Genomic DNA, 288,358 nt, shown 5'->3' with positions numbered 1-288,358 from the left:
GGTATAATTCTTGATCCTCATTTATAATATTTTCTCTCTCTCTCTCACTCTCTCTTAAATTATAGCTTTTTATTGACAAAACATATGCATGGGTAATTTTTCAACATTTACCCTTGCAAAAACTTCTGTTTCAACTTTTCCCCTCCTTCCCTCCACCCCTCCCCTAGATGGCAAGTAGTCCCATACATGTTAAGTATGTTAAATATAGTATATGTATACATATTTATACAGTTGTCTTGTTACACAAGAAAAATCGAATTTAGAAAGAAGGTAAAAATTACCTGGAAAGACAAACAAAAATTCAAGCAAACAATAACACAAAGAGTGTAAATGCTATGTTGTGGTCCACACATTTCCCAGTGTTCTTTTGCTGGGTATAGCTGGTTCTGTTCATCACTGATCAATTGAACTGATTTGGATCCTCTCATTGTTGAAGATTGCCACTTCCATCAGAAATGATCCTCATACAGTATCGTTGTTGAAGTGTATAATGATCTCCTGGTTCTGCTCATTTCACTCAGCATCAGTTTCATGTAAGTCCCTCCAATCCTCTCTGTATTCATCCTGCTGGTCATTTCTTACAGAACAATAATATTCCATAACATTCATATACCACAATTTACCCAACCATTCTCCAATTGATGGGTATCCATTCAATTTTCAGTTTCTAGCCACTACAAAAAGGGGTATCACAAACATTTTGGCGCATACAGGTCCCTTTCCCTTCTTTAATATCTCTTTGGGATATAAGCCCAGTAGTAACACTGCTGGATCAAAGGGAATGCACAGTTTGACAACTTTTTGAGAATAGTTCCAAATTGCTCTCCAGAATGGTTGGATCTGTTCACAACTCTACCAATAATGCATCAGTGTCCCAATTTCCCCACATCCCCTCCAACATTTGTCATTATCTTTTCCTGTCATTTTAGCCAATCTGAGAGGTATGTAGTAGTATCTCAGAGTTGTCTTAATTTTCATTTCTCTGATCAATAATGATTTGGAGCATCTTTTTATATGGGTAGAAATATATCACTTATTTCTTAAAATTTATCACTAAGGAATATTGCAGGTAAAAATTGTTTTCATAATATGATCTGTGCAATTGATTTAGGTGCAGATTCTGTGTGTGTTTGTGTCTAGATTATATATTTGAGGTTTCTGTGAAAGCAGAATAAATATAAAAATTCTTTTTTATTATTATATAACTTTTTACTTTCCTTGAAACATCTGAAGAATTTTGGCAAAATGATTTATTTCCCTTATCCTGTTGTAGCACTTAAACTGTGTTTTAGATATCAGGAAAACATAGAGTTGTTTTTTGCCCTTTGATTTTTATTAGATCAGTTCCTCTTCTGCACATTCTAATTCTCTCTTTTTTTTTCCAGTGTAATCCAGATGACAGGATTCATTTGCTTTTTAAATCTTTAGATCTATGTTCAGTAGAATAGAACAGATAACTAATTTAAACCTTAATAGTGTAAGAATTACATGTAGCTGTTGAATTGGATCTGTTTATTCAGCTCCAAAGACCAATGCTTATTTATTATGTAGCACTTCAACTTCATTTATAGAAAAATCTATTCTTTACAAGGGATAAAAATTAATTATATTGTAAGGCATATAGTTTCTTTGGGCAATCTAAAGTTACTTCAAAGACCAAAAAAGCAATTTGTCAAGATTTAGAAACCCTGGGAGTAAGATTAAGTTCTCATTTTTTTCTAGGGAAAAAAGTAACATTTTCAAATATAGACAATTGTTTATTTGGCATTCTTAATGATATGCAGATAACTTGCTTACTGATTCAAGCATTCAACTGAATCTGAAACCTTATGAAGATGCAGGTCATATCGCATCCATGCCTATCCTTCTTGTTTGACTTGTAGATCTCTTCTCATAAATTTGCCATGGAGAGCCATTAACAACTTATCCTTCACTCATAGCAGATGACCAGTCTATCTTCTTCAGTCATGCATTTCTTTAACAATCTTTTCACCATTTCTTCTTCATAATTCCTGGTGAATAAGGTGCTATGACTTGCTCATGCCTACCACAATTCTTTCTGTTACCCAACAGACTGTGAGCTCCTTAAGAATAGACACTATCTTTTGCCTTTTGTTGGATTGCTGATGCTTAGCAAAATTCTTGGTACATAATAGGTACTTGATATATATTTGCTGACTGACTTTGACCTTTGGGCAATTTTATTTTACTTCTTTGGATTTTATGATATTTTATATTTTACAATCATGCAACAACTCTGGAAAACTAATGACATTAAAAAGATAAACCTTCATTTAGGAAGAATCCATAAAACAGTTGTGTTTGATAGATTAATTTTCAAGGTTTATTTTGCTTGTGAAATAAGGACAAATTCCTATTTGTATTAATTTTGAAAAGTTTTATGTCTTTATTGCAAATGAAGTTATAAGATGCCAGACCTTTAAGAAATTAATATCTCAGTTTTTACTAGTTTAAAACATTCATTAAAAAAAATAAAATTGTCAGCATTACCATAAAACCAGAAAATGTATATGTTCTGCATGGGGCTGCCTTCACTATGTCAAGCACATACAAAAAAACCCTGATTTTTAGGAGAAGAAAAATCTTCCAAATTCACTTTTGCTACATGAATTCTTGCCTATTTGGTCTTGTTTTCTGAGAGATGACCATTAATAATTTTGGATTCATAGGAATATTTATTTTGAGCATGAAGGGATTTTTGAAGTAGTCTAACCCTCTCCCATTTTAAAGATGAGGAAGCTAAGTGAAAAGGTTTGCCCAAGTCAATCTTTGACATTTTTATCACCTTCACAAATTAAAATCGTAAGTTTGACTGAAAGAAGCTTTTCTACCTTTGAACGTTTTATAAATAACATACTTAAAAAAAAAAAATCAGTGTGACTACGCCTCCACTAATGTAGTTCAAAAAACCCTCCATGCCTTAGTAGACAGTTTCACCAGCTTCTCCTGCCACCACCCTCCCCCCCCCCCAAGAAAAAAAGAATGAGACCACTTCTGATGATGATGATGATGATAGTGATGGCAAGCTAGGTTGTGCCTCATATGACAGGCATACAATTGATCATCAGGCCTGTAATCAAAGTTTTTTCTGACATAGATTTCTAGAACCCAATGTCTGAATTTCTTAAGAAATAAGAATCAGAAACTGAAAACCCAAAGCTTTGCCACCTTGATGTAAGAAGGATGCACTTGACAGACTCCCACATTACATTCCTGGACCAAATAAATGTAGAATTGAAAAGCATTTTCCTAGGTTATGTCTCTTGGGTAGAGGTCTGTTTTCACTTTATTTCCTGCCTGTTGAATCTTGGCTCCTGAAGAGATTAGACCCTTCCCATTTCAGCTTAATCCTTTCACTTAGCTTTTGCTATAAGTGTAAATATACCTAGATTCCCCAGATAGCTGATTTTATCTGAATCATTGAAAAAGAATGCCTGACAAATATGCACTGTCTGCTTCAGGTAGTAGAGATGGTTTCAGATGAAGATGTTCTTATTGCATAAATTTGTAGAAGCTATTTGAGAGAACAAAGGTTAAGGAAGCTTACATTAAGATAATCAATCTTATGCAAAGTGTTTTATCATTCTTAAAAAAAAAAATGTAATCCAAAATTTTTCAATTTTGTCAGATTGTCAGGAGGAAAAAAACTTGGGGGAAAAAATCATTTGGACCACCATCTGTTTAACTTAGATTAACACTAGCTGTAAGAGACAGTATGGATAATAGAGGGTTTGAATAAGTCCCATATTCACTTCATTTCTTTGATATATACTAGTCATGTAATCAGAAGCAAAGCACTTAATCTCAATTCCAAAAGGAAATTCTGAGACTATGAATTGCAGACAAATTGCTCATCTGTATCAGAGAAAATTGTTCCCCTACTGGGGACTGAAATCATAAGTCTTGACCCCCCCCCAAAAAAAAATTCTAGTTGTATTTTCATTGCCCTTAGTATTAGACTGAATTTGGTCAGATTTAATTGACTCACTCCAAAATCATTCCAAAAGTATTCATATCAAAGTTTACAACATGTAAAGATACAACTTGATTATGATAAATGGCAAATGCAAAATGAACCCTGGACAAGTTGAACAATTTGTATCAATTTAAAGTCATGTTTTTCACTGACATGTATGGATACATTTAGAGAATGTACATGTAAATAGAAAAGAAAACTGTAGAAAATAAATACTGCTTTATGCTATTTACATCTTTTTTTCTTTCAAATGACTGATGTGACTTAATTTTAATATTTTATCTGTATATATATATATATTTGTTTACCTATATGCATATGCATTTTTTCAAGTTGTTATTTTTTTAGCTCCTTCATTGATTAGAAAGGGCCAAACAGAATCTTATACAAGTCTAAATAAATAGCTATGTGTTTCTGGCTAGCTAGGATTTAAGGGAAAAAAATTTTCCAACTATTATTTTCTTTAAAGGATTTTTACATCTCTAATAGGACAGTTTCCATTGATTGACTAATTCTTACTAAAACCATGGAGGTTTTAGAATCTTTATAATAGAAATGTGGTCAGTTCTATGGAATAAAATATGTTATTGGATATTTTGTTAAAAATACAAAGGTTCTTAAAAGATAAACTGACAATTATGTACCATCTGTCCTCAGTCAATGGAATTGGTTGAAAAAATGACACATCCAGAGCCAGACATGTCACAGTAGCTGTGGCTGCTTAAGAAGCATCAAATAAAACAAACAGTGATCAAGATGGAACCCTGCACAAAGTATCCTGAGGGCAGTAATCTCCTCATAGTCTTTGTGGGCTTTGTGACTCCAGGATAGGATTATTTTCACATGAAAAGAATCATCAACCAAATCATTTGATTGGATGATTCCATGTATAATAATTAAAAACAGTCTGTCAATTGGATTTATTCAGTTCCTACTGTGTATGTAGAACACTATACTTAGTGATGATAAGGAGCCTTCTTAAATTGTTCTCCCCACTGTTTGCATTTTTTAAATTGATTACAGTAGTGTAGTTTGATGGGACCCGGAGTTCTGCTGGAAAAAAAAAAAACCCAACAACAACAAAAACAACATTTTCATCTGTTTCTTATAAATTGTGCCAATGCTGGATCAAAAGCAAAATCTTTGGAACTGCTTAATTATTTGCATCCTATGAAACCAGAAAAATCTCCCAAAGAAAAGGGAATTAACAATTTCCTATATCTTAATTGATGACTATTTAGATTGTGTCTTATTGCTAAGAAGTGAAAATTTCAGTTCAGTCAATTTTATTTTTGTTTGCACAGTTGAATTTTGGCCAAATCTACCGATTGTTTTGACATCTTGACTATTCAATGTGTGCTTTCAATTACTGTACAAAGATCATTTGGATCAATTGTCTATGTGACTAATTTTTTCCAAGGGAGTTATGTGAAAGAACTGAACACACATAAAATACTAAGTACATTTACAAAGGAAGAATGCTCGTTATGGAGAATGTCAGGACTATTAAGTGTATTTTTCAGGTATGGTTTATTAAATATTAATTGACAAATCAATGGTACATAAATGCCTGAAAAAGCATTATCTCTTGGTGATAGAATAAAATTGTTTTGGAAAAGGTGAAATATGGACTAGATCCGTAAGCTTAATATGCTTTATTTCTTATCACTAAGATCCTGCCCAATATCTGTGTTTCATTTTTAGGACATAGCCCCAAATCTCACCTTCAAGACACCAGATCTCCTCACCTCTAGGATCAGAATCTCTCATCTTACCTGGTCTCTCATCTTCAAGACCAGAGCCTCTGGCATCAGTAATTTACAACAAAAACCCAACTAGTACCAAAGTCTGAGATAACAGGCTTCTTCCATCAGAACCTCAGTGACAATGGAAATGGCTGAAACCAGACTCTTTCCTTTACCCCAAATGCTTAAAACACAACTGGCTCCATCTTCTGCCATTCACTTGACCCTTGAGGTTAAAATCTCCAGTTAATAGGCACTACATCTCCATGAGTAGCAAATTTTCCTCTTTCTTTTCCAACTTTGTGTTGCAGATTCCTGGTAGCTTAAGTGACAATTACTGCTCTCTCTTCCTACTATTTGATTTCACATTCCAGTTCATCTGTGCTCATCTTTGTGGCCTTTGAAACCCCCTCTTCTATTACTGCCAAACTTTGCATTTTTTCCCCATCTTCTGTCATTCACAGAGATTCACAGAGCTTCCTTCAGAAGTCCTTCTGTGACTATCCTCTCCAGTGCCAGATGCTCACTTTCTCTCATCCCTCTCTTCCACCCTTCACCTTCCACACTTAACCCACCTAACACACACACACACACACACACACACACGATTAAGAGTAGAAGGAATACTGTTTTTTGGCATCTTGTGGTTACTTCCAAAGGAATATACAAAAGAATATACTAAGATATGCTATAATCCTTCCTTTCAAGTGCTTACAATCCACTTGGGAGACTGCAACATAAAGCAGACGATGTATGATGATTGAATGGTGAAGTAAACAGTATAGGCAAGTGGCAGTAGAAATACAGAGTAAAGCAGCATAGGATAAAAGGAATTTGCCTAAAGTCACACACATCTAGTCAATTTCTGGGGATGTAGATTGGAACTCTGATCTCTCTTAATTCCAGGTTCCCTAAAATGTCTTTCTAATACAGAGCCTTTTGGATTATTGGATAACATCATTTGTGGGCCATACAAAATTATCAACTTAAGGAACTCAAGTAATGAGAAATTGTTACCTGTGGTTGCCTTGGCAGGGCCAGACCAAATCATTTTATGGACCTTATATGGCCTTTGGACCTAACATTCTCCACCCTTGTTCTAATGAAAGAGTGGGAATAGAGAGGAAAGCCCCTCTCCTCCCCCTGTGGTGGATGCTTAGCAGAACCATGGAGTATAAGAAAAAATGTTGAAAGGCAAAAGGAAGAAGCAAAAAGTAATATACTCCTGAGCCTACCACTAACCTGGAGAAACAGACTTTAGATTTATTGAGTGTATATGGCCACAAACTTTTAACTAGAGAAAAGAATCCTTATACTATAGGTTCATTTTATTTTTAAGACTATTATTCATGCCATTTTTTCCTGCTTGGTTTTTTTCTCCCTCTGTGGCACAAATCCTATAAAGCTATTTCTATCATTGTCAGTCCTCCAGCTTTATTTCAGCACTAATATTTTTCATTAAGTTTTTTCTTTGAGGATTTGTCAGACTTTACCACTAGACAGTCATTTTAAAATCAAAATTCATTTGCAAAGGATGTGGAAAAAATAATTTGGAGGCTATTCTAAACACCATCCTTTAATTGGAGACTGAACTAAAGTGACATCACTATTAAAACCCATCTGTTTGGAGATGGTGCTGGTAAATCAGACTTAAGTGTGTAGGGTTTTTGTTTTCTCCTCTGAACTCTTCGTAGATACCCATTTGGATAACCAATCAATTTCATTTGCTTATGATTACCTTCATTAGTCTTCATGAGACATATAACTTCTACAGTCATTCTTCATTTACTATGGGGAAAAAAGTCCTGAACTTGAACTGAGTTCAAGTTTTACCTTAAATATGTGCTAATTGTATCATCCTGGGTAAAGTATTCTATCTCTCTCAGCCTCAATTTCCTCACCTGTGAGGAAATGAGAATCATAATAGGACCTACCTCAGAGGGTTTTGACATAACATGTGTAAAGTATTTTGCAAACTTTAAAGTGCTATATAAATACTAGTTATTTTATTGCTCTTATTCCTCTTCCTTTTCTTCTGTTTCCAGTTTATCAGCCTTAAATCTCATCTTGTCCCTTTGCTTTCCTCTTTTTCAATTATTTAAATACCAGATGGATTGGGTTCTAAAGACATATATATATATATATATATATATATATATATATATATATATATATATATATATATAAGTTGATTTGCCCACGATTACACAGCTAGGAAGTGTTAAGTGTCTGAGGTCACATTTGAACTCAAGTCCTCCTGACATCAAGGCTGATGCTCTATCCACTGTGCCACCTAGCTGCCTCCCTAGACATATATAATTTTAACACAATGTTTTTTTTTTTCCCTAATTCTCTTTCCCTATTTTTTCCTACTCTAATCTCTTGTCCCAAAGCCTATTAGCATGGGACTCTCTCCTTAATAGCTAATTTGCTACTCAAGAGACTTTAGGGAATGTTCTTATTGGGTGAGATCTAGAACTTGCTCTCAGTTGAGTTGTCTTGCTCCCAATGGGACAGCTTTTTCCCTCTGTATTGTCATTTTATATATATATATATATATATATATATATATATATATATATATATATATATGCCTTTTCTGATTTCTATTTTGCTATATAATTTTAATAAATAGGTTTCTTTGCTATTCTCTATGTGTGTTCATTGTGAAATTGGTATTAGATAAGTAAAGGGTCAACAGCTAAATGGTTCAGTGGACAGACAGCAGGGTCTGGAGTCAGGAAGACCTGAGTTTAAATCTAACCTCACACACTTATTAGCTGTGTGACCCTGAGCAAGTCACTTTGGTTTGCCTTAATTCATTGGAGAAGGAGATGGCAAAATCATTCCAGTATTTTTGCCAAGAAAATTCCATAGGCAGCATGGTTTGTGGGATCACAAAGAGATTTGGACATGGCTTATTAACTGAAAAAAACCAGATAAAGTGTCAAGAAAAATTCTCCTTCCCCCCAGTAATGATGAAAAGCAACTAGAAGTTGGAGGAGATCATATCCCCTAGATTAATCATATTTAAGGGAACAAATAGATATAATTCTAGTTTAGTAATTCCCTCTCTGAAGAGAATGGAATTGGGGCCTCTGGACTAAATTTCTAACTGCCTCTCTTGACAAGAATTAAAAACTCCCTTGAAAAGGGGAAAGAGGAGAGGAGACTAAAGAGTTCTATTCTGCTTCCCTGTGACCACACAAAGACAACTATTGCCATAGATGGGCCTTGCCACATACATAGCATCTCCCTATACTTGAGGCCCCTCCTCTACTCTTTTCCCCTCTTATGAGTAACCAGATACCCTGAACTCTTTTTTTCTATCTAATAGGCTTCTTGTTTACTATAAGGTTTCAGTGTGTATTAGGGGGAGATAGTTCCATCACACAGGAGAGTGCTGGAGGCAGCTTGCATGAGTTATCAAGAGGTGATGAATTTTCAATGAGCATTTCTCCCTTGGAAATGCACATATGATACAAATCAAAGCTTGATTTATTGTTTTGGTGATTATCTAGACTTATAAAAATTGATGGAGAAATTTTTAATAATGAAGATTTAAAGTTGTGGGTATTTTCCAAATTGGTTTTTAAACGCTTAGCAGCTCACCCTACCATAACTCCAGAGCATTCCCTATTACCTTCCTTTTATTTCCTACTTATATCATTCCCCTCTTCATTCTCTATTTACTTACTTATCCTTAGGATTCTCTGCCTACTGACTAAATGGGAATGAAACTAGGACCTCCTCTATATTCCTGATTTTGGGGGTAAGAAGGAAGAGTGCTGAGCATTAACAAAGGAGAAAAGAAAGTCATATATATGCAAGCACAAATGGGAAATGGATAAATTGGTCAGGAGCTTCTGTGTATTAAACATTTTGGCCATCAAATTAGGACTACTTCTGTAAATTATATATTTGATAAATTTTGTTGAATGATAGATGGCATATGTGCAAAAACAAAAAAGAATTATTCTGTATTGTTTTACTCAAGACTGTTGTCTGTTATTTTTTCAAAAAGCTATAATCTTGTTATTTTTTTTTTTCAGTCACAAAATTTTTTAAGAGTGTACCTATGGCATCTAGGTGACACATGGTTGATAGAGCACTGCGCCTGGAGTCAGGAAGACCTGAATTCAAATTTAGCCTCAAACACATCCTAGCTATGTGACCCTGGAAAATCATTTATTCCAGCTTACCTCAGTTTTCTCATCTATCAAACGAGGAGGAAAAGGAAATGGCAAACCATCCCAATATCTTTGCCAAGAAAACCCCAAATGGGGTCACAAAGAATTAGACATGATTGAAAAATGACTGAACATCACTTCCTATAGAGCACTTTTCCTTAGCTCCTCATTGTACCCACCAAAATTAGTTTGCAATATAAAACTAGCACACACACATATATATATATATATATATATATATATATATATATGTGCTTTTATTACCCCCATTTTGTAGACGAGGAAACTGAGAGTAAAAGTTAGTGATTTATCCAGAATTTCACAGATATGTCTGAATCAAGATTTTAACCCAGATTTTCTTGACTACAAGACTAATCCTCTCTCCACTCTCATGTATAGATTTTGCATTTACTCATCTATGTACAATAAAAACAATTTCCCCCAGTAAAACATAAACTTATAGATAGACACTTATAGAGTCTGTTCATTCTAGATACTTAATGCAGCTTAAATTGTATATATAGCTGAACAGCATACAATGTTTAATACATAAACTTAAAAATGTATTCTTACAAAATGGTAGTTTTCATAATAATGATAAATGTTTCTAAATTTAAAAAAAATAGTCCAAGATTTCAGGCTCATTTCAGGTTCATCTTAACATGAATTTTAATAATTTCCTATGTATTTTATCAAAAGCATTAAATCCTGGAAGCCATTGTGCATTTTTTTCTTGCGATAAATTTTTGTTTCTATTTTTGTTTTTCAGTTCATTGCTTCCATCGGAGATATTTGAAACCACTAGGTGGTGGTACAAGAACACGGGCAGAAATATTCCTTCTTGTAGACTATGAACTTGTTTAGTTTTTTCCCTCAGTTTAAAAATGGCTATACACTTGGGTCCTTAAATGCCTCCTAGGGGATGCCATTGTGATTGCTGTTTAGTAGTTGAGCCTGCATTAAATTGATGTTGAATTTTACAACAGCTGTTAGACACCACTTTATGTTGATGTTGTGACTTTTTAAAAATGCTCATTACTTGGAAATGTTAACTCTTCAGCAGGAATCTGTTGAAGGTTTCCGAGGGCTTTGAAGAGCTTCCTTATATTTCAGACTGATTTACTGATCTTCAGCTGCTGCAGTTGAAACTGTTTGGAATTGAACACTGTGTGTGTGTGTGTGTGTGTGTGTGTGTGTGTTTGTGTGTGTCTAGGCTGGGGTCGCATTTTCAATACTGTAACCAGCCCTTTGTAGCAATGTCTGATTGAAATGGTAAACATCATCTTTCTGCAGTGGCCCCAACCTGTCAACAAATATCCCATCTTCTGAAAAATCTTATTGCGATCATTTGCTTTCATCTGAAGCTATTGAGAAAAGAATGTATTTTGAAGACAGGTTTATAGGCTAATATAAAAATGTCTTTTTCTGCCTATGAAATAACTTTTTAGTTACTTTCTTTAATATTACCTGTTTTGTTTACTATACTAGGTCTGTGATTCAGATTGTTGAATAAAAACCTTCACAAGAAACGAATGCAGCATAAATATAAAACTGATATAAAAATTTTATTGCTATCATTTGCATTTAAATTCTCCCCAAATCTGTGTGATTTGATCTTGATGGAGAGGGAAAACTCCAGTTTGGGGTTATAATGACCACATTCTCACCACTTTTTCACCACAGCCAGAATTTCTTCCCTTGAGGGAATGTCCCTTTTGGCTTCCTAGACATATAGATATGCAAACATTTCCATTTTGTGTCAATATTAAAATAACAAAAAACAAAAAAACAACCCATTTCCAAAGCTTTCAGCTCTTTGGGGAAAACAAGGAAGCAGAGCTATTGATAAAAATCTTGGTGGTAATGGATAGAGTACTGGTTTTAGAGTCCAGAAAAACACATTCAAATTCCATTGTATGCAAACTACTTGAGATCCTGTACAAGTTACTTCCCTTCTCCAGGTTCCAGTTTCTCATCTGTAAAATGAGAGTGTTGCTCTAATTGGCTTCTAAAGTCCTTTCCAATTCTAAATCTATAAGACATCATTTCCATTAGCATTCTTCAGAGCATGGAGCATGGAGCAAAAGACCCTTGCCCTAAGATACCAAGAAGCAAAGAGAGTAGCATTCCTTCCAGTTGTGACCACAGTCCTTGGGTCTCCCTTCATGGTATCTCCTCCCCCACCTCAAAATCCTATGGCCATAGCACATTTCCCTCTCAATTCCTGCAATATTTTTTTTTCAGGGCAACTTGACTTGAAACTAGATCTTGTTCTGAGGGTTTCTTCCTATCTAACCCCTTTTACCCCAGGTTTAACATAAAGAAATCTAATTTGACAGCTACTATTCACTGCCTTTGGGTGTGGGGAAATAGTCATTTTAGTAGGGTTATGCTAGAGATCATGGGACCATCAAGGTATTATCTTCTTATTTTCATAGTTATTTAACTCATGCTTTGTCATCCTCAGTCTTGTCTTTAAGCCATTTGTTGATTTGCTTCAAGAAAAGTGACTCTTTTTTTCTCCCTTTGGTTCCTTTTCATTCTAATACATTCAAATAAAAAAGGTAGTGTTCAGTTTAGCCTAAAAATACTAACTTAGAAAAAGCACCTGCATTTCCTGTCTCATGAAGATAAAACCATTACAGAAGCAGTTCCAGTAAATGGAATCAACACGGCTGATTTCTTGGTTTTATTAGGAAAGGTAGCCAATTTTGTGATACGCAGTGTTTAAATCAATTGAACTATAGTGAAAATTTTCCCTCTCAATCGGCCATTACACAGCTTGCAACCCTTTGTTCAGGAAATTAAGTTTGCATCTCCTCACATTATCTCTTTGTAATTGGAAAACTTTCATTCTGACAGAAAAAATGTGCCAGCCTCCCTCCCTGTGAGCCTTGCCACAAGCCAGTGCAGGGAGCCATCTGGAGAACGGATGCTGAAGTCAGGCAACAACATCCTGTCATTTTTTATCTGGAACTTTGCAACTGAACAAACAACGGCATCTTAAGCTTCATTTGTCTGAATCTCTAGTGCTCTTGGCAGAGGTCGTAACCAGCAGTGGTTTTGTTGATTTGCTGCATCAAAAGTAATTAGGTTACAGCACTCACTGGCACAGCCTCTGATAATGGCAGAAGAGCCCCAGGCTTTAACTTTGTCCATTATGTCACAGTTAAGTTTTCTACTCATGAAAACACTCCTTTGGTTCATTGGTTATATTTCATCACCATAACTGTAAACCTGAATATCTCTTTGAGAAGCTTACTTACACAGATCAGGTTATCTTCCCTTCCTGGATCAGAATTGTTTATCATTTATGGAATTCAGATTATACAGTTGATGCCTCATATTGAGAGGTTGTATCCCTAAAATGAACTTACAGCATCTTCATCTTTGTTTCATCTTATTCTTTTGAGAAAGCACCTAGAATTTGGGATTTTTTAAAATTCTATCAGATTGACTTGGAACTTAATTCTATACAATTGCCTATAGGTTGATAAGTCTTACTGACCTTTTAACCCAAGCTTGTTGGAAAACCCCAATAAAAACCAAACTTTGACATGCGAAGTTTCCAAATGAATCTGTTTCAGAATCCGAGTAATAAAGAAACCATTTGATTAGGGTTAAAATCAGGGCATCATTGAACATGCAAAGTAACACACTTTAATTGCTGTAGTGATCAGATCTTAAAACTAGAGGGTGAGAAAAGAAGAAAAGGCGATTTCTCTCTACAAGAATGGGAGAAAAAGTAGTCAGAATAACTTGGGAAATCTCATCAGAATTGTTGAGCATTTGAAAATATACATTTATTAAGATGTCATCTTAAACTCTGACATAACTAAAGAACTAGTTGTTTTTTTTTGGTTTTTGGTTTTTTTGGTCAGATGGGTTTTGGAATGGAGTGAGGCTGGTTGAGAAAAAGGAACAAAAGGGGACTCTAGAAATAAGGTCTAACAGTTTTCTGTATAAATATTGTAACACTAGGCAATTGGGAGTTGTGCCAGTGGAAAGATTGGGCTTTGGTTCAGCAGAGAGGTCATATGATATTTTTTGATTAGTTTACAAAATGATTAAGGATATTAAAATGTAAGTAATAATAGTAAAAAATAATAATGTGAGGAATGTTTCCCAAGTTATCTCTTGAATTTCCCCTCACCTTCGAATCATACTTGCCTTCATGATAGTGATAGTCCCCCAAAATCCCTTTGAATTTTAAAGGAATTGTAGTCATTTCCACATAACACTTCACCTTCACTTACAGGTTGTTTGGTTGGAGGATGGACAACTTACAAAGTTTGCTACTTTTAATAAAAGTAATGTGCATGGGAAAATGAGAGTTAAGTAAGTGTTTATTTGAAGATTTAATACTGCCTGCACTCAAGGAGTAAAGCAATTATCATGTTGTTAATTTCATATTCAGGAACTCCTTATTTATTTATTGTTTACCTCTCTGCATAATGAAAATGCCATGGAAATCTGCTGCTTCTGGTGCTCCAATTTTTAATAGAGCAAAATATTATTTATAAAGGTTATGAATTACTTTTCTCTTTTAAATGCTCTAAATACAGGGACATCTGAGTCAATGGATAGAATATTATAGCCAGAGTCAGTAAGACTAGGTTCAAATCCCAACTCTGAAATTTATTGGCTATGCAACCTTGGGAAAGTCACAGCCTCTCAGACTCAATTTCCTCAGATTTTCCTCATGTTTTTCCTTTCATTTCTTCAGGCTTGTAGAGGAAAGATGTGGGACAACTGAAAGCCTGAGAGTTTTGTTCTTAGCCACATATACATAATGAGGTAAGAATATAGAACAATGAATTTCTCATTTGGGTTCTATCTAGGTTTGGGGAGTTGTTGCTGTGTTTCTTCCCACCTTGTTTCATTTTCATCAGGGTGGGAGAAACCAAAGGATCTTGGGAGACTGAGGAAAATTGTGGAAAAACTCAGGAAGGTCTTAGCAACTATTTTGTTCAAAGGGAGATGCTAAAATAATTTTGAAATAGTCCAAAATAATAATGTAAAATAATAATTGGGAATTGAGGGAAGTTAAAATGGATTCTCTCTCCGAAATCAAATAGAGGCTTAAAGCAAAGAACACCTAATAAGGAGGAATAAGTAGGCGAACAACATACTAAATACTTGGAGTTTCTATTAAATGGTCAGCCATTCTGTGTTCTGAAAGACAGATATAAGGTTCTCCTTCTGGAGAGAAAGAAGACAAAGCTAAGATTCTTGGAAATGACAAATTAATCTCTTTAGAGGAAAAGCAAAAATAAAAAGAGCTCAGGGTTTTCAATCTCTCATCTGATGTTTTGATATATGAAGGGATTGCTTCCCTTGCTAAGAGTTGAAGCTTAAGCCTCTGGGTTCTATATTTAAAAAAAGGGAGATGGCAAAAATCATTCTTTCTTTGATGGGGAAGAAGAGATAGCTCAACTGCAAAATACAGCTGAAACCTGGTAGCTGAGTGAAGCTGTAAGACCCCATGTCACGCAGAGCAATGCCCAGCAGTAACCACAAGAACAGTGGATCACTTCCAGACAAGACATCTTGTCCATCACCTGAGACCAGAAGGGAGTAGACACAGCAGAAACAGAATGATGGCTCTAAAAGTTATGAGCAACTCTGCAGCATGGGAAGCATGAGTTAGCCTTGTACAAATGTATCCTGCCACTACATGTTTCCTGTGTATTAACCCTTCCACACTTGTGTCCTGAGCACACATATAACTTATGTTTGTGCCCTTTCACATGTTCCCTCTCCATGTCCATTGATGGTTTCTGTATTTGTGGGGAAAACATTCTACTTTCTGCTTTTTTTTTTCTTTTTTATTATGCTTTTTTATTAAATGCCGCATTATGAATCAATTTTATCCTCTGGCAGACTAGTGAAGATGAACACATTGATGAAAATTGTGAGCTGTAGTTTTGAGTGAATGTAGATTTAGGGGGAAATTTTCATGGAACACCTAACTGAAAGTGCCAGTGCCATGGGTACTACATGAAAAATGGGAATAACAATAATACCCCTATTATCTATCTTACATGGTTGTTGTTGGGCATGAGTGATTAATTAGATTTGCCTTAAGCAAAGTAATACATGGCATGCTTTTTAAAATACAAAGTTGTATATGAATATCAAATATATATACATATACATACATACATATCTATGTTTTTACACATGTGTGTGTGTTATTAATGGCCCAACCTAAAGAACTCAAATCTCCCAGAAAAAATAATTTTGTAGAAATGTAGTAGATTAAATAATTGTAACATATATAATTAATATATTGAAACTTGGATCATACCCACTGAAGCTTTTCCTTTTAACTTAAATTGGAAAAAAACAACCACAAAACTGTGCTGCTTGGAGCCAATACAAATTTATGTTATGTAATTTCAACTGGACCTTCAATTACTTCTCTAAATGACTTACTATCTCAATTACCACTGGACTTTTCTGTTTTCATCCCCCTTGGCACGTCTCATGATTTCCCCTTAACCTATCATTTCCGTTGAGACTCTTGCTTCATATTTCACTGAAAAGCTAAGGCCATTTACTGAGAGACCCCTCTTTTTACTCCTTATTTAGTGTCACTTAGATGTCACCTGCACCTATCTTTACCCTGAACCTTGTCTCCCGTGAAGTGGCCCTTTTTCTTGCCTAGGCAACCTTCAACCTGCACAAATGATTTTATTCTATATCATCTTCTTCAGGAAGATTATTATTATTTCCACTCACTTTAATTTTTTCCCTATAACTGGTTGCTTCTTTTCTGCCTACAGACATATCCATTTCTCATCCATCATTGAAAAACCATCACTTTGATTCACACACCCCCTCTACATATTCCCTTTTGTGGCTAAATTTCTTGAGAAGGTTGTCTACAATCATTCTTTCTATTTCCTTAGCTAAATGATCATCTTTTTGACCTCTGCAGACTTTTATACTGTTGATAGGCTTTTTTCCCTTCATAATATCTTCTTTGTAGAATACTGCTCCCTCCTAGTTCTCCTTCTATCTATCTGATCTCTCCTCTGTCTCTCTTTTTTTTGGATCTTCATCCATGTCACACTCATAAAGAGTGAAGGCACTTTCCCTCAAGGCTCTAGTTTGTATATGATGGAATATTATTGTTCTGTAAGAAATGACCAGCAGGTTGATTTTAGAGAGGCCTGGAAAGACTTACATGAATTGATGCTGAGTGAAATGAGCGGAACCAAAAGATGACTGTACATGACAACAACAAAATTATATGATAATCAGTTCTGATGGACATGACTCTTTCCAACAATGAGATGATTCAGGCCAGTTCCAATGATTTTGTGATGAAGAGAGCCATCGACACCCAGAGAGAAGACAGTGGGAACTGAGTGTGGATCACAACATAGCATTTTCCCTCTTTTTGTTGTTGTTTTCTTGCATTTTGTTTTCTTTCTCATTTTTTCCCTTTTTGATCTGATTTTTCTTGTGCAGCAAGATAATCGTATAAATATGTATACATATATTGTATTTAACATATATTCTACCATGTTTAACATGTTTTGGATTACTTGCCATCTAGGGGAAGGAGTGGGAGGAAGGAGGGGAAAATTTGGAACACAAGGTTTTGCAAGGATCAGTATTGAAAAATCATCTATGCATATGTATTGAAAATAAAAAGCTTAAAAAAGACTCTATTCTGGGTCATCTTATCTTTTCCCTCCATATTATTTCATCAATGATCTTATCAGTTCCCATAGATTCAATTATCAGCTCTAGGTTGATGATTCTCAGGTCTATTTATCCAGCTCTAATATCTAATCTGGCATCCAGTCTTGCATTTCTGCCTATTGACCATTTTGAATTGAATATCTGTACATTTTTTCTCTTTTTAGGCAATCAGGGTTTTAAGTGCCTTACCCATGGTCACACAACTAAAAAGTTTCTCAGGCTGGATTTTGGCTTGGGTCCTCCCAACTCCAGGGTTGGTGAATTAGCAAATAGGTTTTACACCACCTATTTGCCCCTATCTGTAGACATCTTAAAACTCAGTATGTCTGAAACTGAACTCATCTTCCCCTGCTCAAAAAAAAAAAAAAAAAAAAAATCCCAAAACACCCCTCTCTAAAAACTCCTCCTAAAGTCCACCCAAACCTTTCCCTTCTTCCTAAATACTATTTAAGGTACTGCTATCCTTTCAGTTATCCAGTCTTACAATCTAGGTTTTGTTCTCAACTCCTCAGTGTCACCCCACTCCTCACATCCAATCTGTTATCAAGTCCTGAGATTTCTTCCTTCACAATGCCTCTTGAATATTTCCCCTTTTCTCTTCTGACACTGCTGCCACTTTGATGCAGGCTCTCATCCTTTCATGTCCACACTATTGCAATAACCTGCTGCTTGGTATGCCTTCCTCAAGTGTTTCCCAGTTCTAATCCATCCTCCACTCAGCTGTCAAAGTAATCTTAAATTGAAGGTCTGACCACGGTATCTTCCTATTTATAAACTCCATTGGTTCCCAATCCCTCCAGGATTGGATGCAAAAATCTTTAGTGTTCAAAGCCCTTCATTATCTAGCTCCCTTATACTTATGCCGTCTTCTTATACCTTACTCTATCAGCTATTATGCATTTCAATGATACTGGCCTCCTTGAAGTTCCTTGAATGAGATTCCATTTTTGGTCTCTGCATTTTCACTGTCTGTCTCTTATACCCGAAATCTCCCTACTCACTTTTACCTCCTGTATCCATCTTCCTTCAGATCATCGCTAAAATCCTTCTATGAGAAGCCTTTATCAATCCCCCTTAATGCTAGTACTTTCCCTATGTTGCTTATGTTCAATTTATTCTATATACATCTCATTTGTACATAGAAGTTTACATGTTTCTGGTTAAACCGTGAGTTTCTTTTTTCCTTTTTGTATCCCTAGTGTTTAGCACAGTGTCTGACATACAGTAAGTGCTTAATAAATGCTTGTTGAATGAGTGACTACCTTTTGCCATATGACTGTCAAAACCTAATTCTATACCCTGTATTTCTTCAGATAATCATTTAAAAGTTTTTTTCAGAAAAAACCTACTTTATCAAAGGAACTGAAGTCCTCTAGTTCCATAAATGGAGGTTCTTTGTAATTATAAAGAGAGTAATGAACTGTCTTGATTATAACTTTAGCAGATTATATCTGTGGTATAGTGATGATGGCCTGCATTATCATCATAAACACAAAGGAAATGTCATAAAGTATATTATAGGGAAATATATGATCAGAAAAAAGAGGTAAGAGAAGGTCAGAAGAAAGAATGAGGGATAATAATTGAATGGCCCATATGGTAATTATCCAAAATGGCAAGTGATTATTAAATAAAAGCTACTAACCTGATGGACTCTATGGAAGATTTAAAGGAGGATGTGGGCAGAGTCACACAAAACAGGCAGACCTGAATGGATTGTGATTTGCATACTGGAAAAGCCCATCAGTGTGATCATAGCTCCATTCATGTAGCAAAGTGATGATGAAAAATTTTACTATGTAGATCTAAGTTGTAGACATCGTTATTCAATTAGTGCCAATGGTTAAATCCCAGTTAAATAATATATTCTGGACTCTTCATGTGGAGGGAAAAAAAATCAATTCATTTCCCTCTTTTTTCCAGTTTGAAAATATTAGGGCTACTCAATAGCCTCTCTGATTGTTAGAGAATCTGCTGTTTTTAACAAAGCCCAATTTGCTCTCCCACCCAGCTGGGGACTTACTATGTTAATATAAAATTAGGATACCTCACTTAATGTAGTCATATTCCACTGCATTTCAGAACTGCAGGGCTTAAAAGATCTGCTAACCTTATTCTCTCACATAGCTGTTTTAAAGGCCTACCTCACTATGTCAGATGAAAAATAAAAAAAATAATTAATTTATTTCCTTTATAGGACAAACCTGTCCTTCTGGTTCCATGCTGCACTCAGTATTTAAGCCAATTCATTAAACTTCGTATTTTTTGTTGGTTTTTGCTAGCAAGGCTTAAGTTTGTGATCTGAGGGGTCCCCACAAGTCACCTTCCAACATCACAGACAAGAGATATCAGTCACAGGAACCAACGGCCTCATTGTTATTCTTGCCTCAAATACTTGAAAGGATTGGGAAATTACTGTTAGGTAAGTAAAAGTAAGTAAATTTTATTTACTATATCTCTTATATATCAAATGTTAGCTCCTTATATGAAGTCATCATAGTATGACATCTAAGTCTATTTCTTGTTTCTGTATTAAACAGAAGCTACAAATACTGAACAAAAGTTATGAATTTAATCCCTCAAAACTAAGCCACATTTTGGAATATCAGAGGCAGAATTTGGTAATGAAGAATTCATTTGAAATATCAAGTGAGATAATTATAAACTACTTAGTACAGTTCTTGGCACATAGTAAATATCATATAAATATTAGCTATTTTTGTGTGTCAAAGGAATTCAGTTGAGTGGACTAGGGTAGGGGAGTGGGGTTACTTACATAAGACAATATAGGGACAGGGACAATTTCTTTAGTAGCCTGTCCCCTGGAGAGTTTGCTCTATCTCCTTCTCAAGTTTGGTGGTATACACAAGCCCCAGGAGAGGGGCAACAAGTTAAGAATCAGCAACCCTGTATCGGGTTCTACAAAGTATCTGAGAATGACTGCCAGTCTGAAGGCAAAGCATGGGGAGAGTTCTCCTCTTCCACATACACATTGACATACCAGGGTAAAATCCCGTTCAGCCACTGTTAGTTATAGCTGAGGTTAGAAGCTACTTGTTCTATAAGTTCATTCATTATTAATTGAGTCCTTGCTTTGTGCTAAAGGAAGTATGTATAAAATAAGATTGGAGCCTTCCCTCAAAGAACTAATAATCTAATCCTGTAAGAGAAACATATAAGTCATCATAAGGTTAAGTAACTGAAAGTATGGTATAGTTATTTTCTTCTGTTAAATATTCCTACATTTGCTAAAATTTGGTATATATACTAGAAACAGTTATTCAATTTTACTTGTATTTTTACAAAGTGCAACTCTGAATGAAAAAAAAAGAATATCTGCTAAAGTGACATTATTCAATTTTATTTCTAAATACAATACTTCATCATTTTTGTAATGTGTTGATTTTTGTCTAAAATAATTCTATTTCCCTGTTGGTGCATTTCCATGGTTTCTAACATCAATCCCTGAAGCATTTGATATTATGCTATTTTATTGTGTCCCAATATAAAGTGGGACTATCCTGTAATACGTATGTCATATGTATATCCATCCCATCATGGAAATGCCATGCTTCTACTTTTACTAATTTGTTGTTATTGTTTAGTTGTTTCAATTGTGTTTCACTCTTTGTGACTGTTTTGTATTTTTTTTTTTTTGGCAAGATACCAGAGTGATTTGCTATTTCCTTGTCTAGCTCATTTTACAGATGAGGAATCTAAGGCAAAGAGGCTTAAGTGATATGCCATGGTCACACAGCTAGTGTCTGAAATCAGATCTGAACTCATGAAAATTATCCTTTTTTTTTCTTTTTTGCTGAGACAATTGGGCTTAAGTGACTTGCCCAGGGTCACACAGCTAAGAAGTGTTAAGTGTCTGAGGCCAGATTTGAACTCAAAAACTCCTGACTCCTGGGCTGGTGCTCTATTCACTGGGCCACCTAGCTGTCCCAAAGATGAGTCTTCCTAATTTCAAGCCCAGTGCTCTTTACACTGTGCCACCTAGTTGCTTCCCCTTTTTACCTGTACAATTGACTTCATCTTATTTAAGTAACTTCATTTTCCATTCTTGAAATTTTGAGAAGTGGAATCAAGGGAAAGGATGGTAGCAGTATATGACACACTCTTGGACATGACTTTAATTACTCTGTTATATTTACATTTATTTTTAATTGTCCCATCAAGCAATATGAGCCATCTAGGTCAGACTTTTTTTTTTTTTTTTTCCTGCTGTCCACAGTTAATCACAAACTTGCAGATTAGCAGACTGTCCCCTACTCCTCCAGTTCCCCATGGAGTCTCCATTCTCTAGGGGCACAAAAGTCCAATTCACATACAAATCAAGATGTCACACTTGTGATATCATTGAATGAAGAATGAAGAATAGCAACAACATGAGACAAGACTATTGTCTAATAAGGGTCAGAAACTAGGAAAAGGCCACAAACACCTAGAAATATAAAGAAATAGACTTTCTAAACTTTAGAATCTTCCCAGTGGGTAATGGAAGATACTGATGGAGGAGAAAGAGAGGAATATATGTTTTCATCAATAAATTTGCACAATTTCCTGATGCAATTTGGGTTAAACTGTATGGCTCCCATGATGTAGATAAGATCTTCTGATGCGCTATGTTGATATATCATTGGCTTTTATGGACTGGGTTTCCTGTTATCACTGGAGGATATCAGATGGAGGACATGCTTTATTTATACTATAGAAATTATGTTATCTCTATTTTAAATGGTTATCTAGATATGTATTTTGTTTTTATGTTACTTTTATTTCTTAATTTTCCTTTCTTCCCCTCTGATGTAGCAATCTATCCCTTGTAATAAAGATTTTTTTTTTATAGGGAAAAAATACCTCCATAAAACAAGCCAAGCTATCACATATATCATGTCTGACAGTGTGTGTAATATTCCACAGTCCTAATCTCCCATCTTGGCAAAGAAGGGACAGAATATCCTGTAGAATGGAAAGAACATTAACTCTAGAGTTTGTGGACTTGGGCTCAGATCTCATTCTGACATTTATAGAATAGAATGAAGATGTAGGGCTAGAAGATATTTGAAATTCTTTTCAACTCTATATCTGTAGTCCCACAAAGTTCCCATTCTAAACTTTCCTTTGGGGACAGACTTGATTATTATAATTACACTGTGCTTAATTCAGTTTTTGTTGATATTGTTGTCCTTTTGATTTTTATTATTGCTACTAATATTAGTGGTTAGCATTTATAAATCACTTGAAAGATTTTCAAGGTGTTTTATAAATTTTATCTAATTTAATTATTGCAATAATCCTGGGAGGTAGGTGATTATTACCCCCATTTTACAGATGAGGAAATTGAGAAGAAGTGATTTACCCAGGATCACACAGATAATGATCGAGGTCAATGGCTCTATCCAGTATACAATGTAACTACTTTGATTATATATTTTGTTTTCCTGTTCTGCTTACTTCATTTTTCTTCAGTTCAAATATATTTTCCTATGTTTTCCTCAAAATTTTTGTAAAAGTTATTATAGTACTCTAACATTCTATTATATTCATGTATCACAATTTGTTTTGCCATTCTACAATGAATGGTTATCATTTTTATTTCCAATTCTTTGTCACAAGGTCTATTTTACATATTTTAGCATATAGTTGTCTTTATTTTTGTATTTGATCTCCTGTAAGTATATGTCTAGTGGTAAGATGTCTGGATTTAAGAATATGGACATTTAAGTCATTTTTTTATTAGCATAATTCCAAATTGCTTTTTGGAATGGTTGAACCAATCTACAACTTCACAGCAGTTTCTGTTTCTGTTTTTCCACCAATTTTATGTTCAGCATTGAGTATTAATATCTATCTTTTTCATCTTGGCCAATTTGCTGGATGTGAGGTGAAATTTTAGTTATTTTGATGTGTATTTCTCTTGTTTTTAGTTCTTTTGAGAAATCTTTCATATGATTGTTAGTTTTTAATTCATTTGTAAACTGTTAGTTTACATATTTTGACCAGTTATCTATTAGGAAATAATTGTTAGTCTTTAATATTTGTATTAATTTCCTATATATTTTGAATATCAGAACATTAGCAGAAATATTGTATATAAAACTTTTTCTTAATTTATCTTATTTTTCCAGTTTACTGATTTCCATTTTTTTATATTTTTACATTTCCATGTAAAAACTTTATCAATTTCATATAATCAAAATTATCTATTTTATCAAGTATGGAGGGTTATGTTCTTTGGTTAATTTATAATAATAATTTGAGTAACTACAACAGTAGCACCTAGATAACCAAAAGAATGGCTTGAAATAGGAATCTCCCAGATGCTTCCTATTCCTCAGTCATAGATGTGAAAGGGACTTTTTCATTTTCTTCTAATTTTTTTTATGGTGTGATATTTGGATTTAAGTTATTTGTATCTAGTTTAGTATGACATATGATATAAGATGTTCCTCTAAAACCAATTTCTGCCAAACTGCTTTTCAGTTTTCCTAGCAGTTCTTGCCAAATAGGTAGTTCTTCTCTAAGTAAGTTATTTTCTCAGGCTTGTTCAACACTGGGTTATCAAATCTTATTGTTTATGAGATTTTCTTATCTAATCTGTTCCAATCATCTACTTTTTAAAAAAAATAAGTATCAAATAGTTTTGATGAGTCCTGCTTGGTAGTATAATTTGAGATCTAGAAGTACTACTATTCCTGATTATTAGTACTTCTCTCCTTCATCCCCCACTTACTGCCCTCCCACCCCCCCATATCATTTTTCTTGAAATTCTGGAACTTTTGTTCTTCTAAATGAAATTTTTTTAATTATCTAGTCTACCTCTATAAAGTAATCCATTGGTAATTGATTGTTATCTATACCTTCCTTTATGTAATGGGTTTGTACTTTCTCTATAGCAACTGCCTTTCTGGGACAGGTGTGGCTTTTGCTAATGTGCCCAATAACAATCTATTTACTTGCTGCTGTAGTAACCTTCTTTCTGTATTGTTCACACTTCCGAGATTAGTGTGGCTTTTGCTACCCACTATATACTACTTGTAATTTCTGCAAAAGCTAGATGTTCGACAACCAATGAGAAATGCTATTAAAGTTAAATCAGTTCTCCCAGTAAGAGATGTTGCCACTGAGAAAAAAGTGAGGATAGAATCCTGGATATTCGGGAGGAACTCATCAAGGATGCTTGAATCTGGGATGGAGAAAGTAGCTACTGTGGGGAAGAAGCATCTGGGAGATTCCCATTCTTTTGGTTATCTAGGTGCTACTGTTGTATTTACTCAAATAATATTAGAGCCCTCTAATTTCTATATGTTAAGGTAAAGTCCCAGTAGCCCAGCCCAGAATATGTCTATATGCTTGCCATCAATCTATTACATCTCTGCATATTTATGAAGAGAGAATTTTACTTTCTCTAAATTTGTTCTGAATCCAAATAATGATATGACTTACTCAAAACCATGAAGGTAGCAAGTTCTCAGAGAAGAGATTTGAACCCAGGAGACCTTATCCCAAAGCCTGTGGTGTTTTTATTATTATGCTGTGCTGCTTCCATTTACTAAGTACCTCTTCTAGGTCAAAGCCTTGTAGATAAAAAGAGAAAATGAAATGCACAATTTCTCTCCTGGCCTTTACACTCCATTGGAATGTTATAGCACAGATAGATAAGTAAATTTAAAATATTTGTGTAGTCTAAGACATAGGAACTTCTAGACTCTGGACTCCTTGGATTAGGTCCAATCTTGGCCATTAATCAAAGGAATGATTTTTCTAGGTGTTGTAGAACAGGCCTGTCATCCTTGCTATTGAGAAGGATGAGACCAGTGAATTTCTTGAGTTAAAGAGCTCTGAGCTTTTAGTGGACTATATCAATATTTCATATCGATTTGGTCACCCCACAAAAGCAGAGGGCCACTAAGTTGCCTAGGGAAAGATGAATCAACCCAAGTCAGAAACAGAGCGGGTTAGAGATCCTTTGGTCATCAGTAGTGAGTGGAATCTGAATGTATATCCTAATCAAGTTAGGGAGACTTAGTCTTTCAAACAATAATCGCAACAAGAGTTGTTTTTCCCTCTAGCTTGTTGTACCCCAACTCCTGACCCTTATAGAATTTACTTTGGGAAAAATTCCAACTACAACCCAAGCCTAGGTTTCCAAAAATAGAGATAAAAATGATTCTGGTTCCTGTTCAAGCACTCATGAAATGTCTAAGGACACACACACATACACATGCATGCGTGCACACACACACACACACACACACACACACACACATGAACTTCTTTCTTTTAAAAAACTTTCAGTCTAAGAGGAAAGGAAATGCACTGGATTGACAAATTGATAATAATTCAGTATCCCATGGTACTACCACAAACCAAATGGTATAGACAACTTATATTTTAAATGTTAGAGGAGGAAAAGAATTATGCTGAAGTAGGAATACAAAGATTCATGAATGAGTTATCATTTGGAATAAGCATATATGCTTTGCAAATTTTAGAATGATATATGTGTCAATAATGGAGATTGTGACCAAACTTAGGAGTTCATTGATATAAGGAATTCCTGGATGAAGAAACTCCCTCTGCCAATGCAAGTTGACATCTTCACATAGCGCATATATCAGAAGGGGCCTGAGAACTCAGTACTTTCAGCTATCTTTCCATTATACCATCTTGCCTCTATGATAATATAATAATAATAATTTAATTATCACAAAAATCCTGAGAGGTAGGTGATTATTACGCCCATTTTACAGATGAAGAAATTGAGATGAAATGATTTACCCAGGATCCTACAGATAGTGTCGTGAGGTCAATAACAAATTTGTTTTTTCACCTAGAGGTTTTAACAAGTTTAAATCAAATTGTCATAATTAAGAGACAACAAATACTTGACTTGTTTACCAAGAAGAGAGAGCCAAGGGCAAAAATTGTCTAGAAATTAGACTTGTTTACAAAATGTCATAGAGAGAGAGCGGAAGATTATGATCAGTATCGTCTCATAAAGCAGAGAGAAACAGTGAAAGACAACACTTATTTAAAAAGAGAATTTGGAAGGAGACCTGTAAAATAGCTGAATTAGACCAAGTCTACACAGAGAAGATACATGTTGAAGGTGACAAAAGTATGCAGGATTAGGAGATTTAGTTACATACTATATAAAGCAGGGGAAAATGTCAAAAGCATGGGGGGGGGGGAGAGAAAATCTTAAATCTTATTAATACATAAAAGAAAATTGATAATATCAAAACCATAAAAAAAACCTACCAACTTATTTGACTACTTTCCCATCTATATAAAATCTCTACAAGAATACTATACCTCAAGAACATCCACAGAGCATAAGTAGGTAAAGTCATATTTTCAAAAATGATATTCAACAATAAAAATTATCAATACAATTTTGCCTATAAGATGCACTAAAAGATGTAAAAAAATACAAGATCCCATTGTAACTTATTGATTGCTAGAGCAAAATACTGCATTAAATGCATTCTTTCAGCATAGTATCCTGATGAATATATACATCAAAATTATGAAAAAATTCTGCATAATAGAGATAACCTTGTTTGATGACCCTTCAGTCATTAACATTAATCTAGGTTTAAAAGAAATAAACAAGGTTCACATTGAAATGTAAACTATTGGCCTAGATGTAATCCATTGTAGAGTCCAAGTTGAAGAGGGATTCCCTAAGGCTGACTTGCATCCTACAGATATTCCTATTTGCAGATGACATCATGATCCATATATCAAACCTTGAACTTTCTGGCCAAAATTCTTACTCATTTAGATGAGTTTAATTTAAACATCCACAAAGGAAAAAGCAAATAAATAATAATGACTGTTGTCCAGATTATGGCATTCAATTAAATGGATACTTTATAGAGCTTTTTCTTCAACATGTCTTTGGCAGACAATGCAAAAGGACAACAAATTGGACCAAAATTAACGTAGCAGGATCAAATGGCTTTCCTTTGGGAAAATTTAAAGTTCTTCTTTGGCTATAAATTTCTTCCTTCTCCACAGATCTGAGAGGTAGACTCTTCTTTGTTCTTCTACTTTACTTATAATATTACTCTTTATGTCTAAATCATGAATACATTTTGACCTTATCTTGGTATAGGATGTTAAGTGTTGGTCAATGCCTAATTTCTGCCATGCTATTTTCCAATTTTCCCAGCAATTTTTGTCAAATAATGAGTTTTTATCCCAGAAATTAGAATCTTTGGGTTTATCAAATACTAGGTTACTATAGTCATTAACTATTATTGTATCTTATGAATCTAACCTATTCCACTGGTCCACTACTCTATTTTTGAGCCAGTACCCAATGGTTTTGATGACCACTGCTTTATAATATAGTTTTTGGTCTGGTACAGCTAGGCCATCTTCATTTGCATTTTTTCATTAATTCCTAGAAATTCTTGATGTTTTGTTCTTTTAGATGAACTTTGTTATTATTTTTCTATTGAGCTTAATACATAAACCATACTGAATATCTGATGTTTGTACCTCGCAACTGGAAAATTAGGATGGTTTGAGTTCTTGCTGGTAGATATCTTCCCATATTTCATCTACTTTGTTCTTGATTCATCCAATGAATCCTTTTTTTCATATTTGGAACAGTGGTTTAGTTGCTTAACTTTCAGGTTCTTTGAGAAAATAAGAAGCCTGAATGAAATCAGTATTAATCATGTGGTGTGTGCGCATGCACGCACACACACACAGACACACTTATTTATGTTTGTGTGTATTTATGTGTGTATGTGTGTAATTCACATCAGATGCTTTTAAAATGAGATAAAAAATTAGTAGTTGGAACAAAATGAAGCCTTAGTCTTTTCCCTCTAACGAGATGTCCTAAATAAGCTAATAATATGCAAGATTCTGTGACAGATATGACCATGGAGGTAGTTTCTTGAAGGATCTACTGATTATCACTGTCAAACAAGGTATAATGCAGGGAAACATATGTTTACCTAAGCTATGTGCTACTGTTTTCTAGGAGGATAACCCGTGCATCATTCAGCTAGAAGAAATACCCTATTGACTTTTTAAAGCATTCCTATTTTCAAATAGTGTCTGAAACATAATGCAGTTTTCTCTCACAGCTATCATTGAAGTTCATAGGATCATCAATTTAGAGTTATAATGGAATTTAGAAATCCATCATCTTCATTGAACAGATGAGGAAAGTCCAGAAACATTAAGTTATTTAATTGGTCCTAAGCATTCATACGTTGAAAACAAAAATACATGATAAAAAAAAATTCATGATGTTCATATTACATTATGCATTTGAAAGGATTGCCCATTGCATTAGTCTATCAGGGCAGGGATCTTGGATAGGCATATTATTATTGTTGTTCAGTTGTATCTGACTCTTAGTGACCCCATTTAGAGTTTTCTTGGCAAAGATCATGGAGTGATTTGACATTTCCTTCTCCAGCTCATTTTACAGATGAGAAAACTGAGGCAGAGTTAAGTGACTTGTCCAAGGTCACACAGCTAATAACTGTCTAAGGCTGGATTTGAACTCAGAAAGATGAGTTTTTCTGTCTTCAGTCCTGACATTTTTTTCTACCTACTTGCCCTTTAGGTTCCACTGAAATAGTCACTATCAATGAACAATAAGGTGGGCCCTGATCATTGCATATTTACTGCTCACTATATGACAGGTACTGTGTATAGCACTAGGGATAAAAAGAAAGGCAAAAACACCATTCTTGACCTTAAGAAACACTCATTCTAATAGGATAGATGGAGTGGGCTCTATATTGTAGATAGGAAATATATTACAACATAAAAATATCCATAATTTACCCAGAGACATAAGATAATAATTAATAACAACAACTAGCATTCATATAGTGCCTACTATGTGCCAGCTACTCACTCTGCTAAACAATTTATAAATATATTTCACTTGATCCTTACACCCTGGGAAGTAGATACTATTATCCCCATTATGCAGTAAAGAAAATGAGGCAAATAGAGATTAAGTGCCTTGCATCCAAATAATAACTGTATGAAACTGAGCTTGAATTCAGGTATTCTTGAGTGCAGGTCCAGTGTGCTATCCATTGCACCATCTAGCTTCCCATGAGAAAGCAGCATGGAAATTTCTACAGATAAAAAAAAGAAGTGACAGGTGGATTTTATCTATTTTTATTTTGTACACAGGTTCTAAGAGTTTTGCACAGTTTTCATTTATATATTTTTATACAAAATGTTTAGTTTTTATAAATTTATAATTTCCTGAAATATAGTATTCTTTTTTATCTGATTTGAATTTTCAGTGACTCTCCTAATTCTTAAATTATCTCTTCTTGATTTGTTTTTTTTTTTTTTCCAGTTTTTGATACTAAATTTCTTAGATTTTTTTGAGTCATTGTTCTCCTCTTCTAATTATCAGAGCATTTAAGTCTTGAATGAGGCTTTCTGTAGAGGACCACAAATATTGGGGAACTCTGAGAAAAGTATACTTGAAGCAAAGATACAGCAGGGTGTTAACTCAGTGCGATTGATGAGATGATGGTTCTCTAGTTTATATATACTTAATACTTAGTATGGTGATGTAATGGCTCTACAGTTGGCACATGCTCAGTGTGCTTCTTTCAGTGCCCCACAATTAGGGTGCCAAAATGTAATGTCTGGGCTAGCTGTCTCTGGAATCTGGAGTCTGAGCTCCAGCTGGAGCACACACACAATCAAGTCTCTTTCGAGTCTGCTCATCTTCAAGTCCTCTCAGCCCTTATATACCTTAGTATAATTACATCACTACCGCACACTGAGCATGTGCCAACTGTAGAACCATTACATCACCATACTAAATACTAAGTACATGTGAACTAGAGAACCATCATCTCATCAATTGCACTGAGTTAACATTCTGCTGTAAGTATTTTTGCTTCAAATATACTTTTCTCAGAGTTCCCCAATATCTGTGGTCCTCTACAGCTTTCCTTGTCAGCTTTAAGAATGTCAAGTTTTAAGTTTTCTTGCCATTCTTTCCTCCCTAGCTTTTCCATCCTGTACCTCTTGTTTCATCTCCTCCAGGTATTCTTGTGATTACTGTACTGATGATCAGTGCTTTTTTTCCTCTGAGGCTTTATTTGTCCTTGTTATGGTGTTCTATTATCTTCAGGGTTTACCCCCTGGCATCTCTCAATTAAGGCATTTCCTCATGGTGGTCAGAATTTTCCTGAGTTTGCTCCTTCCTGTTTCTGCAGACCAGTCCACTTACTTATCCTTAAACTGGCTCTCGTATAGTTCACTTCTCCAGTTTTCTCTTCTTTTAGTATTTATGTTTTACTTATCTTGGACTAGTTTCCTGGTATTATTTTGTTACTTGCCTCTGCTATCTTTCGAAAATGTTTTTGGGGAATTCTGGACTGGATGGAAGTGCTTGCTTCTCCATCTTTTCTGTTTTCTTCAGTGTTGGTATTTCTGGGGACATTTACAGCTCTGGTTTATTTAGGGAACCTGGACATTTATGTTGCAATCTTAACCAGAAATTGCCCTTCTCAATCACCCTCCCCATCATACTTTACTCAACTTCTTCAGAAAAGTGAGGAATATACATTTCCTTTTCTCTTCTTGGGATTAAGCTTGGTGATATCATGTAGCATTCTGTTTTTTTCATTTATACATATTGTTTTCATGCTTCTATTTCATTCATTTGACATTTTCTTTGTTTATTATGTTATAAAAAGGCATCTAGGTGGTGCAGTGGATAGAGTGGCAGCCCTGAGTTCAGATCTGGCCTCAGACACTAGCTGTGTGACCTTAAACTAGCCTGTTTGTCTTAGTTTCCCATCTGTAAAAATGAGCTAGAGAGGGAAATGATAAACCACTCTTGTATCTTTGCCAAGAAAACTCCAAATGGGGTCATCAAGAGTTGAAAACAAGTGAAATGACTCAATAACATTTTTAAAAAATGTGTGTACTCACAATTTATCCATCCTACAATTGATGTACATCTACTTTATTTCCAGTCCTTTGTTACCACACACATAAAAAAGCATTTTCTAAATATTTTGGTGATAATGGTACTTTATTTCTGTATTTAACTTCCTTAGATATAAGCCTGATAATGAAATCTATGGGTTAACCCCAATTGATTTTTCATAATTCTAACCCAACATGACTACATAAAAAATTACTAATATTATTCTTGAACTGTAAGAAAGATTTAAAGAATGTTATCGTGAGGACCAAAGCAATAACAAAAGTATTATTTGCTTAACAGTGACTTCTTGTAATCTTTTCAGGAAATAATTTCTGATTGGCAGTCAAATTAAAGAGATATTTAGGACTTTATGTGCCTCTATTGGTAGTTCAAAAAGCACACTCTAGATGATTTCTCTACATTAAATCCAGGATGGCACCCAAAGCTCTTTGTTAACTGACTAACCTAGGAAGTTAAAAATAGCATACAAAGCAACATCTCAGGCAGACTTCCTCACAGAGCTCAGAAAATACCACCAAAAACCTTTTTGCTTTTGATTATTGGTTAAGACACAACAACAAATATGGACCACATGATGAAATATTTTTGCCTCCAAAGAAAGTATTAAAAAAAAAAAAAAAAAACTACTGTGAATACAGGAGATAATTCTATTGAAGGATAATTAATGCATTTTGCATTGGCAAAAGAGTCCCCAGGTACTTGTATTTGTTTAACTTGATTATCTAGGGAATAATAAAGGGAAGTGGCCAGATCACTGTTTTTGTTGAATATTGATGGGATCAATGTTCTTTTGGTGAGTCTCATAGAAATGTCAAACCAAATCATTCTGGAAAATGATGTCAAAAGTTCTTTTTAAAAATATCCTTTAGAATTTAATTTAGTCAAACTTTTCATAAACTTTTATTGTACATTCTTAGATAATAGGTTCCTAGGATCATAGATATGACTTAAAAAAAAAATCAACAACATGAATCCACAGAGATAGTACTGAAGTCCATTAAATGTAATATTTCACAAGCATATTGAAGAATGAATACTATTGTTTTTCTACAGTATAATTCGGCAAAGGATTGAATTGAATGAATGAATGAAAAAGCCTTCATTAACCACTAACTGTACCAATTCTCTGCTAGGTACTATAGATGCAAATAAAAAAGTGATATAATCCCTGTCTTCAAGGAGTTTACATTCTAATGTAGTAAGCTACACATATAGGGGAGTGATAGCTAGGGAATAAAGATTCTGTCACAGGAATTGTGACTGGAAACATAGGATAGCCAAATGTCATGTCCTTTCTAGTAGTAAGTATGTGTTTAATTATTGTCTCTAAATTAAGAGATGAACAAAGAGGGAAATATGGACAAAATCTGTTTAGTTATGGACACATTAACATGTGACACAAAACAGATGACAAGATGTACGGATAGGTCCTGGTAGATGACTGAATGGGATGTCATTTAGTTATAATTCTTCTGCATTCCAAGAAAAGCCTTCTGACTATAAAGAAATATGACTAAATTTTTTTTAGGGAAAAAGCCTCATATGTACCTGTGATTTCATCTTTGTGGATACTCCCTCCGGCAGTGAATATTCTAAGCCATTTAATGAGATCAGGATAATTAATGATCCAATTGTTATTTTTCCTTGACTCTACTAAGAGTCACTTGACTAATCTACCTCCTTTTCTAGTTAAACAACTCTTGATATCTTTATTTCCACAATTATTCTATGTAACCCAAGACCCAAATCTCCTTGGTATGGGATTTTCTTGCCCTTAATGAAGATTAATGCCCTATATACCAGCATAAGAAGTGGGATAGAATTGATGAGGGAGGAAAGGAGAGAGAAAAGGAGAGAGAAAGAGAGATATCAAACCAAAATCACATCCATCACTTCATCTACTATACCACTTAACATTAAGTAACCAGTTTTTCCTGCTTGTGATGATCACAATAGAATTTCCCTTTGTTTAAATTATCATTTAGGCAAATCAAGAAGTTATTAGCATCTTTAATTTTGTCAGAGACAAAAGCCTCAGTAAATGTAAGGATATTTGAAAGGAATCATTGAAAGATTTGGAATAGAGAACCAACATTGTCAGATCTGTGTCTTAGGAATATCACTTTGACAGCTATGGGAAGGATAGAATAGAAAAAGTAGAGATTGGAGGTAGAAACACCAATGGGGAGGATATTGCAGTAGACCAGTTGAGAATTGAGGAAGGACTGAACTACACTGGTAGCCCTGTGAATTGAGAAAAAAAGCTGTAAATAAAAGATTGTTTTAATTATCTTCATGATTACATCCATGAGACAATCTGATAATTTTAATATATGCATGAGAAATATCTTTAGACCTGCATTTTGTTTGTATTAGTCAGGTGCTTTTGGGAGGTAATCAATTAAGCAGTAGGATTTTTTTTTTTTTTATTCTTTACAACTCATATCCAGTTGTGAGGCTTTGAAAGTATGATATATTGTACTTGTATAAAATAATGCAAGCAAATTCAACTGATCAAGGAAAACAGTACATGTGATAATCATAGTAAGGTAAAAGGGAAAAAAACTACCAAAAGACATCAGTACTATTATCAATGCGATGACGATTAAACTTAAGAGTGAACTTCCCAGAGTGAAATGTGTCTTAATTCTTGACAGAGAGGTGATAGACTATAAATAGGCATATATTTCAAATATGACTAATATGTTGATTTCTACTAATTTTTTTATTTCAAGATAGAGTTGTCTTGTGGGGACTATGGTCACACAGAGAGAAAGTAATTAGGAAGTAATATTGGCTTTTAGAAAAAAACAGATATAAGATTTTTTTAATTGTAGCTTTTTACTTTCAAAATATACATATGGATAATTTTCCACATTCACCCCTACAAAACCCTGTGCTCTAATTTTTTCCCCTCCCTTTCCCCTCTCCCCTCCCCATTAGCTAGTGATTCAATATATGTTAAACATGTACAATTCCTCTATACGTATTTCCACAAATGTCATGCTGCACAAGAAAAATCAAATCAAAAAGGGGAAAAAAAATGAGAAAGAAAACAAAATGCAAATAAACAGCAACAAAAGAGTGAAAATACTGTTGTGGTCCACATTCAGTTCTCGCTGTCCTCTCTCTGGGTGCAGATGGCTTTCTTCATCACAAGACCATTGGAATTGGTCTGAATCACCTCATTGTTGAGGAAAGCCATGTCCATCAGAATTGATCATCATACAATCTTGCTGTTGCTGTGTATAATGATCTCCTGGTTCTGTTCATTTCACTTGGCATCAGTTCATGTAAGTCTCTCTAGGCCTTTCTGAAATTACCCTGCTGATCATTTCTTATCATCTTTAAGATTTTCAATGAGATATAGTCCACTGTAGAAAGTATTTCACAAAAGTTGACTTGTTCCCTTCTTGAATTTTTCTTCTTTTTAAATCATGCAAATATATATCATTCTTATGATAGCAGTAAATGTGTATTCTCATAATTTTTATATGTGCTTGGCAATCCTTTAAAATATTTTTTTATGTTTTGAGGTAATCTTTGAGATATTTAAAAAATTAGTCAATCATTTATTACATAGACAAAGCAGTATCTTTTATTAATATTATTAACAAGAATAAAAATATTCTTTTGGTTACAATAGTAGCCTACTCCTGAACCTTATTAATTGGCTATTACTTGTGAATCACCTTTCTAGGATTACAATACAAAGACAAAAACTAAATAGTTATGGTCCTCAAGGAATTCTATAGAGTCCTCTTTAAAAGTGCTTTATATCCAGTATATATTTCTTTGCGTATTTATTAAGCTCTAGCTATCCTTCTCCACTTCATCTTTTCTTCAAAAGAATCATAATTATATTGAAATTATAAAATACCATGGAAAGACAAGTAGGCTTGACCTTTGTACCTACCACCTGTCTTTCCATGGTATTTTATTTCAATATAATTACTGTAAATAATGAAAATATTGAAAATGATGAATTTTACCTGTGAAAGACACCATCTAGCATAAGTTTATGACTGGAAGAGGATGTAGGCTAGTAAAAATGAGTGCTAAAAGATGGACAGACAGAGCATTGAACAAAAATTTTATGAAAAATGGAGGAAAACCCACTAGGACAATGGATGTATTTTCTATGAAGAAGTTACAGAAAGTTAAAGACAAGATTTGTACTGGATGAGATGTGATTGAGTTTCAGTATGCATCAATAAAAGAAGTAGTTCCTACACTGAGGAAAACATGGACCTATTGAAGTACTAAAAGATCAATACATGTAAATGCATACACATACACCTATTTGTACACACACACACACACATTTATACTTAAATATAGAACCTACAGGAACCAAAGCTTCACTAACTTAGGGGCTTGTGAGTTTGTTTGTGTACACTAATGAATCAGTGATCTTTTCAATTTGGGTATTCTCTACAACAATCCTATTCATTAACCATCCTTCCAATTAGCTGTAATTACCTTGGCCTTTTGGTTCCATTTATAACAAAAATACTAATATTGCTACTATTCTCTTACTCCAGTAATATATCTACCCATTGGTTATTGGATAACGATGTCATATTCAGAGGGGCAGTTAGGTGGTGATGTGAATAGAGTGTTGGGGCTGGATTCAGGGAGGCCTGAGTTAAAATTTGCCCTCAGACTTTAGCTGTAACCCTATTTGCCTCAGTTTCCTCATCTGTAAAATGAACTGGAGAAGATGTCAAACTTTGCCAAAACAAAACAAAACCAAACTCAAAAAGGGTCATGAAAAGTTGAATGCAATTGAAAAATGATTTTAAAAAAGTTTTATTTTGACAGTATAAAAGCTGTGTTCTTTACTTCTATTCTCCTTTTTTTGGTGCTAGTGTGCCACTATCATTGTTAAAGAAGGAGATTGCATAGAGATGAGGGCAATTTGCATTTTAATTTGTTTTGATGGTTTCCAATATCAAAGAATTCAAAACTAAATGACCAGTCATGATGACTTGTACCATGTTTAGCTAGACTGGTTTTTAGAAATCAGAATTAATATCTTACTAGTACTGTATTCAAAGCCATTTAAGTATGGAAGAACTTGTTTGCAATTGTCCTTTGTGAGAATTATTCTCCAGAATCTATGGTCACTTCTACACCATGATGAGACATTAAGAGTAAGACTTTGTAGAGGATGCTTATGCACATATGAATAGAACCAATCAGTTAATAAACATTGATTAAATGCCTTCTATGACAGTTTTTGCCTCTATAGAGCTCACAATATGATCTAATCTCACAAGCAAACATATCTATATATGTATATATATATACATACACATGTTATATACAGGATAAATAGGAATAACTAAGAGAGGGGAGGCATTACATTAAGAAAAGTTGAAAGTTTTCTTGTAGAAGAAGAGATTTTAGTTGGAACATGAAAAGAAGTCAGGGAAACCTGTCAATAGGGACTAGAAAAGAGAGGATTCTAAGCATGGGGAGCGTTCAGAGAAAATATGGAGTATCTTTTTCATAAAACATAAAGGAAGTCAGTGTCACTGAATGGAAGAGTATTGGGCAGTGGTTGAGGAGGAATGTGATGGAAGTAGAATGGAAACATAGAAAGGGGGCACATTATGGAAAGCTCTGAATGTCAAACATGATTTTGTATTTATTCTTGGAAATACTAAGGAGCCGCTGGACTTCATTGAGCAGTGAGGTTGGGAGTGACAGTCAGAACTGCTTTTTAGGAAAATCACTTACGCTGAATGGGAGATGGATTGTCATGGGAAGAGACTTAAGGCAGGCCAGCCCACTACCAGCCTTTTGCAATGATCCAGGTGTGAGATGATAGAGGCCTGCTCCAGAGTTGTGAGTGTCAGAGAAAAGGACATATTAAGGGATATTGTAAAGATGAAATGGATAGACCTTGAAAAAAGATTGAAAATGGTGGCAGTATGGGGTACTGACAATAAATAATGAGTACAGGATGAAACCTGGGCTGTGAGAGTTGGGAAGATGGTGTTGTCCTCTATAGGGAATGTAGAAATGGGAAGAGGATTTGAGAGAAAGATAATTAGTTTGGGTTTGGACATGTTGTGTTATGAATGATATAGCTGTAATTTATTAAAATAATTAAACTTTAATTATCCCAGTTATATGTGCTATGTAAATCAGTTTTCCATCATATATTTATATAGTTGTTCTAAAAGTCTTAATATAGTTTTGAGCTTTAGTAACTTATAAACCTTATACCCTGTTTATACACACACACACACACACACACACACACACCCCATTTCATTAGAAATAAATGACAGCTCTGGTTTTGACTTTTCATGAGAATTGTCCTAAGACTCTAGAGTTAATAGCTATACTAGACTCGTATAAACATGAATTTATCTATAAAGATAAAATTTTATTTCTTGAGGGCTGTTTTTTTTTTTAAATGATTAATGCACTGAAATTTATCAATGATAGTCCTTTGAATTTGACAATATAACATATACGATTTAGGGGGAAAATGTAATTCTGACCTTCTGTCCTTTGTCATTACCAAATTTGTGTCATCATTTCCCCTGTCAATACTGAATGTACTTGTCTTAAACAGTTTCAGATCTAAGATTATGTTTAAATTTTTTTCTCCTAACAATTTATTTCCACTGTAGCACTTTTTGTCAATATAAAATTCCTACCAGTGAAGATGATTAGAAATAACTTCCACGATTCAGGAAAAACTGAGAGTTGATGTATTAGCTGTATAGTGAGATGCTATTCCAGCTTTAACTATTCATGAGGGAAGAGAGAAATGTGGTAACATAGGGGTATCCACATAAATGATTACTCATGGAACAAAAAATGTCATACTTGATAGCCTCTGCTTGTTACTTTAATGTGATGCACTTGAGTGTAAAAATAAGAGGCTCTGTTAGGATTATTAATTATCTATGCTTGTTACAGAAGTCAGGATTATGAAATGTCTTTGAATCACTTGACATAATGGGATATTTTGGAGACTTATATACATACCTGCAAGGACACCTGCCAATCTAAGAGTGCTGTCTCATTCATTATTAGGGTTCCATGATATGGTGGTCTCATTCACTAGCATCGTTGGCTTGAAGAGGAATAAGTAGCCAATTTTCTTGTTAGTTTATTTTCACGGTGCACTGATGGGGTAAATTTCCTAGGCAATTATATAGTTTTGAAGCCTATCTTATGCTACTCTTTTCATTTATTATACCTTAAAGATACCCAGAAATTAATCCATTAATCATGGAAACAGATGGACTTATTTTAACTATCCACATTTTTTTGCCTCATATTCTTTTTTTTTTTCTTCCACATACTCCAATGGGGCTATGATCTCATTACTCTGTGTGTTTATTTCTACAATACAGTTTATAATTCATCTGTGTTTGCACATTCTGTATGATTCTCATTCATAAGTGGAAAGGAATTTCTCATATTCTCTTGACATAATGAAGTAGATGGCTTCATGGTTACTCTTTCAGTCTCACTAGATAACCAGCCCTTCTTCTTTATTGCTCATATCCTTAGTAGGTAGAATCCTTTACATCACTGTTCCATTATCTTCCTCACCCTATCCCCTAAAAAAATCCCAAACACATTAAAAACCCTTCCCTCCTTCTCAAATTTCATATTTTCTTGTCGAAGACAATACCATCTTCCCAATCAGGCTTGCAGCCTAGGTGTTATCCTTGACTTCTTACTCTTTTTTGTGTCCCCTCACTCAATTCAATCTGTTGCCAAGGCCACTGATTTCACTTTTGTAACATCTCTCATATATGCTACCTCCTCTCCTTTGACACTACTCCTTACTGTAGTTCTAGCACTCATCACCTCATGGCTGGACTATTTCAAGAGCTTTTGGTCTGCCTGCCTCAGGTCTCTCTCTACTTCTCCATCTTTCTCCATTCAGCTGTCAGAGTGATTGGCCTCAAATGTGGGCCTTACCATTTATTGTAATCTAGGCTTCTTTTAGTTGTTGCTGAACAATACCTTATCTGGTACTATAATTCTACCTTACATAAAAATCATTGAATCAATTTTAATCTGTTATTTGTGCTAGTGATAAATACCTAAACCTACATAAATTACAATAAAAACCCCATTTGGGATTCTTTTTTTTCATAGTTTGCCAATGGTAATTTTCCATTTCCTTTTCTAGCTCACTTTACAGATAAGGAAACTGAGGCAAACAGGGTTAAGTGACTTACCCAGATGGTTTAAGTGTCTGAGATCAGATTTGAACTCAGGAAAATGAGTCTTCCTGACTTCAAACCTTGTGCTTTATTCTGCTATCCAAGACTTGACATTTGACATTACTGTCATTCTCTCCTTTTGGATATTCTCTTCCCTCTAGGTTTTTGTGATATCAATTTCTCTTTGTTTTTCTTTTACCTGTATGACCATTCTTTCGGAGTGTCCGTCATCCATATTTCAGCCCTAACTAGAGGATATAAATGTACCTCAAAAATCTGAGTTGTCTTTTCTCATAAGCTTCTTTGGATTCAATTACCCTCCCTATTCAGAAGACTTTCAGACTTATATGTACAATCCTATACTTTCTCGTGAGCTCAGGTCCCATATCATCAAATAGTTATTGGATCTTTTCAATTCCAAGTCACACAGGCAACTCAAACCCACTGTGCTTAAAATAGAACTCATTATCTTTCTGCCAAACCCATTGTTCTTTGGAACATCCCTGAGGCAACTGGGGTTAAGCGCCTTGCCTAGGGCCACACAGCAAGGAGGTGTTAAATGTCTGAGATCAAATTTGAACTCTGGTCCTCCTGACTTCAGGGCTGGTGCTCTGTCCACTGCACCACCTAGCTGCCTCTGGAATACCTTCTTCTATGGAGGATTCCATTAATCTTGACTTCTCATTGTCTTTTACTTTACATATTAAATCAGTTGCTAAATCTTATTTCTTTTACTTTCACATCTTATTATTTCCACAATATCTTTCAATTCATTTCTTCCCACTTTAATTTTGAATAGTAATAAAATTAAAGCAACAAAAATATTACTTTAAGATGTGTGTTAGGATAATGAATTTTATTAGTGTATTATGTATATAGTATATGCTGTCTCTCCCAATAGAACATAAGCTTCTGGAAGGCAATGACTATTTCATATTTTTCATTTTACCTGTCAAGAGGGGGTGCTTATTAAATGCTTATAAATTAGTTGATTAGGTATGAGCTTATTTTATGTGAATGAATTTGCCTGTCAGTTTTATGAATTTTTAGCTGAGAAAATAAATGTCCTCAGTAGCAGTTGTGAATTATAAATCTTAGTGGAGAGAATATGGGAGTGTTTATCTTGGTTTTCTTTCACAGAGATTGGGAAGTCACACCCTCTTTCACACCTCATTTAGTTTAATATAATCCTTGACAAAAGTTGTCAGCTATTTTTCCAGGACTGGCTGAATTACTCTTGGCTCCAACTTATATTTTAGTAAAAGTTGATTTGAATACATTGACTCTAGATTTTTCCCTGTAAAAAAAAAAATGGCATTTATGATTGAAACTGCTCCCTTTTAGCAAAGCTCTTGCTTAAAAATCAAGACAATTAATACAGATGTGGTCTCAAATTATACTGGCAATAACAATAGATCCTGGCTTCCCCTTTTAGAGTTCCCACAATCTTGAGTAACACTTTGTTAGGTGAAACATGAGATATTCTGACATCTACCTGATTCTTAAAGATCCTTCTTTTGTGAGGAATAGCCAAATGTGTTTATAAATTGGGTGCTTGTGCTAACCAAGAATGATAGTCACAACATACTTGGTTTTAAAACTGAGCCATAGCCAGGCTTTGGTATAGAGACTTTCTGGCATTTTGTTGGAGGCAAACAGTTTCCACTTGTCAAGATGATTTGCCCCTCAGTCTGTCTAAGAAGAACCATTTACTGACAGCAAACATAAGTCCTTGTTCATCTTAACAGGCTTGCTTCTTTTTCCCCTCAGTTGCTAAATTATCCAGGAGGCAAAACCAGCCAGATTGATGTATCCAAGGAACAGCTGATTTTCCTGACAAGGTAGAAGAGAAATAGGAAGTATAATAACATGCATTCTTGCCTAATGCAGATACCTGCAAAGTACTTGGCTTGTTGCCTATGATAACATATCGTCCATGAGTTCCATGCTGTGTGCAGTCAATGTAACAAGAGACTGTCATCACAACGGCACATGTGTATTTATGTTTTTTCTGATGACTTTTGTATTTTGACAGGTCTTTAAACTGCAGCACTTTCCATACAGTGCTTTCCATATTCATCTAGTGTGAATAGTTTTAAATTTCCTTTAAGAAGGTGCAAATCAGGCTTTCCCAATGACCTATTCGAGGTGCAAATGAATGTTAGCACAACATTTCTAAAGTGGATTCTGCATACATGGATATATGAATATATATCAACTCTACAATGGTGGTATTGTTTGTTGTAGGATTTTAAAAAATTATTATTCAAAATGGGAAGTAAATGTGTGAATTTAACTGGGGTGCATGTGAAATTCTGTATTTGAATAGTCTGGGAAAGTTGAAAATAATTGACTCTAATGCCAAGAGAAAAAAAGTAATGTATATCATTTCTCCAATTTTAGATTGTTTTGAGAGATTTTACCCTGTTTGATACTGGAAAGTTAAGTGTTTGCAGATAGTCTACAAAAGCTAATTCTCTTGTGATTTAAAACAGCAAATGGCATTAAATAATCTCTTATTTTACTAAAGCTGTCTGATGTCTAAAGTGCCTGAAGCTGACAAATCCAGAAACACTAACTCAGCCCAATTGAAATGGGACTTAACCTTTTCTCACTTACCAAATCAGTGGACAATGGGCCTCAGCTGCATGGAGTATTAGGAAAGCTAACCCAACCTTTAGGCCAGCTGGAAGGCAAGGCTACTGTCCTTCTTAGCCAAATAGACACTTGGCACCCAATTACCCCCTGGGCAGAGGTTGAGCATGGTTTGAATGAAGATTGGATTTGATGGTGCTTACCTCTTCAGGTTGATAACATTGGGCATCATGGAATCCTTTCATTAACTGGCCTACTACATAGATGGCAGTGCTGACAGTAAATAGCCAACCTCTAAAACAGTTGGTTCTTTTTTATTATTTGCAGTTTTGTCTATTTGCAAATGAGCCTGGCAGCATATGGCATGATGTATTTTTTTAAACCTTAAAAAACCATAAACACCCATCTACTAGGGTGAGCATTCAGCTCTCGGCATTTGGGAGCCGATGTTGCCTGTTCCACCTGCCACTGGTCTAGGGGGTCAGGACATAAAATGATGACCTATTAGGTTTTTTTTTTTTTTTAGCCAAGCAGGGCTCTCTAATGCTATGATTTAATTCCTAACAATACTGCCAGAAATGAGTATAAGTGGCAATAACCACCATGCCAATAGCAAATCTGATTGGCTGAATACTTAATCTGTGTTCTACCTAATATTCCACTCTAATTAGATCCCTTCCAGGCTGTCAGGAATAGTAAGGGAGAAAAACTGCTTCTAATCCAATACATGCAGGTCAGTTTTGAGTAGAAATATGTAGGGATGTACAGTCATGTTATCCAACCACACTAATAAAGATCACCAGGAAACATAGAGGAAAAACACAGAAGAGTTTTATAGAATTTCCACTAGAAGCACACTGGATTTATGGGTAGCATTGTAAATTTGGCTTTCCAAAACCAAAGGTCTTAATTAATCTTTTTGTTAGGTACTTCTAAGTGTTGAAATAAAAACTGACATCCATAAACCTAGGAGAAGAGATTTCATGATTTGCATCGAAAATTGACCCATCTTTTACCTCTCCTAAAACATTCTGAAACAAAGAAAACAAGTTTATTGATATTGGAATTTTATGTCTACATATATATGTACAACATACAATATATGCTTATATATGTAGATATATGTTTATCTTCCCTCTCTCCCATCCTCCTTTCTTCTCTCTCTCTCTCTCTCTTTCTCTCTCCCTCTTTCTCTTTCTCTCTCCCTCTCTCTTTCTCTCTCCCTCTCTCTCTCTCTCTCTCTCTCTCTCTCTCTCTCTCTCTCTCTCTCTCTCTCTCTCTCTCTCTCTCCTTTCCCCCCCTCTCCCTCTCCTCTCTCTCTTCTCTCTCCCCTCCTCTCTCTGTACCTACCCATACAAAAATCTGTGTTTATCTGTCAATCTATAGATTTCTGTATTTATTTCTGTATCATCTATTAGTCTTAAATAGTTATCTGGGGCAGTAAGATGTTAAGTGACTTTTCTTCAGTCTTCTCACCCTGACAAATACCTTACCCCTTGTTGCTCCTTTCTTAGACTGGTTATTTCCTCCTGGAACCTCCATTTTAAGGAAGGGCCCCCAGACTAACCTCATTCACTCTTACTTTCTGCCCCTCCTCCCTTAGCTTTGGACTCTCTAGAATTCCTCTACCAGGTCTTCTAGAGATTGTGATGCTCCACTCCTTTCAGTTTTCCTCCATTATAATGTAAGTTGCTCAAAAGCAGCTTTATGGTCTCAGTCCTTCACACAGGATCTGAATCAAAGTACTTTATAAATGCTTGTTGACTTGCCTTTCCTATAGTCACATAGTGTGTGTTAAAGACAGAATTTGAATCCAGATCTTATTGATTTCCAAACCAACATTCTATCTACTCTGCAAAAATATAAAACAAAATCAGGTACCTTTTTATGACATTTTCATATGTATTCATCTAGCCATTAAACTAACTTCAAGAAACAGGTGATCTTTAACCAGACAAACTGATGTGGAAGACATGAAGAGGTAACTGGCCTAGTTAAAATGAGGAAGTCAACTTGTTCAATCATTTTAGCTAGTGAAGAAAACAATTCAATTAAAAAAAGTTTAGACAAAGCTGTTCTGGAGGCTTAGATTGCAGTAGCTACCACTCAGCTGTATCTTTTGGATAGCTTGTCTTCAAGTTGTAGTATTTTATTTTTAAGCTTTTTTATTTTTCTTTGCAGTTTCTAATCCACAGACAGGCTTTGAATACCATTTCCCTGTAACTTGTAGCATCAGTGAGTGAGAAGCAAAATTATTCTTTTCCTTCCACTAATAGGAAATCTGGAAACTGTGACAGACTCTGAGGATCCCAGGCTAAGAGAAGCAGAGTAACATAGATGTAGGAGAGCTTCTCATTCCTAATAGAATTTGGGTATGGATGGTGTTGCAATTGTCCATTGTGACTTTTGAGCTGTTTGTAATATGTTTGTGTGCCAAATGTGGTCGAAGCCAAGATACTAGAAAAGCCCTGAGTGAAGTCAAGGCTATGATTGAAAAAAAAAATTAATTCTGAATATAGGGACAAATTTCAGTTCAGTTTTCCTAGAAAGGGTTAAATATGTCTTTTTGTTTTTGTGCCTTGACTTGAGTGAGTTTGCCCATTGGTGGGTAAGTTTGTAGTTGGGGAATCCTTTATAAGTACTTATGTTTGGGTCTATTGTGTGTGAATGCTTTTGGCTGGTTCAGTATTATCTTGTGAAAGTTTTTCAGGTTGCCTCACTGAGTGCTTCAAAAGTCTTCTAAGTTCTTTGTTATAATGATAGCTATAACATCTTGGCCTTTAAACATATTCTTAGGATAATGGGACAGAATCCTAGACACTTGCAGCACCAAAAATGCATCTTTTGAAAGTATCTCTCAGCACAGTCTCTGCTGTTATTGGGAGATTAACACTTTCTCTAATCCCATTTGCTTCCTGCTGTTAGAGATCATTCCAAAAGGAATGGTGCCACAGGATAAAGTTTTTAAAATTGTAAGTTGCAACTCCATGTGGAGTTGCATAACTGAATATAGGGGTCACAGAAAATGGCAACAGTGACATGGAATGACCAAAAATTAATTCAAAATCAAACACATAATGAATTGGAGGTGTCTCTGGCAGCACTTGCTCATGATACATTGCAAGAATTGACCACAGTTTTGGTTCTGAAAATACATCATGAGTACTTTGCACTGATTCACATATGCAAACACCTCAGCTCAGATTCAAGATGAGGTCTTGTAAAAATTTCTTAGGCAAAAAGGGATCATAAGTGGAAAAAGTTTAAACACCAGATGTCTGTGGCAAGAAAACAGACAGCATGTTCTTCTTTGACTGCCTTTCTGTCAATCAGGGCTGTGAGTAAGAAATACAATTTCTTTTCAGAGAAACCAATGTAACAGCATCTTTCCCAAACTGTGATGGCTTACTAAAGTCTTACTGTTGTTTTATAAGCAGTTTAAACTGCCTGAAGACACAAAAGCTACCAACAGATAGCTGTTAATAGTCCTTCCTTCTTTTTAAATATCCCAGTTAACACTTTCTCCTACATGCTGTCCAAAGAATGGCACAGGGCGGCTCAGCTGTTTCTAGTTCCATGGTCTTGGAGCTAACCCAGTCAGTCAGCCTACTATGTACCATGACTGTGCTAAGGCCTGGAAATACAAATATGGAAAAAAAAAAAAAAAAAAACAGTTCTTGCCTTCAAGGACCTAACAATTTAATGGGTGAAATCAACACAAAAAGGAAAGTTTAAAAAGGTCAAAAGGAGAGGAAAGAAAGGTACCTAGAATGAAAGTAGTCAAGTGGGAAATGAAGAGATGACTAGTCTAGAGGATCTACTTAAAAGGAACCCCTCCATTCAGAAGGGGTCCAATAGTCCATCGATTTGTATGTTTTTCCATATTCTTTTGAAATTATCTATTTACTAATTTCTTATAGCTTAATACTTCTCCATCCCATTCATTTATCATAGCCTATCCAGCCCTTTCTTAATTGACGGCCATCTCCTTAAGTTTTCAGGGTTTTTTTTGTTTTTTTTGGTCTCCATAAAAATTGCTGTGACAAATAATTTTCATAGATAAAGGCTTTTTTTCTTTGTATCTTTTTGGGTTTAGTTCTACCAGTGGTATAGTTGGGTCAAAGAGTATGTGAGCACTTTTAGTAACTTTTTGTGTATAATTCCTAATTATTTTCCCGAGTGGTGCCCATTCATATGTCCATCAGCAGTATATTAATGTGTCTCAATCACAGCCTATCCAATACTTATCATTTTCCTTTTTTTTTTTTTGATCATCCTTGTCACTCTGATGAATATAAGATGGAATCTCAGAATTGTTTTAATTTTCATTTCACTAATTAGTAGTGATGTGAAGCATTTTTACATATGTCTGTACACAGCTTGAGTTTTTTCGCTTGGGAACTCTCTGTTCATAACAAACTATTTATCAATTGGTAAATGACTATTTTTCTAATAAATTTGAATACATTCCATATATAAATATATGTTGCACATGAGATCTTTATCAGAGAAACTTGCTAAAAATATTTCTCCAGTTAATTGTTTCTTTTAGTCTTAGCTTTATTAGATTTATTTACACAAAACCTTTTAAATTTTTTTGTAATCAAAATTATCCATTTTATCTTTTGTGATCCTCTCTACTTGTTGTTTAGTTATACATTTTCTAGTATTCATAGATCTGCTAAGCATTGTCTCCCCCCCCCCATTTTTCACTAATTTATTTATGATATGACCTTTTATATCTAGTACATTTATGTACTTTTTTGGAACACATCTTTGTATAATATGTAAGATGATGGTCTAGACTGAATTCCTTCTATACTGCTGTCCAGTTTTTTTTAACTATTTTTGTCAAATAGTCCATATTCTAGTAGCTGGGGTCTTTGTGTTTATTAAAAATATTAGAAACATTTGCTTCCATAACTTGTATACTTAATCTGTTCTACTGATTAATCTCTATTTTTAACCACTACCAAATTATTTAAATAATTACAGATTTGTGGTATAATTTAATATCTAGCATTGCTATGTTCCCTTTGTTTTCATTTTTTCATTATTTTTCCAAGATTATCTTTTTTCCCTTCATATTATGTTCAGTTTTTTAAATTCTATATAATAATCCTTTGATAGCTTGATTGACATGGCATTAAATATGTAAATTCACTTAGATTGTATTGTCATTTTAATTTTATTGCCTTATCCTACTCACAAGCAATTAATATTTTTCCAGTTAAGTCTTATTTCTTAATTTTTATTTCTGTAGATAGTTGTTTGTAATTATATTTATATGGTCTTTATGTGGATCCTGGAGATAGATTCTCAAGTATTTTGTGCATTCTATAGTAACTTTAAATGGAATTTCTCCTTTCTTTCTGCTGAGTTTTATTGTTATTAAATAGAAATGCTGCTGATGTATTTTATATCCTTCAAGTTTTCTGAAGTTTTCATTTCAATTATTTTTTTTTTTTACTTTACTCTTTAGGGTATACCATTATAAAATAAAATTTTGTAAATAATTTTGGTTATTCCATTAATTTCTTATTTTATTGCTTTAACCAGAATTTCTAGTTTTATGTCAAGTAGAAGTGAAATATCAAAAAGGCCTGCTACCTTTACCATTCATTTTTCTCTGATGACATACATTTTGTTGTTTCTCCTTGAAAGTATTTAATAGCCTACTCATTTCTGCTCTGTATCTTTTTGTCACCCTTAGAAGGACTTGCAATTTTAATGCTTCAGAGTTTAGTAATTCACGACTCATAGCTATATAGTATTACCAGAAGAATACTGGTGTTTAAAAATGGGTCTGTGTTTCAGGGAGAATTTTGGGATCATCAAAAGTCTCCTATTATTTCCTCAATGCCCAATTTCTCCTCTTATTTATTTTTTTATCCAATTCTTTGATTATTTGAAATGTATATCTATTATACACACACACACACACACACACACATATATATATGAGATTGGGTTTTTTCCATATGGATAATTAGGTTGCACTTTTATGATTGAGTGTGGGTCTTATTTTAGCAGCTTTGTGATGCTCCAGGATTGATTAGATCAGTGCAGTGTTATCCACAAATTAGAATGACTTCATGCTCAATGAAGATTCCTTCTTCCATTTGGACTGCATATTGGATATCTTCCCTGACAGCAGCAAGCATAAATCTAGGGCTCTTTCTTTGCCAGTTTTTCCAAATAATTTATATGGTATTGAAATTACTTCTTTATTAAATCTTTTATAGAATTTGCTTGTGAATTCATCTGGTCCTGGGAATTTTTTCTTAGGGAGCTCATTGAATGCTTGCTCAAATTCTTTTTCTTAGGTAGGCTTATTTAAATGTTCTATTTCTCTTCTATTAATCTGAGCAATTTATATTTTTATTAATATTTATCTGTTTCACTTAGATTGTTGGATTTATTGGCATACAGTTGGGTAAAATAGCTCCTAATGATATCTCCTTGCTTAATTTCATATTCATTGGTGGCAAATTCATTTTTGATGATAATAATTTGGTCTTCATCTTTCTTTTCTTTTTCTTCTTTTAGAAATCAAATTAGCCATGGTTTTATCTATTCCCTACTCCCATAAAAGCAGTTTCTAGTGTTATTGGTTAGTTCAGTGGTTTTCTTTCTTTCAATTTTATTAATATCTCCTGTGATTTTCAGCATTTTTATTTTGGTGTTTAATTGGAGATTTAAAATTTGTTCATTTTCAAATTGTTTTAGTTGCATGCCCAATTTATTGCTCTGCTTTTTATTTATGTAAATGTTTAGAGATATAAATTTTCTCTTAAGTACTATTGCATCCCAAAATCTAATATGTTGTCTCATTGTTGTCATTCTCTACAATAAAATTATTAATAATTTTTATTTGTTCTTTGGCCCACTCATTCTTTAGAATTAGATTAATTACTGTTTGATTAATTTTAATTTTAGTTATTCTCATTCAAAAGGATATGGATAATTATGACAAAATCAGGTTTCCTGGAGAAGTTTGTCAGCTTTCTATGATGACATACTTGCACAGTTTCTGGATAATGGATGATGCCCTCAAGCTTTCCTAATCACCAATCTAGTGAAGCAAGCCAGTGTAGTTGCTCCCATATCTTTCTTTTTTTCTTTTCTTTTCTTTTTTTTAAAGCAATTTTATCAGATGTTTTCAAGGATCAAGAGAATGCCATCAAGTTCAGCAATCATAATGATGGTAAATTATTTAACTTGAAAAGGCTGTAAGCCAAGACTATAATAGAGGGAGGGTTGGTGCATAATTTTTGTTTGCAGTTGATTGTGCATTCAATACTGCTTCTTATGTTGAACTACACCATGGTATAGATCAATTTTGTCTTGCTTTTGTTAATTTTGGCCTAACAATTAAAATCAAGAAAACACAGATTCTTCACACCAGTCAGCTCTATACCGGTTATACATAGCATCATCGTTATAGCAAATGGAAAAATTTTGACTACAGTGGATAAATTCACTTACCTTGGCAGCATACTTTTCAGGATTGTACATGTGGATGGTAATTTAGTGTTTGAGAGGTTCCAAAGGAAAGTGTGGGGAAGAAGAGGTATAAAACTATTTACCAAACTGAAGGTCTATAGAACTGTTGTACTGACCTCATTATTGTATGCCTGTGAAACCTGAAATCTGTCAGGAAACTGAATCACTTCTGTTTGAATTATTTTAGGAAGATTCTGAAGACCACCTAGAAATTATAGAAAGATAAGGTACTAGACCCTGAAGTCCCTTCTCAGGCTAAACTGCCAAATATTCAAACTCTGCTATAGAGAGTGCACCTCTAGTGGGTGGCCATGTTGTTCAAATGCCAAGTATATTTTGCCTAAAATACTATTTTGCAGAGAGCTCTCAGGAAGCAAGCACTCACATGGAAGGTGTGATGCAAGGACACTCTCAAGTTCTCTCTGGAATCAATTGTGAGAAATAAGAGCCACTACTAATGTAGTATGCTCACATCAAATATTCAGTGAGCAAACCAGAGTTGTAGTAGCTCAAAAGAAACATGAGATTCACAATTTTAGAGATGCAAATATTCATCCAGAGTATTTGTGCCTTATTGGTGGTAGAACCTTCTGAGTTCATATTGGTCTGACCAGCCATGGTTGGACATGCTGAACCTTGACCCCAAAATAGTGATTCCTTTTTGGTCCTCTTCGACAATGAAGGGCAACAACCAATCAATTTTTAGTCTATTTTCCCACAGCCTTTTATTGAATGTAATTTTTATTGCATTATGATCTCAAAGAGGTACATTTAATATTTCTGCTTTTTTGTATTTGATTATGAGGATTTTTTGGTAATAAAAATGTGTATTTTTATATAGATTCCAGAAAATCTATAAAAATTTTTATTACCATTCATTGTTCTACATAGGTCTATTATATCTGACTTTTCTAAAAGTCTATTTATGTACTTTTCTTTCTTTTTTTTTAATGTAGATTTATCTAGTTGTGAGAAAGAAAGCTAAGGTCTCTCCTTCCCCAGTATAGTTATACTCTTAATTTCATCCAGGAACTCATTTAACTTTTCCTTTAAGAATTTGAATGCTGTATATTTGGTATATATGTATTTAGTATTGATATTACTTCATTGTTTATGGTATCCTTTAACAAAATGTAGTTTCCTTGCTTATCTCTCTTAATTAGATCTATTTTTGTTTTTCTAAGATCATGATTGCCACTGCTGCTTTTTTTTTTTTTTAAACTTCAACTAAAGCATAATAGATTATGCTTCAGCCCCTTACCTTTGCTCCAAGTTGTTTCTCTTGGGTTCAAGTGTATTTCTCGTAAACAGCCACTTGTAGGATTCTTGTTTTTAATTCACTGTGTTATCTCTTTCTGTTTTATGAGTGAGTTCATCCTACTCATATTCATAATTATAATGACTGTTTTCCTTCATCCTGCTTTCCCCCCTTATTTTTCCTTCTCTTTCCTTTCACCTAATTCCTCAAAAATGTTTTGCTTCTCAAAACTGATTCCCCCATTCTACTTTCCTTTCAGAAAGCTATTCTCTTTTCTTATCTTCCATTACTACTTCCCTGTACAATAAGATATGGATTTCTATACCCAAATGAGTTCCTCTTTGAGCCAATTCTTACAAAAGTAAGGTTCAAGCATTACCCACCACCCCTTCACTTTCTCCATACTATAAAAACTCTTTTGTGCCTTATTTATATGAGATAATTAACCATATTCTACTTCTCTCCTCTCCCCTTTTCCAGCACATTGCTCTTTCTCACCCCTTATTTTATTTTTTAATATATCATCCCATTGTAGTTAGTTCACACTCATGCCCTCAGTCTATGTATATTCCTTTTTATTGTCCTAAAAATATTAAAGTTCTACCCTTAGCCTCTTCCCATATAGAAATGTAAGCAATTTAATCTTATTAAAACTTTTTGATTTTTCTTTCCTGTTTACCTTTTTTATGCTTCTCTTAAGTCTTGTATTTGAAAGTCAAAATTTTTATTTTGCTCTGGACTTTTTATCAAGAATGCTGGAAAGTTCTCATTTTCATTAAATGTCCATTTTCCTTCTGATGTTTTTTTTGCTCAGTTTTCTGATTCCTGATTGTAATCCTAGCTCCTCTGTCTCTAAGAATATTTTATTTCAAGGGTTCTGATCCTTTAATGTTGAAACTACTAAATCTTGGTTATCCTAACAGTGACTCCATGATTTTTGAATTGTTTCTTTCTGGCTTCTTACAATATTTTCCATTTGTCCTGGGAGCTCTAGAATTTGATTATGAACCTAAGAGTTTTTATTTTTGATCTCTTTCACAATGTCATTGGGTAGATTCTTTCAATCTCTATTTTATCTTCTGGTTCTAGGATATAAGTTTTTCTTAGTAATTTCCTGAAATATATCTCTTTTTTTTTTTTTTTTTTTTTTTTGGATTATGGCTCTCAGGTAGTTCAATAATTCTTAAATTATTCTTCTTTGATCTATTTTCTAGATTAATTGTTTTTCCAATGAGATATTTCACATTTTCTTCCATTTTTCTATTCTTTTTAAAATTTTGTTTTATTGTTTCTTGAAGAAAAGTATTTTCTTTAGTGATCTTTTGTACTTTCTTTTGCATTTGGCAAATTCTACTTTTTAAAGAGTTCTTTTCATTTGATTTCTGTGCTTTCCTCCCTCCCCTTCCCTCCCTTCCTCCCTCCTCCTCCTCTTCCTCCCTCTTTCCCTTTCTCCCTCCTTCTCTCCCTCTTTTTTCTTTCCTTCCTTCTTTCCTTCCTTCTTTCCTTCCTTCTTTCCTTCCTTCCTTCTTTCCTTCCTTCCTTCCTTCCTTCCTTCCTTCCTTCCTTCCTTCCTTCCTTCCTTTTCTCTTTCTTTCCTTCTTTCCTTTTTCTTTTTAATCATTTAACGTATTCTTTATTTTTCAGTATTTTTTGTGCCTCCTTTATCAAGCTACTGTTTCTTTTTCTGTTATTTTCTTCCATTACTTTCATTTCTTTCTTTTCCTAATTTTTTCCTATCTCTCTTATTTGATTTTAAAAATCATTTTTGAGATTTTTTTTCATTAATTTCATTGTCTATTTCTGAATTTATGTTTTGATCTTCCTTATCACCACAGTTAATTTTCTATGATTGGGTTCTTTTTTTTTTTTTTATTGTTGCTCATTTTCCAACTTCTTGACTTTTTATTTTATGTTAGAGTTGGATTCTACTCCCAAGGTGGAAGGTGGGTAAGCTTCAGGTTTTTTGCACTGCTGTTTTCAGAGCTAAGGAGAGGTATGGTTACTGTTTTTAACCTGTGCTCTGGTCTGGGAGTAACCACAACCACTCTTTTCAACCCTATCACCATTATCTGCATCTCTACTCCTGTGAATGTTCCTCTTTCCTTTGATATTATGACCACAAATTGCATATGGGTAATGCAACAGAGTCTTGCTCTCAGTGCCAGCAAAGGATCTTCTGTAATCTTATGAATAACTTTCTAATCCTCTTATTGTCTGTGGGTTAAAAGCTTTGGAAGCCACTCTTGCTAGTGCACATGCCCCCAAGGCCAGTTCCTGACTTGATGGAGGTGGTGGGATAGCCTATGTTGGACTGAACTCTTCTCTCACTCCAGTGAGACAGATCTTTCCTGAATACATCCAGGAAGACTTGGGACTTCTATTTTTGGTCAGTCATGATGTTTGCACTTTCTGTACAACTCTTGATTCCTTGAAAATTCATGTTGTCTGAATTAATGTTTATCTCTGAGCAAAGATAATAAAGGGAGAACTATGATACTTCCCTTCAAAGAGATTCAAAAATCTATTATATGACAATAGAAGATTGATTATATCTTTTTCCATTGACCCAAATTAGGAGCAATAGGTAGAAGATATAGGATAGTAAGATTTTGCCTGAGTATAAGGAAAAAATATTTTTTAATAATCATGACTCTCCCATCAATAGAATTAATTATTTTGTCAAAAAGACAGTTATTGACAAGTGTATGCTGAATAGTTCCCTATGATTTGTTTATCTCCATTGTGAAATGGATGCTTTATGAACACTTAGAAATATAAGTAAATTGCAATTTGCAACTATGCCCAAAAATAAATTTTGCATACTCATACTACGATACTCCTAGTAGGTCTATAATTAGGTCAAAAAAGAAGGAAAATCCAATATATACAAAAATATATCGACTCTTTTTGTAGTGACAAAGAACTGGAAACCAAGGGAAGAGGGCACCTATTTATTAAAGAATGGCTGAATAGATTATTGTAAATGAATGTTATAAGATATGAAGGGAAGTGTCTTCAGAGAATCCTAGGAAGAGTTGCATGAAATGATGAAGAGTAAAGGGAAAGAACCAAGAGAACAAGTTATACTATGACATTAACATTGTAAAAATGAACACTTTGGAAAGATTTAAGAATTTTGATTAATGCAGTATTCAACTGCATTCCAGAGGACCAGTGTGATAAAGAAATTAACATTCAGAGTGAGAAAACATTTCTGCATGTGGTCAATATGAATGTTTGGACAAGCCTGACCATTTTATATCCAAGTTTGACTAAGTTTATTTGGTTTTCTATTTTTTTTTTCCTCCAAAGAGAAGGGGAGGATGTATATAAGAGAGAATGTTGAAAATGAAAAAAAAAATAAAATTTTATTTAAAAAAAGAAACATAACAGTGATTATTAGGAATCTATAGGGATTCAGTAAGAATAAATCATATCAAATTTGTCTCATTCCTTCCTTGCCAGGAATATGCATGAATTTGGATTTGAATAACAAATATAAGATTAGTGTCAACCTGGAGGGAAATCAGTAGCTGAAAAAATTCATTTTATTGCACATTTTTATCCCTAAGTTGGATTAGCATGCTTTTCAGATTTGTAAATGACACACAAAAAGATCATAGACTACCCAGAAAAAATATTAATAGATTAAAATGATAAAACAAATCTTGCAAATTAAATAAAATGGGGACAAAGAGGAAGACCTGTGCTTAGGTTTTTAAAAAATAAACTGCAAGAGATTAGGATGAGGGAGGTATAGTTTATCAAGAATTCATGGAAAAAAGCTCAATATAACAACATTAGGATATGGGTACCCTCCAAAAAGTATCCTGACTTTTAGGTTGTATTGATTCAAGTTTAGAGACTATAGCAAGGAAGGTGATAGTTCCACATTACCTGTAGTATTTTGAGTTTAGTTCTGGCCCCCCATTATGTTTTATTTTTCATTAAATTTTATTGATTTCTTTTATTTTTATATCAAAAAGATTTTCAAATATATTTCCACAATCACTCAATCATTGATTTACACATGTAAAAATGGAGCTCATAATGTGAGAGAATGGAATGAAGAGGAAACTATAAGACATATAAATAAAAAGTTAACCCCAAACATAAGATGACACATGCTAACTTAGCAATGAGACAACAAGGTGGCACAGTGAGTAGAAGGCCAGGGTAGAGTCAGGAAGACCTAAGTTCAAATATGGCATCAGAGATTTACTAGCTGTGTGAGTCTGGCCAAGTCACTTAACCCTATTTGCTTTAGTTTCTTCATCTTTAAAATGAGCTGAAGAAAGCAATGGCAAACTACTCTTTGCCAAGAAAACCCCAAATAGGGTCATGAAGGTCTCAGCAGCAACAGCAATAACAAGAACAGTGACAATAACTATAGAATTAGGGAATGACTGAATCTGTGATGATGATGGTAAATGACTATATAGTTAATATTATACAGCAGTTTGAAGTTTGCAGAGTTCTTTATATGAGATCAACATCTCATATGCTAATTACTATAGAAGTTTGTTGGAAGGAAATATTAGTATGCTAGAGAAAGGCTTTATGAAGTAGGTGAGTCTAGCTAGTCATTGAAGGATGAGTAGGGGATGGAGGAATTCCAATTGGGAGCTGTGGCAGTGTTGGGAGGTACTTGGCATTTCTTCCATGTACTCTTCAACTTAATAACACTGACCCCCTTCACTGTTATTTGAACAAGATTCTTCATTTCTCTACTCTAGGCATTTTCCTTGGCTGTCCCCCTGCCTAAAATGCTTCTCCTCCTCATTTCTCCCTCTTGGCTTTCCCAGCACATTTCAAGTCCCAGCTCAAATCCCATCTAGTACAAGAAGGTTTCCTGATCCCCCTTCATTCTAATGTCTTCCCTTTGTGCATTAATTCCAATTTATTTTGTATATAGTTTGTCTGTATAAGAGTGTTTGCATGTTCTTTCCCTCATTAGTAAGTTTTTTAAGAGCAGAAAACATCTTTTGTCTTTCTTTGTAACTGTATTTTGCATAGTACCTAGTAAATAGTTTGATTAAAACTAAAGATATATAGAGAGATAGGATTGGAAAGGAAGGTAGGAGACAGATAGTGGTAGTATCTCAAATGCTAGACCAAGGAATTTTGATTTTGTGCTATAGCAGCTTTATTTTTTTTAAATGTGGTTTTAAAAAATTTCTAAATAGTATTTATTGGACAGGAAAAATTAGGAGTTAGAAAGACCAATTAAAAAGCTTTTGAGAAAAAATCTAATCTAAGCATAATGTGATGAGAACTTGAACTAGGATGGGTGTTGTGACAACTGAAAAGACCAAAATACACATTATGAAGAAATACTCAACAGGACTTAGTGATATTGGATATAAAGGGTGAAGAGAAAGAAAAAGTCAAATATGAAATTCAAAATATCCAGGATGATAACAGATTAAACTGTTTTTTATCCAGTTGGATTAATCATTACCACTAAATTGTTTTCTTTGATATTAAAATGTACGGTTCCTATGGGAAACAGAAAATTCAGAAAGATAAGTTTTGATGAAGAAATAATTTCAAAATCTAAAATGTTCGTTGAAGAGATGACTCATAACAATAAATAATAATAATAATAATGAAATCAACAATAACATAAATAGTGTATACACACACATATATATGTGTAGATAACATTACTATGTGCTTACGCTGTGCTAAACACTTTACAAATATTATCTCATTTGATCCTCACAACAACCACTGGGAAGCAGATGTTATTATTATCCACATTTTATTGAGACAGAAAGGTTGAGTTACTTGTATAGGACCAAATAGATAATAAGGGTCTGAGGTCAAGGTTGAATTCATATCTTTATGACTCAAGGCTTGTATCATTGAATCCTGGGTATATATGATAAAAATTATAATAGCTAGTATTTATTTAGCACTTTAAGCTTTGCAAAGCTTTTTACAAAAATTATCTCATACTATCCTCACAACAACCCTAGGAGGTAGGTTGTTAGTATCATCCTCATTTTACAGTTGAGGAAACTGAGGTAGACAAGGGAGAAGGTGGTTAAATGATTTACCAAAGGTCATATAGCTAAACAAGTATCTGAGAGGGAATTTGAACTCAAATCTTTCTGACTTAGTCTAATGCACTATTCACTGAATCATCTAGTCATTTTTCTTAGTTCCCCTAGTAGATGGCAATCTTTTTATTTTTTTTAAACTATGTCTTTCTAACTCATTCAATTTAGAAGGGCAGGGCCTTCAGGCTAGCTGATTTTTATTCTGATAGTCACAAAAGTCATGATCTTCTCAAAAGTCATGATCTTCTCTGTTTCCCACTTGAGACTGTTTGCTTCTCTTAAAAGAAGGAAATTTTTAAAAAAAGATAACATTTCCTGCTTTCCCAACTGAATATTAATCTATAGCAAATAGTTATAGCAAGGTTATTAATGTGTTACAATATCTAACATTTTATCATATTTTATATGTTACTTGTTACATTATGCAAAATATGTATTCATAAAATCCATTCAATAATAACTAACATTGTTGAATTGTTACAATCATATCTAGCTCTCTAAGACCCCATATGTTGTTTTCCTTGGCAAGGATATTGAAATGGTTTGCCAAACCCTTCTCTAGATCATTTTACAGATGAAGAAACTGAGGTAAACTAAAGTGACTTGTCCAGATTTACACAGTCAGGGAGTGTCTGAAGCCAAATTTGAATTCAGGTTCTCCTGACTCCAAGGCTGCTCTCTATTTACCATACCACCTCACTGTTACTTCTTCTAGTCAGTCTTTTTTCCATCTCTGAATTGCATTCTTGTTGCAGCTGTGGGAACAATGGCAATATCCAGGATGACTAGACAGTGAAAGAAAGGCAAAACTATTCAGCACATTTTATATGCCAGCTGGCTGTGCTCAGTGCTAAAGATGCAAATATAAGCAAAAAGCAAGTTACTTTCAGGAAGCTTATTTTCCCAGGGGGAAGAAAATACACAAAAGGGTCTTGAAGATAGAGCTCTGAGAAAGTATGGTTTTGATGAAGTCTGAAAATTTATGAGTCTGGAGAGGAATGTAGTTTGGTCTCAAGAAGAGCTTGCCAATAGCAGAAACAGGCCAGTATGGTGATTATAGGGTAAAAAGGGGAAGATGTGATTGCATTACTTCTTAGATACATTAGGTGAGTAATATGATGTCCTTATGCTTAATCTTCGTTTAAATATAACTAGAAGAAATGGTTATAGTCATCTGAAGTTTTCAAATGCAAGAGAGGAAAGAAGACTGGGATAGAAAGCAGCAGGAAACTACTGCAGATTTTTCTGGGGGAGTACTGTGTTCACTGAAGAGGAAGTAACTGCTGCAGTTCAGGAAGTCAATGTCTTTGGCTTTTTGGTGAAACAAGGGTTTACAAAATTTAGGTCCAAGCAGGATGTACATTTTCTAGCACAAGGTACTTGAATGATAGTGCCTAACTTATTGTGCTCAAGTATTTTTACATTGTTAAAGCTTAAAACATAGATTTGTGGGACAACTCATATATTAGGTACAAAAAATATATCATGCCACTTATTTTTAATTGTTTTTAAAATGAAATTTGTCTTTTTAGTTTGAAAATCAATGTTTAATTCAACACTTATTAAACATGACCTTGCAAGTTGCTATGTGAGGAGTGGAAAGATGACATTTTAAATGGATTTTTTTTCTTTCAAAAATATAGGACAGCTAATTAAAAAACTAACATCTCATAGTAGAATCAATAAGTCAAATAAGTAATTTTTTTTCGATTCATGGTAGTGAGAGTTTTCTATCAAAAATTGACAGTGACATTTAAAAATGAATAAATTGGACATTGGTCCTGTCTTCAGTTCCTCTCTCATCCCATCTCCCTCATTCAGCCAAAAACCTAATTCAAATTTATCACCTCTAACTGGACTATTGTAATAGCCTCCCAACTAGACTTGCTATCTCTAGAATCTCCTCTTGCCAATTTTCCACATGACTCCCAGAATGATAATTCCTAATGTACCCCTTGCACTCCACTTCCTGATCAAGAAGTTTCAGGGGCTCCCTTTTGCCTCTAGAATAAAATATCAAAACCTTTATTTGTCATTTAAAGCCTTTTCTACTTGATCTTAACCTACCTTTCTAGGCTGATTATACGTTATTCCCTTTTCTTGTTCTCTAAACACCTCTCAGACTGCTTTCTTTGTTTTTCATACAAGACATTTTATCCCAACATTCTATCTGCTGCCTCCAAGCAGTGGTGAGCCTTGCCCTTCTCATTGTCACTTCTTGGAACTTCTCATTCTCACAACTTGGAACTTGGAAATTCTCATTGAAATTCAAGTTTCCCTTACCACAAGAAATCCTTTGTGATTTTTCCAATTGTTAGTGGTTCTCCCTTCCTCCAGGTTTTCTTTGTATGCATTTTGTTTATGTTCTTTATTTGTTTACATGTTGTTTTCCCCTTGTATCAAAGTCTGTTCCACTTTTGTCTTTTATCCTCAGCAACTAATATAGTATCTGGCATAAGGCAGGCATTTAGTAAATGCTTATTGAATTGAATTGAAATAAAAAGTACAATGCCATGTCCTTGCCTTCAAAAAAGCTTGTAGAAAATATTGATATAGTAGGGCATTATTCTAAGTGGCTCAACAGAAAGAATGCTGGGCTTGGAACGACTGATTTCAAATCCAGCGTTAGACACTTAGCAGTTGTGTAAATCTGGACAAGTCCTTTAACTTTTTGATGAGTTTCCTTAACTGAAGAATGGAGATAATAATAGCATCTACTTCTGAGGGCTGTTATGAAGATCAAATGAGATAATTTTTGTAAAGTGCTTAACACAGTATCTGGCACATAGTAGGTATTATATAAATGTTAGCATTATTTTTAGTAAGATAGCAGTAGCAGCAGTAGTAATGGTAATGGTGAAGGTGGTAGTAGGAATAGGAACAATAGGAATAGTAGTATATTCTTTTAATTAGAGCACTTAGCATGGATACTTTTTATTTGTTAAAGAAAATAGAAAAAACTTGCCTGGGGTAAAAGGGGGATGATGGGCAGTTGTGCCATTGTTGAAAGTATCCACACTAATAACATCATAAGTTCACTGAATTATTGGAGTAGAATTATTGCTAAGATAAAGAGTTAGCAAGTGGACATAACATTTTTTGACCATAGGAAATTCCCATATAAAGACTCTTCTTTTCCTGATAAAGGCCAGCAGCTCTGCTCTTCACTCTCAATTGCTAGGCTAGGTCATTGAGAGGTAATATGACTATATACTCAGTCTATATCAGAAGAAGGACGTCAACCTAGATTTAAATCTATTGCTTCATATAAAAATGAAGATGTAATTGAGAATAAGACATCAAATTGAGTATCTAGATTATGTTTTTAAAAAGAAGGCGTTCTCCTCTCTCAAAAAATACTGTCTGTGATACTTACATGGAAAGTTTACAAAAGCAAATGTCTGTGCTCTTTAGAGAAACTCTCCCACCAACGTGCTTTGAATCTTATTTGTGTGGGTGCATTAAAACCATTCGAAAGCCTGATCTTGACTTTTCTTTGACTTCTCGTTTTGACTATTTCAGAAGATGACCCGACGTTGGAGGGCACAAAGCTTGGGTGTGCTGCATCCAACTGCCAGAGTTGCCCCAGCTCCACAGGAAACCATCTCTCTAACCACTGCTTGATTGCTTCTCTGTATTCTACGCTCAAAACAACTGTCAGACAGCCTGACCATGAGACCTCATTTGATGAGGGAAAAAAGACAAACAAGGTGGGGAGAAAGCACCTCCATAGGAAAAAATAACTTGTGAAGATATTTGCCATGAAATGTTCATAAATTCAAGCATAGAGGGCTTCCTATTTGGGGTGGGGGCAGGGTCAGTGAGAAGTTTGTGTGTAGGGGAACTTGTAGAAATAGTTCTTTTTAGATTGAATCCAACCTCATATTCATGAAATGAGACAGAGCACAGGTTAGACGTCAGAAGAATGATTGTGGTCCGAAAGTAATTTGTAGAATAGGGGAGGGGCAGAGAGAAGAGAGCTCCCAAATGTCCTATCTCCATAAGGAAGCAAGTTATGTTGTCTAGACAAGAGGAAATGGCTTGGGCTCTTTGGGAAGGTTAGCAGGACTTTAAAAGTCAAAATGATGATTGGGAAAATCAAACTGAAGCTTTATGGTCTGCTTTGGGTTTTAAACAGGTTGTTTGAATTTGGGATTTTTTTTTTTTAAATGTCTGTCTTGTGAGTACAAGATGCTCATTAAAACATGATTAAAATTAGTGATTCCAACTTAATAGAGGCCTTACTACAATAACATGCCTCCTGGGGCTTTCTTCCCATTGAGGGTTTTAACTTAAGTAGGGAATCAAGCTGTTTATTATGCCTTTTTCTTTGGTGGAACACAAAACACATGCTTAAACAAAATGTGTTTGCCTGAAGAATCTGGAAAATACAGTGAGTTTTGATGTTTGTTTCTCCTTAATAAATATAAGGTCATGAAATATATCAATTAATGTAAGGCAAAACAATGTCCTTAATTATTCATAGAAAGCCATTTTAATTTTGAAAGAAATGGCTATCTTCCATGAAGAACTTACTGCTTCACTCATCACTGAAGTTTTTGTATTTTTTTCCTTTTTCATTCAGAACTATTATCTTCTATTTCCACCCTCTCCTCTTTTTACAATTATCAGCATTTTTATCCTTCTAATTTCCTTAAGAGATAAAGGAAAAAGAAATTTCAGATCAGTTCAATTCTATAAACATTTATTGAGATCTTGGTAGTTAACATGGCTAATTGAAATCCAGCCTTCCACAGGTTCTCTCCTTTGACATGAACTAGTGATTTGACTATGGACTAGTGATCAGAGCAACTGCAACTATTTTCACACTAAGAGTTTCCTAAATCGATGAAATCTGAGGTTTGTTCTCTGCTAGCCTGTCATCCCCTTCCACTTTCCAAAATGCAAGTCATTGCTCAGGAGGGTTGGTCTATGAAGATTAGAAGCAAAGCAGTTATTGCCTCCAACATGTTTGCAATCAAATAGGGAAAATATGACACATGAATAAATAAGCATTATATAAAGTGTAGTGTGATAAGGGTAAAGAAGAAAGAAAAAGTTTTATCATAAATTTGGGGAAGGAGAGAATATCATAATTTGTGAGAATCATAAAAGGCTTCGTGGAGGAGGTAGCAGAAAGAAGAGATTTCAATAGGCAGAAATAGAGAGAGGGCTGCTTAATTCATCTTTTTTTCCCTCTTTCCAATCTTCATCCTCTCTCCAGCTAATACTTAACCTAAAGTCTTCAAGCAAGTCCAAGTTTCCCTACTCCATAAACAATCTCAGTATGGTCTATACCTTTCTCAAACTCTCAGAAAAAGAATTATTTATATTTTCTGCTTTTATTTCTTTTTTCTCTTAATGCTTTTGTAATTTGATTTCTTACTTTTGTCACTCAACTGAAACTGCTTGTGATTTCCAAATTTGATGGTCATTTTTCAGTGCTCAGCCAACTTAACCCAATGACTACATATGTACTGTTGACTATCTTTTAGACTCTTAGATATTTTCTTCTCTTTGGATTTTCATGATAAGACCCCCTCCTGGTTCTCTCAGATTTTTGCTTTTTCTTCGTGGATTTATCATCCATATCATGCCCTTTTAATGTGGGTATTTCTCAGGATTCTATCTCATGCCCTCTTTTCTTCTTGCTTATTGCTAAGTGAGCTCTTTCACTACTAAACTTATCACCTCCCATGTGCTTAATGTCCTCTCTTGGTGGATAAGTCACAGATCTATCACAGTTCCAATCTCTTCTCTGAGCTTCAATCCCATGTCACTTATTTCCTACTTGGGTATTTCAAACCTAGTATTCTGGAGATGACTCAAACTTCTCAAACTCAAATCCAAATCTGAACTTATTATCTTTCCCTTTCAACCCTATTCTTTTTCAAACTTCTCTCATTTTCTATTGTGGAACCAATATTCTTTCATTTTCCCAGATTTTTAACCTCAGCATTCTCTTAGACACTTTACATTCTCTGACAATTATCAGTTATCAAATCTTGCTGTTACTATCTCTTTGATATCTCTTGCATCCCACTCTTTTTTGCCTCCACTCATGTGGCTACTAACTTAGTTCAGGCCCATCATCATCTTTGGCTGAGATTTTTACAAGTCCCCTGATTTGTCTCCCTGTCAGGTGTAAGGCATAAAAGCAAGTATGGACTGTCTCATTTGAGTAGTTATCTATTACTATTAACATCCTGGAATTTTTGAAACATTCAATTTATTAGATTAAAGATAAGAATATTTAAGATTAAAAAGCATGTCTCTGATTCCTACATAAAGTCAGATATACATTGCTTCTTTTGATTTGCTTTCTGAAACATTCCAGCAGATAGGGCTTGGCATTCTTTCAATAGCAGATCCAATATGAAACTGCCCTAAAAGGTCTGGAGTTAGAACCACTGAGAGTGGAGTTAGTTCTAAAGATGTATGTAAATTTTTCTCTTAGTGAGACCTTATTGAGTGTCCATTTGAAAATTTGGGATTATGAGTGGCTATTGTTGTTCAGTCATTTTTAGGTATGTTTAACTCTTTGTGACCTCATTTAGGGTTTTCTAAGCAAAGGTACTAAAATTGTTTGCCATTTTCTTCTTCAATTTATTTTACAGATGAGGAAACTGAGGCAAACAGTGTTAAGTGATTATCTTGTGTTGTCTGAGACCAGATTTGAACTAGGAAGATGTGTTTTCCTGACTCCAGGCTTGGCCCTCTATCTACTGTACCAATTATAATTAGCATCCATGATAAGTCTTTGCATTTGTATGGTTTTTATAGATGGAGCGTAATGGGATAATGTTGAGGTGGAATTATCCATGATTAAAATTCCACTTTAGATTATCTACAAGGAATATGAATGCTTGGTTCTTGAACTCTAAAATGATTGCTCAAATAAGACAAGAGCTTTGTCTCACTTGGATACATTTTTGCATCAGCTTCAATATTTTGGCATCTTTGAATCCCTTCAATCACTGGTAATATCCTCCATAAATTCAATGTTTAATTTGGGTCAAGTCAATGTAAAGAATAGGATTGGAAGCAGTAACAGCAGTATAGTTTTGTGTATTGCAAAGAGAACTGGTCTCAAAGCTCTGATCCTAGTTAAAGATCTTAACTAGCTGTGTGATCATAGATGAAGTGCTTATTCTTTCTCAGCCTTCATCTGTAAAATGGGAATAAAAATGCATTATTTACCTCATGGCATTGTTGTAAAGAAATCAGTGTGGTTATCTTGTACAGAGTAAGTAGGTGTTAAAGATGTGAATAAACTGAATTGAAAGCCTTGATTGTCTGGGGCAGTAGGTTCACAGAAAAGTATGCTTGCCAACATAATGCTACTTATGCAATGAGAAGAGTTCCTGCAAATGTTTATAGATCTCTGGGGAGGCCTTTTGATAAACGTTTAGGATAATATATATCCAGTCACAAAATACATTCCAATAATGTAGCCAGGCTGAGTGGAGAAACGGAAAGATAAGAAATATGTGATGAGACACCAAAAATATGAATGATATAATTAACATTAAAATGAATAATTAAGAGGTAGCAAATATATGTTCTGAGGAAAGGGATACATTCATTCAATGGAACAATTTCAATAGTACTATTCATCTGGAGAAAGGAGAGCCATCTGCAAGTATATGAATTACTGGCAAAGGAGGGAAAGGATTACTTACTCTGCTTGACCCCAGAATATAGAACCAGAAGCAGTGAGTAGGAGTTAAAAAGAAAGAATCTCAGGCTTGAATTTTAAGAATTAAAATTTTAAGAATTGGAGTTCTCCTGTTGTGGAACAGCCTTCCTCAGGAGATGTGTAGATGTGTAATCTCTCTTCATTGGAGATTTTCAAGAAAATGCTAAACAACTATTTGTCAGATTAATTGTAAAATATTTGGACTTGGAGTTAGGAAGACCTGAATCCAAATTCTTCCTCATGCACATCCTAGCTATGTGATTCTGGGTGAGTCACTTAATCTTTATGTGCCTCAGTCTCCTCATCTATAAAATGAGGCTTATAATAGCATTTACCTCCAAAGGTTGGTGTGAGGATAAATTTTGAAAGTTCTTTGTAAACCTTAAAGATCTATATAAGTGCTAACTAATTATAGGAAGTATTTCTTGTTCAGGTTGGGACAGAGGGCCTCTGACGTTCTTTCCAAATCTGAAATTCTGTGATTCTTCTTTCTGCTCAAGTTTTGTTTCCTTGTAACTATGGGATATGTCTGGGTACACCTACTCACAGGTGATACTTCCACTGACGTGAATAGAAACTTCACACACACACACACACACACACACACACACCACCTGCCTCAATTGTAAATGGTTCAATTTAAACTTTTAAATTTTGTTCCAAAGTGCTAACCCTAAACTTGATTATGACAAACAGAAAAGTTTATGGCAATTTGATCATTTTGTAAGATCATTGCTTTACTTCTTTTCCCAAACATGCTACTTCTCTCCTTTAGTGTTCCCAGTCTAATATCCTTGTGAGGATGGAAAGGATTGATGTCATTTGAGAACAGTGTCAAAAATTGCCCAAGTAAGAAAAAATTGAACTGTATTCCTTGTCTCAGTTGGGCGAAGAGCAATATTGTAGGCATTATTAAAACTTCACTGATAACAAATAGTATTTCACTTAAAAATATGAATACTGAATTTGACCAAATAAGAATTTCATATTATAACTAAAATACAGGGAACTCATTTATTGAACTATTAGTTTTATTTTTCTTAAAGTCAAAGCTTCCTCTGTATTATGTTTCCAAAAACCAAGTTCTTTAAGTGTTTTAAGAAAAGAGAGATGCAGTATATTTCACACTACTCACAAAGCTAGTGTTTCTGAATCCCTAGGAAAAACCTAAGGATGTGTTTAATTTAACTATTAAATTTATACAAATTTATGAACACCAGGCAGTTGCTTCTGCTGCTGATTTTTTCACTTGATAAACTTCAGAGGCCATAGCTTGTTAAAGACACATGGGTCTGTTGATCTGTGTTATTGCTTAATACGAATATGGCATTGACTTACTATGTTTCTCTCTCCATCTTTAGATCTGAGATTTTATCAGTTTAGTTTTTAACTTCACTGATTTAGATCATAAGCTTTCTATAAATTTATTTGAGAGTTCTTTCAGAGAATCATAGGATCAAACAATTCTGATATCATTTTATCTAGTAGTATCTAGTAACTAATCCAATTTATACTGAATATGAACATACCTAACCATGGGTATCCAGACTTTCAGGTTTTTCCGAAGGCTTCCAATGAGGAGAAACTCACTACTTCGGGAAGCAACTCATTCTGTATGGGAACAGTAGAAATTTTTTTCCTAATTTCAAGATTAGATTTTTCCTTCTGTTTCACTCCCACCTATTATTCCTAATTTCTAGCCTTCTTGGATCAACAAGAACAAATATTTCTTTTGTGAAAACCCTTCAGATACTTGAAGATAATACTGTATAGTGAACTGAGGGACAAGTAGCAACATAGTATGTGAATCATGGAACCTGAAGTAATTCATCAGGTGATCAAACTTGACCATTTAGCTAGCTTTGTTAGATAATCTGACTCATGATTTGTCACCAGATTTGTACTTGAAGTCTTTGTAACATGGAAAGTGCAATGTTTTGGAACAAATGTGCTTGATATGATATGAGCTACTCATATTTATCATATCTCATATGATATCATTGATATATCAAATATATATCATATTTGAATGTCCAAAATCCAACTATTATTGAAATATCCATCTTTCGATCAGATCCAGATGATATTTCAATATTAAGAAAGAACTAATGATGTGTAAATGAATTTCCATTCAGATATTTCAAAACAATGCAAATATAACTTTTTTAGGCAAATAAATGCTCAAATATATAGTTGTTTTGCTTGACAAAGCAAACTTAAAATTGTCATCTTTTTATAGGTTTTGAAACAAAAAAATACAAATACTAGATGCACTTTAAGTAGAACAATCTTGAAGAGAGGAAGAATAGAAGCAGTTTTGTTAAGTTCAATAAACTTTCACCTGTACATCTGGGTCCCAACCCAGAGTCTCTGCTGTTAAAAAATGAGTCACAAAGCTTCTAGGGAGTGGTTTTCTAGATTTCAGAAGTATCTGACAAACACTATACTTCAGAGTCCACTACTAGACACCTGTTTTTAGTCAATGTTCATGTAAATGTTGTGGAAATATCTTCCTCATGCTTCTATTTCCTTCAGTATCATTAGAATTTGTTTCTCTTCAAACTAAAATGACTTCAATGAGATTCTAATCTATGGAAGTGCTTTCAGAAATGTTTAGTAGAAAGCCCCTTCTCCCCCTTTAATGCTTTACTGTGTCAATTCACAGACATACAGAAATGGAGGAAAGGATTGGTTCAAAATAATTTCATTTATACCACTCATCAAATTTAATCTATTTAACAAATTCAACACATATTGGTTGCTATTTCATTTGAATCTATTTTGTTCAAAGAACTATGGGAAATGAAGAGGAAATGATAGTGATATGACTATAATCTGCTTCTGTGGCCCTAAACTCTGGCTGTTAAGCTATTCATCTTATTTTGCCTAGAATCAGGCCTTCATCTCACTTCATGGCCATTTTGTTCCATGCTCTATTTTTACTTTTTCTTAATTTAGTTATCTGCACTTCATTTGTGTCATAAAAGGAATTTGGAAAGACTTTTTATTTACCTATTAAAAATGATTTATATTGTATTGGAATTAATTGTTCTTTAAATCTTTGATAGAATTTACTTATGAATCATCTGCTCCTGTGTATTTTTTTTTTTTAGGGAATGCATTGGTGGCTTGTTTAATTTTTTTTTCTAAATTGGGTTCTTTAAATTGTCTATTCCTCTTCTGTTAATCTAGGCAATTAATATTTTTTGCAAATATTCATCCATTTTACTCAGTTTTACTGCATATAATTGGACAGAATTGCTTCTAATAATTGCTTTAATTTAATCTTAATTGGTGGCATATTCTGTTGTGTCTGGACTAGCTCTCTGGATGAGCTTGGTACCAGCCCCAGTCCTTGGTCTTAGAAGAGGAGTAAAGAGGTAGGACTCCCGTGGATAGTCAAACATGGAATCCATTTATTCCAAATTCTCTCAGCCTTATATATACTCTAATATCCTTTTATAACCATAGCACACTCCACATGTGGGACCACATAAACAACTTGCTATTATATGTAGATGACTCTTTGCCACTTGGTATCACTCTGCTTTACGGTTGTCACTGCCCCCTGGCTTTTCAGGAAGCTGAACCAGACATTGTCAGCAGGTTCCCTCTGGGCTGAAGGATATTATACCTCACCCAGAGTTCCCCCACTGTCTGTGACCCTCTACATTCTTCCTTTTAATGTTTGGATCCTGGTAATTTATTTTTCTTCTTCCTTTTAAAAATATTAAATTAATGAATATTTTATTTTTTCCCATAAAATTAGCTCCTACTTTTATTTAATATTTTAGTATTTCAATTTTAGATTTCACTAATATTTTCTTTTATTTTCAGTATTTCTACTTTACAATTGTGTTTTTCATTTGTTCTTTTTATAGTTTTTTCAGTTGCATGCTGAATTTATTGATCTTCTCTTTCTTTTATTGATGTACACAGAGATATAAATTTTCCCTTAAGTAATGCTTTGACTGCATCCTACAATTAGGATGCCTCATTGTTGTCATTCTCTTTAATGTTATTATTGATTTTTTTTTCTAAAATGTGTTCTTAAACCTACTCATTCCTAATAATCTCTTAATTGCCAAATCTTTTCTTAGTTTTTTTCCTTCTTGATCTATCCAAGCAGAATTTTTCACATATTATCCTGGATTTGTCCTTGTGGTCAAGCAGAAGTATAATCCCTCTTCTTTTTATAAATTAATTTTTTCAGTGATTAAATTAATTTTCTTCCTCCCACTTCCCCCCATACACTGAAAGGAAAAAAATGGAGGGAAGAAAGAAAAAAAATAAGAAAAGATATAGAACCCTTATATTATACAATAAGCAAAATGTATTCTCATATTGGTCATATCAAAAAATGAATTTCTATATTCTGTTTGTAGTTCTATTAATCTATTAGCATGTGAGGAATTCTGAGTAATTATTTAATTGGTCAAAGTTCTTAAATATTTCAAAATTATTTGTTCTAATTTCTCTTCTGTGTGACAGTCCTTCCAATACATAATGATACAATCATATTTTCCCAAAATCTTTTCTCTAGGCTAAACTCGTTCAGTTGCTTCAGTGAATTCTCTTATGGCATGATTGCTCACACTTTCATCGTTTTGATTGCCTTCCTCTGAACTTTCTTCAAGTTACTAATATTATTTCTCAATTATGGTTATCAGAACTAAATATAGTACTTTTGTTTTGTATGACAAGAACACAGAACATTGGGACTATCACAATATCTGGATACTATGCCTCTCGTTTAATGTAGTCCAGAATGGCACTAGATTTTTTTGGTGGTGGTGGTGTTTTTGGTGTTCATATCACATTGTAGAGAGATAGCATGGAATGAGCACTGACCCTGGTATTAGAGAATTTGGATTCAAATCCTGCTTTTGATATATTACTCCTTATGAAATTTTATCTTATTACATTTAGTTCAATATTTTAACTTTATAAGATGAGATCTTTTAGTTTCTGACTGTTATTCAAATGTGATATCTATTTCTCCCAATTTGTTTCATCTCAAAATGTAATAGGCATGTCATATATCACTTTTTTCAAGTCATTGACAGAAATGTTAACATATGGTCCAACATTCTACTAGAGTCTTTCTTCTAAGTTGCTTTTGAAACATGAGTGACTGATTTTTTAATCCTCATTCAATTGTTTTAAAATCTACCCATCTGGCATACATCTCTCCATGTTTTCCATAACAATAATATGTTGAATTTTGTCAAATATTGTTAAAAAGTAGGGAAACTACAACACTGATCTGATCTATTACTTTTCTATCAAAAATTAGTGTCACATGACTTGAGAAAACTGTATTGATTGTTTGTGGTCCTTATTTCATTTTCTGGGTTTTTATTAGCAATCTGTTTAGTAAAATGTTCTGGAATTTGACCAGAAATTGAAACTCAGATCACTTGCATATAATTTTTAGACTTATTCACTTCACCTAATCAAAACAAAAATCTGTCCTTCTGCAGTCCTATATCACTTCTCCTCTTCTCTGTTTTTTCAAAAATCATTGACAACTACTCAGCAATTATATCCACCTGTTTTCTTGGAATTTTGGGATAAAGTTAGTCTGAACCTAGTGACATATTTATCAAGAATAAATAGATATACAATATAACTTTCTTACTGTTGCCTTATTAATCTTAGATTTCAATGCTTTTGTTATGTCCTTCCCTGTGCAAAGATGATTTTCCTTGTTGTTTTTATTCATCTTTCAGTCATCCATTTTCATAATGCCATCTATCCAAGGCTAAAGAATCATCCATTTTTGGTGACATCTTTTTCCTATCTCTGCAGTAAAATCATATTAAAACAAAACAATAAAAACACCCTTTTTAGTGTTCTTAACTTTCTTACTAGACTTATGTTACTTTAAATTTAAGGCTCCTGACACTATTGCCTTGCTAAGCTTTTATATTCATTCTCTGAAGTTCATTTTTGCTTCCAATCTTTTGCATGTATATTTTTAATACAAATGTTGTCCCAGAAGTCCAAACTTTGGAAATAAAACAGGTTCAATTTGGGGGGCTGGTGTAAGGCTTCTTAATAATTCTTTTATTTGGTTTTATGTTTTTCCCATCTGCTCTCATTTTAGAAAGGAGTCCAGGGGTGCAGCTTAGATCTATAGTAGTCTTGACCCAATCAATCATGACATTAACTATCCATTTAACAACATTGTATTTCAAGGATAAAAGTCAATCATTCATTTTCAGTGAAGTAACAATAGGTAATAAGCACTTAGATTAATGGTTGTTCTTCCCAGTATCCCTCCTATCCATCCCAGTACAATAAGGTTTCACATGAAAATTTAATCTTTAATAGCTTCAAAACCCATGTGAGGGAGGCATGCAAATACATATAGTCAAAAAAAGAGCAGAAGACAATGCTATAATTTGGAATGTAAGAAAAGAACATTTCTGAACAAAGATTTGATATGGTTTTAGTTTTATATTAAAAAAAAAAAAAGATTTTGGCTCTTTTTGGATGGGTGAATTGGAGAATGGAGAGAATATCGTGAGGAGGGCCAGTAATGAAATTGTTATAGTAATCTAGTAGAGAGAGGATAAAAACCTGACTTAGAATGATGTAACTGTGAATGGAATAGAGAGTACAGATTCAGGAAATATTGAATAAGCAGATCCACAGGATTTAGTAAATTATTAGTTATGGTGGATAAGAGTGAAGGAGAGGGAAAAGTAAAATGTAAGGTTCAAAGCTCAAATGCCTGGGAAATTGGTGAAACGGGTTTACAATAAATCAATGAGTGTTTTTTTTTTTTTTTACTTGTAATTGTCTGGATGCTTACTTTGAATTTAACTTTTACCTAGGAGTAAGTAGAGACAGAATATGAAAAAAATATTTTTGGATCAAGTAGAGACAATTTTATCTCTGTGTGTGTATGTGTGTGTGTGTGTGTGTGTACACATACACACATTATGTGTATATACTTTTTTATATATGAGGAGTGAAAAGAAGAGAAAGAATGTAGGGGGAGAAATATTTATGATGACTTTCAAATATTTGCTTTATGTTTTGAATATATTCTGTCAATATCTAAAGAACTATTAGATTCTGTATGCCTCAGTATTTTCTTTTTAATCTGTAATGTTAAAAACTCTCAAATATTATATACTCTCATAAATTATGACAAATGATATGATTTTCTTTCTCACAGTTAATTTAGGAAGCATGACCTTAATAACTGAATCTATTCTGTCTTCGTATGTTAAATAACTTGCTTCCTGAGATATTCATGGAAATATTTTTCATATTTATTCCATTAAAGAATAAGCATTTAGTTCTTAATTTTTTTCTCTCTAAGTGAGGAAGTTGAAGGACTTGCTTCTGTTTATCACAAAACAGAAGGCAGTTTTTAATAGATATTCATTTGAAAACTATTGGGTTTTCTTAATTAGATGTAAAATTCCACAAACAATAATGAAGAAGTCAACAAATAGAGTTATATACTTAAAGCTTTCAGTGTTTTGAAGGTTAGATTCTTGTTTTTATTGATGGTTTTGTCTTTTTAATTATACCATGTCTTATTCTAATTGGAGTTTAAAAAAATGAACCAGAAGAAATAGGGATAATGGATGATGGACAGAATTTAAGTTAACAACAGTAGAAGAATACTCTTAAGTACTTTCCAAATTTAGGAATGGGAAGGAGAAGAAACTATTGAATGATACAAAAAATAACTTTCCAGAAAGAAAGTGGGCTGAGATGTCACAGAGATCATGAGAGGACTGGCTTTGGAGGAGAGAGTAATATAAATGTTGGACAGAGGATAAGAGAAAAGAGGACTGAGGAAAAACCAGAAGATTTGGTGACTAATGAGACTGCCTTTTTTTTTTTTTTTTTTTTTTTTTTAGAATGAAGAAAATAGAAGCATATAATAAAGATTAAGGAGAAAGTGAGTAATAAAGAAGTAACTTATGATGGGTTAATGTTTATGTCCATCTGAAGGGGTAACTGAATTGTAAACCCAAGGTATGGCAACTTTGCTTTTATTTGTTTTGTATTGTATTGGGTTTTTTTTTTCTTGTTTCTAGAGAAGAGAAGGAAATAGAAAGTTACTTCTTTCAGAGAGATTACATAGGGAAGGAAGCTGTCGATCCATTGCATTGCATCATATAGTGAAGAAGTTTCTTTTTTGGATGACAATAAGCCTTTAGTTGTATAACAAATAAATGAGCTTGATCCAAGGAATCTGAATCAGAAAATCCCAAACTAGCCTGCAAATGACCTGGTGTAAAAGATACTATTCTTCAATATGGTCCATAAGGGGATCAATATATTTCAACCTAGGCAGAAAGAGGATAAAGTTAGTGAAATCATAGCTAGGTGGAATATAATATGAATTACAAGTGCCACATAGTCTGTTACTAAGTGCCTATCTTTTCTTTGAATGTTTAATTATCAGAGAGGCTGTCTGCCATAATGGGTAGTGGGCCAGGCTCAGAGTTAGAATGAATTAGGTTCATGTAAAGGTTATAGACAAATTACCAATCTGTACTAGCATAGATGAAATCACAGATCCCAATTACAACAGCAAAATTATCTTATGCATTATTTCTGAATTTACATATTCTCATTTTTCTTGTAAGTAAGCCTTGGGAAGAAGAGAATGGAAAGAAGAAGGACGATGCTAGATCAGGTTATCTAGTGATGGTGGAAGTAGCCAGATAAAGGAGTTTAAATAAAGTTTTGAATGGAAAATTGAAAATATCTGAATATAGGGCCAAATTGGTTCAGGGACTTGGGTAAAGGCATCTGACTCTACTTGTTCTTGTTCATTAATCAATGAAGTGTACATAGTAGAAAAACATAAAAACTCTGAAATAAAGCTAAAAGTCCTGTGGATCCTGTGTAGGAGGAAAATCTGCTTTTTCAAAGATCCTTGAGCTTGGGGTCTTGAAGTGTGACTATGGTCATTCCTTTTAGAAGTCTGGCAACAAAACATAACCAACTTAGAGAGGGCTAATAAATAATCTATACTTGGTAATGATGAAATATAATGATGAAATAACAAAGAATCAGTTTACTCCTTTCCACTAGTGACATTCAAGAAGAAAAGACAAAATATAATTCTTTATTAAGACTGTTATATCAAATCATAAAATAGAAATCAGTAAACAAGTTCAAGACAGCTAAATATTTTCAACTAAAGAAAATTTTAAATCCTTGAATTGTACATTATCATCTCAATTTTACTTTCTTAATATATATTTACCTTAAAGCAGCATGTACAAAAATAGTTTGACTAGATTGAGTTTTTAAAATGATTGAATGTAATAAAAGTCAACAAAAAACTTTTTCTCCTCAAAAACAGTATGATAATAAAGAAGCAACTTGAATAATTTTGAAAAACTCATTCTTTTACTCTTGGGAAATCACATTTCTTAACTAAGTAATGAAAATAAAATGCATTCCTTAATTCTGAACATTTGCAAAAGTACCAAGACGTGTATAATACAATTGATGAAAACTGATAAGTTTAAAGCTTAATTTATCTGTTACTTAAAACTAAAATATAATTTGTTTTTCATTTGCTTAATATTGAAAAAATCTCTTTCATTTTTCTGTTATTCTAAATAACCACAGTGCATTTACTCTCTGTACCATGCAATCCCAACACAGCCTAATTTGATTAATATGTACACTCTAGGGGTCATATTGTAGATATTGCCAAATATATTTGATTTCATCTGCCCAACCGCCACTACCACCAAAAAAGGAGCCCATGAGCCATTCATTAGTCAAACTGTATATATAATTTGCACATGAAGTGATCATAGAATTATCACCACAGAGGGTATGCCTAGTGATAATGTGGAAATTATGCCCTTTTGTATAACTGGGAAGGTCTCCAAAATGTGTGCCATTTCTTAAACAACTGAATAGTTTTCTCACATGAGCGCTATGACAGAAGAGTGTTACACAGCTCACACTTGGATACTGGCAGCCAAGTGACACCCAAACACAGTCCCAAATTTGCATGCATGTAAATTGAAAATCCCTGCAGCACCTTCACTTCTGGTGGGGACAGTGATCTAAATTAATGTCTCACTTTTATTCTCGGGGAGAAGCTGGGTTGCCAGTGATTCCATTAGCTTATTTCAAGGTGAGAAAAATGTCACTCTGTAACAGATATCCAATACAGCTAGCATTCCTTTTTTTAATTTTTGGTTTATTTTTTGTGAAATACACAGCTTTATTTGAGGCCATCAGCTCATTTTCCCATTTAGTTTTGTAGTGTGAGTGTGTGTGTGTGTGTGTGTGTGTGTGTGTGTGTATGTGTGTGTGTGCACATTTGAGTATGTTGTCTTACCTGCTTTAATGAAATTTGTTTTGATGATATCAGGGACACTGCAGGTGCATGGGCTATTGTATACAACACTTTTACTCTTTAAGTAGAGATGCCAACATATGGAAGGTATTCTTCTTTAGACTGCAGCTGCTCTCTTGGCAAATGACAAAGGTGATTCTGTTGGTTGCTTTGGAGTTGCTGTTGGGTCTGCCATGTTGTTAGGTTGCAGATGGTGTCTCGGCTGCTTTGCTGTCCTGAACACATTTTCTTTTCTCTTGGCTTGAATTCTGAGGACTTGCTACTTATCTAACTTGTCACAAATTATCTTGTTTTTCATATTAAGATTTTCAAAATAGAAACATTTCAAAACCTATTTTTCCTCTTTATTTTATCATATATTATGTCCTTAGGAAGATACTTTGAAATTAAAGAGAAGAATGATATTTGTTTGCTCAAGTATTAAAATGCATTCCCTCCCACTATTAATAATCTTTTCAAAATTTTCTGAAATATTTCAGGCTCGAGCATCAGGGTTCTGTGACATCTGACTACATAGATTCCATAACATTTGGTACAACCATCAATGTCTGAGAAAATAGAGAAAGGCTAGGAAGTTGTTATCAAGGACATAGATGTTATTAACTTAGTGCTACAGAGTCGTCATTATCTAATCCTTCAGTGTTTTATGAGTCCAAGAAAGATTTCAAGTAACTAAGAGCAAAGTCCAAGACATAAGACAATATACTCCAGGCTACACAACACAGGGAAATACAAGCACAGCTATATAGCCAAACACATAGGCCAGACCTCCAAAGCAACAGTATTCACCTGTGATGAAGCCTCCCTTAATTTTCATGCTTTCTCTTTAGATTTATATAGCCCTAAAACTGTAGTATATTGGAATAGCCTAGCACTGCCCAGAGGCTTTGATGAACCCTGCTTTGACTTACTTTCTGTTGCCAGCTGTGGACTGGGAGAAAAAGTCATGAAATTGTTAAGACAATTGACAATAGTGGTTGCCTTTCTGCCCCCCAAATCAACTATTTTTTTTAATCTACCTGATTATGGTAAAGAAAAAAATTACAAAGGAGAGAGGGAAGGCAAGACGAGGACGTGGGATGGATAAGAGTGCAAAATGAAGTGGGAGGAAGGCAAAGTAGGGAGAAAAAGGAGGTGAGGGAGAGAAAGGTAAATTTAAGGAGGAGGGAAATAGAAAATAACATTTGGAACTTTTTGGAAAATCAGGATCCTCCTTGAGTTTCTGGGAATACTTAAATAATAGAAACAAGTATTTGATAAAGCCTTACATTATCATAGTGGTGTGAAGAGAACTTCATAATAAAGTGAAAGCAGATTACCTATCAGCTTGTTCTGGGGGACCATTTTAGTTATCAGATCACCTATTTGCATATGAAAGTAAAGCTCCCTCAAGTTTCTTTTGAATATGATCCTTAGCATCTTAGTAGAACTAGAAAGGAGGGTCCACATAAGAGTCTTGGTTTTTTGATGATAAGGAAGACTTGCCAAAATCTTGCCCTGAAGTTTTCCATAAGGATTGACCTGAACTATTCTAAGGGTTATGTTAACATGGTAGAAATACTTTTGCTTCAGGAACATCTAGTGAGGAACTGATGAAAAGATGAAATACAAAAGATAAATTTGATATAAAAAAGGATAAATATTATGTATTTAAAGCAGGAAATAACCCTGGAAATCATAGTCCTCACACAATTGTCATCGATACTCTTATTTATTTTTACAAGTAGTGGGCTGATCAAATGACAAAAGTTAGAACTGATATATTTATAATTGTCCCCTGCTGGTAAGTTATATATAGTCCCCATGATTAAAGACAGAGACTGGACCACTGAGTTCATTTTTATAGCAAATAGGTGGCACAATGGATAGAATATTAAAATTAAAGCCAAGAAAACTTAAGTTTAAATTTAGCCTCAGACATTTTACCTGTGTGATCCTGGCTAACTAACTTCTATTTCCTCACTTTCCTCTCCTGTAAAAGGAAATGACCTTCCTTGGTTGTAGGATCAAATGAACTAATAGTTATAAAGTAAATAAAGCACTATATAATGCTAATGATTATAATCATCATCTTCATCATTATTAGTTTTAGAAACTCTTAGATGAGGCAAATTTCTCTAACAATGCATACTAGTGCCTTCTCTTCAGTTTATGGTTCTGTCCAGAATATTAAGTGGCTAAATTATTTGCCCAGGGGTTAAAGGTAGGATCTGATCCTAGCTTCAAGACCAACTCTCTATGCACTGTCATGTTGCCTTTCTGCTCCCTTGGTACCCACAGAGCATGAAAAAGATGAAAGGAAGGGCTCTAACATATTAGGTAGCTCCTTAATGGAAGATTTCTAGAAAGACATAGATAAGATGTCCATAGGAAAAGAAGTCCAAAATTATGGCACCATAGATCTAGAGATTGAAGGAGTCATCAAATCCAATCTTCCAATTTTACAGATGAGGAAAACTGAGGTCCAGGAAGAATAAGTGACATGTCCAAGATTCCTCAAGTCATAAGCATAAAAGGTAGAATTTGAATCCAAGGCACAGATGAATTGTACTCTATATATCAACATAGTCATCGACCCACTGAAGGGTCAAAATAGGAGTATGAATGATTTCTGAGATTTTATAGTTTCATTTTAAACTTTAAAAAATTATTGTTTTTTCTAGTTATACATGTATATTATTTTTTAAATAGATGTTTCTTTGTGAATTATATTGGGGAGGTTGTTTTTTTTAAAGCAAAAAATAGTACCAAAGTCAAACTAGGTTTTTTTCTTGATACATGCTAGTAATGCTCCTATCCTTGTTTTTCTGATCTGTAAAATGGAGATAATACACATGTTTTCTAACTCACAGTATTGTTGTGAAAATAGTAAAATATTATAAAAATATGAATATCCATATAAGTGAACGATCCATTTCATCTATTCACTCATCCAAATGCTTTAAGTTATTCATGTGTGCACTAGAATCTTAATATAAACTATCCTTGATATTTATGCTAAAGGTATTATAGAGATAAAGACTGGACCTAAAATAAATATGAAAAAGTGTTCTAAGTAACTAATGATCAGAGAAATACAAATTAAGACAACTCTGAGATTGGCTAAGATGACAGGAAAAGATAATGACGAATGTTGGGGGGTAATGTGGGAAAACTGGGACACTAATGAATTGTTGGTAGAGTTGTGAATTGATCCAACTATTCTGTAGAGCAATTTGGAACTATGCCCAAAAGGCTATCAAACTGTGAATACCCTTTGATCTAGCAATGGGCTTATATCCCAAAGAGATCTAAAAGGAAGGAAAGGGACCTGTATGTACAAAAATGTTTATGGCAGCCCTTTTTGTAGTGACAAGAAACTGGAAACTGAGTGGATATCCATCGGTTGGAGAATGATTGAATAAGTTATGGTATATGAATGTTATGGAATATTATTGTCCCATAAGAAATGAGCAGCAGGATGATTTCAGAGAGCCTTGGAGAGACTTACATGAACTGAGGCTAAGTGAAATGAGCTGGACCAGGAGATCATTGTGCACAACAACAAGATTATACAATGATCAATTTGGATGGACACAACTCTTTTCAACAGTGAGATGGCTCAGGCTTGTTCCAATGATCTTGTGATGATGAGAGCCATCTATATCTAGAGAAAGGACTGTGGGAACTGAGGGTGGATCACAACACAGCATTTTCACTCTTTTTGTTCTTGTTTGCTTGCATTTTATTTTCTTTCTCATTTTTTCCTTTTTGATTTGATTTTTCTTGTGAAGCAAGATAATTGTATAAATATGTATTCATATATTGGATTTAACATATATATTTTACCATGTTTAACATATATTGGATTACTTGCCATCTAGGGGAGGGGATGGGGAAAGGGTGCAGAAATTGGAACATAAGGTTTTGCAAGGGTTATGTTGAAAAATTATCCATGTATATATTTTGAAAATAAAAAGTTTAAAAAAAAATTGGAAAGTACAGAAAAAAAAAACTGGACCTAAAATTTCATTTGTATATGATATATGCAGATGAAGAATCATCTGGATTCATTCATCAACCTGAGCTGGAACCTTCAGTGTGTATTTAATTTTCAGCAGTTTCCTAGAGCATTGAAAGGCTATATCAATAAACAAACCAAGACATATTTATTAATTACTTATCTGTGCTAGATACTGTGCTAAGCACTAGGAATATTAAAAAAAATAGAAAAAAAAAAACCAAAAATCATAATCCCTGCCTTCAAGAATTTGAATGGGGGAGGCTAAATGCAAATAATTATGTACATACAAGATATATACAATATAAATTGCAGTTCATTCTAGAGGGAAGGCATAGTGGAAGGAACCTAAAATGTCTTCTTGGGTAAGGAGAGATTTAAGTTAAGTCTTGAAGGAAGTCAGGGAAAACATGAGGCAGCGGTGAAGAGGGAGAATATTCTAAACATGAAGTACAGCCAAGAATAGCAAGAAAGCAAGGATCATTAGATCATAAAGTACATGGAAGGAAGTGAATTATAGGATGACTTGGAAAGGTAGAATAAAGCCTGGTTGTGAAAGGCTTTAAAAAACCAAATAGAAGACTTTATATTTGATATTGAAGTTAATAGAGAGTGACAGGAATTAGTATTTGGGGAAGGTTGATGTGTTTAGAACTATGCTTTAGGAAGAGCACTTTAGCAGCTGAGTGGAAGATGGATGGATGGAGTCAGAGAGACCAATGAGAAGACTATTGAAATAGTCCAGGTGTGAGGTGATGAAAGCCAGTGTCAAACTGGTGATTGTGTGAGTGGAAAGAAGAAAACATGTGAAAGATGTGAATGTAGAAATGAAAAGATTTATCAAAAGATGGCTATATGAAATGAGTTTGAGAGTAATTGAGGAAGGCATTATGGCTGTGAACCTGGATGATTAAGAGAATAGTGGTGCCATCAATGGACACAGAAAAGTTGGGGGTATTGGAAGCTTTTGAGGAAAAAATGAGTTGAACTTGACATGTTGAATTTGGGATGTCTATAGAAATCTAGTTTTAGATGTTCTAGAGGCACATGTAATTACTGATAGTGATATAAAACTAGAACTCAGGAGGGAGGTTAAGGCTGGACACATAGAACTTGGATTTTTCTGCATAGAGACATAATTGAATCTATGGAAGTTGAAAAGATTAACAAGAGAGATAGTATAGAAGGAGAAGATAAGAAAATCCAAATCTGAGCCTTAGGGGATACCATAGTTAGTATATATGCTCTGCTATTGAGGAGTCAGCAAAAGAAATTAAATATAATGTTTTCAGATCTTAGCTACCATTTTTCATGTTAAGAAAAGGTCCGTTTTATTCTTGTGCTTTATAAAGTTTGTAATAGAAATGAATGTTTCTTGTAAACCTTTCCCTACCTTCCTTTTTATTATTATTTCAAGACTGGGAGTTCCTATCTTGCCCAGCCTGAAAGTATAGGGGGATACTCTATAGTTCCAATCCCTCTACTGATTGGGACAAGAATTTCGACTTGCTCTTTTTCTGATCTCAATCATTTTCCTCCATTGAGGAGACTTAATGTGGATACTTGATTGGATTTAATTCTATTTTAACTTGGAACTTAAGAGCTCAAGAGATTCATTAGCCTCAGTCACCCAGGGATTACAGGCATGAGCCACCATATCTGGCCAAAAGGTTATTCATCATTTATTCACATAATTAAATGGTTTTAATCTATATTCTATTAATTTAAAAACAATTACATCAATAATTCTTAACATTTATTGAACCAGTCATGCATAGCTAATATAAAACCAGCCTAATCAAACTATATAAACTTTTATAATATGTTTTGGTAGGTTACTTGATAATACTTTATTAATATAATTATATTGATGATCATTAGGGATACTGACCTATAATTTTCTTTCTTTACTTTTTTCTCCTTCAAGTTTCAGTATCACAAACATATTTGTTTCATTATAAATGAGTTTAGAGTGATACTTCTTTTCTTGTTTTTGTGAATTTAAATTCACTGGTCTTCGAATGTTTGATAGAATTTATTTGTAAATTCCATCTGGTCTCAAAATTTTTTCCCCTTGAAAGTTCATTTACAATGCATTCAATTTATTTTTCAGGTATTATGTCATTTAAATAAATTTGTTTCAACTTCTATTAATTTGAATATTTTATATGTTTATGAATATCTATCCATTTCATCTGTTACTAACTTTGTTGGTATGAAATTGACAAAGAGTTTCTCATAGTTTCTTTTATTTCATTTTCAATTGTTTTGAAATATTTTTTGGATTTTTGATACATAAAATTTGGTTTCTCTTATTTATATAGTTGACTTTTTATATTTTTAAAGATCATAGTTTTATTTATTAATTCAATGTTTATTATTAATAATAATTACGCTCTTATTTTGCTGCCTTTAATTTTCAGAATTTTTATTTTGGTGTTTAGTTAGAGTTTTTTATTTGTTGATTTTCTAGGTTTTTAAATTAAATTTTCAATTTAATGATCTATTTCTTCTTTCTTTTGTTGATCATTTAAAGAAAGAAATCTCATTAAGAACTGCTTTTTGGAGAATGCTTAGTTGAATCCTAAAAACATTTGGCATGCTATGTTATTGTCCTTTACTTTGATGAAATTTTCTATTATTTCAATTATTCTTTGTTTCACTGATTTATTAGAATTCAATTAATTAACCTCCAATTAGTTTTTAATCCTTTCTTCTAAAGCCTCTTTTAAATATATTTTTTATTGTATTATATTCAATAAATGACATTTTCAACTTTGACTTTTTTGCATTTGTTTCTAAGGTTCTTTACTCCACATATGATCAATATTTGTAAAGGTGCCTTTTGCAACTGAGAGGAATGTGTGGATTTTTTCTATTTCCATAATTTGAAAACCAGATATATGTCATTCTCCCTCCTCTTGGCCCCTTACTTCCTGCCAAAGTTTTGTTTATGTCTTTAATTTCTTTTTTTTTTTCTTTTTTTCTTTTTCTTTTTTTTAGTTTATTAAATTTGTTTAAATCTGAAGAAGGATATATTGGAATTTTCCATTAGTATAATTTTATAATTTTTCCTCTGTAATTTGATTAATTTTTCCTATATATATATTTAGTTATGCTATTTCATATGTTTTTATTAAGTATTATAGTAATTTGTTTATGATGTTTTTGATCATAATGTAATTCCTAGGTTTGTGTGTGGAGGTGTATATATGTATGCTTTCTTTTACTGTTAATTTGTCTGTAACCATGATTGTTATTCTTTTTTTTTTCTTTTAGCACCTAAAGCATGTCAGATTTTGCTTTAGTCCTTAGGTTAATCCTGTGAATCTTTATGTTTCAAGTATACTTCTTATAAGCAATATTATTCGAGTCTGCTTTCTAATCCATTCAGCCACCCTTTTCTATTTTATAAGTAAGTTTATTTAATTAACACTTAAATTTATGATTATTAATTGCTTATTTCTTTCCATCTTACACTCTTGCAATTGTTCTTTTCTTTAATTTTCCCCACCTGAGCTTCACAAAAAAGAAAGTTATGAAAGAGAAATTGCTTAACTTTAGTTGATCTATAATTGGAACAATCAATTTCCTCCTTATTGGCTTTATTTTTTCCCTCTTTGTTCTATCCTGATCTCATTTCTGTTTCTTTTTATCTAACCTTTATACTCTATCCTCTGATGTTGGAATTTGCTTTCCTTCTTATTACTTCCTTACCTATCATGTCTTTTTTTCCCTTAACCCTCTCTTTCTACTTATTTTTTGTTCTATTTTAATATATTTGTATACCACACTCTCTGTTTATGTGAATTGTGTTCAACTGTCCTTTGATTCAGATGAGGATAAGGTTCATGAATGCCAATTCCCTTCATACTTTCTCCATGTTTTAAAGTTCTTAATCTCATGTACACCTATTCTGGGGGATATCCAGAAATCTCTCCTCCTTTTTCTATTTCTCTCTATATATTCCTCTTTTTTTCACCATTTTCTTTTTTGTATACTATAAAGATAAAATAAAAACATCCACAGATTCTCTTACTCTCTTATTTAACTTTATATTCTTTGAACACATTAAAATTATGAGAGAGAAAACACTACTTTATCATCCCCTATTAGAATGTAGTCCCTTCCAATTTATCATATATACTTATCTTTCTTGGTTTTGATTGCTTCTTGTATTTTTCCTTCAAATTTTATGTGTAGTTCTCAACTTTTAATTAAGATTGCTTAGAAGTCTTCTATTTCACTAATTTTTTTTTCTGTTCAATTTTTCCAGAAAGGTTATTCTTGGTTATAAGCTTTTACCTTTAGCTCTCTATAATGTTTTATTCCAAACACTCCTTTCTTTTAAAGTAGTGACTTCTAAATTTTATGTGATCCTAAATGTCTCCTTGGTACTTGAACTCTTTCTTTTTTGATGTATACTAAAAACTTAGCATTTTGATATGATATTCCTGTGAGTTTTCATTTTGATGTTTCTTTTAGGATGTGACTAGTGTATCCTTGATATTTTGACATTTACCTGTAATTCTAATAGATGTGAATTGTTTTCAATTATGACTTCTTAAAATTATGGTTATCAAATAATCAAAATAATTTATTTTGATTTTGATTTTCAGGTAGTCTTAGAATTTTTAGATTATCTCTCCTTGACTTGTTTTCCAGGTCAATTGATATTTTCCTTATTTTTCCCCAATATTTTGATTTTTTAAAATTCTTATATAATTGTGACTTAATGTTCAGCCTATTCTCACTCTTGAGTAGAGTTTTCTACCATCTGCTCTAACGTCCTTAATTGTTGTTTCCTTTAACATCACATTGTGTAGTAACTGTTTCATTTCTTCTAAATACTCCTATATTTATTGTTCCTAGTCATTATGCTTATCTCACTCACCTGGAAACTTGGATTCTTTCCCAGGAAACTAGGTTCTGAAAGATGAACTTTCTTTTTGTCTTGCTCAGAATTAGAATTAAAAGCCACTTCTTAGATATCTCCCAACTGTGGTACTGCTCATCTCCCACAATCTCCTCTCCATTGTCGCTTCCTTGTATAGGCTGTCTTCCCTCATTTGAATTTAAGTTCCTTAATGACAGTGACCATCTTGTTTGCTTGTATTTGTATCTTTAGTACTTAGCATAATGAATGAATGTTCTCTCTGTTTCTCCTTTTTCTGTTTCTGCCTCTCTAACCTTGTCTATATCCTTGTTTCGCTTTCTCTCTCTTTGACTGTCTATTTCACTTTCTCTTAAATTTATGGATTTATTCTCTTATTCTGGGTTCCTCTCAGTGCATATTTTTTCTTCACTTCTTTCTGATTGAGTAGCTATGTGGTACAATATATACCTGGCCCTGGAGTCGGGAAGACCTGAATTCAAATCTGGCCTCAACATTTATTGGCTGTGATTCTGGGCAAGTGATTTAACTTCTGTTTCCCTCAGTTTCTTTATTTTTAAAATGATAATAATAATAATAGCACCTCAATCCTAGGATTATTGTGAGAATCAAATGATTTATAAAAGCACTTAGCAAAGTATCTGGTATAGAGTAGGCGTTATATAAATGTTAGGTATTCTTCTTATTATTTATATAATGTTTAAGGTCTTTGTGCTTGCGTTAAACTCTGACATCCTGGAAGATGTGGGTGGACCTCTTTATCCTATATGTGATGGTTATGATGAAATCCCACCTTCTGTAGGAGTTCCTGGGATTGAGCTCAGTCTCTCAGTCTCTCAGTGGCTTGATTTAGCCGCCTTCCTTCTCTTTCTCTTTACTTGGTTCTGAATCCAGAATTGGCCCTATTCTTTGTTGTAGGCCTGACAAGTCCCACTCAAACATTGTGGATGGCAATGATGGTTGTCTGTCTCCTTTATCATTCCGGGCACCAAACTTGGCCCACTGTAGCCTCAGCAGTTTTTCTTACTTTGCCCTCTGTAGTGGCTCTGTGGGCTCCCTTGGCTAATCTGGCCTTCTAGCTTTCTGGGAAGGTTCTGGGGCATTGATCTAATGCCATCTCCTGTTCTGGTTCCATGGATTTGCCTTTGGCTCACTAAATTCATATCAGAGTTTCTGCAAATCTTTACAGTCTTTTAGTGCAGTCCTAGTCACCTAGGGGAACTAGGGGAAGAGATTATAGCTGTTTCTCTCTCTTTTTTCTTTTTTCATCATTTTTCTACCTTGCATGTTCTTAAAACTTTACTGGGGTGTCTTTGGGGAAACTGAGCTCCTTTAGGATCTAAAATGCCACCTTACTCCCATAATTCTGTAGTGGTTAGTGTTCTGGATTTGGAGTCAGGAAGATCTGGATTCAAAGTATGCCTTTTATTTTTAATAACTATATTAACAAAGATAAGTTATTTCATCCTTCTGAACCTGTTTCCTCATCTGTTAAAGTAAAAGGGAGGGGAGAATAATACCAGCCTCACAGGATAAAGCTCAAGTGAGATAATATATGTAAAGTACTTTTTCAAACTTTAAAGTGATATATACATATGGATATACAGATATGCACATGCATATGTCTCTGTGTGTGTGACTTTTAAAATTGTTTGTCCACAGTTCCACAGGAAATGTCAGAATCAGGAATTTTGATTCAATATCTAGAATTCTTTCCACTCTAGACTAAATATCCTTTAGATATGACAGGTAAAAATATACATAATTATAAATGCACAATATTTTAAAATTTCTTGGATAAAAGCTAAACATCATTTTTAGAAGAATGTAAAATGCAAATAATGATGATTACTTGTACTTTCCATTAATTTTGTTAGTATCACTTTATTTAGGAAGAAAGAATTGAAACCCTAAAACAAGGTAGGAGTTATTATTTTCTCAGTGAGTACTATATCGACAGATCTTTTGCTGGTTTCAGGTATGTGGCACCAATTTGAAATACAACCATAAACATTTTAAAATGTTATTTTTTGGAGTGATGGATGAACTTTTCAAGGAACTAATAATTGAATCTTTCCTTACTATTTGTCTTAATCTATAATTTTCTTTAAATTCATAATTAAAAAACTAAAACCTCCCTGTCTCTCTTTCTCTTATCATAAAGATGATAAAGGCTCTAACATACATCTGCTCTGTTTCTACAACATCACTAAGATATTTTTTTAAGTGAAAAATAGCAACAGGAAACAAATAACAAGATGACAATCCACAATGAATTGTTGATTTCAATACTAGAACAGCTTTTATTGTGAAGCATTTCAGGACTTCTTTGATAGACATCTATAAATACAGTTCTTAGCATGCATTGAAACCCCTCATGTGCAAATCAAGGGAAGGGAAAAATCGAAATGGCAAATGTTGCAGATTTTTCTTTCAGACACATTATTCAAATGTTTAGGATGATTTGTATTCTTCAGTATGTCTTTACCTTTTTTCACAGAGATCTATGTTGATCTACTTCTTTAGTACCTAACAAAATTGACATGAAAATAGTGGGAACTTGGTGAAAAAGATTTAGGAAATTCGAGTTGTTTTTCTTCAGTAATTCATGAAAATAGAATAGACAGGCAAAGTGATGCAGGATAATAATTTTTGCTATCAGAAAGACTGAGACTGTTGGGTTACTTGAGCTTAAGAGTTCTTTGTTGAAATGGGATAAGCCCAGCATTGGGATTGGAGGAGATAATTTAAGTTGTGTTTTTATAGTGTCTGGCACATAGGATATACTTAATAAATTTTTCTTTTCCCTCTTTCTCTCTTTCCTACTTTTCCTTCTTCTTCTCTTCCTCTCTTTCCTACTTTCCCTTCTTTTTCTCTTCCTTTCCCTCCTTCCTTTTTTTCCCTCCCTCTTTCCCTCCCTCCCTTCCTCCCTTCCTCCCTCCCTTTCTCTCTTCCTTCCCTCCCTTCCTCCTTCCTTTCCTTCCTCCCTCCCTTCCTCTCTTCCTTCCTCCCTCCTTCCCTCCTTCCCTCCCTCCCTTCCTTCCTTCCTTACTTCTTTCCTTCCTTCCTTCCTTCCTTTCTCCCTCCCTCCCTCCCTCCCTCCAACAAGTCCAGGTTGGAAATGTTGAATTCAATTAAATAAATAATGGTCAATCAATCAGTAAGCATGCATTACCCATTATATGTGACATAATGTGATAAACTCTGGGATTACGAAGAGAGATAAGAAACACTCAGTGTAGAAGGTGGCACCTGAGCAGTTTTGAAAGGAGATATGCGAGAAGAGTATATTCTAGAAAAGGGAAATCATTGTGCAAAATCATGGAGGCATATAGTAGGTGCTTAATAAATGTTTATTTTTTGAGGGGCAGAAATTCAAATACAATCCCCAGCATTAAAAAGTTTATAATTGAGTATGGTCAATAATGTCTAGTTCAGAGCTTTTTCTCCTAATTCGCCAAATGTTCTAGGTGGCAAAAGTTCCAGCATTAGCTGATATTAGCAATCTCACCATAAGGGCCAAGGGTGAAGGAGAAATCAACTGTTAGAAAAAAATGAATAATATCTACTGGCCACCAAAAAAGTTTGCCTGAAATCACAAATAATAAAACCACCCATTTATGTGAAGAATAGCGCCTCAACAAAGGCGCTTAAATAGTAAGATGTAAAATTAGAGGTATTGCATGTTTTTTCCCTAATTAGAAACCTGTATCTGTCCAGAGGTTAGAATAAAGACACTTAATATTTGTAGTTCAGTTTGAGGTGAGCATCCCACTTTCACTCTTTGAAGCCTGTTTGCTGTGAATTAGTAAAAACCCGTAGCATTGGTGCTGTTGACTCCACCCTGCTCCTCTTCCTCCACACCCTTGCCTTTTACACACTCCCACCTTCTCCTCCTGGTTATGATTTTATCTTATCACACTTTAATCTTGGTCCTCAGTGTTATAAATTGTAGATAAAATTATGTGCCTGTTATAACCTGTGCTTTCATCCTAGAGTACTGAGTTTATCTTGTGCGGGGTAAATGAGATATCCTTTCATATCTTTCTGTGGCCGTCTCCTTTCATGGTTAAAACAAACAAACAAACGAACAAAAAACTTTGTTCCTAATCAGAACTTTGGGGGATTCATTTAATTTCCTTTTCTTGTAAAGAACAAAACAATTAGTCACCCCTTTACTGTTGTCTATTGGGCAAGATTCAAAGGAAGCAGAGTTATAGGTTAAATTCTATTTGAAGATATACAACAACAAGGTTTGCATTTTTATAGCAATTTGTAATTTCCAAGCTCTTTCACATTCATTATCCTATGAAGAGAAGGATGGATGGATGATAAAATGCTAGATACAAAGTCAGGAAGGTTGTGGTTTAAATCTTTGTTCCACTGGATTGACTCAAGTTACTCAACATCTGAATCTCAGTTTCTTCTTCAATAAAGAGGGATCATAATACTTTCAGCACTTATCCCAGATGGTGTAATGAGGATCAAATGAGGCAAGGTGTGTAGAATGCTTTGTAAACATTAAAGCTCTATTCGAATGCCAGTTATTATTACCATCCCATTTGATCCTCAGAGCCAGACTGTAACATAGAGACTTTGCAAAAGTGTTTTTCATCAGAACTGAAATAACTAGCATGGTTAATTATTCAGTAGAGCATCTTACCAAGAGAGATACTCAGAAAATGTTGTTTGATCACTGCCTTCAGATGTTTTTGTCCAAGTTTGTCTAGAATGTTATGGTCAATAGATTTCACAAGGGTCATTTATTTTCCTAAAGAAAGAAAAGTTTTAAACTCACTCAAATGATTATGATATATTGAACACTTAAATCTGAAGAAAAATATTTATTGTTTCATTTGAAGTATTATCATTAAAGTATTTTCAATTTCAAATACATATATATTCTAGAAAACAACAACAAAAAAAAATCCTGTTCTAAGCATGAGCAGTAGGAGCTCAGATAGTTTACAGTTATGCAAATCATCTCTCTTACCTCTATAATTACATGATGGCCTGGTTTCCTGGTTATTATATACTTAATGTGGGTTTCTAAAAAAAAAAAAAAAAAAGTCTAATCATATAATTGCTAGTTTATCAAGTAGAAAATATAGGTTTGAGAACATTATCATTATGTCATTAGTCTCCACAAAAGCTCTGAAGAAGCCATTATGAGGCAAATAGCAATTTTCTATGGTGTTTAAATTCACAAAGATCCCAAAAATCAGAAGTGAAGAGAATGAACCCAAAAGTGAAGTAAGTGTAAAGAAGCAAGGCCAATGAATACATGTTGGAGTAATATGAAAATTCCATCCAGGCCTAAAAATCAACCAGTTGTTCAAATGTAAAAACTTAGTGACCGATTTGACTAAAGATAATTGCTTAGTGTTGGAGGAGAAATGAGATTAAACTCTTGTCTCTCTTGTTCAGTAATCCCTTAACTGAGTTTTTGTGCTAATTGTTTTGGAGTTGGAGATTTGGGGTTCATATCCTACCTCTGATACTATCTGTGTGACTGTGGACCTCAGTTTCCTCATAAGCAAAGGGAGAGGCTTGAATTACATCACTTATCAGATTCTTCCTAGTTCTAGATCTATAGTCTTAAGTAACTCATGAATCCATATGGGAGAAGAAAAACAGAGCACATTATTGTAGCATTTATATAGTTATATTCTAGTTGGAAATGGTAAGGAAATAACTGAAACCATCTTCAGTTTTAGAGACTGATAATGTTTTAACACACCCAAGGCCAAGTTTAACTTTCAGTAAACAGGAGGTGTAGAAGTTTTTGGACATTCAAAATATAGTCCAGAGTAAGAAAAGTTGATTATTCATCTCTCCTCTTCTTTTTTTCCCCTATTTTCTTTTTTTCTTCTCTTTTCTTTTCCTTTCCCCTTCCCTTCCCTTCCCTCTCCCCTTTCCCCTTTCCCCTTCCTTTCTCTTCCTTTTCTCCTTTCCTTACCCCCTTCCCTTCTCTTTCCATTTCCATTTCCTTCCCTTCCCTTATTTCTTTCTTATTCTTTTTTCTTCATTCTTCCCTCTTTCTTTCTTTCTTTGTCCCTTCCTTCCTTCCTTCCTTCCTTCTTTCCTTTCTTTCTTTCTTTCTTTCTTTCTTTCTTTCTTTCTTTCTTTCTTTCTTTCTTTCTTTCTTTCTTTCCTTTCTTTTTCTTTCTTTCTTCTTTTTCTTCTTTTTTTTTTTTTTGACAAGTCCTCTCAGGTATGAATGCAGTGGCCAAATTTCATTCTTTTCTCTACAACCTACCATATTAATGCTGAATTTAGTTCAGGCGCTCGATTGGCATAGCCTATTGCTGCTTAGAATTCCCCAAGAGAAAAACCTCCCAGGTAGGTGGAATTGCAGGTGTGTATCATCACATCCAGCTTGGTTTTATTAATATTTTATGATGTTGAGGGAAGTAAAAATATAGACTGATCCATCACTGTGAAAAAGGCAGATATTACAGAGCAGAGATCTTAGGACAGAGCTAAGAAGAAAAACCAGAAAGTTAGATTTATAGATGATTGTGGAGGAATGGGGTTGTTTCTGTATTATGGTCCCAGAAGTTCTTTTGTAATTTATTTTAGAGAGAGAAATCTAGATCAATGGCCTTCACTTTACCTTTGTAATTAAGCAAGCTAATTAGAAAAATAAATTTTAAGAGAAAGAGAAAAAAAAAAAAGACTGGTTCAAATGAAATTAAATTTAGTCCAAGAAAAAGAGACCACTCATTCTTTGACTTCAAAATATTCCGATCCCTCAGGAGAAGAAAAGGTTGACCAGCTATATTTCTCCCCAAAATTTAATTTTTTTCCCATCATTTTGTATTCCCCTTATCCTTTTTGAGTGTTCACAGACCATCTTACATTTTCACAATAGCAAAAGCAGTTTTGACTCCCTTAAAGAGTGTCCTTTGGGAAAATAGTCCATTTAAGCACATTTAGGTTTTTATATATAGAACATTGTTTTGCCCTAACCTAAGTCAATCAGGAACTGAAACTAATGTTGAGTGTGGTGGGATTTTTTGTTTTTATGATTACCACAATTGCTGAACAAATATGCAGGTGGATAGACAACCTATAGAGTTTATCCATTAGTGTGACCATCTTGGGCAGATACTGCAAACGGACAAGAAACTGTAAAATTCTTTTATTAATGCCAATGTACTCTCTGAAACATTGACTTTTTCTGGATGCCTATATTCTCCCAGTATCACAGTCATATCTATGAGTTAAAACATTATCATCTCTGAAGTACTGAAGTTGAAGAGCACCCAGAGATCAATAGAAAGGTATATGCTGGACATGGACAAAGCAGAAATGAAGAATTTCTCAGGAGAAGTGCTCTAAATCAAAGAAATGAATGGCAGAAAAGGAGAATGGACCACAGCAAGCAAAAAAAAAAAAAAAAAAAAAAAAAGGATAACTCATGATTAATCTATATACTTCATTGCTTTCTTTAGATGTCAGGATAATTTAGGGAAGGACTCTGACATGTTGGCCATGAAATTCTGTGAAGAAAAAAAGAAGATAAGAAGTTATGGATGACTGTAACCTACATTCAAAAGCTCTTTGGGAATCTGGGCATAACACAGTATTCCCATGCAAGAGAGGCAACCTAAAAACATCAGTTAGAGGATGACTTTTAGATCACTGTCCTTATAGGAGCAAAATTTATCATTAAAATCACATAAAAAAACTTAAATCTTTTCCCATTTTAAAGATAAGGAAGCTGAAGTTTAGAGAGTTTAAATAGTTTATTCATGGTTACACATATAGTATTAGAGACAGGATTTACACGCAGGTTTTCCTGATTTTAACTCCAGCACTCACACCAGCAGCCTCACAAGTAGAAAGAAGTAGGCAAATATTCTTGTCTACTGAAAAGGAAATCTCAATTATTTGGCATTTTGATTCTTCTTTTCCAGTCATGACAAATATTGATTCCATTCTAGTAATGTTTTTGACCTTAGACATCAATCCATCAATAAACATTTATTAAGTGCTTACTACGTATTAGGCACTATGCTAAACAGCAAGGTAACAAAAAGAATGGTCCTTGCTTCTCCTTCTCCTTCTCCTTCTCCTTCTCCTTCTCCTTCTCCTTCTCCTTCTCCTTCTCCTTCTCCTTCTCCTTCTCCTTCTCCTTCTCCTTCTCCTTCTCCTTCTCCTTCTCCTTCTTCTTCTTCTTCTTCCCTTCTCCTCTTTCTCCTCTTCCTTCTCCTCTTTTTCCTCTTCCTTCTCCTTCTCCTCTTCCTCTTCTTTCTCCTCCTTTTCTTCCTTCCCTTCCTCCTCTTCCTTCTCTTCAACCACAATGAATAAAGAAAGGAAGCCAAAGTGGGGATTTAGTATTAAACTACACATCTAATGCTGTTATTTGTCTTTCTATAACATTCTAATAATGCCCTGTAAACTTCCCTTCTCTCATAATTTCGCATTCCTCTTTTAGAAAAGTTATCTTTCATTTATTTTTTTCTATTATTCAATTTTATTTTTCCCAATTACATGTTAAAACATTTTTTTTTACTTTTTAAAAAAGTTTTGAATTCAAAATTCCATCCCTCTCTCTCTCTCCTTCCCATTCTGCCAAGATGGTAAACAATCGAATATAAGTTACACATATACAATCATGTAAAACATTTACATATACAAAAAGACCCAAACAAAAAAAAAAAAATGAAGGAAAGAAGAGAGAGTAAGAGAGAGAGAAACAGCATCATGATCTAGTATATTATAAACCCAAAGATCCAAGCTTTTTGGAATAAAGACTCATATTTTTGACAAAAACTGGAAAATAGTTTGGTAGAAATTAGATGTGGACCAGCTTTTCACACTGTATGCCAAAATAAGGTCAGAATGGATACATGTTTTACAAAAGAATAATTTCCCCATACTAATGCAGTTAGATATATCTTCTGAAATTTGTGTTTAGAATTATTAAGAGTAATATGTGGTTAGGTGATTTGCCCAGGGTCACCATACTCATAGATGTCACAAGCTGGACTTCTATTAAATAGTTATTATATGCAATGCTATGAATAAAGAGAGGGTAGCAGATCCTGTTCTCACTTGAAGGTAAGTGCCAGCATCATCAACCTTTAATGGATGTCAGTCTCATATAATGACAAATATTTTTGTTCTCCCATTTCTTTTCAAAATATAATGTACAGATGTAACCTATGTGGTTGGCTTCAGTATAATGGCTACATACTGAAGACTGTCATAATACTCTCTTTTGCTTTTTCTCTAAAACACAAAAGCACATGTCACTTTGCTTAGCTATACTAAAATCAATATTTTTCTTTCCTCTGTCACCCTATTATTCTGTGATTAATTGTAATAGTTAACCAAAGACCACAATATTACAAAAATTATTTTTATAAGATCTCTTACCTGTCAAAGCTAATGATCTTCTCTTAACCTATAACTTTCCTTTGAAGAATTTGATTCTAGCATTGTACATAGTATCAGCAATATTGTACAATGATCAGCTTTGAATACCTTAGCTCTTCTCGGTAATACAATGATTCGAGACAATTCCAGTTGAAAAATGCTGTCCATGTCCTTGATGGAATATGAATGCATATCAAAGCATATTATTTTTACTTTATCTTTTTTTATGTTTTTTCCTTTTAATCTGTTTCTTCTTTCACAACATGACTAAGATAGTAATGTGTTTTAAATGATTGTACATATATAACCTATTTAAAATTCTTACCTTTTTAGAGAAGGGCCTGGGGAGCAAGGGATGGAAAAAATTTGAAACTCAAAATTAAAAAAATAATAATAATGTTAAGTTTTGTCTTTATATATAATTGGAAAAAAATACTCTTTAAAAAAGAATTTGATTCTATTTTACTTCTCCTTTTCCTCCTGTATGCATTTTCTTCTCTAGATTTTTACATTTTATTACTTTTTTTAGCTCTCTTCTTACCTGCTTGTTGCCTCCTCAGTTTTATGGTCTGGGTCTTTATCCATGTCACTCATACAAGAGGTCTTCCTCAAGGCTCTGCCCTCAATGCTCTTCTGTTTTCTCTCCATACTTTCTCATTTGGTGTTTCCATCAGTTCCTAACATTTTAATGGTCATATCTATGCTAATGATTCATATATATATATATATATATATATATATATGAATATGTAATATTCATATATAATGTATGTATATGTATTATATATGTAATATAATATAATGAATATGTAATATATATATGTATGTGTGTGTATTTATACATATTTTCCTTGTTTCTTTCCTGAACACTAGTTTTAGAGCATCATTTACTTAATGATATATTTTCAGCCTGTCTGCTGAACTTCCCAGTCATCATCTAAGGTACTGCCATCTTTTTAGTCATCTGGGTCTATAATTGTATTTTCATTCTTCCCTCCTTACTCTTACCTACCTTTATGCACAGCCAGTTGCAAAATCTTATTCTTTCACCATAACATATGTCATAAGGGTCTTTTTCTTCACTCCCATAGCCACTACCAGAAATCAGGTCCTTATCACCTCTTGATTAAAAATAGTGATTTAGTTAATTGATTTCCTTGTTTCAAGTCTCTACCTACTCTAATTCATCCTCATTTTCTACTCAGCTGTTGAGGTGATTTTCCTAATACACAAGTCTGATACTCCCTATTCAATAAATTCCAGTGAAAGACTGTTATCTCCCAGATAAAACACAAAATCTTTTGGAATCTAAAGTTCCTTACATCTAATACCTTCCTATTTTTCTTTCATCTTACATGTTATTTATTCCTCTGCATTCACTAATCCACTTTATTGGCTCATTTGTCTTATTATACACACCCCTCCCCACACCCACACCCACATAGCTGCATCCACACAAAATACACATTTTGTGCTTTTTCAATGGCTTTTGGCCATCCCTCTACTCTTTTCTATTTCTCAGAACTCTTTTAAAGGCACAGCTCAAATGCCACCTTCTTCAAGATACCTATACCTATACCTTACCATGACAATCTCATTAGAATCTTAGATATACACATATTAGATATTAGAAAATTAGAATTCCTTTTTTGAGGGAAGGATTTTTTGGCTTTTTCTATATGTATCTTCAAAATTTAACATAGTGCCTGACACATAATGAAGACAATATATTCTTGTTGATTGATTTTTTTAAATAGTATATTACTAGATTTCAAGAATATTGAAAGTTAAAGCTATCATGGAGGATTTTTCAAGAATGTTAACTACACTTACTAGTGATAGTCTCCAAAAATATTTCCATGGTGAAGCTTATTTTGAATTTACAAAAAAAGAAAAAAAAGAATGTAAATGCCTATTAGTTCAGTACCTAAATTATGTAATTTGAATTAATAATGAATGAATGAAAAATATTTATTAAGAACTTATATATGCAGCTAGTTGGTGTAGTAGAGTGCTAGGCCTAGAGTCAGGAAGATTTGTCTTCCTGAATTCAAATTTGATCTCAAATATTTTCTAGATGTGTGACTCTAGGCAAGTCACTTAATCCAATTTGCTTTAGTTTCCTCATCTGTAAAATGAACTGGAAATGGAAATGGTAAACTACTACAGTAAGTATCTTTGTCAGGAAAGTCCCAATATTTTTTTGTTCCAAATTGGACATAACTGATAAATTATTTAACTATTATATGCCACCATAATTCATATCATTAGATATATAAATGTAAAAACCCAGATGGTTCCCACCCTCAAGAAACTTGCAATTTAATAGGGGAAAACAATGTAGACTGAAGGTCATGGCTTGTTTATGAGTTTGGAATGAGTATGATTGGGGAACAGCATAACAGGTTTGGGATGGAGATATAATGCAAAGGCTGTGGGATTTGTGTTACTTAAGAGACAAGTTGAGAGTCTCTTTCTATTTGACTCAAATCAGGACTGCTTTTGGCAGCTAGGTGACATAAGGTATAGAATTCTGGGCTGGAGTTAGAAGATCTGAATTTAAGTAGTCTCAGATATTTCCTACCTGTGTGACCATGAGAAAATTATTCACTTTTCATCAACTGCAAAATGAGAAAAGAAATTCTAACTCCCAGAATTGTGAGGATCAAATGAGATAATATTTGTAAATCACTTAGCACAGTGCCTGATAGACAGTAGGCACTATAGAAATGCTAATCACCACCATCGTCACCACCATCATCTTCCTCATCATCCTCATTCTCAGAAGCTGTTAGTCATATGTTTCTTTCCAATTTCATCCCAAACTCCACATTAATGGAAGTTGAGGGAGGAAAAAAATGGGAGGCATGGGAAATGAGAAAATGTTTTTGAGTGAATATGAAGATACAAAAAGGTATAAAATTTGGAAGAAGTGGGAAGGAATCAAAAAACAAGAGAAGCTGACAGCTGCACCCGGCAAAGAGGATAAAGTGCTGGACTTGGATTTGGGAAATTCTAACTTCAAATCTGTTTTTCAAAGCTTTCTAGCTGTGTGACTTTGGACAAGTTACTTAACTGCTGTCTGCCTCAGGCCTCTCATTTGTAAAATGGAGATGATAATAGTACCTACCTCATAGGATTGTTGTGAGGGTCAGTGAGATATTTGTAAAGTGCTTTTCAAACCTTAAAGTACTATTTAAATACTAGTTATTATTAAGAAAGGCAGCTAGATAGCATAGTGGATACAGTGTTGTGTTTGAAGTCAGAAAGACCTGAGTTCAAATCTAATCTTATATATTTATTAGTTGTAGCATATCAATTAATCCTTATTTTCCTCATCTGTAAAATGATCTAGAAAAGGAAATGGCAAACAAGTTCAGTATCTTTGCCAAAAAAAAACACAAATGGGGTTTGACACTATTGAAAAGATTGAACAACAAAAATTGTTAAGAAAGAATTCTTTAGCATAAGAATAAATTGATGGAAATAGATTAACCACAAAGTTAATGTCGTTGATAGGATGAATTACCAGAAAGTTGTGCGCTCTATAATCATGTTGAGGCTTTGCTGAATCATTGGCTTCTTTGTGTGTGAGGAATTCCCTTCACTATTGTAGATCTCAATCCTTCACCACTTTTTCAGATTGGGTAATTCATACCTCTCTATCCCTCTTTGGGAGGATTTCTGTGTGGAACCCTTACTGTGTGTTTTGATCTTATATATCTGTGGGCATATGGCTGTACTATCAGACTATCCTGATGTCATACTGGTTAGGTGACAAACTTCCCTCTTTTGTGTTATTGATCCTTCATCTTCTATTAAAAGTGAACATTATATTGCAATTAAACTTGTGATAAGAATATTCTATCATCTGATTCTTTTTTAAAAATTTCAGTAGCATTTTATTTTTCCAATTACATGTAAAGATAGTTTTTTAAAAATAGTTTTTTGTTTTTCCATACACATAAAGATAATTTTCAACATTCACCTTTGCAAAACTTTGTGCTCCAAATTTTTCTCCCTCCCTCTTCTCCAACCTCTTCCCATACACAGCAAGCAGTCCAATATAGGTTAAAAGTGTAATTCTTCTAAATATATTTCCACCTTCATCATACTATACAAGAAAAATTAGATCAAAAGGTGAAAAAAAAACATGAGAAAGAAAAAAAGTAAACAACAACAAAAGTGAAAATACTATATTTTGATCCACATTCAGTCTTATAGTTCTCTCTCTGTATGCAGATGGTTTAAAGATAGTTTTCAACATTCATTTTTTGTAAGATTCTGAGTTCCCAAATTTTCCTCCTTCCTTCTCTTACCTCCCTCTTCCCCAAGAGCAAGCATTCTGATATAGGTTATACATGTACAATCATTTTAATCATATTTCCATTTTAGCTATGTTGTGAAAGAAAAATCAGAGAAAAAGGGAAAAATCATGAGGAAAAAAGTAAACAAAAAAAAGGTGAAAATAAAATATGCCTTGATTTGTAGTCAGTCTCCATAGTTCTCTCTTTGATTGTGGATAAGATTTTCTGCCCCAGGTCTGTTGGAATTGTCTTGTGATCACTACTGCTGAGAAGAGCTAAATCTATCATAGTTGATACAATCCCATTCTTTGTGGGATTCTTCACTGATGACTTTCAAAAAAATTAATGGAAAGTTTAAAAATATTTCACCATTTTTAGCTTGTGGTAATTTGGTTTTTTCTACAATACAACATCGATGAAAAACAGAATCAGTGGAAAAGAAAGAAAAAAAACTTCCTGAAACATCTGGGTCTCAGGGAAGTGGAAGATATACTTTCTTGCAGATAAATTGTGAAGGTGAAATAGGCCTGTGTTAATTGATTCCATAACTATGTAATGATTTTTCAGAGCACTAACATTTTTGGTATGGGTCATCTACTTTAATGTCACTAAGTGTTAACACATTTGTCTTCATTCCTACTTGGGGTATTTTTGGATGAAGGACACTTTATTTTCTTTACCTCACACCTGGCATTTGAACCTCTAGCAGCCTCATGGAGGGCACAGTTAGGAGCAATGAGCAAATTGAAAACACAAAGGCGGAAGAATTTAAGATAACTTGAAAACTGATTTTTCTTCAGTGAGAATGAAGATTAGCACAGACAAATAACATTTAGGGAAAATTGAGAATTGTCCACAATTTTATATTATGTTAATAAAGAATTTTTGTTTGTTGCTGATTTGAAGAATAACAACTGACAAGACAGATTTGTTTATTCCTAGATATATATATATATATATATGTATATATATATATTAAATATATGTGTGTGTGTGTGTATACATATGTAATTGACCTTAAAATCTGATTCTCTCTTTTATCCCATTGACTACTAATCAATTGATCTCAGAATAGTCTGTCATGCAATAATGGGGGGTTTTTGTTTAATTGCAATAAGGTATCACTTCCAGACCTTGTGGTTGGGAATTATTAGTTCGTTCATTCTCTCTGAATCCCACATTCTCCTAGATTCACAGTTACATAAAAATTACTGTAAAACAGCTCTTAGACCACCTTATGAGTATGCCTTTTCTACATTGCACACACTGTGGTTTATGGTTCTTTAGAATCTAGTGACACTGAGGTCTGGGAACTCTGAAACTGGCTGGGAGGGAAGAGGGGAAGAGCAGGGGGTGAACTGTGGCTGGCTTGTTTCCGGTAGCACAGTCCTGTTGCCTGTCCCTTTCTTCTTGGCTTTCTCTGATATAGCTTTTTCCCAGACACATCAGGAAAATTGCATGTATCCAAAGGCTTTGACCTAGTGCTCTCATTCCCAAAGCCATGAGAATGTTTTGTTTTCCTTATATTCTCTGTATGGGAGTGGAGAAGAAATTTGCCAGTCTGGCTAATTTACAGTCCCTTTCTTAAGAGAAACCAGACATGAGAGCCTAGCTTTACAGAGAAAAGATATAAGAAGGATGTCAGGAAAATGACATGGTTCTAGTAGGGAAGAAATAAAGCCTGAGGTGTCAGTTGATTTGATTATTAAGGGAGAGAGCTCTTTTTTTTTTTTTTTTCCCAAACCGACATTTTTTTTAATTCTACACAGTATTTTTTTTTTATTATAGCTTTTTTTATTTACAAGATATATGCATGGGTAATTTTTCAGCATTGACAATTTCAAAACCTTTTGTTCCAACTTTTCCCCTCCTTCCCCCCACCCTTTCCCCCAGATGGCAGGTTAACCAATACATGTTAAATATGTTAAAGTATAAGTTAAATACAATGTATGTATACATGTCCAAACAGCTATTTTGCTGTACAAAAAGAATCAAACTTTTAAATGTTACAATTCCTTGGGAAATCAAAATCAGGCAGACAAAATAGAGGGTTGGGATTCTATTAGTGTTTAGTATCTCCCAGAGTTCTTTTGGGGTGTGCTGGTTCAGTTCATTCCTCTATTGGGCGTTTGGTTATCTCATTGCTGAAAGATGGCCCACCCTCAAAATTATCATCAAATTTTGGTTATAATTCTCCTGGTCCTTTCATTTCCCAGCATCAATTCATGTAAGTCTCTCCAGGCCTTCCTGAAATCATCCTGCTGGTCATTTCTTACATAACAATAATATTCCATAATATTCATATACCACAATTTATTCAGCCATTCTCCATGGATGGGCATCCTCTCAGTTTCCAGTTTCAGGCCACTACAAACAGGGCTGCAACAAACATTTGTGCACATGAAGGTCCCTTTCCCTTCTTTAGTATCTCTTTGGGATATAAGCCCAGTAGTAACACTGCTGGATCAAAGGGTATGCACAGTTTGATAACTTTTTGAGCATAATTCCAGATTGTTCTCCAGAATGGTTGGATGTATTCACAATTCCACCAACAATGTATCAGTGTACAGGAGAGAGCTCTTTAAAAAAAAAAAAAAAAAAAGAGGAGCCCAAGGAGAAAGATCATGTGGTGCATCAGAAAAACCACTGGTCCTATTCATCCCTGGGAACCCCTGGGATATGATTCCAGGAGAGCTACCTCTACTTCCTGAGATATCTAAGCTCACTTGCTATTGATTTGTTACTTTTTTTTTTTTAAAGTAACTTGATGTGAAGAATATAATTTGAGTTTCTTTCAAAATTTTGTAATTGAAATAAAAACAATTTAATTTCAGAGTTAGAGACAGAAGTAAATCCTTTTGCAACCAGAAGATATTACAAAATAAAGTCCAAACTTTTCCACCTGGCATGTAAAGTCCTCCCTAATAGTTTTCTAAACCATATTCCCAGGCTGACTTTCTATTTCCACATTTTCCTCCTTCCTGAATAATGGGGGGGAGTGGGTAGATGCTAGAGATAGCTCACACAGCTTCTGAGCTGATTGTAAAATTTTCAGGGTGAGCATTTACATCTTAAAAATTGGCAAACAGTATCAACTTGGACTTGATTTATTATTTCATTGATTGTTAAGACAAGAACTTTACGGTTTACAAAACACTTTACAAACATTTCATTTTATTCTCATAACAACCCTAGGATATAGATATTATTATTATTTCCCTTTTGAAACTGAGGAAACTGAAGCAAGCAGAGATTAAGTGATTTGTCCAAAGTTACACAGCTAGCAAGTATTTGAGGCCAGATTTGAACCCAGCCTTTCCTAAACTAAGGTTCAGCGATCTATCTATGTCATCTGTAATTAATTTTTTTTTAAACTAGTGCTCATATCTATGGAACTGCTTATATGCTTAAGGTTTATTAAGCAAGTGCAACAAAGAAAAGCCTTTTCTGAGTCCTTGAACCTGGTCAGTTAAACTGGTTTCTAGCCTAGACATCTTTATCAAAAGTTTGGAGTCAAGTGAGTCTCTTCTGAAAGCTCATTGTTCAGAGATATTTATTAACTTATATTACTTTGAAGCTTACAACATTCTCTAGAAACTGCTTTTCAATATTTCTCATTGTGTGCTCAAGGTTTCTGAGGAATTGAATCTTAACTGTACTGTGAAAACTTAACCCTAGTTTGTCTCTCACAATGATATAAATCTCTTTTGAATTTATAAGAATCATAAGAGAAGGACAACTAGGTGGTGCAATGGATAGAGCACCAGCTCTGAAGTCAGGAGGGCCTGAGTTCAAATGTGATCTCAGATACTTAACACTTCTTGGCTGTGTGACCCTGGGCAAGTCACTTAACCCCAATTGCTTCTGGGGGAAAGAAGAATCATAAGAGATATATTATCAGAATCTTTGAGTGGAATTTCATCAATATCACAAGATATTAAAGAGGAAATGATCCAAATATATATATATATATATATATATATATATATATATATATATATATTTTATTTATAAGGGGAAGGACTTACCCTGGACTATTCTTTCAAGCCCAATACTTTTCTGTTTTTTTTTTAAAAATAGCTTTCAAAATGGCTGGGATAATGAGAAAATGTATTTGAAATTTCAGTAAATTCAATTTAATGACTATTTATTAAGCATCTATTATATACAAGAGCAGGTAAGTGGTACAGGAAATAGATCTGGAGTCAAGATTTCTAAATTTCTATAGTTCAAACCTGACTTCAGGCACTTACCATGTGACCTTGGGCAAGTCACTTAATTGAATTTGCTTCAGTTTCCTCATTTATAAATTGAGCTGCAGAAGAAAATGAAAAACCTCTTCAGGTTTTTTTTTTTTTGTTGTTGTTTTTTGCCAAGAAAACTCCAAAAGGGATCAACAAGAGTCAGTCATGACTGAAAAACCATGAATTATTATGTACAGGGCATTGTGGTAGGTACTATTGGAAAAATTAAATGAGGCAAAAGAATAACTTGCCTGAAGGAATTTATAATCTAGTGGGAAGAATAAAAAACATACAGAAAAAACAAGGGAATAAAGTTGTATATGATGATTTCCATTTAGGAAATGATTGTTATTGTTGTTGTTGTTGGTCTTTAGTTCTGGAAGGGATCAGTGATACCAGGAGGGTGATGTGTTGACTTGGAAATGAATTGGATTTAAGTGAGGCAGAACTGTATAGATCATCAGCCCCACTTTCTCTTCCAGAGTCTTCAGTGTTTAATGGTAAGAATAAGTCAAAATGACAAAGTACTAAGAGCAAGCAACGCCATATGGTTGAGGGGATTAAGAGAGGCTTCTTAAAGGAGATAGTATTTGACCTGGTCCTTAAAGGAGAAATAGGAATATTGACATAGGTGGAGAGTGGGAGATCTTAAATTGAAATAATAGCTTTAGGAGGCAGCTAGATGGTGCAGTGGATAGAGTATTAACCCTGAAGTCAGTAGGACCCGAGTCCAAATTTGACTTCAGACACCTAACATGTATTAACTGTGTGACCCTGGGCTAGTCACTTAACTCCAATTGCCTTTCAAAAAACAAAATATAAAAAAGAAACAAAACTTGAACAAAAGAAAGGATCAGAAATATTTGGAGAAGGCTGAATAGCGCATTTTGGGTGGGAAGTTGTAGGGAGTTAGTAAAGAGAAAGACTGAAAAGATAAGTTGGGGTATAATATTATGTAGAGCTTTAAATACTAGGTGAAAAAGTTTGAACTGGATTCAACAGGGACCTTGATAAGGAGCTTGCAATATGCTCTGTTAATTTTTTTTAAACCTATGTTTTGTTCTGTTTAAAACAAACAAACAAACAAAAAAAAAAACTTGTTCCTAAATCAATGCAGGTTGTTGTTCAGTCAATAAGCGTTTATTATGCACCATCAATGTACTAGACATTGTGCTAAACATAGACAATACAATATAATGCAAAACCTCTCCCTGTATTTGAGTTCACAGTATCATTATTTATCATTTAGCAACTTATTTTGGATCATACAATCTATATGTGCCATAGACAGAACTTGAACCCAGACCATGCTGACTCGAAGTCTTGATTTTTATTCACTATATCCCAGGTGCCATTTGTTTTTTAAAGCTTAGAACACTATATAAATATCAGTTATGATAATGACAGCTATGCTTTGGGAAGCTTTATTTCATCTGCCTTCTCAGAGGCACTTAGTGGCAATATAGATAAAGCTCTGAGTCTGAAACCAGAAAGTTCTGACTTTAAATCCAGCTTCAGATACTTGCTAGCTGTGTAATCTGATGCAAATCACTTTAATCTCTATTTGCCTCAATTTTCTCCTCCACCACCCCCCCACACACACACAAAAAAATAACTTCCTTATGGGATTGTTTTGAGGATCAAATGAGAAAATATTTGTAAAAATATTTTATGTGTGTTTATCACAGTTCTTGGCACATAGTAGAAGCTATATAATTTATAAATGCTTATTCTTTATCTTTTCTCCCCCAGCCCCCTCCAATCTTAGGTAGTGCTTCCAGAACTAAATTGCTGCTTTAAAGAAGGAATTTTTTTTTAAATAATTTTTTATAGGGCTCTTTGGTAAAAAACTACATTTCCTGGTATACTTCTTCCTCTTCCCTGTCTAGAGAATAATTCTTTATTATACAGAATAAAAAAGAAGGTGGAAAGTCCAACAAAACTAAGAAACATGTTGAAAAAGTCTACTGTTAAATGCACTTCCACACCCATACTCCCCCATCATTCCAAAGAAGTAAGAAGGGTATCTTCTTCTATCTTTTATTTGACATGCTTCCAGCTCATCCCATTCTGATCCATCATCCATGTCATCAGGTTCTTTGAAGAAAAGCCTTAACAACTTCATGGCAACCAATATCAGCTATTGAGTAGCTATAGCCAATGGACAAAGAAGCAAACCCCAGAGTCCTGGAAACCACAGCGGCTTCTCAGACCCCAGGTCTGCTTTCAGCAAGGATCCCACAGTCATCATTTAGATAAACAATTCTTATAAACATATTGTCAGGCAACTGGTCCTGCCTTTTCATCGGCCATAGTTATGGAAGGCACAGAAAAGAAAGTTCTGGTTGCCCAAAGTCCTTAGTAGTATCAATTAATTCAACATCAGTAATAGATATGGTACTAAGTAAAGTAGATTACCATACTCTAAAGATCTCTGTTTTTTTCATCTTAATTTTTTTTTGGTTGGTTATTTATTTATTTTGCACATGAAACTGCAAATCTATTATGTACAACTTGCTATTCTTTTAAAAATATATAATAAAGTTATCATGTAAACTTTTTTTTTCTCCTTTTTTTCTTTCCTCTCCCCACCCTGGGTAGATGGTAGATGGCTACCATTATACATAAATATGCATAGGTATGTGTGTGTATATCTGTATATAAGTAAAATTATTCTGTACATTCTTCTATTTATCATTTCTTCCTCTGGATGAAGATAGAATCTTTCTTCATATGTCTTTTCTAATCAAAATGACTAATTCACTCAAAGATGTTAAATAATATTGTTGTTACTAAATACAACATTCTCTCTGCTCTGCTCATTTCACTCTTCATTATTTCATGCAAGTCTATCCATATTTCTCTACAATGTTCTCATCATTTCTTATAACATCCATCATAATAATATACTATAACTTGTTTAGACACACAATTCCATTTTTTTCGAACATATAGGTTCTTTTCCATTTTCTCTAATCATCTTTGGAAATAAGGCCTAGTAAAGGTTTTGCTGGATCAAAGAATATAGTAATTAAATAACTCTTTGGACATATTTCCAGATTGCTCTCCAAAATGGCTGAATCATTTCACGGTCCCATCAATGAATTAGTGTCCCAAATTGTCTACATCCCCTCTAATATTTGTTACCTTTCCATTCAATGATTTTAGCTAATATGAGTTGTAACCTCCTATATGTATTTTATTCTGTCAGAATATGAATTTGTTGAATGATTCTTGCTTTTCTATTGGTGTCCCCAGCACTTAGCAACTTTTCAACATTAGTAATCACTTCATACTTTTTCATTCATTCATCCATTCATTTATTTGAGGTCAAGCTTAGTTATTATTAAGAAGCATTAAGTTGCAATTGTTTCATTGTTTAAAGAGATAATTTTAAGTAAAGAGAAATGAAGTAGTCTATATATGGTAAAATTATGATGAAAATAAGCGGTACAGATTATAAATGTGAATATATTGAAAAAGTCTATTTGTAAACTCCAGGAATGGGTCCATAGTGGATCTTCAGTAATAACATCTCACTATTATATACTGTATTTATATAATTTCTATAATAAATATTAAAATTACATTAATAATAACTTATGAAGTGTTTTCCCTCCAACAAACTTGGGAACTGGATGGGGTAAATATAATTTATTTTTATTTCTAGATGAAAAATGTTAAAGAGTAAGTAAGTTGCTAAAGATTATGAAGCTGGTATATGGCAGAACCAAACTTGAATCTAGGTATAATTTGCCTTTCTGTGTTTGAGAGATATTTCTAATCTTATGAAAAACATCATGGAGGGTAACATGCTCTTTCACAAAATTTTTGTTCCAGATAAAATCCCAAACTGGATGGACCATATATTTGCATGACTCAGAAAAATTATCTTGTAGGTTTCTTCCTCAATTTCCCCATACATAGGCAATCCATAACTGAAAATTGAAATAGAAAAATAGGGAATGAATATTACATTTATCATAAAAGCTGGAACTAAGAGTCATCATAAATACCTTAAAAATCTACTTTCTTATCAGATTTTCTTAAAATACTGCATCAGAAATTTTCTGGTACACATAATATAAAGCAATCTTTTCAGTAGGGATCTAAACATAAAATAAGATCTCTATACTAGATTATTAAATAAATAGCAAAAGTATATTTAAAAAGAAATAGCTTTTCAAATATTTATGTGTTCCTTTTCTGTCAGTGAAACAGTTCTTCTAGATTAAGAGTTTAACAAGGTCTCCCATCCCAGACATAATTTCTGTCTCTTGACAATGAAATGTCTCTTACCTCCTTTGGCTAAGAGATCAGTCAAACTGGAGAAGGGTGTTAAGAAATTTATTCTATGTCCTGGAAGCTTAGTGTTGGCTTTCAGCCAGTTAACAAAAAAAAAATAAAAAAATAAAAAAAAATCTGTTTATCATTGAATGTTATGCTACTGTGCTGAAATTTGCTTTCTTTCAAGGAAGGCCCCATATTTAAAGATCTTACCCTCTTAATCCATATTGGTGAGTGAAGGTTGTTTTTTTTTTTTTTTAAATCATAGCTGTAAATATATACTTAATGCATTTTACACCCCATTTCACACATTTTGTTCACGATCACTTTGTCAAGATCACACCTCTTTGTAAGCTAGTGCCTGCATCTCTTCTCATGCTTGTTTTTAATGCTTATTTCTATACATTTTCACACCAAGTAAGCTCATTCTGCTTCACACCCTGCCCCCACTTTTTTTTTACACCAGAAACTAATGAGTTTTACCTCCTTTGTAGTCTTCCTACTTTTATCTCTGCTCAGGCCCCTCTAAAACAGCCTTTTCCCTCAAAGGCCATACAGAAGGGGAAAAAAATCTCTACATATCTGCCTTTCTATATTTGTATGTATGTATATTGCTTTGAAATTTTGGGCATTTGTAATATTTTATTTGAAGAGTAAGAGGTTGGGTCCTTCTCAAATCAAGGGTTCAACTATTATTTTAAAAATATCAAATTCATTATTTCATCCAACAAAATTTCTTAGTGAGAGTTACGGTTATTGCTTAAAACCTTATTGATAGATTTCTGTGGGCTTCTAGCAAAAACAATGGAAATTGTTGAATCTAGTTAACTGGTCCCCAAAATCTTAGTGACATTTTAAGTTACTAAAATTTATATTGTTGATGCTGGGGAAAGTTCTACTCTAATGCCTTTGAGCAATGAAAGCTTAAAAAGACACTAATACTTTTGGGATAACCTGCATGTGGGTATTCTTCCCCAACTTCCAGTTTTCCTTTGTAATCTCCCCTGTCTTTTGAAAAGTTTTGTCTGAATCAAATTCTTTTTTAGATCTTTTTCCATTCATTTGAGCCATTTTATAGAGGAGATGTATTTATTAGATGGGACAATGTAAAGCCAAATCAAACATGTGCTCAAAAAGTTGGCAAAATGAGGTAGTAAATATTAAGGTTATTGTTCACAAAAAATTTCACATATTTGATAATATAATATTATTTATTACAGTGATATTTTTGCAGCTTTAACAAAGAAACTTCAAACAGAATATCAAAATACTTAGATACCCCTATGAAACTGTAATGTACTTATACAAGCCATCCACACCTTTTCATATTGTGTGATTCTTGTTTCTGTACTTCCATAAAGCCTGGGGCAATTAAGAAATGCATTTATAGAATATTGAACCTGGAGGCAGAAAGATCTGTGTTCAAATCTGGACTCAGACAATTATTAGCTAAATCAAGTTAAACAAATTCTTAATCTTTGTCTGCCTCATTTTCCTCAACTGCTAAATGGGGGAAAATAACAACATCAACCTTTTAGGGTTGTTGGAAGATCAAATGAGAGAATTTCTGTGAGGTGCATAAAACAGAACAGGGTAAAAGTAGGTATTGTGAAAATCTTTATTCCTTTCTCTTTCCTATAAATTTGCTATAAAACATTAACTCATAGGACATATTTCTTTTGATTACTTGAAAATTTTATAAATAATATTAAATTACTTTATCTTTCTGTTATTTGCTCTTAGTAGCTGAACCAGCCCAAATCATTTTGTCATTATACTTGTTCTTTATACTTTTTTACCCTCCTTCTTAAAAAAAATTATTGATGCCTTTTGTTTTTGCCTCAGTCCTTTGTGAATATATCCATCATTTCGCCCTCCACCCCAAAGTGAATCCTTCCTTTGCATGTCTATATAAAATTGCCTTATTCTTCCAACCAGACTATAAACTCTTTTGGCAAGGACACAATTTTTGTATTCTTGCAACCCCAACTGTGCCTAGCTTAATGACAAAAATCAATCAATACAGCTAAACCATCTACTATTGCATACAACATTTTCTCTTAGTCCTTGTCATTCTGCTATGGGAGACATTTCATTATTTTCTAGGACTAAGACCAGTAATTACAGATATTTCCAGTTTAGCTTTCTTTCAGTGTTGTTGTTGTTGTTTTTTAAATGTACATTATTGTAGGCATTATGCATATTGTGGTGTTTGTTTACATCATTCTGCATCAATTCATGCAAATCTTTCTAATGTTCTCTTATTTGTGGTGTTTTATTTGTGTAACAATATTCCATTTCTCTTATTTGTGTTATCTTATTTGTATAACAGTATTCCATTAAATCCATGTCACTTGGTTCATTATTCTGCAATCAGCGGGCATCCACTTTATTTCCAATTCTTTGCTAACCACAAAAATGCTTCAATTAATATTTTTAGTTTATATTGATTCAGACTTTCTGCTTTTTCCTTCTTGGAAATATTCAGTATTGTTATTGCTGTTATTCAATCATTCAGCTTTCCAATTCTTTATGACTAACATGGACAATACAGCTGATAGTGTGATCAGTAGGACAAAGGGGTTGAATGAACAGTTTAACAATTTTTCTCACATTATTCAGTAAAGTATGTTTCTTCAACAATTTGTGTTCATGGTTTATTAAACATTGAACTACTATTTTTAATAGCAATCGTTTTGATTGCTTCATGTTTTTCTAACATTCATTACCAAACAAATCATCATCAGTATTGTGTTACAGATCCATACTATGCAACATATATTTTCCTTTGTCTTTGGGGTTTTCCTATAGCTTTAAAATAAAAAATGTTATAGTCACTTAACCATCTGATTATTTTAGCTTCGTGATATCAAAGAATAGATCAGACTTCTCTTTTAAATAGAATTATCCAGCTCTGGAAAAAAAAAAGTGAGTTCAATAATAAGTTACTAAGACATTAAATAGTTTCTATGAGAACTGTTCACTTTTACTTGTGAAGCCCTGTAAGCCCTATTTAATTGTCAAAGAGTCTTGGTTTTTATTAGATTTTAGGTATACTCTTGCTTTCAGATCCAAGACTTATACACTTCTCTCTGGGTTACCAATTTTTATCCTTTGGGATTCAAAAATATGTCAACTCAGATATTACATTTGTCAAATCCTGATGGTATATAATTCAGAATGCTGTCCCATACAGAGTAAATTGGTCCTAACCATAGTAAAAGTTCTCTTAACTGGTCAGCTGACCTGATCCAATGCTTTTTGTCAACAACTCTTCACAGCTAGGATCAGGTTTAAATTCTAGGGATTCCCATCCTGTCAAACCTTTCCCTGGCCATCAATTCATCTTAGCCCATTTATAGAAGCATGTATTTACTTATCATACCTACTCCTATGGAATCTCCCCACACACATTGAAATATGAGTCCTCAACAGCTGGGATTATTTCACATTTCTATTTGTGTCCTCAGCACTTATCACAGTGTTTTGTACACAGTATGTGATTAATACTTGGTTTTTAAAATCATTTAAAAAAGTTTAGACACTGACAATGACTTCCAACTCCTACAAATAAGTATACATATTCATAGTTCATAAGAAAGGCATATAGATTGTTTGGGCTATGCATACAAATTCCATACATTTATGACTATTAAGCTTCTGATACTTCCAAATCTAGTTGATGAAATTCATTTAATTACTGAGGGGAAAGTTTAACCATATTTACTTCTACTATGGATATTAAGCATGGAAGAGTTCATGTGCTGGTAAACGTTTTATAATAAACCATCAGAAAAGAATGTATACACAACATACTTCTAAACTTATTTTGCATTATTAACATTTTTCCATCACTTTCTTTTTTCCCATAATAGCTTTTTTATTTTCAAAATACATGCAAAGATAATTTTCAGCATTCATTCTTGCAAAATCTTGTGTTACAAATTTTTCCCCTCCTTTCCCCCAATCCCTCCCTTAGAGAGCAAGTAATCCAATATATGTTAAACATGTACGAATCTTTTATATATATTTATACAATTATCAGGCTATATAAGAAACATGATATTTTGATTCTATTAGTAGATTTAGAAAGGTATGTTAAGAAGCTATTTTTCCTTCTTGGAAATATATTCAGTGTTGTTATTGCTGTTGTTCAATCATTCAGCTTTTCAACTCTTTATGACTAACATGGACAATACAGCCCATACTGTGATCAGTAGGACAAAGGGGTAGATCAAAGAAGAAAAAAATGAGAGAAAAAAAAAACAAAAAGCAAACAATCAACAACAAAAAAGGTGAAAATACTATGTTGTGATCTACACAGTCCTCTCTCTGGGTGTGTAGATAGCTCTCTCCATCACAAGTCTATTGGAATTGGCCTGAATCACCTCATTATTGAAAAGAGCTAAGTCCATGAGAATTGATCATTGTATAATTTTGTTGTTGTGTTGGTTCTACTCACTTCACTTAGGAACAGTTCAGGCAAGTCTCTCCAGTCCTTTCTGAAATCATCCTGCTGATAATTTTTTATAGAATAACAATATTCCATAACATTCACATACCATAATTTATTCATCCATTCTCTAACTGATGGGCATCCACTCAGTTTCCAGTTTCTTGCTACTTCAAAAAGGGCTGGGTAGTCCTTTTTGCACAAATATTTGCAAATATTTTTGCACGTTTCTCCATCACTTTTATCATGATTGTAACGTGAGGTACAAAGACTAACACTAATAATTTGATAATCGGCTCTCAACAGTTCTACAATACACTTGAAAGCATTCTTCCATAACAATATAAATCTATGTCAATTCCATGCACAGCTCATCCCTCACTTCTAACATTATACAGAGAACGGGGCTTATTAATCTTACTTAAGTGTTTCTCTATTTATTAGGAACCATAATTACTTGACTTAAGGACAGAGAAAAGGATGGCTTTTAAAGTTTTTGAGCTAATAAAATCATAACTCTATGCCAAAATTTGAAGAGTGAAGGGAGACCATTGATATCCCATATTCTTATCATATGTAATAATTTCCCTAAATCATGTAAATTTTATATTCACAATATTTCTTGCATGTGTTATCTCTTCTTATTTTTTTATTGCCATCATCTTATTATGGGTCATTATTACCACTTGCCTATCCTAACGAAATAGCTTTTACTTCTTTTTTTTTTTTTTTTTTTTTGAAATAGCTTCTTAACATACCTTTCTAAATCTACTAATAGAATCAAAATATTCTAAATTTTAGATTTGAAAGAGTCCTCAGTGGTCATCCAGGCCAATGTTTGACTGAAAATACCTTTACATAAAGTATTCAAAATGTATGTGTCCAGCATTAGAGAATCCTTTAAAAAGCATTTGTTAAATGAGATGAAGTAATATCAAGGAGTCTTAAAGTAAGAAAACACAGGCTTAAGTCTTAGTAGAATGTAAGCTCTGAGAATAGAGCTCTTTTTTTTAAATTTATTTTTTTATTTTCTCTTTTTTATTTCTATTTCCTGATCCAGGAATAGTTACTTAATCTTAAACATGCTTGTTGACTGATTGATTGTGGGATACATATTTGCTGTTATGTTTTTAATCTAAACCCTGAGGATAGTAATATAGCTTACCCCACAGGATATCTATGAGGAGATGATAAATTGAACAAAAGTGTTGAATTTATCAACCAACGGACAATCACATATTCAAAGAATATTAATGCTACTTTTCTCTCAGGGCATCCAACTCCAGTTTTGGTGGGAAGACCCCAAGTTCCTTATGGCATTCCAATGATTTTCCTTCCTTCCCACTATCTTCTTCTTCTCTCTCTCCTTCCTCTTCCCCTTCTCCTTCATCTTCTTTCTTTAATCCTCTAATCTCTTAAAACAGGTTTGGGTGCCCTTTTACCATATATATGTGTTATTTTGCTTTCCTTTGTTTTGTTTTCCTTTTAAAGAACATCTTTTATGAAATCTTTTTCTCTGTCAGTTAAACTTCACATGAAGGAAGATTCTTCCTGTCCTTTAACCTTCTCCTCTGGGTGGGGAATACCCTACCTTCTAAATATATACAAGCTATAACCTGTTACTAGAAGTATAACCACAGCACACTCTCTGCCAGCCAGGGAGAGCATCTCAATCCTGTGTCTATGTCTCTTAGGGGAAAAGTACCTTCAGAAACTTGCCATTCTGGAACTCAGTCACTTAAGGGCTTTTGAGTGAGGCATTAATTTAATTCTTAATTTAATGTAAGTTTCTTTTTTTCCTTCCTTCCTTCCTTCCTTCCTTCCTTCCTTCCTTCCTTCCTTCCTTCCTTCCTTCCTTCCTTCCTTCCTTCCTTCCTTCCTTCCTTCCTTCCTTCTTTCTTTCTTTCTTTCTTTCTTTCTTTCTTTCTTTCTTTCTTTCTTTCTTTCTTTCTTTCTTTCTTTCTTTCTTTCTTTCTTTCTTTCTTTTTCTTTGCAATTGGGGTGAAGAGACTTGCCTAGAATCACACAGCTAGGAAGTGTTTAGTGTATAAGGCCAGATTTGAATTCAGGTCCTCCTGATTCCGGGCTGGTCTCTAGCTACTGTACCAACTAGATGCCCCAATGTATTATTTAATTTTCAAGCCATTTTCTTTTTCTCTTGTTACCTACTGGTTCTTTTTGAGGTAATATAACCTCCAGCTGCTTTTTGCTTCTTCTATTCTCTTCCCTTATCTCACCACTGATCAGACATCAGGCAGTGTCTCCTTATCTCTTCTTGCCTTGTCACTTGCCACTGTCTTCCTCCTTTTTTTGGAACATTATGGTTCTATAAATGTTGCAGAAGATAACATTAACTTTTTTTTAGTTAACAACATCTGTCATACTGTTCTCTCATATACAGCTCACCATCTACTTAAATACCTCTTCTTTATCCTTTGAATTCCTTTTAACTCAATTCCAGTTAATCTTTGGCTTTTGAATCCAAGTGCAGGGCTCTACCCTTCTTAAATATTATCTTGATAGAGTTGACCCAAAGTATTTTATCTTTCTGAGATTGAGGGGAGGAGGTATATTCTATTACCCAGCATATTAGATAAAAGCTTTTGAACTGTGGGCTGTGACTCTATATGGGATTATGTAACAATGTGGGGATTACAAAATTATGATTTATTATAGTAAATGTTTGATTTGTAGGCCTTTTTTATATACCTATATAACCAGGGTCATGAAAAAATTTCTCTGGAGGAAAAAAAAATTCTCATAAGTGGAAAAAATTTCTGAAGCCCTGTGTAATATATCCTTTCTGGTTTTATGGTACCAGTGGTTAGATAAGCTTATCCTTGATGTTTTCATTCAAGAAATTGATTTAAAAGAGGGAAAGAGAAACATAGATTGAAAAGAATGAAGTTTAGGCTAAAGCTCTAGAAGCCTTTTGTTAAGCTGACACTAATCACTTAATAAATACTGCTTATCATTGAGGCAGCTGGGGCATAGTGGACAGAGGGTTGGACTCAGTGATAAGAAAACCTGGGTTCAAGTTTAAACTCTCAATGTTCTGGGCAATTCTCTAAAACAATATGTTACAGAAAAGAATTTTAATTTTATTATTGTAATTTATGTAAAGAAGTAAAAAGTCATAATAGGCATTAGTTTTGCTCTATTTGACCTCTGTGGGAAGAACTAGTGGCAAGAGATGAAATAATAATAATGCTAAGCATGGATATAACATTTTACAAAATGCTTTACATATACTATTTAATTTTTTGACATATACTATTTCATTTTTAAATATTACAGTATTAACTTTTGTTTTTAATATGTGTGTATATATTTTTCCTCCCAATTATATGGTTTTAAAAATTTTTTTTAAAGTTTTGAGTTCAAAATTTTATTCCTCCTATCTCCCCTCCTTTCCCTTCCTCCTCTCTGAGCCAGTAAGCAATCAAATATGTGTTATACATATGCATTTACATATATATATATCTATTTTTTTCTCATTTGATCTGCATAGTAGCAGTGCTTTTATTATCCCCATTTTCCAGATGAGGAAGCTGAGCTCAACAGAAATTGTGATTTTTCCAGATCACACAGCTAGAAGTACAGGATTCAAATTCAAATCTTCCTGACTTCAAATCCAACACTATCTATTGTGCCACTTAGCTTCTCTCTTTGCACATAAGTTGCAAAAAAACAAATTGAGGTTTAAAGTTAATGGGGGGAGCTTTCAAATAATTACCTTTGGGAATAATGAGTTTTCTTTCACTGGGGGGGGGGGGGAGTCTTTAAATAAGGGCTGGATGATCTCCTTTGGGTAGATTGTAGTAGGGATTCTTTTTGGGGCATATATTGAACTACATAGCTACTGAAATCCCTTTTAATTTTGAATTTCTTTTATTCTTTGTATTTGTATATTAAATTTTGTAGGAATTCAAAGTATTTTCTATGAATGACTTAATTAAAATTAGTATTAGAACCTGTTTTTATTTGTATCTGAAATTCAAACTAGATTATAAAAAGTCATTCTCAAGAAATATTTCGGCAGTTTTAGACTATTTAAAATGACTAGATAGTATAAGGTATGATAGCTATGTGTAGGAAAGGATGAGTTGGTAGATTTAGAAAAATATGGAAAGACTTGGACTTATGAAGGATGTTGTTAACCATCTTCAGAGAAACAGAGGACGAATAAGTATAGTATGACCTTAGATAGATGTATATGAATGTACATGTGCATATATGTATGTCATTATAGATCTGTATAGATAGAAATATGTATGTATATAATATACATATGCATATATATATAAATGTACATATAAATATTCATATTTAATTGTAGCCTTCTTGGAGTAAATGGGGGTAAAAGAATAAAAAATTAATAAAAGAAAAATAAAAAAAAGTAGAGAACAAAAGAAAACCTATGAAGAAGGGAAGAAAAAGTACACAACTCTAAACACAATGTGTAGGATTTACTACATAGGTTTCTTGAAATAGAAATTTATTGATTCACATATGCAAATGGAATTTTTTTTCTATTTGTTTAAATAAATAAGTAATTTTTTTTTTAAAAAAAAGAAAGAATTCTGCAGATGACCTCTTATCTCAAAACATTTAAGAATCCATAACCCTCATCCTTCCCCTTTAAGGGAGATATCATCAGCCTTTTGTAGATGAGTAAACTACAACACTGATGAGATCAGTGTCTTGCCTCATATCTTTAATGAGTCACAGTCAACATTGGGCTTCAGAATATGTGTGTGGTTTTATTATTTTTGTTCTTTTTCATTTTATTATTCTAATGCATATCCTGTCACTTATAAACCATGTTCATAAGTGCCAAATAATCTGGTCTTGACTCAAACTCTTAGGCAACTGGTCCTTTAGTAAACATTTTGGTAGAACCAGTTGGAATGCTATACCTGATTTCTATTAATGCTGGGTGAGTAAACAGCACATTAAAGTGATGCAATGTCCAAACAGGGTGCAGGTGATGGAATATAAGGTCCAAGTGAGAAAGTGTCACAAGCTTGGAGCTAAGAAAGATAAACCTTAAAAGAATGTGATTCACTAGTTCAGAAGAATCCCACTCAGGATAGGTGCCACTCAGACAAGAATGTTCTCCAAACCTTAACTACATATTTACAATTTAAGTAGCATAATCTGTAATCTTGGAAATTGGAACATCTGAAAACCAAATGTAAAGATAAGTATGCTAACCAAATGAGGGTCTAAGAGGCAGAATTTGTTGGTCTTTTTTCAGTATTGTCATCTAAATCTCATTATTCTAGGCAAGGATTCCCATAACCTTTTTTTTTTTTCTTTAAAAACTTCTTGGAGAATTTGGTCTATGGACCCATATCTCAGAATTATTTTTTTTAATGTACAAAACAAAATACATAGTATTATAAAGAAAAATTATTATTTTGAAATTGAATTTTAAAATATTTTTTAAAACCCAAACAATTTTAGGGATCCCAGATTAAGAAGTCCTAGTCTAAAGGACTGTATATTCACAAAAGAACCTTTTGATTTCAGGTTGGTTTCTCAAAAACACTTTTTTTCCCAGGCAATAAGAATGTGCTTAATAGATGATATGTGTTCAGCAGTTAAACTTCTCCATATAAATCAATATATTTACATTTGCTTCATTAAGCTGTTTCTTATGGTTTGATTTGTCTTTGAATATACCCAAACCTTAGGAAAGTGCTTGACAAAATAGGAGGCACCTGTGAAACTTATTGATTTATTTATTGATTACAATCAGTTCCACAGAGACCTAATAATGTTTACTCCCTTATCTCAGTTTCCCCAACTTCCTTCAATACTGAGCTGAACTCTCATCTTCAACAAGAAGGCTCTTTGGCTGGTAGGGCCTCTCCCTTTCACATAAGCTTTCATTTATTCTGTAAATATTTTGTCTGTGGATGGTTACCTTCATGTTTATCTCTTCCTTTAGAATGTGTGAGTCTTGAGAAAAAGGATTGTTTTTGGTTTTGTTTGTCTCCTTAGTGCTTAGGAGTAGCATATAAGTGCTTAATAAACACTTGTTGACTGACTTGCTGTTGTTTCTGAATGAATTTTGTTTGTCTCTCTCATCATCTTAATGATGTTATTCTGTAGTTGTAGCAAGAGAAGCAGCGTGGTGTAGTCTATAGAGTTTGGGACTTGGTGTCAAAGAGGCTTGGATATCAAATTTTCTTCTGATACTTCCTAACTCTGTGGCCATGGGCAAATCATTTAACTGTTTGTGAGCTTCAGTTGATTCTGTGAGATTAAATGATAGATGGGATCCCATCTGTGGCAGGGCTTCACTGACAAAATCACAGATCTTTGACAAATTGTTAAATTTTTTTTAGCCATTTAGTAGTTATTGAGGAAGTTTAAATATTGTTTCTAACTATTTATAGAAGGGAGCTTTCCTGTTGTAAGAAACCCAGTTGGAGTCTTTTCTGCTCCAAAGTTTACCAAGAGCTGTTCAGAAATCTGCTTCTATATAACCAGTTAGTCAATTGAGAAGCATTTATTAAATGCAATATTTAGCATTTAAATGCTCCTATAGATATGCCAGGCACTGTGCTAAGCACCAGGGTAGCAAAGAAAGGCCACAAAAAAGGTCTGTTCTCAAGGAACTCGTAATCAAATGAGGGAGACAATGTGCAAACAACTATGTACAAGCAAAATACAAGCTAAATTGGGGATAATATCAGAAAGGAGGACTGGGAAAGACTTTCTTTTCTTTTAAGTGTTATTTTATTTTTCTCCAATTACATGTAAAGACAATTTTTAACGTTCAATTAAAAAAAGAAATTTAGTTCCAGATTTCTTTTATTCCTCACTTTCTGTACTCCTTCACTTAAAATGGTAAGAATTTTAAGTAAATTATATATGTGGAGTCACATAAAACATTTCCATATTTGTCATATTGTATAAGAGGAAACAGAACAAAAGGGAAAAAATGAGAATAATATGCTTTCATCTGCATTCAGATTCTTTGGATGTGAATAGCATTTTCCATCATGAGTGTTTTGGAATTTTCATAAATCATTGTATTTGTGAGAAGAGCTAAGTCAATCATAGTTGATCATTGCACAATATTGCTGCTGCTTTGTACAGCGTTCTCCTGATTCTGCTCACTTCCTTTTACATCAGTTTATATGTCTTTTTCTTTTCAGATTTTTCTGAAATCTGCCTGCTTATCATTTCTTGTAACATAGATGTATTCCAGCAAATTCATATACAACAACTTGTTCAACCATTCTCCAGTTAGTGGACATCCCTTCAATTTCCAATTCTGTACCACCACAAAAAGAGCTGCTATAAATATTTTTGTGCATGTAGGTCCTTTTCCTTTAACATAAAATCTCTTTGAGATACAGAGTTAGTAATGGTATTGGTAGATCAAAGGGTATGCAGGATTTTATAGCTCCTTGGGCATAGTTCCAAATTGCTTTCCAGAATGGTTGGATCAGTTCACGACTTTACAATAATGCATCAGTTTTGGGAAAATACTTCTTTCAGAAAGTAGGATTTCAGGTGATATTTGAAAGAAGATGAGGAGGGGCATAAGGAGAAAAGGAAGCTCTAGATTAGAGAAAATGCTCCATATTGGGAAGTGGAATATTGTGAACATAGAGATCCAGGAGACCCGTGCCACTGGGTATATAGTATACCCAGTGTATACTGGGTATGTAAAAAAGAGTAAGGCATAAGAAGAATGAAAAGTCAGGAAAGGGCCAGATAATGAGACTCTTTAAAAGCCAAACAAATATTCTTAGTGTTCTATGGGTAGTGTTCTGTACCATAGAATGACAAAATATGTGAGGAGTCCAGCATAAGAACTATTGTTTTCTCTTTTTAGGAAAACAAGGGAAAACCAATTTACGGAAGGAATGTTTTCATTGCTTGGGTTTGGTATATATCAAGTCAAAGTTAGGGAAAGTTACTGGATCTGTGATTTAATTAGCATAGGGAATTCCTGAGTGAGGAAATTTCTTCTACCAAAGCAGGTCAGCATCCTCTCTACAAATTACACACTTAGAGATTTTCTTGGAACACTGAAAGGTTATTATATACTAGTATATGTCAGTATCAAGACTTGAATTCCAAACTTTCTGCCTTCAAGTTGTGTTTTTTGTCTCCTAATATATGTAGCCACTGTATTATAAAATTTTTTAAAAGGTTGAGAAGTGAACTTACATGACTTTTTGGGTGAGGATAAACAATGTCAAACCTCTAGCAATCTCTTCAGATCATAGTTGGTATTTTAATACCAGGTTTGGCAAACAATTGGAAAGTGGAAAAATTTGCGTAACTTTATTTCCAAGAACTGAGTAAAGTGAAATAAAACCAGTAAAGACAAAAGAAACTACTTAAAAGACTGAAAATGGGAAGAACATGTGTATGAGCAATATTACATTTGCCTGGCTGTTTAAAAAGAATAAAACTGCTTTTGCTATGTTAGGCAACAAGAAAAACAATTCCAGTTACCATTTTAATATTAAAGAGGAACAGGAAAAGGGACTGATATGATTTCACGCCCTGGCATAATGGAGTAATGAGTAAGAAAAGTCATTGGGAACAAGAATAGTCAGTTTGTAAGGAACTCCATAGTCTTTGGAGTGCTTTCACTTTGAAAATACAGTTCTATGAGGTAAATAGGAATTGTATTTTTATCTTCACTTTATAGATGAGGAAATATTTACTCAGAGAACAAACTCAACTCAGTTCCTTAATGGTGCTGATGGAATGTAGAAGTGATTCTGTGGTTTGGATTTTTTTTACCACCCCCCCCCCACCTTGCTTCTTATGATCAATGTTGGACACTGTGAACCAGCTATGTAACTCTGTGTTCAAGTCATTAGTTTTTGTATAATACTATGCTCACTGATGGGAAACTGGGTGGTACAATGGATAGAGAGCCAAACCTGGAATCAGGTAAACTCATCTACCTTCTAGCCTCAAACACTTATTGTGTGATCCCAGGCATGTCACTTAACCTAACCCTGTTTGCCTTAGCTTCCTCAACTATAAAATGAGCTGGAGAAGGAAATGGCAATTCAATCAATAATTTTGCCAAAAAATCCCTAAACGGGGTCAAATAAAATCTTTCATGACTTAAACAGTTAAACATGCTCATTGATGGAAAAAATGATGAATCAATACTGTGTGTGTCTGAGCAAAGGGTGAAATTAGTACAAGAGCTCAGATAAAGAAAAAGTTTTCATCTTTTGTGCTCTGAGACAAAACACACATAGTTCTTCTCATTTAGATTACAATTAGGAAAGAGTATTATGCTTTTATTGATCCTAAGCTGGTCCCTGGTATCAAAGTCCATCACTGTAGAGAGTTAGTTAGAAAGATTTGAGTTTAATTCTTGTCTCTGGTACAAACTGACTATATGACCAAGGACAAAATCCTTAATCTCCCTCTGATACTATGAGTTACAAATGAGTTGCTAATTTACTTTAATAGAGGTAATTTCTACACTGGAAATTCTCTATCCTTGATTAAATTACCAATCCAGATTAAAAAAAAAAAAAACTTCCTGGTGTTTCTGTATATTTGAGACTCATAGAACACTGTGATCTTAGAGAATTCAAAAAGATCCAAAGGAAAATGGAAAGATGCATGGTAGATATACTTAGTGATGTGCTGGGACTAGCAAAGTATAAGATCCTGATCAAATTCTCTAGAATACAAGTCCTCTGTGGAAGAGAGTTAGATGGGTCAGTCCTTGTATCACACAAACATAGTCCATTCATGGCTCTATAATTGAAGCTGTCATATACATTTACAATCCCAAGCACTTGTTATTTATTATATTGCAGGTTTTCCACTAAATAGAACATGCCTGTCCATCTTAGTCACTGGATTTAGTAATTATGCTATTGCAGAACATTGCTTCTTTTCAGAGATTTTTCTGCCAGTGGAGAACATAAGGGAAATTCATTCAACAAGGGAATCTAATTCTGAAAAAAAGGATTTTCTGTCTCATTCTCTTAACCCTTGGAAATCTCATGCATATCGGGGCTGGCAAGTAGCAATTGCAACTGATTAATTTATGGTTTAGTACCTACTGCTTTAGATGCTATCATTTTGCATTTGGGGATTTAAAAAGCCTTTCCACACAGGATGTCTTCACACAGTTGCATCTCATTATTATTATAGCATTTCCCAATGAAGGAGGTAATATTACACTTGTGGTGATGAGTAAAAGGAAAATGTCAAAACAAAGTGAAAAACTTTTCAAAGGTTAATAGAGTGCTATATAATAATAGTCACACATCCCTATAGTGCCTTAACGTTTATAAAACTTGGGTTGCAAATATTATTATTCCCTTTTAACAGATGAAGAAACTGAAGTTTAAAGAGATAATGTAATTTGCTCATAACAATACAGTTAATATGTGCTGAGCCACGATTCAAACATAAGTCCCTTAATTCCTTAGTCTGGTGCTGTGTGCCATAAATAAAAGGTTTATAAAAGTTTTCGAGGAAAGAGAAAGGCAATATTTTTAGGAGGAAGTATGCTATAATGGATAGAGCATTGGGTTTGAAGTTAGGAATACTTTTCTTCATGAGTCCAAATCTGGCCTCAGACACTAGCTATGGGATCCTGGACAAATCACTTATCCCTGTCTCAATTTTCTCATCTGTACACTGAATTGGAGAAGGAAATGGTAAATCTTTGCAAAGAAAACCCCCCAAAATGAACACAAAGCATCAGACATGACTTAAAAATTCAACAACAAATAGGACTGAAAAGAATAGTGAATCAGGAGTTAGAGGAACTCATTTCAATTATGGCCTCATACTTATTCTCTTTGTGAGCCTGAGCACGTCATTTAATTTTTGGGGCCTCAGTTTCTTCATCTGTAAATGAGAGGTAATTAGAATAAATAGTCTTTGAGATCCCTTCCAGCTCTAGATCAATTATCATATGAAACAAAGCATAAACATTATTAGGATAATATTAAGACAAATTTAATTTTGACAAAATAGAAATAAATATCCTTTTTTGCTTCTTTTCTACCTTGCAATGTTTTATAACCCTTTATATTTACTTACCTTTGCTCATATTTAATTGTGACTTTATCTCCCTGCTTTAGAAAGTTTATGGCTTTGCATCCCTACTTTCTGTGAGCAGGGGAATTTGCATATTTTAGGAACTTAATTAATATTTGTTGAAATTAATTATTAGTAGAGTCTCATTTTGAATTTTTTGGTAGGGATTTTTATACCTGTGTATCTGATGAATCAACAACAGAGGGATTTCAAGGAATTTTTCTTTCTCCAAACTTAAGACACATTTTTTTTTCTTGAGAAAAAGGTTTTTTTCCCCTTCCCCCCCAAAGCAAGGGCTTATTAGTAGCACATGATACAACACTAAAAAGGAAGTCAAATAACCTAACATCTATAGGAGGAAAGCTTAAATGAAAGGGTATATCTGAGATAGAAATAATAATATAACATTTTTTTTCAATAGTAAAAAGTAAAAGAAACCAAAAATTCTATCTTGCACCTAAGTATGGAAGGCCATGAATAGAAATGAAAAACTAGAGCTTTATCATTTCAGATACCATTTTATCATAAATTTTCTTTTTTTCTTTTCTTTTTAAGAGGCAATTAGAGTTAAGTGTTTTGCCCAGGGTCACACATGTAGTAAGTGTAAATACATTTTCAATGGAGAAACAATGTGGTGATTTTAAGGTAGATTTTTTGAGAAAACAAATTTTAAATAACCACCACATTCTTATGACTAGAAAAAACTTTAGAGGCTATCTATTTCAACTGTTTCATTTTACAAACAAGGAAATTCAGGGAATAATGTGCCAATAGTAGCAAGATAGAAACTTGTACTGGGACCGATTCTATATGAACTCCATAGGGAAAAATGAGAATGAGATGGTAGCCAATCAATAACAGTAGTAATCATAATGATGGAATTGTGTAATATATCACTTGAAAGCTACAAAATGTTCATATTTAGCAAAATTCTAATAAGACATGGCATTATATCTTGCTATCTTTCATAAATTAATGGATGACAAATTCTAATTTTAGAAATATAGGCCTCAAAATATCTTTGGCAATTCAAAAAATAAGTTGTAGTGGGCTATGAACATTAACACAAGCAAAGATTACAGCTTCCATTTCATGGGTAATGCTATATTAACTTTGGATTTATTACTTCTCTGGGAATTTGCCAGATTCCAATCAGATCCAGCAGCGACACAATGGGAATGTCATTTTCATGTTTTACAAACCATGTACTGACTTAGGAGTGAGAAGTTCTGAATTTTAATACTGACTGTGAAGCTTCCTAGCTATGTGGCCACTTCCTAGCTACATTTATTACCCTGTGCCTCAGTTTCATCATCTGTAAAATGGCAATCCTATTACTTGCATTTCTTATTTCACAAGATTGTGATGAAGAGAGTAGATTGTAAATATCAAAATGGAATAGGAATGGGAGCTATTTTAAAATTATTACTCGTGGTTCTCTATCCCCAGTTATTTAGTCTTTTTTCTTTGTTATTCATCCTCATATTTTAAAGTGAAGGTTATTTAATGAAAACTCAATGTTTGGCTGACATTATAGAATGAGTTATAGTGCAATATTACTTTGAAATTATTTTAAAATTCATTAACAGATTATGTACTTGTGAAAAGAGACCCTAGATCTTTATTTAATCCTATTCAGAGAGGACTGTTATTACTTTGGTAGCATTGGATGCTGACAGATAACAGCTTTTCAATGAAATGCAAGTACAATGCCCAGTCGCTTTCATCTGCTAACATTCCTGCAAAATTCTTACCAGTTGGGGAATCATTTGGCTTCCTGGACTGCATTACTCTGTGTAAGCTAGGGAAAAATATCATAAACCTCCATGGAACTTAATTGTCAATTTCAGATGTGGCCATTTAAAAGGTAATGGCAGTATTTCCAGTTACTAACATCTCTTCTTTTCCTTTGCCCCTGGTATAAGCAAGCTAGACAGGAAAGGTGAGTAAGTCCTAGAAATCACTTGGGCAATCTCCCTGAGGTGATTTTGCTTGTGTATCTTAGTGACAATGAAAAATTTCATGAAAACAAATTCTATAACCCATGTATATTTCAGTTGTTTTTTTCGGTCACGTCAGACCTCCTGGAGTTTTCTTGGCAAAGATTCTGGAGTGATTTGTAATTTCTTTCTCTAGCTCATTTTACAGATGAAGAAACTGAGGCAAATAAGGTTAACTGATTTGTCCAGGATCACACAACTAGGCAGTGTCTGAGGCCATATTTGAACTCATGAAGATGAGTATTCCTAATTTCTGGCCTGACATTCTATCCACAGAGCCACCTAGCTACCCATATAGCCCATGTACTTTGTAACAACAACAACAAGAAAATATTTTACACTAACTTGCCATTTCTCCTGAAATCTCACTCATCTCCCTTGAATAGATCAAAATACCTGACCATGTTCTTTAAAGCCTCTTCTAGGAGAGTCTGCTGCCTAACTATCCACTTTTCCTTATATAGTCAAACTAGTCAGTCTAATATACCTACGATTTCCCCGTCGCATTCAGTGTCTCTTCTCTGAGGTCATCTACAATTTCACTTCTCTTTGCTGGGGATTGCCCTTCTCTATTTTTAAATCATCTCATCCTTCCTTCATCCTTCTGGGATATATCCAGAAAGAAGAATGGTCACTATAGATATGGCACTTTAGTGTTTATAAGGTACTCTTCTATGGTGACAAGTCCAAGTAGGAATAAATCCCTGTAGCATATTGACTGAAAAAAGCACAAGTTAACATTATTTACATTGTATTGCATTTTTATTAATTTGTTCAGTGTTTCCTAATTACATTTTAACCTGGTTCAGGCTACTCTGAGGAGTTTTAGTGGCAACTTATCGTCCTTCAGATAGAGTTTGACAATTCTGTGTTTAGGCTTATTTGAGGTTGACATCAACCTCCTAAAATAGAGTAAAGACCTGGTTTTAAGTAGCAAAGCCGAGAGAATACTAGACTTTTAATCAAGAAGACCTAAGTTTGCATGTTGCCTTTAACATTTTGGCCTATAATTTTTGTTGATGCATTTTCCTTCTCTGTAAAATAAGAATAATAATAGTAACTACTTTCCAAAGTTGATGTGAGGATCAATTGAAACTATGTATGTAAAGCATTCTGTAAATCTTTTATGTGCTGTTATCAGAAGCTATTAGGTACTTTTATTCCTATTTTACAGATGAAGAAAATCCAAGTCCTAAGAAGTTAAAGAATTTACCTTCAATTACAATTGCTTGCATTTCTATAAGGTGACAGAAACACACTACTTAGTGTACTTGACAAACTGATCTTCTTGATGTTTTTCACCCTGACATTCCATCTTCAAAGTGCCATACATTTTGCAAAAAGTTGATCTTACATAGAGTACATGACTCCTTCAGAGAGATATTCTAATACTCCCTTCCCTCCAGCACATGTTCATCCTTCCCCTGACAAATTACTGTATTCTTGTTTAATATTTATTTAAAATATATTTATATGTATCTATGTTGTCTCTTTATGAGAGAATGTAATCTACCTGAGGTCAGGTACTTTTGTCATTGTAACCTCATCATTTAAAACAGTACCTGGCACACTATAAGTGCTTACTAAATGATTGTTGATTGATTGATTAGTTGTCTAGAACCTAGGTCTTGATGAATCAAAGTCTGGAACTCTCTCTATAACATTAAGCTACTTGTTTTGCTAGACCCCTCCAGCCTCGTCCTGTTGGGTAGCTGTGCCCCTGTCATGGTAGCAACAGCCCTATTCCTCTTTTCTCCTTTTATATTCCCAAGTCTTTATATTTTATTTTTCTTACTATGGAGCAACAATTACACAACAATTAGTTATGTATATGCTTACATATTTTGTCACTTGCTTATTGTATTCTTGTTTCCTCAGATGAGATATTTTATGATCCATATTGAGAGATTTTCTGCTTCTTCTAAAGGTTATAAGGTTCTTAGGCCTGTGCTTTGCACACTAGGGCCACACCATGTGAAGCAAGAATAAATCAAACACTCCACAGTTGACTTGTAATTTTGTAATCATAGCAACAGCCAACTGCTGTGAGTCCATCCGACCACCATGGGGTTGATCTAATTTAATAGAATAGCATTTCTGCAGCTGGAAAAAACAAACTGGAAAGATATTTTCTTGGTTTAAGTTAGGTTATCATTTAAAGAAAGATGCTAGACTCTCATCGTATGCAACAATCTCTTCCATTGTTTTCATGTTCAAGTAAAATTAAATGAAGACTTTAATGGTACAGAGGCAGTGTGTAATTACAAAAAATGGAGTCATAATAAATATTTAGGAGACCAGAGATACAAATAAGCAATAAGAATTTATGGTTTGCTGCTTTTCTTTCTCTGTGTGAAATCTTTAAAATATTGAGTTTAGATAAAAAAAAAAACCTTGAGAAAATTTAGCAGTGTTTCTTAATCTTTTTTTGTGTCATGACCCTAAGGCAATCTGGCAAAGTCTTTGGATCCCTTTTCACAATAATGTTTTTAAATAAATGAAACAAAATGCACAGGACTACATAGGAAACCAAGTGTAATAAAATAAAGTTATCCAAATATATTTCTTTAAATGCATAGACTTTAGAGTGAGAACCATTGATTTGGGACAAATTATCTCTGGAACACAAATAGACACTTTCTTATAGCCTAAAAAGTTATGAACAAGGTTCATATGAACATAGCCAGGTATGCCTAAAAGTTGTGGTTTTGAAGAACATGATACAGGAGAAGAGGGTAGGTCAATATTTTGCACTGTGAATGTCAAGGATTTGTGGGACATATGTGCTTTTGGGAAAGCTGGACTTGACACCTGTATGGTACAAATCAGTGCTAATTACTGCCACCTGGCAGATTAGCAGAGGGTCAGGATGAGAAAGAGGCAAATAGCCAGGCAGGTTTAACAGCAGTGCTCCCAGAACTCCTTCTATATCTAGTCACCCTACAGAGGGATTTTCTAGGAGAAAGCACAAGGTACTGTATTACATCTAAAGACTCAGAAAGTATGGATCCCTAGAGCCCTATTTCAGAGACTTGTAGAATACATGCCAAGTTAACCAACCTTTCTGAGGCAGTCAACAATTGTGCGTGCTATAAATGTAAGCTGATCAATTTTCTTGCTAGGGGAGAATGTAAAAGGATTTTTAGTACAATAATTCTATATTCTCAGTTAATAGACTGGAAAAAGATTTTCTAGTTGGGATAGAAGAAATAATTTGGAAAGGAAATCATGAAGAAAAAAAGATTTTAAGGAAGAAGAGAAAAATATAAAAAATGGTTACTATGAAAATTAGAAAGAGAAGTCTGACTTTGATATCAGTAAAGCACATGGAAATTTAGAAGATTTGGATAACAATAAGCTTTTATTAAGTGTCTACTAATGCTAGGGACTATATGAGCACTATAGAAACAGAATTAAACTTTTAAAAATGTCTATCCTCCAGCAGCTTATATTTGATTGTGGAAAAACAACATATAAGATTAAATGCAAAAAAAAAAAAATCAAGAAAATTCAGGGTAAGGACACTGGCAACTAAAGACATCAGGATAGGTTTGCTATAGAAAATAATGTGAGGGCTGAGTTCTGAAGGAAGCTAGTGATTCTCTGAAGTAGAGGTGAGAAGGAAGTGCATGCGAGGCGGGAAGCACAGTTGTGCAAAGATACAGAGATGGGAAATGGAATATCGTGCATGGTGAGCTGCTAGCAAGCCAACTTGTCAGGAATGTAGTCTATATGTAGAGTGATATGCAATAATCCTAGAAAGACAAATTGTAATTATATTGTAATGGGCTTGAAAAATCAAACAAAAGCATTTGTATAGTGACCTTGAGAGAAGAGGGAGGCCTTAGTGCTTTGGGAACAGGAGTGAATGACTGGGTGAGATCTGGAATATCAGTTTGGCAGCTTTTCAGAAGATGGATCGGGAAAGGTAGAGTTTAGCTACAAAGCCAAGTAAAATGTTAATGGTACAGGGGAGAGGTGAGAAGAACTTAAACTAGTGTTATGAGAGGGAGAGCTTTCTGTAAAGCAACTCCATATATTTTGAAGAATCAGCAACATCTGATGTGCAAACAAAAACTAAAACAAAAATCCTCTATGGGTCCTACCTAACAGATCTGAGGAAACTTATTACTAGTCTTAGAAGGAAGAAATCTGTTGTGGTATTTAGCTACTTATGATTCTGTGTGGATAAACTGTGGTTCATTGGGATATAGGTATAATATGACTAGTTGGGAGAGAGTCTTTGTCAGATTCTATCTGGGAGAGAAACTATTAGAACCACCAACATCTACCCATTTCACTTGATTGTGGGTCAAAAGATATTAGAAAAAACTATGCATGTTTGAGCATGCATATATACATGTTATGCATATGTATAATATAGGAAAAAAGACTGGACTATAGGCAATATTTTCATTTCTACTTTTTCTAATAGTGACTCTGACAGAGAAAAAAAGTTTTAAGTGAAGAAGAAATGGCTATTTATAGGTGGTGTTGAAGAACAAAATTTTGTAGTCTATACTATGGCTTATAATACTAAAATAATGGGTTCACTGGAAAAAGATAGACTAGGAAGAGTATATTTGAATAGACTGTCTTTGAAGTAATCAAAAGAACTTAAAAAAGTATTTTTTCCTTGCTCCTATCTTTCTCCACTACTGAAAAACAAAAACAAGCTCCAAACTTTTATAATTAATATATATAGTCAAGCAAAACAAATTTTCTCATTGATCATGCACAAGAATGTATGGCTCATTCTGAATCACAAATCCATCACTCTGTCAGGGAGACAGGTAATATGCTTTATTGCTGGTACTCTGGGTATTGTAATGATAAGAGTTTTTATGTCTTTCAAAGTTTTGTTTTTATGATGTCATTTCTGAATAAATTGTTTTCCTGGTTCTGCTTGCTTCACTTTTCACAAATTCATACAAGTCTTTCTATGTTCCTCTGACATTACCCTTTTTTTGTCATTTGTTTTGGTAAAAGATATTTGGTAAAAAAAATTTGGTAAAATAAGTAAAATATTACTTACATGCATATATCATTCAGTTCTTCATCAATTGACATCTCTACAATAGAACTTAAAACTGAAATTTGAGGGAAATGGAGAAAAATAAGCATATATTATAAAAGATGTTAGGTAGGAATTTAAGAGGAAATAATCCAGAAGAGAAATAATAATTATGGACTAAGATGTCTATTTAAAAATGCATTAAGTATGCATAAAAATGTGAACTTCATATTTTAATATTAAAATAAATATAATCTCTGAAGTATTATTAATGTAAAATATATCATTATTATACCCTGGACTTAAGAATAATTCTGTCAGAAATAATTTCATTTAATTTAATGTTAATTGAATATTCAAGCCATTTTTAGCTTAGAGAAAGAGAGATAAGTCTCAATTAGTATAGTCCCCTTCATTTCATTGGACAATGTTCTCTAACCCAAGGCAATCTGAGGTAACATTTATGTGAATCTTGAACAAGAAAAAGATGATAATATGTCAAAATCCAAGCTGTGCTTAATATAAAAGAGTGATAATTCAATTGATTTATTGACCACTCTTCTTAACTATCTTTCTGGAATAAAAAATATTGATTAATATCAGCATTTCTGTGAAGAACAGTGGGTCATGGCACTAATGTTTCAGAGAATGTACAAAATGGAGATTATTATGTAGGCCAATAGTCCTATTACTACAATGGCATAGGAATTAATAATCTAAGATAAGAGGTATTCTTTTTCAAATTTTGGATACCACACAATTTATTTTTTCCAAGAAACATATTTTCTCATTGATTATGTTCACATCCAGAGAAACCTGGAAAATATTTTAGATCAGAGAAATATTTTTTCCCTTCATATTTTCTGTTGTAAATGAAAGGAAACTTTAAATGTTTCCACACTAGAAACTGACAGGAAGTGACATATTAATGGAGTATGACAATAGCAAGGGATTACATACACACACACACACACACACACAAAACCCCAAGTTTAATAAAGGAGTTGGAAGAATAAAATCTTATTTCCAAAACAAATCTACATTTATATGAAAATCCATAAGTAAGATGAATAGCATTTAGTTGAAGGTAAAAAGAGAAAGAAATGATCTTGTTGCATGTAAACTGTAGATCATCTGCTCAGGAGAAGGATATAGAAAATAATGCTTTCCTAATACATATTATAAAATCAGTACTTGGAGTAATCATAAAGGATTTAAATGAAAAATATGCTGAAAATCTCATTCTTCTAATAACAGAGCATTTGATAAATTGACTTTCTTTAAGGACAGTTTTAGCTTTCACAAATTAGAGCAAACAGCAAAAGAAAAACCTAAACCATAATATTTTGGAATTAATTCTGATTATTAAGGAATAACTGATTTCTCAGTGTGTCAATTATTAGAAAGAAATGACTGAATTATTTTAGAATTTTAAAAACTAAAATTGCGTTTTACTTTAAAATTTGCAAAGTATATTACTTATATTGTCACATTTTGTTTCTCACAATAATTTTGGGAATCAAGTATTATTAATTATTTTGAAGATCATAAAACTGCGGTTTAGAGAAGTTAAGTGACTTGTCTTGAGTCACACATCTAGTAAATGTTCCAGGATTTGAATTCAGATTTTTTTGAGTTGAAGCCCACTGCTTTCTTTCTCATACCCCATGTAGCTACCAGTAATGAATGGGAAGGGGAAACATAGATAAAGCCATTCCCTTGAATCATTGGCAAATTGATCTCAAAAATTTTAGAGATAGCTATTTTGCGACATTCAGGTATTAGTGGTAGAAGTATGATTAGATTGGAAATAAGGAAACATGTCCTAGCTTAGACTGTTCCACTTCATTAGGTGTGCTACTTTTAACAGCTTTTAAATAATACATTCCCCAGCCTTCTAAACTTTGTTGGATTTCTATTGAGGGAACCATTAGTCATTCAGGACCTCTATTCAATTAGTTGCAGAATGCTATTGAGGCTTACTCCACAGCATCTCTTGTATTGGTACCATTTCCCCTCCTCAAACATAGACTAATAGTCTAAGTATTGCTTAGACTATTGTACTATCCTTCTAATTAGTCTCCCTGCCTCTAGAGTCTATCCTCTCCACTCGATCCTACATATAGATACCAAAGAATTATCTGTCTTTCTTTAAGAGAACCAAAATGACATCATTGTGTAAGATTCAACTTACAGTGTGGTCAATTGTGGCTGATCAGACCAAGATGAGCTCAGCATGCTCTGCCTACCACAAGTGGGGCACAAACAGTCCATGTAAACATTTGGGGTAAATTCTCTAAATTTCCACATCTCATGTTTCTTTTGAGCTACTGTAATTCTGCTTTGCTAATAGAGCACAGCTCCTTCTTTGATGCAGACATGCCATGATTGGTGGTTCTACTCTAATGTCTCCCATGTCACACAATCAATTGCATAGTTCTTTAAAGAGACCTTGAGAGTGTCCTTGTATCTTCTTCTGACCAACATATGAGCATTTTTCCTTGTGTGAGTTCTCTGTAAAATAGTTTTTTAGGCAAACATATATTTAGCATTCAAATAATTGTGGCCATTCCTTCAGAGTCACACTCTCTACAATAGAGTTAGAATGCTTGGCAGTTTAGCTCAAGAGAGGATCTCAGCATCCAGTACCTAACCTGCCAGGTGATCTTCAAAATCTTCCCAAGACAATTTAAATATAAGCCATTCAGTTTCCTGACGTGGCACTGGTTGACTATCCAGGTTTCACAAGAATACAACAATGAGGGCAGCACAATGGCTCCATAGTAGGCAGTCTAATACCTGTTCTCTCCCACACTTTCCTTCAGAGGCTTCTAAACATTGAGCTAGTTCTGGCAGTGCATGTGTCAACTTCATTATCAATGTATAGGATGTATAGGGAAGATTAGTACATGGTATGAGAGCTACCGAATATAATTTTTATAAACCAATTGTCATGTCTCAAAATTCTCTTATGGCCCCCTACTATAGCTTTTAGTAATAATGAAAATTCATCAGCTTAGCTTTAAAGTTCTCCACATTTAAAGCTTTGATCTGTCTTTCCAGACTTATTAAATTTTGATTACTCTCACATTCTCTACATTCCAGTCAGATTGGCCTTATTCCCCAAACTCAGTATTTTTCTTCCGCTGTACAGAATGTCTCCCATCACTGGGAGACATCATTAGTACTTTCTCTTTCTCTTTTCAAATCCTTGATGCTCTTCAAGGCTAAACTCAGAGGTTATCTGTGTTGGGAAGACTTTGCTAATTTCCATTAAAATTAATATTCATTTCCACCTCAAAATATCATGTGTTTACTTATCTATTTTACATATTATAAACTCAGCAAAGCATAAATTCTTTAAGCATTAAAATTTTTATTTTTGTTTTTGTATATTCAAAGTACCTGGTACAATGCCTGGCACAGAGTAAATAAATACATGGCACAGAGTAAATTAATACATGATATAGAGTACCTAGAATGTTGTTTCCAATTGTAATAATATCCCCAAACTGTAGCTTTTACTATAACATTCTTCAATTTACAAGAAATTTTGACTGTTTTTTTTCTCTGTGTGTGTGTGTGTGTGTGTGTGTATGTGTGTGTGATTTATATCTCATAATACTAGCCATAGTGTATTAAATGTCTTATAAACCAAGTGAATCTCATGAATAAAAAGGAAAAATCAGTTAATATATAGAATTTGAGGTGATAAAAAGTTAATTGAGAAAGCAGCCAAGATTAAAAGGGAAGCAGAAAACTGCGAAAAAAAAAATTACATCCAAGGGTTCTGATAAAGTCTCCTTTCTAAACTATATAGAGAATTGACTCAAATTTACAAGAACATAAGACATTCTGTAATTGATAAAAGGTCAAAGGATATGAATATAGAATTTTCAGATGAAATTAAAACCATTTCTAGTCATGAAAAAAATGCTCTAAATCCCTATTGATAAGAGAAATGAAGATTAAGACAATTCTCACTCCTCATATTGACTAAGATGACAGGAAAAGATAATGATAAATATTGGAGAGGATATGGGAAAACTGGGACACTAATGTATTGTTGGTGGAGTTGTGAAATGATCCAATCATTCTGGAGAGTAATTTGGAACTATGCCCAAAGCACTATTAAATTGTGCATACCCTTTGATCCAGCAGTGTTTCTACTTGGCCTGTATTCCAAAAAGAACATTAAAAAAAGGGAAAAGACATAGATGTGCAAAAATGTTTGTAGCAGCCCTTTTTGTAGTTGTCAAGGAACTGGAAACTATGAATGCTCATCATTGGAGAATGGCTAAATAAGTTATGGTATATGAATGTTATAGAATATTATTGTTTTATAAGAAACAACCAGCAGGATGATTTCAGAAAGGTCTGGAAAGACTTATATGAATTGATGTTAAGTGAAGTGAGCAGAACCAGATCATTATACATGGCAATTACAAAATTATATGATGATCAATTCTAATGGATGACTTTTTTTTTTTTTTTTACAATGAAGTAATTCAAGCTAATTCGAATAGATGTGATGGAGAGAGCCATCTGCATCCAGAAAAATGACTGTGGGCACTGAGTGTGGATCACAACATAGTATTTTCATCTTTTTTGTTGTTGTTTGCTTGCTTTTTGTTTTCTTTCTCATTTTTATTTCCTTTTTGATCTGGTTTTTCTTGTGCAGCATGATAAGTGTTAAAATATGTATAGAAAAATTGCACATATTTAACATATTTTAGATTGCTTTCTGTTAGGGAAAGGAGTTGGGGGAAAGGAGGGAGAAAAATTTGGAACATCAGGTTTTGCAAGTGTCAATGCTGAAAATTATCTTTGCATATATTTTGAAAATAAAAAACTATTATTTTTTAATAAAAGTTAATCAAGAATGCCTAGTACATGATAGTCAGAAAATGGATCACTTAGGATATGCTTAGAGAAATGTTTTTGAATAAAATACATCAAATGTTATATTTTAAAATAATTTAATTTAAAATTGTAATTTCTGTAAATCCATAGTCTGATAGAATGTTAGAAAGGGATGGTATCTAAGAAATCATGTAAGTTCAATATCCTCCTTTTTAAAGATGAGGAAACTGAGCTTTTCTTATTAAAATCAATCACTTATACCAGTCTAACATGGTTTGGTGATGCATGTCAAAAATTGAATTTCAAAATGAGGGCACCGCATGTTATTCTTATGAGGGACAGTCCCTGATAGTCATTTTTAGGTGATAAGTCACAGTGAGGAGTTGTTAGCTTCCTCTGGGTGATTCTCCAGCATTGTTTTATCTTCTGTAAAGTTTGCTTATTCTCCTTGGTCCACCATGCCCCAGCCCTAGCCTGGATCTTTAAGTTGCTTTGCTTGAGAATGATTTCATTCCCACAACTAAGATAAAGCTAGACTCATGCAGGACCTTAACTAGGAATTAAACCTGGGACAAATTCATATCAGTGATCAAAAGGAGAGGTCAATCACTATAAAGTTGTGTTAAGAGTAGAGTAGCCTATTCATTTTATACTTGTGGTAAATTGTGGATAAAAGTGTTCTGTTCCCTGAGAAAGATAAGGGACTCTTAGGTGGGTCTCAGTGTAACTGTTATAGTGGAAAATACATTATATGGTGGCAGACACTGACAAATACCATCCATTGAAAACAAAGTCCCATTCTAGGTATGTCTCTGGTATTCTGTGTTCTGGTCTTTTACTGGCAATAATTGTATTTCCCCCCAAGTTAATATTAAACATTGGAATTTTATTGTGAAATCTTACTATTATCCTAATGGATATGTTTGGGAAGGTAAGATGAAAACACTGTAAACTAGGTAGTGATATATTTATTTTTTCTATCTGCATAAATGAACTATATCTTTCCTTTGTCCTTTTATCTATCCATAGTTAATTGATTCATTAGTTACAAAACAAACAATGAAATGGAAAAATCATTTTACCTTATTATTTTAAATGATTAAAATACTTAGTATATGAGGATATAGAAGTAAGCTGCTATAATTATCTAGTTTGCCTTATCACCCAGAGATGATTGGAAAGAGAAGGGGCCAGTCATGAAGGTAAATAGGGGATACCAGATGGACAGATGGGCTACATAGTGCCCAGAAACTTAAAAAACCTTTAGCACCTTGCAGAGATGCTCTATGAACAATTGATTGGAGAATGTGGACCAGAATTGCACAGGAAGAGAAAGCATGGATGGATTGTACTCTCCACTGCTGAAAAAGTGCCCATACCAAGAAGATCATATAGCCATTCTATTACTAAAATATTTGAGTAAAATAAAATTAAAATAAAATAAAATAAAAATGAAAACCAAAGCTAAAAAGTAGAAGAGACTGTTAGAATTGAAGACCCATTCAAAGGCCTTTGAATAATTCTCCAAAGGGGGAGAATATTTTGCAGATGTTCAGAAAATAAAAGGGTTTTAAAATTAAATCCAGATTCCCTTGTAGAGTAGGACCATTGATGCATCCATAAAAACCATATCTGTATAACAATGGTGGTTACTTATGCAAGTACAATGTGATTAGATTTAGATTTAGATTGTATTAAGTCTTGTAATCAATTAAAAATGTTTATGAGACAACTGCTATGTGGCAGATGTTGTGCTAGGTGCTAAGGATACAAATATAAAAATAAGAGAGTGATAATAGTTGAGACCTCTTCATTCTGTGCATATACATATGTACGCAAACATACATATGCTGGCAATTATGAAGACATGGAGTTATGGAGTTTTCTTTGCTAACTAAATTTTTTTCCTAATTGAATTCTTCTGGAAAACAAAATGCCTCCATCCAAATGTTTATTTTTAAAGAATAATGTAAAAGAGGATGGCGTTAAACCCAGTTTTTTTCTTTATGTAGAAGATTAATAAGTCAGATGACTGATAAATATTTGCATCTCTCAAAAATATAAATGAAGGTCAATCTAAATGACCTTCCAAAAGGAGAAATGTGTAAAGATAGTAGTTAAAATATTTATGAACATGGGAGGTAAATGTGCAAGATTCTATATGAAGGTAGGAGAATAAATTTGTGAATTAAAATGAAATTATAATTAGGAAACAAAATATAAGAATATCTGCTGATAGGTATGATCCAATGGAAAAATATTTTAAAGAGAAGGTCAGCTTGAAAGGAATGATAAGTTTTCAAGAATAAAATTATAAAGACACAAGAACTGAGATGAATAAAGAGAAGTAAACTACATAGGGGATTTGTAAAATGGTTAACATTTACATAGCATTTTAAGTTTTCCAGAGCATTTTACATATATTACTTTATCCTTACAATAACCCTCTGAGATAAGTATTGTAGTGCTGTTTTGTTACTGAGGAAAGTGAGACTGAAAAAGATTAACTGACTTGCTTGGGAAAGTGTTGAAAGATAGATGCAAATTTAAGTTTTCCTGACTTTAGTTTCTATCCGCCTTGTCACGTAGGTACTATTGGCACAGAAAGTTGTGAAGAAGACCAAATATTGAATTTTGGAAAAGAGAAATTTGGAGAACTATGGGGAAACTAATGAAAATTTGAAGGTCAATTTGCACATCTTTTTAATTGACAAGTTTTAATGTACAAGTTTTGGTAGAAAGTTTCAAGATGAGAGGAAGGGATATAGAGTAAAGATCCAAAAAGAAGGGTTCAAGGAGAAGAAAAAGAGAATGTGGTTGGTAAGACTGAGTAAGGAAGTAAAATAAATTGGTAAATTGGTAAGTGAAACAATTTGTTGAGCTAAATGACAATTAAAATAAAAGGAAGAAATTTGTGTAGATAAAGTGGTTGTTGAGACAAAGGAAAGAAGCTTGGGTGTGTTTGTCAAGTTATTGAGAGGAGATAAAAAGTTTTGAGGGAGGATTTATCTCCCAAGCATGCCTTTAAAAGTTTCTAGGGGAGGATGTGGGGGAAGGGGAGGGGCGGATTTGAACACAAGATTTTGCAAGGGCTAATGTTGAAGAATTGTTCATGCATATGTTTTGAAAAATAAAAAGCTTTAATTTAAAAAAATACTTATGGAAATTTAGGCCTTATCTTCTAAGCATGCCTTTAAATTATTTTTAAAGGTACAAATTTCAGTTAGTATTAGAGAAGAGGCATACTTCTGCAGAGAACATTTCAGTTCAATGCTATCATTTTTCTCATAGCCAAGAACTGTTTCAGGTATTGACTAGAAAATGAAGGATCTCAATGTTCCTCTACATTGAAAGTTATTAGAGACAACGAAGGGTCCCTTAAAAATGAAATTATAGCTTCAATCAATAAGGGGGAAAAGGTAACAAATTTATAGTGGTAGGGGAAAATTTCATTCTTGTCAGGAGATAAAAAATGAAGAAATAATTAGAGAATTGAAGACTGTGACATTGAGGAGGAATAGAAGAAAAGCAAGGCAATTTTATGATTCTTGAAGTTAAAATAAATGAATATACACATTTAAGTCTCTTCCTGAATAGAAGGATGTTTTGATTAGGAAGCCATTGCTTGTCCTCCAAGGAATGACAAAATAGAACTATAGATGTTATCATGTAAGAAAAATGCAGGAAGAAGAAGAACAAGAAGAACAAGAACAAGAACAAGAAGAACAAGAAGAAAAGGAGGAGAAGAAGAAGAAGAAAAGGAGGAGAAGGAAGAAGTGGAAGCAGCAGCAGCAGAAGAAGAAAAGGAGGAGAAGGAAGAAGTGGAAGCAGCAGCAGCAGAAGAAGAAGAAGAAGAAGAAGAAGAAAAAGAAGAAGAAGAAAAGGAGGAGAAGGAAGAAGTGGAAGCAGCAGCAGCAGAAGAAGAAGAAGAAGAGAAGAAAAGGAGGAGAAGGAAAACGCAGCAGCAGCAGAAGAAGAAGAAGAAGGAGGAGGAAGAGGAGGAGGAGGAGGAGGAGGAAGAGGAGGAGGAGGAAGAGAAGACTACAAAAAAGGAGGAGGAGGAGGAAGAGGAGAATTAAAAGGACAAGGATAAAGATGATACAAGGACAACTAGTTAGCTTTAATGATAATTTTCTACTCAGAAGTAACAAACTAGCTATTTATTAATCTGGTATTAACAGTACAATGATTTATGGTCTTCTCAGGGCACACATTTAAATCATTGTCAAAATGCTTTATTACTACATACTTCTGATGACTCATGTGATTCAAATGGAATCTAAATATTCTCACCAAAGTTTATAAGATTTTGACCAATCAAAAACCATAGAGATATAAGTGGTATTTTCCTCATTATTTCCCATTGACAATAATATATAGAACTGAAAAAATTACCTTAGGAAATGAATTACTAAGTAAGAAGGAGGCATTAGCAATGAAATTTAGATTTCTAGACCTCTCCTTGAATTATAAGAAAACCCAACTCCTGAGCAAGGGTAATATACATCTAAGATTTGGTTAATGTCTTGCAAATCAAATTTAAATTAAAAAAAAAAAACACAATACATGATTTTAAAGAATGAGAAAGAAAGAAAATGACCCAAGTCAATACTAAGGTCTAGGTATCATAGAGAAAAAAATCCTCTTCAATTTCTCTATACTTTCTGAAGAAGGAAATTATTATCAAGGTAAAACAAGGAGACAGTATTCTGCTTTTGACAGAGAAAGAGAGCCTCAGCAGGTATCTGGCTAATAGAAGTCACTATTAGTACTACATCATATGTCTATGCCAAGATTATGATCTGTTTCTTGGACTCTTCATCTCTTTCCTCTTCCTGCCCTTGAGGGCTATCATATAGTTAGAATAGCACAAGGGAAATCTAGCATAGAGTTTAACATCTAATAAGGATTCCCTAGATATTGTAAGGTCTAACAGTTGTTTCTGTTTGCAAATGTCATTGTGTTGTTTTATCAAGGAGCCTAGAGCATTGCAGACCTCCTGGAAGAGATACATAATCATTCAATTGTCCTAATTAACTATCCACATGAAGGGAAAAAGCAAGTGAATGGAATATGCTTATTATCTAGACTGTGACATATACCTAGATACACAATCTATGAAGGTTGCCTGAAAGTATATATGTACATATACAGATATATATATATTTACATATGTAAGATCATTAAAAGGACCTCAAATTTCTCTATTGGCAAGCTTCCTCCTATTTAATTCTGGGCCCAATTCATTATTTTATATATATATTTGTATGGATATAGATTATATATATATATATATATATATATATATATATAGGTTTATGGGCGGCATGACCTATCTGCAACACATGCATACATGTATTCCACATCCCTTATTTATATTTAAATATACTGATACATATATATATATATACATATATTCATATATGTTATATATGTGCATATATATGTTGATGGACAAGCTCTATATGTTGTATATTTAATGTTATTTATACATTGTATTTTTATTCTGTATTTATATATTATATAGATATACACTATCTCAAAATTATATATATCTATATAGAATATATATTTATATTCTGGGTCCAACTTATATGTTATATATTTTATGGATTTATGCATACATATGTGTAGTGAATGAGTATAATTAAAGGGATTAAAATTAAATTACACTCACATTTATATATCTGTATATTTAAATCTATATCCATACCTATCTATGTCTATCTAGTTATAATGAATAATGAATTGGACCCAGCATTAAATAGGAGGAAGTTTGCCAAAAAAGAAATTTGAGGTTCTTTTAATATCTTAAATTTCTTCCTGGAAAAAAAAGTCCATCTATTTAATACTTATATTCTACCAAGATAGCTTGGCATAATGGATAGAGAGTCAATCTTATTATCAGAAAATCTGGGTTTAAACCCCATCTCTGATAAATAGTGATTGCGTGAGTTTGGGTAAGTTAATTAAACTCTCATTTCTCTAGACAACTAAGACTATAAATTGCACATGCAGAGTTGTATCAGGAGGAGGAACTTCCTCACTGGGAGACCTTTATGATAATGAAATCATGGATCTGATCTAAACAAAAATACTACAGGAATGTATGTTGCGAGTCATAGAAAAGTGCAGTCTCTGAGGAATTAAAATTAAATAGAATAACAGTAATGGAGAAGGATATCATATATGTGACCTAACACATAATGAATAAGGAACTGAAGTACAGTGAAGAAAATAGAGCAATGTATGAAAGAATTATGTTTAGATATATGTATGTATATGTATATAATGAAATGTGGCAAGAGGGAAGGTTAAATATTGAGCTCTGCTGATGTTCTTGTGATGTTGAAAGCAAGAGAGAAAGAACTCCTCATTAGGTGAACTTGTGGCAAGGTATTTAGAAGATAGAGGTGATATTTGCATGGGATGGGAAGATTTGTATGAGCTGTGATTTGCATAATTGGAAAAGATATTCCCATTTGCAAGATCACAGATCTTTCTGAGTATTGTGAGTTGTTTCAAGAGACAAAAGGGAAAAGTTATGATCCTTGTGAATTTTAAAAACTGCATGTAAAAATAACATAAGTAGTTTGGGCTTTATTATGACATATTTTGGGACTGGATCTTGTGATTTCTTTGGTATAAAAAGTTCCCTATGCTAATGCTTAGGAGGAATGAAAATTTAAGTGACTTACCCAGGGTTTCTCAGAGGCAGGGCTTACACTCAGGTCTTCCTGACTCCAGGACTGGCTCTCTGTCCCACACCACAGTGCCTCAAGATATGGGACACTAAATCAATACTTTAGGGATTTATAACCTATTCAGTATGATATCCCTTTCATTAAGACATATTGTAAGCCTTATAAGACTTAGTAAGTGTTCTTTGGGAACATCTATAGATGGCAAATTCATCGTCGTAGACTTTGGAAGTCTGGATTGAAAGTTGGAAGTGAAACTGTGCACTCTTAGCTAGGTTTCTCTTCAGACACCTAAGCCATTACGGAGTTTGCACCTGGAAGCATTTCCAGATTGTGAGAACCTGTCAGAACCTAGCATTCAACTGCAAAAGCCCAAGGTGCATTCTCTACCTGATGATAAAGCCTTAAGGCAGGATTTTAATGAAAGTTGGGTTGTTTAAATTGGCTAAAGAACTCAGTGGTCCATTTCCTTAGTGTTGATTATTACATATACAAATGAGACTATAGACTATGCATGTACAGCTAGGTAAGGCTGTGAATAGAACAATGGGCTTGTCAGGAAGACTCATCTTAATGAGTTCAAATCCAACCTCAGACACTAACTGTGGGGACCTGGGTAAGTCACTTAATCCTCTTTGCCTCTTTTTTCCTTATTTGTAAAATGAGCTGAAGAAATAAATGGCAAACCACTTCAACATCTTTGCCAAGAAAACTTCAAATGGGATCAAAAACAGTTATATGTGACTGAACAACAACACTGGCGTTAAGGTTTAAGTATGATCCTTTTATGGACAAGTTATGAGCAACTATTTCTTGCTGATACATGAAAGTGGAAAGATGGTGTGGATGAACCATTGCAAATCTATTCCTTAATAGTCAAAAAAGAATCAGAGTTCTGGGTTTATCGTTGAATTGTGTCAATTGCATATATAATGCAAGATATAATGAAAAACACCAGATTGGAAAAGGTTTAATCTAGTGTTTCAGGCTAGCAACCAACTTCTGTCCTGTAAATTTAATTTGACTGAGCAGTTGTGCTAAGGCCTGTAAAAATAAAGACAAAATTTGATCATGTTTATTCCCTCATTCCCAGGGCAAATAAAAAATTCAAATCAATATGTATTTGTTGAAATATGGTGCAGGGCTCCTTGGAGCTGTATTGCTCAACATTTTTGTCAATATCAGATTAAAAACTTATATGGATCAAATTTAAGGTTAACAGAAATCAGAGAGAGATGGCTAATCTATTGAATGATAATATCAGGTTTAAAAAGATCTTTATATTTCAGAATGAAGGGCTGAGATGTAAGAAGATAACATTTATTTAGAATAATTTTGGAGCTTTACACTTACCCAAAAAACAAGTACAGAAGTATAGAATGGCCTAACAGCAATATGTAGAAAAAAAAGGAAAAAAAAGAGCTATGACTTCCACTATAATATAATGTCAATATTCATAAGTAGATAATGTATTCATTAGTTCTCTTCACATAGAGATATCTGCCTGAACAAGAAAATAACATTATCTTATGTTGTGTTAATAGAAAATGATGTCCATGATTAGAATTTTATTGTATTTTGAGAATACACATGGGGATAGTGCATAGAGAGAATATAGGCACTGCAGGAAGACAGATCTGGGTTTGAATCCTACCTTTGATGATACTGGTGTGACCACAGACAAATCATTTAACCTCTCTGAGAATCAGTATTTCACTATATAAAATGAATATGATATGTATAGTAACTACATCACGGTATTATTGTGAGGAACAAATGATTTAATGTATGCACAGTTATGCAGATCTTAAGGTTCTATATAATTGTGAGTTGTTATTATTTCTCTGTACAGAGCAGATAGGGATAGCTAAGGGGTGTATTGGATAAAGTATTGGGTTGAAAAGACTCATTTTTCTGAATTCAAATCTGACCCCCATTCACTTATGAGCTGTGGAACTTTGGGCAAGTCACTTAACTCTGTTTGCCTTAGTTTTCTCATCTATAAAATCAGCTGGAGATGGAAATGACAAACCACTCCAGTATCTTTGTCAAGAAAACACCAAATGGAATCATAAAGAGTCAGATACTACTGAAAACAACTGAGCAAACAGAAGAGATCTGATTTAATTTTGGGCACCACATTTTAGGAGAAATATTAGCAAATTAGAATTTGTCTAGAGAAGATTTGAACCTGTGCCATGAAGTTCTCTTGCACAAACTGTGAATGTTTGACTTATTAAAAAAAAAAAAAATACATGGGGATGAGAGTATGAAAGAGAAATGATTGCTGACAAAATATTTGAAATTTGTCACATGGAAATAAAATAAGACATCTGGGCATTTTTTTCTTATGATTTCATGATATATGATTTCCATAGGTCATACTCTAATGATAATAATGATCTTTTCTCTGTTTTCCTGTTTCATTGTTTTTTACTGATACTTTACATTTTTTTCCTATTTTTAAAGAAGTATATTCTGATGTATGATATATTCTGTGCTATAATAATATAGCATATTCTAATTTTCAGTCTGTTACTTGGATAAAATTTTTTTTATCTCATATCAAGCTTTTAATTCCATTTTAATCCTTTCTTTCATAGTTTTCATTTCTTTCCAATTTTTCCTCTGGTATTCTAGTTTAATTAATTTAAACATTCTTTAAGTTTTTTTTAACACTTGATTCATCTCTTCTATGATTCTTATTGGATTTGTTTTCAAGTTCTGATTTTCTTTGAGGCTTTTTTCGTGGATCTTTTGGAGTCATTCTTTTATGATTTTGTGTCATGAGTACCTGTGTTATGGTAAGAGCTTTTTTATGCCATGGTTTTCTCTTTGCTAATTTTTTTTCATCTGCCTTCTGACTTTAACTCTTTATATTAGGGTCATGTTCTATACACTTCCAGGAGAATGTTTAGGCAGAGTTTTTGTCCTTTTGGGTTTCTCTGCTATTTTCTTGGGGATATTGAGTGTTGTGTCATTCTATGATTTCAAGGATAGTTCATATTGGAGACCTGTAAGTTTTCAGTGCTTCCAAAGAGATCTGATTCAAGGAAAAGTCTTATCATTGACCTTCTGGTTTGAGTTTTGCAAATTTCTGACCTGGTTTGGGTCTGCACAATGTACATATGAGTCTGACCTAGTTGGAGTTCTGATAGTCTGTGATTGTGTCCAGGCACTATCAGCTATCTGAAGATCTCTGCTGAGATTTTCACCTAGGTTATTCTGACAAGGCTTCAGATTGGGCTGGACTCTGGAACTGAGATTCCTCATCACTCCTGAAGTCAGTATCATACAGTTCCTACTTGCTTCTTGATTGATACACAGTCTAGGACATGTGACTACTCATCCAAGAATATTACTTTTGTATTGCAGGTCTTCTCTTTGAATCTGTGGCCTGGAATTGGGAATAGAGCAATAGAGCTGCCATCTGAGATCTATTCTTGCATTTTATACAGAATCAGGCTCTTCCATGTTGGATATGGGATCTCTTCATGTCCTAGTGCATAGCTTCTCTCTGTAGTATAATTCTCTTCTGGTAATTTCTGACTATATTTCCACTCCTCAGTCCACAGGCCTCTCTTTTTACATCCCTTTGCTAACCTAAGCTGGAAAACTTATTCTGTAACTTTTTCTTGGATGTCCCAAGCAAGACTTAGTCTGGTGCATTTTCTAGATTTCTGTAAAAGAGTTGTTGGATAAAATTTGGTTATACTTCTTACTACTCTACTATCTTCCATCTGCCAAAATCACAAAGACCTATGATTTTGCTAAAATGAGTACTTCCAACACTGACTGATCTTATTGCAAGTTCAAATGTGTCTAGGTTGGTTCTTGGGCAACAGATATACAGACCAGCACTACACTTACAACCAAAGCAACTAGAATAGAGTTACAGATCTTGGGGAACTCAATTCTTCTATGTGTCAGTTTTCTCATCAGTAAAATAGGGATAATAATAGAAGCAGCTAAGTAGGAGAGTAAATGGAAGGGTAGATTTGGGAATCAAGAAGACTTGAGTTCTAATCCTGATAAAGAAATCTAGTTGTGTCACTTTGGGCAAATGATGTAGCCCCTTTTAGCTTCAGTTTCCTCTTCTGTAAATAGAGATAATGGAAGTTATTTCACAGTCACATAGTGACTATCAAATGAGATAACCTATATAAAGAATTTTGCACTCTTAAATAATTATATGGTTGTTTATTAATAGTAGGAGAAATAATGGTAATATTTCCTGTCATACAACCTTGTTAGGATCTGTTTAGATTACATATGTAAAGTGTTCTTTCAAAACTTAAAGTACTATATGAATTATTATTATCAAGCATAAAACCAAAGCAAATCCTTATTCAAACATTTTGAGGTCAAAACATCTTGAAAATGTTTTCTTTTGGCCATAAGTCAGAACGATTTATTTTTCAGGATGACTTTGCCATTCACTGGCTATGGCATAGCCAAATCACTTAATTTCCCAGGGTTTTGATTGCCTTCTCTATCAATCTCAGATGGATCATGCATTTTCACCTAGGAGCAATGAAAAATAAATGATTCTAATTTAAACTATTTAAAAAGTCACTCAATGTAAATGCTAGTTAATAATATTGGACCTAGGTCTTTGAAAAGAGTATGAATATTCAGGGAGAATTTTCCAAGTAGAAATTTGGGAACCTTTTTTTTTTTTTTTTTTTTTCCAATTCACATGGATTCACCTAGCAAGTATATTTTTGGCAGAATCTAAATGGGATGCCAGCCAGTTTCTAACCTCATACTTATGCTTGGCCTAAGACTGATTCCCAAACTAAAGACCCCCAATTTTCCCAGTGTCAGAGGAAAGTAGTTTATCAAAAGGGGTTGGTTTATTCCCTGTGATAGCAATCCTTTTAGGCCTTTTAGTATGAAAAGCATTTGAGAGCTCTGGTTAGGTGAAGGCCTGGCAGAACAAAAATATCATTTCTTCACATATCAGACTTTGACAGGCCAACTGGTAAACTGCTGGCGGGCAACCAGGTCACTGGTTCCTCCAATCCATTTAGTTATGTAACTAGCCATTGATGTCCTTTAAGTTAAGGTGTAAATCAGTATTTTTGAAAAGATTTTAAAGCATAGAGAGGACAATTATGAACTTATACAATTTCAGTTGAAAAAACCATAATTTTCTGGGAGAAAAAAAAAACCCTGCTTATGTTTATCTATTGAGAATAATCCTTTAACTAATACAATCAATATAACTGATTGAGAAATACTTAGTAGGAAATTAAACCTTTTTTTTTCCTTATCTCACCTTTATCTTCTTCACTAAACTGTGAGCGATAAAATACAGAAATCTGATTAAGCAACCAAATCATTTCCAATGGAGCAGTAATGAACTGAACCAGCTACGCCCAGAGAAAGAACTCTGGGAAATGACTAAAAACCATTTATTGAATTCCCAATCCCTATATTTATGCCCACCTGCATTTTTGACTTCCTTCACAAGCTAATTGTACAATATTTCAGAGTCTGATTCTTTTTGTACAGCAAAATAACAGTTTGGTCATGTATACTTATTGTGTATATAATTTATATTTTAATATATTTAACATCTACTGGTCATCCTGCCATCTGGGGGAGGGGGTGGGGGGGGTAAGAGGTGAAAAATTGGAACAAGAGGTTTGGCAATTGTTAATGCTGTAAAGTTACCCATGCATATAACCTGTAAATAAAAGGCTATTAAATTAAAAAAAAAAAAAAAAAGAAATCTGATTAAGGCCAATAAAATTATTCATTGAATTTAATATACTTGGCTTAGGGAAATTTATTTTTAATCTGCCACATAGTTCATAGAGCACACTATATTTCCTTCTAGCTAATCATTGAAAGATGGCTCATGAAATAATTCAATCTGACTAGCAGTTAACTGTTTTCTGGAGACTAGTATTGTTTTGACATGGGCCACATTGAAAACATATGGTCTTTCATGTATCCTGCCTTGTGCTTGCCTCTAAAATATGTTTATTTTGCTTGTGAAAAAACACGTTGTTTCATAGTCCTGTACAACCTTCTGGTGAACAGTCTCACTCTCACACAGTCTAAGTGGAAAAAGCATAAGTGCTTAGGAAAGGGAGACGTGAAATTTTTTTGAATTGCTGTGCCTAACATATAGGTGCCAACTTAAAAAGCACTGTTTTTCAAATGCTCAATTTTCAAAGCAATAATTAAAATCATTTTTGCATAGCTTTTGCATGATCCTAGATTTCCTCAAGATCAATGTGAATTGGACCAGGACCTCCCTTCTGTACCAAGATGAGCCATTCTCCACCCTTCAGATCCTTCCGCTACTCATAGATCATGGCCTTTGAAGAACATAATACTGACCCTGACCCGTACTATTGGGATAGCTGGATCATGGCATCTTCTTGATATAGTCAGTGCCAATAAGACCACAAATTGCATGTGTTATCTGTCATGTGCTGAGGTATTGTGGCTATGCCATAATTACATTTGTTGTTCAGCCATTTTTCAGACATGTCTGACTCTTCATGACATGGGGTTTTCTTGGCAAAGATAAGTGAGTGCTTTTCATCTTCTTCCCCAATTCATGTTACAAATTAGGGAACTGAGGCTAAGGAGTCTCTGAGGACTGATTTAAGTCAGAAAAATGGGTTTTTCCAGGACCAGAGCTCTATCCACTATGCAACCTAATTGACCAGTCACTTGGACACATTTCCACCAATAAAGTTGAATGCTGGCTATAACTGCCACATGGACTGTGATCACATTTTCTTCAATTCAGTGGCATTGGTTTTCTATTCCACCAAAAAAAGTCATTCTACTTCTCAGTTTCTGGCATTTTTTTCTGGTTGATGCCCATGTCTGGAATACTCTCCCTCTTCCCCTCTGACTACTGACCTCCCTGGCTTTCTTTAAGTCTCAACTAAAATCCAGTTTGGGGCAGCTAGATGGCATAGTGGATAGAGCACTGTACCTGGAATCAGGAATGCTTATCTTTTCGAGTTCAAATCCAGCCCCAGACACTTTCTGGCTGTGTAACTCCAGGCAAGTCACTTAACCTGTTTGCTCAGTTCCTCATCTGTAAAAATGAGCTGGAGAAAGAAATGGGAAATTATTTCAGTATTTTTGCCAAGAAAACCTCAAAAGGGGTCATGTAGAGTTGAAAGTGACTGAAACACCACAAAATCCTATCTTCTAGAGAATATCTTTCCCAATATTTCTTAGTTTAATGTCTTCGCTCCATTAATTATTTTCTGTTTATCTTGTATATAGTTTGTCTCGTAAATATTTGTATGTGGTCATCTCTATTAGATTGTAAGCTCCTTGAGGATAAGGTTTGTCTTTTACTTCTTTTGACATGCCCAGCTCTCAGCACAGTGACTGATACAAATAGGCTCTTAATAAATGTTTAATGATTAATTGTTTGATGATTATGGACAAATAGACTAGGAACTATGCTGTGAATTAGGAATTAGATATTTTTTGGCTTAACCTAGAAGACACAATTTGGCGGGGGGGAGGGGAAGAAGTGGGGGGGAGTGGGGAGGAGGGAAGGAAAGGGGAAGAACAATGTGTGGAATCTGAAGAGATGTTTAAGGTAAAATTTTCCAATAATTAGAACTAGCCCAAAGTGGGAATTCTTGATGGGAGGTGATCAAATAAAGACTGGATGAACATTTGCTAGCTGTTTTGTCTTGTGGATTCTTGGTTGGTTAACAATTAGAGTAGATGGTCATTGACATTCTTTAGAATTCTTAAGTTCTCAAGGGAATTAATGAAAAAAAATTGCAAATGAAAGTGGCCTACCTGTACCAGCCCTAAAACTATTATAAAGCAGCAGTCATCAAAACCATTTGGTACTAACTAAGAAAGAGTAGTGGATCATTGGAATAGGTTAGGTTCACAGAACAAAATAGTCAATGACTATAGTAATTTAGTGTTTGACAAATCCAAAGACCCCAGATTTTGGGATAAGAACTCACAATCTGACAAAAATTGCTGGGAAAATTGGAAATTAGAATGGCAGAAGCTAGGCATTGACCCACAACTAACATCCCATATCAAGATAAGGTTGAAATGGGTTTATGATTTAGACATAAAGAGTAATATTATAAGCATATTAGAAGAATAAAGAATAATTTACCCCTCAGATCTGTGGAGAAGGAAGGAATTTGTGGCCAAAGAAGAACTAGAGTACATTATTGAATATAAAATAGATAATTTTTATTATTAAGTTAAAAAGTTTTTGTACAAACAAAACCAATGCAGACAAGATTAGAAGGGAAGCAACAAACTGGGAAAATTACATTTAAGGATTCTGGAAAAGGCCTAATTTCTAAAATATATAGATATATAGATATAGATAACTGACTCAAATTTATAAGAATTTAAGCCATTCTCCAATTGATAAATGATCAAATGATATGAACAGGTAATTTTCAGATGAAGAAGTTAAAACCATTTCTAGGCATATGAAAAGGTGCCCTAAATCACTATTGGTCAGAGAAATGCAAAATTAAAACAATTCTGAGGTACTACTATACACCCCTCTCAGACTGGCTAATATGACAGGAATTAATAATACTTTTAGAAAATTCCAACATCATTTATTTCTGGAAAAAAAAGTTTTCTCATGTTTTCCTTTTTCTACTTAAGAACTCTTTGAAATACTAAGAATCCTTTTTGTTAACAATGCCAAAGTAAAAAAAAAAAAGTGTTAATTCATTTGAAATTATAGATTTGAGAATTTATATTGAGCTGCCTAGTCAAGGAATGATAATAAAATAATATTACTTAAGTGAAGAAAAAAGAATTCTGAAATTCTATAATTTTGTGGAGTTGCCTAGCATCTCTAAAGACTCAACTTTGACATCTATAAAATGAGATGATAATATCTATACAGAATTGTCATAAGGAAGATATACTCCTTAAAGTCAGGGATTTAAAGAATTTCATCTGTACATTCCCAAAATGCATTGCCTTGTAAATATCATGTTAGAAAGTGCTTTATGAATATCTGTTGAATTAAATAGAAATGTAAGCTATTATTGTTATAGAATGTCAGTTAGGGAGGATGTTGGAGATTATCTACCTGAAGCATAAATATTCTTTATAACATTCCTGTCAAGTATATATTCAATTCACTTCTTTTTTTTTTTTTTTTTTTTTTTTTATAGCCTTTAATTTACAGGATATATACATGGGTAACTTTACAGCATTAACAATTGCCAAACCTCTTGTTCCAATTTTTCACCTCTTACCCCCACCCCTCCCTAAATGGCAGGATGACCAGTAGATGTTAAATATATTAAAATATAACTTAGATACACAATAAATATACATGACCAAAACATTATTTTGCTGTACAAAAAGAATCAGACTCTGAATTATTGTACAATTAGCTTGTGAAGGAAATCAAAGATGCAGGTGTGCATAAATATAGGGACTGGGAATTCAATGTAATGGTTTTAGTCATCTCCCAGAGTTCTTTTCTGGGTATAGCTAGTTTAGTTCATTACTGCTCCATTAGAAATGATTTGGTTGATCTCGTTGCTAAGGATGGCCTGATCCATCAGGACTGGTCATCATCTAGTATTGTTGTTGAAGTATATAATGATCTCCTGGTCCTGCTCATTTCACTTAGCATCAGTTCGTGTAAGTCTCTCAGGCCTTTCTGAAATCATCCTGTTGGTCATTTCTTACAGAACAGTAATATTCCATAATTTTCATATACCACAATTTATTCAGCCATTCTCCAACTGATGGACATCCATTCAGTTTCCAGTTTCTAGCCACTACAAAAGGGCTGCCACAAACATTCGTGCACATACAGGTCCCTTTCCTTCTTTATAATCTCTTTGGGATATAATCCCAGTAGTAACACTGCTGGATCAAAGGGTATGCACAGTTTGATAACTTTTTGAGCATAGTTCAAACTACTCTCCAAAATGGTTGGATTCGTTCACAACTCCACCAACAATGAATCAATGTCCCAGTTTTCCCACATCCCCTCAACAATCAACATTATTTTTCCTGTCATCTTAGCCAATCTGACAGGTGTGTAGTGGTATCTTAGAGTTGTCTTAATTTGCATTTCTCTGATTAATAATGACTTGGAGCATCTTTTCATATGACTAGAAATAGTTTCAATTTCTTCATCTGAGAATTGTCTGTTCATATCCTTTGACCATTTTTCAATTGGAGAATGGCTTGATTTTTTATAAATTAGAGTTAATTCTCTATATATTTTGGAAATGAGGCCTTTATCAGAACCTTTGACTGTAAAAATATTTTCCCAGTTTATTGCTTCCCTTCTAATCTTGTCTGCATTAGTTTTGTTTGTACAAAACCTTTCAGTTTGGTATAATCGAAATTTTCTATTTTGTGATCAGTAATGATCTCTAATTCTGCTTTGGTCATAAAGACCTTCCCCTTCCACAGGTCTGAGAGGTAAACTATCCTATGTTCCTCTAATTTATTAATAATTTCATTCTTTATGCCTAGGTCATGAACCCATTTTGACCTTATCTTGGTGTACAGCGTTAAGTATGGATCAATGCCTAGTTTCTGCCATATTAGTTTCCAATTTTCCCAGCAATTTTTATCAAACAGTAAGTTCTTATCCCAAAAGCTGGGATCTTTGGGTTTGTCAAAGACTAGGTTGCTATATTTGTTGACTGTTTTATCCCTTGAACCTAATCTATTCCACTGATCAACTAATCTATTCCTTAGCCAATACCAAATAGTTTTGGTAACTGCTGCTCTATAGTATAGTTTTAGATCTGGTACAGCTAAGCCACCATCATTTGATTTTTTTATTAATTCCTTGAAATTCTTGACCTTTTGTTTTCCATATGAACTTTGTTGTTATTTTTCTAGGTCATTAAAATAGTTTTTGGGAGTCTGATTGGTATAGCGCTAAATAAATAGATTAGTTTAGGTAATATTGTCATCTTTATTATATTTGCTCGCCCTATCCAAGAGCATTTAATATTTTCCAATTGGTTAGATCAGACTTAATTTGTGTGAAAAGTGGTCTGTAATTTTGCTCATAAAGTTTCTGATTTTCCCTTGGCAGATAGATTCCTAAATATTTTATATTATCAGTAGTTACTTTAAATGGAATTTCTCTTTGTAACTCTGACTGTTGGATTTTGTTAGTGATATATAAGAATGCTGATGACTTATGTGGGTTTATTTTATAACCAGCAACTTTGCTAAAGTTGTGGATTATTTCTAATAACTTTTAGCAGAATCTCTGGGGTTCTCTAAGTATACCATCATGTCATCGGCAAAGAGTGATAATTTGGCTTCCTCATTGCCTATTCTTATTCCTTTAATCTCTTTCTCAGCTCTTATTGCTATAGCTAGCGTTTCTAATACAATATTAAATAGTACTGGTGATAGTGGGCAACCTTGTTTCCTCCAGATCTTATTGGGAATGGTTGCAGTTTGTCTCCATTACATATGATGCTTACTGATGGTTTTAAATAGATGCTGCTGATTATTTTAAGGAAAAGTCCATTTATTCCTATACTCTCAAGTGTTTTTAATAGGAATGGATGTTGGATTTTATCAAATGCTTTTTCTGCATCTATTGCAATTCACTTCTAAATAAATAGTTTTGTTGAAGTAACATGAAGGCTACTAATGTCATAATTTTCAGGTACATTGAAATAAAATCACCATTGTTACATAGATTCCATTAAAGAATTACTAGTTGGTGAATATGAAATTAACATCTTTTCTTGGAGCATTTATTGCCTTAGATGATGGAATGCATTATTTAAATGAGCTTGTAGCATCTCCTTTTTAAATACTATTTAGAGGTTTTATTTTCATTCTAATATTTTTTTTTATTTTCTGTAATGTTAGGGTAGATTATGCAGAAGATGCAATGTTGCAACATTTTTGTAGAAGGATTATAACAACAGAAAAATGATGTGATTCTTATAATTCTTTGACTCAATTCTAATAAGATTAAATGTCTGTATTCTTTGATCTGCAAATTGCCTTAGTATTCCCATCACTAGAACATTGTAACTCTTCATTGTAATATTATACAAGAATTATGTGTAATTATGTGGTAAAAAAAGCCAAACATTTTTCAGTTTTAAAACATTGGAATGATACTTTCCCTTGAAGATTAAAGATCCTTAAAATATTTTAGTAGATTCTAAGAGAAGCAAGAATCATTACTTATTTATAAATCCTTCTTCAGTACTTAATTGGAAGCTTGAATGGGTTCATAATCTCATTAATGTAGGTATTCTCTCTAATGGTACAGCTTCTAGGAACCAATCAATCATTAAATATTTATTAAGTACCTACTATGTGCCAGGAACTGTTCTATGCACTTGAAATCAATTCACTTCTTTTCATCCTATGTGATTTTTATCTATAAATTCTCTATAAAGGATCCATCCAAAGTGCTGGTGGTCTTTCTTGTTCCCTATTATCTCTTGTTTTTGATACATGATTAGCTCACTTTCTTTTCTAACTACATTTCTGAAAGGTATAAGAATACCAGTTAAATAGAATAATCCCCTAGAGCAAACATTTTTAGTAAGCTGATTTCAGAAGAGCATGATTTTCCTGTCCTAAGGTTCACATTTAAAAGAATAATCTATTGATGTTTATTTGTGACATTGTCAGAAGGAAGGAACAAACATCTTAACTTTAAACATTTTGGAATTCACTCCGGATAGGAAAGTTTAAAAATAGTTCTAGGTGGCCTGAGCCAATATAATAATAATAACAAATCTACCTGAATTAAATTACCTATTCAGTGAAACACCAATCAAATTACAAAGATTATTTTACAGAGCTAGAAAAAATAATACAAAATAATACAGATCTTGAAAAACAAAAGATCAAGAATATCAAGGCAATTAATAGGGAAAAAATTGTTAAGGAAGGAAGCCTAGCCAGAGTTGATCTCAAACTGTATTATAAAGTGGTAATCATCAAAACTTTCTAGTACTGGTTAAGGATTAGGGTTGGTGGATGAGTGGATATATACACAATACACAATATTAAATAAACATAGTAATATGGAGTTTGAAAAACACAAAGATCCTAGCTTTTGAGAGAATAACTCATTTGACAAAAACTTATGGGAAAACTTGAAAGCAATTTGGCAGAAACTAGGTATATAGACCAACATCTCACATCATATAAAGTCAAAATGGATACATGATTTAGATGTTAAGGGTAATACCCTAAACAAATTAGGGGAGCATGAAATTATTTACCTGTAAGATCTATAAGTAAATGAAAAAATTATAACCAAACAAGAGATAGAAAGCATTATGGGATATAAAATGGATAATTTTGATTACATTAAGTTAAAGAGTTTTTCACAAACAAAACCAATGCAACTGAGATTAGAAGGAAATAAGAAAACTGGGGGGAAAGTTTTCTTACAAGTTTTTTTTTTTTCTGAAAAAGTCCTCATTTCTCAAATATATAGAGAACTGAGTCAGATTTATAAGAATACAAGTCACTTCCCAATTTATAAATGATCAAAGAATATGAATGGGCAGTTTTTAGATAAAGAAACCAAAGCTATCTATAGTTATAAGAAAAAAAATTCTCTAAATAAGTATTGATTAGAAAAACACAAATTAAAACATTTCTGAAGTACCATCTCACACCTATCAGATTAACTAATATGATAGAAAAGGAAAATGACAAATGTTGGAGGGAATGTGGAAAAATTGGGACATAAGTACACTATGGGTGAATTGAGAACCGATCTAACCCTTCTGGAGAGCAATTGGAACTATACACAAAAAACTCTATAAAAAACTTTTCATATCAGTCCTGCAGCAATACCACTACTAGTTCTATATCCCCAAATAAATTTTTTAAAATGAAAGAAAATTGACCTATGTATGCAAAAATATTTTTAGCAGCTCTTTTTGTAGTGGCAAAGAATTGGAAATTGAGAAAATGTCTATCAATTGGGGAATAGTTGAAGAAGGTGTGGCATATAATTGTGATGGAATACTATTATGGTATAAGAAATGATGAGCAGGATGCTTTCAGAAAAAAAATCTAGATTTACATGAATCAATGCACCGTGAAGTAAGCAGAACCAGGAGAATACTGTATATAGTAAATAGCAATAGCATATGATGATCAGCTGTGAATGACTTAGCTATTCTCAGCAATACAAAGAACACAATTCTGAAGGATTTTTGATGAAAAAATGCTATGTACCTACAGAGAAAAAAACTTATCAAATCTGACTACAGAGCAAAGAACACTATTTTTTACTTTATTCATTTGTGTTTAAGGGTTTCGGTCTGTGTTTTCTTTCAAAAAATGGGTTAATTTTCAAATTTGTATTGCATCACTGAACATATATAACTTATACAAAATTGCTTGCTTTCTCAGTGAGGGGAGATTGGAAACAAAAAAGGGGAATATTTTATAACTCAGATTTTTAAAAAATTAATGTTAGAATTATTTTTATGTATAACTGGAAAATAAAATAGTTTTTTAGAAAAATAGTTTTAGTTGCTTTTAAATACATAAACAGAGAGATGGAACAAAAAAAATATTGACATTTTGGGGAAAAAAAGCAAGATGTATATATAGAAATTTAGTTTCATGTATAACTTTTTCTGTTCTTTAGTGTATTTTCTTTAGTGTATTTAGAAGCATGTGTTATATCTGGTATTTGTTAAAATCAAAATATTTTTGAAAGAAAAAAGTGGTTCAATCTGTTATTTACTATCAGGATTTTCATGAGATTATCCACCTGAATAAATTGAAGAATTAGAACATTTTTCCAGTTGGGCCATTTCAATTTTTTCCAAGAGTTTCTTCATGAAAAAAGATGCAAAATGTGGGTTCCATTTATTATGAAAGGGAGATAATAATAGCAACCAAAAAGTAATCATCTTGGAGAGTTGAAATATTCCCATATGAACAGTTCATGAATTCTCAAGGTTAAGGCATTTTAAAAAGAGATTTTGATTTAAAACATAGGCATTGGGATGAGAGAATCAGGCCAACAATTATTAGTATGCCTAGACAATACTTATTTAGACTCCTCTTGGAATAGAAACAAGTCATCCAGAACCTGAATGAGGTAAAGTAATGAATACAATAAGCTACAAAGACATTTGAAATTGGGGCACTGTCAAATTATTTTCAAGTAAGTTCAAAGAGCTAAAACTTGAAGGATATTATTTTGAGCAGAGATCCTTTTACAGCAACATTTTCAAATACTAATCCAATAGCCATAACAAATTTTGTGACTCAAGTAGTTCGGAAAGTGTAGCTTATCTATGAGGAACTGAATCACGAAAATGATGGGTGGAGGGAGGGCTAAATATGATAGCTATCTTAAAGCACTTTTTGAAGAGTTATCATGTGAAGAAGGATCAGACTTATCTTGTATGATCCCAGAAGAGAGAATTAGCAGCAACAGGTGGAAGTTACAAAAAGGCAAGTTTTGACTTGATGACCCAGCAATTATAAATCACCTACGTGGAATAATATACTTTTGAAGGTTGTGAATTCCCCTTTACTGGAAGTTTTCAAGCAAAAATTTGTGATAACTACTCACTGCCTGTTAAGTAGAAGAATACTTTCCTGTAGAGATTCACATTGGATTAGATAGCCTTTGAGGTCACTTCTATCTCTTGAAATTCTACAAAATAAGTGGATAATATTCTGCATCCTTAGGAAACTTCCAGAAAAATAGTTCAGTGTTCTGAATAATGGGACAGAGGAAGAATAGACAGAGATGAGCATGGAAATGTAGGTTGGAGATAGATTGCAGAGAGTCTTGAATATAAAATTTTAAAACACAGTAATAAACTTTAGACTTTATTTAGTCAAATGTCAAAATTGTGAATGTTATTAAGTTCTCATAGGCCATTTGGATTCCCTGAGCCTCAGTTCCTTTATCTATAATAAGTAGATAACAATATTTGTGTAGCTTCTCAAATAAGTTTGTTTTGAGAAAAATTCATAGTAAAACTCAAAGAATTAAATAAAGTAAAAATAATTATAAAATCATAATTTCTTATTACTTTTTCTGTTTCCATTTCTCTTTGATAGAAGTTTGCCCATTAGAATTTCTTATATTCTATACTGAGCATGCAGCAATACTTGAAAATTCAGAATGATAAAGTGGAAAGAACAATGGATTTGGAGTGAGAAATGTCAATTTGAGTTCTTAATTTCACCTATACAATTTATATGATTGTGGATAAGTCACTCAGCCTCTCTGAGATTTACTTTTCTCCCAATAGATGGAAACAAAACTTTTTATACTACTGACCTCAGAATATTCTTATCTTCAAAGTCAAATGCCAATGCTTATATGCCTTACATTCTAATCGTGAATCAATAATTCTCCACTGACATGAACTTTCACCAGTGTGAAACTACATATTGCCTGCTAGAGATAGGTAGCAGCACTAGCTAAACATGAAGTCAGCATGTGTTATCTGTCATGAGAGGCTATATTATTATCCTGGCATTTAAAGCCACTTGAATCCCTAGCTCTGCTGATGTCAGTAAGAAGTGAGGGATTTCTGTATCATGAAGAGAGAAAGACCACTGTCACATGAGAGTGTACATGAGAGCCTGGGCACTTCCATCAGAGAGTATTCCATCAGTATTTGTAAACTATATTGAACTGAACTAGTCTTTGCCTCAGTTGTGTTCTATGATTAGAAGTGTGAGAAAAGATAAAAGATCAAAAGGAGGGGTGTAATTAGTCAGGATGAAAAGATCATAAACCTAGACTATAATGGATTTTAGAGGTCTTCATGTCCAACCTCCAAAGTTTATAGCTGAGGAAGCTGAGCACAGCAAAGTTAAGTGAGCATTCCAACATCACATAAGTAATAAGTATCAGAGGCAGAATTTGAACCCAGTTCCTTAGTCTCCAGAGCTTTACTATTAAGACAATGGCAGAATTTGGATTTATGCAATAGAGCTCCATAACCCATGGGAACTGATTTCATATACAGTGGTAGGAAATGCTAAGCTTTTTCTTTGAGGACCATGCTGTACTTGAACCAATCTACTATTCCATGTAACTTTGGATGCTTAGTCAAAGGAGGGCACATGGTTTATTAAGAAACACATTTTGCTGCTACTAAATGATAACTTATGTTCCCCATGTATCAAAGAAAATGTTGCCAAATTGGTCTGCATATCTTTAGATCTTGGAGCTATTGATCTTAGAAAAAAGATAGGAAGAACATAAGCAACGTTCTAGTAGTAATAGCTCATTTTGCCCATTTATATGATCAATCTAAGAATCAAAGAGCTTCTATTATTGCTAAGGGGATTTGGAAAAATATTTCTCTGCCAACATAGAGAATTTGAAGACAAATTTCTTAAGAAACTGTTAACTTTGGTGGTATTCAAAAAGTCTAGAAACATATCTTACCTTTTGGGAGATTCATGGTTCAAGTTCTTCAACTGTACACAGTTGGACATATTGGGAGCCCTGAGGTTTTGCAGAAAGCTCAGTGCAATCAACCTGTGACATTTCTAATGTATGCATAGGATTCTAACAGAACTAATGTTGAAGATTTTATCCTATCTTCAGAGAGCAGGTCTATCCTGTGATCAATCCATCTTTCAGGGCAATAGTTGGTGAAGGTGTATGATAAGAGAGCCAGAACTGGGTGGTTAAATACCTTTGCCACCAAGTTATGGTTCAGTAGAAGAAGGAAGAAAGCCTTCTATTAATTCTTGCTTTGACTATGAAAGCTTACCAGTGCAGTGTAAGCACAGGTAGAGTCCTGTCCTTGTCTCTGCTTCAGAAAGAGACCAGGTGCCAGAGTGGGCCTCTGAGTGAGGAGGAGTTCAAGGAAATCACTCATCTCTTTCCTCTAACCTAAAAAGAAACTCCTGAAGACAAAGATTTTAGTAGTTATGAAGTGATCTCTTAATCTCTGCCAGATCAAGTTGCCTTGGTTTAAGAGCTTGGTATCATGATTCATTCTGGCAGTTAGTTTTAGACCATTGAAGCTGAAAAAGTGCTTCTTTTTGAAAACAGCACCGATTAGTCCCAGCATAAGTTTCCCAATTATTTATCGTGCTCTTTGCAAATAGAAAACTGTGTTAAAGGGAAGGCTTTATCATTTGGCTTTGCAGAGCCCAGAGATCTATTGTTATATGAATCTTAACTGCAATCCAAGACTTTAAGCAGTATTATTGTATTACACTCATGCAAGCAGAATCAAGAAAATAATATTCACAGAAACCACAATAATGTAAATGATTTCATTCCTGTTTAGTCATGTCTGATTCTTTGTGACCTTTCTTTGCAAAAATTTGAGACTTTTTTTGCAAAAATCCTGGAGTAGTTGGCTATTAGATTGAGACAAAGTTAAGTGACTTGCCCAGGGTCACACATCTAGTACGAGTCTGAGGCAAGATTTGAACTCAGGAAGATGTGTTCCTGACTCCAGGCTCAATGCTCTTTTCACTGTACTACCTAGCTGTCCATATAAATGAAAATTGCATTAAAATACAGCTGAACTCTAATTGAAATAAACAATCACAAAGAATGTATTTCCCTTCTCTTGGTAGAAAGGTGGAGAAACTACCTATACAGAGAGAGCATGTACTCAGACATTTTTATGGTTTTATCTGTTTATTACAAAGGTCAAGGTTTAGTGGTAGAAGTATATATTAGAAAATAGTTGTGATATAAAAAGAAAAACAACTGCTAAAACCTTTAAAAAATCATGTAACTGAAGATCTTGGTAGTTACCTCTTTGAACCTTCACAGAATAAATGAATAAATGGTTTGATTCATAAAACCAGAGATCTAGAGCTAAAGGCAACCACAAATGCCATATAGTACTAATGCATTGTTCTTCAGAAGAGGAAATTGAGACCTAGAAAAATTATGTGACTTACCAAGTTCACATGGATAATTGCCAGGGATGAGATTTGAACTGATAAAGTCCTTTGAGTCCAGAGTACATGGTATCCCTCAGACTCCCTGACCCTTTCACCCCCATCATAATTAAAAACATTTATAACATACGTGTTTATTAAGGGAATGAAAATCCTTTTGAAGACAATGAATTTTTGAGTCCAAAAAATAAGAAGACTAGTGATCTGGAAGAGACAATAAGTTGCTCCCTAGAAGTATGTTGGCATATCTAGTACAGTTAGATAATGCTATATTGCCTGTGTACTCCCAACAAGTCATTTAATTTCCCTTACCCTCAGTTTCTTCATCTGTAAAATAGTGATAAAATTAGCACTTATCTTATTCGGTTGTAGCAAAATCAAATCAAATAATAAAGGTAAAGAACTTTTGTAAATCTTAAATCATTATTATTATCATTATTATTTTCATTCCCTGTTGTTTACTAGAGCTTCTGTATAATTGGTTTTTCTTAAGTGACACATGCCAGCAGTATTCAGAAGTTAAACAAGCTCTCTATGACATAATAATAAATGGACTGAGGTAGATATTTAATGTCCCATTACTGAACTGCAGTTTTGGATAAGAGATTCTTGGGAAAACACTCAAGATTATCCACACATTGTCATTTCATCAGAGAAAACAAACAAAACAGCAGTGGCACTTAGCATTATTTTTGGATGAGATAACAGAGTGAAAAGATAACAAGGGTGCATGCCTCTAAAGCCTGAAAGATTTCCCATAGCCCAGTTTCTATTCTTATTGAATCTGTAGGAACCAATTGCATGGAATCAGACATAATCTTCCCATAATATCGCACCCAGTTGTTAAATTGACTATTCACAAAGAAATCCAGATGTTTCAGGAGAAGGAAAAGTTTTAATCCAAAAGATATGTCTTTCCCACAAAAAAGCCCTGCAAGAGTGTAGTAATGATTCTCATCTCAATTTTAGTATCTCAAACCGATGGGAAAAGAGCTACCAAGTTTTCCATTTACTGTTCCTTTACAGAAATATTTAATCCTCCTATGTCTGGACTCAGAACTGGGACTTTCTCTCCTCTACCACAAAAAGTGCCAAAGAGCTTCTCCTTATCAAATAATATGCTTTGAAACAGGTAGTCACAAGGCACAGAGATGGCCAAAGTGTACATTTGGTATTTAATTTTATGTATTTTAAAGAATTCAGCCTTGAGCACATTTTTATTGATTAGAAATAAATCCTTAAATATAGCTACACAATCACATTGTTATTTAAAAACAAATTAGTTATAGTTGTTATCCTTTAAATTCCAGGTATAGGGGAGACACAACAGAAACTGAGAATGAATGAATATCTACCCTAGAAAAATTAATTAAACAAACATTTATTAAATATCTATTGTATGCAGTACAGACCCTTAGAAATATAGATATAAAGTTTAGGTAAATCATGATCTCTGTCTTCATGGGGATTATAATCTAGAACAAAGATGGGATGTCCATATAAATAGGTATACCAGGTGTGAATAGGAGTCAGTTCTAAATGGTTCTAAAGAGCTATTGTGATTATTTTGCTGAAATTCAGAGGACCTCCAGAGAGCTAGCCAGAACATTACAATTATGAAACACATTATGGAATCCAAAATACATGGAGGTAAAGTGGTACCCAGATTTTGAAGGGTGTAAATGCCAGGCAAAAGTGCTTAGTCCTTACTCTGTAGATAAGATGAAATTGTGGATGATTTTTTAAAAAATATATTTTAAATTCATTTTTTGAAAATTTGAGCTCCAAATTTTCTTCTTCCCTCTAGCCCTTCTCCCACTCATTGAAGAAGCAAGCAATATGATGTTATACATGTGATATTTCCATATTATCTATGTCATAAAAATAAAATAAAAGCAAACAAAAATAAAGAAAGTGAAAAAATATCTCTCAATCAATTCTTATAATTCATCAGTCTTCTCTCTGGTTGTTATGGTTGTTGTTATTCATTCTCAAAGAGGACCATGATCAGGGAGCTGATGCTATGACCTGCAAATGAATTGGATTTAAGTGAGGGAAGGCTGTGCAAGGTCACCTGCCTCACTTTCTCCTCCAAAGTGGATATCAACAGTGTTTTTCATCATGCATCATTGAGAATTGCCTTGGATCACTATATTGATCAGAGTACCTAAGTCATTCATAGTGAATCATCATACAATGTTGCTGTAAATTATACAATGTCCTACTAGTTCTGCTCATTTCACTTTGCATCAGTTTATATATGTCTTTTCAGATTTTTCTACAACCATTCTGCTCATTATTTCTTATAGCAGAAGAATATTACATAGCAATCATATACCACAACTTGTTCAGCTATTCCTTAATTGATGAGCATCCTTTTGATTTCCAATTCTTTGCCCACAAAAAGAGCTGCTATAAATATTTTAATACAAATAGGTCCTTTTCTACTTTCTTTGACGTCTTTGGGATACAGACCTAATGATAGTATTGCTGGGTCAAAGGTATGCACAGTTTTATAACCCTTTGGGGATACTTCCAACTTGTTCTCGAGAATGATTTTTGATCAGTGGAATAATATGACTAAATCTATAAATAAGATACATAAGACACCTCTTTCTCTAATGGAGATTGTAATCTAGTAGGTGAGGATGAGATACAAACACATGGTGATATAACAAAAGGAGAGTGTTGTGAGTCCAGAAAAGAGAAATTAAATATTGTGAGAATATGGGGAGGCAAAGATGACTTGTCATTTTAGAAGATCCTAGAAAATTTTATAGAAGAGGTAGCAGCTTAGCTGGGCCTTGAAGGTAGAATGTCAACAAGTATATTTAGAAAGGAGGAAAACATTTTAGTGGCTGTACAAAAGTAAAATTATGGGAAAAGATGTGGCAGAATTGTGGTGAAGGAATGTTTGGTCTGACTAAATAACCAGTGGTACCTCTTTAGGTGTCCGGGGAAAGGGCTACCCATAGCAAGTGGCCAAATCATCTTATATTTAAGTTATGTTTCAGGATGGTTTTGAGTCAGGTAAAACTAAAATTGAAAAATAAGGAACAGAATTATGGTGGTGGCCTTATTTAGTGTAATGAATAGTTAGGAAATCCCTGTATTTTGGACTTTTAATCCTTCTTGAATATTAATCATAAGTCAGAAGATTGGCTTTTCCTTTTTTTTTTTTTTTTTTTTTTGGAAAAAGTATTACTTGCACAGCAGAGATAAATAAGCAAATAAATGAACTTGGTTTTGAGAATTTTTTTTTAATTCCTTCTGAAGGTGGGAGAATATGAGAGGGTAACAACCCAGATTTTTAAAATCAAAGGACATGAAAGAACTTTAAGGACTCCATTTCTTGCAGGTGTTAGAAACTAGAGGTGTTTACAGAGTTAATAACATATGCAAAATAGAGGCCTTCTTGGACTGAAAAGTTTCCAAAATACAACTTGCTACTTAGAAACTAAACTTTTATTTAACAGTAAGTTATATTTATTTAACAGTAACATTACTAGTAAATAACAAGTTCTCCAAGGCCACTCCCTTAACTGTGGTGAACTTAATTAATTCTACACTTCCTATTCCTGCCTTCTGCTCACACATATAGAAAGTTTTTTTTCATGGCACCAAATCAAATTCATAAATATTTATTGAGTATCTCTTTTTTCCAAGACAGAATACTGGACATTGGAACCATCATTCATCCATCTTATAAAGAGAATTCTTCCCTTTTGTAAATATCCAGCTTTAGAGAAATCAGATTTGTGGAAAAAGATTAATGATAGTCAGTAAACATTTATGAAGTGACTACTATATGCCAGACACTAAACCTTCAGGATAAAAGAAAGGCAAAAACAACAACCAAAAGAAAACCAGTTTCTGTTCTCAAATTGCTCACAGTCTGACGGAGAAGACAATCACATACAAATAAACAAGATACACACTGGTTAAGTTGGGGATAATCTCAGAAGGCCTGCATGAAGATTAAAAAGGACTGGGGGAAGGTTTCTTGCAGAAGATGGAGGTTTATCTGAGACTTGAAGGAAGCTAGGGAAGCTAGAAAGCAGTGATGGTTTTGTGTGTGTAGGAGAGAAAAACATGAGAGGTGACTCAATTGTTATTTATTAAAAGAAACAAAACTATTTCTTAGGATGGTAAGAGGTATGGTGTCTCTTTATAAATATAGTACTGGATCCAAACAACTTTGGTCTTTGTCTTGGTCCCTGCTCTCTGATAGCCCTGACATTCTATGATGATGTCTTTCTATGATGACAATTTGTGTTTCTATAATAAGGAAGCCAGCAGGGATACATTGCAATCTGCATAGATGGAGGCAACACAGAAATGGATGCGATCTTAGATCTATTTGCATATCACAAGTATAATATTTCCCTTTATGGTGTCAAGGACAGTGTGATATTGTGGAAAGAGAATTGGATGGGGAATTATGACACATAAGTTGTTGTTTTGAGTCTGTTACTGACTTTGTATGTGTCCTTGGGGTAGCTCTTGGCCTCCCTAGACTGGATTCAAATTCCTTTTGTGTCAAATAAAGGTGATAGATTAGGAAAGACTATCCCTAAAGTTCCTGCCAGCTCTGCCATTCTTCCATTCTAGGATTTTGAGGTTCTTTATTAACACAAGGGTCAAAATAATAGGAAATAAGCTTGGATTATAATGATGGAGAATTTAGTTACTCATAAGAAAGGACATTTTAAATAACAAATTGTACTTCTAAAACAAGTTCAAAAAGAGACTGCATTTACCTTTCAAGGGCATAGTTGAGAAGTTAATTTATAAAAGATAGTGTTTCTATTCTGAAATTAGTCATCTAGTAATACAAATAAGAACAAAAGATTATATGTAAAATTGTAAACATCTATTAAAATTCTGTTTTTAAAAGTGTATTTTTAACATGTTAATAAAATTGTTCTTTCCCTTACTAATCTTTATTGTTATTATAATTGTTAGTATTATCCTTGACTCAGGTAGTTATAATCAGCATGTCTGACATTATCTTATTTTTTTTGAACTTTTATTTTTAATTAGCATGCATTTATCTTCTCTCTCTCCTATTTTTACCCATCCAAGAATTGAAAAGAAAAAGGAAAACTTAATACTACTGTAAAGTAGTAAAGAAGGCTGACTAAGCATATTTTTCAGTAGAAATAAACTCCCAAATTGGACATATTCACAAGCAAATGTTTAATTCTGCATTTTGACATTACTGTCAGGAAGTTAGCATGCTTTATATTTCGTCCTCTGCAATCACGGTTGGTCATTTTATTGATCAGAGCTCTTAATACTTCCAAAGTTGTTTGTATTTACTATATTGTCATTGTATAAATTGTTCTCTGATTTTAGTTCTACTCTCCTTACTTTGAATCACTTCATATTAGTTTTTACATATTCTTTTTGGTTCCTTACATTTATAATTCTCATGACTCAATATTATTCTATTAATACACAGAATTATGTAATTTGAGAGTTGAAAGTAGCCATCTAACCCAACTCATAACTGAAAAGAATATTAACCATAGCAAACCTATGGCCATCTAGACTCTGCTTGAATCCCTCCTAGACAGGAGAATATACTTCCTATTGATTGAGCTGTTTCCATTTTTTTAAATTGGGCAACTCAAGTTAGGAAATTTAAGCTGACATGAAACATAATTTTTTTCTATTTGCTATCTTGACCCACTGATCCTAGTTTAGCTGTTTGGGGCTAAACAAGACAAGTTGAATACCTTTTCTATGTAATAGCTCTTTTAAATTTTTTATCATAACTATGATGTCCCATTCTTTATTCCTTCCATCTAATTTTCTCTTTCTTAGGGTTAATATTCCCAGTTCCTCAAATAATAGACTCAAGGTCTTCACCATCTTAATTACCTAGACTCTGTCCTGTTTATTCATTAAAGCTATTCTTAAATTGTGGTATACAGAATAAGCACAATTTATTTTTTTAATTTGACTTTTTTGGTTTTATTTTTAGTTCCAAATTCTCTACTTACTCTTCTGTTTTACCCCATTCATTGTAAAGGCAAGTAACACAATCCTCATGATACATAGAGAAGTCATGCAAAACATTTCTCTATTATCCATGTTTTGGGGAAGAAAGAGAAAAAAAGAATAAAAATATGCTTCAATCTGCAATCTGATCCATCATTTCTTTATTTGTAGGTGGATATATTTTTAAAAATATGAATCTTTTGGGATTGTGATAGATGTTATTATTGATCAGATTTGCTAAGTCTTTCACAGTTGATAATTTTTGCAATAATGTTTATTACTATGTATTTCATTTTTGTTCACTTCATTTTGCATCAGGTCATTAAGTCTTCCCAGATTTTTCTGAAATCATCACCTTCCTCATGCCTCACAGCACAGTAGTATTTCATTACATTCATATATAACTTGTTCAGTCATTATTCAATTGATAAGCATATCTTCAATTTTCAATGCTTTGTTACTACCAAAAAATCTATTAGAATATTTTTGTATATAGGTATCCTTTTCATTTTCCTTTAATCTCCTTGGATAAAAACTTAGCAGCAGTAATGGTGGATCAGAAGCTATTCATAGTTCCAAATGGTTCTGCAGAATTGTTGATCTAACTTCTAAATCCACCAACAGTGTAATAGTAGGGCTATTTCCTCAAATTTCTTTTAGCATTTTCCTTTTCTATCATCTTGGACAATCTGATAAATAATACCTCAGAATTATTTTAATTTGTATTTCTGTAATAGTGATTTGAACCATTATTTTTATGTGATTATTAATAGCTTTGCTTTCTTATTCTTTTGACCATTTATCAATTGGGGAATGGTTTTTATTTTTACAAATTTGGCTCAGTTCCCTATATATTTGAGAAATGAGACCTTTTTCAGAGAAAATTGCCATAATTCTCCCTAAAGTTCCTGCTTCTCTTCTAATTTTGGCTACATTGCTTTTATATGTGGAAAACCCTTTAAATTTTATGTAATCAAAATTATCCATTTTAGTTCTCTGAAACTTTCTGTCTCATTTTGTCATGAGCTTTTCTCCTGTTCATCAATTTGACGGGCAATTTTTCTATGCTCTCCTAATATGCTTGTGATATTACTCTGCATGATTAAATCATATATATCTATTTTGAATTTATCTTGGTAAATGGCATGAAATATTACTCTATATATTATTTTCCAGTCTTCCCTATAGTTTTTGTAAATAGTGAATTCTGGTTCCAATATCTAGAATTATTGAGGTCACCAAACACTATGTTACTGTGCTCATTGGAATATTTTTTATATTGTGTACTTAATCTATTCCATTGATCAACCACTCTATTTTTGATCTAGTAGCAAATTGTGATGATGACTGCTTTGTAATATAATTTGAAATCTGATATTGCTAGTATCTCTTCTTTTATATTTGAGCACGATACTCATATGCCACAATTTGTTTAGCAATTTCCCTATAATTATGGTTTACTACAGAAAAGCTTTATGGATTAGTTTCACTTGTTTGGTATTATTATGAAAGTTTCAAGAAATATTTGATATATGTAGGCCTTTTCTTCTGTTAATAATCTTGTTAGGATATTCTCCCAAAGTAAAAATTTTAGATTAAAATTTTGAAAAGTTCTGTAGCTTTTATTGTGTAATACTAATACTAAGTTCTAAAACTAATGCCATGTTTTAATATTATAATGGTTTTACTATCTCACTAATGTGGGTATTCCTTCCAGTGATGCAGATTGTAAGCCATCTATGCCTACCCATTTTTTATGGCTCTTATCTATTTCTCTCCATACAGAGGGTCCATTTAACATATTAAGGTCTCATACTAGAGCTAATGAAATTTTGTGAATACTAATGGTCCATACAATTGTCCATTGGTTATTTTCTTGATTTGAGTAGGACATTTTTTTTTTATCCATCATCACTTTGGAACCTTCACGCTGCTTATCTCATCTAATTCCTCACGTGTACTGTGCTATGCCTTTCACTTTATACCCATCATAAACCTCACCATTGCCTTTTAGATAGTCCTCAACTTCAATTCTTTGGAGACTACACACTTCAATGAATTACAGATATACAACATAACTATAAAATTGTGTTAAAAAGATATGCTTTTTAGCAGTCAAAAACATATGGTAATGACTAAGAAATAGAGTGGTAGATCAGTAGAATAGATTAGATACACATGACACAATAATCAAAGATGATGGTAATTTAGTATATGATAACCTCTCTTCCCCAAACACCAGCTTCTGGGATAAGAACTCACTATTTCACACAAATTACTGGGAAAACTGGAAAATAATATGTCAGAAACTCAGCATGGATCTACATGGATTTACATCTCATATCAAGATAAGGTCAAAACAGGTACACGATTTGGGCATAAAGGATGATACCACAAGCAAATGAGGAGAGCAAGGGATACTTCACCGGATACTTCACCTATCAGATTTTTGGAGAAAGGAGGAATTTATGACCAAAGAATATCTAGAAAACATTATGAAATGCATGGACAACTTTTATTGCATTCAGTTAAAAAGTTTTTGCACAAAGAGACTGAACACAAATAAGATTCAAAAGGATGTAAAATCTTATCATTTCTCTGATAAAGATCTCATTTCTGGCCTAGAAAGACTTACATGAATTGATGGTAAGTGAAGTGAGTAGAACCAAGAGAACATTGTACACAGCAACAACAAGATTATATGACAATCACTTCTGATGGACATTCCTCTTTTCAACTGCAAAGTGATTTAGGCTAGTTCCAATGGTCTTGTAATGGAGAGAGCCATCTGCACCCAGAAAGAGGACTATGGGGACTGAGTGTGAATCACAACATAGTTTTTTGTTGTTGTTGTTGTTGTTGTTTGTTTTTTTACCTTTGTTGTTGTTTGCTTGCTTTTTGTTTTCTTTTTAATTTTTTTTGCTTTTTAATCTGATTTTTCTTGTGCAGTATGATAATTGTAAAAGTATGAATACAAGAATTGCACATGTTCAACAAATATTGGATTGCTTGCTGTCTAAAGGAGGGAGTGGGGAAGGGAAGGAGAAAAAAAATTGGAACACAACATTTTGCAAGGTGAATATTGAAAACTATACATATGTTTTAAAAATAAAAGGCTTTAAAAATGTCTCATTTCTAAAATATATAAAGAAATGTGTCAAATTTATAAGAATACAAGCCATTCCCCAGTTGATAAATGGTCAAAGGATGGATATGAACAATTTTCAGATGAAGAAATCAAAGCCATCTCTAATCATATGAAAAAATGCTCTAAATCACTATTGATTAAATAAATGAAAATTAAACAAGTCTGAGAAATGCAAATTAAACAACATATCATACCTCTCAGATTGGTTAAGATGACAGAAAAAGATAAGGATAAATGTTGGAGGAGATGTGGGAAAACCGGGACACTAATGTATTGCTGGTGGAGTTGTGAAATGATTTAACCATTCTGAAGAGCAGAACTATAGCCAAAGGACTGTAAAACTGTGTAAACCCCAATAAGGCCCCTACTATATCTGTATCCCAAAGAAAATAAAAGAAAAAAAAAAAAGGACTTACATGTGCAAAAATGTTTGTAGCAGCTCGGTAGCTTCCTCATCAATTGGGGAATGGCTGAATAAGTTACAGTATGTGAAAGTTATGGAATATAATTGTTCTATAAAAATGATGACCAAACTGATTTTAGGAAGGCTGGAAAGAGTTACATGAACTGATGCTGAGTGAAACAAACAGAACCAGGAATACACCATACACAGTAACAGCAACATCGTGTAGTGATAAATTAAGACAGACTTGGTCCTTCTCAGTGATCCAAGGCAAGCCCAATAAGCTTTGGATGGAAAATGCCATCTGCAGCCAGAGAGAGAGAGAGCTATGGAGACTGAATATAAATCAATACATGCTATGTTCACTTTTTTTTCTTTTTCTTCTCTCATGGTTTTTTTTTTCCTCTCTCATGGTTTTTCCTTTTGTCTTTATTTTTCTCTTTCAACATGATTCATAAGGAAATAATTTTAAAAAATTGAATATACATGAATAACCAAAAAAAAAAAAAAGAAATATGAGCTTTTATTTCAAGAAGAAGCTTAGGGGGCAGTGGGTGTATAGGAAAAAAATATGCCATTTCTCAAAGTCAGTGCAATTGACTGTCTTCCTGTCAAATTACAAATTAAAAAAAAATTGTCCATTTAAAATATGTGTCCTGGATACATTATTGATGGAAAAGATGTTGATCATCTGTGGGAGTGTTCATTGTAATCTAAACAACAGTCATCTTTCACTCACTTGGATTTCACCTAGCTATTCCAGACATTTTTCAGTATTGTGAATACTATCTAGTATGTCAATCAATAAACATTTTAAAAGTACCCACTATGTGCCAGGTCCTGGAGCTTGATCTAATTAGCACAATGCTATCCAGAAATAGAAATATCTGGAAGACCTCACCACCTAGGGAATTCTCTTTGGCTTAGATTTTGTGCCAGACCTTCTCAACAATAAGTTGTTAAATTTTAAAATACAACAACATTTTTATATTTTGATATTAATAAGTCATTTTAGCTATTAAAATAATTTCATATCACTCTTCATCAAGATTTGACTAATTCACAAAAACACCAACCATAATGGCATGCTTTTATTTTTTTAAACACAGCTACACCAAAGCAACTCACTTTGTCTCTCCTTTGTAAAGATTAGGTAGAGTTTCCTGGAGGTAGGCATTAAATCAGATAACTTCTAGCAGTGTGTATTTTCTGTGTATTCCTGAATATTACTTCAAAGAATGTTTTTAAGACCCTGTGATTTAACCATTTTCCTAACTTGAACTAGCTCAGGTATTTGTTATTTCTCAGAATCATAGAATTTAGAGCTCAAATCAGCCTTAAAGACAATCTCATCTAAACCCCTCATTTTACAAATGAGTAAACTGTGAACAAGTTTGGGGACATTTGCTCCCAAAGGTAACATAAGTATGAAGTAGAAAATTTAGGACCTTAATTCATATTTCTAACTCTAAGTCAGTGTTTTTTCCATTTGGATTGGAGAGAGGGACCTTGTCTCCTTTTTTGCTCTTCTTTTCTCTTTCTTTCCATTAATATGGAGTTAGTTCATTACTAATTAATCAATTATACAAGCATTAGCTATTCAAGTTCTCCATTATATGTAATATTTGATCTATAATAGTGACTCGTATTTTGAATAATAGTTTCTTAATTTGTTCTGTCTCAAAAATTTCCATCTTATCGATAAAGACCTGCTTTTTCCATCTCTTCTTTCTCAAGACTGTTCCAGATGACTCATACTGATAGTATAAAGTGATTCCAAAGCAGATGTTGTAGATGAAAAATTCTGTGAAACAATGCTAAGTGCTATTAAGTTAGTTTGATAATAAACTGTAACTTGGAGATTCTGAAGATGAGATTCTATGTGCTTTCAGGGCTGATCTCATGAAATAAATAGAAATTCAGAAGTGCCTTTTAGATAAGAGCCTGGTGTAGGCAGGGGAAAAAAAAAATCAGAAAAAAAAAAAAAACCCAGCAGCAGTCCTGCGATCAAGTCAGCAATTTATTTGCCAAAGTGACTCTCCTAAAGCTCAGGTGTGACATTGCTACTTTTCTATTTGACTAGGGACCTATCTGTCCCTAGGATAAAATGTACTCTATCTACTATTTAAAGACCTTTATATAATCTAGTCCAAACTACCTAATTTTCTAGCCTTGTATATTACTCCCTGTCCCACAATTTATGGTTCATCTAAATCGACTTTCTTCCTATTCCCTACACACAATATTCTACATTCCATCTCTATGTCTTTGCAGTTGCAAAGTACCTCATATTTTGGATGCATTCCCAGCTCACTCTCAACTGTTAGATCCACTTATTTTCCTGAAAACTGAGCTCTAGAACATTTTATAATAAACCTTTACTGCCTGTATACTCCAGCTACTATTTATTATCATCCCACAAAAATTACCTTATATTTACCTTTTATGTATTTTGAATATACACATACATGTTCATACATATGAAACACACAAATGTATATTTATATATAGATATAGCTATATGTGCATGTAGATGTATGCATATATATCTAAATATGTCAGAAAAAGCAGAAGCAGAAGCAGCAGAAGCAGCAGAAAAAGAAAAAGAAGCAGAAGCAGAATCAAAAGCAGCAGCAGCAGCAGAAGAAGAAGAAAAAGAAGAAGAAGCAGCAGCAGTAGAAGGAGGAGGAACAGGAAAAATAAGAGGAGGAGGAATAGGGGAAGTGAAAATGATAATGAATCAACAATATGGTATGCCAACCAAGAAAGCTAATGCAAATGTTAGCTGCTTTGAAAGAGGTAATGATGCTAAGTGAAAAGAGCAGAACCAGATCATTATATACCTCAACAATGCTACTGTATGAGTATGTATTCTTATGGAAGTGGATTTCTTTGACAAAGAGACTTAATTCAGTTTCAATTAATCAATGATGGAGAGAAGCAGCTACACCCAAAGAAAGAACACTGGGCAGTGAATGTAAACTGTTTGCATTTTGGTTCTTCTTCCAGGGTTATTTTTACCTTCTGAATCCAATTCTTCCTGTGCAACAAGAGAACTGTTCAATTCTGCACACATATATTGTATCTAGGATATACTGTGACATATTTAACATGTATTGGACTGATTGCCACCTGGGGGAGGAGGTGGAGGGAGGGAGGCAGGGAAGGGAAAAGTTGGAACAGAAGTGAGTTCAATGGATGATGTTGTAAAAAAATTACCCAGGCATGGGTTCTATCAATAAAAAGTTATAATTATTAAAAAAAAGAAAGAGGTATTATGTCCAAGAACAGTAAGATTATAGTGTTCTGTTCAGACCGTTTCTATATTAACAGTTGCCTGATCACTATCTCCATGTACTGGATTTTCATTAAGAAAAGGGAATATAAATTGTTCTACCTAACCACCATCAGAAGAACTGGATTACACATGTAAAAGTTGCAAAGAGACACATTAAGGCCTGGTATATGGAAAAGTTTTCTAACATTTAAGGCTATCCAAGAGAGGAATGATTTATCTCAGGAGGGGTCATAGTTTCACATTTCCTGGTGGTTTTCAAGAAAAGACTAAATGAACATTTTAAGGGAAGATATTATAGGACTTATCCTGGTTGGTTCTCAGAGTCAAGAAGTACTGATTTCAAATCCTGCCTCAGACATTTAACTGGCAAGTAAATCACTATCTGCCTTGGTTTTCTGAGCTACAAAATAAGGATTATAATAGCATCTACATCCCTAGGATATTTTGAGGATCATATAAGAAAATATCAGAATCATCTTCAATCACTTCATAGCTGAGAAGAGCTAAATCTATCATAGTTGATCATTACAGAATGTTGCTTTTACTGTATGCAATGTTCTCCTGGTTCTGCTCACTGTACTAAGCATCAGTTTTGTCTTTAATCATTTCAAATGGAATTTATATCTTCCTTCAGGAACTGATAATTTGGTTTTCTTCTTTTTTAAATAAAATTAACCAATGGTTTATCAAATTTGTTGTTTTTTAAAATAAAATCAGTTTCCAGTTTTAATCTCATTAATCTCTCTGATTTTCAGGATTTCCAATTTATTGTTTGGGAATTTTTAATTTGTTCATTTACTAGTTTTCCTAATTATATGCTCAACTCATTGATTTGCTCTTTATCTTTTTGATGTAAACATTTAGAGATATAAAATTTCCTAAGTAATGCTCTGGGTGCATCCCATAAATTGTAGTATGTTGTCTCTTTGTCATTTTTCTTTAATGAAATTGCTGGTTGTTTCTATTGTTTGTTCTTTGACCCATTCATTCTTTAGTATTAGATTATTTAGTTTCTAATTAACTTTTCATCTTTGTTTCCATGGGACTTCATTTAATATAATTTTTATTGTGTTGTAGTTTGAAAAGGATACATTGAATAGTTCTGCATTTAGTTGTGAGGTTTTTATGCATTAAGACATGGTCAGTTTTTGTGAGGGTGCCATATAGAGTTGAGAATAAGGTATACTCCTTTCTATTTCCATTCATTTTTTCCAGAGGTCTGCCATTTCTAACTCTTCTAAAATTCTATGCATTCATTTTATGGGTAGTTCTGAAAGGGAAAAGTTGAGATGCCCTACTACTATAGATTTATGGTCTATTTCATATAACTTTTCCTTTAAGTATTTGAATGCTATGCCATTTGATGCATATATGTTTAGTATTGTTATTACTTCCTTATCTATGGTAGCTTCAGCAAAACATATTTTCTTTGTTCATGCCTTTTAATTAGGTCTATTTTGCTTTGTCTGAGATCATGATAGTTACTCCAGCCTTTTTTAAAATTTTAGCTAAAGCATAATAAATTCTATTCTAATCTCTTACCTTTGCTTTATGTGTGTCTCCCTGCTTCAAGTGTGTTTCCTGTAAATAGCATATTGTAGGATTCTGGTTTTTAATCCATTATGCTGACCACTTCAATTTGGATCACCACATTTACATTCATCCTTATGATTACTATGTAATTCCTTTCATAATATTTTCCCTGCTTATTCTTCCCTTTTTCTTTTTCCCCTGTGTCTCCTTAAAAGTTTGTTTTGCTTCTGACCACAACCTACCACAATCTGTCTTCCCTTTTATCACAAACTCACTTCTATTATCCTTCTCTCCTCCTACTTCCCTATATAGGATAAGATAGATTGCTATTACCAACTGAATGTGGTGAGAGGAAACTCTCTGAGCCAATTCTGATAAGAATAAAGTTTAAAAGCTCTGCCACTTCTCCATCTTCCCATCCATTGTAACTCTCCCACACTTCTTTTATGTGAGATAATTTACTCCATTCTATTTCTCCCTTATCCAAGTGTATATCTCTGTGAGACTCCTTAATTTTATTTTTTGAAATCCTGTTATAATCAATTTAAATTCATGCCCTCTAAGTCTAGTTTTTCTAATTGTCCTAAATAATGATAAATTATTTGGAGTTACAAGTATTATCTGCCCAGGTAGGAATGTAAACAGTTTAACTTTATTGAATCCCTTTTGATTTCTGTTTCATGTTTACCTTTTTAATACTCTTGAGTTTTGTATTTGAAAGTCAATTTTGTTTTTTCAATAGGAATGTTTGAAAGTCTTCGATTTCATTGAATATATATTTTTTCTTTGAAGCAATAATTTTGTGGGCTAGATTATTCTTGTACTCAGTTTTCCAGCGTAGTGTAATTTTGTTTGTGATCCCATCTCCTTTGCTTTCTGGAATATCATATTCCAAGTCTTTCAGTGCTTTAATGTAGAAACTGCTAAATCTTATTTTAGTTATGGCTTCATGATATTTGATTTTTTTGGCTACTTGCAATATTTTCTTCTTGATGTGGGAGCTCTGGACTTTGGCTATGATATTTCTGCAAGTTTTCATTTGGGGGGAATCTCTTTTAGGAGGTGATTGATGGATTCCTTCAATTTCTGCTTTATTCTTGGTTTCCTTGATAATTTTTTTAAACATGATGTCTAGGTTGATGTTTTTTTTTTTTTTTCTGATCATGGCTTTTAGATAATCCAATAATTCTTGAATTATATCTTCTCAATTTATTTTTCAGGTCTGTTGTTTTTCCAATGAAATGATTCGCATTTTCTTCTATTTTCTTTCATTCTTTTAACTTTGTCTTATTGTTTCTTGATGTGTCATAGAGTCACTTGCCCAATTCTAACTTTGGTGGAATTACTTTATTCAGTGAGCTTTGGTGTCTTCTTTTCCATTTGGTCAATTCTAATTTTTAATATTATTTTCTTGTATCTTTTTTACCAAGCTGTTAACTCTCTTTTCAGAACATTCTTTGATCACTTTCACTTCTTTTCTCAATTTTTCCTCTAATCCTCTTTTTTAATTTTTAAGGATTTTTTGAGCTCTTCCAAAAATTATTATTGGGCTTGTGCCCAATTAAATGCTTTCTTTGGGGCATTGCTTATAGCTATTTTGACATTATTGTTTGTGTTTTGACCTTCCTTATTACCATAGTAGGACTTGTGTGTGTGTGTGTGTGTGTGTGTGTGTGTGTATGTGAAGTGTAGGTTCTTTTTTATTATTTGTTTATTTTTCTAACCTGTTTCTTGACTTTTAACTTTATGTTATAGTTGGGCTCTGATTCCAAGTTAAAGGAGTACTTTTCTAAGTTTCAGGCTTTTTGCTGTTTTTAGAGTTAGTAAAGAGTTTCTGTATGTTTTTGGTGCTTCTAAGGTATTATCATCCAAATTGAGGTACAGTTACTGTTCTCCTGGATTATGGATTGAAGTTACAAGTGTCAGTGCTTTTTTTCTCCTTGCAAAAATGACTAGGATACCTGCTCCCTTGTTAGCAACAACAATTATTCTTCTTTTTCCTCAAATTATAGCTAAGGCCCTTATTCCCCGGCAGACACAATCATTCAGTTTTTCTCTTTGCCTTGGGATTTCCAAACCCCTCTACTGGTGTTGCTATAGTATGTGCCACTCTCTGAACTAGCTCCCAGCTATTCTCTGAACTTCGTCCCACTCTGAATGTCACAGATTTCTCCTACAGACCTCTTAAGTTGTCTTGTGCTGGAAAAATGTCTCACTCTCATCCTTTGTTAGCTCTGCCAATCTAGAATTCAATCTGAGGCATTATTTTAAAGTTGTTTGGAGAGGAATATTGAGAGAATTCAGTGAGTTGTTGCTTGTGCCCTGCCATCTTGGCTCTGCCAAATGTAAATGCTAGTTTTTATCACTCTTGTAATTTTGTTTCTGACTCATATAAACTGATTTTTTTGGTAGAATTAATAGTATTTTATTTTTCCAAATATATGTGGATAATTTTCAACATTCATTTTTGTAAAACTTTGTGTTCCAAAATTTCCTCCTTTCCTCTATCTCTCCATTACCCTCAAGACAGCAAGAAATCTGATACAAGTTAAATATATGCAATTCTTTTAAACATATTTTCATACTTGTCATGTTGTGCAAGAAAAATCAGATCAAAAGGGGAAAAAAACCACAAGAAAGAAAAAAATCACAAGGAAACAATGTCTTAAAAGGTGAAAACACTTTGTTTTGATCCACATTCAATCTTCCTAATTCTTTCTCTGGATGCGGATGCCATTTCTCTCCTGAGTCTGTTGGAATGACTTGAATCATTACATGCTGAGAAGAGCCAAACCCATCACAGTTGATCATCCATCTTGTTATTACTATGTACAATGTTCTCTTGGTTCTGCTCATTTCACTCAGTATCAGTTCATACAAATCTTTCCAGGGTCTTCTGAAATCATCCTGCAGATCATTTCTCATAGAACAATAATACTCCATAACATTAATATACCATAATTTATTCAGCCATTCTCCTGCTGGACATCTACTCATTTTCCACTTCCTTGCCACTACGAAAAGGGATGGTACACACATTTTTGTACACGTGGGTCCCTTTCCCTCCTTTAAGATCTCTTTGGGATACAGACTCAGTAGAGACACTGCTGGATCAAGGGTATGCACACAGTTTGATAGTTCTTTGGGTGTGGTCCTCACTTACTCTCCAAAATGATTGGGTCATTTCACAATTTCACTAACAAGGCATTAATAACCCAATTTTCCCACATCCCCTTCAACATTTATAATTATTTTTTCCTGTCATCTTAGTCAATCTGAGAGGTATGAAGTGGTACTTCATATTTGTCTTAATTTGCATTTCTCTAATCAATAATTATTTAGAGTATTTTTTTCATATGAATAGAAATGACTTTAATTGCTTCATCTGAAAACTGTCTGTTCATATCCCTTGGTCATGTCAATTGGGGAATGGCTTGTATTCTTATAAATTTGAGTCAGTTCTCTTTGTATTTTAGAAATGAGGCCTATATCAGAAACATTGACTGTAAATGTTTCCTCTCAGCTTTCTACTTCTCTTTTATTATTGGTTGCACTGGATAAACTGATATTTTAATGCTACAGGCCTTAATACACTAAATGGGCCCTCTTTCTGACATCATGATCTGATTCCTTGAGGACTATAGGCTACAATTTTTGATTTTGTCACCAGGGGCCAACTCACATTTGGGTCAGTAGGTCCAGAACTTCTCAGACTCCATACAAATCTCCCACCCTGGGCTATGAAGGAACTGACAGCAGCCCTGGGCACTTTTTAGCAGCAGCTGTCCATATGTTAGACCCAGAATATTGGGAGTTGGGCCAAATAGTGACTAAAAAGTCAACTTTTTAGTGGTAGGGTTGCTTCTTTGTCAAAGAAAAATGTCCAGTTTTCCAGCCAGCTGGATACCCCCATGGGAACATCTGGCAATCTGATTAATGCCCCAGAGAAATTTTCCAGTTGAGCTGTTGATCTATCAGAGTTCATTGCCCAGATAAAATTGGTTTTTTGATGTCTTCCTGGAGTTTGATCTATTCTGACCACGCCAAGGTAGTTCTTTTGATCTTCTGACTCACTGGCAAGATTTCTTTTGGGCCAGACTTTATTTGATAAGGGAAAACTATTGCAAGATACTTTGAGTAGTACTTGAAAGAATTTGTGATTCTTAGAGTGATCTACTTCACAATGATTCATCTGGGGGAATTGCCTAGTTTTAGAAAGAATGGTTTGAAGATAAAGTATAAAAGCATTTTCCAGGTGCTGGTCTAAGATCCACTTTTAAGTCAGCCTGTGCTGAAATTTGTTGACATGTTATTGGATTCACTGCAAGATAAATTGATTCATGTGCCAGATCCCATTATGTATTGCTCCCTGATAAGACTCATTTTAACCTGAAACTGAGTTAATGATAGCTTTACTCAGGGCCATCCAGCCTGAATGATAACTCTATCTCCCATTATTTGATTTAAGGGAGTTTATGATACTCAAGGCTCAATGAGGAAGTGGGGAGGGAGATAGGACCAAGTTGTTATAGGTCAAACACTCACAGTGACTTGTGGAATGCTTGTATTTTGAGCAACCAAAGCACACACTTGTTTTGTTATCCTCAAAAGGTAAAGAAACCTGAAAAATAGGGTGTAGGTATAAGTGTGTCATGGTAAGGGGGATCATTTCATCCTTTACTCTTATAGAGACAATCCGGGTATACTATTTTTTTCCTCTCAACCTTGACCTTCCAAGAGGTTGGATCCTATAAACTTAGGTGTATGGAGAAACCTCAACAAATGTTCTAAATACAGAAAAAGAAGGTTCTAATTCTGAAAATCCACTCACAATGAAGACTGTTTGTACATGGCGTTGATGGCAGAGGCCAGTAACTCAGAAAAATGAGACTTCTGATTGATTCTCACAGGAGAAAATAGCAAAGACAACTATTGATATAACTCAGTTCTTTTCTCTCCCATTACTTGTCTAGAGAGTATATCAAGTCCAGCATAACCCACATATTTTTTGGAAACAGTGATTTTCATTTTTTTATTTATTGCTTCAAGATTTGAAAGAAAGATAGGCAAAGGACCACCTCCTATGACCAATCCAAAGGAACAGGTCTTTATTACTGTAACCCGAAGTAGCAGTGCCTCCAACAGTGTCAGATTTCTTTAAGATTTCTTTAGTGTCCAGGAAGTGGAAGTATTTCACTCTATATGCCATGGAACAATGCTATTAACTTGGTCCTTTTTGTCTTCATTCTCTAGCCATGTTTATTTGTCAATTAAGTCCTAGGAGGAAGTATTTTAGGAGTTTCAGAAAAAAAGCAATAGCAACAATAATTAAAAGAATTTATGTGATTTAATGAGTTTTCTACTTTGATATTTATTCTCAGCACCATTATTGGGCAAGAATACCATTCCCACTCCCATTGTGAGTAGCCCAGTTACACCAAGTGATGACTTTCATCATATTAACCTGTGGGTAATTTACAATTTTATCTGGATGAGTTCTTTACCTGGAAGATGAGTAACAGATGTTCTTTCAAAGTATTGTGGAAAACATAACTATTGTTTGATACCCTTTAAGTTAATAAATAACAATAGTTCATAGTCATTTGACATCTTATGGTGCTATGAAATAAATTCCTGACAAGTCTGTGAGGAGAGAGTGTAAAGTTATTAGACAAATTTTACGAATGAGGAAATTAGACTCAGAGCAGAAAAGACTTGCCCAGGGTAATTAAGTGTTGGAGCCAGAACAGAAACCAGTATTCCCTGATTCCAAGTTAATTCCTTAATTAATTAATTAAAATTAATTTCCTTAATAAAAAATGAGATGAGCTTTGAAGTCATAGGACCTGAGTTCAAATCCCAGGTCTGCTTCTTGCTACCTGTGGCCTCACACTATTTCTTATAGTCCACATAGTGGTATTTCTGGCCACCATATGACCTTAGCCAACATTATCTTCTAATGCTTATGACAATATTTTCCAAGTTACAGAAATGTCAGTTTAGGCAGGAAGAGCTGTAATTTCCAGAGCATGTGATGGATTGTGGAGGTCATAGCCTCTATACGTGGGGTGGGGAAGGGCTCAGGGTGTTAGTAGAGACTAGCAGATGAGACAGCCTATTAAACCCTGGGAAATGGTCAGGGGTGGCTAAAGCAAATGCTCCACTATTTGGGAGAGCAAACAAAATGCAAACAAAAGTTAGTCAGAAATTCACAGGATACCATATCATAGAGACAGCTGGAACTGACTTATAAATCATCTAATTGAGTAGTTCTCAAAGAGCATACCATAAATTTTACTAGCTATACCATGGAATTTTGGTTATTATGTTATTTCAGATCGAAGAAAATTAATAAATAATTTTGTTCACCACATTACCCAGGATATTATTAGGAGGTAGGTATAGTAGATAAAGTATAGAATTTGGAGTCAGGAAAATCTGAGTTCATATCCTTCCTTAGATTATTATTAGCTATATGACCTTGGGCACACAACTTTCTTGGCCTCAGTTTCCTCATCTGTAAATTGGGAAATATGATAGGACCTATCTCCCAGGATTTTTATGAGGATCAAATAAAATCACTTGTGAATATGTAAAACACTTTGCAAATCTTAAAGCATAATATTAATGTTACCTATTACTATTATTGTTATCATCATGATTAATAATAGAGTAAAATATTAAATATCATATCTGCAAATGAAACAAAACTGTTCTGTTAACATGTTGTATTAACTTCAAAACACATCAGAGATCACATAGAATTCAACAAAAATGTCTCTTCTTATGAAAGCAAAACTGGGTATGTTAGACATTTCTTGACTCCCACATAATGTTGCCAGCTTAAAAGTTCAGTGGCCCACAATTGCTCATGATGAAAAAAATACTGTGCTGTGAGGGTGGAAAATATTTGAAAACTACTGATTAAATCTAGCTTCTTTATTTTACAGGTGAGGAAATTGAGTACCTGGAGATGAAGACACTTATCCAAGTTCATAGTAATGAGCTCCAATACAGATTTTCTGACTTCAAGTACAGTGTTCTTTCTACTATATCATATGAAGATGGAAAACAATTTGAACATTGGGACAATGGGTTCAAAAACCAATGGAGGAAAAAATGTTAAGTCTTGTGCTTCACAGAATTGACCAGAGGCAGCAGCATCTTTTAGTGGCAGTTAAACATTTATGAGACAGAATTGCATTTGTGGGGCCCTCTGGGGGCCTTAGTGTTGGGGGACCTGCCAATGGGCAGGTGAAGGCAGTGCTACAATGGTGGACAATCTCCTCACTCCAAAAACCAAGAAAATGACAAGGATTTTTTTTTTTTTTTTTTTAGCATCCATGAGCTACAATTTTATTTATGACACTGTCATTCATTCCTCAGTCCTAGCCATGACCTTCACTGGCTTATTAAAAAATCTGATTACCTTCTGAAGCTGGATTCCCACCACAGATACTACCTTGAGGAAGTGGCAGTAGTTGGCCTCAGTTCCTGTACTCATGTAAATTCATTTTTGCTAGAAATTGATCCTTTACATATGGTCCTCGCAGCATTGTGGGATAATCCAGAACTCCTTCCCCTCATCCCTACCCCTTTTCTATCTGAGAACAAAGGATTCCATAGCAAAACTCCCCAGACTGCAATAATCTATACAAATAACTGTATTTGGGTAGCTATGATAATAGACTTTATCATAGACCTTCTGCCATGTAAAGATTCACCTACCTATTATATCACTTACCAAAATATTATGACTACTCAGTGAGTATCCAGATAAGCAGTTAGGAAAGGTCTCTTCTGTTATGCCTCCAATACCTGAAATAACTGATCAACCTTTTAGCAACGACTATATTTTTCTTTAAGAATTATAGATCTCCCTTCACACTGAACATTTCTTTCCAAGAAAATTGTTCTGTTATTTCCCCATGTCCACTATTTTTTCTCCTTTCTTCAAATTCTAACCCTTGCCCCTTTTTGCTGGTGAAAGAAAACTCCATGGAGGAACTATTCAATAGTCATAGAACCACATAGTTAAGGGATCAAAAATGGCTAAACCAAAAAAACTTTTTGTATGACTAAACTCTCCAGAAATTAGTAGGCTCTAGGCTCTGATTTTTCTTTGTTGAGGTGATAAACCCCTTGGCCATTACAGACTGAAATTCCCATCATCACTGAGAATTTAACTGGTTTTCCATGATTTCTGCTCCATTATCCATACAGTTATAGTTGGTCTATATTTTCCTCTGCCTGTTTGCCTCTTTCTCTATCTCCCACTGTCATATACATCAAGATCCTCATTTGTACCCAGTTTGTGGAAAAAAAGGAAGAATTCCTCAGTGAAGTGACTTTGACCTCATGAAGATCCTTGGATTATTGTCACCAATCAATAATAGGAAAGTTATGAACCAGAGGAAAGAATCTGGGTGTCTGAACACCTTCTTCCTGGCCATCAGTTATTAGGGACTCGTAACCTCCCTTGGGTCTTGGATAAAGGAAGAACCTAGTCAGACATTTTCACAGCTCTAAAGTTACTGGGATCATGTGGTTCAATTTTATGGAGTCATGTTCTGATTTCCTCCATTGTATGACATTGTAGTGATATTCTTTGTTCTAGTGCCAGGAAGTTGGCTTATGGCAACAATAGCTTTGCATGTCGTATCTCCAAGATGTAAAATATCTATTGTGTTGCTTCTTTAAAGCTTGGTTATAAATGTAATTCAAAGAATAATTACAATTCTAAGAACTTTTTCTACTACAGAGTCATGTTTCCATCATGAACATAGCTGAGTTCTTTTTCTTTTTTCCTGTTTACATCTCTTGATGGAAACTCCTGTTTACATCTTTTGATGGAAACGTTTTTGTATCTTGGCAACGGATTTTATTTTTACTTGACTCTACCTGCTTAGCCATTACCATTAGAAGCATGGAGCCTGCAGACTGTCCAGTGCTTAATGAACTGCAAAATCAAACATGACAGGCAAGAGGAAGAGGAAAAGAGGATGCAAATAAGCTTATCTACTTTTTTTCTTTATAAAACGGTTGCTGTTGCAATCACCTATTTGGTTTCTCTCTCTTGTTCACCTTGCCAAACCTTTGAGGATAGGAGTAATATAATCCGGTGCTTACCAAGTGAAAAGAGCCATCACTGATTTTGTCAAAGTGAAAAGTGAAATGCAGTCCGAGGCTGTAAAATCAGAAGTCCTTGGAGATTACTACAAATTTGAGAAAATAGTCTTGGCATATGAAATGAGTGATGGATATTTTTCAGGCTGCTCCATTAAAATTAATTCAGTTCCTGCAAATCCAGTTGAGATCTACTCATTCATTAACATATCAATTTCTTTTAAAAGAACTAACCTTTTCTAATCAGAACTTTAAAGAGCCTTGCACAATGCCTTGGCAATTAGACTGTGAGATCCTTGAGAGTGCCTGTCTTTTGTCTTTCTTTTTATCCCCAGTGCTTAGCACAGTACCTGATGCATAGTATTAATAATTTAGTAAATTTAATAAATACTTGTTGTTGTCATAGTAGACACTTAATAAATGTCTGCTGAACTGAATTGAAAGAGCCCAAATAGTAAATGGATGCCTTTCTAATCAAAAGGAAAATAAAACCTGGTTTGACTTTTACATTTAAACAATAGTATTTTAAGATGAAAATAATAGTCAAACAGACAGAATACAGTAGCAGAAAGATGGCTAAGCTTAGATCTTGGAGACATGAGTTTGAATCCCAGCTCTAACTCTTAATTAGCTATGTGATCACTGGTAAATAATTAGTAAATACCTTATCCTATCTGAGTCTCTTTCCTCATCTGTGTCTTGAAGAGGATAACATTTGTTATTACCTATTTCATAAGGTTGTTGCAAAGAAAGTGCTTCAGAAAATGTAAAGTGCTATACAAAGGTGAGTTATTATTAATCAGGAAACTAAAATACTAAAAGTCCATACTTTATCAGACATGCAAAGAGATCCCATTTATTTAGAAATGGGAAGAAGGGAATCTTTCATTTTAGAGCTAAAGATGATACAAACTATCTTTTTCTTCTAAGTATTCACTCTGCCATCAACTCAAGTTTCAAAATTAGTTCTAAGCTGTGTAAATTGCATTGATCGAGTGCTTGAATTGTGTAAAATCCAGAGCATGGACCTCATCTGATTATCCTTGAAAAATCCCCTCCACTTTCTTCACATGGTATTAGTGGTTATCTTACCTCATCTAGACTCTGTAGTAAAGTCCCAGTGTTTGAATGCAGTTGTATTTCAAAGAATCTGAGCGAGGGACCTTTGAGATATCCCAGTTTTACTTTCTAATTGAGGCATACATTTGTTTTGTTTTTACTGTTTCAGAGACTGATGTTTAGATGGACAAATGTTGTTTTTCAAGTGCTTAAAACTGTGCTCTACATCCTAACTTTAACAGGAAAAAAAGGGAGGAGGAAAAAAAAGGAAGGGGCTCTTTATGGTAGCACATATAGGAGAGAGGTGCCATAGTTATGAGCATGGGTACTCTAAGCTCCTATTTGACCTATATTACAGGCAGCTAAGAAATACATTGGATCGAACACTGGGAGTCAAGTAAACTCATCTTTATGAGTTCAAATACTAGCTCTCTGATACTAGCTATATGATCGTGGGGAAATCATTTAATCCCAGTTACCTCAGTTTCCTTATCTGTAAAATGAGCTGGAGAAGGAAATAGTAAAAAAAAAAAAAATGACTCTGTGATTCCATTTGAGATTTTCTTGGCAAAAGATACTGGAGTGGTTTGCTATTTCCTTCTCTAACTCATTTTACAGATGAGGAAACTGAACCAATCACCCTTAAGTGACTTGCCTAGACACAGTAAACTCATGAAGATGAGTCTTCATAATTCCAAGCCCACTGTACCACCCAGCTTCCTCTGTTCTCCTTGCTCTGCTGTTTTTCTTCTGTGCTACTTGATTCCTTCTAAGGTCAAATTTGTATTTGCAGACAAAACAAAATGTGAAATTGAGACTTTTGAAAAGGAAGTAAAAAAAAAAGCCTTACTGAGGTCTCTTGAGATGTTGAGGCAAATCACTCAGTGTAGTTAAGTAATATGTCATCCCTGGGAAATTGTCAGTAACAGTTAAACAAGCCCTCAGCTCACACCTTCCTCATTTATTACAATTCCCATGTGATCATCAGAGAACATGGTATGAACAAGGTCAGAAAGTCTTATGCGCGAAACAGAAATGACTGGCAGTCACTTCATTGGTCATTATCCATTTCACCAAAAGGCAATGAGAAATCTCTACAACTTCCTTTTTTTTTCCTTTTTAATAGATTTATTAATTTATGCTTTTTGAATAAGTACTTGTTTTAATTTCAGCAACATTCATTGCTCTATGTACAAACTTTCAAGAATGAGAAAACTCTCTCAGTTATCCTGGTAGTAAGGATGTGAAAAGCACCAGAGTCAATCCCTGGTTTTGTTTTCATGGCCTCATTTAGATTCCAACCCACTGGAGGTAGAGGTCATTTCCTCTAGTCCTGCACAAACTCAGAATATTTTACATATGGAGTCACTTGCTATTTTTAGAATATGAGTAGCCATCTTCATTTTTTATTAAACTTTTGTTCCCTCCACTCAGCCTTCCCCCCTTTCCCCCGCCTCCCTCTCCTCTTCCTTTCCTCTCCCATTACAAAAGGCAAAGAGCACCGTTTTGGGTCAAATCGATATTAAATTAGCAGTCTGTTTTGGGATAACAGAAAGGAATAGCAGATCCAGTTTATTCTGCCTCACCAGTAATGCAGTGATATAATTTAACTAATATGTCTTGATCTCAATTCCTTTTTTTTAAACAAAAAACAGTGTTTAAAATTGTGTGATTCTGATTCAGTGCCAATTTACTAAGTCAATTTGAATAATATATTACCCCCTATTAGCAGTATAATGGAAAGAATATATATTTTTTTTAACATCCAAGACACTCAATTCAGTTCCTAACTCTGCTACTGCCTGAGTAATCCTGGGCAAGTAGTATAACATCTCTGTAATACAATTTCCACATCTGTAAAATGGGTATAGTAATAGTCATACTACTTGGGAAGAGAATGCTTTATGAATATTTATTTGAGGGACTTAAAGGGGGCTTCCAGCCCATGATTTCATCAGTGTGAGGAATTCTTAGTATGAAAACCATCTATCCAATGCAAATTAAATCTGTCATTCCTGTAAATTTAGTCTTAGAGTACTTCCTGAGGTTATGCATGACCTATGCATGTTCATGAGTTGTTATATATGATAGATACCAGACTGGAACACATGTTTTTCTAACTCAAAGTCTTCCACTTTATCTGCTTTGTGTTATACACTTAGAAGCTACATAAATATGTTGTTGTCTCTTCTGAAAAGGGAATCTCAATCAATGCCCTTCTGATTCCACTCACCTTCCCTGTGACTTTGCAAAATAAAATACCCCATTTGGCCCTGTTTTTCATTCTGTGCTTTGTCTCCCCATTAGAATGTAAACTAGATGAGTCCAGGACCTGCCTCATTTTTCCAATCCAATCCAACAGATTTATGAAGTGCCTATTATGTCCTGGAAGAGTGTTAAAAACTATGGATAAAAATGATAAAAACAGAAACAAAAACAAAACAAGATTAGTCCCTGACCTCAAGGAGCTAACAACTCAATGGAGGGAGACTACTCAGAAAAGGAGACAGGAAGCAGGGGCAGAAGTGAAACCAGAGAGTCCCTTGTGGAGTTGAAACCAGGCAGAGCAGCAGTTGCAAAGCACTGAGTATTCACAGTGCCTGACAAAAAGTAAATACTTAATAAATGCTGTTTAATTCGTTAATTAATACACAAAATATTCTCCAAGTTCTCTTATTTCTATTGAAGATATCGTCATCCTTAGGCATCTAGATTTTACAGAATAAGATCCACCCTGAATTTTAATCTTCTCCCTTATCCCATAACCCTTATCCAATCAGTTGCCAACTCTCATTAATTTTTTTTTTTTTTAGCTTAAAACACTTTTCATCTCTTTTCTACTTTTTTTGTCTCAGTCACTATCCTAGTGGGAGCTCTTTATTATTTGTCATAAGGGAAACTACAATAACCTCCTGATTGATTTCTCTGCCTCTGGTACTGCCTCTCTCCACTTCATCTTTTACATAATGGCCAAAGTGATATTTTTAAAGCTCAGGTCTGACTTTGTCCCTTCTTTTCTCAAGAAGCTGCAATAGAGACAAACTGCTTTGTTTGACATTCAATACCTTTCACAATTTGGCTGCAAATCATTTTTCCAGACTCATTTCACATTACTCTCTTTCACATATATTACCTCCCAGTCAAACTGACCTTGTTCTTCTGTTTTCACAATATTCCATATGCCACATACAGGATGTGCCACCATGTCTACAAGGCTCTCTTTCCTTAATCCTACTTCTTGAAATCTCTAGCTTCATTCAATGCTTATTCAAAGGCTACTTTCTACTTAAGATTTTTTTCAATTCCTCTTCACCTACAGTTTTCAGTGTTCTCTCCTTCATTTCCCCTGAATACTTTGTATTTACTTTATATGTCTTTATATGTCTATACATTTAGTTTTGTATTATATATATCTTTATATCTATATATTTTATATATGCCTCTCTCTCTGTATATATATATATATGTGTGTATATATATATATATATACATACACACATATATATATATATAATTGTGTCCAACAAGTAGAATGAAAGGTTCTTGAGCACAGGGGCTATTTTCTTTTTATATTTGCCTCCCTAGTATCTAGCCCAGTGCCTAACACATGGTAGGTGCTTAATAAGTGTTTACAATATTATCATTACTAATAATTATTATAAAAAAATTTAGGGCAAGTACCAACATGTGTTTTTCACTCTTTCCTAAATCTATAAATTATCATCACAAATGGAATTATATATTCAAGATTGTTGCCTCAGAATTTACTTGTAACTGTACATTATATATTTGGTGATGAATAATAAGAATTTTAAAATGAGATTTAAAAGAAATTGTTGCACAATCCCAAAGATTTTTTATGAATCAAATAAAATCCTAATTAATAAAGGCATATTTTGGAATTTTATAAGCTGTGCAAAACTATGTGATAAAAGTGTTTATTAGCCCCCAAAGCTCACTATAAAGCTCACACATAAAATTAATTTCTTAGCACACAGAGAAAAAATGAAACAGAACTCCCTGAAGCTTATGTCATCTGTCAAACAACAGTGAAATACTGCTCTTCTAAACTAAACTCCCCCAGCAACATCAGGTTTTAGTTAACATTATTGTGATAGGGAATGACCCTAAAGTGGCTCCTTGGTTCATTTATGATGCCTTTATAATGTCCTGCAGCTGTGTGAATCCAATCAGGGCTGGGAGTTGTTGATGGGCATCTTAAAAGAGTTGGTATGTCATTCCATATGGTTCTTATGGGTTCCCCAAAATATTCATAATATTCTGCCAGTCCAGCTGTCAACAACCAGTTTTGGAGCTCTGCTGATGGCCTTAAGATACTGCACAGACAATTTTCAATTATTTACCTTGGTTACTACTACCAGACTAAAGAACCTTTGTTTTCAAAGGCAGGAAAAATTATCTTGTGGCAAAATGAGAAAGGTTTGTTCTATATGGGACAGTTTTTCAGAACTTTATTAGGATTTTTATTCCTGAATTAGATGAAATCTACATAATTGACAAAATACTGAACAATTTAGTACTTATTACATGGTGTGTGTGTGTGTGTGTGTGTGTTTGTGTGTGTTGTGTGTTTTGTTTTCCCCCATTAAAATGTAAGGCTTTGAGGGCAGAGATTATTTTTTTGTTTGTATTTATATTCCTAATCCTTGGCATAAAGTAAGAGTTTAACAAATGCTTGTTGATTTGATATAGTTTGGTTTGATTTGATTTTCTTAGTGTTTATGAAAACTCAATAAAAAAATAGAACAGAATCAGAAAATTTTCTAAGAAGAAATCTCCAGTGCAACATTGGACCCATGAGAAGACACAATCTGCATTTAGTTGTTAATGGAGACATTTAAAATTAAGGGCTATTTCCCAAGGAAATACAATGAACATAAAGAGGTAATAGTGGTTTTACTGTAGTACTTTAATTTTGGAAGAAATAGTAGGTTCATTATGCCTTCAACAAAGAAAGGGGCTATTGAGGCATAACAGAACATTTGAGACTTCTAGAAAAAAATATTTACTAAATTAAATAGAATCTTTAAAAATAAATAGGAAGGAATTAGCTTAATTTTATAGCATGGACAAAGATACAATACTAATTTGATTTTCTCAGTGTCTTTTAAATTGGTACAAAATAAAATATTCCTTAGACTCAATATTCTCTAGCCATAGCAATTGAGAATAAGCACAAGGAAATAACAGGCTGATTTTGTATAGTACCCCTGAGGGTTCAATTTTAGATAGACTTCCTTTAGATAAGATTGGAGAATAGTGATTTAAAATTGTGGATAGCAGTGAAATAGCTTCCTGGTAAGGACATTGGAAGCAAACCACCTATGTATCTTTCCACATTTTTCCCTCGCCTGTAAGAAAATCATTTCTCTATTATGCAATTCGATTTGTCCACAATATCAAACCAACTACACTAGTTATTACACACCTTAAAATGATGTGATACCCAAGGGCAACCAAACTTTCTATTGCTTGAATTAGATGCCTAAATGCTATGAATATTGTTACCCACATCATTAGAAGAAAATATTTCTGAAATATTATGTTCTTAAAACCAATTATTAATGTTTTAATTACAAGGCATTACAACAATAAAATTGTACTAAAATTGATCCTAGAAATTTATTTAATTCAATTTTATGAAGTGTGCAGTATTTTAATTTTTCTTGTTTTAGGACCCACTCACACTGATGCTCTGTCCCACGGACAAAGGAATATCATAAGATGGACCTTGGCTTCTTTGTAGATCATCAGTGTACTGCTTGGGTAGGAGAGTTTCAAAAAGCATTGTACCACATTTTCTTCCCCTTCCCCAGTTCTTCTTTTGTCACTTACAGTTTCATCACCAGTAACAAAGTAGAGACAGAAGCTTGTCTTGATCACAGCCATGAGGATGTTTTGTCATAACCAGGACATGTATTGATAGCAAAGCAATACATTCTGTATAGCTACCCTGTAACAAAACTCAAATGAAATTCAGGTAAGTCTCATGCATCTTTTTTTAAACAATATTTTCCTCCGTTACATTTTAAAATAATTTCTTACTATGCATTTTTTAAAAGACTATGATTTTGTGATTCCATGTTGTCTGTCTTCAGAGTCCATCATACTGATTCCAGTCTGACACCAAGTCAATTAGACAGTCATCAGCTAATAAAGATTTAAGATGCTATTCTGTGTTTGACATAATGCTACCATTATATAAGGAACAAAATCCTACTCTCAAAGAGCTTTCATTATAACAAAGGGGAAATAGCTTTATCTGTTCTAAGAACCATGGATCTGCAAGGGATCATGGATGGATTTCAGTAGTTTCCTAAACTTGAAGGTAGGATATATTATAATATACAGGTTAAAAATCCTTCATTTTGGAACTTTTAGGCCATTTATGAATCTGAAATTTGTTCAAGAGGATAGTGCATTGGATTCCATCATCCTATTTCAGTACTTTAATATACCTCTAACTTCTATCAGTTTGAGCACTTTCTCTAGAGATATGGAACATGATCCCTACTCACCATAAAAGGAGCTCTTTATGAGTTGATTTGGTCAAACAACAATAACAAACCAAAAAAAAAAAAAAAAAAAAAACAAAAAAAAAAAAACCATTCAATAGCTATAGGCTTTCTCTCTATTGGTGTGGGCTTTATAAATCCATGGTATTGTGTATCTAGAAACTGTAATAAGGAAGTTGTTGTCAGAAGTTGCTTAGGCCCAACCTAATAGATTTCATTTTATCTTATCTTCATTCCTAAAATTATTCATAAGGAGAAGATGGAAATTTTAATGTCTTTCAGAAATATCCTGAAGGTATTACCTCAAGCATTGTTGGTAATGAGCAAAAATTTGTACTGTTCTCAGGCATACTATTCTGTCTCTCAATTTTTGTTATTCATACCTGTTGTTATAATATTACCTCTTATACATACTTAACATTACCTTCTGCAATCAAAAATTAAACCAAAGTTGGTCCTACTAAATATGTGATCCAAGAAGTTAGGGTGACTGGTATATAGAGCAAGATGTTTTTTTGAAATGTGGGCACTAGAAAATTATATCCTATTGTTTTTTCTAGACTGGAAAAGGAGTAAGGAGGATCATGTCATCTACTCTTCACTCCCACTTTTTGTGTGTGCATGTGCAAGTGTGTGTGTGTGCCCGCACACCTATGTTTGCCCACTTGCCAATGGGAGAGTGAGTCAAAAACTTTTTGGGAGGAATGCTTTGTACTAATCATTAATACTATGGCATCTTAGTAGATATCCCTTTCTAAAAATTAAATATATGGTTGACTAATTGACACAACTGATAATAATTAAAGGAAATATGTTAGTGTAAGCTTGTAAGCTTCAGTAGAAGATATTCCATATTGTCTGAGGGTTAACTCTAAAGGGACCTAGTATTCTCTCTGGACCCAACTCATATGAGTAAGAGTTATGCTAGTCACCTCAAAGCATATGCTATACACAAAATAATTCATAGACCAAAAGAAGAAAGAAAATGAATGAGTACCATATCTAGGGAAATGTAAGAGAGTAATTTAGGCAATTAGACCAACTCACAAACTCATTAGGAATTATGAATGGAGGAATATAGTTTATCAAGTGTTAGTGACCTGAGTTTATTGAAGACAACTACATTGCCCTTTTACAATCTCCTCACTAACTTTGAGTTTCAATCCTAAATTACTGTGTTGTATTATACTTGTGTTTATATTTGTATTATATTTCCCTGGCTGAAGACCTTTCTCCTTGGCAGAGAAAACAGAAGAAAATAGAAGCTGAACTCTTCTGTCACATTATCATCTATTATCAAGATTCCAATCATTCTAGATAGTTGCATAGTCCTTCTTTGATTTGTTTCTGCAAATAGGACTTAAAACAAATATCTATTATCTTGTGCTTTTCATATGGCACTTATTTCATGTGTTGATGAGATTTACTCTATTCAACAAGATGTTAACTCCTTCAGAAAAGAGTCCTACTTCTTTTGTACCTGCTAAGAACACTCTTAAGTGCCCAGAATGCTGCAGACTTTAAATTAAAGCTTACAAAGTAAAAAAGGTAATGTTTAGAGAACAGTCCTTTAGATTGAGAATTAGACCACTTGGACAATAGCTCCTGTTGTATCCCTAAGTGACTTTATGACTTTAGACTCTTTGCCCTTAGTTTCCTTCTATAAAATAAAAAGTGGAATGACATAATCCCTAAAAATCTCTTCATCCTACATACTATGGTCTGTAAAATGATAGAGAACTGAACTAAATGATCTTTAAAACTCCTACAATTCTAAAACTCTGTTAACTGGAGAAGAAGAACAATTCATAAAAACTGGAGTGATGATGTAGAGAAGGAGAATAGTAAATATAAATATCTCACAGACAGTTGGATTCATTTTCCATTGTCACTGAGAATACCACAGTAATTTCATAAAGATGACATGAAAATCTGAGAGATTTTTGAAATTGGTCTTGAATTTCAGTGCCGATTTGTGACGATGTGTTAAGGTAAAAATAAGGATGAAGAAGTGACAGGTTTCCCCAAAATCTCTAAACTGTAACATAAGGAAGTTTCTTTCTTAGCTCAGTCAGCTAGAGGGAGATAACATAGTGTCCAGGCATTCCTTAATTGGATGTTTCTTTTTCTCTGCCCAAAAAGAGGCTTTCCATCTGTTCCAGCATCTGCTCACTTTAGTTCAAGAATCTTCCCAATACAAGTAGATGTGACAACTATGGCATCTTAGAATATTTTATAAGAACTAGATTTTTTTAAAGGTGGGGCTAGAAAATGATTTTTACAATCTTTTTATAACTTCTTTCTTCACACACAAGTTCAAACAATCTGATCAAATGGAGCTTTTTTATGTTTTATCTCTTCAAACCAATATTTTATAGGAAAATTAATATTTTTTTTTCTTAAAAAACTATTTCTGACAAGAACAGTAAGAATCAAGAAATAAGAGCTTTATTAGTTGAAAGAGATGTATTTACTGAATGGTAGCAACCCCACTCTAGGGATTTTCAAGAGATTCTTATCCTAATTCTAAATTTGCCTCTAAACAATTATGTCATCTTAGGTAAGTTAACTAAGTTTGACTCACTTTATCTAGCTGAAAAAAGGATACTTTTATATCTTCTACCTTCTGCCTCCTAATTATTATTTTTAGAGATTCCCCTAATTATTGCTTCTTCCACTTACATGCTATATCATTTACTTATCGTAAATATATGGTAAATCCAATATATGCATACATATTTATACAATTATCGTGCTGCACAAGAAAAATCAAATCAAACCAGTAAAAAAAAAAAAGAGAGAAGCAAAATAAAATGCAAGCAAATAACAACAGAAAGAGTGAGAATACTGTGTTGTGGTCTACACTCAGTTCTCACAGTCATCTCTGGGTGTAGATGGTTCTTTTATCACTGAACAAGTAGAACTGGTTTGAATCATCTCATTGTTGAAGAGAGGCACCTCCACCAGAATTGATCATTGTATAATCTTGTTGTTGCCATGTACAATGATCCCCTGGTTCTGCTCATTTCACTCAGCATCAGTTCATGTAAGTTTCTTCAGGCCTCTCTGAAATCATCCTGCTGATCATTTCTTATAGAACAATAATATTCCATAGCACTCATATGCCATAATTTATTCAGCCATTCTCCAATTGATGGGCATCCACTCAATTTCCAGTTTCTTGCCACTACAAAGAGGGCTGCCACAAACATTTTTGTCTATGTGGGTCTGTTTCCTTCCTTTAAGATCTCTTTGGGATATAATCCCAGTAGAAACACTGCTGGATCAAAGGGTATGCACAGTTTGATAATTTTTTAAGAATATTTCCAAATTGCTCTCCAGAATGGTGGGATCTCTTCACAGTCCCACCAGTCTTCCCACATCCCCTCCAATATAAGTCATAGTGATAATGATCTTATGACAAGAGCCAATAAAGCAAAAAGGAAGAAGCTGATGTTGATAGGACTTCTTGAAGGCATTTTAAACCAAAGCTTCTTTTATAACATGGGTAAACTGACCAAACAAGTTACATTTAATAATATTTAATATTTAGTATTTAGTATTTATTTAATTTTAGTATTTATTTAGTATATAGTATTAATTTAATTTATTTATTAATTTAATTTAATTTATTAATTTAGTATATAGTATTTATTTAATTTTAAAGTATATACTTTTTAAAGTATATTTAATATTTAGTATTTAATAATAATCATAATAATAACTAAGATTTATAGAATGTCTCAGGTCTTACAATGTCTCAGGTCTCATATTAAGTGCTTTATAATTATCTCTTTTGATCCTCAAAACTCTCAGAGAAAGGTGTTATTATTCTCATTTTACAAATAAGGAAACTGAAGCAAGCAAGATAAATGTCTTGTTCAGGGTCACACAGTTTGTAAATATTTAAGGCCAGATATGAACTAGGATCTTCCTGACTCAGTTGTCTACTTTACTACTCTTATACAGCATCATGATTCTCTTAGAAGGAAGCTCCCTAGGCACTGCATGTGGAAAGACATCTTTCTCCAAGTATATAAGTTAAATACTCCCTTGGAATCTAAGCTCCTTAAATAGAGTCTATGGTTTTGTACTTCCAGTAACCTGGCAAATACTAAACAAAATTTGATTGAATGATACTGAATTAAAAGGTAGCTTTTTATCTGAGAAAGCCTACTTTTGATGCTGAAATTTCTAATCATCTCTCCTACTTATCATCATTAGTTCTAGAATTTTGCTATCTTCTACTCTTACGTAGCAAGAATATAAACTAAGAATCAAGAAAAAAATGTATTACTATATAGTCTGTTCTTCTCTCTCTTCTAGGGGCCAATTCTATATTTATAACTGCATGCTACAGGTCCTCAGACATTTCAACCTAATCATGTCCTGAACTAACTTATCCTTTAGAAATCTGCCTTTTTCTTCAATTTTCTTATTTCTGATGATGGCATGCAATGTCAAAGTCTTTACTTTCATGATGACCTTTCCCCTATTCCCTCTATATACACCCAATAAAATCTTTTAAATTGTCAAGTATTGTCAATTTTATTTCCAAATCATCTCACTCATCTTCTCCTTATTATTTGTACTACCAGTACCCTAATTTAAGTTCTTTCTGTGACTGTGGAAGTAATATTCTAACTGATTTCTAGCTTCTGTTTTCTCCTCCCAATCTTATTCTTTACATAGTTGCCAAAATAATCATTTTTTTAAAAAAATTAAAAAAAATTTTCCCAGTTAAGTGTAAAACATTTTTATATCTGTTTTAAAAATTTTGAATTCCAGATTTCCTCCCTTCTTCCCCCTCCCCCCCACAAATTGAGAGCCCTTGTGAAATTGCGCAAAACATTTCTATAAAAGTCATGTTGCAAAAGAAAATGGATCTCTCCCACCCTCAACCCCAAAAAGAACCCTTAAGAAAAAAAATTTAAAAGTATGTTTCAGTTTGTATTCAGATACAATTAGTTTTTCTCTGGGTTTGGATAGCATTTTTCATATTTCCTTCAGAGTAATCTTGGATTACTGTATTGGTGAAAGTAGCAAAGTCATTCCCATCTAATCATCTCACAACTTTGCTATTATTATGTACACAGTATATTTCACTTTGCATGAGTACATGAAGGACTTTCCATGTTTTTCTGAGTCCATCCTGCACATCATTTCTTATTTTCCTTCATAATCCCATACCTCAATTTATTCAACCATTCCTCAAATGATGGATATCCTCTCAATTTCCACTTCTTTGTCCTAAGAAGAAAAGTTGCTATAAGTATTTATATATATATATAGGTTTCTACTTAAAAAAAAATCTTTTTTGGAGATTCACACCTAGTAGTGGCATTATTTTGTTTTGTTTTGTTTATTTTTATTTTATTTTATTTTTTATATATTTTTTTATTATAATAACTTTTTATTGACAGAACCCATGCCAGGATAATTTTTTACAACATTATCCCTTGCACTCACTTCTGTTCCGATTTTTCTCCTCTCTCCCTCCACCCCCTTCCCTAGATGGCAAACAGTCCTATATATGTTGAATATGTATAGATGTGTGCAGACCCGAACAGTTCTCTTGTTGCACAGGGAGAATTGGATTCAGAAGGTAAAAATAACCTGGGAAGAAAAACAAAATTGCAAGCAGTTTACATTCATTTCCCAGTGTTCTTTCTTTGGATGTAGCTGTTTCTGTCCATCATTGATCAATTGGAACTGAGTTAGATCTTCTCTTTGTCAAAGAAATCTACTTCCATCAGAATACATCTTCATACAGTATTGTTGTTGAAGTATATAATGATCTCCTGGTTCTGCTCATTTCACTTAGCATCAATTCATGTAAGTCTCTCCAAGACTCTCTCCATTCATCCTGCTGGTCATTTAAGTCTCGCCACTCCTCTCTGTATTCATCCTGCTGGTCGTTTCTTACAGAACAATAATATTCCATGACATTCATATGCCACAATTTACCCAACCATTCTCCAATTGAAGGGCATCCATTCATTTTCCAGTTTCTAGCCACTAGTAGTGGCATTGTTAAGTCAAAAGATATGCATGATTTTATAACATTTTGGCCACAGATCATATCTTTTGATCATTTATCAATTGGGAATTAATTTTTAAAAATAAATTTGACCCAATTTTCTATACATTTGAGAAATGAGACCTTCATCCAAGAAAGTTGCTTCAAAATTCTTTCCCACTTACTATTGCTAACTGTATTCCCCTGTTTATTCTGTTATCTTTACTTTCACCCTGTCCCTACTCAATGTGTTTTACTTCTGAGCAGCCCCTCCCTCCAATGTACCTTCTCTTCTATCACTTTGTCCACTTCTCTTATCCCCTTCCCCTCCTACTTTCTGCAGGGTAAGATAGATTTTTATATTTATATTGAATATGTATGTTATTTCCTCTCTGAGTCAATTCTGATAAGAATAATGTTCACTCACTCCTATTCTCCTTTTCCTCTTCCCCTCTATTGTAAAAGGTTTTATTTGCCTCTTTTATGGCAGACAATTTACACCATTCCACCTCTTGTTTTCCCTTTCTTCCAGTATATTTCTCTCACCTCTTGATTTTATTTTATTTTTAGATATTATCCTTTCATGTTCAACTCACATCTGTGCCCTTTGCCTATATGTATATCTTCTAACTGGCATGATAATGAGAAAGTTCTTATGAGTTACAAGTATCATTTTCCCATGTAGAAATGTAAACAAATAAACTTTAATCCCCTTATGATATCTCTTTCCTAATTACCTCCTTATGCTTCCTCTGAGCCTTGTATTTGAAAATCAAATTTTCTATTCAGCTGTTAGCTTTTTATCATGAATGTTTGGAAATCTTCTGTTAGCTCCCTGGAGGCCTCAGAATCAGCTGGAGTCAGGATAAACAAAAGTCTTTGGTCTTTAAGGGAGGAAGTGAAGAGGATGGACAAAACTGCCACAAGCTCTCCACAACCTCCCTTCTCTTCGTCCATCAGTTGCTCGTCTCACTCCACCCCCAACCCCTCCTTATAATTCTCTTAACCCCAAGCATTGAGCTAGCCTTAACTGTGAGAAGAGAAATTCCAACATGCTAATAGAGTTATTGTCCAAAAAGTAATTAGCCTTAAGTGCTTGGTTGTCTAATTCAAGTGCATCTATTCAGAGTTTCAGTCCTTTACAATCTTCTACCTCATTGAATGTTCTCCTTCCCTCTAAAGTATCATACCCAGTTTTTCCATAGGTGATTCTTAGTTGTATTCTAGTTCCATTGCTGAATGGAATGTCATATTCCACACCTTTCAATCCTTTAATGTAAAAGTTGCTAAATCTTATGTTATACTGGCTTCACTATATTTAAATTCTTTCTTTCTGGATGTGTGCAATATTTTCCCCTTGACCTGGGAATTCTGGAATTTGGCTATATCATTCCTAGGAGTTTTCAACTTAGAATTTTTTTTGAGAAATATTTGTTTGATTCTTTCAATTTTTATTTTACTCTCTGATTCTATAATATCAGGAAAGATTTCTTGGAGAATTTCTTGAAAAAATGATGACCAGCTTCTTTTACAATCACGTTTTTAAAGTAGATCAATAATTTTTAAGTGATATCTTCTGGATCTATTTTTCAAGTCGGTTGTTTTTCCAATGAGATATTTCACTTTTTTTTCCTTTTTTTTATTACTTTGGATTTGTTTTATTGTATTTCGATTTCTCAAAAAGTCATTATCTTCCATTTGCCCAATTCTAATTTTTAAGGAATTATTTTCTTCAGTGAGCTTTTGTACCTCCTTTCCCATTTGACCAATTTTGCTTTTTAAAGCATTCTTCTTCTTGTTAGTTTTTTGTATTTCCTTTTGCATCACTCTCATTTGATTTTTAAAATCCCTTTTGAATTCTTCTGTAGCCCGAGACCAAATTTTATTTTTCTTGGAAGCTTTGGATGTAAAACCTTTGACTTCTTTATTATCTTTTGAATGTGTATTTTGATCTTCCTTGTTATCATAGTAATCTCTTATAAGAATCTTCTTTTGTTGTTTACTCATTTTCCCAACCTATTATTTGGCTTTTAAGTTTTTGTTAATTAGGGCCCTGTTTCCAGGTTACAGGGTGCAATATCATAAGTTTCAGGGGTTTTGTGCAGCTGTTATGAGCCAGCATTGATTACCTGGATCTGAGTATGAGCAAAGCAATTGAGTCTTCCCACAGAGCCAGCAAAGAGGTCCCTGAAATCTCTCTCTGACCAGCTTCTTCTGGCTCTCCTACCTGTGTGCTGTGAACAGAAGTTTTGGTTATCACTGTCTTTGCTGGTCATTAGTCCTACTGCAGTATTGCTGTCACCAATGTTGCAAAATAATCATTCTTTAAGAAATGTTTTTACTACATTTTTGATGCCTTTTGCTTTCACATTGCCTATATTTCTAAATGTATCCTTCTTTGCTCCCTTCTTGAGATACATTTTTTTAAAGAATAATAAATAAAAAGAGGGGTAAATAGTTAAGCAAAAAATGATATATTATTGAAAGAATGCATTTTTTTGTTTAACTATTTCCCCCCCAGTATATTACTGAGAGAATCTAAAATAATATGCAATGTCTCACATCATATTCTTTTTTATGATCACGGTTACTTACTTGGCTAGGGCCTAGAAAAACTACTTCCAGCCTATAGGGGGCCACATATTTCATAACTTGCTTTTGGTCCACATGACCCATTATTCCAAGAAATGTCCCCAATGAAGGCCTTCTACTGGTATTTTTACCTTTCAAATTCTCCATGCTCAAAAAGTCTACAACAGGGTCACAAATCAATTCAGTTGAAGATAAAAATTAACTCAAACTGCCCTAGGTCCTCTACACAGAGCTTTGTTTCACAATAATGGTTGATATGATGGCAATATGGAGGTAAGTCAAATCTCCCAGTTTCACTAATTTTATGGACCCAAAATATCTTTTGTCTCTGTAAATAAGCAATTGGGAATGACTTCTGATTTGTTACTTTTAAGGGTAAGGGTACCCTAAACTTTTTTATAATATTCAATTTCTATTGATATGTAATTTACATTAGCATTTTTGTATCAGTTTTACTTATTGTGTTTTTATTTCTGCTTCTTTCAATTTGCACTAGTTCATATAAGACTACACATGCTTTTCTGAGGTCATCATCATCATCATTTCTTACAACTTCCCAATCTATGCATATTGCTTTTCTCTTTGATTTTCTATTACATCAAAAGAGTACTGCTACAAATATACTACCTTATGTTGTCATTGACCTTTTTGATGTATATGCCTAGCAGCAAAATCACTCGTTCAAAGAACATTGACATTTTAATTAAGCTATCCATAATTCCACATTGATTTCCATAGTTATTGAATATACTTATAGCTATGCAACCTTATTGTGTTGATCTTTCCAACTTTGAATCATTGGCTATCAGCATATTTTGACTTCTTTGCCAATTCTTGGTGTGAAGATAACCTTCTTGGTTGTTTTGATTTATGCATTCTTCAGTAATTTAGTATATTTTTTCATGTGGTTCTTAATAGTTTGTAATTTTTTATAAAACTGTGTTCTTTATAGTTGACTATGTAACTATTAGGAAATTTCTTCTTATATATCACTTATCTTGGATATCAGTGATATTTGACAAAAAGATTTTATCCCAGTTATTTTGATTTTATCATACCTAAGCTTTTTAATTTAAGATAATAATAATTTTTTATTTTGTCTTCTGTTATCACTGTTATGTCTTGTTTGGCTTAGAATTCAGTCCCAAGCCAATATTTCAAAATATACATTATTTCTCTCCAAGATTTTTATGATATCAGTTTTAATATTCAAATCTAACACCCTTTTAAATTTATTACGGTGTATGATATAAAACGTTTATCTAAACATAATTTCTGCTAGACTGATTTCCAGTTTCTTATCGATTGGGGTGAAATAAGAAATTCTTTCCAAGGTATTTTATTTTAGGTTTATTGAACTCTATATTATTCATTTTTATGATTTTTTTACTCATTTGTTTAGCTTATTTATTCTCTATTTATAAATTAGTGGCAAATAATTTTGATAACTACTGTTTTATAATATGTCTTTATGTCTGGAAGTGCTATTTCTCCTTTCTTCCTAACTTTTAAAATTATTTCCTTTGATATACTAGATATTTTATTCATCTAAATGAATTTTGCTATTACTTTGTGTGGTTTTATAAGTCATGCTTTTGTTATATCAATAAATCTGCAAATTCTAGTAATGTTATCATTTTTATTATATAGGGACTATATGCTCTTGGTTAGTAGATGTATGCTCCCTTTGCTTCTAGTTATTTATGTTATTTTTATTTATTTATTAATCTTGCTGAGGCAATTGGGGTTAAGTGAGTTGCTCAGGGTCACACAGATAGGAAATATTAAGTGTCTGAGGCCATATTTGAACTCAGGTCCTCCTGACTTCAGAGATGGCAACCTATCTACTGGGCCATCTCACTGCCCCTATTCTTTATTTCTTTAAGAAAAGTATTATGATATTTTTAATATGAGTATCTTGTATGACTTGATAGATTGACTCATATATTGTGGATATCTTACCATTATTTTGAATGAGACTTTCTTTCTATTATTGCCTCTTGAATTCCACTATTGCTATATAAAAGTAATATTGACATTTATGGGTTTTGTTTTTGTTTTTTGTTTTGTAGCTTGCAACTTTATATAAGCTATTAATGATGTAATTTAATTTCTTTGTTAAGTCCTTAGAATTTTTAAAGTTAACCATTGTGGTACAAATAAATAGAAATTTTAAAAATCCCCTCTGACTATTTTTATATCGTTAATTTCTTCCCTTTGTTTTTATTACATGAACAATGTCATTTAAAAGTAAGGAAGGGAAGCATTCTTGTTTTATTCTTACATTTATTAGGATAGTTTCTAGTTTATTTCCAGTATATAATTCTGCATTTAGTTTTAAATAGATACATATTTTATTTAAATAGATTTTTTAAAATAACATTTTATATTTATGTTTTGTTTTTAAAATAAAAATGTACTTTATCAGAAGATTTTTTATCATTAATAGTATGTTATTTGTGATAATTTGGCATTAATTATTTTTGTAATATTGAGTACTCCTTGAACCCCTTTTGAATTATCCTGGATATTCTTGCCATCATTCTATGCTCCACTCATGAGTTTACAGGCTTTTGAATTTCATCAGGCATTGGTTCATTTTCCTTAATTTTAGAATCTTTGTTGAGAGATTTGAAATCTGTTTGAGGACTTGATACTTATTCTTCCTTCTGGTTTTATTATTCTCTCAATTAACTTGTCTATGCCTATTCTGTATTTTTATTTATTTTTCCTCTTGAAAAATTTGATTGGGAAATAGAAGAAACATAATTTTAGAATTATCTGTGATATATAACACAAATTTAAAAATAAAATAAAAACTTTATTTATAAATAATTTAAATTAATTATATATTTTAATTAATTAAATTATAGGCAAATAATTTAATTATATGGGTTTAATTAATTAAATTAATTAATATATTTATAAATAAATAAAATAAATTTAGATATGATAGAGTTCTGTAGAGTGTTGAATGGAATATCTATTCTCCCATGGACTGTGTCACTTCACAAACATTGACTCTGTATTATTGTATAAAGCCTCAAAGATAAATGCAGAGAAGCAGAAATATTACATGCTTCTTTTTATGCATGTAAAGAAAATTGCATTCAATAAAGTATCTCTTCAGCACAGATTAAAAATTAATGACAAACTAAATAATAATCCTAAAGAATGAGTGTGTCAAAGAACAATTCATTAAAAAAAAATCTTTTCAACAACAAATAGATAGTATACCAAAATTAGTGGGATGTATTCAAAGTAGAGTTTAGGAGAAAATTTATACCTCTGAAAGCTGACATAAATAAAAGAGAGAAAAAAACAAGTCAATAAACTGGCTATGAAACTTAAAAAAAACATAGAAAAATAAATAACCTCTAACAAAACATTAAAAGAGAAATCCTAAAAATAAAAGAATTAACAAAACCAAAAGAAACAAAGCAAAACAGAACCAAGAAACATAACAAATGAAATTATAAGTAAAGCTAGGAGCTGTTTTTATTTAAAATCATTAAAATCTATAAGCGATTGGCTGTCATATTTAAAAAGAAAACCAAATTTCTATATAAAATAATGAAAAAGGTAAATTCATTACCATTGAAAAAGAAATACAATTATTAGAAGCTATTTTAATAACCATATGCCAATAAAACTGACAATCTAAATGAGATGTAAATTTCCTAGCTTAATAGAACAGGAAATAGAATTCATAAATAACCTTATCTTAGAAGGAAATTGAACAAACTATAAATGAATTCCTGTGAAAATGCCAATGACAAACCAGCTCTATCGGCTCTCGAAGAGACCATGAAAGCAAGAAAATATAGAAAATATTGATTGATGTAGTCAAGATGAGTTTATTATATCTACCACAAAATTACTAAGGAAACATAAAGAAACATAAATCAGTGTATGAAGGGGCAATGTTTTGTGTACTAGTAAAAACTAGGCATTCTCTATAGAAACAGCTTCATCCTTTTGCCATCCTGATTATAGAGACACACACAACACCCTTTCCTAATTCTTGTTAGTCTTTGCCCATCTGCTGGCTGACATTTAGGGGAGTTCAAAGGGGATTCAGAGCCAAGTCAAGAAAACTTTGAATCTTGAAGCTAAGTAGGTGTTGCTATATAGGTGTTGTTGCCTAGAGAGACACATGTGGCTATTTTGGAATTTTATTGTTCTATAAGAAATGACCAGTAGGATGATTTCAGAAAGACCTGGAGAGACTTACATGAGCTGATACTAAGCGAAGTGAGTAGAATCAAGAGAACATTGTACACGGCAACAACAAGATTATGTGATGATCAATTCTGATAGGAGAGGCTCTTTTAAATAATGAGGTGATTCAGGCTAATTACTATGGATTTGTGATGGAGAGAGCCATCTGCATCCAGAAAGAAGACTTTGGGGGCTGAGTGTAGATCATAACATAGCATTTTCACTTTTTTTGTTGTTGTTTGCTTGCTTTTTTTTCTTTCTCAATTTTTTCTTTTTGATCTAATTTTTCTGGTGCAGCATGATAAATGATAAATGTGAAAATATGTATAAAAGAATTGCACATATTTCACATATATATCAGATTATTTGCTGTCTGGGGGGTTGGAAAGGAAGAGAGAAAACTTTGGAACCCAAGGTTTTGCAAAAGTGAAAATTATCTTTTCATGTATTTTGAACATAAAAAGTTATTGTTTAAAAATAAATGTTGAAAACTATATTTACATGTATTTGGAAAAATAAAATACTATAAAAAGGGAGGACTCTCATTCTAAAAATATTTATAGCAGATCTTTTTGCGATGGCAAAGAATTGGAAATTGAGGAGATGCCCATTAATTGTGGAATGTGTGAATAAATTGATGAATATAATGGAATACTGTTGTGTTATAAGAAATGATGAGCAAGTGGATTTCAGAAAAACCTGGAAAGATTTATGTGGATTGATGCTATGTGAGGTGATCACAAGCAGAAGAACACTGTAATAGCAACATTGTGTGATGATCAATTATAATAGAATTAGCTTTTTGGAGTGCTTCCACTGGACTGCCTTAGCTGCCCTTTATTGTTATGAAATGCTTCTAATTTTGTTTTTCATTTTTGCAAGTTCTATAACTGAATCAAATTATAAATGCTTCAAAGAAAGGAACAAATTTTATCTTCCCTTTCATTCCTGTCTACTCACATTACAATGCTTTATGTGCAATGAATGATCTGTAAAACAAAAATAATAATGGCAGTTCATATTTGTATAACATTTTAAATCTTACATGATATTTTAGGTTGCCTAACATGTATGTAGATCACAGGTTCAGAGCTGGAAATTTACTTAGAGTTCATCTAATTTGCTTTCATATTTTGCAGGTGGAGAAAGGTTTAGTGAGGTTAAATGACTAAACTGTGTCACATTCACACTATATGTTATGATTTGGTCCTTCATTTCAATTCAATAAGCATTCAATAAGTGACTACAATGTTAAGACACTATGCTAGATATTGAGACTACAAAAGAAAAAAATAACATTTTTTCCTATGTAGTATATACACTGTATATAAGATATAGCAATTTTTACTTAGTATCAGTACATCTAAAAAAACCCAACTCATTGGTAAAATGTAAATTGAGACAGATCAATAAAGCATCTTTGGTAGGATAAATATAAATGACTACACATAATACTTTAAATGAAGAGTTTAACATATAAACAATATGGTTATAACAATTATCTTTACCTGCAGGAATAAGTTCATGAAAAATTCACGGATGGGTATAAAATTGGTATATATCTATATACTACATAATAGACATATGTACATATGTAAATAAATATACACATAGAGAAATAGAGAGTGATAAAGATAGAGAAATACAGAGACAGAGAGACACAAAGAAGGAGGTGGGAGAGAGGAGGGAGAAAAGGAAAGGAAAGAGAATATATCATAGAATTCTTGTTACAGAATGTATTATTTCCAGAAAAATCATTATGCATTTGATAATCCAATTAAAACACACACACACACACACACACACACACACACGCACACACGCACGCAATAAACAATGAATCATGCTCATTATCTTGCTGAGAAGCCTGGAATCCAGAAAGTTGTTGATATTTGAGTGCTATGAGGTTATCCTTTGTGTTGTTGTTATTTAATCAAGTACTAATCAGAGAGTTGCACTTTACAACAAAAACCAATTTGTCTGGCATTAAAATTACTCATGGTGTCAGCCTTCAATGATTATATTCACAGCTAAACTAGATTATTGCCAATTAAACTCTATTTCTTGTTGGTTATCTTGGTTATGATACACATATTCTAAAATAAAAAAATAAGTAAATATCTTAAAAGTGGGGTCATAAGGCTATCCTACAAGCTTGGTAAATTTGAATTTTCCATGGTATTTTATTATTGACTGTAGAGTCTAATTAGGTACTTATTTTTTGCTCTTCTGAGAGAAGAAGATACATCCCTCCCCCCAAAATGCATCAAACAGATCAAGTTCTGTATTTTAATAATTATATTTTCTTTGTCTTAATGTTCTTTTTTTTTTTTTTTTTTTTTGTAATTTGGGTAAGAAATAATTAGCTTGAAACACAAAGTTTCTATGACTCATGTTTAGGTTTCCTCAGTGCTCCCTAATGTTCACACAGATTATAAATATACAATATGAATATTGGGTAAGAGGCAACTTTTATTTTATTTTAATTTATTGTATTTCTAGTCTTCTTGATTTTTTGTATTACAAATATGGAATACTCTCACATAATGAGGCTTCTCTTGTAATAAAGTTAAACAGAAAAGAAAAACCTATAAGACAATGACCTATTATGAAAGTTCATGCAAAATATCACATTTTTAGCATCTCCCATCTCTCTTTTATTGAATGGAAATCTATTTTATCTCCCACCCTTCACTCTAGTAGAAAACAAGAAAAGAAAAAAGGAAATTAATTGTAACATATATGTATATATGTATATGTTTAATATGTATATATAACCAAGGAAAAATATTCTCCCAATGTATACAATTATATATATATATATAAATATGTATCATATCACATATAATATGTATTTTACATATGTGTATTATATGTTACATTATGAACACCAAATTCATCATTTCTCTGTATTGGATAGCATGTTTTATAATTAGTCATTTTGAAAATGTATAAGATTCAAAGAATTCATAGGAAACCATGAACAAATATAGAAACCTAAAAAACTCAGCCTTTCAGAGTCTAATTTCAAAATACATTCTCAATCTGTACTTAAGAAGGAAATAGAAAGATAGTAGGTAGTTGGGAACTAGAAGGCCAGAATAATTCCTCAAATTTGCCTTGTGTTTTTCCTATAAAATTTCCATTTTTTGGCCTTATTGGTATGTGTGTTGTGTGTGTGTATGTATGTATGTCCACCCATAATATGTGATACTTCTTCCTCTCAATCTTTAATTTTTTCTGATCTTGAATGAAGAGAAAGTGTGTCATTTTAATAGCTCACTTTTTTAAGCACAAGTTTTTTTTTGTTATTCTGTTCTTAAAAAGCATCATCAAATGGTCTTTTAATTTTTCTTTTCTTTTCTTCTCTTTTTTTTGGCCAACTCTTTTGCAAATCCCTTTCTCATAATTCACTTTTCTAAATCACAGGGGAAAGTGAACTTTTCTAACCAGTGTTCATATCTCACAAGAAGAAATTCCTTAAAATGAAATTCTGAAGACACAAAGAGAAATATTTCAACAATAAGGGGAAAAAAATCAATTGTCTGTAGACACAGATATGAATGCATAGAGAAGTTATCACCCAATTTAAATGTAAAACTAAAACACACAATCACACTCAAGAAAAACCAAGAATTTTTATGTTAAATATTATCCACAAAAGTATAAAATAACCAAGTCAATATGTCATGAAATAAAAATCTTTAAGGATTCAACATAGAAAATGAAAATTTAATGGAGCCATGAGATCATTAAGAAAGGAAAAGAAGTGCTGTTTCAAATGAATTTACCTATGATTTCTATCAAAGACATGTTCAAATTCGTACCCATTCTCTTCTCAAGAATTAAAAAAGAAAATATTTTACCAAAGTTCCTTTTATGCTAAAAATTTTGTAGCTAAACTGGGAAAGGACAAAGCAAAAAAGGAAAAGTATAGACTGATATCATTAACTAATATAGATGCAAAATCTTTGAATAGAACCCTAGCAAAAAGACTATAGAAATATATACAAATTTATCAGGGATTTAAAGAGCATTAAAATTAGGAGAACAATCAAATAATTATATTAAAAATAAAAGTGCCTGAAACTAAAAACTTGGCATCAATAATCACAAAAAATAAAAAATACCCCCCCAGCCTTTGATGAAGTATGATATTATTTTGTAATAAAACAAAACAAAACAAAATACACAAACCCTCCAAAGTATAGGTACATAAGAATCATTAAACCTTGAACTAAGATCTAAAACCATATTCTAAAGCAGCTGTTATCAAAACCATTTGGTCCTGATTAAGAAATGGAATAGTCAATCAGATTAGGTTTACAGGACAAAATAGTCAATGACTATAGTAATCTAGTGTTTGACAAACCTAGAGACCCCAGCTTTTGGGAAAAGAACTCACTATTTGACAAAAACTTCTGGGAAAAATGGAAACTAATATGGCAGAAACTATGCATTGACCCACACCTAACATCATATACCAAGATAAGGTCAAAATGGGTTCATGATTTAGACATAAAGAGTGATAGTATAAGCAAATTAGAAAAAACATAAGATAGTTTACCTCTCAGATCTCTGGAGAAGAAAGGAATTTTTGACCAAAGAAGAACTGGAGCTCATTATTCAACACAAAATAGATAATTTTATTATATTAAGTTTAAAAGTTTTTGTACAAACAAAACTAATGCAGACGAGATTAGAAGGGAAGTAATAACTTGGGAAAGCATTTTTACATTAAAGAGTTCTGATAATGGTCTCATTTCTAAAATGTATAGGGAACTGACTCAAATTTATAAGAATTCAAGCCATTCTGCAATTGATAAATGCCCAAAAGATATAACAGACAATTTTCAGATGAAGAAATTGAAACCTTTTCTAGTAATATGAAAAGGTGCTCTAAATCACTATTGATAAGAGAAATGCAAATTAAGACAGCTTTGAGGTACCACTACACACCTCTCACATAGGCTAAAGTGATTGGAAAAGATAATGACGAATGTTGGAGGGGATGTGGGAAAACTAGAACATGAATACATTGTTGGTGGAATTTTGAACTGATCAAACCATTCTGGAAAGCAATTTGGATCTATGCTCAAAGGGTCATCAAACTGTGCATATCCTCTGATCCAGCAACATTTCTACTGGGTTTGTATCCCAAAGAGATCATAAAGGAGTAAAAGGAACCCACAGGTGCAAAAATATTTATAGCAGCTCTTTTTGTAGTGGCAAGAAACAGGAAACTGAGTGGATGCCCATCAGTTGGAGAATGACTGAATAAATTATAGTATATGAATTATTATTCTCTAAGAAATGATCTGCAGAATAATATCAGAGAGACCTGAAGAGACGTACGTGAACTGATGCTAAGTGAAATGAGCAGAACCAGGAGATTCATTATAGATGACAACAGCAGGATTATACAATGATCAGTTCTGATGGACATTGCTCTTTTTTTAAACAATGAGATGATTCAGGCCTGTTCACATGCTCTTGTGATGGAGAGAGCCATCTGCACCCAGAGAGAGGACTGTGGGAACTGAGTGTGGACCACAATAGTATTTTTGTTGTTGTTTGCTTGCATTTTGTTTTCTTTCTCTCTTTTTTTTCCTTTTTGATCTGATTTTTTTCTTGTAAAGCATGATAAACGTGGAATATGTATAGAAGAACTGCACATGTTTAAGATTTTTTGATTACTTGCTATCTAGGGAGGGGGTGAGGAGAGGGAAGGAAAATTTGGAACACAAGGTTTTGCAAGGGTGAATGTTGAAAATTATCCATGCATATATTTTGAAAATAAAAAGCTTAAAAAAAAGAAAAAAAGAAAAAAAAATGTAGAAAGTTGGGCTATATTTCCTGAGGGGTTAATACAGGTAGACAGAAAACTTGGTTACTCGGACAGAAATTGTAAATTTTTTCCTTATTTTTTTTTTTTTTTATTTTGTCTGGAATCATCTGGAAAATGTTTTTTTTTTTTTTTTTTTTTTTTTTTACATTGTTCTACTTGTGCACTTACTGGCATGAGCTCCAGCCCTCATGCTGAAACTTAATTGCCCTGGGACATTAGGGAAATGATTCAGTTTTCTTATCTGGAACTGTAGATAAACTTACTGACCTAGTTCCTAATGATGGATGAATTAAAATTACCAGGAGCTATGTAAATGGGATGTGGTTATGGAATATGACATGATGTTCTGGTGCATTCTACTCACATTAATGACATCATTGCCTTAGACTATATGGTTAATGATGAAAATAAAAGTTTTTCTTTTGATAAAATACTTTTTAAACAATCAGCTTTCTTGAAAATTAAGTAAATATTTCTTAAATATCTATGAGAAAAAACCCAAGTAAATTGGCATAGATTATTAAGGGAGGCTTAAGTGAGGAAAGATGTTATGTGTTCATTTTCTATAGTGCTAAAGTGGTGGTTTCAAAGCTAAATTTTTTAACATCTGCACATCTGTCATTTTCAGTGAATCGTGGGGCTCACTAGACAAGAGTATTAATGTACTTAAAACTAAACATAAATGAAGTGTAATGAACAATCTGCTAAATGTTAATACAATTTATCCTTTTAAAATTTATAAACATGACGTATTGCATGCACTTAGTGCTAATCTATTTTAGACCTTCATCTGATTTGACCTATGACCAAAATATATTATATTCCTTGCAATATTTATCTTGTCATTTGGAAACAAGATTACAATTAATGTGACACACATGACTTTAAATTAGTACTTCAACTGGAGATGTGTGAGTAATGAATTAGCCACAGCTTTGAACTCTCAGCAGATTATTTAAATTACCTGCCTTTAACTGATGTATGATTGGGACCCAACAAATATGCCCCCAAATCAGAGAAACACATTGTTTTTGATGAGACATTTGCCATCTGATTTTCTCCAATTATTTTTTCTTTAGTAGGCAATTGCATTTAAAATTCTAGAATAAATACTGTCACTTTAGTATAGATTAATGATATGAATGTATTACGCATTTCCTCAAAGTCCAGCCTGCTGTCCATACTATGAATGGGGATGATAACAAAATAGGAAACAAAACCAGTGATTATCATGGGGAAATTTGGGGTCCCCAAATTATGTAACAAAAATGGAAACAGGTGTTAGTAGTTGTTGGCAGAGTCTTCATGTTGTTTCAGTGATACCCTCACCTTTAGTCATAATTGGAAGAGACCTTGGTACTCTTCCAATCCAAATACAAAGGAATTCCTTCTGTAATATAACCACTAAGTGATTTTCCAGCCTCTGTTTAAAGAGGGAAATCAATGATCTCTGAAGGCACTCTACTCTATTTTTAGACAACAGAAATTGTTACAAAATTTTACTTTTTGTCAGAATTAAATTCATCTGTGGAAATTCTACCCACTGTTTCAGGTACTGTCCTCTTGTGACAAAAATACCAAGACAGTTTCTCTGTCTTGATAGCTCTTCAAAATATTTGAACTCAGCTTTGATATATCCTTGAGTCTTCTCTTCTTTAGACTAACCATATCCAGTCCCTTCAATCATTTTTCATGTATCATTGACTCAATTCCCCATTATGATTTTATGGAGGTTAAGGGAGAAGAGGATAGTTAACAATATCCAAAATACAAAGGTTCATAAAGATAGATGAGAAAAATTAATCTCTTTGAATTTGGCAATAAGGAAGACCCAGATGATATTTGAGGTTTGTTTCATAAATTAGCAGGAGCTAAAACCAAAGTTTATAAGTTTTCACTAAACAGATTGACTAGAATTTTATCATTCTAGAATTCTATCATTTTACTCCCCTATTCTTTGATCATAAAGCACGCTTTCCCCCTTTTTTGCATGGCTGTTAAGAGTTTATGAAATACTCTATAAACAATGAGATGGGTGCAGAAAATTTCATGGAAAATGAAGAATTGGTCAAAACTCAGAATACTGGCAAGTATTGAAGGGAGGGAAGAGGAGAATGGAAAGTATTCTTTGATCATGGAAAACCATGATCAAATAATGGGTGTCGCATGTGATGGAACTAGTGAAAACATTTGCCAAACTGGAGTAAATGATACGTGTTGTAAAGTTTTAAGAAGGATGTTACAAAGTCTATACTTTGTGTTATGCTGTGTAGATCTAACATTCAAGATTTCATTTATAAAAAGGAGGTGTGTGTGAATTGTTTTGATAAAAGTGTCATGGAAGTTTGGGGAGATGATTCTTATTCAAGAAGAGAGAAGTCTCTCAGAGACTTGCTGTGCGAACTTCTGGGAAATGTAGTCTCAAAGAGATAGCATCATTTTCCCCCCCGTCTTAAAAAAACCAGGAGTCTCGATAGTTGTGCAGGAACACACATAGGCTTGGGAGGAAATTTTGTGTGTCCCCAATTTGAGAGACAGAGAGAAACAGAGACATAGAGAAACAAAGAGAAAATTGAGATGGATTGTTGAATGTGCACAAGCTACATCGAGGGTGGTGGTGGGGAATAATGCCTTTTTCTACTCTGACGGGATAGCTGTGACAAGTTCATAGGATGTGACTTATTGGTGAAGACCTTTCCCTAACTAATTCTTTATGCATATAGTGAAATTATATTCCCCCTTTCTCCTCCCTTTTCTGTTCACAAGGATTGATGTCTAAAGATTTTATTTTCTATTCTTTTTATCATTAAATTTTATTTTTAATTTATGTTATAAAACAAGCATTTTTATAACATGATACAATAAACAAATGATTGCACATGAAATTGCAAATCTGCTATGCACAACTTGTGATTTCTTTCAAATATACAACAAAATTATCATGTAAATTTTTTCTTCTGCCCCCACCCTAAAGATGGCTACCATTAGACCAAAATAGGTATATTTTGTGTGTGTGTATGTGTGTGTGCATGTGTGTGTGTGTGTGTGTGTGTATATAATATATACACACATACTTACCTATGTATGTATGTAAAATTATTCTATTGTATTTATTATTTCTTTTCCTGGATACAAAAGGTATGTTTATGTGTCTTTTATACCTAATTTGGATATTTATAATAGTCAAAATAACATTTGTTCAAAGACTTTCTTAAAAAAATATTGTTACTGTATTCAATGTTTTTTTGGTTCTGTTCCTTTTGCTATTCATTATTTCTCTCAACTCTATTTTCTCTTTTTTAAAATTAGATTTATTTCTTTTATGCATTTAATTTTACCAGACTACTCAAAAAGTTTAGGAACTTCTGCTCTAGAAAAGTAAAAGCAATCTGTTTTCTGGTAGTGTGATTTACGATTAGTAAAAGGGGAGATAGAAAGAAAAATGTGGTCAGTGGATTGTGGTATACAGAGATACAAAAAAGGACAAAGGTTTGAACCTCAGTCCACAGTCAGGTTTTCTCCTGGTGAGGAGATTAAACCAAATGAGAAAAATTCACATGGTTTTAATTTATTAACTTTTGATAAACATCTTTCCTCAAAGTAAAACTAAATTCCAGCTTTCACTCTTCCTCTTGACAAAAAGATCTTAAGTCATAATTAAGCAAATTTCATTTATGGAAAAGAGACTGGCTTAGTTATGAGTCTCAGAGCCAGACACTTCAATAAAGTTCATAGTGCTCATTATATTCTCTGAAGATTGCTATACTCTGGAGGAGGCTTAGAGTGGAGGTATTCACTAAGGGATAGCCAAGAAGCTGGGAACAAGCTACATTCTGAAGATAAGGGCTGACTTCCTGTAGAAAATGGGATTTTAGTTGGGATTTTAAAAAAGTGGTTGGAACATGGGAAAGAGTCAGAGAAAATGCCTAGAGCCACAAGAATATCTTATTTGTGAAACAATAAGAAGCCTACTGTCACTGAATCAAAGAAGGTTGGGGAGAAAAGTAGAAAAAGACATGTGTCCAATAGAAACTTTCCTTTGCAGTGGCCCCTGTCTTGTTCTGAGCTGTGTTCTCATCTTACTCTCAGCTAAAGAATTCATTTATTCTTGAGTGTTTCCTGGTATATTCTAAACTGTTTGCCTTCTCTAATTTCTGCTTACTGTTTTACTTGGATAAATAGATTTACTTGTACTTTGCTATTTGTGATAGTCTTTAAAGTAACCAGTGTTTTGTGGGAAGAAGTAGGTTAACCTCAAGAGTGAGCAGGGGGATGGTTTTTGTTCTGAACGTATTGTTCCCTTAGAAAAGCAATGAGCATGAGACAGAGATATAAATCTAACCTGAAGCCTTTTTTTGGAAATAGACAAAGGGAGGGTCAAATGACTTCTTCTGTTGTGACTTTTCTTCTGTTCCTCTCAAGATAGAAATCAATTTCTCTTAGAAATGGATGGACCAGATTTCAAAGATGCTACCCACAAGCCATACTTTTATATAAATAAACAATGTGCACATGAGCAAATATAATTTTCAATAATGACATGAGTTATATAATTTTATCATATTATCACAAGATCTCTTTATCATTAAATGACATTAGTTACTTTCCACTAAATCATTATCCTGTGTCACCTCATAGCATAGGGATGATCTTGAATTCTCAAAGATTATATCCATAGAGAACAGCTCTAAAAGCTTCCACTAATTTGGAAAAGCTTTAAAAATAAGTCAAATGTTTTATACTGTGTCTATGATCTAATGACTAGCTTAGCTAAACTGAGAGTCCCACCTGCAGAAAGATGGCATCAGGTGATTTTTAAAAAATCTTATTGAGAAAAGTCAACAAGTATTCATTCAGTTCCTACTACATGCTAGCCACTGCAAGGTGCTGGGTATACAAAGAAAGGCAAAAAGAAATGTCTGATTTTCATAAAGGTATGGAAAAGTTTATGCTAATAGAAGCATCAGTCATACCATTGAAATCAAAGATCTTTTAAAATAGCAAAGTATTGAAGTTACTAGTAACAATCTAGCAGCTAAATGCCTAGAACATGATAGGTGACTAATAAGTATTTGCTGATTAGTGGATTGATTCAATCCATTACAATTTAGTATGTACACATTCATGGTAGAAATAGAAACAATGTAGAATAGTTGAAAGACCTTTGTATCTACAGAGAGAAAACTTGAGTCTGAATCCCTCCCGCCAAGTTATTTCGTACTTATGTGATCTTGACCAAGTCACTTAACCTGTTTCCTCACTGATAAAATTTCAAGGGATTAGGAAAAATATTTCTGAGATTCTTTTCAGCTCTGAATTTCATGATCATTAAATCAAGATAATCTTCAATTTTTTACACTTTGAACTTTAGCCATTATTTTAAAGTGATAATAAGTGGAATTCATTAAAAAAACACCATTCTGAATTAATTTGAGTCACTGAATATCTTATATTTTCTATCAAAGAACTGAATGAATAAAACCTCTCACACATTAAATGTTGAATGGCAAAACTTTTGTTCTCAAGATCAGATCTAATTTAAGGTATTTTGTCACATGTCATATGGAATTTTAAATGTAATCAAATAATTTATTTTCAGCTAGGAAGACTTGCTTTTCAGATGTTCTAAGTACTGGTATTCAGACATTCTTTATTCATATCACTTATTGATCAAGAAGGAAAATAGCTGTGGAAAAATAAAATGTTGTCCTAGAGTTATCTTCTGTCCTTTATAAATGACTTTGGGGGGGGGTGTTATAGGATTTGCCTAATGTATGATTGAAGCTGTCTGATTCTTATGGAGATTTTCTTCTATATGTGACATTTGATTTGTCCGTTTGAAGCGAAACAGTTAAATGGCTGCATACCAGTGGCAGAAGTATAATTATGATATCATTAGAAATATTTAAATATAAATAACATCCTATATTTGTACTTGTCACTTGTCTGGTTTTTGACAGGAAGAGCCAGTTTTGATGGGTTTCCTGGGGTCCCCTAGATTTTTATCCTGTTATCCAATTTTCCGCTGCACTGCTCTCCTTCTGTCATGCTGACTGCCATCCAGCCCTCTGTTTTCCCTTGAGGAGAGGCAAAGCTTTGTGCTACCATGGACAGAGGCAAAGAGAAAGAAAACACTTAGCTGAATCTTTTCCCTAAGAATCTTTTTCTCTTCTAGTTTGAGAAAGTTTACCTTTGAAGAGTTGAAAAAGTTGAGATATTGTGGGCTTGAATAAGAATAGTGGATTTTTTTTTCTTCTGATGTTGCTCATATAGACAAAAAGTCCTAGCAGACAAGCACATAAATCCATAGTCAGCTCTCATGTAAGAGCAGTTTCAGAAGAGTGGTAGGGATAGGCCAAAGATATTTGTGAAAAGTCTCCAACATTATAAATAATTTTTTTTCTTTAATGTGGCTGTTTCAGAAGGAAGAGTTAACCAAAGAGCATATACATAAGAGAAGAGAATGAATGTTTTCTGCCTTAAAAATAGGGTGTAGAGGAAGATTGCTTTCTTTCTGAGTTTTCTCAGGAGATTTGTTTTAAGCTTGAGTTTAGAAAAACTATTGTTCTGAGATACGTCTAGATATTGATGATCCCTTTAGATTGGAAGTGAAAGGAAAAAAAGGGATTTTAAGAATTATCTTAGCTGCAGAAAAAGCTACTGGACCACACATCTTCTAGTATAAATAAAGACTCCATTATTTGAAGCATCTTAGAATCTTCTTTTCTGTGGGGTGAGCATTTCAAGTTTTAAGTAACAAAATAAAAAGAGATGTATTTGGAATTGAAGAATATGGGGAGCAAACCCCAGTCTTTCTACTTCCCTTGCTGTCAGTATAATATTGAATAAGTGAGTGAACCTCTCTGGGCCTTAAATCCTCATCTCTACCAATGGGGCTTGAACTAGACAGTCTCTTAGGTCCGTTCTAATTCTACATCTATGGTACTATGACATATTTATCTGCATTCTTCATTAATACCTGTTCATTATTTTTTCTCAGTAATTGGATGAACTCATTCTGGCAACTTAAAAGAAAGTCTTTTTTTTTTTTTGTTGTTGTTGTTGTAAGTTTTATGTAAATACTAGGTTTTATTATCTCACTCACATTTATACCCTGAAACTCTTTCTCTGGCTCTGCATACCCCTCCACTCCGGGCTCTACCATGATCATGGGTGCTCTCTTTTCTTATTTAAGGACTACTGATAATTCAGAATTGTGCCATTCAAATATACCAAATGACTCAGGGCTTTTTTCATCACTACTTCCCAGGCAGAAATCTCTCCACGGGGAGTACACCAGGATTCAGTATAATGCTTTTCTTGACTAGAAGTTCAGATTCATACCTTCTATGAAAAAGTGAAAAGAGTACTTATGTTCAAATTCTACTTCTGTTACTTATTACTGGTGTGATATTGGGCATTAGATTCCTGGGTTTTACTTTCCTCATCTGTATACTGAGGACATTAGACTAGATGGCTTCTAAGATTCCTTCTAGATCTAAATACATGATCTAATGATATATTAAGTAACTCACTTTGTCTCTGTATCTGTCTCTCTGTTTCTGTTTTTCTGCCTCTGTTTCTTTTCTCTGTCTCTCAGTTTCAGTCTCTGTCTCTGTCTCTGTCTCTGTCTTTCTATCTCTGTATCTCTGTCTGTTTCTCTTCTTCTACTCCTTCATATCGACTGTTGTCTATTGTCAATACCAGTATCCAAACTCTGAGGTTTCCTTGGCTAGGAATCGGCTATTTCACCAAATACTAGCATTGGGAGAATGTTTTGACTACTCTTTTCATAGCATGACAAACAATTAAAATCATTTATAGTTACTTCCCTTCAGTCTTTTTCATAAGTATACATATTCCAGGACCTGACTGGTAAGTGTTGCACAATTTAAATACTTTTTTTTAGGATATTCTATATTTAAGCAAAATTATCAAAGTGTTAAGTATTAATATGGGAAATTTTATGGGAAATTTTTACTAATTAGTATCTTCCTAACAATTAGCCCAATGTATAGTACCAATATAAATAGTAAAAATATAAAAGAAGGTAGCTTCTCTTGCTTGTCTAAAATATGTATATATTTAAAAAGGAGCCTAGTTCTCTGGGAGTTTAAACAATGAAAAGAATGCTCTATTAACGACTTTTTTCTCTCAGCCAAAAAGTCATGATTTAATCTCATTACTGTATACTGAACCATTAGTTATTAAATATAAATATTTAATTTAATTTAATTTATATTATCAAATATCAGTTTATGAAATAAGGATTTATAAAGTAGTGTCCTTCAGGTTTCTTCCTGGCATTTTCCATGTGTGATTAACACAGTTGCCTTGATTTCACAACATAGGCAGAAGATGAGAGGTTCAAAACAGCATCTTTTTAAATCAATATTTTTAATTTTCCCCAGTTAAATTTAAAACAATACTTTTACATGTCTTTAAAACTGATTCTCTTCTTTATCCCCACCTCCAGCCCTATTAAGAAAGCACAAGCACATGTGAAATTATGCAAAACATTTCCATGAAAGTCATATTGTAAAAGAAACATCCCTCAAAAACTGAGACAGAGACAGAGATACACGAAGACAGAGAAAGAGAGAGAGACAGAAAGAAAAAGAGAGAGAGACAGAGATAGACACACAAAGAGAAACAGAGAGAGAAAGAGACAGAGACAGAGATAGTATTCTTCAATTTGTATTCAGACACAATCAATTTTTTTCTAGGTATGGATATGATTTTTCATTCATAAGTCCTTCAGAGTAATTGTGGAATCATTATATTGCTGAGATTAGCAAAATCATTCAGAGCTGAGCATCCCATTGCTATTACTTAGAACACAATGCATTTCACTTTGCTTGAGTTCATGGAAGACTTTCCAGGTTTTTTTGAGAGCATCTTGAACAGCAAGAATATTAGTCAAATTTAACTAGTGGCATCCTAGTTTTCACCAAAGACATTTGAAGAGTCTATAATTTATAGGAGCAATTGCTGAAATTCAAATAATAAGAGGTCTACAACACACAAAAAAGGGTGTTGGTCCCTAATTTGGGATAAGATAGAAACACATTATATATTATTATTATTTTTTAAAATAAGACCTTAAATAAAGTCTTAAGCCAGGGCTGATTGCAATGTGGAAAAACCCTTAACTTCTTGACAGGAGAGTGCTCATAAAATTTTAACAACAGTGATCCAAAAATTATCCATAGTACACTTTTAAATTTAATTTAAATTAGCAACATTTTTCCATCATTTACTTTAGATTAGACAACTGACAAAACAACAAATCAAGGCCCAACATTTGCAGCATTTACCAATTCCTAAGGTGTAAAAAGACAAAAAAAAATTATCAGCTCTCCCAAGCTTGTTGAACTCCAGCACAAGTCTAAGTTCTTAAAGTTTTTGGCCAGAGAATTCAAGTTCATGAGCCCTACTAACTAGAAAAGATTTTGGAGTTTAGGTCTAGCAACAATATATCCTCAGAGGAACCTACTAGCTTAGTAGGAAACTCATAATTAATTGTTGTTATGTGATGGTGGTGGTTGTTTTTGTTATCTTGTCTTCTGTTTGTAAAATTGTGTACTGAAGAATTTGGTAATTATAATCTGTCACAATAGAAAGAGTATCCACACTAAGAAAATCACAGAATTTTTCAAATATTGAATATAATAAAATAAATAGACTCATAAATGTATATCTGGAAGGGACCCCAAAAGTCATCTTCAGCTCCACCATCCATTGTACATTGAGAAAAGTAAGATTCAGGAAAGTTTAATAATTTATCCAAGATCATACAATATCATACAAATTATAATCCTCAGAGGCAGGATTTGAACTCAAAGCCTCAGATTCCAGAATCTATGAGTTTTCCATTGTATATGTACTAGTATTGATCCATAGTTAAGAAAAATAGAAGTCCAAAAATATTATCTGGATGGAAAAAGGAAAAGAAATATCTTTCTTGTTTCTAGTACCCAAGTATTTCTTCCATATTACATCAAAAATCCATTGGGAAAAAATGAAATCACTATTTTAATTCATTAGATAGCAATATATTTTGCTTTATCCCTAACAGAGCTGAAGGAAGATCAGGCAATATTCATACATTCATACATAAAACTCTACAATGAGTTTTACTCTTTTGATAAATCAAGACCAGATCATGTGAATTTAACACAAAACTTCAATTTTTGTGTTCAATTCAGTCAGTTAATTACTGACTGAATTTTCTAATTTGACTTGTCACTAAATAAAAACAAAAATTTTAGATAAGAGGAGTAAGTATTCCTCCTTTTGCAGATCAAATTTCTTTTGTAGGACATCTATTCTCTGAAAAAGAAAAAAAAACAGCTTTACCAGCCGGTGGAGTCTAAGATTTCCTGCTTTCCTTTTTTCTTTTTGCTCATACCATGAATTCTACTTCAGTCAATTTCTTTCACCACAGTTTCCAATCATATTTTAGTAGTATTTTAGTATCATATTTTAGAAAACTATTGAATTTTCTATGTGGAAGAAGTTGACATTTGTTGTTCCATCAGTGGTATACAATATAATTTGTGGTTACAAATAGGAATAAAAAGAACCTTTGATATGTATTCTTATTTTCCCAGGAGCTCTTTGCTCATGTTTGTTAAATTTCTAAAGCTGAGCTAAAAGTGTCTTTTGAATTCTATTCTTGGATTGTTTGGTTTTGGCTTAGAAAAGTTTATCAGAAAACTCTACTTTTTTTTCTTGTTTACATTTAAATATTGCATTCTGTGTACTAGACAGTGGGTTAAGTGCTTTGCAATGATTATCTCCTTTGATCCTCAAAACAATTCTGGGAGGTAGATGCTATTATTGTCCTTATTATAAAGAAATTAAGGCAAATAGAAATTGTGACTTGCCTAGAGTCACACAGCTAATAAGTTATCTGAGGTAAAGTTTGAACTCATGTCTTCTTTTTTTTTTTTATTATAGCTTTTTATTTACAAGTTATATGCATGGGTAGTTTTACAGCATTGACAATTGCCAAACCTTTTGTTCCAATTTTTCCCCTCCTTCCCCCCACCCCCTGCCCCAGATGGCAGGTTGTCCAATACATGTTAAATATGTTAAAGTATAAATTAAATACAAAATAAATATACATGTCCAAACAGTTATTTTGCTGTACAAAAAGAAACAGACTCTGAAATAGTGTACAATTAGCCTATGAAGGAAATCAAAAATGCAGGAGGACAAAAATATAGGGATTGGGAATTTTATGTAGTGGTTCATAGTCATCTCCCAGAGTTCTTTCGCTGGGTGTAGCTGGTTCAATTCATTATTGCTCCATTGGAACTGATTTGGTTCATCTCATTGCTGAAGATGGCCAGGTCCATCAGAATTGATCATCATATAGTATTGTTGTTGAAGTATATAATGATCTCCTGGTCCTGCTCATTTCACTCAGCATCAGTTCATGTAAGTCTCTCCAGGCCTTTCTGAAATCACCCTGTTGGTCATTTCTTACTGAACAATAATCCATAATATTCATATACCAAAATTTATTCAGCCATTCTCCAATTGATGGGCATCTATCTACTCAGTTTCAAGTTTCTGGCCACTACAAAGAGGGCTGCCACAAACATTCATGCACATATAGATTCCCTTTCCTTTCTTTATGATCTCTTTGGGATATAATCCCAGTAGTAATACTGCTGGATCAAAGATTATGCACAATTTGATAACTTTTTGAGCATAGTTCCAAATCATTCTCCAGAATGGCTGGATGTATTCACAATTCCACCAGCAATGTATCAGTATCCCTGTTTTCCCACATCCCCTCCAACATTCTGCATTATCTTTCCCTTCATTCTAGCCAATCTGACAGGTGTGTAGTGGTGTCTCAGAGTTGTCTTAATTTGCATTTCTCTGACTTGGAACATCTTTTCATATGTCTAGAAATAGTTTCAATTTCTTCATCAGAAAATTGTCTGTTCATATCCTTTGACCATTTATCAATTGGAGAATGGCTTGATTTCTTAAAGTAGAGTCAACTCTCAATATATTTTGGAAATAAGGCCTTTATCACAACCTTTGACTGTAAAAAAGTTTTCCCAGTTTATTGTTTCCCTTCTAATCTTATCTGCATTAGTTTTGTTTGTACAAAAACTTTTCAATTTGATATAATCAAAATTTTCTGTTTTGTGATCAGTAATGATCTCTAGTTCTTCTTTGCCATAAATTCCTTCCTCTTTCACAGGTCTGAGAGGTAAACTATCCTGTGTTCCTCTAATTTATTTATAATCTCATTCTTTATACCTAGGTCATGAACCCATTTTTGGTGTATTGTGTTAAGTGTGGGTCAATGCCTAATTTCTGCCATACTAGTTTCCATTTTCCCAGCAATTTTTGTCAAACAGTGAATTCTTATCCCAAAAGCTGGGGTCTTTGGATTTGTCAAACACTAGATTACTAAAGTTATTGACTGTTTGTCCTTTGAACCCAACTTATTCCACTGATCAACTAGTCTATTTCTTAGCCAATACCAAATGGTTTTGGTAACTGCTGCTTTATAATATAATTTTAGATCTGGTACAAATAGGCCACCTTCATTTTATTTTTTTTTCAATAATTCCCTTCTTGACCTTTTGTTTTTCCATATGAACTTTGTTGTTATTTTTTCTAGGTAATTAAAATAGTTTTTGGGAGTCTGATTGATATAGCACTAAATAAATAGATTAGTTGAGGTAATATTGTCATCTTTATTATATTTGCTCTCCCTATCTAAGGAACTCATCTTCTTGACTCCAAGCCTAGTGCTTTTATCCACTACACCACCCAGATGTTATTGAAATAAAAATAACTCTCTCAAAATTACTCTGTTATCTATCTTATATCTCTTTTTAAAAAAAAAATTTCAATTAATGCAGACATGTTGTTTCCATTTCACATGTTTACCCCATGGAAGGTAAGTTCTTTAAAGCCAGACGTGTCTTTCTTGTCTTTGTATTTCCCATACCTAAGAATTCACCGGCATATAAAAGTTACTTAATAACAGCTTTTAGAATTAAATTGAATTTTCAGAATCTTAAAAGTTATATAGAATGTTAGAGATGATTTAATCCAACCTGTACCTCAATAGAAATTTCTTTCACAATGTTCTTGATATCTAATTCTTTAACTTGTGCTTACAAATCTGGGGCAACATTGAACCCATCACCTTCAAACCCATTACACTTTTAGATAGCTGTACTAGATAGGAAATTTACTTTTAAATCAAGGTAAGATCTGCCTTTCAGAAACTTCTTCCAATCTACTTATTTCTATTACACTCAATTTTATTCTATTGAACAATCATTTATTGAGAAACTACTATCAGATGACAGTTACACAATTCATCATTGAGACTACTTGAAACTTTTAATTTGGCAGTGCTTACTAGAAACTGACTCTGTTAACATTGCCTTTAAGAATTTAGGATCATCTCTAACCCACACAGAAGTGTCAGGGTAGAAAAATGAAGATATTTCTCTTATACACCACACACAGACACACAGACACAAAAAATCACATATTCTCTTTGTGATTTTGAGTCTTTGTTCATTTCGACTTAAAGTAAAATAACAATTCGAAATTTTGGCAACCATTAATTTTGGTAAAGGACTATGAACTTGTCAAAGAAAAACTGATTTATAAATACTTCAAAAGTTGAATTATTACAATTTTTACCTGCATCTAAGTTCTATTAATTTATAAATATGCTCTATTTTATAGTTATATCATATAATCTCTTCAGTGGTGTTATACTTAAACACTTCTTGGGTTAACCTTAGTTTATAAATCACTTTGGGCTAACCTTAGTTTATAAGTCACTTTAACCCACAAATATGGGAACTTAAAAGCAATAGAAACACTTGTCTTGAACTTCAGGGTTACTTGGCAAATGTATTATATGTGTAACTCATGCCTGAAAACCTATTTACATTATATTCCTCCATGTTAGTAGACATTGATTATTTGTTGTTTTATGCTTCCATTAGAGATGGAGCTACTGAGAACTTGAGAGAAGAAAAAATCTGGACTTCTAACTTTCAACTTTGAGAAAAATGACATTCAGTTCCAGGTTCTCTTTAGATCCCTGAAGGGAGAAAAAAACTCTGGGAGAAATAAACATATAGTGTAACCTTCATCATATCCCTATCCCTAGCTTACTATACTAAAGACTTTGGGGAATTTCCCCTTGGGTAAAATATGGGACTCTTTTGACTGAGCTAATGTATTTCATTCCAAATGAGAGAGCTCATTTACTCTGTATGTTTTGTGGTATACAGTTTCATTTGTGTTCCTTTTTTTTTTTTTTTTTGATTTCTGTTTACTATGGGCTCAGATAAAAGGACTTATTTGTTTTTTGCTACATATGATCACTATGGAAATGACTTTTGATGAGTTTTAGATGTATAACTTGGAGCATGCATTCCCCATTAAGAGGATAGCATATCAATCACAAGTTCAGCTTGAACCCAAAAATTATTTCCCTAGACTAACAATATTTAGGTGAGTAGATATAACTATAGCCAGGTACCCTCTCTCTGATGAAAACAGAGAAGGTAACCTTTTATCTTGACCTCTTGCTTCCTTTCTACAAAGAATCAGTCTCCCTTAGAGTAGAATGGACAGAAGAAACTCATATTTAATTTATTTATATCTCCCTGAGAGCCACATTTAGAGAGACTCATGTAGACACATATAGGTGACAAATACTTATATCCCTTAAACATATACTTTTTAAGATTTTGTATTTTAATAAAAAATTCTAAACCCCAAGATGACAACCCCCAAATCTTCATATATAGAAACAAATGCAATGTAAAACATTAATGGTATTCTACTTTATATATGAGAGGTTGGAAATGCAGTTGTTATTGACTTATTGGAGTGCAAAAATGCCCTTGGGGAAATTACCATATGTTTTTCTGTCCTAAAAATTCAAAACTGGCTTAATAAATATAACTCATACTTTTGAAAATAATTCACCTTCAGGCTGAGCCTGAGCATCAACAATCTAAGTTCAAAAATTATTTGAATTTTTCCAAGCACCTGAAAAGAAGAGTATTAATATTCATTATATCCATTAGACAATAGATATAGAGCAGGAAAGAATCTAAAAATTCATAAAACTTAATCTTCCCCCTCTTTACCTACACCCCTGCCATTTTATAGATGGGGACCTGACAAATATCACTTAAGCAATAAATAGGAAAGACCAGATTTAAATTCCATTTTTTTAATTCTATACACCCTTGATTAACCCCTTTGAAACTTTATGGTTCATGAAACTTAGTTGAAGAGTTAATTACAGCAAAAGTCTATGATATCTACCATATTTTTTGCATGAATAGGTTCTCTATCAAGAATACTTGGTGTGGTGATATATTTGTGTGCCATGCTATTTTTAGTCATTCTTTCATTCAATATTTATTGAGTACATACGCTTCACCATCCATTCATCCATTTATCCATTTAACATTTATAAAGCGCTTCAAATGCAAGAAGGAAATATATGAATGGAATAGGAAGTAGACTATAGGCAAGTGTAAGAGATAACAGATGGACAGTTTGAGAATTCCACAGGTGTCCATAAAAATGTCAAAATGCTAAGAAGACAATGTCCAGCATGTTAGTTGTATCTTTTCCATAGGAGGTCTTTGAATGAATATGAACAAACATTGTGCAAGATGAGAAGGTATTAATAGGTTACTATCTGTATTGATGGAAATAATACTTTTATCAGTAAGATCTAAGATTCGTTTTAGTATTAAAGCATTAGAAAGTGTTAACTTTATATATATATATATATTTTAGAAAACTAGGTTAGTTACTGGGAAAAATACAAAAATAAGTAACACAGGGACCTTCAAGGAACTTACAATCTTATAGGTATGACAAGACAAAATATACATGCCTTATAGTGAGCACACAGAGTCTCCTGTTGCCATAACATAGATTGATAGAGCATTTTGTTGTCAAAAATATTTAATGCAGTGACAAACCTATAATAGACACTCCACAAATAGTGATCAGTTTATTGAAATCAGGTATAAACTTGTGTTTGGCCAATGTTTTTCTCCTATACTATGCCCCTTAAGAAAAACAGAGGACAGTAAGTCCCCATTATATAAACTTCCTCAATTTTTTTTGCACAACTTCTCATTTTTCACCACATTTGTTCTCACTTTTTAAAATAAGCTAATTTTTTTCTTATCTTACCCCCTCCCCCAGCCAAGTTCTCATTAGCAATACGCTTCATCCTTTAAATAGATATCAGCTCACACTGTAAGTACACACTGTTGTTAACACTCCCTTATTCTTTTTCATTTCACAGTTTTAAAAGAAAATCAACTTTCAGATTGGTAAGGAATGGACTAGATGTTAGCAGAGACTATTTAGTTTCCTTTCCTTAGTTTCATTCCAGGAAGGAATTAAAGTATAGATTATAATTCTCAAAAAGATAACATACAAACAAATGATGTTTCTTGCATTGTTTCTGCTCCTTTAGCTTCTGGCTCTTTCCTCCTTATTTTTAATGCTTTGTCCATTATCTAAAGTTCAGGTTTTTATGTGGTTTGTGTCCCCATATGGGGTCTTATAACTGAATGTGGGGGTTACAAACTTATGACTTATCAGTAAATGTTTGATTTGTATACCTACTTTATATATCTATATACCCGTGGTCACATAAAAATCTTTTAGGTGAAGAGGGGATGTGAGAAAAAATGAAGAAATCCTGATCTAAACAACAGTTCTAGAGTTCTAAGATACTCTAAGCTTCACAAAATAATTTCCTCATAACAACATGAAGCATGTAGTACAGGCTTAGCTCCAGTTTCTAGATGAAGAAACCAAGTATTTGAGAAGTCACCTTACATTTCCATGGTCATAAAACTAGTAAACTTAAGAGTCAATATTCAAACAAAGATTTTATGATGTCAAGTGCAGTGTTCTTTTTTTTTATATATCATACTTCCTTCTAAGCATATTTATTCAACTTTCTTAAGTCAGTTATGTTGGATTAGGTGAATCCTCCTGTGCCACTTCTAATTAGCTCTTGTTCATTATTTCTTTCTTCCATTTGCTTGTTTCTTGTTCTCTCTTCTTGGTTTCTCTCATTGCATGTTCATTAGCCTGTTCAGGGATATTGGTTCACCCAACTGATTTACATGGTATTGACTCTTATTGGAAAACATTGTCAGCCTGCCTTAACCTCTTTTATAATTTAGGCCTACAAATCCAAGGTAAGGCCTGTTCCTTGCAAAGTAAAGTCTGAACACAGATATGGTATGCACAGGATAGGAAATCTGGATAAATCAAGATGAACAAATATCCTACCTTTGGCCTTCATTTCTCTGAATTGGCTCTCTGTCTACATATCCTGGATTCACTAAATAATTGCTCAACCCTCCACAGTTGTTTTTATAGAGTGCTTAGCTTAATCAATATTGTCTAGCAGATATTGAACAGCTTCCCTGAATCTTCTTTCTCTAGAAAAAGCATCTTCAGTTCTAATTTTCTTATGTCCTGATCTATGGAATAGTTCGTTTCTCCATTTAAAGGTACTAATATATGATAAATTAGAAGCACACAGAGTAGAGGATTAAAGAATAGAAGATTTCAAATTGTAATGGAACTCTGAAGTCACCCATTCCAACCAATACCCCAGGAAAAGTCTCCTTATCCTTTTACAAGTTTAAATAGAACTTCTTATAATAGAAGATCTCTGCATTCTGACATGTCTACTTTTAGTAATTCTAATTGTTAGAAATATTTTACTTATATCAAGTTAAAAGCTGCCTCTCTGCAACTTTCACATATCAGTTTGTAAAACACAACAAAAACAAAAATGTGGGAACAGTTCTTTAAATACCTGAACACAGCTATCATGATTCTCTTAAGTCTTTCCTTTTCTTTTCCAGACTGAGGTAGAATTATAAAGTATTATATATACTTTATATATAGTATACATGCTATATATATATATATATATATATATATATATACACACATATACATGTTATATAGCACTTACTGTTTCTAAGACTTGTGCTAAGATCTGGAAAAAAATACAAACAAACATGATCTTCAAGAAGTTTACAGTATAGAGGGGAACAATATAAAGGGGATTTGCTAAGTGATAGTAATGTGAGTGAATGAGGGGGGAGGTGCCAGAAGTTTGGAGAGTGATTTGAAATAGGAAATGAATCAAGGTTAAGGCTGTTCATGAAAAAGTTATTAAGGTGAGAAGGGTATGAATCAGAATAGGGGAGTCTCACCATAGGGATTTATTTTTGTTTTATTTTATTTCTTTTAAATGATTTATTTATTTAGGGCAGAGGTTTGAGAAGGAGAAATCCAGATAATGAACTAAGCCATGAATGAGGTAGTTAGCACCTCCAGTTCTTTCAACTTATCCTCTCATATTATGGTTTACAGTCCCCTCACCTTCCTTATGGTTTATAGTCCCCTTACCTTCCTGGTCTGCCTTCCTGCCATACTTCAGCTTTTGAAGGTTCTTCCTAAAATATAATGTTTAGAATTAAACACAATACTCCTGATATGATTTGTCCAAGTGTCAGAGGTTGGCTGAAGAAGCTGATATCATGTCAGTTCTGGTTTAGTTTTGGGAGAAAATGAGGTACTTACGGGTCATCAACAGTTAAGAAAAGCAGATTTATTTTTGCCATAGAATGGAAAAGGACACAGTAAAAAGTAGCTATCTTTCTCCATATGGAAATACTGATTATCGGGGAAAAGTATGGTGATTGATGAAGTCCTAGCACATGCCTTAAGTCTGAAGGAACATAATTCCATGTGATGGACATTTTTTTTTATTTCTGTCAATACAGACAGAAGTTACTAAGATATTTAGATACTCAAGATACACTGGCAACTAGATGGAATCAAGAGCACTTCAGTTCAAATCCAGCCTCAGACACTTATTAGCAACCCTGGGCCAATCACTTAACACCATATGCCTCAGTTTCCTTATCTATAAAATAAGCTGGATAAAGAAATGGCAAACCCCTTCCAGTGTCAAGAAAAACTCAGATGGAATCGTGAAAATTTAGACACAACAAACCAACTACAATGAAGATATTGCTGGAGAGGTAGCACTCGACCTTTGGTCCAATTCTGGGTAAATTTCACCCCAATATTGTTGTTCTTAGGGAGAAAAAGCCCTGTGGGAAAGGAGGTTTAGGAGAGGGAAGGAGAAGGAAACATCAATAGATACTGATCCTATCAAAAATTGCTGGGAAAATTGGAAACTAATATGACAGAAACTAGGCATTGATCCATACTTAACACCGTACACCAAGATAAGGTCAAAATGGGTTCATGACCTAGGCATAAAGAATGAAATTATTAATAAATTAGAGGAACACAGGATAGTTTACCTCTCAGACCTGTGGAAGGGGAAGGTCTTTATGACCAAAGAAGAACTAGAGATCATTACTGTTCACAAAATAGAAAATTTCGATTATACCAAACTGAAAAGTTTTTGTACAAACAAAACTAATACAGACAAGATTAGAAGGGAAGCAATAAACTGGGAAAATATTTTTACAGTCAAAGGTTCTGATAAAGGCCTTATTTCCAAAATATATAGAGAATTAACTCTAATTTATAAAAAATCAAGCCATTCTCCAATTGAAAAATGGTCAAAGGATATGAACAGACAATTCTCAGATGAAGAAATTGAAACTATTTCTAGTCATATGAAAAGATGCTCCAAGTCATTATTAATCAGAGAAATGCAAATTAAGACAACTCTAAGATACCACTACACACCTGTCAGATTGGCTAAGATGACAGGAAAAAATAATGATGATTGTTGGAGGGGATGTGGGAAAACTGGGACATTGATGCATTGTTGGTGGAGTTGTGAACGAATCCAACCATTTTGGAGAGTAGTTTGGAACTATGTTCAAAAAGTTATCAAACTGTGCATACCCTTTGATCCAGCAGTGTTACTACTGGGATTATATCCCAAAGAGATTATAAAGAAGGGAAAGGGACCTGTATGTGCACGAATGTTTGTGGCAGCCCTTTTTGTAGTGGCTAGAAACTGGAAACTGAATGGATGTCCATCAGTTGGAGAATGGCTGAATAAATTGTGGTATATGAAAATTATGGAATATTACTGTTCTGTAAGAAATGACCAACAGGATGATTTCAGAAAGGCCTGGAGAGACTTACACGAACTGATGCTGAGTGAAATGAGCAGGACCAGGAGATCATTATATACTTCAACAACAATACTAGATGATGACCAGTTCTGATGGATCAGGCCATCCTCAGCAACGAGATCAACCAAATCATTTCTAATGGAGCAGTAATGAACTGAACTAGCTATGCCCAGAAAAAGAACTCTGGGAGATGACTAAAAACCATTACATTGAATTCCCAATCCCTATATTTATGCACACCTGCATTTTTGATTTCCTTCACAAGCTAAATTGTACAATATTTCAGAGTCTGATTCTTTTTGTACAGCAAAATAATGTTTTGGTCATGTATACTTATTGTGTATCTAATTTATATTTTAATATATTTAACATCTACTGGTCATCCTGCCATCTAGGGGAGGGGGTCGGGGGGTAAGAGGTGAAAAATTGGAACAAGAGGTTTGGCAATTGTTAATGCTGTAAAATTACCCATGCATATATCCTGTAAATAAAAGGCTATTAAATAAAAAAATTAAAAAAAAAGATACTGATCCTATCACATCATAGTAGGGTCCTGGTGGGCAATTGTAAGCCAAGGAAAGACAACAACAACTAGAAACCTTCTTCTAAGTTGACATTGATCTATTAATTATTGCTCTTTGGTCCACTCAATCAGTTTGAATTCTATCAAAGTGAACTATTCTCCTAGTTTATACCTTTTCATTTCTTTTTCAAAAACGAGAGATTCCTATATCCACCAGTTTAGTTATCCTATTAAGAATGGAAAGTAGCTTAATTTATCATGACTTACTCAGTGCAACTTCAATTCTTTCCCTTTTAAAAAACTCACAAGTTATAGATTTAATACATTCTAGAATTTTTCCAGGAAATTTTTACTAAACTATTATTTGAAGTCTAATAATTTTTTAAAATAAAGACAAGTTTAAAATTGAAATGTTCACAAATAGACAAAAGAGTGAATAATGAGGGTTTTTCTTCTGGAGATATTATTCTTTATCTTATCTTGGTATGGCAACAAATCTTTAACAACGTGGTCTCATATTCAACAAAAGAAATTGAGTTAACTAAATATATCAGAATCCACCAATTTAAGCATTAACCTTGGAAAGTTAGTAAGATAAAGCATTTTAAAGGGAGAGATTACAGAGTGTGTTTTGTTCTGTATTTTTGTGCTTTAGGCTAATCAATACACTGCATGACAGAAAGGAAGAAGGGGCCAATACTGTTCTTTGATTAATTGACCCTAACATAAATAGAAAGTTGAATATTTCTTGCAGTGTTAGGTCCCTAACACAAATGTCATATTGTATTTACAGAAAACTCCCTCATAGTATAACTAAAGAATAAATCAAACAAAAGCACAATGCTAAATCCTTCTAGGGTCTTCTGGGAAATAATAGAAGCACCTAGATTCAAATCATGATTTCATTGGCAGATTCCATTGAACCAACTTTTCCCTATTTGTGCAACAGGGATAATAATCTAGAGAGAGAGCATGGTGTAGTGAATAGGTTGATGGACTTCTCAGGAAGATCATGTTTGAATTCTGGCTTAGAACCTTATTAATGCTGACCTTGGGCAAATCATAACTTCTTAGAGTTAAAGTTTTTCCCACAGAGTTCTGTAAGTAATATATATATATATATATATATATATATATATATATATATATATGAATTCTTGGCAAACCTTAAAGTTCTACATAAAAGTGAGCTGCTATTATATGTAATTCTGAAGTAGCATTAGTTTTATTTGGAATTTTCCTTTTATAGTTTAAATTTTTTTAAACAAGAAAATTTTATAGCAAAAGAGTTTTGCTATATATAGCAAATATTATATAGTTATTAATTGAACTATATAAAATGTCATGAAAAGAATCATTATAAAATAGCTTTTATGTAGAGATGGAATTTTTTTCAAAGCACTTTGTAAACATTACTTCATTTTGTCCTTTTTTGCAACCCTTTGAGGTAATTAGTAAAAGCATAACTATCTACATTTAATATCTGAAATGGAACATCAGAGAAGTGAAATGATTTGTTCAAGATCACATAGGTAGTAAGTAATGCAGTCTGGATTAAAATATAACAAATGCTTATTAAGCATAGACTCCATCATGACAAACATTGTGCTGAATGCTAAGAATATAAAAACAAGCAAAAAGAGTAACAGTACCTACTCCCAAGGAACTTATATTCTAATAAAGGAAGATGGCATATTAAAAGAACCTAAAAAGGGTAAGGTGTTTTTTTTTTTTTTTTGGTTTGGAGTGAGTGAGTGTGTGTGTGTGTGTGTGTGTGTGTGTGTGTGTGTTTTGTAGGGTTTTTTTTTTTTTCATTTTTGTGGGAGAACAGTTAGGTATTCAGCAGGAGGGTGTACATGGTAGAGAAATCTGGAATACAGTCTGGTGAGAGATGAAGATATGATTAATCCAAGTGCCCTTCTAGCATGGAAGGTCTGAGGGGAGCTAGCCTATCAGAGCCAAGAACTGAACTTATTTCTTAGATGTGAATTCCAGGGCTAGAGATATCTTCTAGGATGAAAAGACTTCTGAAATATGGTAGAGAAATAATGATAACGCCATTGTCCTGATTAACAGACCAAAGCTCTTAGATGGAATCATTGGCTAACAAATCTGTTCAATTAAATATATCCCTTTAGTCCCATGGACATATTTCATTTAATTTGTTCATTTCATGATTTAAATTACCAAAGCAACTTTATAGTGACCCTTTAATGAACAAGCAATTGACTGTGTACTGGGCTGTATACAGTGAACGTACACTTCATTTAGACAGAACATTATCCTTGCTCTTCAGGGGATTTCTGTAACTTTACTATATAAGATACCAACACAAATAGTTGTAATACTTAGTATGATATGATATTTGCTTTAGAGAACTATAAAATAAAGTATTTTATGATGTTGAAGAGCTGTTACCAATCAGAGTCATCACAGATGGCTTCCTGGAAAAGGTACTATTTTAATATAGGTTCAAAGAAGGGGTAGGAGTTTATGGGGCATCTAGGTGTATAGAGGATACAATGCTGGATTAGAGTCAGAAAGACTTATCTTACTGAGTTCTAGCCTCAGATATTTACTAAATATGTGACCCTATGCAGATCATTTAAGCCTGTTTGCTTCAGCACCTTGTCTGTAAAATGAGCTGGAAAAGAAAATGGGGGTTACAAAGAGTTGGAAACAACTGAACAACAACAAAGATTCTCAGAAACAGGAAGAGGAAATATTAGAACCAAGGTCAGAAACTTAGTTTTTGATGTTGAGTTTGGTATGTTAGTGGGACATCCAGATGAAGATGTTATAGAAAACTGGAACTGGAGCTCAAAAAGAATGGTGGTTAGTAATGGCCTACATCATTAGTCATCCATATAAAAAGTTGTCCTAGTTGTCCTAGTGAATAATATAATCAAAGAACAAAATACAGAGAAGAGAGAAAGACAAAGTACAAGTCCTTGGGAAAAATCATAATGGGAAGATAATCAAGAGTTAAAATTGCCAGGTAATGGAAACTAAACCCTGAAATAAGTTAATAGTTTTAGTTACTAAAAAGTCATTAATAATTTTGGAGAGTGTAGTTTCAACAGAATGATGGTACAGAAATGTAATTCTAATGATTTGAGAAGAAATTTGATAAAATGAAGGGAAAGCTTTAGACAAGTTTTCCAAGATTAGCAGTGCAGCTGAAGAGAGGTAAGAAATATAAATGTCAAGAGCAAGTTTATTTTTTTTAATAAAGAAGGAAATGGGATTATTTTTAGGTCTAAAATTAGAAGTCAATAGTGAAACAAAGGCTGAAAACCTAGGAAAGAAAGATGATCATTGCTTCAAAATCTTGCAGAACTTGGAGGGAAGAAAGGTTCAGGTAGAGGGATTTGGCCTTAAGGAGTCATAGGGATGCTCCTATTAATGAATAGAAGGAAGAAGGAGGAAACAATGCTGAGCTTTTGGAATGGAAGAAGAAGAATAAAATGCTCTTACTCTTCTTCTTCTTCTTCTTCTTCTTGTTTAATTTCTATTTTAAACTTAAATACAAACTGCGAAAAGGGAGTGGGGAATGCCATGTGAAGTTTTGGGGGCAGAGCCAAAATGGCAGAGTAAAGCCAGGAAGCTGCTTAAGCTTTCCCAGTTTCCCTCTAAAACCACATGAAAACAAGCCTCTGAATAGAGTCTGATGTTATTCAGTTCAAGACAGATGGAAAGGACTTCAAGAAAGGCCAGTTTCTTTGGGGTGAAAGATCTCTGCCCAGTTCAGATGGTGTCTGGGAAAGACAGTGGGAGGGTGTTAATCAAAGCAGATGAGCAACTGAGACCTTTGGCTCATATGAGTATGAGTGTAACGACCTCAAATCGTGGGATGGGGGAATGGTACCTCCTTTCCTTCCTTCCTTCCTTCCTTCCTTCCTTCCTTCCTTCCTTCCTTCCTTCCTACCTTCCTTCCTTCCTTCCTTCCTAGCAGAGCAGATAAGTAAATAGCCTTAAGTAGCCTTCAGTCCCAGCATAAAAAGCAAACTGCCAGCCTGGAAAACCAGGCTGTTGCAGGGAGGGAGAAGGTAGGGTTACTCATTGCTATGAGCAAGACACCAAACACAAGGAGTCCCTATGCTCAAAGCCAAGGCTTAGAACTGCACAAGAAGCATGAAACAGTGACCCTTGTACTCCAAAGGCAGAAGTAGAACAAAAAAGTCACAAAATAGAAAGAAAGAAAAAAAGAAAGAAAGAAAGAAAGAAAGAAAGAAAGAAAGAAAGAAAGAAAGAAAGAAAGGAAGGAAGGAAGGAAGGAAGAAAGAAAAAAGAAAAAGAAGGAAGGAAGGAAGGAAGGAAGGAAGGAAGGAAGGAAGGAAGGAAGGAAGGAAGGGAGGGAGGGAGGGAAGGAAGGAAGGAAGGAAGGAAGGAAGGAAGGAAGGAAGGAAAGGAAGGAAGAAAGAAGGTACCATTCCCCCATCCCATGATTTGAGGTAGTTACACTCATACTTCTCATTATATAAAAAATGAGCCAGCAAAGAAGAAAGAACCATTGAAACATATTATGAGAACAGGGAAAACCAGAGTTCATCTTTAGAGGAGGACTTTAGTAAAAAAAAATTTTACCCTCAAAGAGTAACGTGAAATGGCTCCCCGACCAGAGAGAATTTATAGAAGAACTCAAAAAAGAATTTAAAAATCAAATGAGAGACAGTAAGGAAAAACTAAAAAAAAAAATAACAATTGAAGAAAAACAAGAAAATTACAAAAAAAAAAGTTAACCTAGTAGAAAAGGAGGTACAGAATCTCAAAGATGAAAATAATTCTTTGAAAATTAGAATTGGGCAAAGGGAAGTCCATGAAACTATGAGAGATCAAGAAATAACAAAACAGATTATAAAAAATGAGAAAATAGAACAGAATGTGAATCATCTTAGAAAAATGACAGATCTGGAGAACAGATCAAGAAGAAAAAATATAACAATAATTGGAAAATTGTGACCAAAAAAAGAACCTTGAATGCAAGAAATAATCCAAGAAAATTGTCCGGAGTGATAGTACATGAGAGGAGAGTAGAAATATAAAAAATCCGCCGATCACCACCTCTAAAAGATCCTTTGTGGAAAACACATGGTACATTATTGCTAAATTTCAAAATCCCCAGATCAAAGAGAAAATCTTGCAAGAAATAAGAAAAAACAATTCAAAATTCACTGGAGCTACAATTAGACCTGTACAAGACTTATCAGTAACGACAATAAAAGATCATATGTCCTGGAGTCATATCTGCCAACAATCAACAGAATAAGGCCTGCAGCCAAAAATATCATATCCAGCAAAATTATATATAATTTTGAATGAGAAAAAATGGACCTTCAATGAACTTGCAGATTTTTAGGACTTTCTATCAATCAAATCTGAATTTAAAAGAAAATTTAACGTATAAAAGCCAATATCAAAGATCAATTTTAAGGAACTCTGTAAAGGATCACAGATAGTGGGGAACCCTGGGTGAGGTATAAAACCTCCAGTGGAACTCTGCTGACATGTCTATTTTGGCTCCCCATTCCCCCTCGGGCAACTTAGTCTTCCTGAGAAGTCAGGGGGTGTGACAACCTGTGTTGTAATTAAACAGAGTTATACTAAAGTGGCAAGGAAATTTCTGCACCCAATAGCAAGTTATTTATGTGATTCTGAATGTGCAGTATCCTATAGTTAAGACATGTGTAGTGTGCTATAATCATGTAAGTGTATTAGGTTATATAAGGCTGAGAGAATTTTGAATAAACAAACTCCTGTTTGACCATCTTTGTGAGTTCTGCACCTTCACTCCTCACCCATGATCAGGACTCGAACTGGTATCGAAATCTTCCAGTGAGCAATCTGGACATTTGGCAATCAACGTGAAAGCAGGGCATACAGCAGCTTGACTGCCAAGAACAGTGTGAGTTGGTTAAGGAGTCCCCATGACCCAAGAACAGGATAAGTTTAAAAAAAAAACAGACAAGCATGAAGATTCAGCAAAGGCCAATGTAGTCACTTTTGTTTTTCAGCCAAAATGGGACAAAAGTTAACAAAAAAGACCTCCTCTTGAGGGAAGTATGAAGAATGCTTGGTTAGGCTGATAAAAGAGCAAGGTTTGTTAGTCACTGAGAAGTGATCACTGAGTTCTCAGATGTTGTGGAGTGCATGTCTCTGTGAATCACTGGGAAGGAGCAAGAGATGTGGAAGTTAGTGGGAGAACAACTAACTGGAAACTACAAAGCTATGGTTCCTTGACTCAATCCCTGAGGTCACATTCCTTATATATAATGTAATAAAATTGGCTTTAAGAAATTCTACATGTAAGAAAAAGAAAGATTTTACTGTGGGGTGTCAAACAAGGAAATATGAGGAGAATAGGCAGGAGGATGACACCACATCCCTGGAGGGTATGGTATATAGGGCAGGGACAGAGATAAGGACTGCTTTGGGAAGTTTGAGGGACTTGGTGCTTTTTGGTTCTCAGCCTGACTTCACTTCCACCTATACCCCCCCCCCCCCATACACCTTTGGGGTATCCTCCACTTCCTGATCCTCCTCCTTCAATTCCACCTTCATGGGTGTGAATAGGAAGACTAGGAAGGGCTTGAGGGGCAGGTACACCATTGGCACTGCCAGCACAGTTTTGCTCTCCTGTGTCCCAATTACAAAACTCATTAGTTAAAGCAAGGGAGGAAGAACTGGATATGTTTGGACTGAGAATGAAAGCAAACCTTGAGATTGAAGAACCTGATCTTAATGGGCTTCCATGTCAAATCAGAGAAGACACATTCCTTTTAATCTGGAAGTTATCAAAGATCTAAAAAAGGCTTGTACCCTCTAAGGGTCTATATCACCTTATGTTGGGATATTATAAGAGAATTTGACTTATAAATTCCTACCCCCTAAAGCAGCACAACCAGATGAAAGCCTTATTCTTTAGTGCTTGTGGCTAGAATCTTGTTAAAGGCCATTAAATGAATAATAAATTTATTTGGGATAGGACAAAATATATACCTTTTATACTAATGTATGCTATGAAACCATCCCAGAGTGGCAAATTTTATTGGCCACAGCTCCAAATTTTACACACAGGTCTCCCTTAAAGATAGCCTAGCTACATAACTGGCTATGGGTTTTTGAAGAAAACCCTATTAAAGGATCCTCTTAAAGGATCAACCATATTTACAGATGTGTCAAACATAGCATGTGTGCTATCTATTCTCCTGATTTAGCTATAATAAGAGTAGTCAGAACTTGCTTTCAGTCCACTCAGCAATTATGTTGTATGCAATTACTTATTATCTTACTTATTACCCAGAAGATGTAAATATAATATCTGATGTGGCTTATTCAGCAAGTGTGGCACAAAGAATTGCCACAGCTCAAATAAAATTTGTAGCCTCTATTATGTTGCAGCTTTTTAAGGAACTTCAGGAGCAAGTGAGAAAAAGCCCAGCTAAGTATTACCTCTTGCATGTCCCCTCTCATACTGGTCTTCCAAGACCTATTTTTTATGGAAATTCAAAAACAGATCACTTTTTACCATGTTAGCCAAAACTCCCATATTTCAGGCAACCCAAGAATCTCATTCTAAATATCATCAGGTTCCATGAGTTTACGTCTGCAGTTTGGGATAAAAAAAGAGGAAGCTAGGAGCATAGGAAAAGCTTGTATGGTTTGCCTCCCTTTTTATGCTTCTTTGCTCCCTCCAGGGAAGAATCCTCGTGGTTTGAGGCCCAATGAAATTTGGCAAATGTATGTGATCCATTATAAATCTTTTGGCTGTCTGTCTTTTATCCATGTTGTTGTGGAAACCTTCTTGTGATTTATTTTTCCAGTACCAACTGCAAAAACGATGGCTTGGGTGGTCACTGAATTTCTTACACAGGCCTTTGCAGTTATGGACATGCCACAAGCAACAAAAACAGATAATGGACCTACATTTATTTCCAAACATTTCACACACTTTTGTGCATGGTATCAGATCTTACACACTACTGGCATATCCTTCAATCCTCAAGGACATTCAGTTGTAGACAGGAGGAACAGAGATATCAAGATGTTCCTCCAAAAAAGGAAAGAGAGGGAGAGGTACAGGTAAGCCTAGAGAACTTTTAAATTTAGCCCTTTATACTATTAATTTTTTGATTTTTGATGATTTTTGATACACTCATTGGCTCCTGCAGAGTTTTCATAACTTGCCAGAAGGTCAGTGTCCAGTGTGAGCAGCTCCAGTATCTTTAGATAATCACCAGGTAATGTGGAGAGATCTGAAGAGTGAGGAATGGAAGGGATCAGATAGGTTAACTGCTACGGGGAGAGGGTTTGTTTGTGTCTCTGCAGATGGAGGAGAAATCTGATGGGTGTCAACACACTGAATCTGTCTTATCCATTGAAGAGAGACGGAAAAAGAGAAGATCCTCAAAATGAAGAAGAAGATCTAGGAAACATTGGGTGGTTCCATCTTTGACTATGTCTGCCACTGAAAAAGCATGGCTGTTAGCCCTATGTATATGACAATTGACTAACAAACAATACCATGACCATAAAAATAATTGCTAATGAAAATGATGCAGGACTTCAAAACCAGGAGGAATCATTGGATTCCTGGCATATGAAGTGATGAACAATAGATTGGCTTTGGACTATCTCTTGGCTGCTGGAGGAAGTATATGTGTCGTTATGAATTAAGTTATTTCCTAAACTTTCCTTTTGGGACTCATAGAAGTCTTTTATAGTATTTTGTTTATCAATATTGCTTATGCCTGTGTGATATTACTACTTGTCTATGTGATTCCTTCCATGCTGATGGATTAACCACTGATGTATACCTGCTTCAATTAAAACAAAAGAAAATGGGAAATGTAGAGGGTCACAGATACTGGGGAACACTGAGTGAGGTATAAGACTATTTAGTCCAGTGGAACTCTGTTGACATGTCTGGTTTGACTCTCCATCCCTCTAGGGGCATCTTGGCCTTCCTGAGAAGTCAGGGGTATGATAACCTGTGTTGTAATTAAAGCGAATGATACCAGGTGACAAGGAGACATCTGCACACAATAGCAAGTTGTTTATGTGGTCCTATATGTGCAGTATCCCATAGATAGCATATGTACGGTTTTCTATAGTTATGTAAGTATATTGGGGTATGTAAGGTTGAGAAAACTTTGCACAAATGGACTTTTGTTAGACCATCTTTATGAGTTCTGCCCCTTCACTCCTCACCCATAATCAGGATTCAGGCTGGTAATGAAATCCTCTAGTGAGCAGGTCTGGACAAACTCAACATTGAGAAATTGTTTAAACATGGACAAATTTGTTTATGTTTTTTTTTAAACATGGGAAGTGTATATAATATGTTTAAGATTCACATCAACAATAGGGCAGCTCAAAAGAAAGATTAACAGAGTTAAGGTTAAAATAGTAATCATGTTATATAAATGAGATGTAGAGGAAGAATAGACACAGAAGTGGAGGGCTGGTAGTTTTGAAAATCTACTCACATCAAGAATATGTTCAATAGACAATCCTACATACATACCATGAAGGGCATAACCTTCCCAAATCTATAAAGAAATAAAGGGGAGGGATGGGTATATGGGGAAGCAAAGGATGAAGGAAGAAAACAAGGGAGGGATCCTTGAGTGGGGAGAAGTTAAATAATAGCAAAGCAAATTATGGAGTAGAATTTAATTAAAGAGTCAGTAGGAATAGAAAAGATGTGTGTGTATGTGGGGCATGTATATATGTGTGTAGGTACATGCATATCTACATATCTATACATAAATGCATCTTTTTTCTTAACTGCAGCTTGCTTGGGGATGGTTTGAGTGATGAAAGGGGGTAAAAGAATAAAATAAATAAGGTGTACAGCAGAGAACCAAAAAACAATTCACAAGGAAGTAAAGAAAAAATGGACATTTGTGAATATAATTTCTTTTACTAATATATATCCTTTCTTGATCTGATAATTTGCTGTTACATGTTTTGAATTCACTGCAATATTCTGCTGGTCACATGATGATGTTCTCTTTTGTTTTGCTTTATTTTGTTTTGTATTACTTTTCTGTTTTTCTTTTTTTCCTTGCTCCGTTTTTTCAAATAAAATAAATTTTAAAAAAAAGAATTTGGAGGGTAAAAAACAAACAAATAAACAAAAATATTAGAACTGGACAAATGAAGCTATGAGACATGTATGATTACTCTTTGAGACATCAAGAATCAGTCACATAAACTAAACAGAATGGAAAAAATGGAAGAAAATGTATAATACTTTATTGGAAAAACAGCTGACCTGGAAAATAGATCCAGGAGAGATCATTTAAACATTATTGGTCTACATGAAGGCCATGACCGACAAAAGCAAGCTGAATAACATTTTTCAAGGGATCATCAAGGAAAACTGCAGGTGAAATAGTCATTGAAAGAATATTCAGAAAGAGATAATCCTAGAAAGAGATCCCACAAGGAAAACTCTGAAACATTGCTACAAAGTTCCTGAACTATAATCTCAAGGAAAAAATACTGCAAGCTGCTCCCCCAAAAATTCAAAACTGGAAAATAACATATGAGGAACATCTTATACCCCATACCAAAATTAAGTCAAAATAGGTACATGATTTAGGCATAAAGGGTGATAATAGAAGTAAATTAGGAGAACAAGGGATAGCTTACCTATAAGATCTTTGGAGAAGGGAGGAACTTATAGTCAAAGAAGAACTAGAGAACATTATGAAATGTAAAATAGACAATTTTGGTTACAAAATAAAGTTTTTGCACAAGCAAAATCAACATAGCCAAGATTAGAAGGAAAGCACAAAACTGGAAAAAAAATTTCCAGCCAGTGTTTTTGATAAAGCCTTCATTTCTAAAATGTATAAAGAACTGTGTCAAATTCATAAAAATACATGTCATTCCCCAATTGATAAATGATCAAAGGATATGAACAGTTTTCAGATGAAGAAGTTAAAACGAATCTGAGATACTACCTCATGTAATGGGCTTAGGCTTGAGTTGATGCACTGAGGTCCCAAGCACGTGAGGCTAAATAGTAATTGGACTACACTCTATTAATATACATGCTTGGATAAAGAATGGCCCCTGCCCACTCTCTGTGCAAGTCCTGATGTGTTGTATAAGAAGTGATGATTTTGGTGGGTGGAGGCAGAGAGGCAGGAAGAGAGGCTGGGAGAGATTGGGCCTGGGTTCCATGCTTGTAACTGCTGGTCGTGTGGCTGTTGGTCTAGCTAGCTTCTTGACTCAGCTACACACATTGCTATTGCCCATTCTCTTCCACCTCCGATCTTTCTTAACTGAGAATAAAGACTGACGACTTTCCCCTAACCTGAATTCCTGACTCTGGCTGATTTTAAAATACGCGGTCTTCACAACCTCATACCTATTGATTGACTAAGATGACAGGAAAAGATAATGATAAATGTTAGTGGGGATGGGGATGGAGGAAAACTGGGACACTGATGCATTGTTGGTAGAGTTGTGAAATGATCCAACCTTTCTGGAGAACAATTTGGAACTATGTCCAAAGGTCTATTAAACTGTGCATTAACCTTTGATCCAACAATATCACTACTGAGTCTGTATCCCAAAGAGATCATAAAAGAAGGGAAAGGACTCACATATGCAAAAATGCTTATAAGCACCTCTTTTTGTGGTGGCAAGGAATTAGAAAATGAATAGATGCCCATAAATTGGAGAATGACTGAATAAGTTATGGCATATGAAAGGAAGAGAATATTATTGCTGTATAAAAAATGATGTACAAACTGATTTTATAAAGACATGGAAAGATTTACATGAATTGATGCTAAGTGAAACCAGCAGAACCAGGAATACATTGTACATTGTAATGCAAGACTTGTTTAATCTCAAGAGTTCAGTGATGCAAGGCAATCCCAATAAACTTTGGATGGAAAATACCATCCACATCCAGAAAGAGAACTATCGAGACAATCAATACATGATATGTTCACTTTTTTTTTACTTCTATTTTCATTTTCTCTTATAGTTTTTCCCTTTTTCTGATTTTTCTCTCCCAACATGATTCATAAGCAAATCTGTCCCCCAAAATTGAATATACATGTATGACAAAAAAAAAGTTTTTACATATAACTAGGGAAAATAAAAATAAATAAATATATTAAAATTGCCATGTCCACAGAAGAACATAAGAGAGGATTCAAATTATAAAGTAATAAATGTTTATTTCAAGAAAACCTATATAATAAAAACTACACATTGTGTTTAGAGATATTTTTTCTTTGCTTCTTTGTAGGTTTTCTTTTGTTCTCTGCTATGCACTTTTTTACTTCATCTTTTCTCCTCTTCCTTCATTCTTCTCCCAAGAAGGCTACAATTAAGTGTGGATAAGATTCTATACATACACATACACACATATACACATACACAGATATCTATAATCATACATCTACATCTATATTTTACACATATATGTAAGACTACACTATGCTTATTTCTGTTTGTCTTGTTTCTGTGAAGATAGATAGCATCTTTTTTTATAAACCAAATCTTTCTATATTTTTCTAAATTCATCACATTATCATTTCCTATATCACAGCAATATCCCAACCTTATATTGTCCAGTTATTTTAAATAACCTAAACCAATTTTGATTAATATGGCTGACATATAGTGTAGTTTCTCCATTTTTTCTTTGATTATCTTTAACTTTGGCTGAAATCATAATTACTCCCCCTGCTTTTTTTACATAATAAATTCTGTTCCTGAAATTTAGTTTATGTTTGAGTATATATCTCATTTTTATAACTTTTTCTGAAAGCAACATATTATTGAGTTCAAAATTTTGATCTACTATCTGTTTCCATTTTATGGGTGAATTCATCCAGTTCACATTCCAAGCTATAATTACTCGTTTATTTTCTTCCTTCCTATTTTCCTCACTATCCTTCTCACCCTTCTTAGAGAAGTAGGAAGCTAGGATATGTGTTAGTTTCTGTGGATGAAGTTATTGAAGAGGAGAAAAGAAAGTTTTTTTTTTTTTTTAACAATTCCAGTAGGAAATTAAATAAGGAGGAATTGGGATAAGATGAAAAGATTATTAACTTTCCCTGTTCCTCAAGGTTATGTTGAAATTTATAGTAGATAACTTATAGTGTCATTAATTTTCTCCTTTGTTTAGAACTAGTTAAGTCTTTTAAAAGTATTTTGGGTTTTTTCTTCTCTCTTTTTGATTAGCCATTCCTAATTCTGTAGTATATTTTTGAAAAGTAATCATTGTTCACTGATGTAATGAATTGTACCTGAATTTAAGAATTCAGGTACAATTCAGGTATCTGAATTTAAGAATTGCCTTCAGAGTCCAAATTCAGCTCTAACTAATAAAAACATGATGATAAATTATATTTTACATGTTTATTTGTAAATTGGAAGAATATCAATTTTTATAAAAAATATCAATTTTAATAATTTTAACACAATTTTCCTTTTTTAATGTAAAGAATGCAAATAGAAACAGATAAAACTATATGAGGTCTAAGTGGAAAAAATATTACCAATTAGTACAACTAAGAAAGGCTTCCTGGATTTTTGACTTTGAGTATTTCTCTTAGTAAAGCAGAATTCAGACTTCTGGTATTGACATTTGCCCTGCCACCATGCCTTTTGAACCACCAGGCTTTTCCAGTCAAATAAGTCATAGCAAATTAAACACTTACTATGTGCTAGGCACTATTTTTAGTGCTAAGGATACAAAGTAAAGCAAAAAATAAGATCCCTAAACGCAAAGATCTAATATCTAATGGAGAAAACAATATTAAAGAAACACTTCCAAGGCACATGTAGTTTAAACAGATGGTAATTTTAGAGAGAAGGCATAAACTAGAAGTTGGGAGTTAAAGCAGATAGTCTGGGAAATAGTTGCTGAAGAAGGTAGTATTTGAGATTAAACTTGAGTGAAGCCAAGAAAATCAACAATCAAAAGTGAGGAGAGAGTACATCCTAGGCATAGGAAACAGCTATGAAAAAGCAGGATCAGGAGATGGAATATGTTCAAAGAATAGTAAAGAAGCCACTGTTTCTGGATTGTAGAGTTTATGGAGGGGAGTGCAAGAAGGAATGTATAATGTAAGAAGGCTGGAAAGATTCCTGACTTTCTCATCTCCCCAGCTGCAACATCCTAATATCCACCAGTTCTTTCCATCTGCCTTGCAGCTGAACTCTTCTATAGTGTTGACTCCCCCTCTCCCTCTTAGAAATTAAGAGTGTTGAGAGGAGGGATGGTCTTGCTTTTCTTTTTTTTTTTCCCCCATGCTTAGCCAAGTACTTAGCACATACTAAACTAGTAATATATGTTATTCATTAATTCATTTGAAGTTTAGTTATGTGGCTGAGTCAACCTTTACTAACATTGTTGGAAAAATATTTTCCCCCCTCTTTAAGGCCCTTGTTTTATGGAATTAAGTTTTAATCTAGTGGATGGCAGACTTTTTGAAGCAGTTTGTCAATTCTTAATTATGCCTTCACAAGTTATGCGTGGGTGGACAGGAAGAAGAGATTAGCATGAAAAGATTGAGGAGGCCAGAATGGTGACAGTAAGTGGTAGCATTTATCTGAATCATCTCCCCAAAACTGTCATATTGTGAAGTAGCACAACTAAATAGACAAGTGAATGACTGTTAAGATCATCATTGTCATGATTATCATGCCATCGTTATTTTTATGACCTGGATTATAGTGCCAAAGGCCAAAAATATATGTGTAGGTAGAATAAGCAATACCTGTATAAGTGGGCATATTAATAGTATTAACTAGCGTTTTTATAAGAGTGCTTTAAGGTTTGTAAAACATTTTACATGTGTTATAACATTTGATTCTTATGATAACTCTGAAAGGTAAGTGCTACTATTATTGCAGTTTTACAAATAAAGAAACACAAGCTAAATGAAATTAAGTGACTTTTCCAGGTTCACATAGCTACTAAGTGTTTTAGGCAGGATTTGAATGTAGATTTTCCTGACTCCATAACAAACCCTCTATCTACTAAGGCCACCTAACTACAACAAACTATCCAGGTGCTTTTGACATTTGAGGAAGGAAGCAATGATAGATACCTTACCATAGGGTAATTTTAATCTACTTTTAATTCCAATTCTAATACCATAGAATTCTGCTCTTCAGGGAATGTAGGCATTTATTTGGTAATAAGACAAATTGCATCTAATTTGCTGAATGTTCAAATTTAGTGGAAAATAACTGTCAGAAGACATCATTTTTAAATACAGAAGGAACACAATTTCTATTCTTTGCATACACACAAAAATTCTGAGGAAAAAATTTGCCAGACATTTGAAAGACAGGAAATTACCGATCAATTACAGATAATATTCCTATACCCAAAAGGTGATTAAGAACACATCACTAATTGCCAACTTCTAAGCCTATTTTTTCCATCTCCATAAAATCTTTATGAGAATCACTTACATATCTAATACATCTTATATGAAAATATGAAAAAGAAACTTGCTGGCTACAAGTGATTTTATAGGAGACCATATCTCTCTTGTCATCCAATTGACTGAAAAGTAGATAAAAGAAGAGTTGATTACACTTACCTATTGGTCATTTTAAAAATATTTTATTCAGTGGAAGAAAAAAGAGCTATTAAAGACCCTCTAATAACAATCAATGTGTCATGCATCTTTAGGACCATTTGAGATGTTTCAATACATACAACTTCAGTGGTCGTTTTATAACAATTCTGTTATTTTGATGTCAAACAAGACATAAAATGGGATAGAAGATATCAGTTTGACTTGGATGTCTGCCTCCTTCATTAAGTATCTTCTGTGAATAAAGTCCAAATGGAAGAAGAATTCAGTACTTGCTGATGGCATGAGACTCATTTCTTTCTTTCTTTCTTTCTTAGTCAATTGCAGTTAAATGACTTGCCTAGGATCACACAGCAATGAAGTGTTAAGTATCTGAAGCCAGATTTGAACTCAGATTTTCCTGATTTCAGTGCTGATATTCTATCTGCTGCACCATCTAGCTGTCCCTGGGACTCATTTTTATTTGGCTATTTGGGGGCTTCCTGAATGAAATCAAATTCAACTCAACTCAACTCAACTATACTCAACTACTGATTAAGTGCCTTGCAGGGATTATGTACTGTGCTCAACATTGGAAATACAAAGACACAAATAATAGGTTTCAAGAATGGAGGAGATGGGGTGGACTGTGGTCAAATGACCATGATCTTAGGAAATTAAGAGTCTGGGTTGTAGGTTATAAATGTGTGTGCTTTGGGTGTAAGGAGGAATATGAAGCAGCTCTTTACTTACTTTTTACTGGGGAAAATAACATATTCACAGATAAGTAAATACTCATATTACTCAATATACTAAATAAAAAGTATTTTTGGAGGATGGGAAGACAAGCAACTGAAGTAATTGATAATTAATAGTATCATTTGAAATTTAGTAGAGATAATTTCCCTTCATCATTTTTTCTTTTTCCTTTCAAAGCATCCTCTTGAAATCTTATCTGTAGAGCAGCTAGATGGTGCAGTGGATAGAGTGGTGGCCCTGAAGTCAGGCACACCTGAGTTCAAATCCAGACTCAGACACTTAATACTTCCTTAGTTGTGTGACTTTGGGCAAATCATTTAACCCCAATTGCCACAGCAGATTCTATATGAATTTCATTAACATTTCCTCCAATTCCATAAAATAGTCCAATTCAATCTCAATTGAGAAGTTCAAATCTATCTGTCTTCCCAGTCCTGTGCTCTATCTACCTCATATAGGTGTTGTGAGGGTCAACTATAAGTAAAATATTTGGAAAACCTTAAAATGCATCATAAAAATGAACTATTATATAAAGTAGCATCTATTTTATCTAAGCCTCTTCTAAGCTTTATAATCTAGATTTTAAAATGACTTTTGTTTAGCACAAAAGAAAGAAATTAAACCATGAAAACTTCATGGAAAGAGTAGTCACAACAATAGCTTATATTTGTAGAGTGATATTTTCCTACCTCTGTGATCTTGGACTCATTTTGTCATCTGTAAAATGAGAGGGTTAGACTAGATAACCTCTGTGATCTCTTCTAGCTCTAGGTTGATAATGTCAAAAAGTGTCTATTATTAACAATGATGTATGTAGGATGTGGTATAAAATATATGACATAGTAGAGATATAGCAAATAAACAGAAAAAAAGTCGGGGTATTTATGGAGCATAAAAAGATTAGCTCTTTTTTGTTTTTTAAACAGGCTACAACAAGTGACAAAAGATCTAAGAGAAAGTTTCTGGAAGTTTGTTTGACTTTTCTGAGGATTTATGGGAGAAAATGGACAATTGCATTGGATGAGAATATATGGCTGGGGTAAGCCTGGAGTGCCCTTATTGTTGGGATCCACAAACATTTTATGTTGAAATATTGAACTGTGAAGAACAGAGCTCACTCTAAAAATCACATTCAATAAATAAGCTCTAAATCGTGTCTTCAATACCTTTAGACTGTGAGAGTTCCTACAAGAAAATTGAATGCCTTTAATTTCCCTGAACTAAACACATCTATATAAAAAGAATTGATTTCTATATTAATCTAAATATTATCTATTGTAGAGAAAAGAAGAAAAACTCCTTATAATTTGGAAATGTCCTGTACATGGTACATTTTGGAGGACATCTGCCTGTTATTTTTAATTTTCAAACAAAAGACTAATATATAATATCATAGCATAAACCAGGGGACGGCAAATTATACCACAAGATCCAGCTAAAGAAAGTGCCTATATTTTTAAATTCAATAAAGCTTTATTTTTAAAATGTAACTACCAATCCTAGCTTATTGGCAGTACAAGAACAGGTGTTAGACTGGATTTGATCTGAAGATCATAATTTAGTGACTTTTGATATAAATAGAACAGATTGGAATCCCAGACTACAAGAGGATTTAGAGGGAGGATGCTTTTTGATCATTTTTTCCTGTTCTTTGTCTCATAGTACTTGAAATTAGTCTTTGGTACCCAAGTGTTGGGCATGCATTTGATTTTAATAAGGGGTTTTGGTGTTTTCCTATTCACCTTCCTTATCTATCCTACTTTTTATTCAACCAATTTGTATCCTAGCCCAAACCTGAAAGTCTGGGCGATTGATTTAGACGCAATAAAAAAATGTTGATGAAGTATATCCTAGCAACCCTAATTAATCATTACATTTTCTAAGATTCCAGTTCTGGATCTATTTCCTTGGTGTGTATGCGTGCGTGTGTGCGTGTGTGTGTGTGTGTGTGTGTGTGTGTGTGTTAAATTGGCAATCTATAAGCCAGAGGGGAAGGCAAAGCTGAAGGATATCTTCATCAAACATAATTGATCAATTACAAACTACTTTTCCCCCAAGAGAGATAGTCCTGCTTATGTAATAATGAGTGAGGGAGAACCACCTATCCTATAACAAAAGGGTCTTTTCATAGGGTAACTTCACAAAAACTGGCAATTTTCAGTGGAAGCTGTGCAGCTAGATCAATATCAATAAAGTTGATAAAATAGAATTCTTACTTTGTATCTAACTCAGTTTAGCACAGTTCTTTTTGCACAATGTGTACTTAATGTTTTTTGAATTCAATATTATGCTATTAGGAACATCTTTTCAAAGAAACAATATGCCTAAGTGTGAATCCTTTTAGTTTAAACCTATTATTATTATTCAAAACCAAGATGCCAAAAGCAACTTTCCTTCCATTATAGAAACATGAAATATTCAAAATAATCATAGATCTATTGGGTCATTAGTTTAAAGCTGGGAAGGACCTCAGAGTTCTATCACAAGCCCTTCAGATTATAGGTGAGAAAACTGAATCTTAGAGTTGAAATGCCTTGCCTATAGCTAGCAAGTGTCCAGAGGCAGGATTTGTACCTGGATCTGTTTTGGAAGCAGAAAGGTCTCTTCATCATCACCTAGCCCGACCCCTTCATTTTGGAGATGAGAACACCAAATTTGAAAAAAAGTTAAGTGTCTTGCTTAAGGTTATACATCAAGAAGGTGTCAGAGAGTAGTCTTCATGCCCTCTCGTTTTTTTTTTTTTTTCTATTTTTTGTTTTCTCCTCCAAGTGTTCCATGTTATTTTATGACCTCTAATGTTGCTTATTTTTTTTTAAAGCATGTTCTCTAATACTAATGATCTCTACCATACTATTTGCACATTGAATCTAGGATTCAGAACATGGGAAATTTGTTGCAGCTATGGTCAATATAATGGAAAGTAGTTGCCTGAATATAACTGCTGAGGAGGCATCAAGGCCTCAGCACAAAACTAAGTTAAAATAACTAAATGAGAGGAAGGCAAAGGGTGAAAGAAAACACCATCTGCTAACTCTCCATCAGTCATTTATAAGCAAGCTGGAATATAATGAAGGCCATTGCATTCGGATCATGAATGAATCCTTCTTTTTGGCTGGGTGAGCTCCTTTTCCCTAATAAATATAGTGCATACCTACTTTACTGCGGATCAGTAAACATGGATTATGTGAATAAGGATAAAAAGGAGAAACAATGAAATCTTTGCAGTGCTGTATGAATTATAGCAATTGAAATGATTTGCCACAATTTATTTTTTGTTTCATAATGTACATATGAATTTCTATGATAGTCACATTTTAATCTTAAAAGCTGAGCATTTATTTCCAAGGTATTTACAGCCAATTTTATTTTATTTTGATTATATTGACTGATTGCTAGCAGCAATATTTTCTACATGAAATACATACCAAAGGCTTGAAATAGTGACTAGTGTCTGTCACACTCCCATCCCTAATACTTACATAAATAACTATCTTTGAATTGTGATGAATACATCTTTGAAGGATATGACTAGTAGTTGGCTGCTGGTTCAGATTTTTAAAACTGCTGGCTTTTATCTTTTAATTGCATTTTAATATAGGAACAAACAGCATACATTGTTTTGTATACTTTGCAAGATCATGTAACCTTGGATAGTGAGATACTTGGCCTGAGAATTCCAGTTTCTAACCCTAACTCTTTTATTAGTTAGTTAGGTGACCTTGAGTAGATGACTTAACCTTTTAACCTCCACAAGTTGGAATAGGTCTCAAATTCCTTTATTCCAAATATATTAACATGAGGAAGAGATTGCATATTTCTGTTTACAATTCCCATTTATAAAGGAAATAGATTAAGTAGGAAACAGATACCTACCATTGTTTAACAAAGGGAAAGGATATTTGCTTTAAGATTTTGGCTATAAAAGAAAATGTTAAATATTTACTAAGCCTTAATGAAAATTGCAATACATCTTATATTCTAGGAGAAAAGTGAAAATTACCTTTCAAACACATAGTTTTCTTATATTTTTTTTGCATCACATTACAAAAATCTTGATAAGTATTGTGTTCAATTATTATTTTTGTTAACTCACACTATGTAAGAATATCAAGAACAGAGTTTAGTTTTGTCTCTGTATTCTCAGGCTATATCACAGTGCTGTGTACAAAGTAAGCATTTAATAAGAATTTGTTGAACTAAGTAGTTTTTCAATTTCTGGGTTTTTTTTTTAAGGTGGAGATCCCAATTAGTGTCAAGTTTACTAAAAACAAATAACTGACTCAGAATTACAACATTTCAGAAGTCCATACATTTCATGTTGTTTCTTTTTTGTGCCCTAATGATGTTGTGGGGGAAAACCACAGAGGAAAAGAAAAGCAACAAAATGCATCATTTCCTACAGAGATTTTTCTCATTCATTGCTCTCGGCACTAAGCATAAATCTGGAAGATACATTTTTGGAATAAAAATATTGGTACAAAAAATAATTTTCATTAATGTCATTACAGTGATGGAAGCAACATATGGCTCAGATTAAGAAAGTGAATGTTAGCTATGAGGTTGCATCTGAGTGAGGCATTAATTAGGACTGAGGGTACCAAAAGTACTTGACTTTGAAAACAAATTTGTTTAATAAGCTTCATGGTTTGCAGATGCCTCTCTCTCCTCCTTTGCCATGATTTCTATTAAGGCAGTTTTAGCTGTGCAGAGCGAGGCCTATTACAGGAGACACACTTTCTTGGGCCTTTGCTCTGTTAATGTTCTGAAGCGAGCTGGCACAGCTTTTGAGTGGTTAAGCCAATATTTAGGATGTATTTTACTGTTATGCTCTTCCAGATGATAAAACGATTATATTAAATCAGAAATGGATTTCAAAGCTTGAGATGTTCAGGGTTTGTCTTTTAAAAAGACACCATGGGCTGGAAAAACACAAATGAAAGCTGTTGGGCTTTCCTTATTTTTCAAAAATTGTACTAACCTTGAAGGCCAGGGAAGGATACTTTGAAATATTTTATACTTGGGTAATAGGTGCTTAGAATTGGAAGCAGATGGAACCTTTGAGGCCATTTGAGCCAGGGCTCTCATTTTGCAGATGAAGAAATTGAGATCCAGGATGTTAGTAGCAAATGGCAGAACTTGTGTTATTTGACTCCAAATCTAGTAACCTTTTCACAATACCAGACTGTAGAGTTGTTGCTTGATACATACACACACACCACACACACACACACACACACACACACACACCACACATACAGTATCAACCTTTGAAACTAGATTTCTATTATCACAATGTCCATATTCATTGGTCGATTTTCTTTTCTTTATATTTTGGTCTATCTTATTTTATTTTTATTTTGAACCATTTTACAGTATCACCATGAGGCTACTAAATGTCTAGAAGAATGTATTGAATACCCACACATGGGGGCAGCTGGCATGTGGATTTTGTTGAATGTTCAACTACATATTGTATCGCTTTCCTGGATGCAGAAGGCTGTAATGCCTCTCTTGGGATAAATAAACATTTCCTGTGAGGTCCCAATTTGCTAAATTGCCAGCTTCAAGTTTTACAGTGTTTGCTACCCTAAGTGAACTCATTTTATAGAAGATAGGTTCTCATCAGCTAAGTGTTTTGTTGGTTCTTGGTGAATGGAATAAGGAATTATTTTGGTTATTCCTTCAGCTCACATTTAAAAGAGAAAATGCATCTTACTGTTGTGAAATCTACAATGCTTGTTGTGCCCTCCAATTTGGTAGTGAGGTGGGGACAATATCCATCTGAATCTCTTTGTCTTTACCAGTTTGATCACCATTTATCACCAAAGTAACTTCTAACGAGTTCTGTCATATTTTTGATCCCTTTGTGCTTCACTTTCCTTGGTTGAATGATAGTGATTAGTTTAAAAAGGTATCATTCATCTTCTAAAACTTTCCTTCTGTATCTGTCTTGTTTATGTGAATTCTAAGGGTGCTTATAGATTTGGGATTGTTACCCTCAGTATGGTGGAAGGAAGAAGAGAAAAAGAAGGAAAGAAGGAAGAAAGGAAAAGAGGGAGGAAGGAAGGAAGGAATGGAAGTAAGGAGGGAGGGAGGTAGAAAGGAAAGAAGGACGGAATAGAGGAACATAAGAAAGAAAGAAGAAAAGGAAAGAATGAACAAAGGAAAAAAGGAAGATAGAAAGGAGAAAAGGAAGAGAAGAAAGAAGAGAGGGAGTAAAGAAGGAAGCAAGGAAAGAAGAAAAGAAGGAAGCAAGGAAAGAAGAAAAGAAGGAAGGAATGAAGCAATGGAAGTTAGGAGGGAGGGAGGAACAAAGGAAAGAAGGAAAGAATAGAGGAAGATAAGAAAGAACAAAGGAAGAAAGGAAGATAGAAAGGAAAGGAGAAAAGGAAGAGAAGAAGGAAGAGAGAGAGTAAAGAAGGAAGGAAGGAAGGAAGGAAGGAAGGAAGGAAGGAAGGAAGGAAAGAAGGAAGGAAGGAAAATGGATGTCATTATTATCCCTATTTTACAATTGAGGAAACTGAGGTAAGCAGAGGTAAAGTAATTTGCCCCAAGATACACAGCTAGTAAGTTGTCTAAGGCTATATTTGAATTAGGATCTTTCTCACTCCAGGTAGAATTCTGTATCCACTTCTAATTGCTTTCCATTAGAGAATGGGATACAATCAAGAAGAGATAAGGGAAAGCTTCAGAGAAAACACTGTACCTTATATAGACCTTGAAGGAAAGGAAGGACTACAAGTGATGATGGGAAGATTAGAAAAGTTTTTACAGCCTAGTTTAACTATAGAGCCTAAATTACCATCATGTTCTCCTCATCAGTAATTAGAAATATAAAAAAAAAAATTGAGGGGAAAAACTTTCAAGAAAATTCTAAAAACAAAATTTTTTTCTCACTAACAGACAAAATGTGCACAAAGTTTATAAGACAATTGGAAGTGACTCAACAATAACTTTGCTTTTTAATTTGGAGTAAGAAACGATTTCTTCGAGGAAGAAAATTGTAAGAAATCTTAACAAGGCTTTCCTAAAAACTTAAATTCATAGATAGAAGCGAAAAAGATCTAGATATCATCTAGTAGATCTAACTAATTTTGCCAGATGGAGAAACTGATGCCTATAGATATTAGGTGACTTGCCCAATGCCATACTATAACTTGAACCCAGGTTCTCAAATCAAATACAATTTGCTTTCCACTTTACCATATTGCCTCCTACTCATATAATCTCCTTTCAAGAGACAAAATCAACAGCCTAAAAATGAATGTTATACCAATTAATGTGAATTTAAACTAGTACTTGTTTTAACTCTGTTCATTAAAATGAGTGTTTGGGCTAAAACAACAACAACAAAACAACAACACTACCTTCTCCTCCCCCCCACTATATAGCACCTTAAGATTTGCAAAGAACTTTATAAATATCATATCATTTTATCCACACTATTAACTATGGGAGATAGGTGCTATTTTTACCCCCATTTTACAAATGAAGAAACTGAGGCTGAGAGAGTAAATGAATTAGTTAGGGTCACAAAGCAAGTAAGTGCCTGAATCTGTATTTGAACTCAGCTCTTCCAGATTCCAGGTTCAATTTTCTATCCCATAGGCCCACAAAGAAAAAAAAATCACCTAAGATCTTCCCATGTGAGAACTCCTTAATGATTTAGTAATTGAGAGTTTCCTGATAAACATAAATTTGAAGTCTTGACCAGGGTCACATGGTAGGAAGTTTCAGGGTCTGGAGTTGAACTCTGGGCTTCATGACTTAAGACCTACGCCTTTATCTACTGTCACACTGCCTCTAGCCATGCATACATCAAAATTGAAATGTCTTGTTCCATCTCACCCTGAAAAATGAGGTCGATCAAGTCACTCAAAGGAAGACTCATTTACAGAAAACACTCATTTCCCCAAGAATTAGACAGATTTTCAGACTTCATTAGCCATTTTAGGAAGTTTTAATGCCTTTAGCAGCTCAGTTTGTTATTATCCTTTCTGACATCTTTCTCATTAAAAAAATGTCTCGTTATCCTAAAGTGCCTCTTTATTCATGAATGAATATAGATCATCAAGAAAGATAGAACATTTCACCCAGTCATTGGGAGCTGCTAATTATTGTTTTATGATAGTGCTAATGTTCAGAGTGATCAACTTATATTTAAGCAGTCTTAGTTTTCAGCAAACTTGAAAGAAACCCAAAGAATTTAGTGGGAATAATGACAGTCTTTAATGTTGCATGAGAGGCTGCGTTGAACAGGATGACCTGCTGTGTTCTTCAAACCCAAGGGGGAGATAAGTCTTACCAGGGTATGTAACCAGGCCCTGATCTGTGTTTAATTAACAGTTCAATAACTCTGGGAACAGCCCAAAATACATTATCCTTTACAATGTGATTTTTATTAAACAGATTTCCCATCTTAGTGAAGAACTTGATGAATTATTTGGAAATGAAAATGAATGATCATCAAATATTCATTTCAAGAGGTCATTACTTGGTTCTTGTTGATGAACTCTTCACAATTTCCACACAAAAGCTCCTGCAGGTTACATTTTCTAAACTTAACATTGGTTTAGATATAAATTTTGACTTTTTAGTTGATCTAGATCTGGAAGGGGTCTCAGAGATCACCTAGTCCAACCCCCTCATTTTATAGATGAGGAAACTAAGGCAAAGGAAGTTTAAGTGGCTTGTTCAAGGTCACACAGGTAGCAAGTTTCAGAGGCAGTAATTCAATCTAGGTCATCTGACTTCAGAAATAGTACTTTTTTTAATATAACAAATTAGCAGCATGAAAAATGTATTTGTGTAAAAGTGTGTATATGTGCCTGTATGTATGTATTTATGTGGATGTTTTGAAAAAGTGACAAACAGGTTTTTCTTTTTGATCCTTACTTAATACTCTCATTCTCTATACTCTAATGTCAACATCAATAAGCATTTATTAAATATCTACTGTGTACTAGGTACTTTGTTAAGCTCCAAACATGAAGCATTCTGATTGCCACAAAGTAAATGGAAAGATAACTAAAACCAAGCCAAATTCTAAGTAACTGAAGAACCAATGGTACAAGAGAATAGATGATGAATTAGTCCTACTTCCTCATTCATGAGAGGTAGGGAACTACTTGAGCAGAGAGGGATCCTAAAGCTCATCTACAGATAGCCTGAATTGCTCTAGAAATTTCTGGAGCACCTACATAATTTCTTTCAACTAATGCTTGAGTGTCATGAGTCATCTTCTCTTTCCTCAGTTGGTAATCTCATCTCCTCTGATAGATTCAACTATCATCTCTATTAAGATGCTTTCTAATAGATATACCTAGCCCTAGTCTCCCTCTCCTGAAATTCAGTCATTCATCACTAACTGATGTTTGAACAATTTGAACTATATCACAAACTCATTATGTCCAAAACAGAACTCATTATCTTTTTTTCCCTCAAAACTTTTTCCCTTTTCTAAAATTGCCTATAACCACTGAAGGCCCCACCATTCTCCTAATTGCTCAAATTCATGACCTTTATATGAGTTTTGATATCTCACTTTCCCGTATCATTCAATCAGTAATCAAATATTTCTTTCTCAAACTGCCAGATATATGACCTTCTCTCTATAATTTAAACATACTAGTTTGTATACTATTCCTAGTTCAGGACACTAATTCTATTTCCTTCCCCCTCATATTTCAGCTGTTGGCCAGCATGCCTAGGATCTTCTCCCTGTTTACCTATACCATTTAGTTTCCGTGGCTATCTTCAAGACTCAGCTCAAACTCCTCTTTCTGCAGGAGACTTTTTGAGTTGTTGCATCTGCTAGTATCTTTCCTTGGAAATTATTTTTCATTCTCACTGTATATTTACATATTGTTTCTCCCATTAAAATAAGAGCTCTTTAAGAGTAAGGAGCATAGTTTGATTTTCTTTGGGTTTCTAGGACAGTGAAACACAGGTCCAGGGCACATAAATATTTTCTGACCAAATGACTGAAACCAGAGGACTAGCTGTTTCATGAACTTAATGTTCTGTTTCCTGCTTGTGTCATTTGTATAGATATCCCCAATGTTCTGGTGCAGTGAAAAGACAATGAAGAAACTGGCATTCAAAAAATCTGACTCAAATTCCTGCTCTTGCTTTTACTGTCTGGAGTACTTTAGACAAAACACATCAACTTTACAGGCTTCAGTCTCCTCATTTATAAGATGGGAAGTTGAATTTCCCATTCTAAAAGCATGATCTGCCCTACTTCTTAAAATCCTTATCTTCATTCCAGGTTCAGCTCAAATGTGCCTCCTCCATGAACTCTCTTCAATTTAAGTTGCTAAAACTCACACCCTTTCCTAATTACCTTACATTGTACTTATCTGTGTGTTTGTTGAGGATTCTGATTCCACTAATGATGGGTAATCTCTTGTTTTTGTTTTTCATATTATTGTGAGGTGTGTGTGTGTGTGTGTGTGTGTGTGTGTGTGTGTGTGTGTACTTACTACCTTACATAGTGCTTAGGGGCACCCTTCAACTTTCAGGGCAGGTGCCCAAGAGAATAGAGCTCTGTATACACATCTCTTAAAATTATAGTCTATGAGTTCCTACAAACATTTTTGGCCTATTTAGTTATCTGAAGACCACAGTTATTTCAACAAACATTTACTAAGAATACAAAGATAGAAAGAAATACAAAATAAAACAAAAACATGGTCCCTGCCTTTAAGGAGTTCATATTATAACAGGAAGTGACATATATCTACATATCATTTTGCCTAAAGTTTTGAGTTATTGCTGACAATGATATGCTGCTGGAGAAGATTATGCTGAGATAAACAATAATTTTATTTCAAAGGTAGCATAATATTGCTTGAAAAATAGAGAGATGGACTGGTACATGACCAGTTGCAACAGTCTTAAGGAAGGAAACCAATAATTTTAACCTTAACATTATTTAGTTGTGTGAACTTAACTAATTGGGGATCCTTTTTAAAAATACAATGAGTATTTTGGCCAAAATGAACTCAATCATCCTGCCAACTCTAAAATTTAATGAGTCTATGAATCCCTTTGAATTCATTTCCCACTTTAAAATTCTTAGTTTCTTTCTAATCCTCACAGAATGCCATTAACAGCTCCCTATAAAGTGAGATGTATTACAGGATTAGTGTCTAATATATGAGTCACAAATACAAGCTACTGAGAATTTGGTAGCTAATATGAATAATAAAAGGATGAACTAATTCTAAACATCAGAGTATTTGCCTTTCCTCTCCTCTTCCCCTTACTCTGAAAACAAAGAAAAGCTATAGAGTAGAGTAGGTCACTGTGTTTGTAGTTGATAAATTAACTTCAAAATACCCTTTACATTGTTCTCTTTGAGTCTAAGGATGAAATCCTCATTGCATAAAAGTATCATGAATAAAAGATGTCTCATTTACATTCATTGCTTTGTCTACATAGGAATTTGGTTGTTTGCCAACATCTTAATGTCTTGAGAAAGCTGTAGGTCATTTTGCAGCCCAGAATTTGATGGCATGGTATCACCAAATCTCATTTAATCTTCCCATTTTGTCATCAGTTTGGGGTTCAAAATACTTTCTAAGTAATGAAACATTAATAGTATATAGATGATTTTTTGTCCCCAAATATATACTTTATGAATTGCCTATCCCCTGTACATTTTATAAAAATGTTCATCCTAGCTAAAATAAACAGACAACAATGAAAACAACAACTCATCAAGCACTTTGATGATGAACAAAGAATAATTTGGGATAAGGCAAAAGTTATATAAACTTGATAGTTTCTATTGAATAATGTAAGAAAACAATAAAGAGAAATTTTGAGTAAATCAAAATCTGAAATAACAGAACTTTTAAAAAATGAGTCTTGAATATAGTTTTTGAAAAATATATAGTCATCGAAAATGTGACCAGACTCATGATCTTGCATTGGCCATGCAATATTAATCAGTATCTCTTCAGTGATGTCACCTAGTTAAAAAAAATCATGGGATAAATTCACAATATTGGCTGTTCTCTTTGACAAAAGGTAGATTTGTTTAGTACAGACAAAATGAAGGGATACAATAGACACCAGAAATAGTAAATATGAAAGAATTGGGAGAGCAGATAGTCTAAAGAAAAAAAAATGTTCTCCAAGAAAACTCACAATTAACCAGGAGAAAGGAAATACTCCATAAAATAGGAAAAAGTCATTATCTGGCAGGTTACACTGACCAGAGTTAGCTAGAATAAGGAGAATGGCACCATTAGAAGGAAGGCACTATGGGGGAGGGTTGGGAGAGAGAGGGAGAGAGAAAGGGGAAAAAGAGGGAGACAGGGAGAGAGAGAGGGAGAGAATACCTCATATTGGACTTAGTTCTGAAGAGAACTTAACAAAGATTTTTTTATCATAAACAGACCTTTTATAGCAGAAAAATAGCATTGAGGATTTCCCATTGTTAAGGCACAAACTCAAGACAGAGGAGAGAGACAGATAAAGGAGGAGAGGAAGTGCCAGTTAGCTCAAAGGTGAGGAAATTGAGCCAGATTGAATACACTTGGCAGATGTTCTCAAACCTGTCTAAAAATGTGCTACTCAATATTTCAAAAAATTGTTTGAAGATAACCAGGTTAGGGGATGGATAATGGGAGTTGCTAACGAGTTCTTTCCTAGATAATCTGGGAATTATCTGATAATAGAATTATAATAGTTTCTTCCTGACAGGGAAAGAGAGTAAATTATATCACCCAGACTCACTCAGTACCTAACTCACTCAGGTACCTAACTACCTACCTAGGTAGTTACCTAACTACCTTCAGCTAGTGAAGAGGGAGGGAAACTCTTCCCTTTATTAAAGCTGTATTCCTTTTAAGATTCCCTTTATTGTGTCCCCTTTTCTGATCTCAGAGATCAGGATCTCCCAGGCTCCAAGGAGTCTAGAGACAGGGTCCATTCTCCCAGGATGAGAGAAGTAACACTATTCAGGGCAAATCAACTCTCATAGATCTTTTTGGAATTCTAAATTCTCATTCAATTGAGAAATCCTGGTCTGATCAATTCGGGCTGTCCCAGCCCCCACCAAGATGCCTATATAACAGCTTCCTTTGGCTCAGCTCCTTGCAGAAGGCCCAAGCAATTTGCTAGGACCCTTCTGCCTGCTGAGAAAGCATTCTCAGTGCCAAATTCTATTTCCCTAATATGTCTTTGCCATTATAGAAGTTAGTCCCTTAGCAAACTGGTTTCTATCCAACAATAAACTTTCATTTTGCAATTAATAATTTGGGAACAAGTGAATTCTTTCATTTTAATACCTGTGGCCAATTAAAAGGGGATTTTAAACAGCTCTCTTATTGCCACTAACCTCATCACCACCAGAAATTGAGGGGATTCAAACATCATCATTAGAATTGGAGTCAGTAAAAACCATTACATTGAATTCCCAATCCTTATATTTATGCCCACCTGCATTTTTGATTTCCTTCACAAGCTAATTGTACAATATTTCAGAGTCTGATTCTTTTTGTACAGCAAAATAACGGTTTGGTCATGTATACTTATTGTGTATCTAATTTATATTTTAATATATTTAACATCTACTGGTCATCCTGCCATCTGGGGGAGGGGGTGAGGGGTAAGAGGTGAAAAATTGGAACAAGAGGTTTGGCAATTGTTAATGCTCTAAAGTTACCCATGCATATAACCTGTAAATAAAAGGCTATTAAATTAAAAAAAAAGAATTGGATATCAGGATATCTAGGATAGATTACTAATTATTGGCTGAAGAATGTTGGGCAAGTCTCTTAACCTCTCTGAGCTTCAGTTTCCTTATTATTTAAAATGAAGGTTCCAGAATTGTACCACTCATGAGTCCAAGTGCTTTTTAAAATCTTATATTTCTATAGTAATATGAAGTCTGACCACCATCAAATACTTTTCCTCTACAATTCATCCTCTACACAACAGCCAAAATGATATTACTAAAGTATATGTATGATATGTAGAATAAAGACTCTCTCTTGCTGAATTAGCTCCAGTGGCTTTTTTACTCCAAGATCAAACACAAATTCCTTTGTTTGACAGATAAAGTTTTTCATAATTTTGGCTCTAATCTATCTTTCCAGGCTTATTATACACTCAACTGAGCCATGCTGGTTTTCTTACTCGGTTTCTTTGTGCAAGCATTTCCAGAAAACTTGACATGCACTTTTTCCTCACTTTCACTTATAAGTATTCTTAATTTCTTTCAAATCTCTTAGATGAGATTGTTCCTGACTCTTACTTGCTAGTGTTTCTCCACTAAATTGTCTAGTATCTCTCTATATATTTCTGTGCATCTGTCTCTCTCTGCCTCTCTCTCTCCCTCAACTCTCTATCACACACACAAACACACACACCACACATATGTCTCTTATCTTTGAATCTAACTCTCTCATTTCTATCTCTTACCAGCTCATGAAGTTCAAGACAATTTTCCTTTTCTCATCAGTGGGTCACACCATCCTAGAGAACTTGACTCTTCTAGACTCATATCCTATTTCATAAGTGGAGAAGGCTTAGGGTTTTATTTATTGTTTAGACTTAAGAAAGAAATGGAGAAAATGTTAATAATGCATATTAAACTTTAAAGTGTTTCTTATTTTTTCTTATTAAATATTTACCAGCCATACACACACACACACACACACACAGTCTACATATAAATCTGTATTCATATCTGTATTTGTATATAGATCTCTATCAATATACATATCTATAGCTAAAGTTATTAGCTATAGCTAGTTCATATTAATATCTATATGTACATTCATACTTATTGTTTTCCCAGAGAATACCAGCTACTTCAGGACAGGCATGCTTTCATTTTTGTCTTTGTATCCACTAGCTTTAGCATTGTATCTGGAACATAGTAGATATTGAATGAATGCTTGTACAATTAGATTTATCATCATCATCATCCTTATTATTCTCATTATTACCATTACTATTACTTTTTCACATGTCTTTTCTAAGTGAGTGGAATTAGATAAGCCTTATAGTCAAAATTATCAGGTAATTGAGACAATTTTTGCTCCACCTCTACTATTTAAATATTTCAGGGTTTTGTTTTTTTCATGTGTATCTTTACATACATATTATACGTATATATGTATGTATTTATGTATATAAGGGATAGAGCTCCACCTTACTCTGCCTTTCTCCCCATATGCATACTTATGCATCATTTAACAAAATATTCTATGGCCTCATACTTTTATCAAGTAAGAATATAACAATCAATATAATTGTGTAGACAGGATTGTCAGCATCCTAAATCTATTGAGTTAAGTCAAGAAGAGTAGTTAAGGTAAAGACTAACTTTTGGCATAATAAATAATAGCTAGGACTTATATAGTGCTTTAAAAATTTTGAAAATTTCCATACATTATTTCATTTGATCTTTGTAACAAGCCTGTGCATTCAATGACTTGCCTGGGCACATAGATAGCAAGTTAGTAAGTGTTTGAAGCAGGATTTGAACCCAACTCTTCCTGATTTCAATTCCAGCACTCTACCTACTTTTTTATGAATTATTTGCTAAGATACCCCAAAACAAGTCAACACTAGCTAGCTTTTATATATGACTTTAGAGCCTGTAAAACATTTCACCCTCAGAAAAGTGACATTGTTTTGAGTTGCTTGTTGTTCAATTGTGTCTAACTCTTCATGACTCCATTTGGGTCATTCTCCAGCTCATTTTACAGATGAGAAAACTCATCTGTAAAATAAGGTTAAGGGTCACACAAATAGCACATGTCTGAAGTCATGTTGGAACTTAGATACTCCTAACTCCAAGACTGGTACTCTATCTATTGCATCACCTAGCTACTCAAAATGAAATTTAGATTATCTATGAAGCTCCTTCCAACTGTAGATACCAACAAGATATTGGCATAATATGCCATTATGGTATAAATTTATTTAAAAAGAGAAGTTATCTCTAGATAAACCAAATTTTAAATAATATTTTAAAATGCTTCCAACTAAATACTTTACCAGAGCTCATATAAAATAATGTTATTATAAAACAGAGCTAATAAAACAAAGAAAAAGTTGACAATTTTAGTCTCCAAAACAATTGACAAGTTTTGACTAAATACCTATTGTATGCCAGACATTGTTCCAGATGGTGGAGATACAAATACAAGAATGAAACATTCCCTGCCTTGAAGAAGTTTAGGTTTTCTTTGAAGAGGTAACCTAGATGTATATGTCTACATACAAAACAGATACAATATCACTTTGAGGATGGGGTACTAGTAGGTACAAGTCCTCATGTTACAAAGTATCATTTTAGTTAAGTTTTTAAAGGGAGAGGGACAAGGGAGTGCATTCCAGGACAGGAAAACAATCTATACAAAGACATTTTGACATTTTGATGGATGTTAGCATGTCATATATGAGGAGTAACAAGAAATCTAGTTTGAGACCTCAGAACACCAGGAAAGAGATGAATGTATAAAGACAGGGAAGATAGCTTGGAGCCAAGGCTTCAAATTCTAGACAGAGGATTAATAAACAGGATTTTGTTTGTTTATTACTATGATGAAGCCTGAGTTTACATGAAACTTCACAACAGCATCAGTTTTGGTTCAACTTGCTCCTATGATGGATTGTAATAGTTTGTCAGTCATTTAGTTAAAATTGGTACTGTGAAATTATGATGTGTAAGATTGGCCCCCCCAAAAGAGATATGAGAATATATATCCCTCTCTTCTTTGCAGATATGGCAGACCACAAATGTAGAATATTGTGAGTAATGTTGGAATTGGTCAATGAGTTGGTTAATTTTGTTGAATTTTTTTCTTCTTTGTTAACAAGTGATGGTTCTCTGGATATATGGAGACATTCAGGTGATATAAAAACAATAGACATCAAAAATTAAAAATTAAATCAGTATTTCAAGGCTATCATCTCTAACTAGAAAAAAGGATGTTATTCTTTAGATCCACATGCTAGCAATAGATGTGTAGTCAAACATTCGTTGGTTTGTGTGAGAATTTCAGTGAAGCATATCTCAGAGGTATTTTATATAAATACAATTAATATTAATTCAATTATTAGAAAAATGGTATCATATGTTCAATGAGATGCTAAATAATATGATTATATTTAATCATGAAATAGATTGTGCTATGTGTTTTGGTCCTGTAATATGTTTTTTCAAAATATAATTGCATTATAAACTTTTAGCCAACGGTAATAAATCAGCAATGATGAATTTATTTGTTTTTTTCATGTCCACCCACATCAAGCACAGATGTTCAGCAAAAGATTTAGGAAATATTTTAGAAGCACTTCTCTGCTAAGGTAAATTAGCAGACTATGATTAAATTAAATTATTCATTTTATTTGCTTCCTTGATTATTTTATACTCATCTCATATCTCAGTATCTAAAGCACCAACAGATGACTGGTTTGCCCTTCAGGAGATCCTTACAGATGCCAGCATAGGGAGATGCATCATTTTAATGTTTTGTTATAAATGTTTTCCAATCTAGAAGTGGAAGTTTGAGGGCTAAATGTTACCAAGAGCATCCTGAAATGAAGCCAAAGTACTTAGTCACCATAGAACTTCCTTCTTGATATGAACCCTAGTATCTGCAATAATTCTGGGGTAGCTCAGTACAGTTTATTTAAGTATAGACTTAAGCATCTGATTTGAGCTATGCTTATCCCTGGTCCAAGGAAATCAGTATGAAAAGGAGGCTCCTGATCTATTGAGAGAGCAAACAGAAAGTGAAACTAAAGAGTTCTCTACTTTCTGTTCATTCTGATTTGGGTTTTCCTTGGTCCTGACCAAATTGCTGTCCTGCTTCAAATTTCCTATGTGGACCAGAATCCTTAAGAGTCCTTTAGATTAGTTTATTTCCTTCCAAGATTACCCATCCCATCCCTAGATTGGTTCTAGTCTAAATCTGCCTCATCAATCTTTATATGTATTTATTGGGATAGTCCCACATCTAACACCTAAATTATAGACCCTCCTGGGACATTTCTACCAGACTTGCTAAAATTATTCTAAAAAATCTGAATGCAAAATTGGGGTGGGGGATGTTACTGGTCCAGTTTGGCCTTTTCTTTACTTATGAGAAGGCTTCTCTTCTTAGGACAAAATATTTCCCAGAATATTCTGGAAAAGTCTATTATAGATATTCTAAGATTGTTGAAAGGCCTTGAAATTCACAAAGAAACAAGGACATGTCATGATCATTGTAGTTGTTATTTTGAATGACATTATTTGTGTCATTATAAAAGCAAAAAAAGAAAAACAAATGTTGGGTTTTTTGTCATCTTTTTTTTTAATATAGTGCATTTTGAAAGTAGCAGCTTAGCAGTTTTTAAACCTGATTATTTTTAATTGAATGATGCTTATGAAAAATTTGTGGGCTTCCAAATTGATAGGAGAAGGGTGGAATTCACAAACTTTGGTACATCTTACTTATCTACAGCCAAAATCATTTTCATGATGACAGAAAAGGAAGAAAAAAGGAAAAGATTAGCAAATGTTCATGAAAATATGTGCACATGATCTTTAACTTTTATTCCAGTAACCCTGAAATTCAGCTGCAAAATTTGCCTTCAAGGCCACCCCATTTCCCTCCCACCCCATTTCCTCAGAAAAGAGCAGCTCCTCACCCACTTATCTCTTACACAAGGCCAAGCATCTGGTAAAAGAAATAACATTGACTGGAGTTTGTGTGTGTATGTTTTCTTTCAATAAAATATATCAAATATTTTCCCATGATGTATCAGTGATTCTCCAAAGATAAATATGACTCATCTCCACCTATGGCTCCACCTCTGTATCCTTTAGTTTGTATTCTGAAACAGTATTCAGTCAGTGGAAGCATTTCAGGCTCAATTTATTTTGAATTCTAAAAATGACTTATGATCTTGCAGCTGGCGGACTGAAATCCAGTTCTTAAGATGCTTTGCCTTTGAATATCCACAACACTTCTAGAAAATCCCATCTATCTTTTTGGTTATACAATATTATCGTTATTATTTGGTTATTAATATTATTTGGTTATACAATATTATACAATACTAGTTATACAATATTATAATCAAAGAACCATATGGTATATTATAAAATATATTGGCCTTGGCATCAAAATAAAGATATTTTTTCCTTTGCTTCTTCCTGGTTGTATGACTTCAGACAAGTCACTCTGTAACTCTCATCATTTGTAAAGTGAAGAAAATAAATGAATTAACCAAGTTTTTTTTTTAAGTGCCTACAACTGGTCAATGAATGAAACAATATTACTAGCAAAGAATTTACATTATAGAATCCTTGCCTTGACTACTTTGCCATAGGATTATGAGGATCAAATTAAGTAATGCATGGTTTAATACATTTAATACAATTAAATAATGTATGGTTTGAAACATTACAATTGCAAAGTGTTACAGCAAATAATTGTAAGCTATTGTTTGTAAGGATAGCCAAGTACAATGGATAGAGTGCCAGGCCAGGAGTCAAGAAAACTTATCATCCTGAATTCAAATGTGTCCTCTTACTAGCCATGTGACCCCAAAGTCTATTAACGTTATTTGTCTCAGTTTCTTCATTTACAAAATGAGCTGAAGAATGAAAAGGAAAACCACTCTAGTATCTTTGCCAAGAAAATCTCATGGATGGACATGCTATCAAGGTCACAGAAAATCAGACATGATTCAACAACAAAAAAGTGTTAGTAAAGACAGGTATATGAGGCACCAATTATAGGGAGTTGATAATTACTCATCAATCAATCATCAAATATTTATAATAAAGATTTACTATGTTCCAGACACTGTGATAAGCACTTATAAAGGCAAAAACTATCCCTTGCCCGTTGTTATTTTGTTGATTGTCTGGACTTCAATAAGAGAGGGAAAAAGTATTAATAGTGTAGATTAAATATAAAGTTGTATCTAGTATACATTCTTTTCATCAGAGGGTCAATTAAACGTTTATCAGCTTATATTTGTTTTTGTTGTGTCACAGTTCCCTAATTGTCCTGCCTCAGTTTCCCTAAATTGTCCTGCTTCAGTTTCCCTAAATTGTTCTGCCTCAATCCCCCTGGTTGCAACACCCCTTCCTGACCATTAGGACTGAGACAATTAGGGCTGTAGCGGGCCACTCTGGCATTCCAAAAGATAAAACTCCAAATGTCCTATCTCAGATACTTAAGTGGTATCCTCTGTCTCTAAGTTCCAGACTTTATGTCTCTAATCAACTACTCCCAGTTTATCAGAATTTATGGTCCTACCCCCAACCTGTCAGAACCAAATTGATGGTCCTTGCTGGAAATTCCCCTCATTTACCAATGCTCATACTTCACCCCTGCCTTTGTCTATCCTGAACTATGGAAACATATATTTCATTGGAAACTCACATTCCTTGATGATGCTAAAGCTGAAGCTGCTGCTGCCGCTGAATGCTTTGAGATAGCAGTCCTGGGACCAAAATGGATCTTTTGGTCCCAGAAAATCTCTCTCTCTCAGAAATCCAAATAAAATATTAAAAATTCTCTAATCTCTATCTTGCCTCAATTTCTCTAGCATTGCATTCTTATTCGTAATTTTAATCTCCCCTTCTGCAATCAAATTGACTTTCTGTACTTTGTGGAAGACATCATATTTTCCATCTCTAGGTTTTGCACTGGAATGTATTCTCTCACTGCCTTTGTGCCTTAGAATCTCTCGCCTCTTTCAAAATCCAGTTTTAAATCTACCTGCTACCTGAAGCCTTCCTAATACTAATTCCTTCTCCAAATATTATTACTTTGTATGTACTTTGGATCTACTTGCACTTATCTATTGAATGTTTATTCACTTTTTATCTATAAGTATTTATGTATTTACCTATTTTTTAATCTAAAAATACTTATACACATTTTTTCATCTATAAGTATTTATATATTCATCTACCTTTTAAAAACAAACTTATAAATATTTATTTACTTTGTTTTCCTCCAAGTAAAAAGTTAACTCCTTGAGGACAGCAACTATTTTGTTATTGGTCTTGTGTCCCCAGTGTCTAGTATAATGTGTGTGGGACAGTGACCCTCACCTATATTAAAATCAGAGACTCGAGATAAAAAGCAAAAAAGGATTTAATTAAGATCTCTGGAGAAAGGGCAACTCCCAACTGACAAGGTGTCAGTAGAGGAGTGCAAAGTACAAACTACAAAACACAAGATTATATGGACTCTAAAGCCCTCCTCTCACCCACCCCCACCTTTTCTCCCATTGAAGGGTGTCCAGGCTTACACTCTAAATGAGGAAAATCTATTCTACAAACAAAAGAATACTAGTAAATTACAAACTCTTTACCCATCAAATACTTAAATGCTAATTAAAAGTGGGGGGGGGGGCGGAACAGGAGAAGAAATGTTCATCCAAGACAATAGAACACCTGCAGCTTTTTTGATATAGGTCAACTTGTTTTTGCAAAGTATCAAGTTACAATTAGGGTATAAGTCAAAGTCACATCCTAATGGAGAGGCCTTCACTCAGTTTATCCCATTCAAACATTTGAATGTTGGATGGGAAAAACAAGTACTTTGTTGTTGATAATCAAAAAGAAATCAGGGGGAAAAAAACCTTTTCCTTAAGAATCAAAGAATCATAGGAACAGAATTTTAAGGCTGGAGGGATCTTAGAGATTGTCTAATTTTTCCTTCATAATCAGGACTTTATTAAATCATCTGATAGTTTGTAAGTTGTGTCCCTAAAGAAGGAATCCTGATTTCTTGGATTCCATATGAATTTGGTCATTGGAGAAGGCTTAAATTGAAATGGAAATGCACATTTTCAATTAGGGAGCTATAAATACTCTTTACTCGATGTCATTTGGCAATGGAGTTTGTTGGGAATGTGTGCAAGTACTACCCCATAGGAAAAAAACACACACAACAAAAACTAAGCATGAAATAAAAAGCAACTAGACCCTTAGTTTTTTTTAGATTCTAGTCTACTGAGGATCTCTTTGTAAGCAGGGTGGCAAAATTCCAGGCCCTAAGTACTTGGCTATTGCATTAGGATTTAAAGAGATCCCAAGTCATAAATTCTGGTTGCAATTAGAGCTGATGAAAAGAAAAATGCCCTAGGAGCAATAAATATGCAAATCTAGTAATTTGGGGAATGAGATTAGACCAAGTTAAGGTTTTTTGAATTTATGTAATCTAATTTGACCTAAATGACATCACACTTCAATAGATAAATTTAGGGCAAATTATATAATATTTCCTTAAAAAGAATATAGAGGGAGGGAATATCAAGGAAGAGAATAAAGGAAGAATACATATTTAGGCTATAATGTGTCGGATGCCCTCTACAAATTCAAATTGGCACTTTCTCTACAATTGTTGAGTGACTGACCCATGGTCACATGACTGCATTTGTCAGAGGTAAGAATTAAATCCAGGTCTTTCTGACTTTGAGAATCGTTATCTAACCACTAAATCATGTTTCCTTTTATGTATTTATGTATTTACCTACTTTTTAATCAAGAAATACTTATACACATTTTTTTCAGTTATAAGCATTTATATATTTATCTACTTTAAAAAATCTGTAACTATTTATTAATTTTGTATTTCTCCAAATAAAACATTAGTTCCTTGAGACAGTGACTATTTTGTTATTGGTCTTGTATCCCTAGTGTATCCCCAGCATTAATAAATCTAATATTGACTATTTTGCACATTGTTGTTGTTTGCTCTTCATTCTCAAAGAAGCCCATAACATCAGAGAAGTGATGCCATAATATGCAAATAAATTGGAGTGAGGGTGGGCTGTGCAAGGTCATCTGTCTCACTTTCTCCTCCAGAGCCATCTGGGTCCAGTAGCAAGATATAAATCTAGATTACTGGAGATGACCTTAGATGAAATGGGAAACCTTGACCTTTTTTTAAACTTATGTCTTCAATAGGTCTCAGTGTGACTGAAATAGTACCCATTCAGTGATTGAGGCTACGTAGCAACTGAGGTAAAGAATCTCCTCTCAAAAGGGGAAGACTCTAAGGGTTTCTGGCCAAAGAAGAAATGATTAATGTTTATATTTAATCTGAATAAATCAGGACCTAAGCAATCACTAAAGAGGGTTTGGTCTGTGATAAAGCAATATTGTAATGATGATCAACAGTGAAAGACTGAGTTATTCTGATCAAGACAACGATCCATGACACTTCCGAAGGACCATGATGAAAAAGGCAATCTACATACAGAGTAAGAACTGATGAACACTGAGTGCAAATTGGAACATATGTTTAGTGCTTTCTTTTTCTTTTTTTTTGTTTACGTTTTTTTTGAAATATGGCTAATATGAAAATTGAATTTCTAAATTACCTTACTTCTCATACTTCCCTTATGCCTGATATTGCTTATGCATATGATGATATGAAAAAAAAAAAAACACATTGAGTAACTTTTGTGAAGGAGTGTGTTGCTAGCCTCTTTTGAGGCTTTTTGAGACTAATTCAAACCTAAACTTGAAGATATTTTCCTCAAGAGTTCTATTCATACTGAGGTGAGAAAATTTGAGAATAGGCCTGACCTATTTTTAGAGATCTTTTTCTCCCAGGACTGAACCAAGTCCCACTAGATCTGGAGAGGTGTGAGAAGGAATGCCTCCTGGGGCAGGACTGGTTTGGATTAAATTTAGTCACAATGAAACTCATTTTAATTTAAGTGTTATGTCCCTTAGCTTATCTCTGGGAAGAAAAACTATTTGAATCTCAGCTTTGATTCTCACTAAATGTGTGATCATGGACAAAGAAGTTATTCAACCTATCTGAACTTTATATTTACAAATATAAAATAGTAAGTGTATATTATGTAAACATAACTAGCATTTATAGAGTGCTTAACATTTTCAAAATGATTTATATATATTAAATCAATTTATTTACCTATATTAACTCATTAATATCATAATAACCCTATAAGCTAGGTGCTGAATATTATTTTCATTTTATGGATGAAGAAACTAAGGCTGAAAGAAATTAAGTGAATTAACTAGGCTCATACAACTAATCAATGTTAGAGGTCAGGATTTGAACTCAGATTTTACTGATTCCATGCCTAGTATAGTACCACCAAGCTGCCCTTTATATTAACATATAATATAAACCTTAGATACGTATATGAACATTATTTCATCCAAGAATAATTTATTGGCAAATTGTTTTGTGATATTTCTTTTTTCTGCTATCTGGTATTTTTATTCAGCTCTTCTATTATTATTGAATCTTTAATGTATGTTTTCTTTGTCTGACTTTATAAACTCATTTAGTGAAGAGGTCATGTTCAAAATCCCCCTGTATGCCCCACATGTCTTTGTTGGCTGATTGATATGTCTGCTCATTTGAGAACATTTCTTTCAGTTCTGTCAGAATTTCCAAAGTACTTTAAGGGTCATTCAAAACTAAATAAAATATCAACATTCTTTAAGGTAGGTATGTCAGTGATGCAAGAATAAAATTATCAGCTCTTGTAACAGCCAAAAAATCCATTGAAGATCTTCTTAAAACAATGGAAGGTCCAAGAACACCAATTGACAAAAAAAATTTTAGTCCTTTGAGATATTCTTAAATTCTGGATTTATTTTTTAGACAAGAACACAAAAGTAGAATACAGGTTTAATACAGTTTATTTATTCTACTTTACTGAAAACAGATACCTAATCAATTTAAAAAACATGTTCCTTAATTATATAAATCTGTGAGGAAGAGTATTCAAGCATTATGATTATCCTCATTTTAGATTAAAAAAACTGAGGTTGAAGAATGAAAAAAACAGCTTTCCTAAGACTCATGTCTCTTATCTTATGATATCAGAAACATGAAGTGGAAGTAATTCCAAAGCTTTGATTAAGGATCTGCTTATATCAGTCAGTCAAGAAAAATTTATTAAGCTACTACCATATGTAAGGCTAGGAATATAAAAAGAGACAAAAAATATTCTTTACCTTTGAGGAATTTACACTGTGTGAAGTGTTAGGGAGTCAAACAAAAAAGACATTCCACATTCTTAAAGGATCCATAAATTCTGCTGACTTGAAATGAGATGAAATTAAAATTAAATATAAATAAAACAAACGTAGCTAAAATAAGAAGGAAAGAAAAAAACTGGGGCTTGGGGAATGGTTTATAGATAATTTCTCAGATAAAGCTTTCATATTTCAAATATATGAAGAACTTTATCAAATCATTAAGAACATGAGTATTTCTTCAACTGATAAATGGTCAAAGAATATGGATAGTTTCCTCATAAAGAACTCAAAACAACTTATGGTCATATTAAAAAAAAGTCCTAAATCATTATTGATTACAGAAATGCAAATTAAAACAGCCTTGAAATATCATTTTGTACTTCCCAGATTGACGAAAATGATTGAAGGGGAAGACAACAAATGTTGGGAAGGATGTAAAAAAATTAGAACAGTAATTTAATATTGGTAGAATTGTAAACTGATTTTGGAGAGCAATCTGGAATTATGTCCCAAAAGTTATTAAACTGCCTAGACCCTTTGACCAGTGATAGCACTAATAGACTTATTTCCAAAAAGGATTAGGGGGAAAAGGAAAAGAACCTATATGTTTTAACATGTTTATGGCAGGTTTCTTTGTTGTGGCAGATTACTAGAAATTTCAGGGATGCCCATCATTTGGGGAATTGCTGAATAAGTTATATACCTATAATTGTAATGGTTTACTACTGTGCTGCAATAAATGATGAGCTCGATGATTTTATTAAAATGTGAGCTCAATGACCTTGTTAAAACATGGAGAGACCTGCCCAAATTAATGAAGATCAAAATGAACAGAACCAAGAAAACATTGTATACAGTAATAGCCATATTTTTTTTAAATTGGAAATATTTTAATTTTTTCCTCTTTGTGTCTACTTCCATCCTTTTATAAAGCCTTTTATTTTCAAAACACATGCATAGATAGTTTTCAGTATTTAACTTTGCAAAATTTTGTATTATAATTGTTTTCTCCTTCCTTTCCCCCACCTTCTCCCCTAGACAGCAAATAATCCAATATATGTTAAACATGTATAATTCTTCTATATATTTTTTCACAGTTATCATAAAGCACAAGAAAAGTCAGAACAAAAAGGGAGAGAAATGAGAAAGAAAACAAAATGCAAGAAAATAACAATAAGAAAAGTGAAAATATTGTGTTGTGATCCATACTCAATTTCCACAATCCTCTCTCTGGATACAGATTAGCCATATTATTTTAAAAAGAACTTTTGAGTGATCACGTTATTTTGACTATTATAAATGCCCCCAAATAATGAAAATAGATAAATAATAAAGAACAGATGATGAAACACATTGTATGCACCCAGAGAAAGAACTGATATATAAAATTATGTATAGAATAATTTCTGTATGTGTGTGTGTGTGTGTGTGTAATGATAGCCATATTTGGGGACATAGTGGGGCAGAGGAAAGGATAAAAGGAGAAAAAAGAAAAGGAAATTTATACAATAACTTTATTATATATTTAAAAGATAATAAAAGGAATAGTAAATTGTATATAATAGATTTTTAGTTTCATGTGCAAACATTTTTTTACTATACTATGTTATGAAAATGCTTGTTTTATTCCATAAATTAAAAGTAAAATAAAATAATTATTAAAAAAAAGAAATTAAATCTTACTTCTAGTATGCTGTGTTGCCTCTTCAAACCTAATAGTTTCTAATGGGCAAAATCAAAAAGGAAGAAGGCCTATCCTTAGGCATAGTTGGCATCTATATGTACATATGTATATTTCACTATGTAAGTCTAGTAAATTTAGAAAGAAGTGTGAACTCTTGATAATTGCTTATCCTTTGCTATTTTCTTATTTTATGAGAATTATCGATGCTAAATAAAAGAGATTGGACGATAAAGTTTTTAAAGAATGATAAATTTCAAGTGGAAAGGAACTTCAGAATGATCACTTCCAACTCTTCCTTTAATAGATGAGGAAACAGGCTCAAAAAAGGTAAAGATATTTGTTTAGGGTCTCATAGCTAATAAGTCTCAAAGGCCTACTACAAAGTCTTCTTGGCTTTCTAGCCAGCATTGTGTTTATTACACCATGTTGGTTCCTAAGGCCTTTTATAAAATAAGCTCATTTTTGTGTTAAATTAGCCATATTCACCAATATCTCCCCCGTTTCCACTAAGAAGCTTCCCAATCAGCATAGACCTTTATTCTAGGGGGTGTTATTTAGATTCCAAGCAAACAAAAAAGCCCTGTCTTCATTCCTGAATGACAGCTGGAAAAGGTTACTTGAAATGAACTTAGATAGCTTCTGTGTAAGTCTTTCTCCAAATTCCCATAATTAATCTTCTCCAGGGTAGCTATAACTCAACAGCCTCTAGCTCACAGGCACACAATTCCCGTGTTTTCTCAGTACTTCAAATAACTTATTACTAGATTAAAGAGAAATTGAGAGTAATACTTTAGCTTTGTATAGATTCCTTGTATTTATCTTCGGAGCAAGCCTAACTAAACTGTGACAGATAGTGTACATCTCCTTACCCTCATGATGAAGCTATCCAGAAATGTCAAAGGCATTTAAATTCTTGGGAGAGGGTGAGCTTACTGATTACTGAGTTTTTTTACCTCCCCACTATAATATTCATAAATGACAGCACAAATGGAATTTACTTTATGCTAAATTTTAATGATATTTTTGAAAGAAATTCTGTGATTTCCCTCTAATATCCATTCTTTAAGGACTCCTTGCTAAATGGATATTAGGATACTTGGATCACAACTTATTATTTATATTAATTATAATTTGTGTGTTAAAAATGGATCTTATGTCCTAAAATAAATTCAATATCTTTGAACCCCAATTGATTAACTTCAAGAAACTTAGGCAAAAAGAAAAGTGGTTTATGACTATCAGTATAGTCAGTCAATCTATATAATATTAACTGGCATAGCTTATTTTTTAAGCCTTTATTTTACAAAAAAACAAAAATGAAAAAAGTCACACTTTTGGGTAAATTTCATTTATATAGGTAATTGCCCTATCCAGATTTTCCCTGTCAGGATCAGTCAGATCTGTTCAGTCTCTTAACTATTCCTTCAGGGTTCAATGGGAACCTTCAGATATTTTGGAAAGGATGCTGAAATTGGAATCTGAAGGCCTGGATTTCTGTCTTCATTCTATCTTTCATTCTCCATGTGACCTTGGGGAAGATGCTCTGTTAGATTCCTCCCAAATAGTAGGTATTTCATACATGCTTGTTGATTGATTGACATTGAGTCAACATACTACTGGAAGAACTCAATTTCATGGCATTCTTATGCATAAACAAAACAGGAAGGAAGAAGCAAGTAGAAGCTACACTGGAGAGTGATACACACTGTTTATTTTTTTCATATAAATAATTTTTTGTAACAATAATTTATTTAAACATCCAGCTGTTCCTTGATGAGAATAATTGTATGGGATGTTCAGGAGGACTACCACCTCTTGTGTGATGGCTTGCCAAGACTTTTTCAGGGTTGCTTATCCATCTTTCTTATCCATCTGATTCACTCAATTCTCCCCTGTGGCTCCAAGAAACTGTAGCATGCACAGTAAAGTTAAAACCATTTTGGCAGACAGGCTTAACCATGTTGGGTAAAAAACAAGTCTCAAAGCAGTTGATGAATTAGGAGGATGTCTACCCCCAAAATGTGAAGACTTTATTATGCTGAATGGGCATATGAAAATAGTTTGTTCCTTCCTGAAATAGGCACTGTGGAGCACTTACAGGTTGGATGACCCCAAAGTCATCCTCCACATCCTAAGTCATTGAAAGTTGTCTTGACTTTTGTCCAGCCACTGGACTTTGATGACTCTGGAAGTGAGAGGCTGTTGACTTTCTGCAACTCTCTCTATTTTAATTCATGCAAAACTGTTATGTCACTGGTCTGCTTCGGGGGAAGGCTTTTGTAAACAATATTCTCCTATCCAAATGTTTATAAAACCCTTTTTTCAATTTAAAATTTTTCAAAGATTTAAAAAAATCCTGCCTTTTGCCAAACATCACAAAATAAATAAAATTTTCAATCCTGTGACCATTATTATCAGACAAGGCATATCTCAAAAGATTGTTTACATCAGTTGTTCACCAAGATTATGGAGGAAGTCTGGGACTAGGATCAAATTGAAGATGTGGTAATTATTGCAGGATTTGCTTTTTTTTTTTTTTTTTGACTTTCATTTTTTTTTTAAAATTTAATAGCCTTTTATTTACAGGATATATGCATGGATAACTTTATAGCATTAACAATTGCCAAACCTCTTGTTCCAATCTTTCACCTCCTACCCCCCCCACCCCCTCCCCCAGATGGCAGGATGACCAGTAGATGTTAAATATATTAAAATATAAATTAGATACACAATAAGTATACATGACCAAAACGTTATTTTGCTGTACAAAAAGAATCAGACTCTGAAATATTGTACAATTAGCTTGTGAAGGAAATAAAAAATGCAGGTGCATAAATATAGGGATTGGGAATTCAATGTAATGGTTTTTAGTCATCTCCCAGAGTTCTTTTTCTGGGCATAGCTAGTTCAGTTCATTACTGCTCCATTAGAAATGATTTGGTTGATCTCGTTGCTGAGGATGGCCTGGTCCATCAGAACTGGTCATCATATAGTATTGTTGTTGAAGTATATAATGATCTCCTGGTCCTGCTCATTTCACTCAGCATCAGTTCGTGTAAGTCTCTCCAGGCCTTTCTGAAATCATCCTGTTGGTCATTTCTTACAGAACAGTAATATTCCATAATTTTCATATACCACAATTTATTCAGCCATTCTCCAACTGATGGACATCCATTCAGTTTCCAGTTTCTAGCCACTACAAAAAGGGCTGCCACAAACATTCGTGCACATACAGGTCCCTTTCCCTTCTTTATAATCTCTTTGGGATATAATCCCAGTAGTAACACTGCTGGATCAAAGGGTATGCACAGTTTGATAACTTTTTGAGCATAGTTCCAAACTACTCTCCAAAATGGTTGGATTCGTTCACAACTCCACCAACAATGAATCAATGTCCCAGTTTTCCCACATCCCCTCCAACAATCATCATTATTTTTTCCTGTCATCTTAGCCAATCTGACAGGTGTGTAGTGGTATCTTAGAGTTGTCTTAATTTGCATTTCTCTGATTAATAATGACTTGGAGCATCTTTTCATATGACTAGAAATAGTTTCAATTTCTTCATCTGAGAATTGTCTGTTCATATCCTTTGACCATTTTTCAATTGGAGAATGGCTTGATTTTTTATAAATTAGAGTTAATTCTCTATATATTTTGGAAATGAGGCCTTTATCAGAACCTTTGACTGTAAAAATATTTTCCCAGTTTATTGCTTCCCTTCTAATCTTGTCTGCATTAGTTTTGTTTGTACAAAAACTTTTCAGTTTGGTATAATCGAAATTTTCTATTTTGTGATCAGTAATGATCTCTAGTTCTGCTTTGGTCATAAAGACCTTCCCCTTCCACAGGTCTGAGAGGTAAACTATCCTATGTTCCTCTAATTTATTAATAATTTCATTCTTTATGCCTAGGTCATGAACCCATTTTGACCTTATCTTGGTGTACGGCGTTAAGTATGGATCAATGCCTAGTTTCTGCCATATTAGTTTCCAATTTTCCCAGCAATTTTTATCAAACAGTAAGTTCTTATCCCAAAAGCTGGGATCTTTGGGTTTGTCAAAGACTAGGTTGCTATATTTGTTGACTGTTTTATCCCTTGAACCTAATCTATTCCACTGATCAACTAATCTATTCCTTAGCCAATACCAAATAGTTTTGGTAACTGCTGCTCTATAATATAATTTTAGATCTGGTACAGCTAAGCCACCATCATTTGATTTTTTTTTCATTAATTCCCTTGAAATTCTTGACCTTTTGTTTTTCCATATGAACTTTGTTGTTATTTTTTCTAGGTCATTAAAATAGTTTTTTGGGAGTCTGATTGGTATAGCGCTAAATAAATAGATTAGTTTAGGTAATATTGTCATCTTTATTATATTTGCTCGCCCTATCCAAGAGCATTTAATATTTTTCCAATTGGTTAGATCAGACTTAATTTGTGTGAAAAGTGGTCTGTAATTTTGCTCATAAAGTTTCTGATTTTCCCTTGGCAGATAGATTCCTAAATATTTTATATTATCAGTAGTTACTTTAAATGGAATTTCTCTTTGTAACTCTGACTGTTGGATTTTGTTAGTGATATATAAGAATGCTGATGACTTATGTGGGTTTATTTTATAACCAGCAACTTTGCTAAAGTTGTGGATTATTTCTAATAACTTTTTAGCAGAATCTCTGGGGTTCTCTAAGTATACCATCATGTCATCGGCAAAGAGTGATAATTTGGCTTCCTCATTGCCTATTCTTATTCCTTTAATCTCTTTCTCAGCTCTTATTGCTATAGCTAGCGTTTCTAATACAATATTAAATAGTAACGGTGATAGTGGGCAACCTTGTTTCACTCCAGATCTTATTGGGAATGGTTGCAGTTTGTCTCCATTACATATGATGCTTACTGATGGTTTTAAATAGATGCTGCTGATTATTTTAAGGAAAAGTCCATTTATTCCTATACTCTCAAGTGTTTTTAATAGGAATGGATGTTGGATTTTATCAAATGCTTTTTCTGCATCTATTGAGATGATCATATGGTTTTTGTTAATTTGGTTATTAACATGGCCAATTATATTGATAGTTTTCCTAATATTGAACCAGCCCTGCATTCCTGGTATAAATCCTACTTGATCATAGTGTATTATCTTGGAGATGATTTTCTGTAGTCTTTTTGCTAATATCTTATTTAAGATTTTAGCATCAATATTCATTAGGGAGATTGGTCTATAATTTTCTTTCTCTGTTTTCAGCCTACCTGGTTTAGGTATCAGTACCATGTCTGTGTCATAGAAGGAATTTGGTAGGACTCCTTCATTCCCTATTTTATCAAATAATTTATATAGCATTGGGGCCAATTGTTCTTTAAATGTTTGGTAAAATTCACATGTAAATCCATCTGGTCCTGGGGATTTTTTCTTAGGGAGTTGTTTAATTGCCTGTTCTATTTCTTTTTCTGAAATGGGACTATTCAAGCAATTTACTTCTTCCTCTGTTAGTCTGGGAAGTCTGTATTTTTGGAGGTAGTCATCCATTTCACTTAGGTTATCAAATTTATTGGCATAAAGTTGAGCAAAATAACTCCTTATTATTTCTCTAATTTCCTCTTCATTGGTGGAAAGTTCTCCCTTTTCATTTTTAAGACTACTAATTTCATTTTCCTCCCTCCTTTTTCTAATCAGATTTACCAAAGGCTTATCTATTTTATTGGCTTTTTCATAGAACCAACTCTTAGTTTTATTAATTAGTTCAATAGTTTTTTTACTTTCAATATTTTTAATTTCTCCTTTTAATTTTAGAATTTCCAATTTAGTATTTGATTGGGGGTTTTTAATTTGGTCTTTTTTTAGTTTTTTTAGTTGCAAGCCCAATTCATTAATCTTTTCTTTCTCTGTTTTATTCAAGTAAGCCTCTAAGGATATAAAATTCCCTCTTATTACCGCTTTGGCTGCATCCCACAAATTTTGGTATGATGTCTCATCATTGTCATTATCTTGAGTGAAATTATTAATTGTATCTATAATTTGCTGCTTCACCCAATCATTCTTTAAGATGAGATTGTTTAGTTTCCAATTACTTTTTGGTCTATTTCCCCCTAACTTTTTGTTGAATGTAGTTTTTATTGCATCATGATCTGAAAAGAAAGCATTTACTATTTCTGCTTTCTTGCATTTAATTTTGAGGTCTTTATGTCCTAATATATGGTCAATTTTTGAATAGGTTCCATGAACTGCTGAGAAGAAAGTATATTCCCTTCTATCTCCATTCAATTTTCTCCAAAGATCCAACATACCTAATTTTTCTAATATTCTATTTACTTCTTTAATTTCTTTCTTATTTGTTTTGTGGTTTGATTTGTCTAATTCTGAGAGTGCAAGGTTGAGATCTCCTACTATTACAGTTTTGTTGTCTATTTCTTCTTGCAACTCTCTTAACTTCTCCTTTAGGAAGTTGAGTGCCATACCACTTGGTGCATATATGTTTAATATTGATATTGCTTCGTTGTTTATGCTACCCTTTAGCAGGATGTAGTTTCCTTCCTTATCTCTTTTAATTAGATCAATTTTTACTTTTGCTTGATCTGAGATAAGGATGGCTACCCCTGCTTTTTTGACTTCACCTGAAGCATAATAGATTTTGCTCCAGCCTTTTACCTTTACTCTATATGTATCCCCCTGCTTTAAATGTGTTTCTTGTAAACAACATATTGTAGGGTTCTGACTTTTGATCCAGTCTGCTATCTGCCTCCTCTTTATGGGGGAGTTCATCCCATTCACATTTACGGTTAGAATTACTAAATCTGTATTTCCTGCCATCCTAATAACCCCAGATTATGCTTTATTTTTTCTTGCCTCCCCCAACCCTCTTTCCCCTTTTTGAACTTATATACCCCATTTGTATCACTATGCTTACCCTCTTTATAATCCCTCTCTCCCCCCCTTTGAATCTTTTCCCCTTCCTTCCCTTATTACTCTTTTTATTTTCCCTTTTCCTCTCCCCCGTTTTTAATGAGGCGAGAGAGAATTTTCTCTAAAACAAATGTCAATTATTTTTTCTTTGAGCCAACTCTGATGAGAGTAAGATTCACACAATGTTCCTCCCCCTCTCTAAATTCCCTCAGATATGATAAGTTTCCTTAGCCTCTTTGTGGGATGTGGTTTCCCTCTTTTTATCCCTCCTTCCCACCTTATTCTGCCATCATCCCTTTTCCATATCTACTTCCCTTTTTTATGTTATATCAGTACAATCAAATTATACATGTATTCTTTTTGTATATCCACAACAGAAATACAATTCTCAAGAGTTATTTTTACCTTTTCTGCATCTCTTGAGTTCTATGCTTGGAGATCAAATTTTTTGTTTAGTTCTGGTTTTTTCTTCAGAAACAAATGGAATTCATTTGTTTCATTAAATGTCCATCTTCTTCCCTGGAAGAAAATGCTCAGCTTAGCTGGGTAGTTTATTCTTGGCTGCATCCCAAGTTCTTGTGCCTTTCGGAATATCATATTCCAGGCCCTTCTTTCCTTTAATGTAGAGGCAGCCAGATCTTGGGTGATCCTTATTGTGGCACCTCGGTATTTAAATGGTTTTTTTTTGGCTGCTTGTAAAATTTTTTCCTTAATCTGATAGTTCTGAAATTTTGCCACAATATTCCTTGGGGTTTTTATTTTAGGGTTTCTTTCAGAAGGTGTTCGATGAATTCTTTCAATGCCTATTTTACCTTCTGATTCTATTACATCTGGGCAGTTCTCTTTGATGATTTCTTGTAAAATAGTATCTAGGCTCTTTTTTTCATCATAGTTTTCGGAAAGTCCAATAATCCTCAGATTATCTCTCCTAGATCTATTTTCCAAGTCTGTCGTTTTTGCAAGTAGATAATTCATGGTTTTTTCCAGTTTGTCATTTTTTTGTTTTTGCTTGACTGATTCTTGCTGTCTCAATGAATCATTAGTTTCTATTTGTTCAGTTCTAATTTTTAAAGAATTATTTTCTTCATTAGCTTTTTTTACTTCTTTCTGTATATGTCCAATTGAGTTTTTGAATGTATTGTTTTGGTCTGTGGAATTTTTTTCCATTTCACTAATTTTTTTTTTTAGTGAATTATTTTCTTTTTCCAATTCACAGATCCTACTTTCTTGCGTGTTCTTTGTCTTTTCCAATTCACGGATCCTACTTTCTTGCGAGTTCTTTGTCTTTTCCAATTCACAAATCCTACTTTCTAGTGAATTCTTTATTTTTTCCAATTCACAATTCTTACTTTCCTGAGATTTCTTTATTTTTTCCAATTCACCAATTTTGTTTCCCTGCACTTCCTGGGAATTTTTTAACTTTTCCAATTCGTATTTCAGGAAGTTGTTGCTCTCTTGTAAGGCTTCTCTTTCCTTTCCCCATTTATCTTCTAACTCTCTTTTGAGACTTTTAATGGTCTCTTCTATGAGAGCATCATGTAAAGGAGGACAGTCTGATGCATTTTTGCTGTTTGAAGTCTCTTCAGGTTTGCTGACCTGCTCTTTTTCTGCATAGAAGCTGTCGATTGTTCTTTTCATCTTTTTATTCATGTTTTAAAGCCTTTAGGGTATGTCTCCTAGGCCAGGGGGTTACCAGCTTCCTCTGCATAACAGGGAGACATGTAAACCGATTTCTGGCTCTGAGGTATGGGAGTGCTCTGAGTGAGAGTTTTCCCTTCCCCCAACAGGAAGTGGATTCAGCACTGGCCCAGCTATCGAAGTGCCCAGTAGGGCTGTGTGGGTTAGTGATTGCCCTCGGCTAGAGACTAAGGGGTGAAAGTGTCACTGCCCCAGGCCGGAGCCTCTTGTGGGACTGTGAGTATTAGTAGCTGACCACAGACTGCGGATTCCACCGAATTCTGCCCCAGCGTCTCTGATGCAAATCAGCCCTGGGAAAGCTCTATGGCCCCAAGCTGAGCCCCCCACTGCGCAGATTGGAGGCTAACCCGGGCTGTGTCCTCCTGCGGTGCAGGATTGCAACTGCCCTAAGGAAAAGCCCCGTACTGCGGGTTGGGGCTGCGCGCTTGTGCTGAGATCTGTGCTTTCACTTTCGGTTTGAGACTCTCCTCGGAACCTAATTTCTCTCCCAGTCTGCGCTGATCTCCCTCCTGGCCCCGGAACCAACCTTTTTTGGCAAGACTGCAGATTTTCTTCGGCCGGTGAGTTGTTCTACTTCTTATCTTTACGAATTGTAGCAGTCAAGACTATTTTTGAGGCTCGATATAATATTGATAGAGAGGGTAAGAGAAGAGCTTAGAAAGTAGTGTGTGCCTTCTCCGCCATCTTGGCTCCGCCCCCACAGGATTTGCTTTAAGAGATCTCTAATCACTCAAATGTGGTTGCCAAATTATAATGCATAGTTACATCTTCGTTAGACACTGAAAATAGACAATAAGTTGAACCCAGAAATAAACATAATGAAAAGAATTAGCTAGACTAACTTTAAGAAGTGGCAAGATCTCTTTATCTTTATCTTTATCTTTAAAGATATTTATTCCTGAAACAAAGGTCTTTCTTTTCAATACTGTTCTACTAAATTCTCTAAATGATAAGAATGAGTGTCTCTCAGAGAACAATGAAAAGGTATGTGGTAGGTAAGACCAAGCTACAACAGAACAAATAAGAAGCAATAACAAGAGGAGAAAAGGATGTCTTCAAAGAAATATATGATTGAAAAAGAAAATGGTCTGATTGTTTGAAAAGGGTGAGTGATAATTGATGAGTTTCTCATGTGCTCCATTTTTACCTATCTTATATCTGGGTGGGGAGGGGATCAAAAAGGTTCCAGAAACATTGGGTGCAACAAAATGCTTTTCACCTACAAATTGTGATCTCGTTTGAATGTGGGCAGGAGCCATAAAGGATGACTAAAAATGAAATAGTTTCTATCTTTATGGTAGGAGAGTGTCCACTGATAAAATTGTAGATTCATTTGAGAATGTATGAATCTTTGAGATTATATGCATTCCATAATAAAAACTGCCTTGTCAGCTTTTTAAAAGGAGTCTTCTGATAATTATTTTTTCAATTCTTAAATGGCTTCATTTCATGTGTTAAGCTTATCCAATCACTTGATATTTAACAGATCTACTTTTTAAAATTATGCAGTGAAATTCACTTTTCAACGTTTAATCAGTGTTATTTTTCAGAAAAACAGCAGGAAGGATAATTTGACTTCCTTTATAATAACTAATTTTGCATATTTGTATAATTAAAATAATAATGATAAATAGAAATGGGAATGATGATTTTTTTTTCCTCCACTGGGGGAAAAAGTATTGTTTTGAGTTTGATAAATGTATAAACAGTTCTTTGAGAGAAAAAGTATCCTTGTTAAGCTTCCTGACAGAGGTGATTAGAAAAAGGAATTCAATTCCAGTCTGTCCCAATTAGTTTTGCTGTTGTTAGGTTGACTCCAGACTGGCCTTGGAAACATGGCTAACAGTCCTGAGTATATTTAAATAAGCCTTTGAATCTCAGGTTTCCATCTAAATTTATGGAAATAAAGGGGATTTCAAGAATTTTTCTTTCCCTCTTCCCCTGCCCCTCCATCTTCTCTCTTCCTTTCCTTCCTTATCCCTTCTTCATACCTCCATTTGTCTTTATCTCTCCCTCCTTCCCCATGTCCTTTCCCTTCCAACTCCCAGAAAGAGGCACAGAAAAAATCCTTTGATATAATTATGACATTCCTAGACATAACAACGTCTAAGGGGTCAGGCATTAGGTCTATGGATGAGGGGTATGAAATCTTAGGGAAGGAGGGTAAGAATTTTGGATATACCAGTGTCTAAGATCAATGAAACACTTTAGATGACTATAGCAATGTCATAGATCTGGTACTCTAAGAGTGCTTATGATACTTCTGAACTACAAAGTAGATAAAACAAGTACTGATTCTGGAATTATGAGATTTGGGTTTGTAATGCCAGAGAAACTGAAGCAAGATAGAGATTAGAGAGTTTTAAATATTTTATTTGAGAGGGAGAGATTATCTGGGTCCAAAACAGGATCCACCTTGATCCCAGCAGACTGAATGAGACTCACTCAGCAATGAGTGAAGAATTCCAGAGATTCTTTATAGGGCTCTAGTGATCAGGAGAAACAAAGGTGGAGGGGAGAGGGGAAAGGGAAGGGGTAGAGCACTTCTGAGCAAGAATATTCAGAAATGGACCATAAATTTGGTTCTGACAGGTTGGGGGTGAGGACCATAAATTCTGATAAGAGGAAGAGGCTAGGAGCCACTGACTCTGAGATAAGAGATATGCTTACCTATCTTTAAATAATCTATCTGCAATTTATGGCTCTATGGAATGCTAATTGTTAGGGCTCATTATCTCTGTCCTAATTTATATCAGTTCTAATGGTCAGGAAGGGGGGTTGCAATTGAGGCAAAACAATTCAGGGAAACTGAGGCAGAAAAAGGAAACTGTGGCATAACAAGTTTAAATTCTAGTTTTTTCATTTAATTCCTTTGTGGCCTTAGATAAACATAGCTTGATGAGGGGAGGCCTGACACTTTTTTTTTTTTTTTTCTCTCTCTCTGACTTGGGGGCGGGGGGGGGGGGATGAGGTAGAAACTCCTTGAAGGAGAGACTCTCCCAGAATCCTTCCCTTTGCAAAAGACCCACTCCAGGGAATCAATACAAGTAGTTTCATTCTGGTATCCTGAAGTGGAAATCCCATTGATATGCACAGGATATCAGGATATCCTGAGTGGATTCAGTGTTATCACACTGATAACACTCACTACTGACTCATTTGAAAATTAGTCTAGGCCTACTCATTCAATTCAAAGATTATTCTGATTTCAACTCAAACTTCCCCCAGCCTATAACCAAAGTTTCAATTATAAAAAGAGGCAACTGGGCTCAATACCTTTCAGAGCATCTAAAAGCAAGAATAATGCCAGGCCAAGGAACATCCCTTGGCATAGCTGCCTAAGAGGATCCTCTGCCCACTAAGAAGGCCTTCTCTTCTCAGCATTAATCCCTTTTTATCTCTCACCTATTTCCCTAATAGGACCACATCCCTTTTTACCTCTCTGTTGGGATTTCTCTGCTGGGAGATTTTTCTGCTAGGAACTTTATCTCTCTCTGCCAGGACTCCTCTGCTAGACCTTTACTTCTCTGTTGGGACCTTGCCACTAAGGAAGTCAGCCTTCCTAGCAAAGGCTGGCTTCTCAGTTCCAACAATAAACTTCTTTTGCCAGTGTAACTTTTCAGGTTCATAAATTCATTTGCAAAAGACCAGTGTTGACTAGAAGGGGTTCTCACAACTCTCTGCCCTGTGTGGAACCTCATCAAGCTTACTGGGTTTCATTTTACTTATGTGTGTTGTGCCACAGTTCCCCTTTAATGTCCTGACCCAGTTTCCTTAATTGTCCTACCTCAGGTACTCTGCTCCAAGACCTCAGGCTATAACATTTCGCTCTTAATGTCTGATAGGATAGAGGTCTTGTATATCTTAGATATCTTTAAAATATCAGGAGTCTCTCCAGTACCTCCCTCCATTATATCATCCTAGGCTCATCTCTCCATTAGGTCATCCCCTGTTAGGTCATCCCCATCTCAGGTACCTCCCCCATTATGTCATCATTCTTGTTACTTTATAAAAGAATCTTGTATCCAACATTTGCTACTGGATTCTTGGAGACAATATTCTCATTCAGCCCTGGAACCAAACCATGGATCCATTTGGGACCAGTAAATCTCTCCTTTTCAAATAAAATATTAAATACTCTCTAATCTCTATCTTGCCTCAGTTTCTCCAGCATTACATTTTGGAGGCCCCACCAAGATTTTAGAAAATGAGAGCAGAATCGGAGAATAGAGACATTAGGGTCTCTGCATTGGGCTTTAGGGTGCCTGGGGATCTGGGTTCTTTGCTTGGAGATGCTGGCCCTCTGGAATTTTTTCCAGAGCCTCCAGGAAAGAATAGTTTTCAGTCACAACTGTGCCTGACACCTGATGTTGGACACCTCTATTTGACCAAGGGAGAATCTGGTCTGAAACCCCTGAAGAGTAAGTTTTCTGTCTGGTCTGATTGCTAGCAAATCTGGTCCCCATAAAAATTTGGGCTGATGAGTCATACAACTCTGGGTAGTGCCAATAGGATGCTATATGGCACTATCTGGTTCTGAGTACCTTTTGGTACTATCTGGTTATCTCTGGGCATTCTCTGTGAAGGCAGAGAAATGCACCAAATCAGGGCCTGGAAACCTAAAAAAGGCTCCCATTTGGACTCTGGGAGGGAAGACTCTCAAGCTGCAAAAACTTCTCTCAGGGATATTCTAAGGTTTCCAGATAGCCCCTGGTCTGTGTTTTAAATGTTTTGTTTAATATAACTGTGTAGTCTGCGTGTGATTTGTGTTCTGTGTTCTGTGTGATTTGTCTATCTGTTTTGTTAATTTAAGAGCTCTGTTAAATTTAGGAATAATGATTATGAAATTTGAGGATAGGTTATTTCAATGTTGCAACTGTGTGTAGTATAAAAATTTTCTTGTGATTTTAAACTTTTAACCTGTTGTAATAATTTGTGAGTAAAAGGAACATAAAGGCAGACAGTTTTTCCTTGAAGCAGGTTTTCAGAGCCTGCTAGAGTAAAGGGCAATAAAATCTTATCTGATTGAAACTTGGGTGGGAGAAAACATTTGATTAGGAATTTTAGGCTGATTCTGAAACTGTGGGAAATAATTTTACTATTGCCTTTGCATGCCAGATTTGTTCTGAGTATTCTTTTGAACAGTTTTAAAATTGCAGGAAATAATTTTACTGTTGCCTATGCAGGCTAGATTTAGTTATCTTTGAGTATAAGATCTTAAGACCTTATTGAAGTGAAGTTCTGTTAACTTGCCTGAAAGGGGTCACATGTCTCTATTTATGTAAAGAAAGGTCTGACTTTTTCTAAAGGCTCCAATTCCAGCCAAAGTTGGAGTTTAGGAGAAGTCCGTTGGGAATAATGGCCACGTGGGGCCAGAGGGAGAGAAAGAAAAACTTGCTGTTTAGTGAAATTCATTATTTGAAATATGATAGCAAAAGCAGTTTTATATTATTGGGAATTTAAAGCTGTATTTAGTTTGGTTCGAGTTTGTTACCTATATTATATAACATTATAAGTTATGCTTTAAATTCAGTTTCGCTGGGTATGTGGATTTTATGGAATCATTTAGCTATTCACTATATAGTTTTGAAGGTGATTTAGGAGAGACTAGAAGTAAAATTTGCATATGGAAAAAGAGGTTGGGTGGGGTACAGTAGGATCTTTTGTCTTCAAAGGTGAAGATTAAACTTACACCCTCCTCACATCCCTCCCACTGCTCTCTGCTACTTTAGCAATGGAGAGTCTAGTTAGTCTGGGGTTCAGTTTAGCTTGCTTTCCCTCTGCCTCTTTGGAGGTGGAATGGGCAAAAGGGCTGCCACGTGGAATCTTTCCCCCCCCTCCCAACCCCACTAAGTGTGTTTCAGCTGCTTTCTACAGAGGTTTGGTGTTGGCAAATGATTTCAAGACTTAGGCCCATTTTTAAGTTGATTGATTGAATATACATAATGGTTTCCTTGATTAATGAATATGGTCATAAATGTGATCCATAATTTGGTAGGACTGTTTCTAGAATCTTTCAGATTTTTTTATGTGGAATTAGGATATTCTGTATAAGTTTTATGTCATTATATTGATTGTATATTGAGGTTATGCTCATATAAAGGGCTTCTAATATACTGGGTATTTTAAAGCAAACTGATTTGTATCAATATAAGGTTATGGTAAATATCTATTTAAGATTTATCTGAAACTTTGGTTAATGGGTTTTGTTATTGGAGGTAAAATTTCTTGAGCTTGTAGCTAATATTATTTGGGATATTTAAAGTTCCATTTGAACAATTATCTGGAGTAAAACTGGGTTAAAGTGGCTATTTATCCTGTATGAGCTTAGGGATCAGTTTTGGTTGCTTTATGTTATAATAATGTCCCTGGATTTTTTCCTCCTGAATTTATTTCTATAATCAGAGCAATGATCAATAAGAAACTGTTAATGCGATTCAATTATGTCATACCTTGCTGTTTCCAATCTGGTTATTTGTAATCATTATATCCTAAATACTTGAGCAAATAAGTATTTTGCCTGGTTATCTATCAGTTACTAGATATTGTGTCTTAATATTCAAGTTTTTTTTTTTTAGGATTTATAACTAATGAGAGGCATTACATCTTGTAGTAGTCCTTGTGGACTAGTCTTTCTGTCTCAGAATGTTCTAACCTTTCTTTGTTAGATTTGTATTTTTGTTTCTAGATTTGGTCAAATTACAGATATATTGACTTGCTTCTGGGACCTAGATCAGCTTTGATTGTCAGCAAGCCACACCACACTCCTACCCCTCCTTGGACTG

This window comes from Sarcophilus harrisii, chromosome 3 (assembly GCF_902635505.1).
Source record: "Sarcophilus harrisii chromosome 3, mSarHar1.11, whole genome shotgun sequence".
In the NCBI taxonomy this organism is placed as follows: Eukaryota; Metazoa; Chordata; class Mammalia; order Dasyuromorphia; family Dasyuridae; genus Sarcophilus; species Sarcophilus harrisii.
Note: the sequence above shows the minus strand (reverse complement) of the source record.